The 275,033-nt window shown below is 38.6% G+C and overlaps 29 protein-coding genes, 2 long non-coding RNA genes and 3 pseudogenes across 39 annotated transcripts in view; 12 read left to right on the top strand and 22 right to left on the bottom strand.

The window, feature by feature from the left end:
• Positions 1 to 4,354, bottom strand: part of LOC145468040 (phospholipid phosphatase 1-like) — a 10,558-nt gene extending 6,204 nt beyond the window's left edge. Inside the window, exons 1-4 of the mRNA XM_081451698.1 lie at positions 3,983 to 4,354; positions 2,957 to 3,075; positions 1,972 to 2,172; positions 288 to 345 (exon numbers count right to left, since the gene is read on the bottom strand). Of these exons, the coding sequence (XP_081307824.1) occupies positions 288 to 345; positions 1,972 to 2,172; positions 2,957 to 3,075; positions 3,983 to 4,198 (594 nt within the window). The 5' untranslated portion in view covers positions 4,199 to 4,354. The remainder of the gene's footprint in view (positions 1 to 287; positions 346 to 1,971; positions 2,173 to 2,956; positions 3,076 to 3,982) is intronic.
• Positions 4,355 to 8,020: 3,666 nt separating this feature from the next.
• LOC145467792 (uncharacterized) lies at positions 8,021 to 11,930 on the bottom strand. The gene has a single exon (XM_081451382.1). The coding sequence runs from the start codon at positions 11,739 to 11,741 to the stop codon at positions 10,203 to 10,205; it is 1,539 nt and encodes a 512-aa protein (XP_081307508.1). The 5' UTR covers positions 11,742 to 11,930; the 3' UTR covers positions 8,021 to 10,202.
• A 3,672-nt stretch (positions 11,931 to 15,602) lies between these two features.
• Positions 15,603 to 17,339, bottom strand: LOC145468545 (carbohydrate sulfotransferase 3-like). The gene has a single exon (XM_081452281.1). The coding sequence runs from the start codon at positions 17,302 to 17,304 to the stop codon at positions 15,880 to 15,882; it is 1,425 nt and encodes a 474-aa protein (XP_081308407.1). The 5' UTR covers positions 17,305 to 17,339; the 3' UTR covers positions 15,603 to 15,879.
• Positions 17,340 to 22,859: 5,520 nt separating this feature from the next.
• Positions 22,860 to 25,883, bottom strand: LOC145468219 (carbohydrate sulfotransferase 3-like). The gene is made up of 2 exons (XM_081451888.1): positions 25,622 to 25,883; positions 22,860 to 24,126 (listed from the first exon to the last, which is right to left on the bottom strand). Exon 2 carries the CDS (start codon positions 24,113 to 24,115, stop codon positions 22,895 to 22,897), a length of 1,221 nt encoding a protein of 406 aa, XP_081308014.1. The 5' UTR covers positions 24,116 to 24,126; positions 25,622 to 25,883; the 3' UTR covers positions 22,860 to 22,894.
• A 450-nt stretch (positions 25,884 to 26,333) lies between these two features.
• LOC145468351 (carbohydrate sulfotransferase 3-like) lies at positions 26,334 to 28,936 on the bottom strand. The gene has a single exon (XM_081452049.1). It carries the CDS (start codon positions 28,542 to 28,544, stop codon positions 27,348 to 27,350), a length of 1,197 nt encoding a protein of 398 aa, XP_081308175.1. The 5' UTR covers positions 28,545 to 28,936; the 3' UTR covers positions 26,334 to 27,347.
• A 13,043-nt stretch (positions 28,937 to 41,979) lies between these two features.
• LOC145468834 (histone H2B.1 pseudogene) lies at positions 41,980 to 42,777 on the bottom strand (annotated as a pseudogene).
• A 212-nt stretch (positions 42,778 to 42,989) lies between these two features.
• On the top strand, positions 42,990 to 43,496 carry LOC145468829 (histone H2A pseudogene; annotated as a pseudogene).
• A 1,009-nt stretch (positions 43,497 to 44,505) lies between these two features.
• Positions 44,506 to 44,864, bottom strand: LOC145468845 (histone H4). Its single transcript, XM_081452537.1, has one exon. The coding sequence runs from the start codon at positions 44,819 to 44,821 to the stop codon at positions 44,510 to 44,512; it is 312 nt and encodes a 103-aa protein (XP_081308663.1). The 5' UTR covers positions 44,822 to 44,864; the 3' UTR covers positions 44,506 to 44,509.
• A 451-nt stretch (positions 44,865 to 45,315) lies between these two features.
• LOC145468827 (histone H3-like) lies at positions 45,316 to 46,223 on the top strand (annotated as a pseudogene).
• Positions 46,224 to 49,472: 3,249 nt separating this feature from the next.
• Positions 49,473 to 50,494, bottom strand: LOC145468806 (uncharacterized). The gene has a single exon (XM_081452507.1). It carries the CDS (start codon positions 50,430 to 50,432, stop codon positions 49,476 to 49,478), a length of 957 nt encoding a protein of 318 aa, XP_081308633.1. The 5' UTR covers positions 50,433 to 50,494; the 3' UTR covers positions 49,473 to 49,475.
• Positions 50,495 to 51,541: 1,047 nt separating this feature from the next.
• On the top strand, positions 51,542 to 52,150 carry LOC145468817 (histone H1-delta-like). The gene has a single exon (XM_081452521.1). It carries the CDS (start codon positions 51,561 to 51,563, stop codon positions 52,119 to 52,121), a length of 561 nt encoding a protein of 186 aa, XP_081308647.1. The 5' UTR covers positions 51,542 to 51,560; the 3' UTR covers positions 52,122 to 52,150.
• An 863-nt stretch (positions 52,151 to 53,013) lies between these two features.
• LOC145468816 (V-type proton ATPase 21 kDa proteolipid subunit c''-like) lies at positions 53,014 to 65,122 on the top strand. Its single transcript, XM_081452520.1, has 10 exons — positions 53,014 to 53,158; positions 53,245 to 53,293; positions 54,256 to 54,339; positions 55,162 to 55,239; positions 57,739 to 57,808; positions 58,689 to 58,746; positions 59,423 to 59,501; positions 60,331 to 60,376; positions 62,736 to 62,801; positions 64,017 to 65,122. Exons 1-10 carry the CDS (start codon positions 53,080 to 53,082, stop codon positions 64,053 to 64,055), a joined length of 648 nt encoding a protein of 215 aa, XP_081308646.1. The 5' UTR covers positions 53,014 to 53,079; the 3' UTR covers positions 64,056 to 65,122.
• Positions 65,123 to 65,219: 97 nt separating this feature from the next.
• Positions 65,220 to 66,769, bottom strand: LOC145468825 (uncharacterized). Its single transcript, XM_081452528.1, has one exon. The coding sequence runs from the start codon at positions 66,606 to 66,608 to the stop codon at positions 66,123 to 66,125; it is 486 nt and encodes a 161-aa protein (XP_081308654.1). The 5' UTR covers positions 66,609 to 66,769; the 3' UTR covers positions 65,220 to 66,122.
• A 2,028-nt stretch (positions 66,770 to 68,797) lies between these two features.
• On the bottom strand, positions 68,798 to 71,731 carry LOC145468539 (mitochondrial adenyl nucleotide antiporter SLC25A24-like). The gene has a single exon (XM_081452276.1). The coding sequence runs from the start codon at positions 71,008 to 71,010 to the stop codon at positions 70,525 to 70,527; it is 486 nt and encodes a 161-aa protein (XP_081308402.1). The 5' UTR covers positions 71,011 to 71,731; the 3' UTR covers positions 68,798 to 70,524.
• Positions 71,732 to 75,999: 4,268 nt separating this feature from the next.
• On the top strand, positions 76,000 to 78,141 carry LOC145467626 (uncharacterized). The gene has a single exon (XM_081451202.1). It carries the CDS (start codon positions 76,529 to 76,531, stop codon positions 77,015 to 77,017), a length of 489 nt encoding a protein of 162 aa, XP_081307328.1. The 5' UTR covers positions 76,000 to 76,528; the 3' UTR covers positions 77,018 to 78,141.
• A 479-nt stretch (positions 78,142 to 78,620) lies between these two features.
• LOC145467627 (uncharacterized) lies at positions 78,621 to 79,598 on the top strand. Its single transcript, XM_081451203.1, has one exon. The coding sequence runs from the start codon at positions 78,669 to 78,671 to the stop codon at positions 79,155 to 79,157; it is 489 nt and encodes a 162-aa protein (XP_081307329.1). The 5' UTR covers positions 78,621 to 78,668; the 3' UTR covers positions 79,158 to 79,598.
• Positions 79,599 to 80,216: 618 nt separating this feature from the next.
• On the bottom strand, positions 80,217 to 89,838 carry LOC145467625 (GPI ethanolamine phosphate transferase 2, catalytic subunit-like). Its single transcript, XM_081451201.1, has 8 exons — positions 89,379 to 89,838; positions 88,525 to 88,573; positions 87,552 to 87,761; positions 86,113 to 86,531; positions 85,213 to 85,703; positions 82,714 to 83,827; positions 81,628 to 81,867; positions 80,217 to 81,425 (listed from the first exon to the last, which is right to left on the bottom strand). The coding sequence occupies exons 1-8, from the start codon at positions 89,666 to 89,668 to the stop codon at positions 81,182 to 81,184; spliced, it is 3,057 nt and encodes a 1,018-aa protein (XP_081307327.1). The 5' UTR covers positions 89,669 to 89,838; the 3' UTR covers positions 80,217 to 81,181.
• A 66-nt stretch (positions 89,839 to 89,904) lies between these two features.
• Positions 89,905 to 108,008, top strand: LOC145468788 (protein KRI1 homolog). The gene is made up of 23 exons (XM_081452485.1): positions 89,905 to 90,028; positions 90,180 to 90,259; positions 92,131 to 92,236; positions 94,935 to 95,037; positions 95,646 to 95,694; positions 96,127 to 96,176; positions 97,217 to 97,298; positions 97,512 to 97,586; positions 97,901 to 98,004; positions 98,379 to 98,415; positions 98,592 to 98,669; positions 99,665 to 99,760; positions 100,193 to 100,277; positions 100,903 to 100,988; positions 101,590 to 101,665; positions 102,962 to 103,000; positions 103,464 to 103,526; positions 103,926 to 103,954; positions 104,902 to 105,019; positions 105,866 to 105,996; positions 106,515 to 106,579; positions 107,027 to 107,128; positions 107,357 to 108,008. The coding sequence occupies exons 1-23, from the start codon at positions 89,935 to 89,937 to the stop codon at positions 107,793 to 107,795; spliced, it is 2,187 nt and encodes a 728-aa protein (XP_081308611.1). The 5' UTR covers positions 89,905 to 89,934; the 3' UTR covers positions 107,796 to 108,008.
• Positions 108,009 to 108,411: 403 nt separating this feature from the next.
• On the top strand, positions 108,412 to 110,180 carry LOC145468822 (uncharacterized). Its single transcript, XM_081452525.1, has one exon. The coding sequence runs from the start codon at positions 109,523 to 109,525 to the stop codon at positions 110,048 to 110,050; it is 528 nt and encodes a 175-aa protein (XP_081308651.1). The 5' UTR covers positions 108,412 to 109,522; the 3' UTR covers positions 110,051 to 110,180.
• A 969-nt stretch (positions 110,181 to 111,149) lies between these two features.
• LOC145468230 (uncharacterized) lies at positions 111,150 to 115,664 on the bottom strand. The gene is made up of 4 exons (XM_081451898.1): positions 115,331 to 115,664; positions 113,599 to 113,859; positions 112,721 to 112,948; positions 111,150 to 112,431 (listed from the first exon to the last, which is right to left on the bottom strand). The coding sequence occupies exons 2-4, from the start codon at positions 113,628 to 113,630 to the stop codon at positions 112,335 to 112,337; spliced, it is 357 nt and encodes a 118-aa protein (XP_081308024.1). The 5' UTR covers positions 113,631 to 113,859; positions 115,331 to 115,664; the 3' UTR covers positions 111,150 to 112,334.
• Positions 115,665 to 116,404: 740 nt separating this feature from the next.
• On the bottom strand, positions 116,405 to 123,656 carry LOC145467834 (melanopsin-like). 2 transcript variants are annotated; one of them, XM_081451443.1, is made up of 2 exons: positions 123,634 to 123,656; positions 116,405 to 117,808 (listed from the first exon to the last, which is right to left on the bottom strand). In XM_081451443.1, the coding sequence occupies exon 2, from the start codon at positions 117,770 to 117,772 to the stop codon at positions 116,795 to 116,797; it is 978 nt and encodes a 325-aa protein (XP_081307569.1). In that variant the 5' UTR covers positions 117,773 to 117,808; positions 123,634 to 123,656; the 3' UTR covers positions 116,405 to 116,794. The 2 variants fall into 2 exon arrangements, with proteins under 2 accessions (XP_081307569.1, XP_081307570.1); XM_081451444.1 differs by lacking the exon at positions 123,634 to 123,656 and adding an exon at positions 120,637 to 120,812.
• Positions 123,657 to 127,668: 4,012 nt separating this feature from the next.
• On the bottom strand, positions 127,669 to 131,347 carry LOC145468514 (selenoprotein Pb-like). Its single transcript, XM_081452253.1, has 3 exons — positions 131,226 to 131,347; positions 129,387 to 129,614; positions 127,669 to 128,594 (listed from the first exon to the last, which is right to left on the bottom strand). Exons 1-3 carry the CDS (start codon positions 131,258 to 131,260, stop codon positions 128,354 to 128,356), a joined length of 504 nt encoding a protein of 167 aa, XP_081308379.1. The 5' UTR covers positions 131,261 to 131,347; the 3' UTR covers positions 127,669 to 128,353.
• A 1,997-nt stretch (positions 131,348 to 133,344) lies between these two features.
• Positions 133,345 to 134,403, bottom strand: LOC145468804 (uncharacterized). Its single transcript, XM_081452505.1, has one exon. The coding sequence runs from the start codon at positions 134,399 to 134,401 to the stop codon at positions 133,433 to 133,435; it is 969 nt and encodes a 322-aa protein (XP_081308631.1). The 5' UTR covers positions 134,402 to 134,403; the 3' UTR covers positions 133,345 to 133,432.
• Positions 134,404 to 134,904: 501 nt separating this feature from the next.
• LOC145468793 (chloride channel CLIC-like protein 1) lies at positions 134,905 to 140,664 on the top strand. Its single transcript, XM_081452494.1, has 3 exons — positions 134,905 to 135,151; positions 136,613 to 137,356; positions 138,674 to 140,664. The coding sequence occupies exons 1-3, from the start codon at positions 134,984 to 134,986 to the stop codon at positions 139,310 to 139,312; spliced, it is 1,551 nt and encodes a 516-aa protein (XP_081308620.1). The 5' UTR covers positions 134,905 to 134,983; the 3' UTR covers positions 139,313 to 140,664.
• LOC145468802 (uroporphyrinogen decarboxylase-like) lies at positions 140,654 to 152,913 on the bottom strand. The gene is made up of 11 exons (XM_081452502.1): positions 152,782 to 152,913; positions 149,265 to 149,350; positions 148,693 to 148,755; positions 147,589 to 147,624; positions 147,140 to 147,184; positions 146,919 to 147,035; positions 144,747 to 144,908; positions 143,730 to 143,858; positions 142,766 to 142,866; positions 142,234 to 142,297; positions 140,654 to 141,322 (listed from the first exon to the last, which is right to left on the bottom strand). The coding sequence occupies exons 1-11, from the start codon at positions 152,909 to 152,911 to the stop codon at positions 141,137 to 141,139; spliced, it is 1,119 nt and encodes a 372-aa protein (XP_081308628.1). The 5' UTR covers positions 152,912 to 152,913; the 3' UTR covers positions 140,654 to 141,136.
• A 150-nt stretch (positions 152,914 to 153,063) lies between these two features.
• LOC145468824 (ATP synthase F(1) complex subunit delta, mitochondrial-like) lies at positions 153,064 to 160,742 on the top strand. Its single transcript, XM_081452527.1, has 4 exons — positions 153,064 to 153,202; positions 157,522 to 157,672; positions 158,619 to 158,707; positions 160,259 to 160,742. The coding sequence occupies exons 1-4, from the start codon at positions 153,080 to 153,082 to the stop codon at positions 160,382 to 160,384; spliced, it is 489 nt and encodes a 162-aa protein (XP_081308653.1). The 5' UTR covers positions 153,064 to 153,079; the 3' UTR covers positions 160,385 to 160,742.
• Positions 160,743 to 169,343: 8,601 nt separating this feature from the next.
• LOC145468849 (uncharacterized) lies at positions 169,344 to 242,390 on the top strand. 2 transcript variants are annotated; one of them, XR_014042245.1, is made up of 8 exons: positions 169,344 to 169,535; positions 169,662 to 169,702; positions 170,019 to 170,092; positions 170,181 to 170,241; positions 170,440 to 170,508; positions 170,884 to 170,952; positions 179,079 to 179,144; positions 242,377 to 242,390. It is a non-coding gene; the product is annotated as an uncharacterized LOC145468849 (long non-coding RNA). The 2 variants fall into 2 exon arrangements; XR_014042244.1 differs by lacking the exon at positions 242,377 to 242,390 and having other exon boundaries at positions 179,079 to 179,153.
• On the bottom strand, positions 181,076 to 192,391 carry LOC145468852 (uncharacterized). The gene is made up of 7 exons (XR_014042246.1): positions 191,929 to 192,391; positions 190,221 to 190,306; positions 189,243 to 189,316; positions 188,979 to 189,048; positions 188,702 to 188,775; positions 187,859 to 187,930; positions 181,076 to 181,808 (listed from the first exon to the last, which is right to left on the bottom strand). It is a non-coding gene; the product is annotated as an uncharacterized LOC145468852 (long non-coding RNA).
• On the bottom strand, positions 194,959 to 200,534 carry LOC145468803 (F-box/LRR-repeat protein 12-like). Its single transcript, XM_081452504.1, has 2 exons — positions 199,151 to 200,534; positions 194,959 to 196,007 (listed from the first exon to the last, which is right to left on the bottom strand). Exon 1 carries the CDS (start codon positions 200,159 to 200,161, stop codon positions 199,154 to 199,156), a length of 1,008 nt encoding a protein of 335 aa, XP_081308630.1. The 5' UTR covers positions 200,162 to 200,534; the 3' UTR covers positions 194,959 to 196,007; positions 199,151 to 199,153.
• LOC145468789 (uncharacterized) lies at positions 203,400 to 228,377 on the bottom strand. 4 transcript variants are annotated; one of them, XM_081452487.1, is made up of 9 exons: positions 227,668 to 228,377; positions 226,068 to 226,403; positions 224,908 to 225,201; positions 224,091 to 224,104; positions 224,006 to 224,042; positions 223,064 to 223,445; positions 221,973 to 222,376; positions 221,072 to 221,212; positions 203,400 to 204,229 (listed from the first exon to the last, which is right to left on the bottom strand). In XM_081452487.1, the coding sequence occupies exons 1-9, from the start codon at positions 227,744 to 227,746 to the stop codon at positions 203,835 to 203,837; spliced, it is 2,082 nt and encodes a 693-aa protein (XP_081308613.1). In that variant the 5' UTR covers positions 227,747 to 228,377; the 3' UTR covers positions 203,400 to 203,834. The 4 variants fall into 4 exon arrangements, with proteins under 4 accessions (XP_081308613.1, XP_081308612.1, XP_081308614.1 ...); XM_081452489.1 differs by lacking the exon at positions 203,400 to 204,229 and adding exons at positions 218,575 to 219,649; positions 220,101 to 220,414 and having other exon boundaries at positions 224,006 to 224,104; XM_081452486.1 differs by having other exon boundaries at positions 224,006 to 224,104.
• Positions 205,386 to 210,680, bottom strand: LOC145468811 (netrin receptor unc-5 homolog). Of its 2 annotated transcripts, XM_081452513.1 has the most exons (4): positions 210,207 to 210,306; positions 207,372 to 207,707; positions 206,447 to 206,740; positions 205,386 to 205,576 (listed from the first exon to the last, which is right to left on the bottom strand). In XM_081452513.1, exons 1-4 carry the CDS (start codon positions 210,304 to 210,306, stop codon positions 205,458 to 205,460), a joined length of 849 nt encoding a protein of 282 aa, XP_081308639.1. In that variant the 3' UTR covers positions 205,386 to 205,457. The 2 variants fall into 2 exon arrangements, with proteins under 2 accessions (XP_081308639.1, XP_081308638.1); XM_081452512.1 differs by having other exon boundaries at positions 205,521 to 206,740; positions 210,207 to 210,680.
• Positions 210,599 to 211,705, bottom strand: LOC145468839 (uncharacterized). The gene is made up of 2 exons (XM_081452531.1): positions 210,899 to 211,705; positions 210,599 to 210,806 (listed from the first exon to the last, which is right to left on the bottom strand). The coding sequence occupies exons 1-2, from the start codon at positions 211,024 to 211,026 to the stop codon at positions 210,599 to 210,601; spliced, it is 336 nt and encodes a 111-aa protein (XP_081308657.1). The 5' UTR covers positions 211,027 to 211,705.
• Positions 228,502 to 245,821, bottom strand: LOC145468792 (leucine-rich repeat-containing protein 40-like). The gene is made up of 17 exons (XM_081452492.1): positions 245,144 to 245,821; positions 244,658 to 244,731; positions 243,420 to 243,549; positions 242,868 to 242,991; positions 242,325 to 242,375; positions 240,310 to 240,401; positions 239,497 to 239,600; positions 239,318 to 239,386; positions 238,071 to 238,161; positions 237,187 to 237,232; positions 234,281 to 234,407; positions 233,155 to 233,262; positions 231,925 to 232,035; positions 231,447 to 231,524; positions 230,740 to 230,809; positions 229,811 to 229,926; positions 228,502 to 228,968 (listed from the first exon to the last, which is right to left on the bottom strand). The coding sequence occupies exons 1-17, from the start codon at positions 245,462 to 245,464 to the stop codon at positions 228,863 to 228,865; spliced, it is 1,818 nt and encodes a 605-aa protein (XP_081308618.1). The 5' UTR covers positions 245,465 to 245,821; the 3' UTR covers positions 228,502 to 228,862.
• Positions 245,822 to 257,092: 11,271 nt separating this feature from the next.
• The window catches only part of LOC145468779 (tyrosine-protein kinase transmembrane receptor Ror-like), a 32,091-nt gene continuing 14,150 nt past the window's right edge, over positions 257,093 to 275,033 (top strand). Inside the window, exons 1-3 of one of the 3 annotated variants that reach the window (XM_081452471.1) lie at positions 257,093 to 258,956; positions 269,615 to 269,693; positions 270,186 to 270,249. In XM_081452471.1, the coding sequence (XP_081308597.1) occupies positions 269,633 to 269,693; positions 270,186 to 270,249 (125 nt within the window). In that variant the 5' untranslated portion in view covers positions 257,093 to 258,956; positions 269,615 to 269,632. The other 2 variants (XM_081452472.1, XM_081452470.1) reach the window with 2 other exon arrangements.

The raw sequence follows: 275,033 nt of genomic DNA, 5'->3' as shown, positions 1-275,033 counted from the left end.
ACACTGTTTATGGCCTGTCACATGTTGTGGTATTATAAACTCATTTCTTTATCATCATGATAAGGGCAACATAACAAGTTTTATGCACATTGATGTTAAAGGTTACTTGTAAGATGTTAATTTTGGAAATGAAAAAGAAAAACAGAATTGCCTTTGTTCTCAAAAAATATATAAGAATTTAGAGGACCTGTCTTGAAAGGTTTTGAAACTAGCTAAAACTAAGTAAAGTTTCTCTTTGTCAGAGCCTGATCAGGCTCTCGACAGTGTTATTAAAACTGAATACTTACAGCTAAAAATACCATGGAATAAGCTGAAAATGAAGCATGAGCTGAAGGGAAAGAGAACCTAAAATAAAACAAATTATAAAACAAATTATGAAACAATGTGCCATTGGTACAAAAAAGTAAAATACTTTAAATTATTTTTTCTATTTTTTTCATTTTATTATTATTATTGTTATTGTTATTTTTATTTTTTTTAATTGATTTACAAACACAATATACATAGGAAAAAACTAAACAAATAAAAAGAGGAAATAATAATACTACAGCACAATACTTACTTACAGTACAATATGAGTGTTAAGACTACTTAAATCATTCTTTACATAGCTATAACAATTGAGTTTGGAAAATGTCCAGTTTTTTTTGTGTAAAGTTTCAAACAAAGGGCAGCACTACTAATGCTGTCTTTGCTGTATATGTACAGTATGAGCATTATATTACTAACCAAAAAGACAAAAAAAAAACATTACTTTGTTAACAAAACAAAGAAAACACGTCATCAGTGCATGTTAAATAATATGTTGAAAGGATTTTTGGAAGGCAGTAAGAGACTTGTTTTTAAATGCAATTTCTTTTTGTATTTGTAATTTTTCTTCTAGAAGTATGAGAAAACTGTCGAAAGAGAGCTAAAAATAACAATGTTTCAATATAAGATAATACACAACATTCTTGCAACTAAAATGTCTCTTTTTAGAGCCAAAATGTCTGACAACGATGTACGTCCTCAATGCTTGGCTGATACACACTCCCTAGATCATATGTTCTTACGATGCTCTTCCATTATAGCCTTTTGGAAGACCTTTCAAAACTGGTGGACAAATAAAACGAAACAGCAACTAGCATTATCAAATAGTATCATTTTATACGTTGTTTTTGACAAAACGGAACATAGATACTCTTTGAACTATGCGCTTCTACTTGCAAAATTTTCTATATACTGCAGCTGCCTGCAAGATGAAAAGCTCTCTTTCGTAAAATACTTTAAATCATCTATAGCCTGTGAGGGCAGATGTATTTCCAGCTCTCAATTGTCACTGCCAAAAATGTCTATGTTTGCAGGCTAAATCATCTATTAAATTAATAAATCCTCCTAGTCTTCAGCTATGTTTTTCCATGTATCTTTAACAGAGCTTTAATACAAGGTCAACTGTCAAGGTTGGGGCTAATTTCAATAGAGACATCAATGTCCAGTAGAGGCACTGTACTCATCACAAATTTAATAAAAAAAACTTTATTGTTGCCAGGTTCTGTGACATTTTAGGGAGCTTGAAAATTTATACCTTACTAAATCACCTGGACAGCCCTATTTTCAGATAAAGTTTGCTTAAAATTTAACACGGGTAAAAAATAAATTGAGTTGTAAAGGACAAGCAAATTTGAATATCCTCACATGCAATATAATAATACAATAAATAAATTTATTATTATTTAACAAAATGTATATGTACTTGATGATATGATAAATGGCATGTGGGGAAAGGGACTTTTAGCAAGTAGGTGTTTTGTTTCAGCAAGTGGGTAAAAAATAAATTGGATTGTAAAGGACAAGCAAATTTAAATATTTTCACATGCAATATATACAATAAATAAATTTATTATTAATTAACAAAATGCATACATAATGATATAATTTGGCATGTGGGAAAGGGACTTCTACCAAGTAGGTGTTTTGTATCAAGCTACAGACCTTGCCTCTAGAATGTCTTTGGGATCCCCAGTACAAATATCTTCAGTTATATAGCCTTGACTACAGTTCAGTAGGGTTTTATTAGGTTTGCAGATTGTAATGAAGTATGGTCGCAGCCTTCCAACGGTTGCTTTACCCATGTCAGTAAACAGATTTGTAACAAGTGCACCAAAGCCAAACATGAAGACACGGAAAATAGTTCTGAAAAATAAGCAGTACACAAAAAAGTTCTCTTTTCAATGTGAATTCACTGTAATGAGCCAAGCCCTTCATCAGTGGAAAAGCCAAGCTGATTTGACTTTTCCACTGATGAAGGGCTAAGCCCGAAATGTTTGGAACTTTTTAAACATTGTGGCAATTAACACTTACGTGCTAGAACTTTAACTCACTTGTCTTGGTTATGAGTACAAGTGCCACAAAGTACATGGGAATTTTTCCGTTAATCAATAATGTTATAGAGAGACAGGTGATGAAAAAAATCATTAACTTATAAATATGATCAAGAAAACAAAAATGTCTGGACTTTTCCCTGACCAAAAATAATCTTGACTAATCATAGCTGCTTTTTGTCAAAAATACATGAAAAACAAAAACAATAATCATTAAACTTTCAGTTTCTTTTGCCAAAAATAGATATTTTTTTATTGGGAGGGGACTTTTGTTTTGTTTCAAGCTACTGACCTAACCCTGAAAACTCATATCATTTTAACATCAAAACCTGTCCTAACAATAAAATTTCCAGATCTATTTTCTTCAGTTTTTCACTTGAAGAAATTAGAAAAGACATTAAGAAATATTTCCCTGATGAGATAATAAACTCCCTGGCTTTGGATGAATTTTTTTCACAGGCTTTTTATCTGACTTCTGATGATCCCTTTTCTAATTAATTCTCTACTGTCTTCAAAAATATGTTTAGATCTGGTATATATATACAGGTAATAAGATAATCTTGATGGCATACAATACATGAGAGAACTATAATCACCTTCTCTGCCATGGTGATGGATTCCATTTTAATGGCCCACATTTGACAGTGATCTTGCTGAGTTCTTTATCAGTTTTTCTTCTCTTGGATCTTGCATTTACTGCTTCACAAATAATCATCTAAAAAATAAATGAATACAGAAACAAATTAAAAAGTAGTTACACAAACAAGATATAAAATAAATAAAAATAAGTAGTTTTGTGCAATTCAAATATTAGAGTTATGGATCTGAAGTTTAGTAGACAATATCAAATCTTTCTTTCAAATCTTTTAACTCTTTTATAAATTAGATATTGACCAAATAACCAAGTAATTGGCTATTGTGTGCAGTCCATGCCATTCATTCTGTCATAGAATAATGATTTGAATAAATAATCAATATCTCAGTTACAGTGTAAAACTAATAAGCATGTTCCTGACCCTTTTAAAGATAGTAATTATTGTCTGGGGATATTATCTGGGGGGCTTGCAAGTAACTTTAAAACGTATGGAGAGTGTATGGGATGGAAGAAAAGTTTGGGAGGAGGGTGCATGAACAGTTGTGAGTTTGCACAACAAAAGAAGCTCAGAACTTGTATTGTTTTAATAATGAAAAATACGTTGTCTGCTTTAACAAAGAACGTACGATTACCACTTCACTGAACACGGCCCTAAATCTCCCATCTACGATACAAGCTTTCTATATATAAAGCACAACTTGTAGACAAGTAGTAAGAGTTTTCTGTTTTATATTCAAGCAAAATATATACAAACTTAGGCATTAACGCGAATGCCTCACTCGCAATTATTTTTCTTTATCGTGAAACGATTCGTAAAGCTTAAGCGTAAATAAATTTCAGCTTAATTGCTTCCTGAGGAATGGTTTGTTGACATACTTTTTAATTTGTTTGTACTGGGCTATAAGCTTTAAATGACTTAGTAACTAGTAGATCTTGTTTCACGGGCTAAGTAAACCCACTTCAGTACGCAAATAGAAAATCAGTTGAGCGGAGATCTAGTTAAATAAATTTAAGCTTTCTTTCTTACCACAGGAATCGTCACAAAAAACCCAACAATGATCGTGAGCCATGTTGGAATGGTTTCTTTCTGGAATGGCTTCTGCAAGCTTTTATCGTCACAAAAAAATCCCCTGTGAGATGGTTTTATAGGGATTACGTGAAACAACATGTCTGCAATCCCCAGTACGACAAGGCAAACAATATCCATGATCAAATGCCATCGTATTTGACGTGTGTTTGCCATTTCAAGCAGCGCGATGTACTGAAACAAAGAATTATCACGTTGAAAATTTTTGTGACAAGTCTGACAAGGTCGGACGAATTTGTAAGGTGACGTTCAAATGATTGGATCGTTATCTTTCCCTTTCTGTAGGACTTTAAACCGATGTTCTAAATTCATCCAGACGACTGGTTAAACAAGGATATGCTAATGTCGGACAATATTTGGATATTTTTATGCAAAAACACTTACCCGCAAATTGCCGCCATTTCGTCTTTTGAAGACTAGTTCTCAAGCTCTTCGCGACGTAGGTTTGTACCCAGTCTTCCTTCTGCTCGAACACGATATTCCTTCTAATTCTTGTGGAAGGTCAGTCGTTTTATTTCCATCTCTAACGTGAGTATTTAATTACCTATATGTCTGTTTTACCCATTCTACTCGTACCATAGAAAAACAAGTGAAACTAGACTTCAAGGTCGATTCAAAAGTTACTCTTCGCATTAAGCCTTTTGACTCAGGAAAACTTGACATTTTGAGGAAACTAGTCCGGAAAAATTCAAATTTTAACGGCGTCGGACCGGATCACGGATCGGATCACGGACTGGATCACAGAAAAAAAAAGTTTTAAAGAAAAAAATCCCCCCAAGAAAATCAAATGAAATCGTTCATAAGATAATAATAAATAAAAAATAAAAGTGGAAAATATGTTAAATTAAAATAAGAATCCCGAATTTGACGCAATGACATGTTAATTACAGAGAATGACAAGAGTTCATTTAAAAAGCCACATAAGCGCCTAATTTACGACGAATTTAAATTGTAATGAACAGGCAGATGTAGTTATGTTTGAACGTTAGTTGGCTCGAAGCTTGGGTGAACTCCCATTCTCGTTTTTGAAATTGTTGTTAGTATCAGTCGCTAATTCTCGGCTGCATTTTCGTGTCAGATGTGAGCGTTACAGTTGGCGTTACAGTTAATGAGAGAACTTACGTATGGCTTGCTTTAAAGGAGCTACGTCACGATTTGCGTATCTTGAAAAAAAACTAGTCTAGTTTTTCAAGATCCTCATTCCGTTTGATTTGTTCTTGCCTCTTAAGAGCAGCTTCGCCTAAATATCAACTAGACTTGGAAATAGCGAAAAAATTGAATTTCTTCAAACTCGCCCAGAATGAAGCCCTATGGGCACTAGTTACAAAAATATCGTTTTAAGTTCGATAAATCAAAAATTATTTTTTTCCGCAATTTTTTCGTTTCGATGCCCCAAATCGGCCAAAATCCATCGAAAATGAGCGGCATATTCAGAGGCTCGTAAACTCAAAAGCAAAAATCTTCATTACAAACTGATTGCACGTCGTATTTGTACTTCCTTTCTTGTCTATTTAGAGCTAAATAGATCGTGATTTGATTACAACTTAAATATTTGACGAATTTTTTAAGTTAACGACGCAAGACAGCTTTACAAGAGGTCTACATTTAGCCTATTTTCAAATATTAAAAAGGCGTTCTGGTACACGGCTTTTCCCGAAATGACTAGTTTGGTTTGAAAGAGCATTGTTTCTTCTTCAAATTACTGAAATAAAATTTTTGGGTAAATAAAATCGTGAGCGCTGAGATAGCGAACTAAATGCAGCACTTCGTCCTGAAAACGTGACCTTTGACCCAAGCGTAACGAAACCAATTACTGCAAGAAAACCTGGAAGAAAAGCAAACGTTCCGTTATTTTGAAACAATTTCTAGTGATATCTCTCCGAAACCATGATTGCAAGAAACTATTTCCAGATATGAAATCTTGCAGGGTCAAAGACGGAGCTAAAGGGCGCATTTTGACACAATAACTTTGTTTGCTGAGAATTGAATTGCAGTCAATTCCAGTGAAATTTGCAAACTTGACGTATGTTAGCCGATACTTACCTGAATATTTATATTAATAGAAGAGTCGTCTTCTTGGATTAACCTTCAAAAGAAGCTGCATCCAGATTTGGAAACCTCTAAAAGAAGAAATGTTTAATGTTCCGTGAGCTGCCCGCTGCTATAAATTAGCTTAAATTCCATGCACATGCCGACCGCAGGTTTGTTGTAAAACTCACTTAACTCCACTGACAGTTTCCATGGGCAACCCCAAAATAAACAATCCCCAAAAATGTAAAGTGAAATTGGCTGTCTTCATGAACAGTTAGATGCTAGAGTCAAGTTCCATTACCTTTTAAAAATGCTTGATTCTACTTTGTTCACTCAGTCGTTACTGTCACGTTCGAATACTGCGTAGTATCGGTCACGCCAAAACACTGCGGACCGTGCAGACTGAGTAAGTTTCCCATACAAAGTCTTGTACGCGTTTGTCTATTGAATCAAAAGTCAAATACTGCGCTTGTGCAGCCTGTGGATAAATGATAAACTTTCAGATATATTTAACACTATTTTGTAACTAGACCCAAAAGAAGGAGTCACAATGAAAAGCCCAAACAAGTGTCTGCAGTCTGCACGGTCTCCACTGTTTTGGTGTGACCGATTGTATGATTCGCGGCATTAGAACGTGAGAGTAGTAAACAAAGTCGACGCAAACAAATAAAATCAAGCACTTTTTAAAGGTAATAGAACTTGACTCTAGCTTCTAACTGTTCATGAAGACAGCCAATTTCACTTTACATTTTTGGGGATTGTTTATTTTGGGGTTGCCCATGGAAACTGTCAGTGGAGTTCAGTTGGTTTTACAACAAACATGCGGTTGGCATGTGCATGGAATCTATAGCATCGGGTAGGTCACGGAATATTAAACATTTCTTCTTTTTGAGGTGTCCAAATCTGGGTCCAGCTTCTTTTGAAGGTTAATCCAAGAAGACGACTCTTCTATTAATATAAATATTCAGGTAAGTATCGGCTAACATACGTCAAGTTTGCAAATTTCACTGGAATTGACTGCAATTCAATTCTCAGCAAACAAAGTTATTGTGTCAAAATGCGCCCTTTAGCTCCGTCTTTGACCCTGCAAGATTTCATATCTGGAAATAGTTTCTTGCAATCATGGTTTCGGAGAGATATCACTAGAAATTGTTTCAAAATAACGGAACGTTTGCTTTTCTTCCAGGTTTTCTTGCAGTAATTGGTTTCGTTACGCTTGGGTCAAAGGTCACGTTTTCAGGACGAAGTGCTGCATTTAGTTCGCTATCTCAGCGCTCACGATTTTATTTACCCAAAAATTTTATTTCAGTAATTTGAAGAAGAAACAATGCTCTTTCAAACCAAACTAGTCATTTCGGGAAAAGCCGTGTACCAGAACGCCTTTTTAGCATTTGAAAATAGGCTAAATGTAGACCTCTTGTAAAGCTGTCTTGCGTCGTTAACTTAAAAAATTCGTCAAATATTTAAGTCGTAATCAAATTACGATCTATTTAGCTCTAAATAGACAAGAAAGGAAGTACAAATACGACGTGCAATCAGTTTGTAATGAAGATTTTTGCTTTTGAGTTTACGAGCCTCTGAATATGCCGCTCATTTTCGATGGATTTTGGCCGATTTGGGGCATCGAAACGAAAAAATTGCGGAAAAAAATAATTTTTGATTTATCGAACTTAAAACGATATTTTTGTAACTAGTGCCCGTAGGGCTTCATTCTGGGCGAGTTTGAAGAAATTCGATTTTTTCGCTATTTCCAAGTCTAGTTGATATTTAGGCGAAGCTGCTCTTAAGTGTTTTCTATCCTAGAACACGATCATGTTAAGGTTTTATTCTATGTAAAGGTAACTCTTTACGACCCTAAAAATGACTCTAAAAATCGTGACGTAACTCCTAAAATGTTCTTTATTCTCGGGTTGCGTTGTCGTTCACACTCTGGATGTTATTGTTATAATTTTTTGTAAAACAGCTGTATTTCCTTGAAATACAAATGGTTTGTATCGTTTTATTCCAGTGTGAAATGTCGTATTCCAAACTCGCATCTTGTAAAAGTATAGACTTATCTCAAAGACCGAAATTGTTTGAAATCAACAGGTGTTTAATTTGTTTAGTGTTTTTAGTTTTTGTGTTTCGATTCATACGTTCGGCCTATTATTACCATGCTGACTCGTTTTATGACAGTTTACCTTTGATGCAAGTGAATATACGAAATATCATTTATCTGAACTGCGGAGAAAGATATGAAGACATGATTGATCATCGCAATCAAAACCCAACAGCCTGAAAAAAATTCATCTGTGACCAGCTCCCAGTTGGCTTGATATTATAAAAGTATAAAGGAATATCAAGTTCTGCTCACAGTAGTCACTCTAGTGTAATTCGCTCAACAAAATTTTGAATTTTGAATCTTCAATTTTGAATTTTGAATTTTTTTCCTTGATCTGATCCGTGATCCGATCCGTGATCCGGTCCGGTCCGGTCCGATCCTGGTTTTGTCGACGTCGGCTGATTTAATAACATTGAGGGCTGGAAGAAACATCTGAGGTCACTATGATCTCATCAGTGTTTTTCTTTCATAATGAAGAAGGCAAATTGTTGGAAACTTATCAGTCTTAAAAGAATGGGTGGAAAAGACAGCTATAACTGACATTTTGCAATTATTATATGCAGTGGCGGATCTAGGGGAGGGGCCCAGGGCCCCCCCTTATTTTTGGTAAAAAAAAAATCACAACAGGAAGAAAAGCCAACAGGGTAAGCAAAAAAAACACCGGCCCCCGCTTAGCTTAAGGTCTGGATCCACCACTGATATGATCTGGGAAATTTTACTTTTATCAGGGAAAAGTCAGGGAATTTGAAAGGTTGTGTCTCTGGCAACCATGCCATGGCTTGTGGTCTTGCACCCAGACTGATTAATCAAGCATTGTTACTGAAATATGATAAAATATTGTAAATTTCCATTTATTTAAGTTACTTCTTTCCAGACATAGTTTTGCTTGATGCTCTTCTCAAAAGCACTTCAGAAAAGTTCTCTTAAGTTAAATAAATTTTCTTACATTATATGCAGTCTTTATTTTTATAATTTACTCCGTGTCCCAGTTGCTCTTCTTGTTAATTTTTGAAAAATAAATAATTTTCTTCTGAAACTTCCTTCTGTGTTAAAAGCTATTCCCTAAGGAAAAAAATTGAATTATCTAGCAATATTAATATTTTTGTTTCTCTTAATTCTCTACCCTCCCAAGATGGAGGAAAGAAAACATCTAACCACTGTCCATACCATTAAGAATTTTCGTCTTCTTATAATTTACTTTTCAGCGACCTGACATGAGAAACAGATCTGTATGCAATTTATGCAGTCTGAAATGAAACAAGAAATTTTTAAATTTTTTGTTTGATCCATGATCTAACTAACAATGTTAGTACTTTGTAGCAATGATTGTGTGTTTTATGATAGGCTGCAGCAATATTAAAAGGGATAGCATTTGTAGGGTGGTAATATTCAGGTTCAGACCCTTAAAACCAATAATTAATTTATAACATCCCTGAATATGTGATGAACTTTGGTTTCTCTACTCTAGGATGGATTAAACTAACTCTTGAAATACAAGTAATAATTTATTATTCTGAACTCAAAACTACCCTTATCATGATACTGGGATCTCTTATGTTGAAAAAGAGTCATATGTTATCAACGGTCCTTTTAAATATGTAAATAATTTGCAGAAAACACAATTATTAATATGAGGGTATTTTTAAGGGAGTAGGTTGATTTTTGGAAGGAAAGTGCTAAATCCTCCAAAAAAACTTTGTTCAGAAGAAGTTAAGTGAAAGTATGAAAATAAGTAAGGAAAATATCGATACTTGTAATTGAACAGGAAAGATATTTAGAAACAACAACCCTAATCATGTGACTACCATGCATGCTTGCAAAATATTGAATTTTGACTTGACCAAGGTTGCCGAAATAATCTTTGTTTTTGTCCTCTTAGGAGTAAGCAATTATTTGACAGTTACATCTTGTTACTTAGAATGCTGCTTCAAAGTACCCCTTTCTCATCCAACTACACCGACCTAGCCACCTTATTAGCAATATTAAAGTTAGTTATGCTGTTACCATGGTTACAGAATTTTGTAACAATCAGCTAGGGTTGTAGTTGTTATTCATCCTGTCTTCGGCTTTGTGGCAAATCCTTGTGACTGTCCAGTAGTTCTGCTTGTCAACACTCGACTTCTTCTCTATGAAAGTATCAACAATCCACTGTTGAAATGTCCCAGATCCAATAGTCAATAGGTGTGACCCCCCTGTTAGGACATTCTTTTCTGTCAGTGCAACAACACCACTATCCATAACCACTGGATCGTCTGATTTTGGATTGTATGTAGTGGGTTTTAAACTTTTTGATAAGAACCTCTGCATTTGTTTTATTTTGTTGGTCAGTGTAACGTTCTGCGCCGTTAACGAATGTAAGGTGTCCGAGCCAAAACGAGTAAAATCCGAAGAAAGGAAAACTTGCGTGATTTTGTACTTTTGCTTGAGCACTCCAACCTTTTCCACTAAGGTTTTGAGACATAGTGACAATCTTTCAAAACCATACCACTGTATTTGACGTTCAGAGCGAATATGGACCGAAATAAACTCCTCGCCAATCGAATCAACGATATTCCTAGCTCTTGAAATAACGAGTTCACTTGACGGTAACGAATATACCAACTTCCGGCTGCTCTGATCCACTTCCGGTTTGAAATGGTTTCTGTCCTTGCCAAGTCCTCGCCAATGAATAATAGCTACGCACTTATCTCCTTTAAGAATTTCAGTTTTAAATAATTGAAGGCTCTTGACTTTCTCGGCATCTATGCAAATTTGCCTCCCAGCTTGAAAATTACCAATTCTGTCAGAAAAATCGAGACCACGATCAATAAAATTGCATTCACACCAACCGGATTTTTTCAAGGCCCCTTCAATCTTTCGATACACCATGGCCGATATCTTGTACCACTTTTTCATTTCGTCTTTTTTGGGATCATTGAACATAAAATGTAACAATGTAGTGTTTGCAACGCTTGATCGACACTCACGTTTAAAAGTTTCCAATTTTACCATCCGTGCATAATGAGATTTTATGAGCAAATTGTTCATAAATTTTACATCGAAATAAATCGCCAGAGGATAAAATCTTCGGCTCTCAGTCCGTGGTTGTCCTGACCAACCGTAAGGCAAACCACACATTCTAGAATCTCGAACTAAAGGTTCCACAATCACACGGCCAATTTGTTTCGCAACCGCAGCTAACTGGAACAAATTTTCTGTGGTCTTCGTAAGTTGTTCGTAATGGTGTAAGACAAAGAGAAACTTCAGGTTATGTTTTACTCCATCGGCGGAATAATTGATTATCGGCCGATTACTCAGATAAATATTGTTAGGTGCGCTCGTTGAAGACCGGTTCTTCACTCGACCAAAAAACTGCGAGGCTTTTTCGATGGCGGTACTGTGAAGGTTCGATGCTGGCAGTGATTGAAGCTTCTTTTGTATGATACCAGCTGAAGTTTGGCTGTCTTCAACATGATGTAGCAGATGATACATAATAAAAATACTCAAAACAACCCAAATCTTTACGCCAAGCGTAATTCCACATTTCGACACTAGAGGTGACCTTCGCCGTCTCGCACACAGCCACATAAAGACTTCTACTCGGTTAGAATTAAATCGATATAGAACCAGTGTTGTTAATGAAGTTTTAAAGTGACGACAGCCTGATCAGCTCGATGATCGTTGAAAATCGAGTTTCGATTTCACCACACTCATATCACAGCACAATCCAGAAATATTTGACTGATCGTTGCAGCGTTGCATTCGTAAACTATGTTGATTAGTTGAGGCTAGAACACGTTGTTTCCGTTTTACATGTCAAGGATCCTCATTTTTTTTTATCGAATCGCATATTAATGAAGTTCTTTGGCTAGTTATATGATTGCTTACAGCTGTTGACAGTTTGACGGAACGATAACAAATTCGTTTCAAATTTATTACAAATTTTCCCCCGAACAGCTGCTTTACAGGCTTATGTATTGAGAATTGTTTAAAAATCAGCGAGGCAGGGAGAATATTTGACCTTGTAAATTTGGTATCATATTAAAATTGGTGGCTTGTCTATTTACAGCCCAGTATATTGTACACTGGCAGTATATACAGTGGCACTTTGTTGGGGTTATAGTTATTTGATCTGTTCAGGGAAAAAATTCTCGTACTGATTTTTATCACTAGCTAGATTCTCAGTAATACCAACACCGTAATGAGGCGGGTACGGCGGGGGATCGGTTGTAAGGTTTTGGTCATTTTTAGATTTTTTCAGTTACACTTAAAATATTCCGTTTTCGGGTTTCATGTCTGTTGCGGTTTTCGTTTTTCTCTTTTTTCCTAGTTTATATGCAACTTTTGGGAAAAATCTAGCAATCAACGAGTTTTTTTTTAGAAAAAATGATAAGCTAAAAAGTTTCTTTCTCGCGTGATCAATGTTGTGGTCACGCGATAAAGGAAAAGAACACGTAAAGCGAGACGGATTCAAGTTTGTGAATTTGCAGTTTTAATCATATTATGTCGTTGGCGGTTTCCGATTTTGAGTGGTTTTCCCGATTCATTTTATCGCGGTTTTCCGTTTGTTCCAAAGCCGAAGTTTTGAGCGCGGGTTTTCCGGTTTTCATGTCCGTTACTCCCGGAGGGATACCTGTTACCGCTGCTGGTTAGCAGAAAGCGGAACAAGAATACTCTTTCTAGCCAGTGAATTAAGTCGTAAATAATTTTTTTTTTACGTTCAACGCTTGCTTCAATTCTTCTACTAAATTTTAGAATACACTTTCGAGTCAACTTAGTGCCGGGGCTTCAAGGTTAAGTCCTCCCTTCATTGATCCCAGTCAGTTTCGTGATAAGAAGAAACAGAAACTGTAGATGTTTGCTCGCGTCTTTCAGATTTTTTTCTTTACCAGAAAAAAAGACATTGCTATTTAACTCTCAATAATTCAATAATCTTTGATTACTACTAGTTCAATATGTTATGTTTCGTTATCATTTTATGACAAAAATGGCGCCCGCTTAAAAGAGTATTTTGACTATCTACCAATGCAGACAATGCGGTTTTCATGGAATCTGTTGTGGGCCAGAGAGTTACCGGGATATCCTGTTCAACCTTTCATATCTTTAACCTTCGTTTCTTATCTCGTACAGTTCTGAAATGGCAAAAATTCCTGGTACGCTTGTCTGATTTGGACATAGCGCTGAGTAAATCAGTTATTTTATTCAGCCATCGTAAAGTCCGCCGCCTGAAATGACGTAAGTATAATTGGAGTCAGAAGGTCACTACGCAGTAAAGGCTCCTGATGCGCATATCGAGTACACTGAACACCCAGCGATATTTGTACTCAAGTAGATTGGCTTGTCCTCTCAATTCCTGACCGCGTGAAAGCGTTTGTTCAAAGCCAGGGTTTGGAGAAAGAAATCGCGCTCAAGACGGTAAGAGTCGTGTAAAAATTCAGCGAGACTACATTTATTATCCTTCTGTGTAAACTAACGAAAAGCGTAGCGGATAAAGAAGGGAACAAATACATATTTTCCGCTGTTCGGAATTCTTTCTCCGATATTGATAAACATGAACGAGATAACAGAACTTGAAAGCCCCTTCTGTTCGAATAACGTTTTAGTGAGTTTCTTATCTCGTTCGATCCTGAAATTCTGAAAATCAAGAAATGCTATAAATTGAGGTAATCGCGGCTTATTGTAAGAAAACTTCTATGAGTTAGCCGGCTTAATAAGAGCTAATAGGCTTATATCAGTCAAAAATATCCATTAAGAGGTTATTGTTGAGGGACAAAGCTGCTTAGTCAAGTGCCTTCACAGTCTTAAACATATACCACTCAAATGAAATAGTTTTGGGAGTATTATAAACCAAAAATTTCCGCGGTCCAAATTTGACTCAAGTTAGACCCCTTTTCATTTTTTTAACGTTTTAATTCTTTTTACATGTGTTTTATTCCTTATTTCGCCTGTATTTCTCTGATCAAGGCCGTTACTTTTCTTTCATTTATTTGAAGACTATTTCATCGTATCAGTGGTTTCGTGATCGCAAAGAGGCGTGCCACCCCACCCCCCCACCCCCTACCCGGGATTTAACCCACATCCAATTTATTGAATAATTACATGGGCCTCTGATATCAGGAGCCCATACTTAAGTGGAACGTATTATTTTACCCCTGATAATATTCATGATCATTAAACGACTGTTTAATCCATTTATTGCATTTTTCTCCTTTATCTTGAATCGGAAGGACTTTGCGAGCACTACAGAGTTTGACAACCCCGCAAAAGTTTCGAATCAGTACGAGCGACATCTAGTCCCTGTCCACACTACGTAGGAGAAATTTGCAAACACAGCTTTATTTCAACGGTCAGCCCTGCCGTCCACACTAATCCGTCATGAAAACAAAAGTTTTCGAAAACGTTCTGCAAACCGGGCGATTTTTAAAACGCCGGCTTTTCGTTTTCGTGTGGACGGAAAAAAATTTGACCAGGGATCTTTTCGAAAGCGATGACGTCACGATAATCACGTGATTTCCCTGCCCGAGTTTTCCTCAAACACAAACCCAAAATGACCGGTAATTGTTGTGTTTTAAAATTTCTCCGGCGTTGTGTGGATGGAAAACCTTTGATGCGTTTTCAAAGTGAAATGTCCCTTTTCAAATTCCTCCGATCTCGACTTAGTGTAGATGGGGCCTAAGTTTGTTGTCAGGTTCAGGGGTGCCTGTTTCCGACCTGTTGCAAGCTGATAAGGACGAAGGTGCTGAGGACGCCGGCTTAAGCGCGTTGTCTGTGGTTTGCCTATCACAAAATGCAATATAAACTACTCAAGGGACGACTATAAGCAAATCGCAATAAGCGCAAAAAACGCTCTCTTTAATTGTCAACCCTTTATCACGTGACTATGTACTAGCCTATGAGAACATGCATTAGATCTAGTTTAACCATTGGAACTGCATCATTCACTATAACAGATACTGAATTTAACATACACTCCTTTTTTCATAAAAGTATATTTTATAAGAATATCGAGGCTGAAATTTACGAAATTTTAAGAATATTTTAAGAATAAACCCGAGGCTGAGATTTTGAAAAGGACACAATTTTGTGTGTGGAAAATTTGTAACCTGACAGTACAACTACATGTTTTCAATAAAGCGGCGTATAAAATTCTTCCTCTCTCTAAACGGCAGAACTAGCCAAAAAGCGAAAACAAAAAACAGCACTGGCTGTATGTTCAATGCTAATAACATTTCTGCAAGAAGCTATATGTGTGATATCAGGCTTCAGTGCCTGCAGGCTGGCTCCAAAATTATTTGAATACTATTTTGACAACAAATCATTCGAAAACAGAAATGTCATACGCTATAACCTAAGAATACTCGCAAGAATATTTCCAGTCTGGAATCGGCAGAAAAAATAAGAATATTCAGCCTCGGCTGGAAAAATATATTCTTATATATATATAAAAGAGTGTATCGTACAAACGTGCACAGCTCTAAAGAAATTATCGTATATTTTTAACTACCAAAAACGCTTATTGATTAAGTACATTTTGCTCTCCGGCGACGAATATGAAAAAAAATATTTTTTCGCTCATTGCTATGAAGTCTTTTTTATTGTTATATGTAATTTCCCGCTTAATAACATTCCCCCCCCCCCCCCTTATTTCGTGTATCTAAATTCAGTGATGGTTATCGACATCCACACGTGAAATCTTCAAATTTTCAGATCAGATTTCTTTGTCTATTTATGTCGTTTTTGTTAGTCCTAAAAGATCTAGTGCTACTTTACAGTGTTCTTCAATTATCCGAATTCTACCTATTGGCGATTCTTTCTGCCATTTGTCAATATTCGCTGTAGAATTTCGAACAGAAGAAAATATATCTTTCTCTTGTTTCCGCAGTTCTTCCTTGCTTGGTGAGGTATTGCGAATAACCCAGTCACGAATGCTCTCTGGCATTTCAAATCCAGCAAACTTGTAAATAGCTTGTGTCGTTTCCAGCGGCTTCCCAGCGAGATCTCTGTAGTGTACTTCGAGATATTTATCCTGCCACTGACCTAAGTTGCGCCCAAATTTGATGTTTTTTGCCAAGTTTGAACAGACTCTTCCAACGTTGTTCGGGAAACTCCAGTGATGAAAATCCACCATCCAACCCAATTTAATTCTTGAATTCATGCTCGCTCTAGGGTCGCGTATAAGCTGGATCACTCTGATATCCGTGTCTAAATTCTCTGTGAAAAGCATCGGGAGAAAAGATGAAATCAGATTGTCCGGTGTCCTAGGTTCACCTATTTTAGTAACACTGTGTTTGTACTTTGTTAAGCAGACTTTGTCGGCGTAGTTCGGGTTTCTGGCAAGATCTCTGCATGTTCCGTTGGGGCAAAACGCGGAAGACTGAAACGCGTTGTTCACATACGCTCCACTCCACGTTTTCGTCGTTTGCGAAAGAAATTTTATACCCGCTGGACTCTCGGCGAATTTGCAACTCAAAATTCCCTTAAGAAGATCAAGGACATTTCTCTTCCAATTTTTGATCTGTGAACTGTCTTCTTTGTTCCATCTCTTTGTTATCCATAGTGGTTCATAAACCGTCATCAGCTGTGGATCTGCGGCAAACATTTTAGTTGTGAATGTTGTTCCCGAGCGATCGGCGCCATAGATTAGGAGACTTCGGCGGCGCTCGGCTGGGATCTTCGGTTGAACATCGGGGAACAGTTTGGTGGACAAAGCAGCCTGACGTGACTTGGGAGAGGACGGTTTTTCTGTGTCGGGCTTCGGGCTTGAAACTGTTAGTAGCTTGGGTAAGTTTGATTGAATCTCGGGCAAAGATCGGTCTGTCGAGACCAGCTTCGGATTTGAATCCGTTTGAGCTGCGGATGACTCCGTATGAGACTCGGGGGAAGATCGGTCCACCAAGGTCAGCTTTGGCTTGAAATCTGCCTGAACTTCAGTAGACGTTCGTTTTGCCGGAATAGTTACGACAGTCACGAACGCAATTCGGTTTTGAGTCGGCACTGTTGACGTCACGTGATACTTGAGAGTCAGGTTCCTTGTCTCCCAGTTTTTGTAGAGCAGCGTCATTGAGGTAAATAGGCAAAGTACAAAGCAAGGTAAAAACAACTGTTGGCAGAGTTGATAGCTGATGTTAGCTGCTGATTCTTTCTTTTTCATCTTTTTGTGGTCAATGGATCAAGAAAGCAATAACCCTGAAGGGCATAAACATGAATTGAGAGAATATATGGAAAATGATCATGAATGAGGTGAACCAACTTTGTGTTGGTTTAAGACACATCTATATTAAAATTTATATATGCTCAAAAAACTTAGTCCATCTACTGTTGTGAATCGTGGACAAAATATACATTTACTATTAAGTTGCTATCTTGAAGTTTTCAGGCACGGACTGAACGAAATTGTTCTCTATATTTGATTTATTCAGAAGAAAACTCTCTCTTTAAAGCTGGTGGTAATCGTTTATTTATCACAAATAAACAAATGGCTGCCAGTTTTAAATAATAAGAGAGTGCTTTTATCCTGAATAAAACAGCTTACTGAAACAGTTTACTTCATCGTCCTATAATAAATAACATGTATAATAGCATTTGCGTTAGGCATAACAAGTATAAACGGAAACTTTACGTCTGTGAGATCAGCCAGACACAAATTAAATATTCCATTCGTATGCAATAATCAGTCGATATCGTATTTCATAAAGAAAATGTTCAAAAAACTTTCAACGAGAATGAAAATGTAATCCAGAAACCCGAATCTCCCTTCATCTGCCGTGAAATTTTAATGTGAGATTTTAAATGGCCTCTCTTCAAGTGCCTCACATTGAGCGCAGATTGAAATTCAACGAAACAAGTAAACAAGAATAATACTCACCTGTGGTAGAGACAGAGACGTTCTATAGTGACATATGAAAGGCTCTTCGAGCAAGAAATCTTAAGGGTTGATGACGCAGTCTACGTGTTACAATTGCAATTGATGGTGCGGCTTCAATATGCTGCTAGGAAACGCCACATTGCTGTGAAACATTTGCAACTATGTCGACGCCATCTTGTGTAAACGTCCAGCGATTAATTTTTTCTGTACAGTGTTTTAATCATTTTGTAATTAGTGAAAGCCTCAAAGTGGATTTGTCTTTATTGGCTGCCTGCCGGGAGTTCTCCATAGCCATGTTTTTCATTTTCAAGCCAAGCTTGAAATTTGTTTAAGTACTGCGATTTTTAATAGATAATTTATAATTTGCAATATCTAAATTGCAATTTGTAGTATGTAATATCAGAAGCATGATATGCTTCTGGTAATATGTAATGGTGGTTTTCATGTGAGCTTCGAAAAGTTATTGGATTTGATTTATTGCGCTACATCGTGACTGTCGTGAAAACTCGCGCCACTTTTTCATCCAATCAGGAGTAAAACCAAAACCAATCGAGACTTTTTCACAAGCGTTTTCTCGCGCTTCACGTCAGCCACGTGTTATTACTTGGAGTTTTGATTGGTTCACTGGATTGTCTGTGTCCTTGGTGATTGGCTGAAGTGATGAATTACAGTGGTATTTCTGGTTTGCCTGTGTTCAGTTCACTCTGCAGGAGATTTCACTTGTCCGGTTGTGGTTCTCTCTCTCTCTCTCTCTCTCTCTCTCTCTCTCTCTCTCTCTCTCTCTCTCTCTCTCTCTCTCTCTCTCTCTCTCTCTCTCTCTCTCTCTCTCTCTCTCTCTCTCTGTCACGTAATGCTACGTAGCACTGCGTGACCGTAGGAAGGACCAGAACTGGACTCCACTTTCACTAGTGTTTATTTATTCTTTAACATCATGACTGCTTGACCAGCAGTATCAACAACAACAACAAGCTTTATTACCAGATTACAAGTTAATCTTAAAGGAGCTCAGTCACGGTTTGCGCATATTGAAAAGTTTAGCCACAATTTTTCCAATTCGTCGTTTGTAATCCGTGTTAATCTTCTTCATCCTTAGCCATCCTTGTTCCTTTATGGTTTATCATTATGTCTTTGATGTTTTTCTAGCTTATTAAACTGTTATTATCGGGTTTCCTACCATTTTAAGGTAATTTTGTATGTGGCCAAAATAACTCAAAATACCGTGACTGAGTTCCTTTAAATTACAGCATAATTTATATATAACACGAGTGTTTATTATTTGTTGACTTTGGGAGAGCTGGACCATCGTAGCAATAGCTTCTTAATTATTTTGGAAGTTACAAGTGTATCGCAGGACGGTGGGACTTGTAGGAAAAGGTGAACTTCTTATCAAGTACTGTGTGACAACGGGATGGTGAGACTGCGGGAGCAGAAGAATTTTGCCACGCAATCGTGGAGGGGTGTTGTGAGGAAGTTGTTCCTGCAATCAATCTATTATAAATGCTACTGAAGAACTGAAACTCAAGAATTTTCTTTTCTTTTTTCTCTATGAAGTTGCGTTGTTCATTATTGTTATAAAAAAAGATCATTATACGTAAACAGAAATCAGGTTTTTCTGCAAATGCATTGAATTGAAATTGGTACACCTTTCTTTATTGTTCTTATTATATATTGTTGACATGCTGAAAATTCGCACTCCAATGATTATCTGGAACTAATGATGCACAAGTGGCAATACAAAACTAACGGAAGGCACAAAAACTGAAAACTAAGGAATGTTATGCCAATATGTTAAGCCTGTAAGATTAAAGCTCTCAAAATGCTAGTTCAGTTTGGTCAGTGCGGTGCTGACTAATACATGGAAGGCGTGAACCAAAGTGTGAAAAGTCCGATGCACAATTCAGCAAGAAGCAAAGCCGCCGAGCTGCGAAATGTAGCAAGAAGCACATGGCAGCTGCACAAGTGAACGACAAAGCTATCAGAAAAGGTGCTTAAAATATTCATCAAATTTTTGTGAGAATACGTCAAAGCCTGTGCGATTGAAATTGTCAAAACGCTAATAAAATATTAGTGTGATTTTTTTTGCAAGACATGTCCGTCCACCAAAAGATCCGAACTGCGAAAATTATCCAACATATGACAGAGGACAATACTATCAGAAACGGCACTTTTAAGCTTACAGTGTAACTTGTTTACGGCGAACTTGACATTATCAACCTATTTGCCGTAATATATATAATATACGAAAGATTCTGATGAAATCGTCATCATGCACAACAGAAGACTAACAGAGATTCCCCGTCACCTGAATGTCGCGGAGTCGAAAACTACGATGACAGTCCAGTCCGTGTTTTTATTGTTTTTGGTTCAAAGCGAGGCTCGACCAATGCGCAGTGCCTTCAGGTCTCTTGACCAGAAAAATTTGAAAAAGAGACTTGTTTAATTAATTCTAAAAACCCAGATTTTTTATATTGTTAAGATTCTTGTTCTTTGTAAAATATAAGGTTAGTTAAATTTTATTATGGCAGGTCCACGCCAGCCCTAAGGTTGCCATATTCAGACCTGCCTTATCAAAATGTATGTGTCTGTATGTATGTATAAATTTCAGTCAAAAAATCGCATTTGCTATAAAAAGTCTTGAATTACTGCAATTAGTTTGTTTTTTATCTATCTTAGCAGTAATTTACGTTTTTCTTTTGTGCCGGATTGGCATATTCATATCCTGGTCTAATTGTTGTTGAGTAATTAGCCGTTTACAACATTTTATCACAAGTTGAAGCCTTCTGTATTTTGCTGTCTGCATTATTTAGACTTTTCCTTTCTTTTATTATGTAATCGATTACATAACCTATCTTGGCACTAGTTTTGTATATACAAGTTTACATCTCGTAATTTCTTATGGCCGTATTTTTAAGTTTTTTACTGTAAAGCTTATTTTAACCCGAAGAAGGCTTCGCCTCGTGGGCTATTGACTGCTTTACTGTCTGATGCATAGCTTGTGTGAAAAATGCTGAATTAAGGTTATTTCCCAGTATTGCATTGCGCATCCCTACTGCGCATAATTTCACGCGTGATTAGCGCGTGCATTAAAAAAATGGCGGCTTTTTCTTTACAGCTGGACCTTGCCATAGAGGTAAATCGTCATTTTCTCGGAAACGAGTATGGTGACCCATCATTTTTTTTCTGTTGTTTTGAATTGAGTAATAAATTTCTCTGTGTAAAATAAATTTGGACCAATTCTCAGTGTAGAACAAAAAGCAATCGTCGGAAACGTGAATTTAGCGAGCAATCGTGACTACAATCATGGTGCTATTATAAGGATTTATATAGGTATAACCAAGGTGCTGTTGCTCCTAAACGAACATGGGGACCCCTCATTTTTATTTCAAAATTTAAGTTCCCATAATATAAACAATCAATAGGCAAAGTTTCACAAAAATTTCAGTGCAGGTTCTATTTCAGTGGAATGACCTTAAGACATTGAGCCAAAGAGGAAAATTTAAGGTGGTGTTGAACCCCATAAACAGAAAGGGTTTTTAGTAGGTCACACTGTTGCTATGGTAACTTATTGTGTCACGAAAATGATAACAACGTATCTACCAATGATTGGACAGTCTTTTAATACCATAATAGCAGCATCAACTGCTAAAGTGGGGTAACAATGATCCATCCAAATCTAAATCTTGAAAAGTGCTGGAAACTGCTTTGAGCCACCTAAATATAACATTTCTTGCATAGATTATAGTACCGCAAATAGTTATCACTAGGCTGATTTAGCAAGAGAACGGAAACGTCACTTGACAACAGCGCGCGCACTACAAGTACCCAAATATGGTCAAATTAGAACAGAATCCAGGTTATTCCGCGCGCCCCGCAGTCGTCATCTGACGTTCCCGTCCTGTTGCTAAATCAGCCTAATATTAACTGCAAGCGCTGAACTTAGAGTTTATTTTGACGCATCCTGTTTTGAACTTCCGGGCCTTGGATGAAACATTTCTGCCTTATTGTGCATTTATTACCCTTTTTGTTCCCTCTATATCTCTTCTTCTTATTATTAAGTCACAAAAACTATGTAATTTTTCACTTTACATCTCGACCTCCCGCCACCGAAAAAGAAAGCGGTTTCGCGACAAGTCAGATAATTGCGGCAAAGGCTAACTACATTTGATTAAAAAGTTGTAAAGTTTTCTATTATTATTATTATTATTATTATTATTATTATTATTATTAATATTGTTATTATTTTTATTACTGCTATCATTATTAGAGCGGTTTTCAACTGAGTGTTCTAAAACCAAAACCAAACCGATTATTTACCAATTACATTAAGATAAATTAAACAAAAGAAATAAACAATCTTTATAAGAGGAAGCGCCCGTCACCTATACACGTGGTTTTCATGGAGGTCCTCCATGAAATAAAAAGTACAAAACAAATATTCGGGGGCAAAATTAAAATGAAAATACGGAAAAAGGTACAAGAATAATGGAGATATAACAATGAAGATATAATCTCAAATCGTAGTCAAACCAAAACCAAGACCAACGTAAATGTTTCGACACTCAACTAAAACCGCTCTTTTAGAGTTGTTTTCAAATGAGTGTCGTACTGTACCAAAACCAAACTAATTACTTACCAATTCTGAGACTACTCAGCCAATTTCAAACCGCAGTAAACCAAACCAAAGTAATTGCCTGATTTCTTTCGACAATTATTATTATTGTTACTGTTACTAGCACTATTAATGTTATTATTATTACTGATATTGTTATTATTATATAATTTTAAACTATTTTAATCAGAGAACGCTATTTTTTTCAATTTGATTTAGAGTCTTATCCTAGTTACTCGTCAATTTTCAAAAATATATATCCCCTCATCAGTTTTCAATTCCTAACAGTTGCATTAATTCCTTGCATTCGCGTTCAATTATTCTGTTCTGCTCTGCTGGAGCACTGCGCCATTTTTCGACATTTGCAGTAGAATTGCGAACAGAGGAAAAGCTCTTGCCAGATTCCCTAGCCAGTGCCTCTTCACTTGGACTCGTGTTAAAAACAATCCATTTAATCAAATCCTCTGAGATCTGAAACCCGGCAAAGCTGTAGATTCGCATTGCAGTTTTCACAGGGTTCGTAGCTATGTCACGATAATACACTTCCATATATTTGTCTTGGTATTTCTCGGGCAGGTTTCTTCCGTATTTCACATTCTCCGCTATTTTCTCGCATGGATATCGTACCTGGCGTACAAACCCGGGGGATGTGTGTTTTGGTAGCCATCCCAGTTGAATCCTGGAATTCAGGCTCCCACGGGGGTCTCTGAGTATTTGAATGACTTTGACGTCAGTATCCGGGTTATCTAAGAACACTTGCGGGACGATACTTGACAGCATCTTGTCAGGCACGCGAACTTGGGCCACCTTAGTGACACTATGTTTGTACATTGTAAAGCAACGTTCCTGGGCGAATTTTGGTATTTGTAAGAGGTTTGGGCACGAGAGTTGACCCGTGTCCGAGACGTTGCAAAAGTTTGGAGTCTGGAACGGGTTCTTAAAAGGAGCGGCTGCCCAGTTTCTCGAAGTATGGCCAAGAAATAGTTTTGCCATGGGAAAATCTGGAAAATTGCAGCTAAGGATCCCATTCACCAACTCCAGCTCGCTTTTTGACCAGTCTGTCTCCGGCTCGGCCTTTCTCAATCGCTTGGTCACCCAGAGAGGCTCGTAGATCATGAATACCTGAGGATCTTCGCTAAACATTCGGCTGATAAACGTTGTTCCCGAGCGGTCGGCTCCGTAGATCAGCAAACTTCGTCTGCGATCGGAAGAATCCGACGAGGTCGTCGGTGTCGTTGGGAAATTATCCCGGCGGGTCTCGGTTGTTGAGGGGACATCTAAGTCAATAAAATCATCCTTATCCGAAAGAGGATCACTTTTCGTGAGTTCGTTTCCAGAATTCGATAAAAAGGAAGTTTGAAGAGTCTTGAAGGAATCTGTAACAATGGTTTGTTGTTGGTTTCCGTAAAGCAAATCTGCGACCAAGAAGACTGCGCAAGCAATAACCACGGCAAACAATAACCGCAGAGAGAAGCGAAAATGTCTCATAGTTTGGCACTCTGCAAAAACGACAAAGAAAAATTAATTGTTGTTTACCTTCTTCAGTTGAAGCGCTTTTAATTTTCAGATGTCAGAGTTATCAAACTTAAGATCGATAGCCCTTCAAAAACTAAGATTCGAAAGTGACAAAGAGAATAACTCCTGAAATGTCGTCTGGTAAAAACCTTTCATTGAACAATTCAATTCAATATGTTCCCAAGTTCATAGTCCTTTTGGTCAAAGATGTTGCTATGGCAACCTATTTTGTGGTACTAGGGTTTTATAACTCGCCAGCGAAATTTGCAAATTGAATGTAAATTGAAAGAATTTTCTATTAGAAAAAAGGGAATATGTAGACGGTAACATGATCGTCGGTTTTTTTCACGTTCTGCTTTGAAAGTGCTGAAAGCATTGACCGCGCGCCTTGTAGGCTCTGCTGCCCAGTTTCACTCACTCTACCGGTCTCTCCCAAGTCTCATTAAATCTCACCAGTCTCTTCCCGGTCTCATTCACGCGCGCTAGCAAAAAATACTGTTTTGTAGTGTAGCGAATATGCGTCAAATGTCCTACTTTGTTTGTAAAGGTACAGGTGATGTACAGTCCTGATCAAAAAAAAGGTCTCTCAGTTGTCAGAAAGCGTACATCGTTAAGTTCCCAGTGGATCAGGCGCCGCTTCTTAGAACGAACGTTAAAAGAACGTCACGGCGACCAAAGAAACCGGAGAAGTTACATTTCCATAAGCTTGGCAATGAAAGGGTTTACGTCAAAATCCCGCTAGATATTAGCTTCAAAGTTATTCCATTCCGTCACTAACCGTTTAGATTTAAACGTTTGTTGAATTTTCGCGGTAATTGTTCATAAATTATAATCTTATCTAGAAAAAATTTTGAACGTTAATTTATTTGTGTGAATTTCGATGTTCCACATTTTGACCTCTAATAGTCACTCACTACGCTTTCCAATTTCAACATCAAATATGTTCTACATTTAGTTCCCTGATTACATACTCATGGATACTAAAAGAGAGGATCTTTGATAAAAGCTACTTTAATTTATAGATCTTCTGACTGTCTTTTGTATGAATGATGATGGCGGTCGCCCCCCCCCCCCCCCCCCCCAGCTTACAATTCGCCTTTAAATTTTGCCAGATGAGAGCGTTCATAGAAAAGCTGATCCGAAAAAAAATTTACGCCTATAAGGAGCCGGGAACTGCATGAAAATATTTAACTTTCTAACATTTTATTTTATTTAATTGTATGAAAGATAGTAATATTCACTACCGATGCCTTCAATAATGCTCGAATTTATTTATCATTTATTCATTGAAATGCTCGTCATTTTACCTTCATGTATTTGGTAAAAGTAAGTTTTTAATTAGCCGCATTTTTTTGATGATAGTTTTAAGGATGTTACAACGACAGTGTAAGTTTAAAAGCCAAGGAAATGTCGTTCATTCCTTGTTTCATGACTTCGCACGATGAAACAAATTGGAAATTTACGAAAAATCGGGCTTACCTTTATTCGATATGCTTTCCACTCCGGGTTCAAGTTTACTCCTTCAATTCACAGCCATAGTCGTATAACTATATACCGCAGACCAACCTTCTTATGAAGTCTGAATTACAAACTAGGAAAACAAAACAAGTATCTAACTCAAAAGAATCTAGATCGTAAAGTTCCTTAACGAGGAGAAAATTGTTAGCGAACCATTAAACGTAAGCAAGTGCTATTGAACTCTTTATAGGCAAATAGACCGAACTAAAATACACTATGCAGAGCACGAAATTTGTGTAAGAAAATCAATACAGCTGCATTTTTTCATCGATAGCTCCGTAGCTAAGAAACGGTGTCATATTTTGCAATGATAAATTTTTCTTACAGGTGGGAAACATTTTAAAATTAATTTTATTTAGAGCACACGTGTCTCGCTGTACACGAGGGATTTAAATGGCTTCATTTAATCTCGTTCAACTATTTTGAAATCTGAATCAATATGCTCAATGTTATAAATAAATTATTTTTTAGGTAACTGGTTGTGTTTTCAGTTAGGTACCAAAATAAGACAAAAGAGAGCATATTAGTTGAAATACTGAATAAAGAACAAAACATTTTACAATAACCGTCTAATTTCCCGCGCGCTGATTGGCTCATTTTTATCATCAATAAGAGTGCAGACGGATAAAATTTTAATTTATGCAAGCTCTGAAGTTCAACTATCAGCTGTAAAACTGTCAACTTTTTAACCAATGAGTTTTTATGGACTTTTTTAAGTAGCCAATCAAAGAGCGAGGAACGCTATTGACAATGTTCGCGTCGTTTTGAATAAAATCCACTTATCTTTGTTTACGGCAAGTTTACGCGTCTTTTCCCCTCATTTATTCCAGGCATTTGACCAGTTTGGGGTCTTGTTATTGTAAAAAACAAATTGAGATCAGTTTTTATGCGTCTGTCCTCTTATTGATGATAAATTGCGTCATAACATTGTCAAAGTGGCTGTGGAACCACCAGTCGCAGGCGAGTGGTTCCGCAGTAAAGACAATGTTATGACGAAATTTATCATCAATAAGAGGACAAACGCATAAAAAAACTGACGTCAATTTGTCAATTCGATATCATTAATCGCACGTGTGCTGCGTGTGTGCCACATTTCGTAATTGATTTTTCTGGGCTCTGGTACCTCTAGCCAATGTACGTGTGTCAGACTTAATTCTGGCTGGGAGAGACATTTTTTGTGAAGTTTGTTGTCATTCATTGTGGGGTTATGGGGAATTTCATCAGGTGCTCGAGTTTTCTTCATTTGCTAAACGGTCTAACTAGATCAGTCATCGAGCTGGGCTAAGTGAAGAAGGAGTGAATGAGCGTGTGCGTGTGCGTGTGCGTGTGCGTGTGCGTGTGCGTGTGCGTGTTGTGTACAACTGCATGGTCAAGACTATTTTTAGAACAATCATGGTCGCAGCAGCTGACCCGCCTTACTCTCCCCTCGGCCCTCCCCCATCAATATATCTCTTTTTTAGTATAAATCTACTAGTGTTCTATTATGAGTGCCACTCGCTGATTGCCTACTCTACCCACGGTCAATTCTGCTGCAGATAGTGAGTAGCCTAGCAGTGTGTGCTTGTTGACGAACTAGCGTCCGCTTCTTTGCGTTTTGAACTACTAGTAGATTCACACTAAAACAATTAGATTATGAGCTCGAGATTTCTATCGCGTTTAATAGAAAAAGTATCAGTGTTTTGATTTATTAAGTTAGTCTTTCCAGATGGAGAAGATCTAACAATTCGCCGCATTCTTGTTCAATAATGCGAGTCCTGTCTATAGGGGATTCCTGTCGCCATTTTTCAACATTCGCAGTGGAATTTCGAAACGATGAAAACGCTTTTTTGGCCTCTTTGTAGAGAGTTTCTTTATTTGGATTTGTTGCGTGTATAATCCATCGAGTCAAGCTCTCTTGCATCTCAAATCCAGCAAACTTATAAATCTTCATGGCAGTCAGCACGGGCGAGAAAGCGATGTCCTTATATTTGACCAACATGTAGTTGTCCTTCAAGCTTCCTTCAAGACTGGCGCCAAATTTCACGTTCTGTATGATTCCTTGGCATGTGTCCTTTGGCCAGGCAGCGAAATTTTTTGCTTTGTCGACTTCTTTGATCCATCCAAGGTTAATCCTGGAGTTTATGGAACCTCTTGGGTCGCGAACAACGTGTAAAATCTTGATTTCAGTGTCTGGATTGTCATTAATTATCCTCGGAAAGATGTTTGATAGCTTCCTCTCTGGCACGCGAACAATGGCGAGTTTGGTGACACTGTGCTTATAATGGCTTGAACAGGCCTCTTCTACACGTCTTGACACCGTTTCAGGACTTGGGCAAGTTGTTTTTCCTTTCTCAGTCCCGTTACATATTGGAGGAGATTGAAACGGGTTTTTAAATAATCCTGGAGCCCATTTTCTGGAGGTGTGCGCGAGGAATTTCATAGCAGTCGGATTATCCACGAAGTGGCAGCTCATAAGCGCACTAACAACGTCAGTAACATCTTTCACTTGGTCTCTATCAGGCTCGGTCGCTCGCCATTTTCGAGTTATCCACAATGGTTCGTACACTGAAAAAATGTTTGAATCTTCGCTAAACATTCGTGTCAGAAGTGTAGTTCCTGAACGATCATCTCCGAAAATCACAAGACTTCGTCGTTTGGGTTTAGTCGTCGGGTTAAGTTCGGAACGCGTAACGTCTTCGTTAGACTGTCGGACATCTTCGGAGAGTATTCGCAGAGATGGGCTACTTGCGTCGATTGGTAATTTATCTTCATTGCTACGAGGTTCAAGTTTATTGACATAAGATTTATGGTTGGCTCGGAGCATCGTAAATGTTGATATGGTTACTATCAGCAAAAGAGTCGCGAAAAAGATACGGAAAATAAAACGAAAACGTAAAACGGCCATGTGGAATAGTTAACTGGAGTCTGAAAGTAAAACATAACGTAAAATGAAGTTAGTAAGACCACTATAAGGGAAGATTGAAATCAGGATTTACTTTACCTCTATATTAAATAATGGACTTTGGTTTGAACACAGCCTATGCAGGGATAATCAGTAAACTGATGAACGAGTTCAATACGAATTGAAATCTTTCACTTTGGAGTGTCGTAACCTTCACTGCGACCTCTTTCGCTATAGACTGATACAGATGGCGGAACATTTAAGAATTAGCCAGTGAACCCGGCTTTCGTTTAACGAAAACATCGAGACTATCAGTGAGATTTCCTTTTTGTAGTTCAGTAGAGTGACGAAAACTAAAGCTTCTTTTCAGCTGTTATGTTAGGGACATTAAACTCTGTGAAGTACATCTTCCTATCTTTTGCTCAGTTGTAAAGCAAGGCTAGCGAGATCAGCTCACTCGACAAAGTCAATCTTTATACTAAATTACTTCCGATGATTGAAAAAATATAGGAAAGTTACATTTAAAATAAAGTAGAATAGTTGGCGCTGATTATTGTAATTGTGTTGCAGTGTACTTTCAAACGTGGCCGATTTTATTTCAACAAACAGCTTAATTAAATAAACTTAAAACGAAATTAAAACCTCTCAGTTTAAAATTGAGAATTTTACTGACGTTAGTTTAATTTTAAAACTGATTTTTCCCTGATCTGAGATATGATGGCACTTGAGAACTTGACTCACAAGCGCTAAATCCAGACGGAATATGAATTATAAACATATCTTAAATACTAAACAAGAAAACGTGCGAAATTGTTTTAACAGTGGGCTGTTTTATCGCAAGCACACTTCTTTGTTGTTTTTCAATATTGTATTACCTTTTTGCCTAAACACTGCAAGAACTACATATTAAGGTTAACATTTTCCTTCATATTCTCACACCAGCGAAGTCGAAGGACCTTCTCTGCTCGCATGACATTCAGGTTTTAAATTAAAAATTGTGCCATTTTGGTTTTTGATGGTTAATAACCTGATATGTTATCTCGCTCTTCCTAGAGCTGTATTGCCGGCAAGAGAAAATCAAACGGTTCACCTCGTGTATTAATTTTCACTTCAAGGAGTTCAGTGTGCTTTAAAACCAAACTAAACGCAGAACTGACAATTGAAATACAAGATGTGTAATCAGTTTAGATGTAAAGAGCCTCCAAAACCCACTGAGGTTTGAATCGTTGTGTAACACTAATGTTAAGTCTACATTGCCAACTGTACCTTCTGCAAGTTTCGATTTAACTGCTCGGTGTTCTGCTTCGCTGATAATTCGCCAGTCGGACGGAGAGATTAAATCTACACAGATACAGACCTCCAGGAACTGAATAAGTAATTTTCCGTAAAGTGCTTGAAATTCGCCTCACACAGTATCAATAGAATCCATAGAAACGTGTATTAGCCATTCAAACCTCCATGTGTAATTTTTCCTTTATTTATTTGTATTTTTAATTACGCTTCTTGCTTTTGAAGCCGAAAACCTGTCTGACAATGACCTTAGAGGTTAACTGAAAATATCAGAAGACCAATGAAACTATTTCATTAAAATTTCCGCCCGACTCTTCAACCTCTTTTGAAGCAATTTGAGCTCTGCTCTCTGACAGCCTGACAGTTTGAGCCAACATCTAATTGTCCAGCAGGGTTGCTAGGAGCTTAGTTTGTGAGCATACGCCTGATTGGAGAAATGGAGAAAATGAAATGAAATGGAGAAATGGAGAAAATCCGTGTTCCCTGATTGGCTGACTGACAGGCCAGCTTTGTTCAGTAATTTTTAAAAGCATATTTTCCTTTATGACGTGCCGACGATCGGTTGCTATTGAGTTTTTGACTTGTACTGTTCATATGAATATTCTGATTAATTCACACTCAACACGTGAGGAAAATTAATTTCGCGCTTTTTTTTTGCTCTTTCGACGCTGCTGTAAGAATAAATTTCCCTAGTTTTTTTGTGCTAGTTAAAAATGTTCACCTTTCAGCAGGGGAATAGCGTGTATTTTCCCCGGAGCACGCACTGAAGAGAGAGTCATAGCGGGTCTGACATTGTTATTTTTAGGAGCTCGAAAATGCCATTTCCCTCGCTTTCCAGGGAACAGTTTCATACATCAAAACATGGAAAAACATTGAGTCTTTAGTAACTTATGTTGTTTACATATCAACCTTCATTAATAAGAGAGACTAGAGACCGATTTTATTATGTACCGGTAATACGCTTTTCGTCAATAAATGTACTTTTCTGTATTTCTCAAGGTTGCAAGTCCGTACTTACGTAGGTAGCCGCTACTTCCTTGCTTTGTTGCTTTTAGCGTGAGGGTGTTATAAGAATATCGAGGCTGAAATTTGCGAAATTGGTAAATACAATACAATTGGTAAATACAATACAATTATATGTTTTTAACTAAACCGTATAAAATTCTTCCTATCTCTAAGCGGCAAAACTGGCCAAAAACCATCAAAAACAGCACTAGCCGTATGTTCGATTCTGATGTCGTTACGTTCAAGACGTTATGTGCGTGACATCAGGCTTAAAATTGGCTGCAGGCTGGCACCAACATTCAGACACCAAATTCACTCGGAAACAGAAATACCATATTCTATAATCTAAGAATATTCACAAGAATACTAAAATCGGAAGAATCGAACAGGAAAAATAAGAATATTGAACCTCGGCCGGAAAAACCAGTTTTCGTATATAAAAAAAGAGTGTCTATTGAATTAAACAGCGTTATTTCTTCAACAGAAGATTGACTAACACTGACCAAATTAAATACGCGACTTACCAAACGTGTCCTCGAACAATCACAAGTCAGTAATTTGTCAGTCCCTGTTTTTGACCTAGCTGGCATTAATTCCTCAGGCCCTTGCACATTGGGCAAGTGGGAATGAATCGTTACTTGCACAGCAGGAATACCTACTTGCCCTGGACAACCAGACAGCACTTTTTTGAGCCCTGTCAAGACACATGATGCCTTGTCTTCTTAATGTTGATCTTCAGGCCTAAATACCCTGCCTGCATGTCCTGGTATGGCGCAGAATCCTGGAAGATGACCAAAACCATCAGCCACAAGCTAGAAGTCTTCCAGAACAAGTGCCTGCGCAGGATTCTCCGTATATACTGGCCCCAGACAATCTCAAAATATGAGTTGCGCAGAAGAACAGGAACAGAACCAATCACACAGCAAATCCGGCGAAAGAGAAGGAAATGGATTGGTCATGTGCTGCGCATGCCACCAGCAGCACTACCACGAGCTGCCCTGATGGCCGTGGAAAGAGAGGCAGATCGAAAGAAATATGGAGGAGGACGGTGGAGAAAGAGATGAAGGAGAACAGCTGGACATGGGGTCACCTGGAACGACGGGCACCGGACAGAAGCCAATGGCGCTCTTTGGCCGAGGCCTTATGTGTTTCGAAACACGAAGAGGATTAAGCCATTAAGTAAGACACAGCCTTTGCCTTAACACCTTTACTAACCTTCAAAGATGTTTAAATTCAATTAAGGTTTGATGCTAGTTCAAAACTGTGAGTATGTGGTTTGATCAACCACGGTGACTTTGATCAAAAAATTCCATAACATTGCACTTTTGTTCTTCCCAAAAGCCGTGAAATAATTACAACTAAGTTTTTTAAAATATCTTTATACAAGTTTACATCAATATATTAAATATGAATACGTTAAATATCTATAAACAAATCTTACAAGTTAAGTGTTATGCTAAAAGTCGATAAAGATATTGAGAGATTCTAATTTGTGTTTAAAACCTCTCATGGATTTTTCGTATTTCATTTCATCTGGTAATACATTCTAGATTTTTGCCCCAGTAAAATAATTTATTAGATTCTCGTCAATCTGGCTTTAGATCTCTCCACTCAGCAGTGACCGCTCTTCTTGATCTTACCAATCAGTGGTGTTTTAATATTGATAGGGGACTGACTGGTTAGTGGAATTTTATTCTTAGATCTCAAGAAAGCCTTTGACACAGTAGACCACAAGCTTTTACTAACGAAATTAGAGTATATTGGAATTCGCGGCCATGCCTTGGAATGGTTTAAATCCTATTTGTTAAACAGATTTTAAATCTTGCACACAAACGGAGTACTCTCCGAGAAAGCCATTCTAAGGTGTGGAGTTCCGCAGGGCTCGATTCTTGGGCCACTTTTGTTCCTAATATATATTAATGATCTTATCACTATAGCCGATTATGCTACCGTAAGAATATACGCAGATGATGCTAATATGACTTTCACTGCTTGCAGCATCCCTGAGTTGCAACACGATATGAATATGGATGTACAGTTTCTCCAAAATTGGCTAATAGCCAACAGACTATAACTTTAAATGTTTTTAAGACAGAATTTATGCTAGTAGGGTCAAGGCAAAGAATAGCGACTCTTACACAAGAACTTGATCCCCCCATAAACGGAATTTCGCTTAAAAGAGTAAATAGTAGCAAATGTCTTGGTGTAGAAATTGACGAGTTTTTGACATGGGACGTTCATATTGTATCTAAAAAAGTATCATCTGGTATAGGAGTCATAAAGAAGATGAAGCCAGTTGTTCCTACCTCCAATCTGATAAGTGTTTACCAGTCAATTGTTGAACAATATTTAGATTACTGTAGCGTTGTATGGGATGACATCAGTGACCAACTCACTGACAAACTTCTAATATCACAAAATCATGCTGCACGAGGAATCACAGGTGCCAATTACCCGGGTATGGGGTATTAGGGTATAACAGTATTAGGGTATGGGGTATTAGGGCATAAGGGTATTAGGGTATTGGGGTATTAGGGTATAAGTGTATTAGGATAAGGTGTATTAGGGTATTAGGCTATGGGGTATTAGGGTGTAAGAGAATTAGAGTATTGGAATATTAGGGTATAAGGGTATTAGGGTATTGGGGTATTGGGGTATTAGGGTATAAGGGTATTAGGGTATGGGGTATTAGGGTATTAGGGTATTAGGGTATTAGGGTATGGGGTATAAAGGTATTATATAATAATCAAATCAATGCGCGCGCTCTGATTGGTCAATCAGCTATTGTTTATTGTGCCAGTAAACTCATGGAAATTTCGCGTGTCTTCTGAATTATTATGTAAAAGCAATAGACCACAAGTTTTTTATGGTTTATAGGCTGATAAACTACGCTGGATGTTGGAAGAACACTCAAAGAATTCGTAAATCACTCGCCTGCGGCTCGCGATTTACGAATTCTTTGAGTGTTCTTCCAACATCCCAAGTGGTTTATCAGTCTATAAACCATAAAAAACTTGTGGTCTATTGCTTAATTAGGGTATAAGGGTATTAGGGTATAAGGGTAATAGGGTATTATTAGGGTATTAGGGTATTAGGGTATTAGGGTATTAGGGTATTAGGGTATTAGGGTATTAGGGTATTAGGTTTATTAGGGTATAAGGGTATAAGGTTATTAGGGTATTAGGTTTCTGAGGGTATTAGGGTATTAGGTTTATTAGGTATAAGGGTATTAGGGTGTTAGGGTATAAGGGTGTTAGGGTATTAGGGTATTAGGTTTATTAGGGTATTAGGGTATTAGGGTATTAGGGTATTAGGGTATTAGGGTATTAGGGTTTTAAGGTCTTAAGGTATTAGGGTAATAGGATGTTAGGGTTATTACTGGGTATTAGGGTATTAGAGTATTAGGGTAATAGGGTATTGTCGAGTTATTTGGGCTTACGATAGTCTTCAGTGAACAACACGTGCTTACTTCAAGACGCCATCTTTAGTAACCAACATGCATCTCGCACGTATCTAACTTGAACAATACTTCATGTAAGCTAACACAACATCTCCCTCCATTATTCAAGGACATCTAGGGAACGAACAGAGCATGAGAAGACTGACAAACGATCTGTGGAATCTTATAACACAGCGTCATCTCAAGCCAAACCTAGATTCTCTCTAACTTTCAGCGATGGTTTTATAATTCTCTTAGGCCTAGTAGCAAGAATGGGTGTTACAGGGGGTACTTGAATGTCTCCCCTTGTAACGGGATGTCCTTCCGAACAGGTGTTGCCGCTTTGTCGTCTGCGGGAACTTGGTTCACCATTGGTGTCGGTCGCTCATGTTGCTCCTGCTGATTTGGCAGTGGAGTAAGGTGAACACGTTTTCTTCTTATCGTGCTGGTCGGTGTTTCAACTTTATACGACCGAGGTGTTGATGCTGCTTCAATGACTTTTCCTGACCGCTGAAGGTCCTTGACGAAAACTTCAGTACCCGGTGCAGTTGAAGGCAAGGGTTTGGCTTTGTGCCTGGTGTTGAACACTGTTTCCTGCTTCAATTTGCTCATGCTCTCTCGTGCACGCAGGTTATCTACGTCAGGCCGCTATGGGTTCAGCTGGGTGTGGAATAACGTAACGCTGTTCCTAATCTGCCTTCCCATCAGCAACTGGGCAGGAGAGAACGTGCATGCTAGTGGTGTTGAGCAATAGCCTAGTAATGCTTTAGCAGGGTCGTTTTTTCTTTGTTAGAAGATTCTTCACAGTTCTAACTCCCCGCTCAACTTCTCCATTTGCTTAGGGAAATCGAGGACTACTTGTGCCATGCTTGAATCCCCATTCCTTAGCAAAGTAAGAGAATTTTGCACTGTCAAACTGAGGACCATTGTCAGATCGCACTTGCTCCGGGATCCCATGTGTGGCAAATATCGACTTAAGTGCTCTAATGACTTCATTTGACTTTGTAGTCTTCTGCATAGCTGCTACTTCCATGTATCTTGAGACGTAGTCTATAACAATAAGGTAGTCAACACTTTTCAGCTCGAAGAGGTCTGTGGCTACGATTCGCCAGGGACGGTCAGGAAAGGGTGTCGTGATAAGCGTTTCAGGCTTGTTGTCCCTTTGAAGAGCGCAAACTCTGCATTGTTGTACCAGATCCTGGATTTCTCGGCTGAGTCCTGGCCACCAAACAGAGTTTTTGGCCCGCTCACGGCATTTAGTGATTCCTTGGTGTCCTTCATGGATCTTATCCAGTATCACAAGACGCATGGAAGAAGGGATTACGATCCTGGATGCTTTGAGCAGAATGTTCTGCACCACAGACAGTTCACCCCTGCTTGACCAATAAAGTTTCATCGCATCCTTTAATGAATACTTGTCAGGCCATCCCTCACAGCAGTGCACTTTGATCTGCCTGCAGACAGGATCGTCCTCCTGTGCTTTCATGATCTGCTGTAATCGTGCGTCCGAGGCAGGCATTGATGAGATCACGCTTCCAATGTGTGCCTGCATTTCGTCATCGTCAATTGCTGACTTCACTGTTTGGCTTCGGGTTTGGAGTCTGGAAAGCGCATCGACTATGTACACCTTATTTCCGGGAACATGCTTGATCTCCTTGAAGTGGAATCTCGTCAGTCGCATTCTAAATCTTTAAATTCTTGGTGGACGTTGATCCAGTGTGTGAGTACTCAGGAGTGGCATCAGGGGTTTGTGATCTGTTTCCACAGAGATTGAGTTTCCCGCGATGTACGCCTAGGATCGTTCGCATGCCCATGTGAGTGCTAGGGCTTCTTTTTCGATTTGTGCATATCTGGTTTCAGTGGGTGTCATCGCTCGTGATATGAATGAGACTGGTCGCCAGGAGTTGTCAGGTTGGAGTTGAAGAATTACCCCACCTAGGCCAAAGGATGAAGCATCAGCTGCTACTTTGGTTTCCTTGTTTGGATCGTACAGAGCCAGTACTGGAGCTCGTGCGAGGTCGGATTTGATCTGCTCAAATGCTTTCTGTTGCTCACTTCCCCATGTACATTGGTTCCCTTTGTGAAGAAGGTCTCTGATGCTCTTTGTCTTGTCAGCGAAGTGCTCGGAAAACTTGCTTAGATGGTTCACTATGCCAAGAAATGTTCTCACTTCTTGCACGTTCCGAGATGGCGGTAGGTCTGCAATTGCTTGTAGCTTTTCAGGATCTTCCTCAATTCCACTGAAGCGTATAACGTGCCCAAAGGAACTTGACTCTGTCTGTGCTGAACTGGGATTTGTCTAGGTTGAGTGTCACGCCAGCTTCAACCAGACGCTTGAGTACTGCTTTTAACCTCTGATCGTGTTCAGTCTCATCTTTACCATGGACTAAAACGTCATCTATGTTGCATTCCACGCCATTTAATCCCTGGAGGATCTGACTCATATTCTTCTGGAATTTCTCGGAACCAGAACTGATTCCGAAGGGCAACACATTGAAACAGAAACGGCCCCATGGAATGATGAATGTTGTCAGTGGTCTTCATTCCCACTCTAGCTTTATCTGCCGGGGTACTTGTCTGCTTCTTTACTCTTGTAGTCATCACTGTTTAGGCTGTCAAGTCTGCTTATCAGCTTTAGAAGTCATTTCGATGGCGTGGGTTTGTATCCCACCGCTGCCACCACGTCGAGTTATTTGGGCTTACGATAGTCTTCAGTGAACAACACGTGTTTACTTCAAGACGCCATCTTTAATAACCAACATGCATCTCGCACGTAACTAACTTGAACAATACTTCAGGTAAGCTAACACAACAGGTATAAGGGTATTAGGGTATTAGGGTATTAGGGTATTAGGGTATTAGGGTGTTAGGGTATTAGGGTATTAGGGTATTAGGGTATTAGGGTACAAGGGTATTAGGGTATAAGTGTATAAGGGTATGGGGTATTAGGGTATGGGGTAAAGGTAAAGGTAAAATCTTTATTCAGACACGGTATTTCCTTCAGGACTTAACAATACTGAATTAAATTAGTCTAACTACCTAACTAATAAATCACGAATTACTACTACAATAAAGGAAATGATAAAAAACCTGCTTTACAAGGAAGCCGTGTATTAAAGCAAAATAAAACTTACATAAGACTACCATCAAAATCATAATTCTTCAACTTACAGATTTAAATTCATCAGGAGAGGGTGACTAACGAATATCCAAGGGTAGACTATTCCACAATACAGCTCTGCTGTATAGGACAGACTTCTTTTACAATAATTAGTACATCGCTGTGGAATGGCAAGCGAACAGTAACTATATCTTAAGGACGTTCTCGCTAATTGTTTCTGCGCAACCTTACTGCGCACACAAATTTACACGCCAAGTCTTGCATGAGAGCGCGCGCTAAGTAATAAAATGAACAATGATAGGGTAGATGGCCATTGCTATAGCTTTGCCTGGATTTAACGATCATGGACGTTTGGTGACCCCTACTTTTCTTTCCGGAAACAGATTTTATTTACAATTATCTCCACATTGTCCAAAAATGAACAAAAATCAATGTGGGAAGTTAAAACATTTTTCAAGATTTCTGTCCATGGGACATCGAATCCTGCCATCTTGCGGCTGCAAGGCGCGTGAAACTATGGTCGCTAAATGCGAACTTGTTCTTTAACGAACCTCACCAGTTGACTAAATTCACTTAATAGGTCCACTTAAACAATATTTGGCAGAGAACATGCAATAGTTTTCGGCTTAAAGACACTTCAGACCTTATTCGCTAACGAAGCCCGATTTTTTCAGATTTAGGGTGTTCTTCGGGGCATGTTCCCTCCAAAACGAAGTCGGTGACCCCCCATTTTTTACATTTCTGACATAACTAACTCATCATCTTACAGTGATAGAAGTCTCAAAAAAAGATCAATGTTGGAAAATTTTCGCGGGAACGTCCTTAAGCCACGAAGTCCTTGTGAAGAACGACAAACAATTTGTATCGAATATTTACTCAATCTCTCTAGGTCACCTTCGCCGCGATGTTTTGACCATGTAATGATTCATTCCTGAGAAGCTTGAAATAAGGCTGCGTTTTAAATTAAATCGCGTCTTGCCGTTTTCAAATAGGTAAACTCCTTTGTCGTCTTCTCCTCGCGAATTTCCTTGAATGTGAACTGATAAATGGAGTTTACAACAGTAACCTCGGTCAAGATGACTATGTGATTTTGTGTGCTGAAGAATTAATGAGGAGTTTGTAAAACAAATAAGTCGTAGGCATAGAAGTGTTTACAAGAAAGGCTTATCTTCGATAAACCACAATGACGCAATTTATGGAACGAAAAAAAGCTCGAAAAAGTGGCTAGTTAGGAAATGTCAGTGCTCGCTTATGGAAGGTTACAAAATGTAGTGCCTGGATATGGCTAAGACCATAACTAAACGTCCGACTCGCAGAGGAGCTCGAGAACAGTAAGTTCTTCTACTGCATCAAGACTACAGCTTAAAAAAAAAATCATTAAAACCTCTTCCCAACGGCCTCTTGGGAAAACAAGTAAGTGCCTGTTGTAGAAAGCAGGCTGTTATGGGGAGGAGGGGGAGTAATATGGGGATTTCTATTTTAAAGGAAGTACATCGTTTATTTCATAATTTTAACATTACATTGTGTTCTGTTACATTCAACCCACAGGCAGGCTTCTCGTTTGTAATACGATCGACAGAGGCCACAAACAATCTAGAATTACATCGAATTTACTTCGAGCTCTGTTATGAGAAAATTCGCTGTTGCGCAGTCTTTTCTTTATTATTTGGAAAATTACAGAAAAAACCAACAGTAGGCTCTTTTCAGTTGACGACCAGGTATTTAAATATTCTACTTTGTACATTACCGATTCTTTGAATACCTGTACATGTGCAACGCCGTTTCACTAACTTTCATTTAGTAGACAAAGAATTCGTTATCTTGTCCTTTTGAGTTTCGCTTCCGTATGTTAGTTTCCACGGAAGCCAGCCAGCTGAACTGTTTCTCAGTAATGAATTTTAATTTCGTTTAACTGAGTATTTCACTTTTAACTTTGTTCTATCTTAATTTCAAACTGTGAATGTTAACTCTCTATTTTAATTTTGAAAACTTCGTAGTGTTGATTAGAATTCGCTATCTCAATTAAAGTACTTTCCGCTCGTATTGTATGTTAGAAGTTGCATTATCATATTGTAAACACTTGACGTGTAAAGGATGATATATAAGCAAGTACGTTTGTAAAGCTTTTTCGATTACATTGATTACAACGCCGATTACATACTCAACTTTATCAGAGTGCAGAATAAACTACTGTTTGACCAAGTTATGTCTCTTCCTTGACGTCCGTAGTGAAGACCACTGAAGTAGATCCTCGTGTACCAGGAAATCGCGACGAATTTCCGTTCCCGCAGGCAAGCAGTGCTCTCCAGAGCTAAATTCCCCCAGTTGTCAGTTCAAGTGTCCGTTCAGTCCGAATTTTATAGTATTTGCAGGAAAAACCTATCGTCACAGCTTTAAGCAAATGAAATTATTTCCGACAACTTTGGCACATGATACTAATTGACTTAAAAGTTATAGTTTATCTGACTGTCCTTGAAGACGAAGTGAAAAGACTGTAGACTTGACAAGATCTTGTCTTTGTGTCCTGTGTTATGTCGTGAAAATGAGCCTGATTCCTGCCAGAATCACTGCCGCCAAATGATTATATTCAAATTTAGTTTCCATTTGAATTTAGTTTCCACGACGTTAACAATAACCAGCACGAAGTCTTCAAAGACTAACTAATGCTGTCCAAGTTAACCGAAGACACCTTTATGTAACATTTGACTGGAATGTAGCCCAATGGCTGAACTGGAAGTGCCCTGCTAATAAGCGACTTACCACTGAACGGTTTCGCACTGAGCAGTTTTCGGTAAAGGAGTAGATTTCAGTTAATTTCCAACAGCACGATAATTGTAAAGTTAGTTGAATCAGTTTGTTATGCACCAGCTCTTAGAACATTTGAATAAGAAATGAACTTGTTTTGAGGATATGAAAAGAAATATCCTTAGAATTTCCTTTATACGTTTAGTCTAGGTAAGTCAAACTGAGTTGTCGAAATACTATTGCCTGCAACTTGATTATGACACTGGTTTTAATAATACTTTGAGTTCTGCGTGTAATCGAGTGAGTCAAGATCACCAGAAACACGGTGTTCCTTAATGATGTTTTGCAATACATAAGGTCACATAAGCCACTTACCAAAGGTGTTTTCTATCAATCACAAGACAGTATATCTGTTCCTGTTCTGGATCTGAATACGTGTTTTCACAGTTAAGCCACGAAGCCCTTGTTAAGAACGACAAACAGTTACTTATAGAAAATTAATTGAATCTTGGTTACCCGCTATGCCGCGTTGTTTTGACAAATTATTCCTGAAATGGAAGTGCCACGAGAAAACACCACCTACTGTGTCCATCATTCAAGTCTGATAACTCAAAAAAAATTTAATTAAGGGGAGCTTTCCTTGGAATGATCACCACCACCACCACCACTGATGCAGTTTCACAACAGGTTGATTTTACAGCATACTGCTGTTCAACTCGGCAATGCGTCCCCTCCCTTTTGCTTTCAAAGTGAAATAAGTGCCCTGGTCCCAGTTGTTCGAGGGCTGGATATAGCGCTATCCACCGGATAAATCACCATCCAGTGGATAAGTGTTAACAATACAAACCACGCTATCCAATGGATAGTGATTTATCCGGTGGATAGCGTTATCCACCTTTCGAACAACCCTGGCCTGAGGCCCGTTTCTTGAAGATCCCGAAAAAGCCATAGCAAAACCTCAAACCTTATGACTACAAAGCTGTTTTGTTCATATATTTTTAAATGAACAGAGGTTCCCTTCATACAAGAAGTTTCAGGCGTGTATACACACCTCTCTGTTTTTAGATACAGATGAACGAAAAATGGCTTTGCCGGCCTGAAAAGTATCCGGGGCTTTCGAGAAACGGGCCCCAGGGCGCTAAATCGAATCATTACGGGTAGAGCAGCTTGTAGTGTCTGTCTAAGGCCAGGACGGGGAAGCTTGTTGGTTCTATCGAAAACCTCGCTTTTGGATATTGCGGAAAAACAACTTGAAATATTGGTTATATCAAGGAGTTAAGTTACTTAGCAGTTATTATGGCTATGTCGACTATGTCCGTGCAGCACACTAAATATAGAGTATAGCCAAGGCACTGGGAAACTGTGCATGATGAATCATTTTCTGGTAGCACATACTTGTGGTACACATCTATCAACTGGGTTTCATTAGCCTGCGAGCAGACTCACGCTGGGGAGCACACGCGCTGTTCACCAGCCGAGACTCCTCCCGCTTTACTGCCGACCACTCTTCGCCGCTCGCGCCTGAGACACAAAAGTTAGCCTGGTCACAGGCTAGGGTATTTTGGGACGCGAGTTCTAGTCAGTCCATAAAACGAACACTATGCAACAGAAAACTACTAGTGCCAGAAAAATTTCTGGCTACCGTTATCACAAGAACTCTTCTAAAAACAAGAGGCAAAGAGGATAATGCAGATCTGTTATGATTTGTAACTATAATGAGCTGTCGATACCTATGAAGCCTGTTTGTGGACTAATATTGAAATACGTTTTTTTATGAAGTTCTGTTCCATACATTTATTTTTCCTAACTTTAGCCCGGCATCGTTCGTAATCGAGGGTTAAACCGAGGTTCCGCTGTATATCTTAAGGGAAAGCATATAAAGGGAAATAGATTAGACTACGAGTAGCCCCTCTTTCGCTTAGTAAGTCGAGCGAGACCTTAAATAAATCGGCCGAGAGTAAAACAATGGCCGCCTGAAATCCTGGGTTTTCTCTCGCGTCACTCGCGACAGACTAGGCGAAAGAGGTACTACTCGTAGTCTAGAAATAGTATTTGGACTGAAGAACTAATATCGCAAAAAATTCAGGAACTTCGATTGATAGTTTAAGTGTCAAGCGCTTCTCATTTCTGCGCTTTGAAATGAAAGAAGGTCAGTTGTAGTTGGTCATTGACTTTTGTATCATTTGGTGGCTCCTAAAGGAGCCGTTTGTTTTGGCGGGAAACCCACAAAGTGAGTTTACTTGCTGCTGGTGTACTTGGTAACAGCCTTGGTTCCTTCACTCACGGCGTGTTTGGCCAGTTCACCGGGCAGAAGCAGCCTGATGGCGGTCTGGATCTCGCGGGAGCTGATGGTTGATTTCTTGTTGTAGTGGGCAAGGCGGGAAGCTTCGGTGGCGATGCGCTCGAAGATGTCGTTGACGAACGAGTTCATGATGCCCATGGCTTTGCTGGAGATACCAGTGTCAGGGTGAACTTGCTTCAACACCTTGTAGATGTAGATAGCATAGCTTTCCTTTCTCTTTCCCCTTCTCTTCTTCTTTCCATCAGCGGCAGCCTTTGCCTTACCGGCTTTCTTCTCGCCTTTCTTTCCTGCAACTTTGGGTGCCATCTCTGTAGATCAGAATGGATTTGAATGAAGACTCAAGATGATGCATTTTGTATTTATAACAAAATTTAGAAAGGATCAATTACCATAAGGATCGAAATGCTCTATTCCTGATTGGTTATTTTAGCTTAACCGACCTTTTGAGGTCAAATTTTGCATGTGGTTTGTTTATAGCACATGGAGTCTTTGTTTTATATTGTCAAGTGCAAAGTTCTGATTGGTGCATTTCGATCCTTTGCACTTGAATAACGGCAATTAAAATCCGGCGCGCTTTATGCTTTTCCTTATTCTCCAAGAAATTTATCTTCGTGAGCACTACGTATACTGTATTTTCAATCATGTCTGGTCGCGGTAAAGGAAAGGCAAAGGGCACCAAGTCCAAGAGCCGCTCATCCCGAGCAGGGCTTCAGTTCCCAGTTGGTCGTATCCACCGTCTTCTCCGCAAAGGCAACTATGCTGAGCGTGTTGGCGCCGGTGCTCCAGTGTACTTGGCTGCCGTGCTCGAGTATTTGAGCGCCGAGATCCTCGAGTTGGCGGGCAACGCGGCTCGTGACAACAAGAAGACAAGAATCATCCCCCGTCACCTTCAGCTGGCTGTCCGTAATGACGAGGAGTTGAACAAACTGCTCGCCGGTGTCACCATCGCACAGGGAGGTGTTCTTCCCAACATCCAAGCTGTACTTCTGCCCAAGAAGACCGAGAAGAAAGCCAAAGCTTAAATAAGCTTTGACTCACAAACAAACGGCTCCTTTAGGAGCCACCAAATGTTAGAAAAGTCACAATCAACAAAAATATTTCTTCCACTTTTAAGTTTATTTTCTTTAGATAAATGGGCCGAGCTTATATCAGACCCAAGCCCCAATGATCAAGTATTTGTTTTGCGTTTTGTGAGTCAGCCAGTGAGCCTCAGCCACATAGCAGTGTGTTTTTTCGCTCTCAGGCTAGCCTGCAAAGCAAGCGTTCCCGTACGGGAACGTTTCATTGATACGCAGGCTACTCTCAGGCCAAAAGTCTTTCACGCTTTTCTACCGCAGGACACCCAAGCTAAACAATGCAAATTTAAATTTTATTAGCCTTTATTCTTTCATCATGTTAATATTTATATTTCATGCACCAAATGTGCACACGACACTATCGTGAAAAAGGCGCGTTTTTGAAAATCCTTTGAAGTTCATCAACAAACTTAAACACAGCAGTCTTCGTGAATTTTTTCCTCCTTCATCAAGAGGCTCATTTGTAACAGTGTTTTAATTTCTTTCAGTAGACTGATAGAGTGTGAGCAGTCTCTCTTTTGCTCGAAGCTGAAGAACACAAAACAAGTGAGCGTGACATGCGAGCGGCGGAGCCTCGAGCTAGGCTCGTTCACTTCTTTGCGTTCTTCCCAACGGATTTTCTAGCAAAAGAGAGACTGCTCGCAGTAGACTGATGGTCAGCGACTATCTTTTGTTCAATTCAGTCTGCGCGTAAATTCATAAAAAAGACCTTTTTATGTTAGGGGGGTTTCGTTATAATTGTGACATGGGAATGTTTTGTCAATTCGCATCGAGGTTTACAATCAGAACTCAAGTGAGCAATCTTTCAATTTGACAGAAAAATGTTCAGTTTTCGTGCGACGGTCTATCATACGAGAGATACCTGGCGACTTATAAACGCTTTCACTTCACTTAAATGCAATAAGAAACTGTTTCATTCTTGGTCGTGACTTTCGAGAGATTTGGTGGCTCCTAAAGGAGCCGTTTGTTTGTGTTGGCAGACTGTGCAGTCTAACCGCCAAATCCGTACAGAGTACGGCCTTGTCGTTTCAGAGCGTACACCACATCCATGGCTGTCACAGTCTTTCTCTTGGCGTGCTCGGTGTATGTCACAGCATCACGGATCACGTTCTCAAGGAATACTTTGAGAACACCACGAGTCTCCTCGTAGATCAGGCCAGAGATTCGCTTGACACCGCCACGGCGAGCAAGACGACGGATGGCTGGCTTGGTGATGCCTTGGATGTTGTCACGAAGGATCTTTCGGTGACGCTTGGCGCCTCCTTTTCCTAGACCTTTGCCTCCTTTACCGCGACCAGACATGTTGATTGCTACTTGTGTAACTGAATTAGCCCGTTTTGTCTCCGTTCTTCTGTTTTATACGGTGAAGGAGGACCTCTCGGAAAACATAATACCTTTTCTCCTATTGGATAAGAAAAGACAAAAGAGCTAAGGGTCAGATGAACAGACTCATTTATCATTAGCGTATTCACAAGACACATGCCTTATCTTTCTGTACAGGGAAAATGTCTTTGCCAACGAGAAAATTTAATTCTAACCCTAGCATGACCTGACATCGGAAATTTTATAATTATGACAACCTTTTTAAACGATTTCATCATACCAATGCAATCTTTCGTGCTTTATAAAACCTTCAATTCTACCTTGGATCGAAATATACTCACAGAACCGTGAAGTTATTTACGTTTTTCGAAACGAACCAATGAAATCTTATAGTTCTCGACCAATCAGGAAGCGTCCCGCCAAGTATAAATCACTTGATAAAATTTGTGTTGGTATTTCTCGTTACAACGCGATCGTCTTTAGCTATGGCTCGTACAAAGCAAACCGCTCGTAAATCAACAGCTCGCCACAAAGGCAGCTCGTAAGAGCGCTCCTGCCACCGGTGGAGTCAAGAAACCTCATCGTTACAGGCCTGGTACAGTCGCTCTTCGTGAGATCCGTCGTTACCAGAAATCCACCGAGCTGCTGATCCGCAAGCTGCCCTTCCAGCGTCTTGTGCGAGAAATCGCTCAGGATTTCAAGACCGATCTTCGTTTCCAGAGCTCCGGTGTCATGGCTCTTCAAGAAGCTAGCGAGGCTTACCTTGTTGGTCTGTTTGAAGACACCAACTTGTGCGCCATCCACGCCAAGCGCGTCACCATCATGTCCAAGGACATTCAGTTGGCCCGCCGAATCCGTGGAGAGCGAGCATAAGTGGATAACACCTTTACAAAACAAACGGCTCCTTTAGGAACCACCACATGAACAAAAGCAATGACCAACACACATAAATGAAATCATAGACGCTTTCATGTTCAATTACTTTAATTGTATGAGAAGAAACCGAACGTCCCTGAAATATTCGGTCCCTTCGGTTTTCATACCGAGATACGAATTCCCTTATCCAGTTTATTTTGGCAGTAGCATTTATATGAAAACTAAGATTTTGAAGAAAATTGAGACTGGTAAAATGAAAATTGTTCGATGAAAATCGTCTTGCACATACAAAGTTTCCAAACAACATTCATATTCCGCCATTTTGTTTCCGATCAATGGCGTCGTCTCGCTCATGTACATGGTTCGATTTCTTCCTCTTGAAATTTTGCCCGAATGTTTCTTCGTATCATTATACACTGAAACGAAAATAACAGAGTTTTACGTAGGATTTGACCTTTCGTAACTTCTGACTTCTGCTAGATCTAACAATCGTTTACTTCAATAAATTTTGGCACCACTTTCCTTGAAGGTTCCAGTGGGTACGGGCGGTCTTCGCAATATCGATCTAAAATACTTATTGCAAGCGAGATAGAGGGCTAGGAGGAAATTTTTATTACTGCTAAGATGTCTTTCATTCAACTCGTTGCATTTTTGAAGGTCATTCCCTAATAATATTAAACTCTATTAGGGCAATTACCATCACACACCACGATAGACACAAGGGAGAGACTGGCTGGGCAAACAAACAAATCTTTATTGATGTCGTTCGGCTAAGGAAAAGAGACCCATGGGTAGGGTGGGCTGGGTCTTTCTTAGCGCTACTGACACGCGATTGCTGACAAGCTGACAAACCGCACGCTATATATTACAATGCGGATGACCGCTGACAGGGTTACCATAGTAATTACTGTATTTGATCCAAGTACCAAAACCCTCAATTACCATCACACACCACGATAGACACAAGGGAGAGACTGGCTGGGCAAACAAACAAATCTTTATTGATGTCGTTCGGCTAAGGAAAAGAGACCCCAAAGCCAGGAAAAGAAAGGTGGAGTTAATGTGTGTGTCGCAGTTTGGTGGTGATTGAATCGAGGATTTTGAACTTTTCGTCATTTGACATGGTTAGATACACTAAATAAGCGTCGCTAAGCCAGTCGCCGTGCGACTTGATAAACTCGGTAGGAGCGCGATTATTGAAGGCGAACGAAGCACCCCCGCGACGAAAACTGTGGGACGAGTAACATGTTGGATCCAACCTTAAGCTGGAAACTGCTCTCTTAATGAAAGAGTTATAATGGTGTGCTAAAATCGGCTGGTACTGATTATTGATGTACACACCAAACAGGGGCGAAAATGGCTCTGCAGGGACGCGCTGAAGATAAGCACTTAAGGCTGAAACGGGACATAGCGGGGACCCGGGTATGAGTGGAAGCGGGATTTCGAGAATACGCTGATTAAATTGTAGGGTCTTCGTGCGGGTGACCGAGAGGACAGCACCACGAGCAGAAAATTTAACACTAGAGCGCCTTAGAAAAAGGGGACTGTGATGAGAAAGATCGCCGAGCGTGCGCGGAACCAAATTAGATATCCGTAAAAAGGAGAAAAAGGCAACGAGAAAAAGCGCAGCCATGCAGGTATGGAAAACGTTGCCAGGGTCGAATTGGCGTGAGATTTGTAAAAGGATATCCACACTCATGGCGTGCTTGCGCGCGGTGAAATCGCCTAAAAGCCTTCTGACTGCCCGGTTTGCGAGACGTGTGTCGTAATCGCCTATAAAGGCGCAACTATAACCTAAAGACTTATTGATATGCGAGAGAATGCTGAGGTAATTCCTAACCGACGAAAAAGACTTGAGTGACTGAGAGAGAAATGCGAGGTAGGCCAGGTATATGGCCTTTGTAACAGGGAAAAAGGGAAATTTAAAATGAGAACAAAATAACTGAAAAGCGCGGAGATAAGTTCGCATTGTCCTCTTGGTTGAGTCTTGGAAGGCGAGCGTCAGGAGCGGAGACTGATATGACTGTAGCGCCAAGCAGTCGTCTGCCGAGAGAAAAAGAAACGAGAAAATGGCTTAAAGAATTGTAAAGTGAAAAACGCTGTCGCTGAGTGCTATCTCGCAGAAATCTTGCTCTGCCAGTACAGAAGAAACTCGAGTCGCGAATTCCGATCCTAAATGGAGTCGGCTTAGGGCATCCGCAAAGGAATTAGCGGAGCCCTCAACATAGCGTGCGCGTAAATTAATGTTGTTAACGGCTAAACATAGCCAGAGCTCCCGAAGACAGTTCTGCATGAAAAGGTCTTTGGATCGCTGATTGTTAATAGCGTGGACAGTGGCCTCATTCTCGACCAAGAGTTCCAAAGTGAGCCCTTGAAGTTTGCTATGCCAGGTCTTCACGGCGACAACGACAGTTAGTAATTCCAGCTGATTGATGTGGAGACGCTGCTGCAAGATGTCGTCCGGAAACTTGCAGTGGAAAAATTCGCCGAAACAAACGGCTCCACAGCCGGTAAGGCAAGCGTCCGTAGCAAAAAGGTGAGGATTGGAGACGACAATGTCAGTTGGAATTACTGAGACACCATTGAAATGTTGCAAGAAAAACATCCACCATTGGAGATCAGATCGAACGTCATCTGGGATTTTAGTTCGTGACTTACAATCTAGTGGAGCGTGTTTTAAGGTGTTGATTAGGCGGCACATGAAAGCGCGTCCGGGGCGGACACACGAGGTCACGAAGGCCAACTTTCCGAGGAGCCGTTGCAAATCTTTCCTAGTGCAAGATGTTTTGGTAGACCACGACGAAAGCTCTTCTTGCAATTCTTGTAGGCGAAACTGAGGGACGGTTAAAACCATACTGGCTGTGTTGATCTGCATGCCGAGACAAGTCATTTCACAACTTGGTGGGGTGTCCTTTTCGGGTGATGCTTGTAATCCTAGCTCAGAAAAAAGTCTGTTCATGCATGTGAAGGCATGGTGAGAGGAAGTGGGTTGTGCGGCGCCGTAAAAATCATCGATGTAAACGTCAGCCATAATGCCATGATTATTTAAAATAAAAGCCGCTGCTTTCGTTGTGCGCTGGCAGGCAATAGTAGCGGAGCGCAGACCAAAAGGTAAAGTCGTATGAAAATAAAATAAGCCATCAATGCACATGCCAAGGAGATGATAATCAGCCGGATCCACAGGAATTTGGCGGTACGCCCGTTTGAGGTCTTTTTTGAAAACGTGGCAGCCGCGGCCGAGCTGGTTTACGAAACTGACGAGGCGATCTATTCCTGGTAGTTGTAATTTGTAAGGTTCGTTAAGAAAGCTGTCTGACGGAATGCAAGAACTAACCGAGGCATCCGGCGGAAAACTGAGATCATGTACAATCCGAGGCTCAGGCGAATCACGCTTGGGAACACACTGTAATGGTGAAATAACGCAATCCGTATTGAAAGGGTTGCAGTGATATGGCCCGCAGACTGAATGATAGGATAACTCCTTACAAATGTACGTGCTCAAGATGAGTTGACCGTTTGCTCCGGCTGCCGAACCATGATTTTTTAACGTAGATTTTGGTAGAACTGTAGTATCACAGTTTATGGGCCAACCGAACTTTAGAAAATCTACAACTATCTTATCGTCGTATGCTTTAAGATAGGAGTCCCATGCAGTCAAATTAAAATGCGATGAAACCGGTATTCGCGCCCCTCTATAATTGGGAACTCCTCGGCCGTAGGCGCGAACTGCATCGGCCAAAGAGACAGGAACGTTTTGTCATTCAGACGACTGTTTGGTGGTCTTCCCTCCAGTAGAAAGAGGGGGGATGGGGTATTTACGTTTCTTACAATGGAGCATCGGGTGTTCCGCACTGTCGCAAACACGGCAGCGGTGGTTTTCCTTGTAAATGGCTTGGGTAGCGTCGCAAGAACATTCCCCAGTGTAATTCCACGTCTCGCATGACTTGGTTTGCTTTGCTTTAGGTAGACGGTTGAAAGCTGAAGTAGGCGAGGTGGTACTCGGGGCTCTCAGATCTAAATGCGTAAAGAATGTTTGGGCACGCTCCCTTATTTTGTCGAAGTCGGACCATAACATACGCTTGCTTTGTACGGCATTATGTATGGACAAGTGAAAATTCCGGACACTGGCCCAGGTGTAAGTAGTCGCTTTGTCCATGAGCAACTGTAAATGGCTGAGCATGCTCGAACTGGAGAGCTCTGGCTGTGTTTTTAGGAACTCTAAATAACCACTAACGAACTCACTCAGAGACAATTGATCGTACTCCAACGTACCTTTACTGGAGAAAACGTACTGGTTTGGTAAGGTGGAGGATGCCTTCTGGCGCGTGCGAAGTGTATCCAAAGTTGGAAAACTGGCGATAGCCGGATTCAAGGGTGTGGAGGCTGCAAGAACATTCGTGAGCGGAAGATCAGAGCTCGCGTGATCTGGAGTAAGCTGTTGTTGGTTTGCATTCGGGGCCGTCAGCTTGGCCAATTCCAACTGTGTCTTGGTGATCTCGAGTTGTAGTTTAAGGTTGTCCTGCCGAGTACGCTCGAGTTCTATCTCGGAGGAGATTGCAGGCGGCGTGATTCCCTCACTGGTTTTCGCGCTCGCTGATTTTTTGGATTTTTTCTTCGGTCGTGCCCCTTGAGCTGGAGGAGGGTTAAGTTCTTGCTCTTCCATGAGACGAGTGAGATCATCAAGATTGTACTCGAAATCCTTAGCCATGGCCATCTTTTGGAGAGTTAGTCGCTGCGAAAGTCGGAGATATTATACGAGATTGACGAAACAGGCAACTAGAAGTCTTTCTTGACGCTACTGACACGCGATTGCTGACAAGCTGACAAACCGCACGCTATATATTACAATGCGGATGACCGCTGACAGGGTTACCATAGTAATTATTGTATTTGATCCAAGTACCAAAACCCTCAAATAAACGGATTTTTGCGCTTTGATAAGATAATAATTATATGCAAATGTTTCCGCTAGCACGTTTTGAGAAATTCGAAACTAGGATATATTTTCTTCTGTATCTTTTATCATATCATTGATTCCTGCAGATCTGGAAATTTAAAATCACCTGTTTAAGCGCTTTTAAGACCATAGAAACGTTTACAGGAGTGCAACAGATGTGTAGAGCCGTCCTTGTCTGGGTGGACTGAATCTGCTCGAAGTCTGACTATATCAACAACGACATGTGTTGTTGAAATTCTGTTTCTGTAGTTAAGTACATCACTAAATCGCTTTACATCAAATTTAAAGCCTGTAAATCATAATTCTAACTTCCAAGCAGTCTCTAATGGCTGGCATGCCCCTGAAAAACATCTGAGCTTCAACAAGTCGGATTCAGTCGATTATTTAACTGGCGGGTTCCGAAGTCTGTATTTGTTGGTCAGAGGAAAGCGAAGTTTAGCTGCTTAAAAGCAATAAGGAGACCCAATTTTCTAATTGTTATTTAAGCTTAAGGAGTTGTTCTTAATTAAGATGTTTGTTATTTTGAAGAATAGTGATTCTGACAAAAGTTAATTCGTTGTTATTACAAAATTTTGTTTAGAATCTTCTTACTTTACAAACTTCAAAGCTTTCAGTTCCATTTTTTGCCAGTCTTTTTCCTAACATGTTTTTCATCTTCAGCCTTAAAAACAACACAGCTACAATTTTTTAGGCTTAGGTAAAGAAAAACGTTTTAGAATACGATTTTATTTTACAAAACGTTGAGCAAAGTAGCACAAATTTTGACGACTCCATCTTTGCTTGCCTTGTTTCCTCGGTGGTCCGCATTCGGCGCATATAGACTGCTTGCACATTCGAATGGGTATATTTCGAGTCTTCAGTTCTGAAGTGGTTCAACGTTGCAGCATGTCCGCACCAGCAAAATCCCCAATCAAAAAGAAGCCAGCAGCACCTAAAAAGCCAGCTGATCATCCACCTTATTTGGATATGATCAAGGCTGCCATTTCAGCGCTGAAGGAACGAAGCGGTTCTTCTCGCCAAGCCATCGAGAAATACATCAAAGCCAACTACAAGGTTGGTGAGGTTGGCTCGCACTTGAAGATGGTTTTGAAGAGAGGCGCCGCCAGCGGAAAGCTTCTACATACCAAGGGAGTTGGTGCTTCAGGCTCCTTCAAGTTGCCCAAGGAGGAAAAGAAGGAGAAGAAGCCAAAGAAGAATCCCGCTGCCAAGAAGAAGCCTGTCGCCAAACCGAAAAAGCCTGCCGCCAAGAAGGCAGCGAAGAAACCCGCGGCAAAGAAGTCTGCGAAGAAACCAGCAGCGAAAAAGCCAGCAGCAAAGAAACCCGCAGCTAAGAAACCAACAGCAAAGAAGCCCGTAGCTAAAAAACCCGCCAAGAAAGCGGCCAAGAAACCCGCGGCAAAGAAGCCTGCCAAGAAGCCTGCCGCCAAGAAAACGGCTAAGAAGTGAAGTGCGACGATTCTACAATAAACAAAACGGCTCCTTTAGGAGCCACCACATACAAACAAGTAATGATCAGTGAATGTATTGTATAGATCGATAACTTTTATTATTCAATATCATTTCTAAGCCAACTTGAAAGTTTGAAGTTAGCTCTGTTTACCCGTCATGCTTGACTATATCCCATTTCCTTTTTTCTTAATTCATTCGTTCACTTATTATCATTCCCGGGTATTATTATAATCATAGTTATAATGGATTAGTTATAATCCATGGCATGCAGGTTCAAAAAATATACATAATAACAAAAGAAATATCAACGCTGGAATATACAAAGAGAAGTGAGAATTGAAAACAAAAGCATATAAAATAAATGTAATATAGTCTTCCCTCCTCTCATTATAAAGGAAAGAAAGAAGCCCGTCCTCAAGCATCTTTAGCTCGTGTACCAGCAACACAAATCACTTCTCCATTGCCTTCTTTGAGGCATTTTAGTTGAGAAGGTGGTCTGTTTCGGAGGTCTTCAGAGAGTTGTCTCACAAAGGCCTTAACGGTACAGTAAAAAAGCGCGGAAAGGGTAAAAATAAGACTATAAAATAATACTGGAATATAATTAGGGTAATGCTTTTTCTTTAACTACCTAAGCGCACTTGTTGAGATATAAATAGCAAGCTAATTGCCGAAGGAGATGTAGTAAGATGTAGTAAGATGTAGAGGTCTAATCTCCTTGAAAACGATTTTTACAATTTTGAAACAAATTCTTTATGCTTTGCATAGGAGTGATACTTAGGTGATTGTCTGAAAGTCATACATGTATTTCCTTTACCTTACGGGCCGTGTGATACTGGGGCGAACTTTCAAATTGGGCCAGGCTACAAAGCTCAAGGCTTGTCACATGAGAACCGACGAAATGAGAGGATAGAAAAACTCTCTACGAAAGTGTCTTTTTGAAGCTTTTAAACCAGATATGCCTTACGTTGCGAGCTCCAATTTAGGATACTACTCTGTAGTGTACTCTTTGACCCTTTTCCTGTTGATTTGTGTCGGTGAGTCACTAGAATTTGTGTTCTTTGGTGAGCATTCAAGATGGCGGCTGAATTTGTGAATTATGAATGTTTATATTTTCGCTCAGGGTTGTATTACAATCTCTCTGGTCTTGGAAGAAGATTTGATATAGGATGGTAAGTTTGCAAGTAGTTTCCTTTCTGGTTAGGGCATAAGTTTTTCCGTTTAGATAACACATAGAAGACAGAAGAAACATCCCAATTTGCTCATCCCAAATTTGTGCATTTTTTTTAATGAAAACAAAAGGTCGTGATTAGAACCAGACTGGTAATAATTTTGGTATGTTAAAGAGTTTCCACAGAAATTCTGTCATCGTCAGTGCCAAATTTATTGTGGTTAAATTTGAAATCCAATTTAAACATCTGTAATGAGCAATGCCTATTAAAACTAAATATCCTTTTCCTGATTCTTTTTAATCAGTTTTAGGTAACAGTGGTGGGTTATTTTTATAAGTTGGCCTTATTTCGAGGGTCTTTTGGAAATACAGCTAATTCAAAACAAGTTGCAAAATCATTTGTCAGTATTAGCTTCTGTAATTTTCAGAGTGGGAGTGAGATGATTTGAGGGAGCAGGGATGGCACAGTGGTGAGAGCGCTTGCCTCCCACCAGTGTGACCCAGGTTCAATTCTGGCCCCGTGCCATATGTGGGTTGAGTTTGTTGTTGGTTCATGCTTTGCTCTGAGGGTTTTTCTCCAAGTTCTTCAGTTTACCTCCCTTCACAAAAACCAACATTTCCAAATTCCAATTCGACCAGGATAGAGGACCTGCATGAAAATCGGCTAAGGCTGATGTGGCTTCCTCTCTAAATGTTGTAATTTAATTTTCAAGGCGATATGAAAGTTATTTACATACCTAGTTGGCACAAAATACTGTTACAGTACTTTCTTAGGTGTGTTCATCAGATAATGATTTCTGTGGACGTCACATTTACATAGTGAAATAAAGAAATAGTGGAAAACAAATTATACAACCAAACTGCCAGAAAGAGATTTATTGAGTGCAAATAGCATTTATATGTTAGTCTCCTTCATTATAAGTATATGTATGATGAATTCTTTTTGGTCTAATTTTATGCTAGGTTCTTGGATAAAACTTCCCCATTTATGTGGGGATCTTTTGGCATAGGACTAGCTATATCTCTGTCTGTCGTTGGTGCTGCATGGTGAGTTCTTTATTAAATAAATTTTATTGTTAACCCTTTCAACCTCCACCGTGTTCAAGATCAAACTTTATAATATTAACTGAATGATCACAGAAATTTATGAACAGTTTGTATTACAGCATAATAAACAGTACCACATCATTGACAGTAATACTTAATGGCATTCATTTGAATGGTTACACACTAGGGTTTATCCATAGAGTAAAAGGTTAGAACCATCTTGTACAGTAGGCAAAATACTACCACATGAAAGTACTGCTCAATAGCTTTCATTTGAATGGTCACACTCTAGAGTTTCATCCACAGACTTAAATGTAAGAACCACCTTGTACTGCATGATAAACAGTACCACATGAAAGTACTACTCCATAGCTTTCATTTGAATGGTCACACTCTAGGGTTTCATCCACAGACTTAAAGGTAAGAACCACCTTGTACTGCATGATAAACAGTACCACATGAAAGAACTGCTCAATAGCTTTCATTTGAATGGTCACACACTAGGGTTTCGTCCACAAACCTATAAGTTACAAATACCTTGTACAGCATAATAAACATATCATTACTGTCCACTTGCTGACTTTCATTATGACTCATGAATTTTATGCTAATAAACACTTGCATTTCGTACTTTGTGTTTTGAGTATTTTTTTTGAGTGAAATTTCCTATTACATTGCAGAACTGGATTTGATTAGTGAAATTTTTTGTGACATTATGAATGTTATATTTGTAATGCCCAGAGCCTCTTCAATAATTATTACTATTAATGATTTAAGCTGTATTTTTCTGAGACTTGTATGTGTTATTCATTTCTTCTTTAGGGGAATTCTCATCACAGGTGCCAGTATTTGTGGAGGAGGTGTAAAGGCACCGAGAATTAAAACAAAAAATCTTATCAGGTGAATTGGAAGGAATTGTTTATTAGATTTTACTTTGTGTAAAAGTAATTACAGTTGAACCTGGTTAATCTGGTCACCAAGGGGCCATGAAAACTTGGCTGTAGATAATTGGTTGGCCATATTAATGAGGTAAGGTCAAACCTCATGACTGGTATAAATTGAGTGATGTCTTAACAGACATATCACCACTACACTTCTAAACAACTGTTCTCTAATAAACAGCTGGAATTCATGCTGGTGAAATTAAAAAAAAATGAAACTTCAATCAGTACATACAATATTAACGATGGAAAGAGTAACACAACTGGTTTAAGTGTCCGTGTAAAGGGGATAAAGTAATGAAGGATTATACACTCAGGTTGGGATTTCAGAATCTGTTTGTTGGCTGTATTAATGGGGTGGTTGCATTAAGCGGGTTTTCTTATAAGAAAATCTACAGGTGTTTTGCTGGGCCAAAAAAAAGTGGCCATAATAACAAGGTGACCATAAGGCGGGGTTCCACTGTACTGGCATCAGGGCTTCAATGCTGGGAGAGATTCCTTTGAATTTTTTCTAGCTTTCAGGGTTGACTGAAACTAGACAGTCTCCTTAATCAGACTTGTATTCAATGCACGGTAAAATGGTCCTAAAATGTAATCTCCCATTTGTTTTAAGAGTAGTTTCAACTTAAAATGTGAGTCTTAATTTTGGAACTCTGAGAATATCAGCACATGAATTCAGTGGAAATGTCTTCACAGCAGCTAAACTCAAAGGAACATTTTGTTGAGTTGAATCCCTCCACACAAAGGCCACCTCTCTAAGGCACAAATTAATTCTGACCATTATAGAGAGGTTCAGCGGTATCAATTGGCATGCAGTAGATACTGAGGCATTAGAATAAACTTGCATGTAGGGGTTGAAATGTTGCTTGGCTACCAGGTAATTTTAGGAAGTGACAGGTAAAAAATATTGATGTCTGTCGCTGGCGACAGGCAAGATGATCCTTAGTAATTCAGAATTTATTGATATGAATATTAAATATTTTCATCCATTTTCCACCCGTAGTCATGCACACTCGTGCAATTCTCTTATGGTAGTCAATAAAAGCAAGATGTGCAGTCTTTGCAGTGCACATGACAAAAACAACAAAATGTGACTTGCTTTATTCTTCGCGTTTTTTCGCCGATCAAGCGTGAGTGAGTTCAGTATTTCAGTTCACAATATGGATCGTTTTCTAACATGTAAACAATGTGCTAAAGAAGCGGAAGTTGAAGAAGTACATGTAGAAGAGAATTTTGAAACACTGACGACGAAATGTAATAATGTAAGAGTATTAAAGTTCAATGAGAAATGGAAAGATGGACACCTGTGGTTGTCAGCAGAGGATGGAAAGACGTTCTGTTCTAACTGCAAAGAGTTTGATGCACATAGAGAATGTCCATTCACATGAAGCAAGCAATACTCATTAAACTAGCCACTCGGCATTCTTAAAATAATATTGTTCAAGTTGGCAGGGTCCGAAATTGTGCTTTCCTGGTCGCCAATGCGACTAAAAATTTTGCACTGGCGACCAGAATTTTACAACTGGTCGCCAGCGGGCGATTAACTATTTCATGCTACGATAACTGCACAAACAAGAACTTTGATTTTCAGCCAAATCGATTAAAATAAAATTCAAAGCCGCCCGCCAATTGGTCACTTCCTTTTTACCTTGTCGCTGCTTTTGAAGTATAAAACCGATTTTCCTGTTATCATAAATCTACCACACGTTTTACAGCTGCGATCATGTTTTTTCAGCGGTTTCCCATAACATAATGTATTGCGGGAGCAAAGGAGGCCCCATGTGTTCTTTTGCCATGAATATTTATTCAGGTAATGTGGTGTCCAAAGATGTTCTGAAATCTTTCCGTAATTTATTACAAAGTGGAGACGGAACATCCGCGAAGAAATTAGATGAAGATTTAGATATTCTGTGGGCATCAAACGGTGGAAATGTAGATCTGTCAAAGTGGTCAAAAGATGATTTCAGCACTGGTTTGATTCCTGATCTGATTACATCAAATGCAAATATTTTGCCGGCAAGCCCGTGGCGACCAAAAATTTTGGTTTGTTTTTCGCTGCGAAGGAAAAATTTTATTGACCCTTTTTGGCGACCACATTTTTCCATATGGTGACTGCGAAAAAAATTTTAGTCGCCAGTTGGCGCCTGCCGAAAAAAGTTAATTTTGGACCCTGGTTGGATGGTGGTGTAGACAGGTGAAAAAATATTCTGCCTGTCACTAGACACAGGTAAACAGTGTGGGAACATTTTGACTCCTGTGCATGTATATCTTACTCTAGTTTCTTTAAATCCATCACTTCTTTGTTCCACTACACTGTCACAATCTCTTTTGCTTTGTAGTATTAACATAGTGAATGATCACATTTTTAGACCTGCACAATGAATGACTTTATTGTGGTGTGGAGAGCAAGGATGCCCTTCTTTGTTTAATCAAATTTATTCCTTTATTTGATTCGCAGTATAATCTTCTGTGAAGCTGTTGCAATTTATGGAATCATCATGTCCATTGTTCTTAGCAACTTTGTGGCGGTAAGGAAATGACGGTGCCCTGACGAGACTGTTTTTTCCCACTCATAATGTACAGTGAACTAGCATCCTACCCAGAGGTGTTCTAATACTACTAGCCACTTACATACAGCTGTCAACAAAGATTGTCTTGTAAAAGTTAATGTTATGGGTAGTGAAAGTTCATCATTGCTAGGTTGAGGTTGACGTTCAGGGTACCTCGCAAGAAGGAAGAAGAAAGCATGAATGCACATGTTCCTGCTGTCTCTGTCTATCTTGCTAAAACATCTTCAGCTTCAATCAAACAGTTGTAAACTGCCATTGCCAATAATACATGTACCCTTTGACATGGTCACATACCCTTTTGAGTCAGTGGAAAACACAGACTGTAGACTAGGGGTAAAATGCAGACTAAGGATAAAATACAGACTGCAGACTGCAGACGTTTTGACTGAATTGTGTTTAACTTACCATTTCCATCATTGAGAGCTAGCTGTTCAGTCCAACTAGAGTGCTATTCAGGCTAACTGGAGTGCTGGACTTTCACTGCGATTACCCAGCCTGAATAACCTTGTTTACTGTTAGCACTCGATAATGGAAATAACACAATATAAACATGTACTTAAAAATTCTTTAGTCTGCAGTCTACGGTACATTTACCCTCAGTCTGCATTTTACGCCCAGTCTGCAGTTGGCAATCTGCATTTTACACAAACCAATGCTCTTTTATGCTTTTATAGGACAATCTTTTCAAAACAACAGTATAATTTATATAGCAACCCTGATCTAACACAATGGCTGCCTGTGTGTGCCTGCTAAACTCAGAATTATCACATGTTACTTCATAAGACTTCATCGAATGAACATTGTGAAGATAATTTCTTCTTTTGTCTTTTGATCAAAGAATGTTGATGTGGATTCTCTCACAAAAGCTGAGGAAATTAGACATGTCCACAATTCAGGTAATTTACTACTAGTACTTGCAAAGTAGCAATCTAGTTTACCTGTACTTAGACTGAGTTTAATCAAATGCCAAAGATAGTATAGACATGTGTTGTAAGGAGAGTCAAAAACAAAAAGTTTAATGATAATTTATTATAATTCCGATATTTAAGGACATTCATGCCCAAATATTCCCATGTTTAGATTTTAGTTACTGTAGTTAGATATGTATGGTTACCATACTTGTTTTTTGAGGTAATAAAAGCATTTTGAAGAGCTTACTTACTTGTAGAAGCTTTGGTCATGTAATGTGATATCCACTCCATTGCTTTCAGTGAAGAATTAACTGGAATGAATGTTTAGTTCAACAAAAACAGGCCTCAGTGTTTAAAATCAATATCTTCCAACTTATATCACTCCTCCACTTAATTTAACTCTACAATCTAGATCAGTCTACATATGGTACAACTCAATTGTGAGTACAAAAAGGGAAGTATTTCTTAAATGAAACTTCTCTTGTTCATTTTGTGTTATTTGTAAAATGGTGAAAATCAGTAAAGGAAGTGATATATTGAAAGAAAGTAAGGGGTTACAGACCATTTAAAGAGTAAACTGCAGTCAGAGTTAGTGCAACTAGTATTTACAAGTGCTCCTGTACTGTGAATGATATCTTTAGAGTTTGATTATATTTTCCAGGCTTCATGCTGTTTGGTGCTGGTTTGACAGTTGGATTTTCAAACCTCTTCTGTGGTATTTGTGTGGGAATAGTCGGAAGGTGAGTTAGCCATGTGAAACCTTTCACCACTAAGAGTGCAAAATTATTTATTTGTTGTATAAATATAAATCATGTGTTAAGAAGTCCTGTGTAAACCTGTAACTCCCTTTGTTCTATGTTCTATTAATTTAAAAATTTTTAAATTAAGCTGTAAATTGATTAGCCTAGTTTACCTGTAGTTGAACCCCACGATTCTGAACTCTCGGGTAAAATAAAAAAAAAGTCGAAATAGTGGGAGTTCAAAATAGCCGATAGTAAATGACTGAAGGGCAAATCCAAGGGAAACAGTTTTCAGTTCAAATATTGAGGAATTCGAAATAACCAAGTTTGAATTAGTGCAATCCAACAGTATAATGTCAGTTGAAGTTATTACATTTGCCCATGTAATTTCGTTTTTTTCTGGATTTTTAGTTTTCTGTAACTAGGCTCATTAGCTGTTGAAGCTAGGGGCCTAACAAGCCCCAATTGCATGAGAAAAAAAATAAAGTATTAATGCAGATTTATTAACTGATTTCTTGGTTTGCCCTTTATGTGCAAGTTAATCAGTATTATTAATTTATTATTAATTATTATTGTGCAGTTCCAGAAAATATCCATACCCACCCCAAGGAAGGTTAACAGAAATTCCAAGGGAGGGGGGGAGGGGGGTTGTGGAAGCCATAGTTTTCAAAGGAAAGGATGAAGCTAAACCTGAATTTCTGCAGGGGTGAGAACTTAAATTAAAAAACCTTCCATGGGCGGGGTATGGAAATTTTATGGGACAACACATTGTGATTTTCATTAACTAGACAACTCTTTACATGTAATATTGTTTATTTCCTCGTATTAGTGGTGCAGCTCTGGCTGATGCCCAGAATCCATCTTTGTTTGTCAAGGTATTGTCAATCACGATATTTGTTGTCTGTGTGATTCCTCTGATTTTATGACTGACAACTCCTACACTGTGATTGATCAAGAACATTTGGGTTTTTTCAGTATGCTGTAAAGTTCCAAAAGTAGCAAATCCCCTGAGATAGCAACCCACACCAAAGTTGTTGCCCATCCAAAACTGGCCTCTAATGTAGCTTCGCTCGTTTTGATTCTCAATAAAAATAACATATACAGTAAAAACCCGCATAAAAGAACAAGTGGATTAAGAACACTCAGGCTAAAATTTGGTCAAAAAAGTACCATATACATAAGAACACATTCAGCCTGAAAGATGAAAATTGTTCTTATATAAAAAAAAAAAATTGGCTGCCAGTAAGATTAGAGTAACCTACCAGGGTACAGCACTAAGTACAGTACTAAGTAGATCAATGTGTGCTATACATTAATTAATTAGAATGTTGTGCTTGCACATTGATTTCATTTGTTGGTAGTCTATGCAGTATTTAATTTTTAGAAACAATTTTAAGAACCCTGTAAGAACATTTTCAGGCTGATTTTGCAGAAACCACCCGATGTATAAGAACAAAATCAGCCTGAAACCCTAAAACATGTGTTCTTTTATGCGGGTTTTTACTGTATGCAATAAGCAGTGCCTTAGTGATCTCACAGGTGTTTTTATATTGCCCTTATTACAAAGGCAATATTAACTACTTAATAACCGAGAGTGAGGTCATTACGGGAAAATCTCAAACTGAGGCCTTACCATATTGACCGAGCGATAGCGAGGTCAATACGGTAGGCCGAGGTTTGAGATTTTCCCGTAACGACCGAACGGTCGAGGTTATTAAGTTGTTTATTATATGGCTCATCAATAAAGAGAAAAATCATTCGAGCGGAAGTCGTCAATTTACATCCGGCGATGCGCGCATTTACCGATTCATTCATCGTCTCAAACCCAGGGCAAAACTACACAGTCAGTGAATTTCACCACTGTATTACGTATTCCGTTAAAAACACTCATTTCTTTACGGAAAAGTCACTGTCACAGCCTCAAAAACGTATTTTAGTATCGTGGTACCACAAGTTGATGGGGAAGTTTTTCCGACTTTTGGGGCGAAACGTCAACGCATATAGAAAAGACAGCAAGTGCTTCAAAATTGTCCAAACCAACCGTCTTTCGGTGAAAGAAAATACTAATGCTTCAGAACGCACTGCTCAAAATAAGCTTAACTCGATCTTCGCATTCGCTTTCGACAACATATCTTCGCCTTCTTCATTCTGGGATTTATGGATGAACATTTCGAGCCTTGTGAACGTCTGCAGTTATCAGAAACACTGCTACCGACAGAAACCGCCTGATTGTTTACATCTGATGATCCTGGAAGCTGATTTACACTTGCTTGTGTCAAAGCGAGGGAATCTATTTGACGAGAACTTTGACGGAGTTCAATGCTTCGGTAATTGCTGTGACTAAGATGATAACTTATAAGTTTCTTTGTGGTGTTCTGCTCAGGATGCATGGCAGATCTGCCGATGGTGTTTTTTACTTAGCGATTTTAGTTTTACTCAAGACTAGGCAAACTTCGATTGTTTTTCACTAGTGCCCGCCAAGGTTACCGACTGGTAAGTCATCTATATAAATTTTATTAAAGAAATATCTCTAAACTTTTAGCTACTGATATTCTCATACTGATTTTAATCGGCTTTCATCGCTTCAATGTGCTTGAATTTTCAGAATCGGGCTCTTCCTAATTTGCATAATCCGTAATCGGCCCGTGGGCATTACGGGAGAATAATGCCCTACAATTCAGTGACAATTAACCAATCAGAGCGCGCGTCATATCGGCCACAAGCCAAAGCCATGTAATAAATATACGTTTTAGATTGGCTGAAATTATTACTGTGCTTGTTTTTGCTACTTGAAAGTAGCAAATCCTGTAAAGTAGCATAGAGAAAAACTGCTAAATCCAAAAGTGATGTGAGTTGTACTCGTTACTTTTGGAACTTTACTCTTTAACTTTACTTTTCTTTTTTTTCTTTACTTTACTCTCTTTTGATGGAGTGCCTATAAAGAAAAATCCATCCTCTAACTGTAAAAATTATGTGAAGATGGCTAAAATATCCTGCAAACACAATTCATGATCAACTTTACAAAAATTCCCTGTTTTCACAAACACTCACACTTGTCTTTAAGAGTTTTATTAGCATTACATTCCTTGTTTCTTTTGACCTTTGAAGGAGCCAATACAGTGTACATGTATGTGGTCTGTTGTTTTACGCTAGTGACTCTGCATAGATTAATTACACAAGATTGCTTTTGTGTACTAACCATTTTTTTGATGCTTTTTGTGTTGTGATTTAAAGGTTTTGATTGTGGAGATCTTTGGAAGTGCTATTGGATTGTTTGGTGTTATCATAGCCATTATACAGGTGGGTACAGTCAAGTCATCGATTGTGGTTTCTGCGAAAAATATTAACAAAAGAGTGTTTTAAATTCTGGAAAAGTTTGGAATTGAATTTCTTGTTACTGATGGGGGGGGGGGGGGGTTGTCTTGATTTTAACAATGTTTTTGACGTCATAAAGTAACTTCATGTTTTGATAGTACATTATATAACTGAGTTTCCACTTAAAAGAGGTGTCTATTTACATTGTGTCACCTTTGATTTGTTTGTTTGTTTATTTATTTATTTATTCATTCATTTATTTATACAAATTATGTATGTTTATTTATTTTTTTGGGGGGGAGAGGTTGGGATTGTTTTTGCCATACTATGGGGTGGTTACAGCACATTAATCTACAGAATAGAAGAAAGTGAATATTCAATTTTATTGTGGCACATAAAGTTGTCTTTAGTTGAAATGAAACCTCCACATGAATACTGACATTTCCTTGAAAAATAATGGAGGAACAATACTTGTTGTTAAGTTAGAGTGGTTACAAGTAAGTTTACTAACTCACTCTTTGTCAGTTTTGGTCAATAATTTATTGTATGTAGGTAGATTTTGTCACAAAATAGTTTTTAATAATTCTCAGAGCCCTTTTCTTTTGCACTGTAAAACAAAGGTTTAATCTCTAGCTTGTGATTGAAGACAGTTATCTGGTTGTTGTTCGATGTAATGAAATAGCAGCTGGTACTACATCTGCATTCACAGGATAACTGCTTGCAAGACCACAAGCTTATTAATATTTCCATCATCACATGATCAACTTTTTTACAACACACAAGCATATAACTTAAAATACCACCAGACTTCAACTCATTTACTTGAAAAATTGCTCCACTACTTTTGTTTTATTTTATTATGTGACACTTATTCCAGAGCAACATTTAAATACTCAAAGAAACATAACATCTTTTAATTCAAAAAGAAAAAAATTCATGATAGTGACAACAAACAAATCTCTGTCTCTTGATCAGAGTGTTACAAGCCTCATTCTTCTTAAGTCCTCTATGCACTTCCTTGTATAATTATATATTTTTTTCCTTGATAAGCTTAAAATGAAACTGAGTCTAGAAGCAGTTTCAGAATTTAAGCCTCCTTGAAAAAGTGCTATGTACACTTTGATGGGCTGCTCTTATTTGGATTAACATCATATCAGAAAAATATCCTTTGTTAATGTTGTGAAATTGTTTCTTCTACAGTCCAGTAAAGCACAGATGGCTATCAAATCATCAGAGTGATGTGTACAAACACTTCTGTTTTGTGCCAGGAATTACAGTAGTTGTCAGATAAGAAATTTTTGATGTATAGTCTTCAAGAATTGCAGTCATTGTAGAATTGATGGGATAAATCTGACTGTTTGCCCTATTGCTGTGAAATATTAATTATTTACTCATGATTATTGTTAAAAATGAATTTCCTACACACCAATAATTTTCATGTAAATGGATATGCTGTTACACTGTATGACCGGCCAAACAAAATGGCTGTGTTTGTTTGCTTCACGTCATGAAATAATAATTTTAAAAAAAATGGAACACAGAGAGATTAGCTTGTTATACTTAAATGGTAATGTTTCCTGTTGTGATACAGTGAAGATTTATGTACTGTTGCCATTGGGCAAAGTTTCTGGTTACATTTTGACAACGTTTTGACATTTTTTAATGTTGACAACTTTCTGATGGCTTCTAGTGGATAAAATTACAAGAACTATGGGGATACAGAGATGTCAGTTGCAAGAGCGCGAATGCAGAGCTTGACAGTAATTCTGCATGTTATCTAGCTCTGGCTTAAATTTTGATTAGCCACATGAAACGAAAGCAGTATTAGAAAGTTGTCATAAAGATGTCAACAACTTGTCAAGAATTAATCCAAAAAGTTTGTTGATTAGTATGTTGATCTTCACTGTGAATTGCTTAAAAGGTGATATATTTTATTTTATATTTTTGGAAATGGTAAGGATAAAAAACAACTGCACAAATGTTTGTTTTACTGCTATTTTTTGTTGAATTTAGATGTGTGGTATTTTTGGTACTCATTGCCAAAAATAAATTTACTTGTTTAGTCAGCTTCAGGTTACTGAAATACCAGAGAATATTATTTGTAATATAATTATACAGCATTCTTGTGTAATCTTGATCCAATTTTATTGGACATTTTATCATTAGTTAAATGACAGCAATTAGAACAGTTCATACATGTCTTCTGATGTAAACACACACACCCTCTTTAAACCATGTTGCTGAAAAAATAAAACAATATGTAACTGGCAAATAAATAAATCTACCATTGAAGTGTGCAAACTGAACGTGGTGTAAGGCTTTTATTGAGTGCACGTTGTCAGCTGGTGATATAGTCTTGCTGTCTCATGTTTCATGCCAGGGCCGTAGCCAGAAAAACATTATGACTGAGACAATGTTCATAGTTAAATTCTCTTCCTAGGTATTTAGGGTGTTTATGATAACTATAAACAACAAAAACAACAACAAAAAATGACTGAGGCAAGTGCCTCGGTTTGCCTGTTAAGTTACATGTAGCTGTGGCCCTGTATGTCGGGTAATATTTTGGTTTCTATGGCACCATACAAACACATGGCATCAAACAAACACTTGCAAACTAGAAATATTGATTTAAAGTACTGGTTATGGGAACACTTTCCCAAAATAACTGATTTACTGATTTAAAAGATGTAGGTAACTACTGTCAAAGCCCAAAGTAATTTTGTATGTTGCAACCATGAAACCATACATAACAAACAGTTTTCAACAATTTTCTGGTGTAAATCTTGCTGTAACAACAAATTCATTCTAAATCATTTTAAATTTATTTCTAAGTGATTTTTATGCTAAGAATGATGTTGATATAGCTGCCTTGAATAGCAAATGAAGATTACTTAACAGTACCCAAAATAATGTTTGTGTGTGACAGTAATAATCCAAATTATTAAAATAACTATTACTTTCAAGTGCTCTTTATTTGAAAACCGTCTAACTATATGGCAATTGGTACTTTTTCATTTAGATTTTTAGACAAAAAAATGCATTTATGGGTTTAGTCTGTTGCATAATGTGGTTATGATTTCTTATTGCAGCCATATTGCTTACAACTTTTATACACATAATTTAGTTATCTGTGATGCCTTAACAACATCCCCACCGAATCATGTTTAAATTACATAAAATGTGGAACGTAATTCTGTAAAAGTTTACTTATAAGTCCAAACAAATGGAATCCGACTTGCTCCTGAAGTGCTGTTGCCGAGGTTAGGAGTACAAACAATTATTAATTTGTATTTTATTGTTTGGAGTTCAACTGACTGGAACCCAGTTTAGCCACTTCATTAGCTCCCAGAATGAAATCTTTCCATTCTTGTGTTCATCCAGGTATTCGAAAAACCTCTCCACATCTACTCCCTGATATCCAAGGGAATCAAGCAAATGCTTAAATTCGTCTTTGCTTAGGTTATTGCTGTTGTCTGCATCATAAGTTTTGAATAACTCCACCGCTTTGCACAGTTTGTGGAATCTCGATTTGTCTTGAATAACCTTGAACCGTTCTCCGCTATGAAGCCAGTCGAGAAATTCTTCAAAAGAAATGGTCTGATCTCCATCTTTGTCCAACAACATGGAATAAACTTTCGCTTGCTCCTTCGAAAATCCTAAATCGTTCTGCAAAAGATCATTGATCTCACCATAATTAAGCCGACCGGAGCCATCTTTGTCGTACTTGTCGAAGAGACTTCGTATCACGATTGATGGCGTGTTCTCATTGAAAAAACTTGTTCCCGCTTGCATGGCAAATCAAATATAGAAAGCGATGGTCGATGGCTGGGAAAGGCTATTCTCTTGACTGTTGTAGTGCTGAAAAAAGGTAAACAGGTGGCTTTTATAGCATTTATAAGCTGGTGATTAGAAATTAATTTCTGCCCTCATAAAAATAAACTTCACGTCACACTTGGACACGCTTGAACTATGATCGCTGCGTGACGCAGCACCGCATTGGTATCAATTAAAGAAATACAAACATTCGTTTTATTGAAGTTTTGAGAATCTACGGGAAAATTTTCGAATAGCGGTTTCTATATTATAATTTGGTTTTCCGATAATTTTTGTTTTCGTAGTTTTAAAAAGAAAGTTTATTTAACGGGTGTTGTATATATAGTAATTATTTACCTTGACGTCATCAGCATTCAACGGCGGAGGAAGTTGCTTATTTTAATTTCGTGCGTCATAATGTCGAGAGACCGTTGCATTGTTGTGCTAAACTGTTAGGGAAGCGGGTTTTTACTTTTCGTTCCGCATGCTGTTGACGTCACAGGAAAAAAAAGTGCTTTTAATACAACGTAAGGCAAAACTGTTCATCAGTACAGTAGCCTGCGAGAGCAACGAAAAAACCAGATGCTCTCGCAGTCTATTCAGTACTAGCCTGCAGATACAGCCGCCTCTCATTCGCTCCCGCTACCACGTGCGAAACGCGGTTCGCACGTAGTAGCGGGAGCGAATGAGACGCGGCTGTATTCGCAGGCTAATTCAGTACAGTTTCCCATGACAGCTTCCTTCACAAGTTTATTCCCTCATGTATTAAAGGCAATGATTAAAAGAGCTCCCTTGAGTCACGGAGTTCTGTTTGTACGGCGTATTTTTCCAAAACGTCATCATATAGAGGACGTAATTCCTTGACTTGGCGTATCGACCTTTTCACGCAAGCAAGGTTTCCGCTTGACAAGTTCTTCCTTAAACGAGGTTTCCTGTTTCAAAGTGCTTAAATGAAGACTTGTCAGTCTTGTCAGCTGAAAACTTGCTCATGGGTAAGTAGCAGAAGTAACAAAATCAATAATTCAAAAAACCCCGAAATAAGTTTTCTTTAAACCGTAATTTTCTCCACAGTACAATTTCCCAAGATCTTCATCCTGAGCTTTCTGCTACTGGCCGAGCTGTTTTCCTTTCTCCTGTTCAATTTTTAATCTGTAAGCACATGGTTTGTCCAAAAACCAACTCTCGTCAGTGGCGGATCCAGAACTTGAGCTAAGGGGAGGGGTGGGGGTCGTTTTGTTTTTGCTTGCCCCGCCGGCTTTCCTTTCTTCTGCGACTTTTTTTTAACCCAAAATAAGGCGGGGAGGGGCTGGGGGAAGGCGGCGGGCCCCTTCCCTAGATCCGACACTACTTGTAGGCAGAGATGCCAACGTGAAGAAAACGAAATATTCCGGGAGAGTAATATCATTTCGTTGCTTAAAGTAGAGCTACACCGATTCAGCCACAAAACGTCGAAACCGGTCAAAGTAAGTGTGATAAAGCGATTTCCTTCGTATCTGGGAGATTTGGCGACCCGTACGGGAGACCGGGAGATCCGCTGTGTATCCAGGAGATTCCGGAGAGCTGCTATGGATGCGCATGGGTAACAAGGAGACAAGCTTTTCGTATTTGTTTTCGCATACAAAAGTAAATAAAACTTAGCATTTGACAACTATGAAAAAGACTGAAAGCTTGCTTTCGTATGAAATCTTTGACTGAATCCCAACAGTGAGTTATCTTAACCTCAGTTTTAAGTCTTGGGATCCGCGCGCACCTATGATATGGGACAATTTTTCTATTTTTAGAACAAATTGCGCCATCCTGACGTCATATATCCGCGCGGATCCGCGCACGTGTCGGGGGCTCTCGCATGGATGTTGTCACATTGAGTGATCAAATCGAGCTGCGAGATTCTCTTGCAGATTTTTCACAGCGATGGCAGGGAATAAGGCAGGGAATAAGAACCAGGACTCTTATATGTAGTTTTATGCTCTGAGCTAATGGAAAAGTTGAGTTTTTGTTTTTTTTCGCGCTGTGAATGAATAATATCTTCTCGCGCTAGTTGTACGCGTAAGTTTTTCGTTTGTTCTGTGAAGAAAAGTTATGTAAGAAACCTCTTTACTCTGGTATCGAGTTGATTTGTGAGTTTCCCAAAATATGCTTAATCATAACCAAACCCTGTTTTTGATAGTTTCTTACGGTTTCTGTCTGTTTGGCGAGTTTGCAAAGGTTTTTGAAAGGAAAGTCTGACGCGTACATTCAGTAGCTCATTTGCATAGTGCAGCGCGCGCTCTTTCAAGTCCGAGTCGGTGTTTTCAATTGTCAACAAACCTTGACAAAGATTTATTTCGTGGTCTTCTGTGCCGAGATGCTGCAACAGTTTTCACGAACGCCAAAAGGCTACTAATATCATGGGTGTTTCTTTAACATAGTGAAATTTTACGCGGCGAAAATAAAACAAACAAGGAGTTTTGATAACTCGATCAAGAAAATCGAAATCGTTATTCGAAGTTGATTAAAGAAAGCGTCATTGTAACTTTGCTGATTATTTCTGCTGTATTCACATATTTTCAGCTAAGCTTTTAATATGTTCTCAAACATTTATCAACCTTAAACATATTTAAAAACTAGAGATATTATATGAGTTCGATGTACGTTTTCACAAAAGTGGGGAAGTCCAATTCGTCATGTTTTACTGACTGTACAAAACACGCATCGGCGGGCGCTCTTATTCATCGACAACAGACAATTATTTTTACACAAACAAAACTGAGCAGCATTTACAGACATAAACTTTATTGTCACTTATTGGGCCTTGATAAAACATCAAGCGTTGCTTACAATTCAGGCGAAACTCGAACTTGCAATTATTTTTTTTTGTTTTACTTTTCGGTCGAGATAGACACTGGCGAAATCCTCGCAAGCCTGTGGCAAGAGGAGGGAAACTTTGAAGTCCTGAAACGCTGGTATATCCAAATATACCCAACTAGTTTTTTGCCGTGGTTTCGAAGAGCTGTTAATCTTCAACATATGTGAAATTTAGAGTGAAGTAATGTACAGCTCATTTAAAAGAAGCATCCGTCGGAACACAACTTGGTCAGCGATATGATATCTAAGCTTAAAGCGGAACATACCTAAATTCGATACTGTCTTACTTCACTCAAACTGGAGCAGCTTACGACGAAAATACTTAGCAAAATTCCAACGGACGTAAACGCGTTGAGTTGTAGGCCAAAAACATGACAAAATTTCGGGAATTTCGGACGCCATTTCCCCCGCGCGACATCCGCAAAAATCCTCGCAGCATGTACGCGCGTGTGCCTTAGGCGATGGCGCAATTTGTTCTAAAAATAGAATTATTGTCACATATCATGGGGACAACCCCAATACTAGAAATGGCGCGCGCTTACGGTCTCCGTCCCCGATTATGGCTCCTGGACAAATTCAAGAAGGGACGTAGTGAGAATTAACTGTTTAATCTCCTCTAAATGATCTCGAGTTAATCCAAAAGCAACATATCTCGAACAGAGCACAGAGTAGTAAGGGCACAAATGGTTGTAAAGGAACAATAATTTACCATACAATCTTGGAGAAACGTAACATAATATTTTTATCTTAGCATGTTTGTACTTTGAGAGCGAGCTTCAAGCTCCTAGACATTTTTACTTCGTTTCATATATTTATAGTTTTAAGTTACACACTCTTAATATTAATAATGCTCACAGTTTTCCTAATGATCTCGTTCATATGTCTGTTATTTTTCCTGCCGAAATTTGACCGCCGAAAGAATTACAATGAATTCTCCACAATATTTTAAAATGCACGACCACAGCATCGTCAAAGTCTTTCACCACCCACGGTACGCCAATCGCACGCGAACTCAAGAGACGCTTCTTATCGTCCCGAAAAACTCACTGGACTATTCAATGGGAGCCCAGTTCAACCATATCATGAATTCCCAGAAGGAGAGTTTTCCATTGTTGTGTCTGTTCATTTTTGCGAAGACCTTATCCATGTCAAGGTGATGGTGGCCGAGGTATTTCATCATCAATTCAAACTGGCTTCTGTCCAGCGTACCACTGTTATCGGTGTCAAATGTTTTGAAATATTCGTACGCCATGCAGACGCGCTGAAATTTAAAGCGATCGTCCAATCTTTGGAATCTTTCCCCGCTCCGAAGCCAGTCCTTGAATTCTTCATACGAGATTCCTTGGTCACCGTCTTTGTCCAGGAGGAAGAAGTAAATTTCCGACTGATGAAAGTCGAGACCCAGCGCTTCCTCCAGGAAAGATTTCATCTCTCTTTCGTCGAGTTTTCCGTCTCTTCTTATATCATATTTATCAAAAAGACTGTGGATAGCGATCGATGGAACGTTTCGATCGAAATAACTAAATCCGCCAGACATCTTTAAGTTAGAATCGTTTGCGAAGAGTTGATCATTCAGTCGCTGCTTGAGACGTTTTTATGCAGACAGTGGATAGGGTTTCCTTTTTGTAGCGGTGATTTGGTGTAATTACTAATTTTAGAACGAATTGCGAATTAAATTTCTCAATTCTTGGAAACTAATTGATTTAGCACGTTCCTGACACGAGCGCAAACAAACGTGAGGAACCTGTGACTTCACCGTACTTCCGGGGTTGTCAGAATGGCAAACAAACATCCATTCCCAGCTACTCCTGCTTCTGTGCCAAATATTTAATGCAGAACTGCTGACTTGTGCAGTGACACGCATAACACAAACGCTCGTATTTAGATAGACTTTCTTCTTAGCATGGAACACAAGCAAAATGGAATAAGGACTTTGTACAGAAAACATATACAGACAGATAACCTTTCAGACTACCCCTTCCATTACTGTACTTTACACCATAGTTGTGACGTCATTTCCGCTGATGAAAAGCACGCGACAGAAGGTTTTTTTTTTAAAAAAAGTAGATCTAAAGTATAAATGGTGGTGGAAAATCTTTTCTACTACCGTTCTTTAACAAAAACTGCAAACGGTAAAACCATGTCGAGTCGGTTTTTCGCAAGAGCAGCATAAATAATTAAATTTCACCACCACCTTCAGGACGAAAAGCCAAAACACGCGCAACGTTCCCTGAAAAGTCTAACAGGAAAAAGTTATGTTTATCAAACAGTAATTTAGGCGAGGCAGAAATGATTGATATCCGTCAATTTCAAGAAAGAGAGGAAGAGATTATTAAATAGACCTAGCGGGGTGGTGGTGTGCGGTTTTGGTCATTTCAGCTGTCATTACCAGGTCTTTTTCCGGCGCTGAAATTTTAGTTCAGGGTCAGTCCTAGGTTGTTTCCATCAGCAAAATTTACTTATATTTGAAACATAAACAACAACAACAGCAACAACAACAACAACAACAATAATAATAATAATAATAACAAATTTTATTGAGTACTTTTCATACAAACTTGAATCTCACATGTATCTGGTATAAAATTCAGAAATTCTGTTGTTCCTTAAGTTTTTTCCCAAAATAATCTCTGTAAAACAATTTCAATAGCCTACCTACATAATTATACTCTGTAAGCATTTACAAGCATTAATTAAGTGGCTATGTACACAAGTAAAGGTAAATTATAATAATAACAATTATTATGAGATAAAACTCGAATCTTATATTAGATACATATGGTAAAAATAATTCAGAAATTCTGTTGTTCGTTAAATTTTTTCCCTAAAATAATTTCTGTAATTATAATAATAATAATAATAATAATATTAATTTTTTTTTAAATTGCAATTAGAGGAGTGTTTATTGTGACAAAAACTAGAGCTAAGCTTTACAAAATGCTATAATATTTACATAATTTGATGTCTGTTAAACCTGTAAAACATGTTTCCGTATCTAATCATGATATCATGGTTACTACAGCTAATACTAATACTACTATCATCATCATAACAATAATTAACAATAATTAATAATGATGATGATGATGATAATAAAATTTGAAATGGAAAATCGATCACCTTACACAACATTATACCCGGAATTCTTAAATCATGTCTTGACGCTAAATAGCGACTCGTGACATTGTACGGCATTGTCGAAGACCGGCAGCTGAAACCAATAGAGCTCATAACTTTGAATATAACGTAATTAAGCGAACAGGGGACAACCCTTTACACTGAGGTTCTGACGCTTCTATTGTTTTGCGTAGAGAAGAGTACATTTTGTCAGTGTTTCATTTTGAAAATTTGTGGCCAAGTATTTGACCTTGTTATGGAATCAACTGCCTCTGATCATCAGGCAACCGTCTTTGATGGTAATACAGCCTTTCATATCATGAAATTCTCCGCTTTTTTAGCATAAGAAATAATACTAAAAATATTTTTATAGCGTCAAATCCACTAATTGTCTTTACATTAAAGATTATTAAAATTAAAAGCTAAAAGAAAAGGGAGAAAAGGAAAAAAAATGATCGGAATAAACTTAGTTATGGCTAAGATCATTCTCGACGACCCAATTGTTAGCGCGTTGGGGTTCCCGATTGAGGGATCGACCGAGTTCAAGTGTTCCTCGGCAAAACTGCCTTTAAAGGTTTGTAAAAGTATACCGGGATATTTAACGCTATAGGTTGACTAGTATCCCATCCAGGGGGCATTAGAAATATCCCTAGTTGCTTCATACCGGGATAAATTCCGATGGTATGGGTCACTTGGCCCGACGTAGACTTCCCTTGCCTTTTTGCTTTTTTAATACTCTTTTCAGGGGCCAGTTGTTCAAAGGGTGGATGACGCTATCCACTTGATAGTTATGATCTGTTATCCAGCCTTTTAATAACTGGCCTCTATCTCTGAACTCTAACTTATTGAAACATCATTGTGTCTGTAAGCAGTCTCTAGTTCCCTCCGTAACTGAAAAGAAGCCAGTCTGAATAATGCGGACTTTGCCGGAAACCAATATATAGCATGTTCATCTCTGTTATGCACACGTTTTTTGAGCGCTTCAGTTTGTCGATAGTCTAGAACGTGGTTTCCATTCGGAGAGTACAAAGGAGCGTTAGGGAAATTTGGGGAGGGGGTACTGAATAGAGCAATGACAAACACCTGTCTGCGCCCCGGGGGGGGGGGACTCCCATATGAAAAAGAGTGGGGTGGTCGTCGGAAATTTTGAAAAAGACCCATAAGGGGCACGAAGATCTTGTTTTGTGGACGTGGCTTGATTTTTTTTCTCCCCTAAGAGGTACCAATTCTTACACAACACATTATCTCCCAGTGTCATGTATTTTTTCGGCTCAATACCTTAAATTTAAAAGGTACTGCAAAAGCTCCTGCTGTGGACCTTCTGAGGCCAAATACCCTAAGAGGTACTAAAACCGCGATTTTTACCCCTGAAAGATACGACGAGTGCCCCCGTCATTTTTATATGGAAGTCATCCCTCGAGGTCTGCGCCCCTTTTTCCGCGCACCAAGATTCTAATTCACTTTGCATCTGCTCTCATGCGCTTAAATCACGGCTAGCAAGGAGTCCTAGGTAAATGAAAAGCACGGACAACTTGTAGTCTTACGTTAGTTTCGAGCTGTCTTATTTTAGGACAGTTTCTTTTCCTTCATGTGCTGTGTAAGGTAGTTTAATAGACTGAATGACTTATATATCGAACTTTTCGCTCTCAACTGATGTCTCAAAAATAAATTGTGTCCGCGAATTAATAAGTTTGTAAGGAATGTATATAGATGGAATCTCCAAAATTTGGGCTCCGATCACGACAGTAGAGCCGTCATATTGGGGATGCGGTTTTCGTAGCGTGACAAGCACACTCTTTGATTTACTACTGCGGGTTCTGGAAGGAAGTGTTGTTAGCTTGTTGTTGACAGGAATTACGTGCACCCGTTCCGATGATGTCATACGATCCATTTAGGTACATATTTGTACACACTTTCCGGAAACCTTTACTTGTCAAAACTACAAATTTCAGTTGGGTTTGTTCAGTGAGAATGGGGCGACTTTGAATTTCTTTGCGCCTTCTTAAAAGAGAAGAAAAACTTCACATTGTGTCGTCTTTCTATGTCCTTATAGAACAAGTGTACCTCGGCATTCCAACCATGAAGCGCAGAAGAACAGCAATTTCTTTGCTGAGTTAGTTTTGGTCCTAAATTGCCATATTTTTCGTTAAATAAGACAATTCGGGGAGTGTTTAAAACACGAAATGACCAAATGGCACCACGGGTGAGAGTCAATGTGGGCTAAAGGTGTCTGTAAGGGTTAATCCTTAAAATTATTGAGAGCGAAACACTGTCGAGTTAGTGATATCTAGGCTAATTTGAGCGCTATTTAGTCTAACCATAATGAAATTTCGTCATTTCATCATTTAGAGTCTTTTCCAAAAGTACTGACTTGGTTTCGTTAGTCTTCTCTGAGTTTCGGTGTTGACCTCTCGGGCCGGTCACACAAGGGAAGCATCGGCAACAGGGGTACAAACTGGATCAAGCGTCCAAGGTCAGTTTGTCGAAAGTCAATCTTTAACTTGCTCATTGAACTAACATAATATTTTAGAGAACACATTTTCAGATTTATTCTCGAATATTTGACGCGCAACTTTTGAGTCGCCTCTTGCTCTCTGAAGTACCCAATGGCCAAATTCCGGCGCACCAAACTCGAAAACAATTTACAATAAATTTTCAAATCCTGGCTATTGAAATAAGTTAGATTGACTGTGGACTTCGAGGTGGTTTTAGGCTGCGATCATGAAAATGCAAATTCTAGCAGCCGACGTTAATCTGATAATCTTGTCTCTGTAGAGTACGATTTGTCGCCGCCGAATATTAATCAGCTTATCAACTGGAAAACATACCGTGATATGGGACATAGGCTCTTATATGGGATCAATGTCCTGAGAAAAGTCACCCTGTGCATCTGATTGTATCTATCTCGTGTAGCCTGCATTCCAGTTTGTTTTGTCACTAGAAATTGTATTGAGCGAGGGAAGCTCCGTACGTAGTCAAGTCTAGTTCTATGAAGCGCCGATCTCGGTCTATTCGCGCTGTGTGTATGACGTCACAAGCGTGACGGCGAAAATTGCAGCGTAAAAGTCATGAAAAATCCAGTTTCGAATTCCTGGAAGAGGACATTGGAGTAAGGGAAGCCTAAAGTAATGAAACACGCTCGTAGCTAGTAGATTTTACGAAGTGTGTTTTGTTGCGGCTGTATCTGAGGTTGATAACAGGAAACTTGGACGACAACCGCCCGCTGAGTAATTTCCTTAGTAACTGTTGTTTGTATAATTTTGTAAATATGATTTGTGGTTAAACAAAGGCTTATGAAAAACAATTAACACCAAAATTTTACGTGACCTTCTTTCCAGTTAAGATGGAGTGATACTGAATAAATTGACTTAGCATACATAAGGGAAACGAACAGCCATGAATGAGAAAAACTTAGTTAATTTTGTGAAACGCTCTGTCAGAGTGCAGTGCAAGTGATAGCTACAGCCTGTGTTTCGAACTGACAAGTTGCACGTGAGACAAACAACAAATTCGCCACTTAAACGTACATCCTCTTTCATGACATTGTCCAGTAAACAACAGGATATCTCGCGGTCTCGTAGAAAGACTATGAGCACCGATTTTACACTTATTTTATCCATTTATGGTCAATGACGTCACGTCGCCGCCGGGAAGCACGTCTACTGGGCGTTAAAATTTCGCGTTTTGAAGTAAACAAGTCGGGCCTCGTCAATACTGAACCAGGCTTAAGTCACACAGTGTCGACATAATGGACATTTCCTTGGCCGAAAATCGACAACAACAAAACGAAGGTTACGTGTGGGTGTATTTTTAGACGCGACCTGGATTACGAAATGCGATATAAACCGAGCAGGTACACTCTTCCAGCAAAAACACAAGAACAGAAGAACTTCTAGCTTAAAGCTGAACGTTGAAACAGTAAGCAAAATCTCTCAACAATGCAAGCCGGACTCAGTTTTTTCGACAAAAAGGCTCCAACAGTCGTGGTACGAAGCCTCTTCGATAAATATGACACGAATGGAAACGGTAAATTGGAAGAAAAAGAAATGCAAACTTTGTTAGAAGGAGATTTGGGCCTCGAACATGAAAAATCCTGGGTGTACTTTTTGCTGTTGGACAAGAACGGAGACCACCGCATTTCATTTGAAGAATTCAGTGACTGGCTTCGTAGCGAGGAAAATTTCGAAGTTTTAAACGACAAAGAAAAATTTGACAGCTTGTGCAAAGCCTTCGACTATTTCAAGAGTTTTGACACAGATGACAGCGATACGCTCGACCGAGCTGAGTTTGAACGGATGATGAAGTTCTTTGGTTATGAAACCATCAACATGGATAAAGCCTTCGCGAAAATGGACAAAGATGAAAATGGAAAAGTGTCTTTCTGGGAGTTCATGGTGTGGTTAAAATGGATACCGGTTTTCAACTAACAGACGACTAGATAGCGAGTTGTTAGCAAGCGATTATGGAGGCGTGATATGACAAGAAACTCAGTGCAGCTTATAACTCAGTCAGCCTATGCAATGTAAAATTTACTCTAACTTAACTTATTTTATAGCAAGCGTTATTTATTGAAAATGTACATAATATTCAATTGCATAACATGTATATAGTTCTCGGTGAATACAATTTTGTTTTTGTAAAATATTTATACCAATTTCACGCGATATGGACTTGTTCAAGAAGTGTTATTTATTGATGTCATGTTCCTCATACAAAATGGAAAGATTAGTAAACTAAACCTCGTGTAAGGATTGTATTTAATTGGTTTTTACCACTGAAACATGATAAGGGACGAATCATTATTTTTTAGAGAGGGGCGGGCAACTTATTGAGGCATGAAATTTTTGTCTCACCTTTAGGTTGTGCACGATTTTGTGGTGGGCAATAGCTTGTGCAAGAATTTCTTTTCACATCAAAAATAGGACCTCGATAGTGGAAAGCACTTGCTCGATATTTGGCCCATGGCTCCCCTTGCACGACTATTTTTCCAGCAGTTTTTGCTGGCAGGAATCTTTTTTGGAAATTGCACGCCCCCCTCCTCAAAAAAATATTGTTCCGTCCCTAAATCTGACGACCTGAATTTTAATTTTCCCGCTTATGTTGATCTGTACGTGACCCCGCGCTTTAGAGAAATAAAGTTTTGTGGTTACTTACGACTTCCGATCTTATTATCAAAACAAACCCTCTTACATGTATGTTAACTGATGGAAACAAAACGTGTGCTTAGTAATCCGTGTTTATTACGACGTTCCTTTCACAACATTACTTAATTGATAACGGCCAATCAAATCGTGTTCCGTCGGTGTACGTTTCAGCGGTGTGACGTCATTCTTCAGGGGAAACCCATTCAGCAGATCTGTCACGCGAATTGCCTGAAGTTCAGACATTTGATGAAAAAGGGAATCAGATGTTCAATGTTTGGGTACATCGTTTCAATTTAATCATTCTCTCTCGCCAGACACCTATAAAATCGACAACAGTTTGCTCGTTTTACAAAACAGGAAAGAAAACCCGAGATCACAAGAAATTATTTCGAAATTCAAAATGTAGGCGAGTGGATACACCTGTTTTTACTGCGTCATTAAAAAAAATATTTTGAAAGGAAGACCAAGAAAGGCCTTAGCTGATTTTATTTAGTCGTGAAACAGCATCTAAGAATTTGTATCAAATTGAAAACAATGAAATCATAGTGGTATAAACTTTTCACGGGCGAAGTACAATCACTCTAATGAAAGAATAACACATACATGCAAATCACTTTTTGTAGAGAGACGGATTTTAGCGAATCGCAGCACGCAATTTTTACACACAGAGATGATTATGAATGAGTGTTTTGAAAATAGACAGTGACAGATGACACAGGTTTTTGGTGCATATGTAATGATGCTGATGACCGTGTCAGTAAGCATGCATTTTTCAAATCACGTATGTTACGCGCCACTAGATTAAGAAATGACGGTTGCTTCTATTTTTAGCATCCGGCTGTATAAAAACAAATGCGTAATACGTTACACAAGTAATTAAAAAAGGCTACAAAGATTTTACATCTGAAGGAAAGTTTCAAGTTGAACTTTGAAAATGCAAGCAGGGAATTCTTACTTCTTTCGCGACGCTCCAGAAATCGCCATTCACAGTCTGTTTGATAAATACGACCACGAGAGAAATGGCAAGCTTGATAGGTCAGAACTGAAGGATTTATTAGAGGGTGACCTTGGGTTAAACCCTGAACAAGCCTGTATTTATATGTTGCTGTTGGACCAAACTGGAGAACACAGTGTGTCATTCGAAGAGTTTTTCAACTGGCTGAGAAGCGGTGAACGATTTCAAAATATTAACGATAAATCAAGATTTGGTAAATTATGCCAAGCTGTGGAGATGTTCAAGAGTTTTGATACAGATGACAGCGATACGCTGGACAAAACGCAGTTTAAAAATCTAATTACCGCCATTGGATACGCTAATGTGGATTCGGGAAAACTTTTTAAAGAGTTGGACAGTCACCGCAATGGCAAACTGTCGTTCGTGGAATTCATGAAATGGCTGAATTGGGTGCCAATTGAAATGTAACGACAGACAGTTTAATAATCAGCAACTCACAGTATTAAATCCACAAGAAATATCTTTAATACATGCTTTTGTGAAGTATGTTGCTCAGCCCTAGAAATAGTTCAGGTTACACGTAATGTAGTGTTGGTTTTGTACGAGTGTCGACGAATGTGTGAGCTCGAAACAAACTTGAAATTATATAACTATGCGAAATTTGCAACATTAATCTATGTGAGCTATAGAGATACTGTTAAGTTATTTATCTACACGTTATTCGGCGAATCCGTTGAAAATTGAATTTTGAACTTTTATCTGTTAAGAGAACGCTTATTTTTCCTTTAGCATAGAAACTTAGATTGATTGTATTCTACTGAGCGCCATGTCGTCTTCTGAATCAATATTGGTAAGCCTACTTCCTGTTATTTATATGAAAAGATAAACAAACTTCACTGTGGAAACAAAAGAATCATATGTATTCGTTTTATTGTAGTGAAGTTGTTAAACAATGGCAAACGTGTTGTTTGTACGAAATCGAAAAGAAACACAATGAGGCATGAATAAAGAAAATTGTGTCCCGTATTGAATTAAAATGACTGGAAACTGACTGTTTTCTCATCATCGATTCAGGAAATAAAATTGCCATAGCAGTAGACCTTGCTTCTGATGAAAAGGTATATTCAGAGGGTGGTAGGGAGGGGTGGTCTAGATCAGATCACGTTTCAGGGAAAATGGAAAAGTTTTTTCACAATTCACAGAAAACAAAATAGACATTTCACGCAACACGAAAAAAAGGGACATTTTTCACTCAAGCCTGCAAAATTAATGAGATTTTGAAAGTTAATGTCCAAAGACTAGCCTTGTTCTTTTCTCGACAAGAGGCAAAAGGAAAACCACGTTCCACTGAAGACTAATGCAGAGGGAACGAACAGATTGCCTTTACTTCGAAAATAATGGACACCATAATCAAAATTACACGACGAATTGAAAGTTTAATTCTCATTTCATTTTCAAAAATCATGGTTCACGGTTACTAACAAAATCACGATTCACGAGAAAAAACTAACTAACTAAATGTGCTACGTGGCACATAGGGTCGCAAAAAACTAGCCATTTCAGATATTACGGGGAAAAAAATAAGGCTATTCACGAATCACGAAAAAAAACCCACTCTTTTGAACTTAAGACTGCGAGCTCAAGGTTCGAGCCGCCAATCAAAGTCTGTAGAAACCGAAAACTAGCAAATTAAATCTATTACACAAAGAATATCGATAAAACTGACTGAAATAGAATTATTGAGGGTTTTATAAACACTTATCGGCCGTAATATCGTGCGTGAAACCACACACTGACATTCTTCAACTGCAATTCTCTATTTCTTCCTACTCTAGTTGTTTAAAATTGTTGTACTTGAATAGGAAGTGGAAGAATATATGAATAAATAATACATAAATAAACTGCGAGGTCCTTTTAGCGATCGCAGGAGATGCTTTTAGGTTTATCAGTTGAGTAAGACGCGACGAAAGTGTGGTGACCAGGTTTTACGGTTCAACTAGTGTTGTTGTCATGGGCAACTGGCTCCGCTTCCAGTGGCAACTTGTTGGCCTTTGATGTCATTGGCAGCAAAGCGCGCGAAATTGTAGGCCACGATATCGTTACCATTGAAAACGAGGAAAGCTACCCGTAGCAACACCGTAATTTTAAGTCCAAAACTTCGTCACCAAAACTCCGTCATGCCTCACTCAACTGATAATCGTGGTAATTTACACTGTTCTTCAATGGATCCATATTCTCGATAACAATTAATGATGTGAAGTATATATGAAATAATTCATATTTGAACTGCGGTTGTAAATGAAAGTGAAGAATGATCATCGCAGTAAATTTTCAAAATTAAGCTATTGGAAAGAAGAAGCCTGAAAAAATCAGAGCCCTGATTTTTTCAGGCTTCTTCTTTCCAATTGCTTAAATTGGAAAATTTACTGCGATGATCATTCTTCACTTACAATTAATGATGTACAAGCAAACAGGTCCTAATGACGAATTCCTTATTCGGATTTCTCGGCTTCAGTTCCTTTCATTCTCACTACAAAACTCATCAAGCAAAGAACAAGAAAAACAAACAAAGATAACAGAAATGTCCTACATGCTTCATACAACAACTTGGGTGAGAAAACACTCCAAACGAACAGGTGATACCGCTGACCAAATACCAACGTACAGTAAACGCACAAGACCAAACCCTGGCAAAGGGTGATGACGTAACAAGCTTGGTAGAGAGAATTCTGCAACCTGAACAAAATGAATTGGAAATAGAGTAAAATATTAAAATCAAGGTTAAGAACACTGTCAAGTCTCTTATAAAATTTGGTAAAAAGAGGGTGGACTGCAGTGTAGGAGAGTCTTGGCGGCAGTCACAGACCTCCTGTCCAGTCTATAAGGTGTTTATAACATGCCCTTAATGAAGGTAAAAGATCTGCAACCGCACTCTTACCTTATAATATCTCGGGCGTCTCGGATGATAGACAACACGGCAGCAATAAGCCACAAAATAGGTCCACAGTATGTGGCTACATACATGAGGGGGCCCACAACACCAGGCACATAATCCTCTAATCCCACATAGCCCGCTGAAACATCGACCGATGCCAGGCTGTTGGAGTTGCCCAGAGAAAAGTACATGGCATAGCCCATCCACAAGGAACTGAGAAAAATGATCCACGTCTTCTCCTGACTTAAAACAAAATAATAATAAAAAATGTGACAGCAGAATGAATATTGAAATGAAAGGGTTGTGAGGGAAATTAGAAATTAGAAAAGCGATAGCTTGAGAAAACAACATCCATCTTCATGTACGCTATTCACCCCCACCCCTTCCCAGGGCCGTTGGAAACTCGTACCAAAAAATTCCAAAGTGACGACGTAAGCATGCGAATCCGTGTTTTCTCTGTGATTGGTTGATGCTGCTTTTTTTTAACTTCTCTGAAGCTGGGCGAAATGACTAACTGTAAGCGAATGAACAATCATAACTTCGTGGCAAATTCTTTTTCAGGATTCAAATCGCGCAAAGTTATTAAAGTGAGGACACTCGAGCCATGAACACTTTTCGTACATTATTTTTTTATCACTATCTAGTGAGACCCACTCATATGAACCAAGGCCGGATAAGCATTCTGTTTACATGACAATCCCTCATTGGATAATCATAAAAAAAAACATGTTCATGTCATGTTCATGCTCAGTGCAAATGGTTCGAGTGTCTTCACTGTAATTCTTTCCTGCATATCAAGTAAATTTTCGTTGCCTTTTAATTATTAGATTTTAGTGTCGAAAAGACCGATGTTAACCACTATCGATAGCATGTTAGGTTCTATATACATTTCGCCGATAAAATTAAAATATAAAACTATAAGGTAAAAAGCTGTTAAAATTATGAGTCTAAACGCTTTCGATCTGTTTGATCATCATCAGATCGAAAACGTTTAGACTCATAATTTTAACAGCTTTTTACCTCAAGTTTTATATTTTTCATATTAGGTTCATTTAAGCAAACAATACGTTTTCCGTTTTTCTTGCTTACCTTTTCCAGAATATTTTGCTCAAGACATGTTCTTGAAGAACAAATACAGCTAGAACTGTAACATTATGAGGTCTCTGAAGAAGAATTTCCAGTAACAACACGCCAGATAAAAGTCCCTCTAGCGAACCGGATATCTCGCAAATGTACTTCTGGAAATTCCTTCTTCTTTCGCTGATTCTGCTAGCTTTGTATAAAAGAAACAAGTTCCACATCACCATGGCTACGACGCAACAATAAGTGAAGCGTGCCGCACGGATTCCTTTTGTGACTGGTTCATTTGGTATCCATGGTAACCGGAGACTCCCCGTGACAGTCCTGTAAACATAAACATTCGCAGCGCCGATGATAAAGACAAATGAAGTTACAGCATTTTGACGATTGTAACGAAATCCGGCAATGGCAATTAGAGATATAAAGTAGCAAATAGACAAGACTGTTCTGTTTTCGGGCTTTACGAGCCAATCTCCGATGTCAGGCCTATCAGCCCATTTTATTCCAGTTTGGTTCCAACCTCTGGATAATCTTCCTGAACCAAGCAGTGCTAAAACAGCCAAAAGATACGACAAAAAGCCATTTTGATGTGTCATTTCAACCTTCTTCCTGGCTGACACTGGCCGTGAGAGATCTTCGACGGCATTTTCACCCTCTGACAAAACACCACCCACATTTGTCCCACTGCTTTTGGAATAGCTGTGATCATTATGAAAGTTCGCGTTCCTAACTTCATTGCTATGATCAAATACTTTTTCACTGTTACATTTTTGAGACTTGTGATTCTTTCCCCTACGAAACAACGTGCTTTTCTCAAGGAATATCGTCACAAACAAAGCTGACGTGAAAAAGTACCATGTTTGATGTTCTTCCTCCACAAAACTACTCGATAGAAGACTCAGAGCGTGAAGTAAAACTCCTATTGCAAGAATACAACACGTCGAGCTTTGAAATAGAGATGAAAAATCCGGGAAAAGCGATACGCGAGGAGACTGATGGCTAAGAATGTAGCGATTAAGGCAAAACAAGATGGATGCAAGAGTGACTCCTAATTGCAAGGCAAATACCAAACTGTAAAGAATGGATTCGGCAGTGTTTGTTGAGCACAAGATGTCACTTCCGCCTGGAAAAGAAAGAAAAAACACACTAATTAGTGAACCTTGATATTTCTTTCTTTCTTCTTCTTTTTTTCAGGCCTTATTTGACACTTCCGCAGTGTCCACGCTACGCAGGAGAAGTTTGAAAGCGAAGCTTTCTTTTTACGGTTAGGCTTACCGTCCACACTAATCCGTCACGAAAACGCTCTTCAAAGCGGAGCAATTTCAAAACGCCGGCTTTTCGTTTTCGTGTGGACAGAAAACATTTTGAAAACAGAGCTTTTCGAAGATAATCAAGTGATTTTCCTGACCGAGTTTTCCATAAACACAAGTCCAAAATGACCGGTGATTGTTGCGTTTTTAAATACCTCCGGCGAAGTGGACGGAAAACATTTGATGCGTTTTCAGAGTGAAACCTCCGTTTTCAAATTCCTCCGACGTAGTGTGGACGTGGCCTTGGTCACAAAAGAAGAGGGTGGCAAGAAACGTATTTCATTTTCAGTTCGATACAGTGAAACACGCCTAAGTCAGTGCTACTCATCAACACAAAGACTACCGGCATTTTGTGACGATTTTCTCCTGGTATTGTTTAAGTTCTCAACCATTTATGGCATTGCTGAGTTCTCCTCCTTCCAATCCAGAATAACCTTGCTTGCTACTAGCCATTAAACAGCACAACCAGACTGAGATTTTTGCTGTCCAGCATAACAGAAAAACATGTCAGGCTTATGTAAACAGGAAGTGTAAATCTCTTAAGCATGCTTGGTAACTGCTGTGAAAGTGTGAAGATAACGTTTTATTTTCTTTCCAAGAGGGCACGCTAACGAATCCCGCTATCTGATTGGCAACTCAGTCGAATTTTCCTCTCTCTGCCCACGGTCACGGTAACGCTTTCGTGAGTTTTTGTCCTTGAATTTTCATGATTTGAGAGAAAAAGAGAACTAAAAAAAGTTATTTACCGGCTTAGGGTCTGTCCGAATAGTGAAAAACTGTGACCTCAAACCATCAGCATTTTCAAGAGCTCGGTCACAGTTTTGCCACGTTACCTTCCTTCCAGCCGGCAAATAACATATATATCTTAAATTTTTCACACGCCCATGTATATTTGTATGGCCTGATGCAAACACGGGAGAGCCTGAAAGATTCCGGTTAACTCGCCCTCATCGTCATCGTCATGCACGACCCCATAAAATACTTAAATAAAGGTTGTCTGTCTGTCTTTCTGTCTGTCTGTCTGTCTGTCTTTCTGTCTGTCTATCTGTCTGTGTGTCTGTCTGTCATCATCATCAGCTGCAACCCCTGTACATTTTATAACTGTTTTATTGCAGCATTGTGAAAGTTTGATGTAAAACTAGGATCGTTCCACTATTATTTAAACAGATCTGCGCTAGGCACGTATTTATTTTCTTACCAATCACTGTACTGGAACAAGTAGACAGATGAAGAACTGCAACAAGCAAAACAGTGCCACTCACAACAAAAATACTTGTTACAGAAACGTTCAGCCAGTCCTCTCTTTTGTTCTGAAAATAAAGTTGAAGTAATCCAGAGATGACCCAGTACAGCGTTTGAACCAAAACAGCTATACCACAAACCATTGCATGCAGGTCATAGCTTGAAAGCGAGGCAGACACGTGACTGCTCATTTTCTGAAGTGCCAGGATGTACTGCTTAGCAACCTTGCCTGCCATAGTCTCTAGGTTCTTGGTATTGTGACTAACTGCTGCTGATTTCAGCCAATCAGAGTGCAGCTTATGTGCATGTTGAGGTTCCCACATATCATCAACTGAATGGCCATTTGCAGTAAGTACTTGAGACAGTTGGTAAGTGTTCAGCTGTAGGGCTCTAAGCATCTCCCTTGGCTCATGGAAGTTGAAGAGGTTAGGAAGGGCAATTCCTATGCTAAAAAGACAAAAAGACAGGATGAAAGAGACATGATGAGATTGAAAAAGACATTGACATTTGTTTTGGTTCTGTCAAGAGTCTTGCATTGACGGCGATGTTTTCTTGGGTGGAGGGGAGGGTCATAGCTAGTAACAGGTGAACCGAGGTAGTTGCCTCAGCAAAAATATTTCAGCATCCCATAAGAGGCTATACATCAAAATAAAAGCAGATTTGAAAGAAATGTCTTCTTTTTTCACATAGACAGACCTTAAGTTAGTTTAGCTGCTTTGAAGTATTTTAACCTGCTATGACCAGGCATTCTTTGTTGGGGGGTGAGTGCCCACCCTCCAGAAAAGAGTGCCTGAGCACAGGTAGAGGTATTTGAATAGCAAATCTCATAATTTAATACAGTTTATTTGTGCTCTACCTGTTTTGAGGAATAGGAAGTCCCAAAAGAAGACTCAACGTTGGTACAAGATCTATTTGTTGAACTTGTTTCTTGGAAAACTCTTCACCTCCACTGTGTTCAAATAAAGGGCTCATAAACACAAGGGGTGTGCTGGTCTCGGCAGAAGATGCACCTCCATGACTCCCTGCATCACTCATTCCATGATCACCACACAGCACCAGCAGGGAAGGAGCCTTTCCTCCTTGATCCCATTTAAGCATTGCTTTGTAAATGTCATTAACAACATGGTCCATTTCTAGAAGTTTTGGCCCCACCAAGGGGCTGGATGGTCCGGCAATATGTCCTATATGATCCAGGCCCAGGTAGTGAAGTATCATCACGTCCCAGTCATCACTACTCAGCTCTTTGTCAATGTGTCTGGTGACATTGTTATCAACCTAACAGCGGTTAAAACAGTTATTGATAAATATATGTTGAACCTCTCGTGGCCATCCTAGGGCAGAATTAACTGGCCTGATAGTCTGTGTAGCAAGTGTTCCTGTACGAGTTGAATGAAATTGGGCCACATGAAAGAGCTTTTTCACATTTTGGGCTGCAAGAATAATGGAGCAAGAGCATTTCAGGCTGCGCAAAAAGTGGAACGAGAGCAAAAAGGTAGAAGAAGCTGATCGGCTTCCTTCAACCTCTTTGCTCTCACCCCATTTTTTGTGCAGCCTGAATGAGAAAAAGCTCTTTTGTGCAGCCCAATGTCATTCGGCCCATACAGAAATACTTGCTACGCAGGCTAAACTTGCCACTGCAGGTTGATGCCAACAAGTCATAACATGTATGGATTGGCTCATGGTTGGGACAAAGTACACAATGAAAAAAATTGTAGAGGTGGCTGTTTAGAGAGGTAGGCATCCCTGTTAAAAATCTTACTGGATCTTTGTGCATCTTGATAATGATCTTTCAAAGATTCTTAAAAGATCTTTGAAAGATCTTGCAAAGGTCCTCAAATGAAAGATCTTGAAAAATATATTAATTTTGAAAAGATCCTTTAAGATCTCTGAAGATCTTGGCAAGATCTTTGAGCAAAATCTTTGAAGATCCTTGGCGAAACTGGCAAGAAAGTTGATAATCCTTGAATATCCTTACAGATCCTTTTTAAAGATCCAGGCTGTTGGCAATAATTTTCTTAGTTTATGAATATCCTTAAAGATCCTTGTTCAGATATCTTCGAAAGATTTTTACCAGGATTAGTTTAAGTTCATCTGTGTTTCAGGTTCGAAATAAATGCTTAATACCTTTTAGATAGCAGTATTGATGAGACCATATATTTTCAATCTCAATGAGCAGATATGAAATTGCACTGGGTTGAAGAACAAAACTGATGAATTCAGAACTGACGCGAGTGACCATGTGCTGTCATTTTACAACGAAAATTTATTTGAAAAGACATAACTATTTTTCTGCACCTCAGTGTAATCTGTGACAAAAAATGAAGTTGTTCCATCTGTTCGGGCAAAGTGTCCAGGAAATAGCTTCATCCATGTGTCATCACCATAGAATACAAGCTTCTTGTTGGCAGTCTTCATCTGACTAATCAAATTGTCTTCTTGCAAAGATTTTGAATCGAAGTTGAAGACAACATCAATAAATCCTGGGATCCCACCTGTTGTAAGTGCCTGCAAGAGAAAAAGATATGCTCCAATCTATGTTTTGGACCCTTACATACTTCTCCTCCCCAAGACTTTGCTACAGGCAAATGTTAGTAATTAAAAGTAAGGCTTTTCTTAGAGTTTAGTGTCAGGTTAACAGAGAGACGAAGAAAGCAGGAGCCCACATGAATGTTGAGTCACTACTAGAGGTATGTTTTCAGGACATGGGTAAAAAGTTAATGGGGTAAAGGATATTAAGTGAGAAAATTAATGAAATATGGGATATTTATTTCAGATAAAATGGGAACTCGAGTAGGAAAATCATTAATATTTGGAAATTGGAATCAATGGGATGCAGGATATTTAGACAACAATTAACAGTTTTATTTGTCTCACCTTAACTGTTGTTGGGTTACCAGACAATGTTACTCGAAAAGCTTACAACTTAAAAATAGTTTTCTGGTATGCAAATTAATTCCCAAGTGGAGAGCCTCATCACAGTCTACTTAAAAAGCTGAAGGCATTGCCATTTAATTTTAAAACAAGCATTTTTAATTAATCTTTCTTGAAATAGTTTACACCAAGATAATAACACATTATGATGTGAAGTTTATATGAAATAAAATAGAAAATTAACTGCGATGATCATTCTTCACTTTCATAATAACACATTGTTAATGATTTTTTCATATTTGTCACTAGTCTTATTAAAATGCATTATTAATTGATATGAGGAAACTAGATATCAAAGAACAAAAAGATCTTTTAGAATTTTATACACTTTACTTACCTTTATTCTAGGCATGGTGACTGTTGGTGGGTGCGCCTTTGCCAAAAAACTGAGAAAAAGACAACATAAAGATGAATTATAAGGAAGCATTTTTCTTGGACCATTAATATTGCTGGTATCATATATAACAGCAGAAGTTGAGCATTAGTATATCTTCACAGTAGGATGCATACATGCGATGCACCCTGGGTGTATACCTGCCAACTTTTTTTTCGGGGGGGTGGGGGGAAGGTAACAGGTGTGATGTTTTTATCCAGGAAGACCTGGCAATACCAAAGATGTCCGAAGATTTCTAAAGATTTCCAACATTTCTCGGTCACAGTCCCAGGATTTGCTTTGTCAAACACAATCCTGGTGCAACTAACTTTTCCCTCTTAAATCAGAGAATACGGGAAAGTGCATCATCATCATGATCGATTCTTATTTGCCATGGTTCAAAGTTATGTATTTGCCGAGATTAGGTCAGGTAACTCAATTTTTCAGCTGTGCACGAGAAACTGTTTAGCAGGCATCAAGGGCATGAGGTCACAGTGTGATGTGAGTTGGCAGCTATATAGGTACCATTACCCATATGAGGAGCTCTCCGTTGGTACATTCCATTTTTTATCCACACTCCCTTTATAGAGGGCAACCCCTGGCACAGAAAAGTTTTAAGGGGCAGGCAAAATTCTGAACGCCTCACATGCAAACTTCAAAGGTACGGACAGTGAAAAAATAGGTTGTCGCGTCATGTCGTAATCTACCCTCCATAGGCAGGTGGGGGGTGGGGGGGGGGGAGGGGTGCAGATAAAAAATAGAATGTCCACTTACCCCACCCAGCCTCAGCCAAAAAAAAAGATTTTTTTAATTGTTACCTGAAAGTTCTGTTACGTTTGATCATTTCTTGCGTAAAAGGCATCTTGGTTTGTTCACTGAAAACAAAATCTGCTCTTAAAGCGTCAATTAACATAATGACCACTCGTTCAAACTTTGGAGGCAAAGGATGTCTTGTTCCTTCAACAGACGGCTCTGGTGGCAAGTTCTCATTTGTTGCCGTTCCGTGGATAGCTTTCTTCAGTGGGAAGAAGCCTCTCAAAAACAGCATTAAGCCCACGATTTGACAAAATAAAAGAAGAACTATAAAAGCGCCATGACCACAAGGCATTTTGAACTCGAATGAATGAATGAAAACGTCTTTCGCTTGAAAGCTATCATCAAAGTAGTCGATCCTTAACAAAAGACATATTTCTTGATTTTGAAAATCAACAATCCTTAAAGATCGCAGAGAAACATTCAGAAATAAATCCAATTTGTTTACTGAACTAACATGTTTTCAACGCGTCCGCCATTTTGAAAAATGCCACCACGATATGAGTGGCTTGCGGTACAAAACTGGGAGCATATTCAATAGGGTAAATTGGGTAATTCAATATGGCGGACGGCATGGAGAACTTGAAGCTGACTATGAACGAGGACTTTGCCAAGAAACTCCACAAACAAAAAGAAAGAGCAGAACTAGATCAATGTAAGTACTGCAAAGCCTTTCGTAAAGGTCTGAAAGAAAAATTTACCAGGGCGCTTAGTTATTGGGGGAAATCTTGCACGTGTTTTACAAAGCTAACTTACATGCAGGGCTTCAGTCCCGTTCTAAATGATGTTTTCTGTGTTGCTTCCAGTAAAACAGAAATTTGGTGACAAGGACCTTGACAGTGAATCAGATTCAAGCTCCTCCGAATCTGAAGATGACGATGCACGGGTGAGTTTGATGTCTGTTTAATGTTTAGTTTGCACATACGGGTAGCTTTTATTGTGGCCTGTAAACATTCTTCCGGGTATCCAGTCACTTCTTTCCATGGTCACCTCGTTCCAAATCACTTCGTTCCATCCAAGGAATAGTCACTTCGTTCCAAGGGGAAAGTAAGCTAGTAAACTCCTAATCTTTCTTACAAACTAAGCAAGTGAACTTCTAATCTTACAAAGCTACTAAACACCTTAAGAGACACTACACAGGGAGGTGTCGGAGCCACTTCTCGAGTTTGGCGACTACAAATCCAGCGCTTGGATCCACATAAGCACCTGGAGCCCAAAAGATTGGACTTGCTACATGCAGGCTGTCAGAACCAACAACGATGTTGAGGGTTGGCACCATGGCCTAAATCGATGAGCATCCGGATGAGGACAGGTTCCCATGTACCTGCTGATCCATCTTCTTCACAGGGAAGCTAAGCTTACATCATTTCAGATCCGACTGGTGTCCAAAAGGAAGCTGAGGAGAATCCAACGACGAAAATACAGAGACCTCAAGCAGAAAATCTTTGAGCTTTGGGACCAGTTCGAAGGCAAGGAAAGATTAGCAAGACGGCTATTGAAGGCCTGCTGTCATCTTAAGTAATGGACCACTTGAAATGTGAAGACAAGTTAATAAAGTATACCAAACCAAAAAAAAGGCTCCTTTAGAAGCCACCAAATAAATGAAAGTAATGACCAACACAAGAAACCTATTTTAAAGTACATAATTAATGACATTTATTAAAGATATAAACAATGAAAACACTAATGCGGGAAAGACTGGGCTCCACAACAATCCAAGATGGCGGAGTAACTTGTTTGTAAACAAAGATTCAAAACAGACCAAGCATTCGTTAACTTCGAATTTTCAGAAAATCTATTGAAAATAAAAGTTTTATAGCTTAGTTTACTTGTGGAACAAAGTAACTATGCGGTGGAACAAAGTGACTCTGATGGAACAAAGTGACTCTTTGATGGAATGGAGTGGTTGGAATGAAGTGACCGTAAACCTTCTCCCTCCGAGGGCAGAAAAAATTTGGTGAGTAAAGCAAGCTGACAAGCATAAAAGAAAAAATCGGGCAATTTGTGATTAGCTTGTTACAAATCAGTAAAGAAGGTAGTTAGGCTTTGCTCACCAAATTCATTTTTTCGCACTCATCGACATCCTTTGCACACCAATTTTTTTTCCACCCACACCTGGAGCCTGTTCACAGACTTGCTTGAAAACCACGAATGGGAGACTAATAGGTTTTGGGTCGTAGTACAAGATGTCTTCTAAAATTTCCCACATTGAAATCTTTAGCGGACAATTGAGAAACCCTTGTTGTTTTTCATTTCCCTTCCTCAACAGGCTTTTCTTTTCTTTTCTGCCATCAAAATTTGTTGTGATTTCCCAATTTGACTTTCACGCACCTTCCCCTTCTCATTCCCGCAATGCAGACAAAACCTGTTAACAGATTGTCAAAATGTGCAGAGGGACAGTAATCAAAAAGGCAGCAAATCCAGGCAGGCAGTTTTTTCATTTTTCCGTCTAAGCAACTTAACTTGCGGCTTCACAACTCATTTTTGCAGATCATGCTCTATACAAGCCTATGATTATTTCAACCTACTAAACCACCAGCTATGCAGGCTAGATTCAGAGGAGATTTAGGTTGTGTTGTTCCACTAAAATTCTCTATCTCTTCTACAGAAGGCTTTTTACTTTGATCCCCCCCAATCCTTGGCAGTTTTAGTCAGAAATAAAATAAAAACATTTTAATTTTTTTAATATAATTTGTGTTGAATTGCGAAACTTTCAGTTCCTGACCATGAATATTTTTGCATTCTTTTCAATTGTAGGAACTCACATCACAGAAAGAAAAGGAGTTTCTGACAGTCTTGTCCATGATAAAGAATAAAGACCCTAAGATTTACAGCAAGGATTCTAAATTTTATCATGAAGATGGTATGAGAAATTATCTTTACTTGTAACTGTGTAACTCTTTAATTCCCTGGAATGATGGAAATTTAACTCCTCCTTATAATATTAATTCAATGTCAAGTTGACAGGTAACGACAATCAAGATCAAAGTGCTCTATGAGCAAACCCATCAATTTCCCAGTTGATGATGATTGACACGTGTGGCTTATGGGTTATTCTAGTTATACGAATTGCCATATTGACTTCTGGCTATACTAGTTATAACAGCAGTCTTTTTTTAAAAAAAAAAGACTAACTTTTTGTGCATACTACGTGAAGTACAAGAACTGGCAAGCCTCCACTACATGAGCTGCATTGTTCCGATCGATTTACTTATTCTGGATTGATCCACTCTATCTTGTAAACTTCTCAATTCTCGTCGCCTTGCCCAAAATATTTTTCTTCCCACCTGAAGACGAAAGTGTATTCTACTTCACGTGACTTGGCACTGTTAGATCGAAAGAGAATAGGTTGTGAATAAGATTGAAGTGACTCTCCTCACAGGGTAGCTGAGATTTTTTACTATGAAAATGCACAACATCTGAACCATCGGATGCAATTTGCAGTCAATTATGCAAAACAGCAAGGTTGTGTAACGTCAGAAACCGTTTTCTCATCAGTTCCAGCTTGAAATAAGTACATGTAGCCACTTGTGGATGTTCTCCACCAAAACAAGGGTTGAACAAGAAAAGAAAAAGACCAGTGGCTTAAAAAAACAAACGGAAAAGAGCTAACAAATTCGGGAATCTAACTAAGGTCCACTAAATTGGAACGGGGGTGCTAACCGTAGTAACGTGTAAGAAACCTTGCCTCAAGGGGGAAAGATACAAAATACTTCAGCTTTATCTTGAATTGGCTAGCAAATATGTGGCATATAGTCTCTTAAACTGCAAACTTCTCCGATGCTGACGTTTAGTGTGGCTAGTACACAGGGAAGAGAGGAGTCCTATGTGACCTTTTTCCAGTTTAATTCGCCGTGCAATTGTAGCGCGAATCGACTTTCTGTTGATTCAAATTACCTCAAAATCAAACTGTACACATCCGATCATATTGCGATGATTAAATCCACTATAAATAGACATGTTAAGCTTTTCATGAGAGCTGGCATTCTCCCAAAACAAAAACAAATCCAAAATGACCTGTGAGTGTTGCGTTTCAAATTCCTCCGGCGTAGTGTGGATGGATGTTCTTCACCAAAAAAGGGTTCAAGGAGAAAAGAAAAAGACCAGTGACTTAAAAAAACAAATGGAAAAAAGCCGACGAATCCCACAATCTAACTCAGGTCCACTAGATTGGAACGTGGGTGCTAACCATAGTAACACAAAAGAAACCTTGCTTCAAGGGGGAAAGATACAAACTACTTCAGCCTTATCTAAAATTGGCTAGCAAACATGCGAATTAGGTAACAGATATGCGACATGAAGTCTCTTAAAGTGGGAACTTCTCGGAGCCTTATGTTTAGTGTGGGTAGTACCTTATCCTTTTTTCCAGTTAAATTCGCAATACAATTGTAGCGTAAATCGATTTTTTTTTGTTGATTCAAATGACCTCAAAATCAAACTGTACACATGCAATTGTGTTGTGCACAATGATTAAATTTACTGTAAATAGACATATAAAGCTTTTTGGGAGAGCTGTTGTGTGACTTTGTGTTATGATAGCTCATCAGCCTATTCAAGTGTCAAAATGTATCAGCTTGAACAAACCCCCAAATTTTTGTCTATATGCATAATTTTAATGCTCGGATTGCATTTCAGTTCGTGAAGTTCTATCTGGTTCTCCTCACTCCTGCTATGCAGGATTTGTCTTCCAATGTGACTTATGTGAGTTTGTCCTCAAGACTGAGCAGGATTTTCTCGTGGTGGATTCCATGCCTGCGGTTGAAACTTATAATCTGGCTTTATCATGAACCTTTTAGAGGCTCGCAAGACTGCGTTGTTTTTTATTAGAGACTTTTTCAACAAATGCTATGGTGGCCTCAATGAAACTGTTCACTTTGATTTCCAAAATTTGATTTCAGGAGTTCAACCCTCCAATAGTAGTACCATCAATATGTAGAGAGGATTTCTTCTTGTAAATCTTTACTAAACTTCAAACTTTGGAGCAGAAATTTACAATAGCAGCTTCCAGCAACTTCACCTCTGTCATCAACAACGTTCCCAATGTGTATTACAAAAGCCAGCAATTGGTCTTATTTAGAGTTATCTGTTAATTTAAGATTAAAATTGTAATAGAAATGTTAAATGAACTATACTCAGAAAGCAAACAAAATAAGTTTCCATTTTTAGTGCAACAATCGTAGCTAGACCTAGTAATGTAAAACAATACTCATGCCTGCAATATTGACCAATACAGTGATTTCAGGAGCTTTATCTACTGGTCAGCAGAATTACTCCAAGAGGTTTACAGATGATGGAAGGACATCATTTGCATATCATGTGCATAATCCACACCACCACTAAAACCCTTTAGATTGCTTATGCAATCTCCAGGTTAAAAATTGTCGCCTTTGGGGCATTGTCATGATAAACCAATGAATTCTGAAAATTCATATTAATAAATTGCATTGCATTCTTTGTAGGGAATAAATGCTTTAATCTTGACACATTGAATGTTTTTATTGTCAAAGTAAGTTGACACTGTCTAACTTCTGAGTGTTGCTTATGTTGCTGTTTAAAACCAGAAAAAAGAGCTTCCTCAGAAGAGGATAACAAGCAGCATGACAAGCCTAAGAAGCCAATGTTTTTGAAAGACTATGAAAGAAAGGAGTTGCTAGAAAAAGGGAGGTTAGTGTAAAATGGACCTGGGTGGAACTTGCCTTGGGTAAAATTGGGAAGAGTTTACTTTGTCAACCAGAAAATCTTAATAGGCACCATCATTGACATTGTCTGGCCTCAAAGTAGGACTTTTTACAAGCAACAAATGTGAAATACTTCTTTGCGATAAAGTTGTCAATAAAGGTAGTAGTGCTGACAAATTTATTCCCTTTACTTTTCACCCTACTGCTGTGTCTAGTTATGAATTCAGCCAATTTTTGGCTGAACGCTATAGTTGAATGGGAGATATCCTGCATAGCAAGCGTTTCCGTGGGGTCGGGAGCAAAGACACCCAGAATCCCATTCCTTGATCTTTCTTTGCTCCCCAACCCCATGGAAATGCTTGCTATGCAGGCTATATGGGAGCACACCTCTAGAAAGGTAATGGTCATGCAAGAGCGATAAATGTGTCAATCAGAATGAAGATGTGCAGTAGTGACGCAATTTTCCACTGCCACCTGGGCCTGCTTGCTTTATTCAGTTAATTATAATTATTAAGGAGTTAAAAACTAACAGAACATTGTGCAGTGATCCATTCTGTTCCTCCCTGATCAACTTTGTTTCATTGCACTTGTCAGCAAAGCATTTCTAAGTGATGAAGAAAGTGATGATGAGGAAACAAATCAGGTAAGCTAAAAGTAAGGATGCAGTCAGTAGAAAAAACATCATGAATTTTAGAATTTAAAGATATCGCCTAATTTCACTGCTGCAATTGTGTTTTTTCAAAATGTTGGTAGATACATCTTTGGCTTTAAATCTAAAACTACCATCAACTGATTTATTTGAGTTCAATGCAAATAGAGAGGTTTTCAAGTGAGTGTCATAAAACCAAAACGAAACTAATTACGCTATTCAGCCAGTCTCAAACCGTGGTAAAACCAAAAAATTAATTGCCTGATTACTTTAGACACTCAATTGAAAAGTGCTCTATCAACCACCAATCAATTATATTACATAAAACCCTTATACTTCAAAGGCTAGTTGTATATTCCCAAATCCTTTGGTTAAAGGCAAAAATAGATTTTGTTTCAACTCTTATGTGTTGTATTTTCTATTTAGGGTAGAGCATCCCCTACCTTTGTGGAAGAGCAAAAACAAATCAAGGAAAGGTAAGTTTCTGTCAGTGGTGACTTATATTAAATGCTAGTTCACAAGTTATTTGTAACCAGATCCCAACAACTAGTTTCACCTTGCAAACCACTTGCTCCTAATTTTGAATAAGCATTGAACCTTTATTAAATTTAATCTTTAGAGATAGAGGTATTAATTAAAGGTAAAGGCTGTGTCTTCATAGGCCTTGAAAAAAGTGTTGTCCAGTTGTCCAGGACAAATAGATATTCTTGCTGGGCAAGTTAAACTTTTCATTCTCACTTGCCTGATGGGCAAGGGTCCAGGGAATTGTCTGCCAACTAAGTAAAAAAAAGTAAACTAAGACTTGTCCAGGGCAATCAAAATTTGAGAGCTACTTTCGGAAGGGCAAGCTGGGATTCAATTTTTTGCGAGCCCTGCTTCATACTTCATACTGCTGGTGATTGTTCCAGGTTTTGTAGCATTCTGCTGCCAGGAGTATTTCTACTCCCCCTAGATGGGATGCTGGTCATTCAGAGGGTTACCCCCGGCATTAGATTCACGGGGACTAAGTTGTACACCGGCCTGAGTGAAGAGAGACCCTGTGAAAGTAGTGTCTTGCCTGAGAACATAATGACCCTGATCAAGGCTCAAACTGAGTCCTTCTTATCGCATTTGAAATGATGGATAGTTTGTGCTTCAAACAATTAATTACAATGTATCTTCCCATGTAATATCTTCTTTTGTGGCTAACAAGTTGTCACAAGAAATTTAACTAAAATGTAGGAATTGTTACATGTACATTTAGCAGTAAATTATAATTATAATAATTAAATAGACCAGTTATTGGTAGTGATCTTTCATGGATGTCTATTATTTCTATCAATAGCCATTTCACAACTGAAAAAAGGAAATTGCCAATAGAGTGGAATCTTGATTTTTCAAACCCTCATTTTTTTCAAACCTCCCCTCCCTATCCAAATTTTCGAACCAATTTTCGTTTCCCTTGGAGGTTTGAAAAATCGGGATTCCAGTTGTGTTTGTCACTACTACATATTCAATTCCTTGTGATATTTGTCAGTTTTAAGGAAGCCATTCAAGACAGTGACAACGATAATGATGATGACTTCCTGAAAGTCCGAGAAAAAACCTCCGAAGAAAAGGTGATTGAGATATTAATATTCTCCTCTTTGATGTTGTGACAGTTAATGAATATGGATTAAATTGCACAAGGGATTATGAATAATTATGCTTAGTTTTCAGCTCTTTCTTTTCTGGTCACTATTTTTTCTTCCATTTCTTTTACATTGGTCCATTCTGGTTGTAGTTGTAGTTTGACATGAATTATTTGAGTAAATTGTGTTTCCTTGTCACAGATGGAGGAGGAAAGAGCTTATGTTGAATGGTTAAAGGGACAAAAGAGTAAAGAAACCAAACCTGCTGAGGAAATGGTAAGTTGTATCTCCTGAATGTATAGAATTGGGCCATGTACTTCCATGAGAATTCTAAAATCCTTGTTCCGACTGTGTTACATTTCTTGCCGTAATGTTAATGCTTTGAATAACTATAAGTCAGGCTTTTAGCCAGATGGGTATCCAGGTGTCCTTTGGATGGTCACTCATTTAAGAAAATCGTCTCATTTTCATATGTTGCCTTATAAATTGTTCATTTGAACAGGCCCTAAAGCACATTTTGGATGCCCACTTTTCAAATCCTAGCTAGAAGCCTGTTCTAAGTCAATTACTCTTGCAAACTGTGTTTATAGGAGGCATTGCGACATTACTGGACGGATCCAAGCTTGGACGAAGGTGAACAGTTCTTGAGAGATTACATTCTTGACAGAAATTACATTGAGAAAGATTCAGAAAGGTATAGCTTGTATTGTCTCTTCGTTCAAGTCATTTAAACTGTAACTTGTACAACAAAATGTATACCCCATTCATTAAATGAACTCTCTGTAGACCAATGACTGCTGGCAAAGTCTACATGAGTCTTTCAGCCAATGCCATCATGGCTAACTGAACAATCACTTTCAATGGACCAGGCTAATAACATCATTCACAGACAAACACTATTCACTTGACTCTGAAGATGACTTCGCTCAGGTTGTCAAAATGTCAGTCACCAACAACAGTTCTTTTCAGAACTATCCTCACCTGGATGATCACACAAGACGAACTACTGATACTCCTGGGTTCAAACCATAAATATTTTACTATGAATTCTCTGGGTTTTTTTTTCAGAATTCCTAGTTATGATGAAATTGTAGGTGATGATGAGGTACTAGTAATTTCACCAGTAAATTGTTACAGAGGAGTTTAAACAGTACTTTAATTTGCAAGTTGAATTCTAGTTTATTGTAATTATCTTCCTTGCAGTGATATTGCTTTTAATTAACTGCTTGTAGTGTACAGCTTTCTGTAGTTAAACTGATTAGATATTTTGTGTTGTTCTAGGATGAGTCAGAAGTTGAAAAGCAGGAAGAATTTGAACGGAAATTTAATTTCAGATTTGAGGAACCAGATGCAGAGTTTGTAAGTATCATAAACTTGTCCCAACTCGTCATTTTAATTTTCAGTTATTGCAGAGGCTCAGAATGTGTCTTCTGCGATACCGCTTAGAAACTTAAGTCAGGTGCTGCTACTGTTCTTGTGTTGTGTTCTTAGAAATGACACTCTACTCTTATGGTGTCTCTTTCACCCATAACTATACCTGTAAATGGGTAACTATTAGGGCATGAAAAGGAATGGGGTAGTCCTATAATTACATGTATGAGCAGGCTCCAGTTGAAATGTGTCCCTTTTTGAAGCCAGAGGTATTTGAAGGGGAAGGAGTTTCAATGATTATTTAGACTGTGGAAAAGTGTAGGGGAAAACAGTCATTTACAGATGCAACACATGGCTTATTCGTCCAAATGCTATAAAGGGTTACTGAGTTGGGATGCAGTGTGTCTACTTTAGATATGTGAATGGCTACATGTACCATTTTCTAGGAAAGGGTGACATTTTCTTTCAAAAGACTACTTGAATACGGTTTTGCCCTGAAGCCTCCCCTTGTTAGGTACTCCTCCTCCCCCACCCCACCCAAAGGGAACCTGACAAATGCTTGCGGATAACCTGCAAACAAATCCTGTCGCAGAAACCAGGGCCGGGTTGTTCAAATCGCGATTAAGCTTACCCAGGAATGGCAAGAATTTTGATTTCAGTTTTGTAACTTTTTGGTGAGGTTTTCTGTTTATAGTTTTTTTGTCCTTCATTTTTGAATTTAAGTAATCTCAAGCCACACAAAACATAAGCAGTGTAAAACATTTTTACACAAGAAAAATCAATACTTCAGTTAGTCCAGGGTTAGCGTTAACTTGTGTTCAAACAAGCTGGCCCAGACTTTCAAGGTTGGCAATGATGACCCATTAACAACTCCTCTAGATTTCAATCTTGGGGAGATTTTCCTTGGAGAGAAAAGTGATAAGATTGTGAAGACAGTAGGTGACCAGTTTTCTGTATTTCTTTTTTTCCTTTTTCAACTTTAGATCAAAACATATCCTCGCACCATACAAGGATCAGTGCGAAAAACAGATGAACGTCGAAAGGAGAAAAGAAAACAAAGGGATTTGAAAAAGGAAAAGGTCAGGATGTGTACTTCATGCAATTTTGTATTGTCTTTGTATAACCTGTGGGAGGTGCGGTGGTCTCATGGTTAGCGTGCTCATCTCCGGATTGAGCGGTCCAGGTTTGAGCCCTGACTGGGGACTTTGTGTTGTGTTCTCGGGCAAAACACTTAACTCTTACAGTGCCCCTCTCCACCCAGGTGTATAACTGGGTACCAGCGAGTTTAATGCTGGGGGTGGGTAACCATGTTATGGACCAGCATCCCATCCAGGGGGAGTAGAAATACTCCTGGTCGCTTCATGCTACAGAAACCGGGATAAGCTCCAGCCTGATGGGCCGCTTGGCTCATATGCAGACTTTACCTACCTTTGTTTAACCTGAAGTATATCTGATTCAGTTTTGTACATGTAGCTTTTTAAAGTATATATTTTTTTCCTTTGCTAATCCAGGAGAAAGAACAGAAACGAGAGGAACTTAAAAGATTAAAAAACCTCAAGAGAAAAGAGATAATGGAGAAACTTGAAAAGTTAAAAGGTCAAGATTTAAATTTTATCAGTCATAGTTAGGTTTTTCAGAACTTACTTTATTACATTTCAGGACTTGCTTTATTAGTCTAAAAATAATTATAATGAGTGGATTTAAATTGCTTTTTTTGGCAGAGTAACTCAAACAAAAAACTTGTACAGTAAAGTTTAGTGGCAAACTTTTGACATTTATTTGTGATGATGGTATGCTTGTGATGAACAATGATGATAAAATATTTCATTCGCCGTAATGAACATGACTGATTAAGCCACATACTGTATTTCTGAGCACTCACAGGAAATCCCAAATAAAAAAATAGGCGTGTAAATTAAAATTACTTCAGGGATCATGTTGTGTACATTGTGTGATTATTTTGTCTGTGATTAATAATATTATTTTTACTACAAGCTTTATGAAAGAGCAAACAATCTTGTGTGGTGAAAGTTTGTAAATTACTTTGCAATAATTTAATTTAACATGGGATTTTAATTTGACTTTTAAGTAATGGGTAGTACATGTATTATAAACAACCTTATGTAAGATCAATAGTCTTCCAAAAGTGTTAATGGCTTCAGAGTAAAAGTGATGAATATTCAACATTCTTTCTCAATAATTCATTCATTCCTAATTATAGCAATCACTGGAAACCCTAATGTTGGTTTTAAAGAAGAAGATATAGAAGGTGACTTTGATCCCAAGAAATATGACGAGGCAATGCAGGTATTTTGAAACAAATGAATGTCAAAATCAAAATTGCTTTTAATTAAAAATAAATTAGAAACCAAAAATAACTTCTAGGTGCACCCAGTTAGGTGTATTATGAACGATTCAGATTCTAGCCAAGTATTTTTATAATAGATGCATTTCCACAATTTGGTCCTAGTTATTATATTTTTCTTATTTGTCGCATGAAAGAAGTTACGAAATGTAAAAAAAAACTTAAACTAAACTGGGAAGGAGACCTGAAATAAACTGGAAAAAATGTGGGTGATCATGCCTCTTCAAGTTATGTACAGTCGTAGTAAAATAGTTACGGTAATTACAAGGTGTAAATATGGAAATTGAGGCAAGTGCAAAAAGTAGGAGAAAGGGGCTGAGGGGTGAGGAGAAGAGAGATGCCTCCCCCCCCCCCTCCCTTTAAATTTTCACATGGGCCAATGCGTTATGCGGACAACTCTTAGAGGAATGTTTGCTAGGCAGGCTATAATAGACATAATTCAACTGTACATGTAAGTCTAAAAAAGTATGATCATTTTAGCTGTCTTGGTGTAAATGCAGTGATTGACCCACAATTTTTTCTTCGTGTTTGGAACCATCGCAGAAAGCATTCAATGAGCAGTTTTATGAAGAAGATGAAAATGAAAAGCCTGTATTTGAAGATGATTTGGACGATATTGGTGAGTGTTGTGTCAGAACTGTGTGCATCATGCACAATACATTGTCAAAGTTATTTGTTTTTGTGGTGATGGTAAGGCTGTGATGAGCAGTGATGAAAAATATTTCATTCACCATAATGACCATTACCTGATTAAACCACATATTACTGAGTTCTCACGGAAAACACCAATGTACGGTAAAATAGGTGTGTATACGTAAAAAATCAAAATCCAACAAATTTAAGTGAAGCTAGACAGGTTAAAAGCATCACCAAAAGAACTTCCACACATTAACAGAGAGTTTTGTCTTGACCACCCATGCCTCCCTAAACCAAAACGGTGAACAGAGCTGTAAAGTGTCCCTGATTAAGAGGATAGTCTCTTTGTGATGAACGCCAAGCTCTCTAAACTTTAAAAGAAATATACAATACAAGAGAGCAGGGCTGGGGCAGTGCTGAGAGTGTGACCTGGATTCAGTTCCAGCCCAGTGTCATGTGAGTTGAGTTTGTGGTTGGTTCTTGCCTTGCTCCAAAAGTCTTTCTCTTGGTACTGGTTTTCTTTCGCCCTAAAAAACCAACATCTCCAAATTCCAATTTAACCAGGATAGAGGACCTGCATGAAAACCAGCTATGGCCGATGTGGCTTCCTCTCTATACTAAATATTGTAATTAATTTATTAATTTAAAGTAAGGAGAATTGATACTGGTAATAGGACTGAGTGGAGTCCAATTCGGTCTGTAATCATACGAGTGATTAGGCTGAGTTAGCAAGAGAACGGGAACGTCACTTGACGACGGCGCGCGCAGTACAAATACCCAAATATGGTCAAATTAGAACAGAATCCAGGTTATTCCGCGCGCCCTGCAGTCGTCATCTGACCATACTTGGGTATTTGTACTGCGCGCGCCGTCGTCAAGTGACGTTCCCGTTCTCTCGCTAAATCGGACGACCGCGAAGCGGGAGTCCGATTTGTCAATCGCGAGTATGATTACAGACTGAATTGGACGACGCGAAGCCCCGTTACTAATTAATCAAAACTATGACAAAATTCGAGAAATGAACAAACCATCGATTGAGCGCTGAACGATTAAACGTCGTCAATGCTGAAAAACACAGCAGTTTACTCAAAAAAAGTGCACCGCAACAGCGCGCGCAAAATGACGCGTGCTGTCCAATTACAACCATGACGCGTACACTGTTCAATTAATGCACAAATCGGGCTGCCGATAGCCAATCACGTTCGAGAATTTTGTTATAGTTTTGATTAATATAGTTCTTAAGAGCATAAAATAGAATTCTTTTTTTGTTTCTTTATAGAAAACTGGGATGAGTGGCAAGGGGATTTGGATGGTACAGGTGAGTGTTGTGTCAGAACTGTGTGCATTGTGAACAGTACACCTGCTAAGATTGTTTTTATTTATGATGATGGTATGCATGTGATGAGCAATGATGAATAATATTTCATTCGCCGTAATGAATGTGACTGATTAAACCACATACTGTATAATTTCTGAGCTCTCACAGAAAATGCCAAGAATGAAATAAATAGGTGTGTATATGACTGAGTGTAAAAGATATTTATTTTTAACACAATGAATTTTATTCGCATCAAAATCCAAGTGTAGTTAGACACGGGCAAAGCACATTCAAAAGATCTTTCACCTGTTTACAGTGGTTTTGTCTTGTCCACCCCACCCCCACCTCTCAAAACCAAAATTCTCCAATTCTCCAAACTTTGAAGGAAATGCACGGTAAAAGTAAGGAGAATTTAAAAAATATTAAAATAGCATGAGACGGAGTGCATTTTGTTCCTTTACAGAAAACTGGAATGAGTGGGAAAGTGATCATTGCGAAATTGGACAGCAAGGAAATGCAACATTCGGTAAATTATCTATACAGTAGAACCCTGCCATCTTGAATGGTCAAGGAAGCGAAAGATTGTTTGAGATTGTAGGGCTCAAGATGACCAATATTGAATCACTGGGATAGCGTATCCAAGAGAAAATGACTTGTGTTGGAGATGAAATGGGTTTGAGCTAACTGAGTCCCAGATACCAAGATTTAACAGTACCACTCTAAATTAATGTTTATTTTGACATGGCTTTTTTCTTGTCTTTTTTGTCAAGGATAACATATAAAGGTTCTATGCATACACATTGCACTCCTTGTTCGTCCGCAAGAGAGGAAAAGCGACCCTTGTCATGTACATCACTTTTCAGCACTAGGTATTATTGTGAAATCAAATTAATCCAGTGCTCATTTTGTTTTTGTGTTTTTTTAGAACCTCACAGTGAAGATCCCAGTTTTAATGTAGGTATTATTATTATAATCAACTCCTTAGTCAGTTGTACATAATTTACATGCAGAAAAAAACATCAGGATTTGAACAGTGCTCAGCAAATAGTTGCCCATCTCCTGTTTTCACTAATGTTGTTGTCAGACATGTAGATAAAAGTCTGCTATAGGATTTTCATCATAGTTCGTTGAACCCCTGAAATCCTAAACTCAAAGAGACCCTTCAGATGATAACTGTTGAGTAGTACATTGACCTTTTTGGGGAGATGCGATTGCATTATGATTAGTGTACTGTACTCCGGATTGAGCAGTGCAGTTCAAACCCCGGCCAGGGTCATTGCATTGTGTTTTTTAGCAAGACACTTTACTCTTACAGTGCCTCCTTCCACCCAAGCGTATAAATGGGTACTGGTGAATTTTATGCTGGGGGTAACCCTGCGATAGACTTCACATCCCATCCAGGAGGGAGTAGAAATACTCCCAGTCACTTTACGCTACAGGAGCTGGGATAAGTTCCTTTGGCATGGAGCACTTGACCCAATGCAGACTGGCACCTTTACATTAACCATTTTGTGACGCTATATGTAAGAGTTAAAATTTGATTTATTTGTCAGTGATAAAGTATCCCTGCTGTACAGCTGTATGTTCACTTTCGAATAATTCATTTCGCTCCGTGGTTTGACCGCTCCAAGTCAGTTTGCTCCAGCCGAACGTTAGATCGCTCCGCACAAGCCGAGTCCGCTTCCTCGGCTAACCGAGTTTGGCTTGGCAGTGGATGAAAGAACAAGGAATAATCCATCTGCGTATTGGAACAAACTGACTTGCAGCGATCTAACCATGGACTGAAGTGACCGGATACCTCACTTTCTTATCCTTTGTCCCCATCCAAGTTAAGAGGTTTCAGATGAAGGAGATTTTATAGCTTCTGCTGTCGTTCACAAACCATGTTTCGTTCCTTTTAGATGGATGCAGACTACCACGAAAATGAAAATGATCCAAACATGTTTGGAGGAAGGAAAAGAAAAGGAAGATCACGATTCGCTCGCGTTGTTGCACAGAAAAAACCTGTGTTTGATCCAAGTGAGTCATCTATTAAAAAAGAGATTGTTTCAACACATTTGCAGTCACTGTGAGGAGAGCTGAAATTTTTTTTGATGGCGTTTGGAAATGCAGTGAAACTGTAAGAAGAGTTTTAATCGAAACTAAACCAAAGGAGAAAACTGAGACGTACAAATTGATATTTTGCTAAGCTTGCGATCTCGACGAACTCAAGACACAATAGAGGGTCTGCGGAATGACTAATTAAGATCTGACATTCAAACCATGGTATATGGCCACACAGTCATTCTCCCTTTATTCGCCTTTTTGGAGCGGGAAATAGCCTTGTTTGAGTGGCTACGCGACTGCTTGGCCGAGCGGCATGGCTACATGTATGCCACTGCGCGGCCATCTTGCTACACGGTGGGCTGTTTTAGCCAGTCCTTGTGGGAGCAGCTGGTTAGCATTTCAGGAGAAGTGTTTTGGAGTGCCATTGTGCAGTGAAGCCCCGACTCAATCAGTGTCCAGCCAGCAGTGAGAAAGCCAACTTAAATGTATCTAAAATAAATCCTGAAAACTTGCTCTATTGACGAAACGTGAAGAACGTAAAAAGAGTTCTGTACGCATAATTCAGTTATGTATCTCGCAGTGCTGTTCATGTTTATCTTGTCTTTAGAAAAGCCTTGTTAACAAGTTTTTTTATCATTATTTTTTATTTATTTATTTATTGCAACAATAACGTTACTAAGAATACAAATATTACCTACATTAGTAACCTTACTTACAATAGCAAAATAGGTTACAAAATCCTAACATAACTTGCGATACTCACTCTACTTATAGTACTAACATAACATACAATTTAACAAGTTATTTCTTTTTTCATAGACGAGAAAACCTTTGAAGACTACTTTGACGAGTATTACAAACTGGATTATGAGGACATTATCGGCGATATGCCTTGTAGATTCAAATACCGACAAGTTGTACCTAACGACTACGGGCTCACAACAGAAGAGGTATCTATCAAGCATGCGTTGACATAACTGCCAGGAGACAATAAGCTTGCATATCAGTTTTCAGTGGTGGTTTTCAGTAAGACTCTAGATAAAAACCGTGAGCTTGCCATGCTTTGAGAATTACAGGTGTCTTTTGAGTGAAATGACATTTGAGCATTTAGAAACTGAAGAAATTATACTAAAACTGAGTCAATATCTATAATTTTTATCTTTCTTGGTAGGGTTGTTTTGCTTAAAGGAGCTAAGTCACGGTTTGTGCATCTTGAAAAGTTTAGCCTAAATTTTTCGAGATCGTCGTTTGTAATCCGTGTTAATCTTCTTCATCCTTAACCATCTTTGTTACTTTATGGTTCATTTTGATCTCTTTGGTGTTTTTCTATCTTAGTAAACTATTATTTTCAAGTTCCCTTCAATTTAAAGGTGGTTTTGTACGTGGACAAAATAACTAAAAATAACTAAAAATACTGAGACTGAGCTCTTTTAAGAGTAACAAACATCATCTTCTTCTATATCCCTAGATTTTATCATGTCCTGACAGAGAACTAAACCAATGGGCCTCAGTCAAAAAGATGTCTCAGTACAGGTGAACCACTATAGATTTTACAGACTTTCCTACTTGTCGTACTTGTGATTACCGAGTGATTTATCTTGATACCACACGTACGATATCTTTACTTCTCGTCAACTCAGCTTTAAAAACAAATTTAACACCCTTAAAGGCACATTTTTCTTCCTTAGAGGCTGTGTTTCGTTTATTCAGGGCCAAGAATCACGACCGACCCTTAGTCGCGTCCAATGTTTTGAACATGCGCAGAATACTCGATTTGTATTCTCAGCGAGAATTGCGGAGTTCCGGTGCTGGTCCCGTCCCCCTCCCTCAGCGTCGCGATTCTTGCAGCTGACCAAAAGGAGCAGAATAGCGACTAAAATACAATTTTCAAACATACTCGCAAAAACCTCTCGTGGAGAAACACAAATTTATTTCACAAATAACACAGTCAAAGTCAACTTGTTTTCATTTACACTGTAGAGCTGAAAGTGAAGAGTACCAAGATATCAAAAAATACCGCAAGCGAGGGAGAGATCTGCAGCGAAAGAAAAAGATTCTTACTTCACTTGCCGAGACAGAAAGGTCTGTTATACATTAAATATAAAAAATACGTTATTATTTCCTTCTTTGGAGATGTGATTATCGTTTGTCAAGGCTGGTAACTATTGTATAAAGTATAACATTTTTTTCAGTTTAACCTACGTAACAGGCGACATGTTTGCTCCCTTGTAAAAGTTGCACCATGTTTAAGCTCTGTTTTTCTTTTTTGCTGATTGTGGCTTATTTATCAATGTTTCTGTTTTTTTACAGAGAAAATGAAGGAAATTTCAAGAAGAAAAAGCTCTCCAGGGACAGTTTAACGAAAAAGGCTAAAACGCCTGAAAACATTGTTGATAGTAATGGAACACCTGAACAAAATGACAGTAGAACTAAAACGAAGAATGTCCCCAGGAAAACAATAAACGTCAGTGAAGGGGGGAATAAAAACAGTCAGGTTTCACAAGAACAAAATCGTCCAATGGAACAAGGACAGAAAAGTTTAAAGGACAAAGAAGAATCGAAAAAAGGGAAACAAAAGCAAGAAAATCCAAAGCGAAGGAGACTAACATTTAAGGAGATGAAAGAACTTGCAGTCAAAAAACGATTGCAAAGACAGTTCAGAGGGGCAAAGAAAGAACGGCTGAGTAATCTATCGGCTGCTAGGCTGGCCTCTTATGGATTGACCAAGAAGAAAAAGAAGAAATCATAGTGGATTGTAATCAGCTGTTATGTGGCTAGTGACAATTGGGTCTGTCAAGGATGTTTGGGATGAGACTGCACACATCTCCCCACTGAGTCCTACGGTTTCACTCTCTTTACCCTACCATACACAGGCCTCTGTTGCATTCCTGTTTTACAGAAACAAAAACAATGTAACGGGGCTAGGATTGTTGTTTAGAGAGACAGTTGATTCTCGTAAATTTAAATTATTAGGCTGATTTAGCAAGAGAACGGGAACGTCACTTGACGACGGTGCGCGCAGTACAAATACCCAAATATGGTCAAATTAGAACAGAATCCAGGTTATTCCGCACGCCCTGCAGTCGTCATCTGACGTTCCCGTCCTGTTGCTAGATCAGCCCACTGGCTAACCACTGCCATGAAATTAATGCCAAACCTCATCAATTGTTCTTTCTTATTTAGCAGGGAGAGGTTTTTTATAAATTTATTTTAGTTTGTGCCATAACACCTGCGTCCTTCCCCCCCCCCCCGGTTCCCCCGCAAAAAATCTCAAAGAATCATAACACAGGGTTCAGTGATAATTCTTATAATCTTGCTTCAAGGAAAGAAAATTTCAGGACGAGTGAAACATGAATTTGTACATAATTAAATCGTAGTTTGGTATTGCAAAGCGTTACCACCAAACTTTTATTTCAGGTCGACGAAACTGTAAATAACCATATTTAAACCTTTCGTCATCGAAAATGTACGTACTCGATGAACAGCCGCAAGCGAGCGATCAGAGCTGGCTGTATTCACAGGCCCAGGAACAAACTAAATCGTGCGCGCGCACTGCTTTGTGTCGCGAAAGTCGTTACACTTCATGTTCAATATGCTTGGGAAAGAATACTCTCGATCGTTTTTTCATGAATTATTTGTGCTTCCTAGCCTTATATTAGATTGCAGCACACTACTAGCAGGGCACTCAGATTAGTTATTGAAACATTTCACTTTGAAGATATTCGTCAGTTGAGAACGCGTTTACCTAAATGTTTCGCCAGACCTGCAAGATACAACGATAAAAAAGGTAACAGGTGAAAACGGGGAGCGTTTTTGTGCAAAGGCTTTCGAAAGCAGCGACTGTCATATACGGCGTTTGATATGGTATAGGAGGTTAGATCCCAAGTTAGAGAATTGATCACGGGCACTTCACTATGGTTCATGTACAACCTGGTCCATTCAAGCCAAGGCCTTCGCGTCCTCGTGAAAAGTAATTTATTTTAATTTAATTGAGTTTAATGTGAACAGACGAGTTGCACGAGCGAGCGAGTTTACACCTTTTGACTAGTAGTGGGAATCTACAATTACAGCGGAAGCAGTAACCAGTAATATTGTAGGAACACAACTAACCTCATATGGACAAGAGTAAAACCATTGACTTAATCGACTGTAATGAAGACAATAGAGAAGCCGCTATGACGTCATTATTACAACCTGTCATTCAACCTCGTTCCCAGGCTCTCTTTCCTCTGCCCCACGTCGTTGGAAGAAAAGCAAGTGAGGCAGAGGAGAGAGCCTGGGAACGAGGTTGACTCTCAACGACGTGAACGAATAAACGAGTTACGTCATAATAATTCTCTTGAATGGCATTTATCTAGATTCTTTAGAACAGTTTGAATGCATTCGTTCATGTTTGTTTCGGTTGCATCTTAGTTTTTTACCGTGAAATCTTTCGAGTGAATGAAAACAAAGTCCGCATAGACATGGACGCTTGCAATGTATAAATCGGACTATAACGAAGAGTTGGACGGTCGTTCTTCCGATGAAGAGATTTTTTATCCGACAAGTAACGAACCCTCTCGAGAAGATATCGATCTGCCACAAAGAATTCGCCAAGGGTCTCAAGAGCCCGAACCAAACCGTGACCACCGCAGCTTGCCACGAGGACCGAAGCGTGACTTACTTATACGGGGTCTCCGTGACAGTCGTGACGAATACAGCCAGCAACTCCTCGACTCTTTGGATCGACAAGAAAAGGAAATCAAAGATCTTGAAACCAAGGTACGATCCTTGAGAAAAGAGGTTCGTGAAGGTTTCTCGAATTTGGAACAAAAACTGTCTTGTTTTGAAGTGAAAGTAGACTTAATCGTAAACTTGCTTTCGTCGTGGTTTCAGCATCCTTCTAGCGATCGCAGATGTCGAGGAATGTGTACCAAACATGTCCGTACTGATAAGTGTTTGTGTCGCGGTTTGAAAGAACCGCACCGATGCTGTGGCCGTATTAGTGGAGTTTGCGACTGTTGACATTCTACGATCAAGGGAGAAATCCTCCCCACCGGTTCAAATACATTTCTTATTAAACCAGTTGGGAGAAATTTATTTAAATGTCGCAAAAAAATTAGTCTAAGTGATCACTTTGTTAAATCTCACAGGCTGTTCTTTTGATTATCCATCGATAGTGTGGAGAAAATCGCTCAACGCTTTTTTTCTGTTGTAAGGATGTTTGTGAGAATGCGCAAACGTGGTCCTGTGTTAATATCTTTGCACACAAAAAGGCAAATCTAAAGACTTAAAATTTCATCAAGGCGGATAATTCACCCATTGCCTTAATTTGTTCATTTTAATTGCTTGTTCATACCATATACAATACACACATCTGCACGAGACCTTACACGTTGTTAATTATATGCATAACAGCCTACCTCCTCGTTCAGTTGGCGTGTATTTTTAAAATTAAACGGCGCATCGCTTGAGTTCGGGCAGGGCGGAAAAAGGTCTACATATGAGCACCCTGGTTCGAGAGTCTAGCCTCTCTGTCCTTAGGGTGATTGAGTTGTTACAGGTATTCTCTTTTCGCATTCTGATTGATAATATAGTGTCGTCGGTCAATGAAAAGCCATTGCACGCATGAGCAGTTTCAAAGTGCGCACGCGCGCAGTTTTCATCGCCATTACTACTACTACTTAGCTTCTTTGTGCCTCGTGGCACGTAAGGCCTCGCCATTACCGAAAAATATTAGCTGTTGATACCCTGCCATTCCTTTTTACGTGTGAGCGTAGTAGAACCATAACTGGATATTCGACTATAACGTGCTTTCTATTTAACAATTAGATTTTTCGCTCTCCATTTCTATGAGGTGATAGTTGATGAGGCCGAATTGTTTTAGTAGAATTCTTTCTAAAATTTACTTCAAATAACGGTTTCCAATTGTTTCTTGACGTACTTTGCGCCTGAAAAAGGTCGCTCGGATTGAATTGTCATTTCAAATTGAAGTTGTGTGTGCGCGCGCATCAGCTTTTTCAATAATTTCAACGTTTTTAAAAGTCAAGACACCGTAAATGTCTTGCGTTTAGACTTCTCAGGAATTTAACTACTATTTGCATCAAAATTTTCCTCCAAATCTTTGGAAAAACGAAAAAAACGTCGCCATTTCCTAGACGCCCTCCAGCCACCGCACACTAATGGCTGATAGCGTTCAATGGCTCAGCCAATCAGATTACTGCATTTGCATTAGTATACTAGTAGAATTCTACTAAAATGAAGTAAGAGTGAGTCAGTTTTATCGATATTCGAAGACTTATCAATCAGGCTCGATGTTTGTGCTAAAACAGTCATATGACTGTTCGCTCTCGGTTTCCGTCGGCTTTGGTCGATAGCTAGCTAATCGGGCTTCAGTGGCCTGCGGCGTAAATTGTCACATCAAAATTGCAGTACAACATTTTATGAGAATCGATTTTATTACCTCTTTCACAACATAACACCGAAGCACAAAGTTTTTTCTCAAATCTCGTTCCTTTCATGTGCGAGTAGACTGGTAAAAAAAATTCAAAAACTTACAAATAATCTTTGCTGCAAGCTTGTCATACAAACCAGCCGGTTAACTCGTAGCGAAATGTTCTGTTTCTCTGCTCTCAGACAGAAATTGATGAACACACATCAAAACAAACAGTTTAAACTTTTTGCCGCTTGTTTATCATTAATCATCATGTTTTCTAAAACTGGAACTAAAAACTTTCTCTCTCCTACATTCTGCGCTTGTATCGTAATGGAAAGGTAATCTGATTCTTTCCCGGTAAACAAAGAAACAAAATAATAATGGTAAAAAGAAACTACTTCATTTTGAAGACTTAAAATAACTATCCTATCCTATCCTTGAATCAAAAATCTAATTTAAGTATTTGTTTCTATTCAAAGCACGGTTTTCAACTGACTGTCTAAGAAAGTGCTTCAACCAATCAGTTACAAGATTCTGTTTTATTTTAACCAATCAGGGGGTGACTAATAGTGGCTTGGCGCGTGCTTTTTCCCGCGCTTGGTGCGGGTTGCAGGTTTTTGCTTCAGAGATCTGATTCCCTCATTACGTTTCTATTAGTGATGAGCCAAAAGTTTTGATTCCACGACAATCAACTGAAAAACGCTTTAGAACAAGTTTGTAAACACTAAAATCAGGTTCTCAATTTACCTTAAGTTATCAAGTACAAGTTATTTCTAATGGGATATAACTAACAGCAGCAATTACGTTCAGTTATTATATTTAATTTAGCTTTCAAATGAAAAACCCTACAAAATTTATTTCTACGGATGTGAACTACTGTGGAGCGGAATTTGTCTCGTCTTGAGGTTGAGGTGTTGGCGCTGGTTTGTTGCATTGCGGGCACTTGTTGTAGGCCTTTGAGATGATTTTCCTGTTGAAAAAAAATACGGATGTTATCCGGATAGAAGCTGCGGACGTCCCACCTTTCCCTCAGAGAATTAAGAAAGTAGTAAGTGTTACGAGCAATGTAGCTCGGCAATTAAAAATTTACTTTCACGCAAGTTCATGGCAGCGCAGAACTCTCCGTTACTTGATATCCGGTAAACTATAGCCTCCAACGAGGACGCCCTTTTGCGCCCGTCACGCAATCCTGGTAGAGGAAGATTGCGTGATGAGCCCAAAGCGCGTCTGCGTGGGAGACTAGTAAACTAAGGACTTACCATTCATTCTCCACTTCCGAAGGATCTAACGGCACCAATGGAAACAACTGCAGCTCCCCCACCCGACTACCGCAGCGGTTATAAACAAATATGCCACTTGTCTGGTGATCGAAGATGGCAGATAACAGACCAGGCTGATGTTCCTCAAAAATGTCATCAGTTTGATTCCATGTGTCCGAGAAAACATTTTGGCCAACAACTGTCATGAACACCATGCCGGTCATGTTGCTAAAACAAAAACAATTCAAATAAGTTGGAATATCAACAATTCACCAATTAAATCAGAGCTAGGAACTGAAAGAAGGAACAAATTACAGGAAAGAAAGAACGAATTAGGACTTAAGACGATCAAAGATGGCGTGGAAATCGATTGATTTCAATGAGAACTAACTTGAAAGATACGAAACACTTGTTCAAGTTTGGCTTGGAATCCTCTGAAATATTGCAAACCACTTGTTGCAGCTTTGATTTTGTTTTTACAGAAAATTCTTTTTATACTGCTAGTACGACTTCAAAAAGCCAATTTTCATTGCAACCATTACAATCATTTCGGCGTGAATCTTTTATACTTTTGTCGCAGCTGTTCCCTTCGAATAAGCAAGGTTTCGTTTCCGAGAAATTGGGCCCCGAATGTGCGACTGGAGGAGACGGGTCAATCAATCAATCAATCAATCAACCAATCAATCAATCAATCAATCAATCAATCAATCAACCAATCAATCAACCAATCAATCAGTCAATCAGTCAGTCAGATACATAGGCCCATAACCGGGGGGTCTTATAAGCGATAGTTTTACGGTATTATTATTGTGCGCATGAGTAGCCTACCTACCTAGTCGCAACTAAAGTTTGTAAGTATAGCAGAAAATTCTATGTACCTGGCATCAGCGTCTTGTCGCATCTGGTCCATTTTCTCGATGGCCTTGACGCGACAATCGGCTTGTCATCAGATGTTCTGATGTCATCCTGAGTTTATCATCCCCAGGACAACCACGGCGCCATCTGCCCGGTCGTTGGGTACTGGACCCAAGTCTGGCAGTTGTCATTGTCACTGTCAGTTATGATGGGAATTTGACAACGTCACAGCAAGGAGTGCGACGACGAGAAATTTCAGTATTCCCGTCGCCATGCTAAACTCTCTGCAATAATTAAAAGCAACATCAACGTCAAGAAAACAACATTACTTCAGATGAAAAATCACTCCCCAACTTGGAGCTTGTAGGAGACACTAGACTGGATTTGCCTAGTTCCTAGCAATAGTAGGCCTCGATATTTCACCTTGGTCAATCGTTTTCGGGTCGCATGGTCTCGAATACGTCACCAAAATCGATTGACTGTGAAGGCCTAGGAGAAAGCCGTACAGGAACTAGGCAAACACTGCGTTACAATTTGCTGGAATGTGTGACATGAAGTTTTGTTGTCACGCTCTTCACTGCGTTGGCAATAAAAAAATTTGGGGGCGTTTTTCACAGCTGACTACGACCGAGAACTCAAAGCAAGCAAAATAACATTTCGTTAGAATTACACATTATATAGAAGACCGCTTCGGTTGACGGTTTTTTTGAGCTGTCAAGTAAATCTGTCAAGTCTTCAGTGCGCGTTGTGCAAGGGCGTATAACGCATGCACTTCGTGTTGGGCACGTGATTTGCGTTGGGTTCAACACGCAATCGTTCAGTCCGGATTTTCACGTAACACTGAACTTTCCACATTTGGTGACAAGAAACCGGTGAACTGCTTCAGGAAAGATTTAACGCACAACTTTCACTGAAGAAAATTTCAGTTGGTGTTAGTGGAATCTGCATTGATCGTCAGATCAAAGCAGAGTCAATGGTCACTTTGTGATGATCATGTGCTCAGTATTTGGAAGAATGCCATAAACTTTGATTGTACAACAAGGACGACGGCAAAAGACTGCAAAATAAATTTGTAAACTACTGGTTTTGCCACAGCTTGGCAGTCTTGAACGCGAACACTCATGTGATTTTTTCCGTTCCCCCGAATCAAAACTACAATGACTTTGTTACCTTATTGAATTAGAAAAATTCTTCTTTTACGACATGTCATGTGCCCATGCAATGAGCGTATCAAATGACGAAGGCTTGCCTCTTGTACCAAAGTAGCGCGAGGAAAAAAGGGTATGATTTATCTGTATTCTACGTAGTTTTCAGGGATATTTTAAGAAAATCTAACAATCTGGATATCTGGTTTTGTGATCTTTCCGTTGGTCCATGGAACGACCAGAGTCAAAGCAGAAAGTTCGGTTTAGGCATGCATGTAGTAGATCGATCGGTTCATGGGGTTTCATCAGAGGGATTTCATAAAACTAGACTACGTTTAGCGTAGTTTCTCTGCCTAGGGATAGTGTCTTAAGTGTCTTTCTCATTACCCAGAGCTACACGAGATCACACTAGTACGAAACGAATGAATAGAAACTAAACAAGAGATAGAGCGATAGGGATCCTCGTATCAGTTGCCTAGAGGAAGTTGTTACTACATTATTCTCTTATGCTAACTCTTTCGATCAATCTATGGTTAAAACAAAATGCGGAAGTCAAAAATGATTTATGTTAAGTGGTTCCCTGTAGATTCTGTGCAATGATTGTACTTACCGCGTCGCCCGTGCTTGCTAACTGTCCTTGGCAAACACTAACAATAATGCTTTGCTCTGTGAGGTTTCTCTTTAGGGTCTCCGATTTCGTTCTAGGGGTCATGTTATTTCTGTATCCAGTTACAATGATAATACCAAGCCGATTGCGCAACGACGTGCCTAAACTACAAAAGGACGCCCGCTGGGAAGCGAGCTTTCCAAAAGTTAGAGGGGAGGGAGAGGAAAAGGGAATGAAAAGGGAAAAGCTTCTCTCCTCCTCCCGTCTCCCCTCCCCTTAGGAAGGCCTGAGACTCAGGCCATCTGCTGAGAGAATGTAGTGTCAAGCTCAAAATAGAAAACCTCTCGTCAATAATTGTTTCGATTGATTAATGTTTCGTTTGAAGTTAGTTAGGGGAACTTGTTGCCTTCATACGTTTGCTGAGGTACCCAGACCATAATTTACTTCCAAGTAGGCCTGTAAACTATCAGTGATCATCACAAATTCGGTTTTCTTAGTCCGTCGAGCGTGGCGCGAAAAAACGCTCGTGGGAAAAAAATGGCCGTGCGCGCGAGGTCCATCTCGCTCTCGCGCGCGCAACTCATAGTCTACATAGGACTTGGGGTTACGAAAAGAACTTCCAGAAGATCACAATTGCTTTACGTACAAGGTATTTTGTTCTAGCTGTGGAATAACTGTAAGATCCTTTCTGGAGGATGTACTTAAAATCAAAAGGATATTATATTTTTGGCTTTCTATAGGTCTTATAGATTTTCTCCAGTCTTGTCCGCGTGACTTACATTAACACTGTTAATTATCATGGAATAATAGAAACATATGTTTTCGTTCTTGTTGTTCATACGCAAACGCATTATTTATTATTCATATAAATCACAGTCCAAAATCTACCAGAACTAAACATAAAAAATTTTACCGTAAACGTTTCATCGACGAAAATCTAAATAAGAAGTCCATAGTGAATCGCCTTTTATTATTCGTCAACTTACATGTTACAGAAGATTTTTCATTAAGATTAGCATAAAGCAAAGCCTGTCATACAGACGGTTCAGGGGCGCATTCAGGCGGGGGAGGGGCGGGGGTGGGGGTTGGATTGGGTGGCTAGCCAACCCCTTTTTGCAGAACCAAAACTCAAAAAGAAAAAAATTGAAAAAGCTTGTGAATATTATGGCAGAAATAAAGGCAAAGACTCTGGTCAGGTAGCTCATTGTAATTTCTAATTCTATTTCTCAGATTGCAACATTTTGGGAACATACCCCATTAATTCTGCAACCCCAAGATACCAGCTACCCCCCTTGAAAAATCTTGGTTGTTCACGGAGGCTTGAGTGCTGGCACTGGGGGCGCGCGAGAAAAGGCAAAGGGTTGGGCTACGTTTAAGCATAATACCCAGACTGCGGCAAAGTCCACAGTTTGACAAGCTTAATAATGCAATCTTATCATCTCAGTAAGCTCGAAACGTCTACATATGTTACAGGTGGTCCACAGCACCCGAGTCTTGGCAACATGACGATCGCAATGTCTGTCCTATGCTATCTCGGAATTTCTTATACAACAGGAAGTAAATAATTGGGTTATAGCACACTGATGTTTTAGCAAACATAGAGGGTATGGTGGCTACAAATGGGGAGATATTTTGCGGCGTAGTTATGATACTGTACAACGAAACCACCGCATACGGCGTCCATGCAAAAACAAAACAAATTGACATAATGAAAGCCATGCGAGCTGTCTTCTTCTCGGCTTGTATGGCTTCTACTGTGGGAGCAGCACGCTTCCCCCATATGACATGCGCATTTTGGGTCAATTTCTTCAAGCTGTGGTAAATCGAAGAGTACGCAGTTACCATGGTAACGATGGGAATGAAAAAGAAGAAGAAAAATAAACATACTACGAAAACCATATCAAGTAGATCGGACGATTGCCAGCGAACTGAGCAGTATACGCCTGCGCCCTCGGGAACGTATGCTGACCAACCAAACAGCGGGCAAAGACTCCAAAGCAAAGCAAAGGTCCAGAGTCCACCGATAACAAGGTTGATTTTTCCTTTAATGGAGATCCAGGCCTGGCAGTAATTAATTGTGATGGCTCGCTCGATTGAGAAGGCAGCATGGTGAAGAATGACACCGAACGATAGAAAACAAGTGATGAAGGCGTACCACGTGCAACTCGCACCTACCATGCGCCGACTTTGTGACGTATTGCTGACAATTCCCAATGGATAAGCCAGCAGCGAGTGTAACCAATCACCGGTGGCTATGCTAAGAATCAGCCTGTTGGAAGACGTACGAAGGCTGCGGTCCCTCACGAATGCGACAATAACGAGTGTGTTCAGACTGATTCCTGTGACAGCGAGAAGAGCGTACACACCAGCGATGACGTAATAAACCGGTTTACTGAAGACCTCCCCAGGTTCCAGTCCTTCGCTCTTGTTTTTGAGGTCCGACATTCCTTTTTATTTTCGGTGGAATATTAACGTCGAGTTCTAAAGGATCAAGAGAGAAAGAGTTAATTTAAAAAATTTGGGCAAGTTTCCGGCTCATTTTAAAAGAGAATCGAAGCAATGAATAGAGTTAGTATTGTGAAAACGGGTTTTGTCGTTCTGAAATCTAAATGGGGAGAGCGGGTATTGAAAGGCTTAACTGGCTGAAAACTTGTGCGCTTGACTCTGGGAAATTAACTTGACTCGAGAATTAGCTCGGAGCAACTCGTTTGTTGCGGGAGAGAGCTTGCCATGGGTTGCAAAGTACCCGGTCGGATCTGCTACAGCTGGAAATAAGGACACTCAGAGAACTTGGACTTCACGCGCTTATTCTTCTTTTTTCAACTTCAACGAAAATCGTGTATGAAAATCGTATTACGAGGATAATAGAGCACTGAATCTAAATACACTTTCAGCAAATTAAACTTTAGATCATACACCTGGATAAATAACAATTTGCATGCGCCGTGCGGGTTAAATAGAATCATCTTAACTATGGTAGAATAGATGTATTTGTCGCTGAACGAACTGAAATGATTCAGCGAAGGAAACTCAATTGACTTAACACAGCTTTCTAGGCAGGCTATTTGTACGAAAGATAACTTCTAAAACACCAAAAGTCCCACATATACTTTTATATTATCAAGATATTATTGCAGTCTGTGGGAACATTGAATTGAAGTTATAATTCCCCTTAACCTTTGCTCATTCACAAGAATTTATGTAAAATTTTGTATCCAGTTAACCTAAACATCAACGAGACACACTTTTTCTGGCAGAAACTATTTTACATCAGCATATTGACGCTGAGACTGGCGAAATTTTTAGTAGACCTTAGTAGAGACATATACAGCTTATGAGCTTGTCATAATTACCTGTGACTAGACAAGTTAAGCATGATCATTCAATAACAGAAACACAAATCTGTGATCTAAGAATGTTTTAACAATATTCACAGTCCGCAGTTTCCAGCCTAAGCTGAAAGAAAAAAAATTATTCAGTCTAGGAACGAAAAATAAACACTCTTACAGAATCGTGTATGCGATTGCCTTGTAAATAACGACAATAACTGTTTCTTCTATGTGTACTTACAAATAAATTTTGGCTCGTCTCGGCTGAGAATCGAAAAGTTCGGTTGCGCTTTGTTGTCCAGCTTATTATGAAATATTGGTACACTCTTTGAGTCTGAATACGAAATTTGAACCAGATGCCACCAAGAATTCAGTCTTACAGTCCCATAAACGGAATAACTGAACTGATAACTCCAACGCAATGTCCGAAAACAGACCAAGCAGCGAAGAAACCTTAACCCTTGTCTTACAAAGGGCAAAAGGGTATGTAAATTTTTCCAGTTTATTTTGCAAATTATAATATTTGGCGGTGACCTGTGAGTTGTCTATTAAAGGTGATAATAATCGAACAGGACTCAAAGCATATTAGCCTTTGTGCTCTTTATCAAATGAACACAAAACGTTTAATAAGTAGTGAAGCCGTTGGGGCTTTTCTGGTTCCATTAACATGATATTTTTTTTCATCGAAAGTAATTTTCAGTTTTTCCAACGTCAGTACATGTCATTCGTCTCTCACCTTTAAAATGTCAGCGTGGTCGTCACGTGCACTGGCCCCTTACCTCCTCTCACCCAGTCCCCTCTCTCACAGAAGGATCACATGTTGATCACTAGCGCTCATTGAAGAACCTACATTTATGTAACTACTGTCTCAGCTAAGTTGATGTAGTCAAAGTTCTAACAAGTTGAACCATTGGGAAATAATCCCTCGCAAATATTGTATGAAGCTTCAGGGTATTTTGAGATTGGCACTTTTATCAGTGAACAATACAAACTACTTCGATTTTCCTTCAGTTTCTTTCGGCAGAGTTTTGAATGTAATCAAAACAGGCAGACCTTGATGTTTAGTTTGCACTTTGGACTTTATACTGAAAAGGTTGAACCCTGACAAATCAAACACGGGAAGTGACCCTCGAGCGTGTACAAATGAGCTGAAGTAGTTTTGGCTCTCTAATGCTTATAGACTGTGCAGCGAATAATTACATCCGTTAGCGGGGACCTGGGACATCAATGTTGACCTTTTGTCAAGCTAAACATTTTTCTACTAATTAGAAAATCACGTTTTTCTCTTTTGTTTTTGAAACAAGGCACGTTTTTGCTGTTCAAACCTTGCAACAGTTTTTGTCGAAGGGTTTTCTCAGTCGTCCTTTTAATCATACATCTTGTTTTGGTGACATAAATTAATTTTCTACTCAAACACTTGCTCTGAATTATTTAATACACCAAGATGACCTAATCCTCGTAAATCTCTTTCAGTGAAAAACGTTTTGTCTGTGACTTATCTGATAAAACAGCATTTACTGCTAATCCCTTTGACTGACACTAAAGAACACACATGAACAGGGAAATAACAAACCTTTTTGCGCGATACTGAAAAATAAAACGACTTCGCCATATGAAACCTGATCTTGTCGCTTATTCCGTTGTTCTATGGTGAGCTGCCTTATATCAGGCACTGTTCTGAGATATTTTAGTACTTTAGTTCTCCCTTTCAAACAGGCACAAACTCTTGTTTCCTTCGTCATTTAGACTGAACGGTCTTGTCAAATTAAGCAAACTGCAAGCGCTAGTAAGAATAGATTGTCACCGCCCTTGAAAACTTATGGTGAAGAAGCGTTAAAAAGGGATTGTTAGTAGCAGGAGCTTGGTGGAAAATTTGCTGATGCAGAGCTGGAGGGATCTTTAAGCAACATTAAAAAAAACATTTTCTGTTTGTGGATGGTCATCAGTCAGTACAGACTTGAAAGAGAAGAAAAATCTTACCAAGGCACTTCGTCAGAGGTAAAGCAATGCCAAAGCCAAAGGTTATCGCATGAGATTCAAACAATGTTGATATCTTCTCAGACCCGCAGTGCAGCGATAGCAAAAGCACCAGCTCTCAGCGTAAGGCAACGAAAGCTTCGAAAACAGTCAAGCGGCGCATGTCAGCCAAGGTAATAAAAATTTTATTATATTTGCATTGAATTTGCCGAGACAGGAAAAACAGGAGATAACGAGTTAAAAGGGGCTATAGTTCACAGTACTTAAGCTAAATCTACTTATTTTGTCAACTATGAATTCTAAATTTCAAATTAGCTGCACAACAGTCTCTCATTGCGAATGTCTCGGGCACATATCATTTCAGACGCATTATAAATAATAAATGTTATACAAATTATAATCCTTTGTAATCTTCTCCAGTTTTGCTCATTCGTGACTTTTTTTTTTCTGCGTTTCTTTTGAGTTCTTCAACAATTTTGAACCATTGTTGTGATATTTTCAGTTAATCAGTCTATGACTAGTTTGTAAGAGCTGAAATTGCCAAAAATTGGTTCACCTAGCCCTCGTTCAAGTCATGTGTAGGCCGCGAAAATGGTGTGGTGAAGCATTGTGTCAGCAGTTACTGTAGTACAAAACAACGCATGAGAAGATTGCTGTTGACTCCGGAGTTTTTCTGAACTAATTCTGACTTACACCCAAATTAAAAGAGAGGTATTCCCTTTTAAAGGAGATCAGTCAAGTAATTTTGGGTTATTTTGACCGCGTACAAAATCGCCTTTAAATTGAAGGAAACCTGAAAATAATAGTTAACTAAGATAGAAAACGTCCATGAAATAATTATAAACCACTGAAAGAAACAAGGATAATGAAGATTAACACGAATTACAAATCCAGAGGACGGTACTGCAGGACGCATGTCTCTGTATGAGACCTTTTAAAGAAGTTGCTTTTATGTCTTCCTATCAGTTCGATTTAGGAATGGTTGGTGATTTCGTTTCGACTGCATCGATGAGTAATCAATGGCATTAGAAACTACCCATTGCGGTCAATAACTAATCTATGACTGCAAATTTTGTGGCCCATCTATTAATTATCGATTACCCTTTGGTCATCGACAGTAATCAATGACTAATCAACTGATTTTCCATCGATTGTTGACTGATTTGACAACACTGACATAAAATGCGACTTGGGCTTCGTCCACCCTACGCCGGAGAAATTTGAAAACACAGCTTTATTTCTACGGTTAGGCCTACCGTCCATACTAATCCGTCACAAAAACGGAACTTTTCGAAAACGTTCTTCAAACTTGAGGAATTTGAAAACGTCGGTTTTTCGTTTTCGTGTGGTCGGAAAAAATTTTGAAAACGGAGCTTTTCGAAAGCGCTCTTCAAACCGGAGGAATTTCAAAAAACGCCGGCTTTTCGTTTTCGTGTGGTTGGAAAACATTTTGAAAACGGAGCTTTTTGAAAACGATGACGTCACGATAATCACGTGATTTCCCTGACCGAGTTTTCCTCAAACACAAATCCAAAATGACCAGTCATTGTTGGCTTTGGAGGATCGCGGAAGCTCCATTGGTTCGTAGACCGGCAACATTCTGCCCTTCTTCTCTGTACTACTTCATTCAAATAGTTATTAGAGTTTTACCCAAAAAATAATATCCAAACACTGTTTGAATAGCACTTCCTTAAAAAATCAGCTCAAGTGTGAAGATGGTAGTTAGAACTTGATAGTTTGTCTCTCTTTTGCTATTCAATCCAATGGTAGTCGATTTATCCGTTTTGCAAAACACTCACTAAGACAAACACCTTTTACTCAAGTCTCGGAGCGCGAGTTTTGTCATATAAAATGTCATTTAAATTACCGTTTCAGTTCAACAAAGCTTCTGTAAAGCAAAGATTACGAAATAAGTCAAGGTGTTCTAAGATCTTCTAAGACCTACAGCAATCGGAGAAACAAAATACACAGCGGTTGCATTACTTAGAGCTGTATACAATTTCCTTGGTATTAACATATATCCACTCAGCAAAGTAGACTGATCACCAACCATGTCTTGTTTATTCTGCTTATTACAGAGAATAATTACATCCCACATCCATTGGCAGGTAACTGGGTCATCACCATATATTAACCTTTCGAGACTAAATAAACACTTCTATTAATTATAATCACGTTTTTCGCTTTTATTTTTGAAGGAGACACGTTTTTAGACACGTTTTTTAGCTTTCTCCTTGCAGTCTTCATCGAAGTTTCGGCTTGCTTTAATTCCTTTTATGGATGAAAATCGTGCTTCTTCGATATAGAGCTATAATTTTGTTTAATGAACTTCAGTGTTCTGGATATTTAATACTCTCTGATTACTGGGTTAGCGAAAAACTAACAGAATTTCTGAATAAAGCCCAGTAAAATGGCTACATTACGTTTAGCAACAGTTAGCAACAAATAGCTTTAAATTCGGCATTTGTTTTAAAGCGAAACGCAAATCAGTGAAACGTGATCTGAGGTTTAAAAATAATCGAAAAAAAGAATAATAATAAAAACACGGTGGTTGTATTGCAAGGAACTGAATTCAATGATTTCAAGCTACTAAGAACTCCAGTGAAAAATATTTGTTACCAATCATTTCTTGCTTAGTAGCGATGTAACAAGTATCATGTAAAAAAAATCGCGCCAGATTATATTACGGCAAACTACAGCGACTGTGAAAGGTAAACTGCTTGACCTGTTATCACATTGACCTGAAAAGAACCTCTGTGAAAAGATTCACCGGAATCAAATATTGCGTGGGAGAGAATTTTTCTTTCTAATTTATCATAATTTTCAGTGCTGAATAAGCGGGAACAACTCTGGAGTCTCACCGCGTACGTGGTATGCCAAAATTTTCTTCGTTTGGCCAACAGAAATTAGAAAATGCTAGAGATGGTAACTGAGGTGTACTATTTTCCTGTTTTACCGTGCATTAAAGCTGTTATGAGATGGAATAGAATGGTAGCTTACCTTCAATTGATTCTCATTCGCGCTAAGGGAGGTTACTTGAAGACGTGCGGAAAATTTGTAACACCCGAGTAAATTTGAACTATTGCCACATTTGACACTATATATCGATTCAAACCTGTAAGCGATGCTCCGAATCAAAAATTAAAACTGAATTCTATCTGAGATGCGAAACCACAGACACAATATTAAACACATTGTAGCGTTGCAGCTGCGTTAGACGGATGTGAATTATATTGTCTTTTCCATGGGAGATTTCTTTCTCAATTTTAATAGACCTTCGATAATTAAATTGATTTTGATGTACAAATAGTCTCCTGCCATACCATTCGTTGAAACAATGATAATATAAACCAATAAAGTGACTGTTCCTGCGTTCTATAAAGCATTGACAGGGTTTCTTCGGTTTTAAAGTAGCTTCCACATTTAGTTTCCAAACATTGGTGTAATTCGTGTAATTTGTATAGAACTGAAAAATTAAATATAAAGCTATTTTGCGTTTTGTTTTATAGACAGTTTGTAGGGTGCTATTTCTTTTGTAATCGCATGCTATTTCTCTGAAAGTTTTCATTATTGTGGTTTTTTCTTTGTCGCAACCAGTTTCTTCAACATAACAAAACAGCATTACACCAAAGAGATTTAGTTTTGCATGGCTGTGAAAACAGCGTCGGATCGGAGAGATCACGCAAAAAAATGTTTCACAATTTAGATCCAGTTAGTACATCCCCTTGCTGTTAAAATTTAGCTTATTGCTTTAAAGCAAACTGTTTAAAAGGGAAATTACTTTCAACTTGTCTCACCATACCCACATGACAACCTTGAAAGACGTGCGAATTATTTTGTCAAGTCTGTTTTTGCTATGCAGTCTGCCGCATTAGGACTTCGTCAGCAATCTCCGGTTGCGGTTTGTCCTCAAGAATACTCAGGGTCTTGTAATAATCTTACTCTTGTCTTTCATATAATAAGTTTATTTAATTCATTGCAATTGTTCAAGTAAAAGTGAAAAACAGCGAGGACATTTCTCGATTGTTTATTGAATTATTTATTTGATCAGTTTATTAATTAATTATCAGAACCACAAACCGCAAGGGAGCAAAACTGTATGTCAAACCAAAGGCAGTAGTCACGGAAAATGGGAAATCCTCAATTTAATTTCAATTGCTTTGTAGTTAGAATATGACGAACCAGGTGTGACATTTCAGAGACAGCATTTTGAAGATTTTTACATTATTGGAACTTCTCTTTTATCATAGCTTGAGTTTTCTAGAATTAAGTTTTTAAAAAATTTCCAAACAAATACTGGCTTTGACGTGTCTTCGAAGCGAACAAAATCGGATGGCGTGGCCGCCAAAATCGTGACAAATAATACTAAAAGAATTCAAGTCTTTATGAAAGCAAAGTTTCTATCTTTGTTAGAAAGGGGTTTATTCAAGATTCTATCTTTAGTATATCTTTCAAATTACGGTTTTTCACACGAAAACATGCAAGAAAAACACTGTCAAATCATGCATTGTGGAATTGAAAAAGGAAAACAAAATTGATTGTTTTAGTGAGATTGGAACATGTGGAAAGTTGTACCAGTTGTGGTCCAAACTTAGATTTCGACCAAGTGTTTACAAATTTATACACTATTATAAACTTCTGACACTGTACATTTTTATAAGAATGCCCATTTTGAGGCCTTTGGCTGAACGTTCTGAGTTTCTAGATGATCCCAAAAGGTTCTTATCTTCTCATTAACAGCAAGATTTTATTGAAGTAAACTCACTCCGATACGAACTCAGATTGTACAAATATCAGTACATCAAAGTCACTAATAGGGTTATCGCAAGGTTTTTTAAGCTGAATTTACACAAAAGTGGCGAAGGACAACTGAAAATCCCTTTGAGAAATGGAATATTCTGTATACTCACCTTCGCAAATCACGGCAGTTCTGTAAATTACAAAGATTTCTGAACGACTGCAGACTGTACTGAATCCACAACGAATATTAACTTATCCTGCCAGCTGGCTCTGTATTTGTCCCTTTGGTGGAATGGCGGCATGCAAGAAAGAACTATTTAAAGGCTCATGTTGAGAAAATATTCGCTTTGTAAATATTTTATGTATTTTCGTTAACGATGACTGGATTTCCCTCAAATCCTTTGCCCCTTTCTCCGAGCCGATGATGGATATCATGGGCTGAAACCGCAGCGACAACCAAAAGTCTTTGCATTACCTTACACCTGACATTTCGTTTTACACCCCGCTGTCCAAAATATGCGGCAGAATTGTCGTAAGAATCTGCGGTAGGGATACCTGTAACAAATAATCGGTTTAAAATCTTTCGAGGAAAGTATGTGTTCTCCTATTTGAGATGTCAGTACTAATTTATTTGAATCAGATTACGGAATGATTAGCAATCAGTTCATTAAATTTCACTCAATCAAACTCAAACACGCCGCCACGTAGCCAAATAAACAGTACATTTGTGGTCGCCAACTTTCGGGAAACAGGGCGGGGTACTATACATTGTTTAAATTTGTCATACAGTTCATGCTCCTTAGGAGCTCAAGATCCGTAAAAACTGGCTATCACCCACGCAACATCATTATCATAAGGAAAATACACACAGGCAGCAAGCTGCTGTTAAATGACGTCTTTTGCTTGAGAATTTTTCTGACAAAAGGCGCTAGTTATCAGTTGTCTCCCTTATGCTACCTACTTATGCTTAAGCTTTACGGGTTCCCGTAAAAACTAGTCCTAATTAAAGGTTCAATATAATTTGTGTGAGTTGAACCGCAGAAGAAAAAAAAACACAAATCAGTGCGGTAAATTGATCGATCTTCTACAATTGTAGAAGACCTTTACCTTTACCTTTGTATCCTTTGGGTACCTGCTCTTCGATCCTAGACTGAACAGAGTTAAATTTGGAAAAGCTCGGAAGACTTAAGAACGCTAAGTGCTTTTGCTAATTACAGACAGGTTTAGTTTGGTCTAGTTCCTGAATACCTGTTTGATCTCGGAGCTTAATACTATCGGTCTGGCACACAGTGTGTTATCATGTCATTTCTTCTCAGACTCATTAATAATTCAAAAATACTCCGCTTCAACTCTCTTCTCGGTGTTTGGAGATGTGGTCAAACACGATATTTCGTGTTTGATATACCTTTTAAACACATGTTCGTTTGCAAGTAGACACCTCGAAAACCAGCTTATAGCCGTTCTCTTTCTGTTCACGTAGAGATGACTGAGAATTAAAGGAATCTCTGTCCTGGAGTGTTGCCAAAATACCGATAGAGGGACTAAGGGAAATCTGGCTAAAAATCCTGCGATATCAGGTGGTTGATACTTTATCATAGCATATCAAGAAGTGGAGAAGGTTTCTGACTACCGCGTGGCACGAAATTTTTGCGGAAGTTTAATCTTTGCGGATCGGCGATATTTTTTTATTTTGCCGGGCTTTAATTTTTGCGATTTTCAGAAAGTCGCGTTTAATTAGAATTTCAACATTTTCGTGTGTTTTTTTTTTTCGTTTTACTAAACTACATGCAATCGTCAAGTCAAACAACATGTAGAGAGATAAAACATTGACGATAGTCGATGTTACTCTGTTACACTCAATTACATGATCCCGTCAAAGTGTTGCTGATTGCTCCGACGGCAGATCAGTAATAGCTGCGGTACCACTTGATGCATTATTTCTCGAGTTATCGCCCACTGGCACTTTCTTTTCCACACCGATATTTTGCCAACAAGATTCTACATGTGATGTTTCTGTGTATAATTTCGCCCATGAAGTAAATTTCCTGAGGAGAAAATTGTTGTGGGAACTTTTGTAAACGGGAATTTTTTTGCTGATTATGTAAAAAAACTGCAAAAATCGCGAAGCATAACTATGCCACATGGTAGTTAACCATCTGGTAACTCAATCCTGTAGCAGGGCACATACACCGGTGTTTTTACACTCTTTTATAATTTTAAAAGATTAGTGAAACAGGAAAAACAGCTGGCAAACTTTATAGTTTCAAACTTTAATATTTGATTACAACTGCTGTGGGTAAAAACCACTACAAATCGTATTTTACGTAGGATTCCGAAGCACTGATCTTGAAGAAACTCAAGGAAAAAAATAATCTTAATTTTACACAGCGTGAACTCCAAGCATCAAAAGTTACAATTCAAGTTTAATGTAACTTCGTCATAACGGACTCAGAGGCTATCCAAAAACAAAAAACAGATCATTTCTTGATACTTTTTTTTTTCTAGACTTTCTATCACTTTGTCGATTTTCATCGAAACAAACAACTTGCACTTTATTTGTTTGTTTGTCATATAAACAAAGTTTCCAGATTGAAAAGATTTGGCGCTAATCCTAACCAAAAAATACAAATTACATATGAAATACTGTAGTGGAGTTCTTTTTTTTTTCAACTCTGGGGCTAGAATTACCCCCGTATAGTATTAATTGTTCGATTGAGGGGACGGAAAAGATTTTTTGCTCGAATAATCGGGAGGTTCGAAAAATCGAGGGTTAGAGAAATACGGATTACAGTGTGCTCAGTAACAAGTCAAAAACAGTTGAAAAAAAACCTTATAACGTTACTCGGGTTTTCATTAATCCTTGTCTTCTTCTGTAATCTCCCTCTTAAAACCGGCCAAAAATGACCGAGAATCTCGGCACACTTACAAGATGTCAAAAACTAATTAATGAGAACTGACTGAAATAAAATATCAGTCTATTTTATTTCGTTTCCTCTTCGCTTGCCACAGTGCTTTGGTTGTTTAAGATCTTGAATGACGAATTCGTTCTAGTTTCAAGTCGAGCCGGCTGCGTAGTAACACTTACTGTGGTATTGATTGAAAATTCTTGTGACGTAACAGGCATGGCTGTGGTGGACTGGGTTGGAGCCGCGGTTGTTGGGGTTGGGCAATGTCGGTGGCATTCTGAAATCTTGTTGTTATAAACTTTCTTTAAGGAATCCCTGAGAACATAACCAGTAGTACTTCACTTTAGAATCAGGCCCTGTCGTTTATATGGTATACCCGTATCATATCTTGTCACGCCATATCCTTTTGTGTCATGAAATTTCATGTCACCATTTAAGGTGACAGTGTCACGGGTGACTGTCACAAGTTCTCTTTCCTACACTAAATTTCCATGTCATATTTCCAAGCGTCACCAAATATAGCTAAATATACAAGAAAAAGTGTCTTGGGGAAGAAGATCAGGATTACAATTCAGTAAATTTGATTTTGAGACAGGATACCGGGGGGGTGTGACTCCCATGTAAAAAGGACCGGGGAGCTCGTCAAAAATTTTTAAAAAAACTTTTAAGAGGTACCAAGATCCTGTTTTGTGGGCGTGGCTTAAAATTCTTTTTCACCTCTAAGAGGTACCGGTGTAAATGAGACAAAATTCAAAATCATTTGATTGTCACATTCCTCCTGTCGTATTTTTTCGGCTTAATAACCTGAAAGGTACCGCGAAAGCTCCCGATGTGAATCTTTTAAGGCTGAACACCCTTCGAGTTACAAAAATGCTTTTTTAACCCCTAGAAAGTACGGCGAACACCCCCGTCCTTTTTGCGTGGGAGTCCCTCCCTAGGGACAGGATGTCGAACAACGAAATTGCCATTCTGGTAAAACTTTGACTCTTTTGGTCATCATGTTTCTTTTTTAGATTATACTCCCCTGCTTTTGGTGTTAATAGACATTGGGAAGATTGTTGGATTGTGGAGTTCCATTAAAGCAAAATACAAGGCTTGTAAATTTACCAGACATATGGATATCTCATATAGCTGTAGGGCATTCTTAAATGATCAACCAACAGTCCACAGCGATCGTAAATCAACATATCGTCTTTCTTTCCGTCAAGCATTGCCACGATGTCTTGGTTGGCGGGCTCTTGGTAGACTGGGAACGACACTCTCTTTTTCAACTCGGAGATGGAGGTAGCGGATTTTTTCATGTTCAGAATCATGAAGGTAATATCAGTGATATTCCTGTAAGGGAGAAACGCTGCCATGTTACAAATGAGACTGGCTGACTAATGGGCTAATGGTCTGAAGAAGTTGTTTTCGTAGTTTTACCGCTAAAAAACCTCAAGAAAATTCGGTCTTTAACGTCGAATGAATGAATGAATGAATGCTTTATTTAACGTGGATATACGCTTAGCTTGAGAGCTAGTTAACTGAATAACTAGGCTATAATTCGATAGTAGCACTACTACTACCACAGCAGCTGTTCAAAAGCGTCTCGATGAGGTTCAAAGATGATTTCCCGTCCATGCTGCGCAGTCTCAGCACCAAAATGTTTGTGTCGGAGTCTCAGTCGATGGAATGCGAATCGATGTTTTCCTTACGAATCGTTTATCTTATCTTTGAGGCATTTTAAATTCTTTTTCCAACAATTTCTTTGATTTTTACAGCCACGAAGTTGTTTCGTCAAGAAGTATGAGAAACAACGAAGCATAAATTCATGAATTCACTTCCTGTAAGTAGTTGCAAAATGTTACATTTTGTGACTAAATTGATACCTGAAAGTCCATTGATCAGAATCAGTTTAACCGTCAGCTGAGACACAAAGCGTTTTCAAAGTGAAAGCGATGTGATCTGAGATGTTCAAAATTTAGTGACAGCTGAGAAAATAGCCGAGATTTTAACTACGATAGAAGAGAAATCGCCGAAAAGTTATCTGATAAATGATATTCTAACACCCCCGTAGCCGCGCTAAAAACCGGTGATATTGCGACTGAGTAGTGTATTGTACTCAACAGATAGAATGAGTGTTCTGGCCCGGGTCACCGAGTTCCGTTCTTTGGACCTTTACTCTGATATTGTCTCTCTGCAGATGCACACAGGTGATTGTTGTACGGTACCTTAACAAAAACTTTGGCTAACCTGCCATTGACTGCTTACGTGTTTCGCACTGGATAAAACGCACTTTTCGTGGTCAAAACCAGTATTACCTTTCGGTCCGAATTAGTTTTTCATTTCCGCTGTGCCCTCCCGAGGGGTTTTAACTTGAATTCGGAAAGGTTAACATTCCAGTTTCAAGGAAAAAACGTTTGGCATGGCATTACGTTTGGTCAAAAAGTTGAACAACGATTGATCAGCTAATGAGAATAAGCAAAAACCACTACAGCAGGTTCGAGTTCCAGTCACTTGACTTCCTGAGTCGCGTTACCTTTTCAGCAAGAGTAGTCAAGCAGTCATACCGAGGAGACGGGGTAGAGCAACTAACAAAGAGAGAAAACTGAACAATGCTTGTCTTGCGCTCTATTGAGGATCTCTCACCTTGTCCACTAGACCAAAGAAAAGGCCGAGGAGATAATGTTGAGTAAACAAACGCAAATAGTCTATGCATAGACGCTTATTTCTTTTGCTAATAGTTATTTTTCTTCGAGCGCGCGAAAGCGGCCGCGAAGCGTGCGGAAATGGGAAAAGAAGTCCACAGACCCTCTATTTTTGTCTTTCCCCAGCCCCAGCCCCAGCCCCAGCCCCTTGCGTTTTGGCTCATTCATATCCCACGCGCTGGGTTAATTAATATTTTGCTAAGCATGCGATCTCGACGAACTCAAGACAAAATAGAAGGACTGCGGAGAGACTGCTCACCTCGTCACAACTATTTCTTTATACATGAGGTTCATCCGCCCAGCCTGCCACTGACAAAATCGTCAGCTGGCGAGCATCACTCCAAGAATTACCACGTGACCCTTCGATCGCGCTTCAGCCAATGGGTTCAGCTGACCGATCGTCCACGAAGGTGGCCGCTGGCATATCCTTTTTGATCCCTCTGTAAGTACCAAGAACGAAAGCGAGGCAAGCAGGAGCTGGGTCGCAACTGCTCGCATGGTCCGGCTGAAATAGGAAAACGTATAACTACGAATATACCAATGTGGTTGTCATACTCTGTCTCAAACCTAAACGGGAACCCTCTTTTTGAAAACAACAGTCTTATGCAGGGGAACACAGACATTTCGCCCCTTCCCGTGTCCCCTGTTACCGTTCTCACCAAGCATACGTGGTCTCCTCGCGAGGCGCGCGGGTTTTAATTTCCACCAAAGTGCGTTCCTTTTCCCACTCGTTTCTCAATAAAACATTTTCAAGAGAAAGGAGGGATTGTTTTGCAGTGTGATAAAAACGTGTATAAAGAACCAAGAGGCCATGACCTTAAATAGCTAACATTTTGCTCTCACACACGATAGCGGACATTAGCAATCTTTCTGCGCAGAAAAAGCACTGATGTGAAACATTTACCTCCCATTGATGGTTTTTAACCAATTTCTGCTCACATACTTACGTAATTCGATTTTGGTTTTAAAGGTAACCACCACTGGTTGGAAACGTTACGTAATGGACAGAGATTTTGTCCGTAACAATTACTGTATACTGTGCTTCTCTGTTCGTGTTGAAAACTGCTTAAAGGTCATTAAACAGCAGAGTTTTCGCAATTCGTTTGTTGAATGACTTTACAGACTTACTCCAAACGGACTTGTCCTGGATCCAAGAACAAGGGACCGAACTTTCAACGTCTATGCGCTGTTTGCTGTGTACTCTTGGCTCAACACACGGGTAAATTCATTCGTACAGAACAGGACACGCTTTTTGATGATAAACGATATGAAGGTCACATATGGTAGTGTCTGTGATACATCATACGTGGGGTCAGCGTGTTGCGTGACATCCTGTGTAACGAATGCCAACGAGACCATAAACTGTGATTGGGCGTTTTTTCTCTGGGGAGAGAGGGAGAGGGAGGGTATGACCATAGGCAAACAGCTCTACATCTCTTCTCATCTGATCACCAAACAAATTTTCCAACTCTTGTCAAACAATTTGTGGAAACATGTATCCTTTCAGAGAAGCCAGCCAACTCCAGGTCATTGTCCCTCCTTTTGCTTACAGAGATGTTAAGTGTCTCGTGTGTTTCTACAAATCTCCTTTGTCTAGTAACCCTTTGACTTCTGGTCTCTAGCTTGAGACGTTTTATATGTAAACAGCTAAATTCTCATTCACTGACTGCTACATGTCCTTGAAAAGAGGTTCTGAGAGTTTGGAGGTACATCAAAACAATATCTCCTAGCTTAGAGGAAAGCCTCAATAATGAGCAAAGGCTTATAAGAGAACAAGAAAGGATGGCTAGTTTAAAAAGAAAGAGTACAGAAGAAGGGCAATAGAATGGGTAGTATTTACAGAAAGAAACAAGGCCCAAAAAACAAACACAATTGGTCGACTTAATGCTTAATTTTAATTCCTTTTATGAACTGTTTAATATATCGTCTTACATCAGGAAGACACACTTATTTCTGAAAAAATTATTATATTATATAACCATAACTGTATGTTTGACAACTAATGTATCAAAAACATATTTCAACATGGTACAGCTTTAACAAACTTCTCCATACCATTGAAATCTGTACTGTCATTTTCCTGTATTACAGCTGAAAAATCGGGTGGTTAATTATATTTTTACCAACAATTAACCGTCTATATCATTGATATAATAGAAACATGCAAATTATAATCTTTCTCTACCTATGATTTAACATGAATGATTCGATAAATAATTTTTATAACTATCTTTATATCCATTGCAACAGTCGCACTCGTATGTAACACAATGACACTGAATTTCATGCAACTTGGTGTCACGCAATCAACCGTGACAATAAAAATCAACATCAACTTGAACAGCCTAACACATATTGCCAGTACATTGTTCCAGTAATGAAATACGGAAAATTCAGAGAAGGACAGTCAGCGTTTGTATTAAACGAATATTTATGCATCGTGTAACTGTTGTGATTGCGTGACGCCTACACTGTGTGGTTCAAGGCAAGTTTGTGCTGTCCAAGAGCAGTGTGACTTTCAAAAAACCTTCCACACCGCACACAGGCCCAGTGCAATAGCTCCTCGCTGTGTTGGTTCAAGCTCACTTTGGTCTTGAAGCTCTTGAAGCAGACACCACAAGTGTACAGCACGTCGATGAAGCGCGAAGGATCTCTCAGACGCCCTGTACGAACACAGTAGATACGCTGTAAAAACGCTTGCCTCTTTTGATACCAGACAGTATAGCTGAAATGGAAGCCGTATTCAGATCCAGAATATTCTGACAACTCCGAATTTCTACGGCCACGTCGCCGTTCCACCATGCAGCGGAGAACAGCGAAGTTTTCTTCTCTTCTTTGCAGACGATCTTCATGGTGTCTGGAGTAGGGATGGAAACGCTTCCTACACAGTTTTTTGTGTTTCATTTTGTGGCCACTGTAGTGCTGTATACTTCTTTCATAGTGGTGTGAATTTTCCGCTCGGTTCCATCTTCTGGGCGTTTCTTGTCGAGCAAAGCGAGACCTCGGTTCATCTTCTTCGTAGTAAATATTCACCTCCTTGGAAGGACTACAGCGTGTTGTTATTTGCAGGTTGTCGCCTTTCCAAGTGATCGAGCGCTTGTTTTCTGCAAGAGTTGCAGAGCCATACAACAAAGACGGATACTCAAAGACATTTTCCACGTATTCAACCCTCTTCGTCTTGACAAAACGACATTTTCCAACCTTTTCCAGCTCTTTTAAGACCCAGAGTCGTCGGTTGTTCAAAGTGTACCATTCCCACTTCTCTGGGTAAAACACGACTTCTATGAGCGGGATATCCTCCAACAAAATTTCTCCATTCTTTATCTGAGTGAAGGTCTCCTCAAGGGGAATGCCATTATCAAACTTCGATGCGAGAATGTTCTCAGTAAAGCGTATTTCTGAAGGCTTCAAAAGCACAAGGTACGTGAAATTCATTTCGAATATTGCTTCTGCCAGACGGACTGAGATGATTGAGGTGATAAACAAATCGCGCCACGTGCGAAGATTTGCCGCGAAATATTCCCAGGGGAGTCTGGTAGCCTGTAAACAAACAAAGGTCTCCGTAGTGGGAGGGGAGGGGCTAAAAAAAATGTTGATAGCACTTAATTATTTTTTCAATCCTCAAATCGACTTAGAGTTTATCTTATACCATAAATTTGAATGGACGTCATTGAATGGATGACTCGACAACGAAAACTGAGCAAAAAAAAGCTTCTCTGACAGTCGTTTTGACAAAGACAAAAGAAAGTCCAATAAAGACAATTTTACACGAAAGAATAATTTTAGGAGAAATTTTCAAAAATCTGCAAAAATAAACGATGGGAAATGTGTTAAATATGGGACTACAATGAAGGAAAAGAAATTTGAATTGAAACTCAATGCAAAATAGATTCCCTTGTGGAGATGGGTGGGTACTTTTTTTTTTCCTCTGAAGAATGAGGTACCCAGTCCCTCTCACAATCTTTCTTGGAAACGGAAGGTGAAAAAACGGTGAGGTTGGCGTTTGAACGTAGCAGAATGCAAGTACTTTCGTTACTGTTAATCAGTTTTTCCTCTCTGGTTTGTCGATCACTTGGACAGGAAGGTAATTACAATGAAGCTGAGCAGTCCCTTCCAGGAAATGAGTGGTTGAATCCGTGGGACATGATCCACTATGATGCGGCAGCTCAATCGTTCGACAACACGGTCAGTTTGCCTTTAATTTCACATCTTTTCATTCCCTTGCCAAACTAAAAGTTGAATGTTTTCTTCGCTGAACCTGCTAGTCTTTTAAACGTTACGCTTTTCCTTTCACTTCTTATTGTTTTCCTCGTTTTCTATCCCGTAAACTTCCTTGCAACTCGATATGCAAACTGGTTTACAGTGGAGACGCTATAAACGGTTTTCGAAATACGGGATATTTGGGTAAAAAATTAACAGGATGCAGAATATTTTGGGGAAAAATCAATGGGATATTGAGATCAGATAAAACGGGATATCGAGTAGAAAACTCTTTAATTTTTGCAGGTGGAGTCGGGATATACAGGCCAAAAATGATCAGGAATTACTGCAATGTGGGAGCCCCCTAATTTCGGGTCTCACAATGGAAATGGAAATGTGATTTAAATGAAGGGTGCTGAACGCCATGGCAAACATTTTGCATCTACCGTGATCAGAAAGATACTGTAGGGGGTTTTACTAAACTGGTGCACCCTGAGTGAGTTTTTGTTACAAACATCAAGAAGTGAAAAAATAGTTTAAGTGCAAAAATGCTGTGACATTTGCAGGGTGCAGACACCAGACTACATTTAGGCCCAAATAGCCCTCTAGTTAGCCTGAACATTACTTGGGTTAGCCTGAACAGCACTCAGGTTGGCTTGAATAGAGCTCAGGTTAGCCGTCTTACGGTTCAGCTCTCACTAATAGAAATGGGAAAACAATATTATTTCATAAGTCTGCAATTGTCGTACACCAGTGCAAAATCACCTTGTACAACTTCTTGTGATCGATATAGACAGCGAAAATTTCAGTGATCATCCTAAAATTCAAACCAACCAATCAACAGACACAGACATGAACAGACAAACACTTGGTACCATGTCAGGAACAGTAAAAAGGTTTACATAATAGAGTTTAAAGACCTATCCAATAGCCCAGGGCTAGTGTATTTTGCAGTGGGACAGTGGATTCTGTCCTTTGCCTGTCCAACAGGCAGTGGAAGTTTTTTGAGGAAAAGGTTTTGAGAAAATTCAAATACTGTAAGAGGTGAAACTATTGTTTTTTAGGAGCTAATGAGAATGACCTTTGGGCTAGCTCACCATAGTCACAGCTTGCCCAGAGCTCTAGTGAAAGCTCGCTTATTGCTTTTCTTTATGGTCTGTATACGAACCAAGTGGCCCATTAGGTCCTTAACTTGGTTTCAGTAGCCCTGGATGGGATGCTAGTCCATCGCAGGGTTGCCCCACAGCTTTAAGTTTGCCGGTACCCATTTATACACCTGGGTGGAGAGAGGCACTGTGATTTCCTGCCCAGTAAAATGTCTTGCTCAAGAACATAACACAATGTGCCTAGCTAGGGCTTGAACCCAGACCGTGTTATCAGCATGCGAGAGCACTAACCATGACACCACTGTCATATAACAAATTATGTACATTTTTTTACAATCAGGGAATAGGTGTAAAGGATGCCGCAGCAAAACAATCTGATCATGACAAACTCCAAGCAAAGCTATCGCAGTGCTACAAGGACTTGGAAAAATCACCCGTAAAATGTCAGGCCTGTGCTGAAAAAACTGTTGCCAATGCATCACCGTGTGACACTCCATACTTTAAAAAAGTAGTCAGAAGCATACTAGGGAATCTTGAAGATCGTGGAGATCATGAGGTTGTGGTGACTGCTTCAAAAGATAATGTTGCAGATCTGGAAAAATTTGTCAAATCAGATGATGGAAACGTCCAAGACGTCTGTGAGGTGATCATCGGCATTGTATCTAATTTTAAAGGCAGAGACGATATGTATGGTTTTGGTCAGTGGGACAATTCATCATTAAGTTATATAACTAAAGAGGCAATTCTTATCTTGGCATCTCTGATTTTGGTGATTTGCGCGGCAATTGTTTTTGAGACACGCACAAGGTTAACCTGGCGGACCCAGCTCTGGGGTGTACTGTTCATCTGTTTTATTGTCAGCATTCCTTGGGAGTGGTATCGTTTATACAGAAAAGCATTTGCTTCCAAACAAGCACAGATGGAAAAGGAAATTCCCAAACATTGCCGGCCAGATCACGAATTACGGCCATTAGAGTCCCTTACACTTTGGTTGAAAAATTCATTTACCTTTACTGACGACACTTGTGTAAAGTACCAGGAGATGTTACTTGTTGACCCAATTTGGGAAATTTCTCCATCAAAGGTAAGTTCACATTGATTCCCTCGTACTGTGTTACTTGTTTCCAAGTTCTTAATTCAGAATTTTCTAATGTTGGTGAGTAATAGTTATTTTTGCAACAATAATATTGAATGGGTTGACTTCATTCATACTCTAGTCATCCTAATTCAATTGACTTACTAATAATTTCAGAAGTGTAGCAGCTCTCATAAGCTTGTAACTTTTTTTGCTTGTTAGAAGCTGTTGTTGTTTTGGGGCTAGGGGCACTGTTTCTGTTGTTTGTTTGATTGTCCTCTCTAAGGGCATCAAGCCATTCATGTCATGGGTTTCATTAAGGGCCAGGCACCAGGCAAATTGACCGGTTGTGAGGACAATTTTGCCCGGCTAGTTTGACCATCTAGTGGAAAGTTTTTCTTCTTTTTTTCCACCTGTAAAAACCAGTTGCCCTCTTGCTGAAAATGTTAATGAAACCACTGTCATGTGAGACCTTATGAGAGCTGCTACCTCACCCTGATTTGTTATTTTATGGTTAATACCGTATACTACCACTTATAAGCCCTGGGCTTATATACTCGAGCTTCATGAGAGGTTTAGGATGGGCTTATAAACAGAAGGGCTTATATCTGAGAGGGCTTATTAGCAGACTAAGAAAACTGTCTCAAAATGAACCAAATGTACAACAGTGTTGATCGCAATATGCTTTTCAATATACTGGTTTTAAATTAGATTTAAAACAAAAAAAGTAATCATAATAAATCAATTTCATTATATTTTAAACAAGAAGAGGGCTTAATCCAAGGGCCTTCATTCAACAAAAATTCCAGAACTTTCAAAACAGAGGCAAAGTTTCTGGAAAACCTGCAAATTGTTGAATAAGAGCAGCAAACCATTTATTATATACAAAAATTCTAGAAATTCCTGGCGTGAAATTTTTGAAATTTCAAGAAATACCTCACTAGGTTCTCCTCTTTTCTGGAAATCCTGAAAAATGCTGGTCTATAGTGGTTGACCACTAGAAATGTTTGGAAGTTCAAACCAAACATTTTTTAGTAATATTAAGATTCAAAATTTGCCAGCAGCCAGCAATTTGGCTACATACAGACTTAAATTATTTGCTGCACATTTCACACTGGAGATCACAAATCCTGACGAATAACAAATCCATCTGTGACCTTTCCTGGCTAATACTTCTGTTCTCCTGCCAGCTACCAGCAAAACATTTTGACAAGGCTGTACATTTAATGTTCTTATGGGAAGCTTGGTACACACAAAAATAACTGATTAGAACAGTACTGTGATTTTGTCCGTAATAATTGCCAAACCTTTGTAAACTCTCTACAGGCAATATCTGCAACAGTAGCCAGTATTATCGCACAACCATTTGAACATGTTGCAGAAGCCATTGGCAAAAGTTTTCGTGCATTGTTCAGAGAGGTCCCTCTGCAGTGGCAACCATTTGTGTTCTTGGCAGTCGTCATCATTATCATTATTGCCATGTTTACACTAAGTGGATTGCAAGTGAAGTTGCCATTTATGACGATCGCTACTGTCCCAGCCCTCCCTGGAAATGTCCAGGGAAATCTTCAAAGGCTTGAAAACCATGTTCAAAATGTCGAAGTGGCCGTACAGCAGTTAAATAATGATGCACATCAGAGAGATGCAATTGACCACGCTCCACTGCAGGAGAACATTAATCAGCAGCAAGAGCAGATTCTTGAGCTTTTGAATGCTATGAATGAACGGCAGCGGAGATGGGAAGAGGTAATGAGACAAGACATGCCTGCAATTCAAGGTGGCAATCAGCCACTTCAAGGAGCTCTGGGTCCTGCAGCGAGGGGAGTGGAGCGCATCGGTGCAGAGGAACAGAGGCCTGAGAAATGCCCTGTCATGGAGTCACCCAACATTAAAACCCCTGTTCAGAATACAGATCATGACGTCAAGTTTGGTGTAGAGGATGTAGGCTCTTCTGAGCGTGCATGACATTATTATCAGCTGAACTTGATAAGGAAAAACTTCATTAGACAGATTCAATCATCAGGAATGCAGAAATAGTCTGGGTGTCCTGTCCGTAAATTATCAAGAGTCTGTGTAATCAGAATGTCTCCAATATTTATGAGGCAAAGAAGCTTGGAAATAGAGTGGAAAATGCATGCAAACTTTATATAATGGCCTTAAAATGTTGAATCAAATGTTTGTTTTCAAAACAATGGTATTGTGTCTGTGCATAGCAAAATCCATCATCCCTAAAAGTTCTTTTTGTCTGAACAGAGAAAATCAGAGAACTGACCTGCCGCAGGCTAATGCTATAAAGTGAGTTGATTTTATTTAGTATTAATAATTAATATTCATGCAAACATTTGGATCAGAGTTAAGGGTCCCGATAGGAAGAGTTTTACGCAACAGTGACATGTAGGCATGTGGGGTCCTCTTCAAGGAAGTATTAAGCTGTGATTTACTTACATTTCAAAAATTTCAGTTATGCAGTACTAGTTTAAATGTAGCATATCTTAAGCAAAACTGACCCATTAGCCCCTGGGAACTATGGAAAAAAAGTGATCTGAAGCAAAAGGAACTGATAGATTTATAAAAATAATGCAAGAAATTTGGGTTTTATGGATGTAATTTTGCTGATTATGTAACAGTTTGAAAAGACTGTCTGTTCTGTCTGTTGGTAGGGTCACTTGTGTTTGTGGATGAAACACTGGAAAAACATGTGATATAGAAGTATATATTTTCTGAGCTTCAAAAAACTGTTTTTGGTTCCTTTACCCTGGAATCAAGAATTTCAATAATTTGTCTTTGTTCAATGTCAGTAAGGGTGCTTTCCATTATGCCAAAGATTCCAGAAATTTTTTTCAGAAGTCAACAAAAAAAAAAATGGAAAGTAAGGTCCGTTTCAGTTCCCACTGGTCTTGACCGGTCGGTCTGGCATAATTTAAGTACCCCAACACTCAAGAACTTTAAGTTTATGTAATGGCGAGTGCTGTCAGTAGTGTCAATTATTATAAATTGTCTATGAAGGGGGAAGGTGGTAGATGTACCCCCAATTACTTTACTCCACACATTATAACACGAGCACCATTGAAAATATTGCCCAGTGAGGCCAAGATTCCCTTCACTTTCTGCTCAGTGAGAATCTGTCTCACAGTGTACCAACCTATTGGAAAACTCACACCAAAAAATGAAAAATCATTTACACAAAAGGCTCTGGTACTTTTGACAAAATAGTTTTATTAGCATCTTAGTTGAAATTCTACAAATTGCTAATGTTTATCTCATAGTAAGTAAATAATAGCTTAAGTTATTTCCTTAAGAAAATAAATAGTCTATTTCCTAGAAGACAATCGTACTTCTCTTTCTACATATTTCAATGCCTCTACTTTACACAAATTCCTTTCTCCATAATTTGAAGTAAGGCCTTTTGCCTAAGTTGATCATATGAAATTGCAACTACATTGCATATGGTGGAAATCTACCTCACAACCACTTTTGGTGACCTGAAGGAAATGCTTTGACAGTCAGATTTTTATTTGAAGAAAAAAAACAGACTGCAACAATTATACAATAGCACAAGAACTGATAGCAATCTACTGTGAAATAAGCAAATAGTTTTCTCCCGTTGGATTTAATGACTTTGAAGTGAATAGAAGTTTGAGATTTTTTTCTCAAGAACTCATCTCTTCATAGAAAAAAAAAAAATTAAATAATTCTGTAACAACATCAACGCCAAGGTTCCCTTTCAGTAAAATTTACTTGCAATTAATTCAGGGATAATGTCAGTTAATGCTATTGACATAAATATCATCAAGAGTCAAGACTGAAAGATGACTCTCTTTCATTCATTGTCTCTGAGTAAGAATGAACTGTTTCAATGAAGGTAGCAAGTTTTTCTGGGTCATGATCTGGATGCATCCCGTGGCCGAGATTAGCAATATAACGTTGAGCACCAAACTTCCTCAACATGTTCTTGACAGCATGTGCTAAATCCTCCTGCATTTGATGACAAGACAAAAGAGTTCAAATTAATCGTGGTTTTTTGCAGTCCATTTCCTGTGATTGTCTTCATAACTTTTCACATAATTTTGTTGAGTAAATGCTGTGCCAATAGCAGTGTCCCTTTTCATGACATATTCAGTTTGCATTGTTCAAAATTACTCAATTTAAGTGAAGGAAATCTCAAAATGATAGTTACAAAGGTAGAAAAACAGCCCAGATTGTGAAGTTCCAGAAAATATCCATACTCCCCCCCACAGAAGGGATTGGAATTTCCTGGGAGGTAGGGGTTCTCTAAGACCAACAATTTTAAAGAAATGTGTGAAGCTTAATCGGAATTTCCAGAAGGGTGAGGGAGGGGGTCCCTCCCATGGGGGAGGTATGGATACTTTCTGGAACTACACATTATAGTAGACCAAAAAGGAAAAAAGTTAATTGCTCAAGACTGGAAGATTGGATTATGGATTACAAATGATCAACTGCAAAATGTCTGCCAAAATGTGCTTAATCCATGATATCACTGTAAGGTGACTACAGTTAGACCTGGTGCCCAGTACTCAGTGTGTAAAATTAATTTGTTTACTGTTCAGTCATTTTCAGTTGGAGTAAAATGTAAATAGAATAGCCCAATTTCGATATATTTAAATTCAGCCTAAACAATAGACCTTGGCACGAGGCTCCCGGGAATAAACCCCACAAACTCTGTAGTTATTCCCCACAGCCTCTGGTTGAGGTCTATTGTCTTAGGCTGAATTTTGGTCTATTATATTGAGTGAGATTCAACAAAAGAAGCATTATTACATATATGTAACCCTTGTGCAACATATTGTAGATTATCTCTGAGATATCAGCAGTTCTTTATTTGGAGTTTCAAATTAATTCTTTCAACAATTTCAAGTATCACTTACATGGCTGCTGTAAAGACAAGCTGGATCAAGGTTACCTTGGAGAGTCACTGTTGGGGCAACAATCCTACAAACGAAAAATAATTAAAGTTTAATTTAACACAATGACTTATAAGTGAAAAGATGACAAATAGTATGTCCTGGAGGACAAAAATTACAATGCACAGTAGTTGCAATAGCCAGTGTCAAAATGCTTAGACTGCAAAACAGTCAAATGTTTTGCGAATGCAGGTGATAGGCAATATTCGAACGAAAGGTCTGGAGCAAGTGTAAAAAGGACGAAGGAGAATGGGGAGAGATGCTATGGCTCTTTATGCCTTCCAAAACCGTCCAAAAACGACTGTTTTGCAGTCTACAAAATGCTGGGCTATTCTTTGATGTGATCAGTTGTCTAATTCTGCATCCTCTTCCATGCAAACTGATATCCTAGCAATCACCCAGACTCATGCACATATTCTGACAGTGTAGACAGTGCTGCCAGGTAATTCAGGGTTCAGGTGATTATTTGTCAGAACATATCAATTAGTTGTCAAACCTTGCATCTTTAGGTGACACTGTCCAGTCCAAGCTGACAACATCATAACCAATTTGTGATAAATCTTTAATGGCATAGTGAGCACCCTTAGCAAATATTGTCTGGCGAGAGATAAATTGAAAATTCCTGTTAGAAAATAAGAGTCTTCTACCACTAGTTTTCAGTATGTAACACTTTGATATATTGATTGGTAGCTTGATTAAAAATCTGGGCATTGCTAAGCACTTCTATTTTTACACTTCTCTTGGCTTCACTTTTATTCAGTTTGTGGTTGGCAGCAGGGCTGGAGTTTTTTCCTACCAGTTTCGTTTGTTTTGCACATATAAAGAACGCACCCATTTCACTAAAATGGTTGTGAATAATTCATTCAACAAATCTTTATGAAAGGGTTGGATCTTTCTTATTTCAAGAGGGTGCTTACTTACGGAAAAGTACAAGATTGTGCAGAAAGAAATTATATTTTATATTGTGAATTTCATTTACAAATTGTATGAGCCTTTAAAATATTTTTGTACAGGTAAAAGGTTAAGTCTGGGATTCTCTATATGGAGTCAAGTGCAGTAACCATGAGGCCACTGCTCCTCCCTCTTTGTACTGTACTAGGTACTGACTTTCACTTAATATGTAAATCTATTTTTTGATGTGATTTATTCCTAATGTCCATAATGATTTACAGAGTACCCCCCCCCCCCTCCCCCACAGACAACAGGGGTTTTATTAATGTTCTCAGCAGGGAGGCAAGGGGCTTTCACAGGCAGGAAAAACTCTTTGAACTGCACTTTTTTCTAGCAAATACTTTCCTCCAAAAGGTCACACCAGGCAGCAAAATCATTCTCACAGCCAGTCAATTTGCTCAGTGCCTGGCCCTTAATAAAAACCCTGAGACAAACAGGGAATAAAGTTGACCTGACACATTCCCATCACTGCCATGAAAGCCTGTCGCAGTGAGTTCCTATATCCTCACCATTGGCACAGCATCAGTGCCTAACTTTTCTTTCACTTTCTCTGCTATTTGTTTCAGGTAAGGCAGTGAACACAGTGTAAAAGTATCATAACCCAAAATTTCAGCATGAGATTCAAACACTTGAAGCATCTGTAAGAGAAAAGAAGGACAACAAAATGTTACAAATTTATGCACTTTCTTCCATATTTAATTATGGACACTTACTGTAAAGAATGCCCTGTGGAATTCTCCATGGATCATTATGACATTACATGTCACTAGGATGATTATTCATTGTCCATTTATAGGTGGAATCCCCTTGTTGGAGATAAAAGTCTGTATTGATCAAAGTGGGGTGCTTTTTCTTTGCATAACTGACTTGTAAAATAATACTCTATACAACCTACCCCTCTTATTTATATGTTTCTAAACAATTTTAAAATAAGACTACTTGTGGGCAGCACCCAGCAACAAATAATAATCCTGTTCAACTGAGTTTATTAATCAACCGGTTTTGTCTCCAAGTGAGACTTCGTCAGGATTAAACTGCGAGATACAAAGATGGAACTTATTTTATACTAACTCTTTGTAGTACAACGTACGCTCCTACTATAGGGTGTGAACAATAAAACACCCACAAGAAACACATGTAGGATATGACTAAAATCCTGCGCTAATAAATGCATTAGAAAATGTGCTCATGGATTTAACATTACATCCGTGGGCCCCACTTACAGTGTAGATTTTTTTTCTCACAATTGTGAAGCTTGGAATGCATAAGTATTGTTATTCAAAATTAATGTCAGCACCATTTATGCAAAGTGTCTATTCTTCCAAGCAACTCTTGAGCTAGATAGTTTCAACCACTTTATTTTTAATTCCTAAAGTGGTTGGCTATGAGAGCATCAACTGTATTAGGTTTGAGCAACTACTGAGCATTATACATCTCATTATTTTGCATTTTGCAACTGATAGATATACAGATTTCCTTTCCCTGTTTCCTTCCTTTGTTTGCGTTACATCAGTATTTTTATTTACCTGTGCACCAGCTTGGACCTGTAGCACCAAGTAGTCTACAATTAAATCTGTTAACTGTTGCAACAGCCAGCTGGAAGTCTGCAAATGCTGGTTCAAAAATTTACGAGCTTTGATGAATGTTTTGCTGCTTTCACCCTCAATCATGTAACACATTAGGGTCCACTGAAAAAGAAAATAGGCAAAAAAAGTTATAGTCAGAAAAAAGTCAGAAAAAAGTCAAGATTAAAAGTAACATCAATCATGTTCGACGCATCAAGCATCATTCTCAAGATTGAGGTGATTAATGTCAATGTTCAGGTTGTTATGTACGAGTTGAGTTCGAAATGGATTGCATTCCAGTTTGCATGAAGTATGTAAATGCACTAAATAAATCATCAGTGGATAACTTTGTGTAGGTCACTCAACATGCAGTCCGGCTGACTCGATCCATGCAAACTTATTTACTGATAATTAGTACATTTACATACTTCACATATACTAGCATACAATCCATCTTGAACTCAACTCTTACAAAACAACTTTGACATTAAGGACCTCAATCTTGAAAATGATGTTTGTTCCACCAGAATGTCCATTGACGTTACTTTAAATCTTTATTGTCAAATGCTTTAGCAATCAACTCATTATCCGATCTCATAAAAAAGTTATAGTCAGAGAAAAGTCAAATAAAAGTTATGGTCAGAGTCAAGGCCTTATACAGCCCATAACATGATAATGATAAAGAGTTAGGAGTATATTCAATCCACCCCCGGGAAAATGGCCAAACTAAATTGCCTCAGTCTGCTTTCCAGGACTGATTTGAAAAACTTTTCCCAGTCCCAACAAAATGTAAATTGGAGAGGAAGCAAGATCTTAAAATGAAGTCTGTCATTTTAAGTAGGTGGCATGGTACAGGTAGACCTTAAATGTGATATTTTTGAGGCATCATTTGACAACAACTCCTCTGGTTTGGACAGTTGTTATTTAAATTTCAGTACGGTTTCAACAGTTAACCAATAAGGCAAAAACAAAATGAATTCTGGTAGCTGAAACACTGTGGTCAAATAATGACATTGTGCAAATACACTATTAGGAGGTACTTTGAAATCTGAATAGAGCAGTGTGGGTTCAAATGTGGGTCAGTGTCACTAACTGGTCTTTTGGACAAGGCAAGTCACTCTCAGAGTGTTCCTATCCGCTAAGTAGAATATACATAGGTTACTATGATTGACCAAGCATTTTTTTACATATTGTACATTTCCAAAAATATCCATACTTCCCTCACAGAAGGAATTGAAATTTCCTGGGGGTAGGGGGTTTCTGTTAGACCAAAAAATGTAAAGAAATGTATGACGCTTAATTAGAACTTCCAGAGGGGTTGGGGGAGGGGGGGGGGTTCCTAGAAAAAATTCCTTCAGTGGGGAAGGTATGGTTATTTTCTGGGACTACACATTAATGGGCGAGATGAAGTTGAGTGTTTGTCAAATGTCCCTTATATGTACCAGTTTCCAGGTCAAAACGCCAGGTTAGTTGTTATGCTAAAACTAAACCTTCTACAGCCGCAGAAGATTTCCTGTCCTCTCCTAACCCCAATGCTAACAACATGCAATAATCAAAAAAATCTTTTCCAACTGAGACTCTATCCATAAGGCCAGGGAAGCTTTTTTAATTCAAAAAGGCAGAACAATTGATCCCGATGGTCTGAACATCCACAAAGAAACATATTAATTGTTTCCTTTTATTATGTTATTTCATTATTTTATTTTACCAAATGCTTATCTTTAATTCACACTGTAAATTAGTTTTACATAATTATTTCCGGTATTACGCAAATATGCTACATAAAAACACGTCCCAATGTAAAATTCTCATTGTACCTGAAGAAGGCTGGTTTGGACAGCCAAATATAGTACACCTTCAAAAAAATCATCCTACATTATGTAGGTTTCTGCTTTTATATTCTTCATTTTATGTGTGAAGCCAATTAGATCACTACTGATCCAACATAACACCAGCAGGATTATCGTTCCGGTTGCTTGCTCAAACATTTTATAGTTATGCTTTTAACTGTGGATGAAACCCTAATACGTTACCATTAAAATAGAAGCTTTCAAGAAGTACTGTCTGTTTATTTTCCAATATCTTTTAATTCTGAAGTAAAGGATAAAAAGATAGCATTTTCTCTATCCTTACTGGAGCTCCTGAAAAACCAATGAGAGGTACTCGTCCCTCCAGCTTGTGTCTTGTCAGAGTTATTGCACGGAAAACATATCCCAATGACTTCTCTAAATCTACTTCTTGTTTAAGTTTCTGTGGGGACAAAAATAATTAATAAGCTACAAATACAATTTTGTGAACAAAATTGGTAAATAGGTTGACTGAAAGACAATGGTCAGTAACTCAATGATCATGACCTCAATGTCACTTGGTTCTCGAAGGGGCTCTGGAAACACTGGACCCTAAAAATGGAGAGAAATAAAACATCAAATTACTTTCTATCCATCAATTGTCAACATTTAAAAATCAATTTTGTATCACACTCATCAGTAGTCAGAGAAATGAAATTCTCAAACTCATTAATAATTCATCAGGTAAAAACAAAGAAAATCACAACCGTGAAGGAGGTTTGGATACCTGGTCTTAATTAGCATAAATTCTGACAATTTTACTTCTCCATTTACTCCTTAGTTTTTGTTTCAATTGAGAAGATATATCAAACACTCAAGACAGTGTTTCATCGGCTATCCAAACACCTTGAATTTCGTCAAATTCAACTCTCTTCTAGGTGTTTGGATATCCCGATGAAACACTGTCTCTCGTGTTTGATATATTATGGAAGTGTGAGTAATTGATGTGTGCAAACCTTTCCGGGGATCATGAGGACAGTCATACCAAGAGCCTGGTTGGAACAAAAAATGAACGCTGTTAGTATTTCTTTTTATTATCCAACTGCAGTGAATACTGTCCAAATAACAGTACAAATATACAGCAATATTGTACAGTTATTTGCACAGTAGAAAACCTGTTTGCCAGCACGCACACGGAAACTGTCGCACTCTCCCTCCTTCATTGATAAATTTATTGACTACAACAGTTGGATAGTAAATCTCTTATTAGATGTTTTGGTGTGTAGTATCGCTTTATATTTTCACTTGTTGTTTGTATTTTGACTCGCCCTACGGGCTCGTCAAAATACGGCATAGCTCATAAAAATATACAGCAATACTACACACCAAAACATCTAATAAGATATATAAATTGCGACCATTACAACTGGGATGACAGGCCGACAGACAAAAGACATTTAGAGTGTCAAGAGTTGTCATCACTTGCTGGTCACTGGCCACTGTGATTGGCAGGTGCAATAAATATAACAAGCATTTGAAAACATGGGAGGTCATCTGAAAATTATGACCATCTGCATACAAGAATTGGAGGAATGGAGGAACCTCATGGTTAGTATGCTCATGACTCCAGATCAAGTGGTCCGGGTTCGAGCCCAGCCCAGGGCCATTGTGATGTGTTCTTGGGCAAGACACTTTACTCTCGCAGTATGTCACTCCACCCAAGTGTATAAATGGGTACATGTACCAGCAAATTTAATGCTGGGGGTAATTTCTGCAATGGACCAGCATTTCATTCAGGGGGGAGTAGAAATACTCCTTGTTACTTCATGCTACTGAAACCAGAGCTAAGCCCTTGCCTGATGGGCCACTTGGTTCGTATACAGACTTCACTTACCTACTTTTACTTACATGTACAAGAATTATGATGAATCTACCTCAATTTAATAACATTAAAATAATGCAGAGCCTCCTTCTCAAAAGCTGAGTTAAAAGTATGCACATTGCTCACACTCTTAGGAAGAAACTCTGTCATAAACAACATTTTTGCCATAGTTTATCATGAATAATAATTATTCAATAATAATTGGTATCATAATTATTTTATGATTATTAGTATTTACCTGAGGAATAACAAGGATATCTGAGAATATAATAGCTGCATCTAGAGGAAATCTTCTTATAGGCTGAAAAAAAGAAAATAAAACTGAGCATGTAATTTGGGAACAGAAGTACCTTATAATAATTAAGCATACTAGTCTTGACACTGAAAGGTTAGAAATTGTTTATAGAGTATGCTTGGTTTTCACCTGACGTCACAGCGGCCATGTTGGAGCCCAAAATTTAACCTCTGGGAATTGAACTCTATTTTTACGTAAATCTTTGCTTTGTTTCAGTGAGAAAACACAGCTGTTGATCATGTGAGTTAAAACCAAGAATAAGAATTCAACATTATCCAAAGGGATATAAAATCAATTGACTTCACAAGTTGTTAAAAAATTATCTATGTGAGACAGGGTTCCAGATAATTTTTCAATGCAGGGTGTCAATAAGGAATTCCAACAGGTCAATTCCCACTGTTCCCACCAAATCATCAATGTTCTATAATTAATTTGTCAGGTCATGTAGCTGACCTTGTCGGGTTTTTGATCTGAGACCTGTCACTTATCTGGAACACTGTGAGATCTATCTATACCTGAAGAGTGAGTTCGCAAGCCAGTTCTGGGGTCTGCACCATCTTAAAGAAATCAGCATTGTTTTCTTCCTTTAATTTCAGGAATTCTGGAAGTACAACATTTATTATTAAAATACCTTGTGGTACGGTTAGAAATAATGTTTCAGTGAGCAATATGCTGGCACAATTTGTGGGAGAGCCCAAATAATATCTGGGAGGTCATGCAGTCATGAGTTTGAATCCTGTTGGGGGTTCACATTTTTTTCCTTTGTCTTGCACTTGCAACATTTCATCTTTTACAGTAGAAGAATATTTTACAGTTGGAAGTATTTTTCATCAACCTCTGGAATCCTAGAGCCTTACTATATGCGTCAGGATTTATACAGCATATAAGCAATAGCCTCCATTTGGCACAAAAACATGCTTGGATATTTGTCTACAGACATTATCTGTTCCGAGAAGCAAACAGTTTTCCAGTAATGTTCAAGATAATGTCCAAGGGCAAATAACCAAGCATATTTTCGTTCACTATTGTGTTCGTTATATCCTTTTTAATATTAAAAATTGGGAAATATTCTCAGATATTCCACAGTTTTAACTGGGGAATATTTGGTCACATGACATGTTTAGACCGATCATGTGCAAGTAAAAATATTTGATGGATTATAAGTTGAATTATCCTCACACTTTCATTGGTTCTTACTTATGATTCATTGGTGGACAGACACATAGATGATGCCATGAACATTTTTCTTTGATTTCTTCATCATTCAAAACAGAAAAATTCCATGTTGCCTTGCATATGTGCAGAAATACAGTAGACAAACATTAGCGAGATCTACAAACTAACCTTTAAACTGGGCTTGGCTGAGCAAGGAACCCAGAGAAACAAGAGAAGAGAAAAAAATATATATCTTACGTTAGCTCCGTTGGAAGGACTATAGCGATTCGGTTGGAGTGTATACTTGTCCATTGATGTACAGTTTGTCGAAGATGAGTTTTGCGTCTTGACCTCTCTTCTTTGCGTCTTTAAGAATCGGGACAAGTGCTTTTCTCTTGTCGACGATTTCTTTCGGGAAATCGCATGCCACAGCGAAATCAGTTCCTTTAAGATATTTTGCCCGAGATAAGACAAACTCCTTGTCTTTGTAAAAGGAAAATTTTGCAATAATGCTTGGAATGCCTGATTTTGATGCAATAAACAACGCTCTCAAAGCGACCTGGATCCGAAGACTTGATAACGGTTACCCTTCCGCGAGCTGGACGCATATCCCTGTTACCATGTTAGAAAAATGTGGTGGCAAATTTCTCCTTAAGTGCAATTTTGATCTCAAAAATCTCAATGTAAGAATTCCTCTCAAATTTTACGAGAAAGCCTTGTTGGCTTGGCAGTCAATCAATTTGTTTACTCCGTCCTCAGAAGAGGAAATACTTGATGAAATTCTTTGGAACAATAGATTCATCAGGATTGGTAACTACTCAGTGTACTACAAAGAATGGCATGAAGCGGGTGTAGAAAAAATTAGAGATATCTTCAACGGTGACACATTTACATCTTACCGAGATTTCTGCTCTCACTTTGCCCTTAAAACTAACTTTCTAACCTATTACGGTTTATGCCAAGCAATTCCATCTAACTGGATTAAAACTTTGAAAGGCAAATTACAGCCGCATTCGAAGGAACCTACAAACATGGATAGAATTCCCCTTGAGAAGCTCTCTTGCAAACTTGCTACTAACTACCTTGTTGAAAAGAAGTTCGTTTCTGCCACCGCCGAAAAAAGACTGAAAAGAGCTAATTTGAACGACCAGCAAATTTATCAAACGTACATGATGCCTTTCAAGGCCACTAAAGATATTCAACTCTCGACGTTTCAGTTCAAGATTGTACACCATATTTTACCCACCAATGCTGCATTACATAAATTCGGTATTAAAGAGCACGACCGCTGTCATTTATGTGCTGAAAAGCAAACAATTACACATCTCTTCGTAACTTGCCCCAACGTCCAGCTGTTTTGGACAGAGTTTACTGATTGGTGGTACAGAAAAAACAATACTGTAATCACGCTCTCTGAAGCACAAATACTTTACGGCATCACAGACACCGTGCCTCTGTGTCTCGGTTTAAACCTCTGTACAATAATTGCAAAATATTATATTTACACTGCTTCAAAAAATGAGGAAGATTATTTCTTAGACGCTTTCTTGGCTATCCTTAAAAACAAAATAGAAATAGAAACTAGCAGAGCAAAGGTGCAAGTTAAACTGTAAATATAGCTAAATATACTGTAAATTGTCGCTTTTTTGTCATTTTTTTTTTTTTTTTTTTTTTGCAGTTTTCACTAGTTCTAGTAACCGTAGTAAAAGTTTGTAGTAATTGTCCACGATTAAAAATTAGTGTAACGTAAGCGGTTTAAATAATACTGTTGTTTCGTCAAGCATTGTAATTAGAGCAAGTTGTAATTAGCGTAAGTAGCTGTATTGTTGTAGTTTTATACGTAGTTTTTTGTAATTAATAATGTAAGTATGCGTGCTGTAAAAAATAGATAATTAATAATAATAATAATAAAAAAAAAATAAAAAATAAAAAATAAAAAAAGAAATACAGCAGATCACAGATGACATCAAAAAGTGGTAAGAACATCAGTGAACGCGACTCGCCTAACAGCTCTTGTGCCACCTTTCCGTTTCGACCACATTTTGACATCATCTGTGATCTATTACTGAATGGATGGACATTAAACTGACAACCATACAATTATTTTCTTGCCATAAAAATTATCTCCCGTTGACTGGTGACCTGCTAAATATCAGCAAACGTCATTGAGGCCCAAAACCCCAGAGGGAGGGAGGAGGACCCTCATATGATAACCTTTTAGGGGTTAAATAATTGGTTTCGGTACCTCTTAGTGTGTTGAGCCTCAAAAGGTCCACAGCGAGAGATTTCGCTGTACCTTTTAGGGTATTAAGCCAAAAAAGGAGGTAATGCATTGTCTTAGAATTGGTACCTCTTAGGGGTGAAAAGGGGGGTAAGCTCCCTTCTCTGAACCTTTGAACCCTTTTTGTAAATACAATGTGCTGGGGGAAGGGGAAGAGAAGCAGCTGTCGAGCCCTTCCCACAGATGTCAGTGCCCTAACTACTGCAGTGAGAGCAGAGATGATCACTTGATCATAGTCTGACAAATGGACCATTTTCATATTCTTGTTATTGGACTGGAACTAGCTTGCAACTGAGGCTAATGCAGGGAGTGTTTTTGAAATACAAATATAATTTCTCTCTTTTTAATGATATACCCCCCATGAGCCTCCTTTGCAAGCTAGTTCCAGTCCATACTGAGAATACGAATATGGCCCACTTAGCTCATGTAAAAACCACAAGGATACGAGGTCATCACGTTGAACGCAATATTGTCTCGATTAAACGATACATTGAGTCCCTAAACTATCTCTGCTGTGAATTGAAATCTAAAAACAAACCATAAGCTTACGTGACCTACTAAACATGTCAATATTATGTCATCAAAACTTCTCTTACCTGGGAGATAGCGGCCCGCTTGCCGCATGACCCAGATTGGAACCCGCTCAGTCCCTTCTCCACGGGCAGCTCGCAAAATTAGATCATTTTTCAACTCTGGGAAACCATTCTGTATTTCAGAATCAGCCATTTCTGTGGCTAAAAACTTTAATACTCCGAAAACGAGAAAAATATTGGCTCCCGCGATCTCCAGAAAAGTACAAGCCTTCTAAACGGAGGTGTACTGGGTTCTATGTTTCCGCGCAAAGCCTCGTGGGTTCTCCTTGACCGCCGCCATTTTGCCGGGTTTTAGTACAGGATGTTGGGTTTAATTACTCGCCAAGCACCTCGTCTTCTGAGACAACCAGGATCTTTGATCTTCAGAAGATGTCTTACTGATGGTGCCCCTGCCGTGGCTCTTACGTTTGGTTCTCCATCAGAGGTAAGTTAGGAAATAGAGATTCATACATGCGGAATCGTCATTCAGTTGAAATGTGCAACAGGGGATACCAGGGACTTGTGTCTAATATGACCAATATAAGTTTAAGCTCAAAGACAGGAGAACTTTATTGAGCAGAATGTTGGTAGTTGTGGTCTGGTAGATTAAGTTTTGCCAAAAGACAGAGCAAATCTCTTTACTTTAGTACTTGGTAGTCAATAAAGCATGCGAATAATTATTTTACCACAATTGCTGCCAATCTCGATCTCGCAATCTGATTGGCTAATTTGCCGTTGTCGATAAGAGTTCATACCACGCTGCTCGCGTCAGTCTGTCGCGCAATGCCTTTTTCAGCTCGTGCTCTAAAAAAAACATTTTCTTTGACGTTGATATTGTGGTAAAAAAAACAAGTCAAAATGTGGCTTAATGTGGTCTGTACTCTTATCAGCAATGAGTACGCATCATTACTCTTTTCCCAAACATTTTTTCTTTTTGTCCACTGTAATGACGCATACTTGTTGTCAATAGGAGTACAGCCCACGCTAAACCACATTCGATTTGTTAATTTTACAATAACTGTCTAATTTCTCGTGTGCTCATTGGCTCATTCTTATCATCAATAAAAGTACAGACGGATAAAATTTTAATTTATGCAAGCTTTTAAGCTTTTCCCAAACATTTTTTCTTTTTCTTCACTGTAATGACGCGTACTCGTTGTCAATAGGAGTACAACCCACGCTAAACCACATTCAATTTGTTAATTTTACAATAACTGTCTAATTTCTTGCACGCTGATTGGCTCATTTTTATCATCATTAAAAGAACAGACGGATAAAATTTTAATTTATGCAAGCTTTTATGTTCAACTTTCAGCTGTCAAACTGTCAACTTTTTGACCAATGAGATTTTATAGACTATTTTATGTAGCCAATCAAAAAGCGAGAAAGGTTATTGTGTAGTTCCAGGAAATATCCATACCCCCCACAAAAGGGATTTTTCCTATGATCCCCCTCCCCTCTGGATTTTCCAAAATCGGCTCACAAAATGGCCCCCCCCTCCCCTCCGGAAATTCCATTGTTGTTGTACACCCCCTGGAAATATTATCATTCCTTGTGGAAACCAAAATAAGCTTTTTTTTTAGTGCAAGATGTCGAATTTTGATCCTTACTGTTTTTTCCCGAGGAAAATCTGGTGGATACTGTGACCAACACATAACCAGAAGGTACATCGCCTACCTCAAGGATGCATATCACAGAATTTGCAATATGAAAATTATAGATTTAATACCGTCAATTCCGTCTCACGATTTTGACAAAACAGCAGTTACTAAAAAAGTTCACTTCCAAGGCCATTGAGAGAGAAATGGTGAAAAAGAAATGTTTCACACCAGACCAGTTAAGCACAACAATCAAAACAACATAATTTTCAGTGCATGTTTTGTATCAAATTTCGGCAGATCAAATTGTTGCAAGTATATATCTGAAAAATTTAATTTTATTTGGAAGCTGGAAAAGCAGAACTTTCTGGGCCTTCAACAAATATCTTAGTATTTTTAACTTTTCCAATGTGTTAAGTTTTCTTAGCCGTTCTTTTGTAGTGTCCCTCACAGCTGCGCTGTTATTTGGGTTGTCACTTTGCAGTGCCAGATACATGTATTTTTCTTACACAACCCTTTGCTCTTGATCTTGCTCTACAAGTAGCGTGAGCGACGAGAAAAAAATTCTTCAATTTGCCGGGGAAGTGCACCACAGTATGGTCACAGTGAACATTCATAACTCTGGCAGCAAATTCCAGCAAATGTTTGCCACAGGTTTTTATCATGTAAGTACCGAAGAACACGCTTCGCAATTATTAGCGACAGTGCTAATTGAGACCTCGAGATAAAAACTGCTTTGGTCTGCATAATATATTCAAATATAAGTCCTGCATTGGGATTAAAAGAATTCAGATCATATTAGTGATATATTTTTGCTTGGTTAATAAATAGTACATGACATTCAGAGCAGAGCAACTTCGTTTGCTACACATCCAAGGTGTCATGCATGAGTGATCACAACAACAGACCGTGCCAAAAATACCTTCCAACTTTAATTAAGGCCATTCATTCGGCCCTTGAGAGGAGCATGAGTTTTCAGGCATAATTTGCAAGCCTTTTTTCCGTTTTTATCCGCTAACAGCTTCACTTGACAAGCAAACAACCGCTTAAAACAGGTGTCCAACGAATTTTTTTTCCTTTGTCTTCGGTTTTTACGCGGAAATATCGAAGCAGCAAGTCGTTTATTTATCTAATCTCTGCTGATTTATATCGCATGCGGCTCGCTTAAAAATATATTTCCCTCCCAAACTATAATTGTTACTGTACTGTTTTCCTCATTCAAGAATCATTGTTAGCAAGATAAGAGGTCTGTTATCTACCAATTCCGAATTTTGGCTAATTCAATGTTGATGTTGATGCACACTTTAAGTTCAAAGCTATTTTTCACGCTTGCGGCAATACAGGTAGGAGTGACAGAAGTACCTGGTCAAGTGTGACAGACATATTTTCAATCAGTCACGATCAACTCGTCTACTTTCCACAACATGCACTTCGATCAACAGCCACTACTCGGGAAAATGACCGGGGGCGACAGAATATTGAACCTAACCAGCACAAAAATATTCATTTTGTGCTTTAAATTGGCCAGATTTATTTTTTTGCATTCACGACTCGAGAACCAAAATGCAAACAACGAAACTTTACGTACAACTGTATGAAAATTGCGACAAGCCTGGAAAAAAAAAATTCATTGAGACAACCCCCCTCTCCCCCTCCAGAAATTCCTGGGCCTTTGATCACCCCACCCCACCCCCCCCCCCCCGAATTTCCAATCCCTTCCGTGGGGGGTATGGATATTTTCTGGAACTACACATTGAGAATGCTTATGGCAAGTCAACAGCCTTTTTTTCTCATTTATTTCCGGCATTTGACCATTTTGGGGTCTCATCATTGTAAAAAACAAATTGACGTCAGTTTTTTATGCATCTGTCCTCTTATTGATGATAAATTTTGTCATAACATTGTCAAAGTTTACTGCGCAACCACTCGCCTACAGCTCGTGATTCCTCAGCCACTTTGACAATGTTATGACGTAATTTATCATCAGTAAGAAGACAGACACATAAAAAATTGATGTCAATTTGTTAAATGTACAGCTGATAATTAACAGTGTTAACAGTCATATTAAACCTTACACCAGTTCAGTACAGTGGTTTTCAGTACAGTGTATAGCAGTGATTTTGTTACAATTTGCTAATAGTGAGTCCTGGGACTCATCTCATGAAAAATCATGAGTCCCAGTCCAGAATCAATGAGTCGCAGTTGAAAACCCAATGAGTCCTTACTATATTTACTATGTTTTTTCTCCTCATGATATTTCAACCAACCATAGGTTTTTAGCTAGTGTGGCATGAATTTCCTTTTCTTCTTTTCTTTGGTGTTGTTGTTAGATGCAACAACCACATCTGAAGGACAAGCACTGCCAGGTCTGCCAGCAACACTTTCACTCTCAGGACCACTTGTGCTCGAAGCCACATCTGGCAGCTGTCCTCCAAAACATAATTTTTTTTGGTACCGTATAGGTTGTAAGACCCTTTTTGGGTGGCATTTCTAATTTCTTTTTAACATAAACTAAATCTTTAAAGAATCAAATGGAAGAATTATGAAAGTTACGAACCTTTGTCCACCATCTTTGTTCAGCCACGTGCTTTCCATATATGGCAAACATAATGAGTAACCACTCCATCAGTAAAATAAACATGGCCACTTTTGAAAAAGAAACAGTCGTATCAGAGAATTTGTGTGGAAATATTTCTGTCTATTTGTTCAAAAAGTTATTCTTAACCTATTTTTTTGAGCGGACAATATTACTCTTTTGATTGGAGGTAGCTTTCAGTACATATTTCAAATCGTGCAAACAGGGCATTCAAAAAGATTTTTTGATCAATGGATCGATCATTGCATCTCAAAGGACGCAGGCTGTGAATTATTATGCGTCGTTGAGAATTTTTATGCATCAGGAACGCAGGACGCAGGGGTAACAAAACAGCTGGTTTAGACATTATTTACAAGGGTGTCTCAATGTTTAATTTTGATCAAACAGTTCAGGTTGTAGACCTGCCAGAACCTTGTCACATGTGATAAAAATTCAGTATCTAAATATCATGTCCTGCAAAGTTATAAAATATGAATCAGCCCATGGTTCAGGACAGTCACATCAGTATCCAACATAAAACTAAGAACTTAAAAGAAACTACAAAATTTAAATTGCACATGTTTTCTTTAGATGTTTTATTCAGAATCTGATGTGAAGCAAGTTGATGTTTCTACGACAGCAGGGAGCTTTGGTATTCTACCTAATCATGTTCCCACTTTAGCAACACTTCGACCAGGGCTTCTAACTGTGCACGATGAAGCTGGTGCTCATAAATATTTTGGTGAGTATTTCTGATAAGAGAATTTATTTTTGGTGAAATTTCACCGTGGGGCTGACAACTCATTAAGTGGAGCTAGGGTGGCCTAATGGTTACTGCAGTGGATTCATTGGAGTTACAACTCTGATAAACCTTGTTTAAGGAGCACCTTTTTTTTCTCAGACTAAAACTTAATTTCTTAAATTGTCTCAGTCATTCAGTCTTTCTGTCACTCTGTCACTCAGCATTCGAGTCTTTCAGGCCTTCAGTTTTTTGTCTTTCAGTCATTTTGTCACTCAGTCAGTCAGTGTTCCAGTCTTTCAGGCCCTCAGTCTTACAGTTTTTTGTACTTCAGTCCTTCAGTCTTTCACTCTTTCACTCTTTCACTCTTTCACTCTTTCACTCTTTCGCTCTTTCGCTCTTTCGCTCTTTCGCTCTTTCACTCTTTCACTCATTTGCTCATTAACTCATTCACTAATTCATCTTTCCATCTTTTTGTCTTTCTATCTTCCATCTTTCGGTCATTCAGAACTTCAGTCCTTCCTTCCTTTGTTCATTCATTCACTCATTCATTCATACTTACATGCAGTTGTGGTCCTGGCCACACATAAACACTAAATTCTAGTCTCTAATCATCTGGCACCTCTTGGTATCAGGAGACTCCAGTTATGTGTGGTTTGAGGTAAAGATTTTGTAGGAGTTATTTAAATGTTCCCTTTTACAGGGAAAGTTCTTGGAAGTCCTTGAATTTGAAATTAAAAATTTAAGACCTTGAAAGTCTCTGAAAAGTTCATTGGGTCCTTAAAAACCCCCTGAAATTTGTTGTTGACTTGTTGCCTAAAAGCAGCAAAAAAAAAATGTCCGCATACAGTTCATGCTTGTAGTTCCCAGAATGTCCTTGGAAAGTCCCCAATATTACTGTAGTTCCAAAGGGAGTTGAACTCTAATTACAAACATTCTCTCTCCACAGCAAGCAGTGGTACAGTGACTATCAATGCTGACTCTACAGTTCAAATTCTGGCTGAGGAAGCTCATCCTTTGGATAGATTTGACCCTCAAGTATGTCACCACCTTAGTGTTTTTAGAGACTGTAGTCTAATTTGTATTTAGACCCAACTGTATAAATATTACAGATATTTTAGGCTTTCCTGGACAGGTTATTGTGAACAGGGACATTAAGAGGGGGAAGAGGATCTTCATGTAGGGCAAGAGGGCTATTTGGAGCCAGGGAGGGGACTTTATTGAATTTGTTGCATGTACAACAAAAAAAAAAAGAAAAGAAAAATAGCATCAGCAACTGGAGCAGAAAACAGGACAATGTGCCAATTGATATTCAGCCAATAATTATCATATAATGTTATTCACAATCAAGTTAATTTAAAATGACTTCATGTGGGACTTCAATGTAAAAAGGACAGGAGTGCTTGACATGCCTTTTAGGGGTTAAAAAAGTGGTGTTGGTACCTCTTAGGGTGTTCAGTGGGAGCTTACTTGGTAACCAGAGCCGTCATTACATCTTAAGTTACCTGCAGCCTTGTTCTCCACACCGTAACAAACGTGTTACTTTGTGGTCGAATTCTATCAACAACTGGCTATATCACCCGTAGCATGAAGGGAAAATCAAGCATACTCAGCCGTAACAGGTGTTACGGGTTACGGCCCTTAATGACAGCCCTGGTAACTTTTGGAGTATTGAGCCGAATAAAGTCAGTGTCAGTTAATGTGTTGTTTTAGAATTAATACCTCTTAGGGGTGAAAAAAGTTCCAAGTCACACCCACAAAAAAATGTATCTTGGTAACTCTTAGGGGTTCTTTTCAGAATTTCAGACAAGCACCCTCGTCCTTTCTATAAGGAAGTCCCTCCCCACCCCCGCGATTTAGAGAGGTTCATTAATTATTGTAGAGGGGTCTGCCAAAGGAAGATTACCCAAACAAATGTGTATCTTAAGTAATCAGTGGAGAAGATGGTACTCTCTTCATGTTCCCACAATAGGTACAGAAGTCTGCACACGAGCCAAGTGGCCCACCAGGCCAGAGCTTATCCCCGTTTCCTTAGCATGAAGCGACTAGGAGTATTTCTTCTCCCCCCTGGATGGGATGCTAGTCCATTGCAGGGTTACCCTGAGCATTAAATTTGCTGTACCCATTTATACACCTGGGTGGACAGAGGCACTGTGAGAGTAAAGTGTCATGCCCAAGAACACAACACAATGTCCCTGACCAGGGCTCGAACCTGGACCGCTCGATCCGGAGACGAGCGCACAAACCATGAGGCCACTGCGCCTCCACACAATAGGTACAAGGCATCCCTTATCTGTACCATTGGACTGAATAATTCATCAGCTATTTTGAAAGAGCCTTTTAGGTACCTAAATGGTAGTTGTCTCTACACTTTTCTATACTTCAGTTTACCCTATGACGTAACTCTATCCTACGAAAGGTATCTCTTTTGGGCAGAGTCTCCCTGCACATGGAGCACCCAGGGTCCTAAGGGCACTAGCTTATAAGAGGATTGACTGTTGCGCTTGTTTAGTTATACCTTGGTGTTAAGTCTTAACTAATACAGTATTGTTATAGAGTAGTTAAGTCTTGTCTTTTCTTTTATAACAGGCTGTTAGTCAACAGTTAGAGCAAGCTCAACAAGGTTTATCAAGTGCGTCTGGTGAGGAAGATAAAGCCAAGGCACAGATTGCTGTTGAGTGTTTAGATGCACTCAACAAAGCTCTAGGACACTGACAATAACTTACCTTCTCTCTTTTAACCTGAGTGGATTAGAGAAAGGATTTGTAATGTTCTTACCCCAGTGGAATTCAAGTAATTTGTGACCTCCAAAGTTAATTGAACTATCAAGCTTTGGTACTTGTGGTTTGTAATGATCAAACAAGTTTTGTTGATTTGTATCAGCTGCTCTTCGTGACATTTGCATATTTTGAGAAAGTGTTTACCAACTTACTCAGGTCTTTCATTTGCAATGGCTTTTTCTTTAGTGTCATTAAATCTTGTCATCATTCACACCACAGCAGTGGCTACAATTTGAACTGATTTTCATGGTGTCATTTTGTCTTGAATAAACTTTATTTGGTGCTTATACTTACTGCAATTGTTTTCTTGTTTGTGTTGACCCTTTACTTCTAAAGTGATCAATGTCTAATTTTTATGTGAGGAGACTAAGGACATTAACCACATGAAGGTCTTAATGTACCATTGAATTCTCAGAACTGGCATTTAAATGAATGTGTGGAAATTAGTATTAAGAATTAAGATTTTGATCATAGGCCTAACTAAAACACTAGTGGAATGTTTATGGTTGGGCTTAGTACATCAGTCCAGGAGGAGGTTCAAGGGTGATAGACTCCTGCACTATGAAAAAAATGCACAAGCATTTTTTTTTAATTAGATATACGCACACTCACGAAAAGAAAACATGAACACTGTCTCAGACTTTCAGGGACTAATAACCGTGGATATTTATTTTTTTACCTCAGTATAAGGTCAAGGTGGAGTCACTCAACTCCCCAGTTTCTGTAGCATGGAGTAAGTTAGAGTGTTGGTACACCCTCTGGATGGGATTGAAGTTCATTGTAGAGTTACTTCCTCCCCCCCCCCAGCATTGAATTCATTGGCACTCTTTTATATACCTGGGTGGAGAGAGGTACTGTGAAACTGACCTCGGTCAGGGCTCGAACCTATACCACTCAATTTGGCACCCAGAGCACTAATTATTAGGTCGCCTTGACTCCCACGAGGTTGTCTGTAACCTTTTTCACATGTGGATGGCATCCCTACAATCCCAGCCTGAGTAAGTGTGATAAAATTCACAGTTCAGATTGGTTAACTGGAAACATTCATAAAATGCGACGTTAATTAGTGTCAATTATAGTTTGACTTGTGACTTTTTCACATATTCTAAACAATGGCGAAACTTGCGATTTTTTTGTGCCGTAAATCCTCGAATTAGCGTCCCCCCCCTCGAATAAACGCCCCCCTCCCCTCCCCCCATTTTGTAGACGAGTAATGAGACAACAAAGGATGTATAGTTTTCGTCGTGTAGTATTAGATTTGCATTATTTCAGTTTGTGAACACGTTACGTGAACACGTCAGGGTAGTAACGGTGCCGCGATTTAAACTTTAGGATCAGCTTGTTATGTTGATAAACAGCTTATGTTGTTGTTTACGAGCCCCAGACTGCTACCACGAAGAACTAGAAAGGGTGTATCTGGAAGACGGTCAAGACTCCCCAATGATTGATCAAGAAACAAAGAAAAAAGTTGTAGCTTTGAAAAAAGACAAAGAAGCGCGTCGAGACAAGTGGCTCAAGTCAATGGAAAACCATCCTCGTTGTGCCATACTTCCGTCTCCTGAGAAGCTCGACGTATTGATAGGCTCTCCAGGCTCCGATAAGACCGATACTTTAGGAGACTTCGACCTAATTAAAGACTGGGTAACAAAGTCAGAATTTAGTGAATGGTTTGAACCCAGGGTATCAGTAGTTCGTATAGTGTGATCGTCCGGGTGAGTGTAGTTCTGAAAAGAACTGTTGTTGGTGACTGATGTTTCGACAACCTGAGCGGAAGTCATCTTCAGAGTCAAGTGAATGGTGTTTGTCAGTCGATGATGTTATAAGTCTGGTCCGTTGAACGTAATTGGTCAGTATAGTCATGATGGTATTGGCTGAAAGACTCGTGTTAAGTTTGTCGTCAGTCATTGGTGGGTTTCAATCCGTCTATTGTTAGTCAAATAGGTCGGTTTTTTGGTCCGTGTATTATTAAGTCGGTCTGTTAGAAGTCCGTTTGTCGGTTTCGTTTCCGTCATGGATAAGCCGTTTGTAAGGCGCCGGTAGTTGTTGACATCTGTTAAGAGGCGTTTGTTCTAGGTTAGTGTACCAGCTTTCCAGAGTCAGTCGTTGAAAATAGTTTGTACTGTAGGTTAAGCACTGAGCAGAGTCCCAGTCAATGCTGTGGTTTGTCAGTTGATGATGTACAGCAATGTGATTGTTGGTATCACCATTTCTCGTGGCTCGTTTGTGTTCAGTCAGTCTCGTGTTACGGATTCTGCCAGTCTCACCAATGTAGGAAGCCTGGCAGTCGGAGCATTTGATCTTGTAAACTGCTCCCTGTCTGTTGTTAGGTTCGTCTCTGTCTTTCACGTTGGTCAATAAATGTCGTAACGTAGTTGTGGGTTTGTGGGCTACACGAGTGTTGTAGGGCTGTAGGATCCGTGAGATGGTCTCAGAAGTGCCCTTAATGTAAGGTATAGTCACTGTAGTAACAGGTGTAGGGTTCCTGTTCGTAGTGTCAGCTTCAGTAGGTCGGTAAATGTTTCGTCTAATAAAGTCAGCGTTGTAGTTGTTTTTGTGAAAAACACGTTCAAGGTATCTGTTTTCGTCACGTAAGCTGTCCGGTGTGTCACAAACTAGTTGCGCTCGTCTCGTCAAAGTCTTTATTGTCGTGGCTTTGTGTGAAGTCGGGTTGTAGGATGATTCGTCAAGTACTCTGTCGGTATGTGTCGGTTTTCTGTACACTGTCGTTCGTAGTTCGTTGTTGTCGCGGCTTACCAAACAGTCTAGAAAAGGAAGTTTTCCATTTTCTTCGATCTCTTTAGTAAACTGGATGTCGGCGTTCAGTTCGTTTAGGTGGTTGTGAAAATCGTCAATTTCGTCTTTGTGAACGGCGGTAAAGGTGTCGTCAACGTAGCATAACCAAAGCGGTATCGTTTGTCGGCAAGTTGCAAGGGCGCGTTCCTCCACGTGTTGCATCACAATTTCTGCGACAACAACAGAAACAGGCGACCCCATTGCTGTCAGAATTGCTGAACACTGGGTTTTATGAGTGCGGGGCCGGTACTGATGGGGAGAATGTTGAAAACGATGTGTATTATTCCTTTATCCGCCTCGTATTCAGTACAACTTTTGATGCAATGCGTAACACAGCAAGTCCTGAACTTGAGGAGTTGGTATTCTGGTACAAGAAATCAACCATCAGCTCCCGCGAGATCCAGACCGCCATCAGGCTGCTTCTGCCCGGTGAACTGGCCAAACACGCCGTGAGTGAAGGAACCAAGGCTGTGACCAAGTACACCAGCAGCAAGTAAACTCACTTTGTGGGTTTCCCGCCAAAACAAACGGCTCGTTTAGGAGCCACCAAATGATACAAAAGTCAATGACCAACTACAACTGACCTTCTTTTATTTCAAAGCGCAGAAATGAGAAGCGCTTGACACTTAAACTATCAATCGAAGTTCCTGAATTTTTTTGGCGATATTAGTTCTTCAGTCCAAATATCTATTTCTAGACTACGAGTAGTCCCTCTTTCGCCTCGTGAGTGACGACGCGAGATAAAATGGCCGCGCGAACTCCTGGGGGCGAGAAGCGCGCGTCTCGCCCCCAGGATTTCACGCGGTCATTTTTTTACTCCCGGCCGGTTTATTTAAGGTCTCGCTCGACTTACTAAGCGAAAGAGGGGCTACGCGTAGTCTAGTCTATTTCCCTTTATATGCTTTCCCTTAAAATATACAGCGGTACCTCGATTTAACCCTCTTAACTTCAATATAACGAACGATGCCGGGCTAAAGTTAGGAAAATGTATGGGACAGAACTTCATATAAAAACGAATTTCAATATTAGTCTACAAACAGGCTTCATAGGTATCGACAGCTCATTATAGTTACAAATCATAACAGATCTGCATTATCCTCTTTGTCCCTTGTTTTTAGAAGAGTTCTTGTGATAACGGTAGCCAGAAATTTTTCTGGCACTAGTAGTTTTCTGTTGCATAGTGTTCGTTTTATGGACTGACTACAACTCGCGTCCCAAGAAACCCTAGCCTGTGACCAGGCTAACTTTTGTGTCTCAGGCGCGAGCGGCGAAGAGTGGTCGGTAGTAAAGCGGGAGGAGTCTGGTGAACAGCGCGTGTGCTCCCCAGCGTGAGTCTCCTCGCAGGCTAATGAAACCCAGTTGATAGATGTGTACCAGAAGTATGTGCTACCTGAAAAAGATACATCATGCACCGTTTTCCACTGCCTTGGCTATACTCTATATTTAGTGTACTGTACAGACATAGTCGACATAGCCATAATAACTGCTAAGCAACTTAACTCCTTGATATAACCAATATTTCAAGTTGTTTTTCCGCAATATCCAAAAGCGAGGTTTTCGATAGAACCAACCAGTTTCCCTGGCTTTAGACAGACACTGCAAGCTGCTGTGCCCGTAATGATTCGATTTAGCGCCCTGGGGCCCGTTTCTCAAAAGCCCCAGAAACTTTTCAGGCCGGCAAAGCCATTTTTTGTTCATCTGTATCTAAAAGCAGAGAGTTGTGTATATACGCCTGAAACCTCTGGTATGAGGGGAACCTCTGTTCATTTAAAAATATGTGAATAAGACAGCTTTGTAGTCATAAGGTTTGAGGTTTTGCTATGGCTTTTAGGGTGCGAAAACTTTTCGGGATCTTCAAGAAACGGGCCCCAGGCCAGGGTTGTTCGAAAGGTGGATAACGCTATCCACCGGATAAATCACTATCCAGTGGATAGCGTGGTTTGTATTGTTAACACTTATCCACTGGATGGTGATTTATCCGGTGGATAGCGCTATATCCAGCCCTCGAACAACTGGGACCACGGCACTTATTTCACTTTGAAAGCAAAAGGGAGGGCACGCATTGCCGAGTTGAACAGTAGTATGCTGTAAAATCAACCTGTTGTAAAACTGCATCAGTGGTGGTGGTGGTGGTGATCATTCCAAGGAAAGCTCCCCTTAATTAAATGTTTTTGAGTTATCAGGCTGGAATGATGGACACAGTAGGTGGTGTTTTCTCGTGGCAATTCCATTTCAGGAATAATTTGTCAAAACAACGCGGCATAGCGAGTAACCAAGATTCAATTAATTTTCTATAAGTAACTGTTTGTCGTTCTTAACAAGGACTTCGTGGCTTAACTGTGAAAACACGTATTCAGATCCAGAACAGGAACAGACATACTGTCTTGTGATTGATAGAAAACACCTTTGGTAAGTGGCTTATGTGACCTTAGGTATTACCTCTTTTGGGATCTTTTATTTGCAAAACATCATTAAGGAACACCGTGTTTCTGGTGATCTTGACTCACTCGATTACACGCTAGCCTGCGAACGCAGACGTATTTCCGGCTGTCACTTGGTTCCGCCGAAAAATAACGTCTGCGAACCCGAGCCAGAAAACGATTTCTGTGACGTAGGAATTCTAAGTCAATCACAGTTTAGCGCAAATAACCCCAGAACTACTGCGCGAGGTATTCGCTGTGAGGAGCACTCGAGTTTCATTCTATCATGGAATCGGATTGGCCAAGGAGAAACAAAAGTCATTACGTCACAGAAATCGTTTCCTGGCTCGGGTTCGCAGACGTTATTTTTCGGCGGAACCAAGTGACAGCCGGAAATACGTCTGCGTTCACAGGCTAATTACACGCAGAACTCAAAGTATTATTAAAATCAGTGTCATAATCAAGTTGCAGGCAATAGTATTTCGACAACTCAGTTTGACTTACCTGGGCTAAACGTATAAAGGAAATTCTAAGGATATTTCTTTTCACATCCTCAAAACAAGTTCATTTCTTATTCAAATGTTCTAAGAGCTGGTGCATAACAAACTGATTGAACTAGTTTTACAATTATTGTGCTGTTAGAAATTAACTGAAATCTACTCCTTTACCGAAAACTGCTCAGTGCGAAACCGTTCAGTGGTAAGTCGCTTATTAGCAGGGCACTTCCAGTTCAGCCATTGGGCTACATTTCAGTCAAATGTTACATAAAGGTGCCCTCGGTTAACTTGGACAGCATTAGTTAGTCTTTGAAGACTTCGTGCTGGTTATTGTTAACGTTGTGGAAACTAAATTCAAATGGAAACTAAATTTGAATATAGTCATGTGGCGGCAGTGATTCTAGTAGGAATCTTGCTCATTTTCACGGAATAACACAGGACACAAAGACAAGATCTTGTCATGATCAAGTCTACAGTCTTTTCACTTCGTCTTCAAAGACAGTCAGATAGACTATATGTTTTGAGTCAATTAGTATCATGTGCCAAAGTTGTCGGAAATAATTTCGTTTGCTTAAAGCTCGAAGTAAATTGACTGTCAAGGCTGGTTTTCACTAGAGCATAAGCACAAGCACAACCATAAACACAAGAAAAACGAACAGTTCTGTTTTTCTTGTGCTTATGTTTATGGTTATGTCGAGCGTGTTACTAGTGAAAACTGCACAAGACGAATAAGTGGATTCGTTCTTCTTATGTTTCTACTTATGTTTATGTCGGGGCTGTTTTAACTTGTGCTTATGCTTGTGCTTGTGTTAATGCTCTAGTGAAAACCAGCCTTCAGTGTATATCACAATCATAAGGGTGTCTGCATATAAAAGGATCGACTGTAATGCATTGCAGACTAGTTGGGTGTTCAGTGCCCGGTTATAGTCGTATAATAGTAACATTCTGTCTTTTTTATCATGGCAGGCTGTTAGTGAACAGTTAGATCAAGCTCAACAAAGTTCATCAAGTACATCTGATGAAGAAGATAAAGCCAAGGCACAGATTGCAGTCGAGTGTTTAGATCCACTTTCCAAAGTTTTAGGACAGTAACAATAACTTAAGTTATCCCTGAGTGAATTCTAGAATGTAGGTGTAATTTCCCTTCTCCAGTAGAATTCATGTGACCTGTGACCACCAAACTAAATTGAACTGCCTGAAGCTTTTGTTTTTGTCGGTTCTTTAATGGTCAAACAGGTTCAGTTGTTGATTTCTACTATTGTATGTGAAGTTTGCATCTTTTCAGAAAGTGTTTACCAAATGAAACTCGATTCTTTCCTCTGCAATGGTTATTTCTGCACTGTTGTGAAATCGATCTCTTCATCGTTCAGACTATAGAAATAACAGCAATGTGAATTTTAACTTGAATAAACTTCACTTGATGCTTGTACTTTACAGCGTTTTCTTGTTTCTGTGGGTTTTCTGTTTTTCTCTCAGACAGATGGGTAGAATAAGGACATTAAACATACTTGAGATATTGTCTTGTGTACCACCATACTCTCAGAACTTACTTTAAGAGAAATTTATGACGTGCAGTAAGGAGAATTTCAATAACCCTAAGCAACCAAAAATAGCAATTTTGCCTCAGTCTACAAGGTTTTACTTGAGTTTGATTGATCAAAGCCTCACTCCTTTCTTGCACGCTCCACTACATCCTCACCCCCTCCCTCCCTCTCCCCCTCCCACCCCCTCCATGTCCACCGAACAATCCTCAACCATACCTTTCTTTACTAAACAAACACTAAAGTAGCTTGTATGAGTACAGTTGAACCCCTATTAAACGGCCACCCCTATTAGGTGGCCAGTAATCAAAGTCCCAATGAAGGCCTTTTTTATTGTTTTTACCTCTAGCAAACGGCCAGCCCCCTTTAAGCGGCCACTATCCATTTGTCCGAGGGTGGCCGTTTAATAGGGGTTGAACTGTACTTCTTTCACTCCCCCTCCACTCTACACCCTAGCATTTAAATGAACCAGTATCCCTTTTGTTTTTATACACCTGCCTGAAGACAGCATTGTAAGAGCATGGAAGGAGGGTCTCGCCCAATTACACAGCACAAGCCAAGTTCGAACTGAAAGCTCCTAATCCGGAGTCCACCCCTTGAATTTTCGTAACATTTTCGGACATAAAATTTCTATCAAAACAAGATAAATCTGCCTGATCGCAAATGTTTACTATAAATAATGAAAGTTGGATCAGAATCTGAAGTATAAATGATTTCTATAGGTGGGATGAGGAGGGAGAAGTTTTCAATAAAATTGTGGCAGAGAGCTTGTTTGGAACATAAATCTTTGGAAGGCATGCTGACTCTACTTCCTTGTTTCAGGCTAAATTCAGGTAAATGATGCTTCCATATTATAAAAGGAGGCAAACTGAGCCAGTGAGTGATCAGCAAGCAGTGCCGTAGTTCAAACGAATTCAGATGTATTTCTCATAAAGACGGGCCATTTCTCGCTTCCCCAGCAAAAAGGGGTGGGACTGGCAGGGTGGGAAGGGTTTAACGCAAAAAAGTGGGTGCTATCTTAATCTGCTAAGATGATTGCATCTTCGGAGACCCCAGAGGCCCGGGCGAAAGTTTATATCGCGAGGGGAGACTTTCTCCCGGAAATATCGCGTTGTCCCAACTAGTTGCCCCCGGAGTCTCATATATAAAGGATGGGGGTTCTTATCGTACCTTTTAGTGGTTAAAAAAGCAATTTTGGTACGCCCACAAAACAATATCTTGGTGTCTCTTTAGGGTTCTTTTCAAAATTTCCCACGAGCAACCCCCGTCCTTTTAATATGGGATTCCTCCCCCCCCCCCGGGTAGCTGCCTCTGGATCTCCGAGGATGAGGTGATTGGTGAGTTTTGGAATTTTGAAAGGGAGCCCCATCCAATCCCCCTTCCCCCTTGACACATCTACAACTGACTCATAGATTCTCTTCCTACACAAATTCTATCCACGTTTATTGTTTGGAATATACTAAATTGATAGTTTAAATTTTGATACGAAAGAGATCGATCGAATTTTTTTAAAAATTACATAAAACTCGGTCAGACCAAACGGATTGGAATTGAATAAATCAAAGGCGTGGACACCCCAAAAAAGATTATCATAAAATTAATCATACATTCATATTTGCATCACACCCTAATTCAGTGTGACATGTGGTCGTGGACGTGCTTGGCCTCGCTTCTTCAAGCAGAAATCCAACTCTTTTCGCTTGTTCCTGCCTGAAAATGACTTGCAAAAGGGTAGAAAGTTAAATTCAAGGTTCAAGAACGCTCGACTTCAGTTGAAGAAACAGAACATGGCGAAATTTTAGACGTTTAGCAGAACAGAGATGTCTTCACTTCAGGTAAGGCGAAGAAGCGTTGCTGAACAGCGCTCTTACGTTCTCGAAGGTACCACAATGTTGTAGGAACAACTCTTCAGATGAATTTTATGGTCGAGATTTTATTACTCTTTCTGTTTTATTCCACAGAGTTTACTGCAGATACTTAACACGCTACGCTCGACACGCTGGTAAGATTACCGTGAACTTTAAAAATGTTTAAAAATCTTTCTTTAAAAATCTTTTCAAGTTAGTTAGAAGGAATTTTGAATATTTTTGCGACATATTTTTGTGTTCTCGCGCTTTAAACGAATGTTAGCCTTCTAGCGCTACCTTGGACTGTTCACTGTTGTTAACTCCTGTAAAATTTAGTTATGCTTGCTTTCAATCACTTTAGCCTCGGTAAAGAACAATATTTGGTCTTTTAATCTGGAAGTGGAAACGTTTTGAAACTTTACTGAGTAACATCTTCGTCCACAAACCCGATTTTCCCTGTTGGTTTTTCAGTTTTCTGATGCCACCTGCTCTACCACCGTGCGTACCTTAAGAAGTTCTCGAGGTTATTGGAAGCCCTCTGTGACGTAAGCTTCATTTAAATCATCTTGTTGATAAATTGGTCTTGCCAGAAAAGCTTGGTGATAAAGCATTGATTGTTTTTTTAATCTGCAGAATTGTAGAATCGAAGTGGGTGTTAAGCGTTGGCAGGAACAAAAAAAAAAGTAATCTAAATGTAAGTACGGCTGACTTAGAATTTTGTTATTTTAGCAATCTCAAGCTTTTGCAAAATTAACTCTGTTAGAAACCAGCCATTACTTATAGTGATTGGAAAAAAACTATCCAGTTTAAAACTGGGTGTAACGAGGCTAGCAAAACATGCAACATGTTCGTGTTGAATATATATCGATTGAATGGTGTTTCTATATTACAGGATAGCTGGAACGTGGAGCAAGATTCGCAGAGACAAACACAAGGAGGAAACCAAAAAAGACAGGAAAATGTAAGTTAAGCTGACTTCACGTTGTGTGTTTTTAATTGGTGTGAACAAATTTATTTTCTACGGTGACAACGGGGTGACAACGGGGTGACAACTGCCAAAAATAATCCTACTCAACAAAAGGGAGAGAAAAAATCGTACAACGCGAGCCAAGGAAAAAAACATAACGAACAAGTTCCTCAAAATGTTGTACAATCTGAATTTCTTACTGAGAAAACATTTTCCATCACCTGCTCTCTTCAAACACTTACGATTATCCTTAAGATAACAAGTTTGACCAAACTCCTTATAGTGGTCAGCCCCTGTGTTTCACGTTGTTCTTTCTTGTTAACGTGAAACAACGTTTATTGATCAACGCATTTTTGGTTCAATTTGCAGGATTGCAAGGATGGAAACAATATTTGGGAATCGAAAACGCAAGGTGCAAGCAAAGGAAGATGGCAAAATGTAACTACCTCATTTTTTTTTTTGAGGGGGGTGTAATCAATCTACGCGAACGGGCACGCATCAAACATTTTGGTAAATTTTGTCACTGCCCTCTGCAAAGCAACAGATTAACAGGATAAAATTGTGTATTCATGGTAATTGTAAAATCTGACGGCTACTTTTCCTCGCCAAACGTCAATATGAATTGTCTAGATATACCAAAAAGAAAAACGACAGTGTTAATTTTTCATGATTTCTAGAGTGATCTGAAGCTTTGTGTTAATGACAAACCTTTACTTTTTTGACTGAAAACGTCAGCGTAAAAAAATTCGAACTGACAAAATAGACTAATTGATATAAGATAAAACATTTTAATAATAAAATGTATCATCGTTTGTCTCACGATGTAGTCACCTGTAGCTCAAAAATAAAGAATCTTTTTTACCTCGTAAGAGGACGTTAAGAGCAAAATTCAAACCTTTTTGACAAGTAGTATTTTCATAACTGATAAGGAGTGATTATAACTCATGAGTAGATCTTTGCATTTGAAAATGAAACTATGAAATCCAAACTAGAGCCTTTTTCAAATGACAATGAACTTTTTCAATTTAAATAAAACTTTTTTCAATTCTACAAAATGGCGTTTTAAATAAATTGGAACTTTTGGCCAGTTTAAATGTGTTTTGGCATCTTCAGACATCTTCAGCTAAAGTTAGGTGTATTGCAGTAGAACTTAAAATGGCTTTAAACCAAACTTCAAACTTTTACATCTCAAAGTGGAAGTCTAAATAGAAAAGTGACATGGAAGTGCATGGAATTGTTTCAATTAAAATGAAACTTCTTCAACTCCAAATGAAAATTTTCCAAGAGAAAAAAGACTTTTTTTTCATGTCACAATAAATTCTTTTCAAATAAGCACGGTGCTCTTTCAGTAAAAAAGAAAACTTTTGCAAGGTAAAATGCTTTCTTTTTCCACTCTAAAATAAAACTTTTCCAAAGAAAGACTTTTTTTAACTCAACACAAATATTTTTTATCAAGCATGGAACTCTTCCAACTCGAGAGTCTTTTCATGAAAATTTTAAAAAGTTGTTTCGACTAAAAGAAATCCTTTTTAAGAAAACATAGAACTCTTTCAGCTAAAAATAAAACATTTCCGAGGAAAAGTACTTCATTAACTGAGCATGCTACTTTTTAGCTCAAAATGAATCTTTTGTAAAGAAACACACTTTTTTCAGCTCAAAAGAGATCTTTTGAAGCGTTTATGGAACTTTTTAACTGAAGATCAAACTTTTCTAAACCAAATTACTTTTTGCCATTCAAAAGAGATCCTTTTTAGAAAGCATCAAACTTTTTCAGCTGAAAATCGAAAATTTACAAGCAAAATTACTTGTATTTAAATTCATAGGAGATCCTTTTAACTAAACATGGACCTTTTTGTAGCTCATTATGAAACTCTCCTAAAGAAAAAACCGTTTTCAACTCAAAAGAGATGCATTTAAGCAAGCATGGAACGTTTTCTACGGAAGATGAAAATTTTCAAGCAAATATACTTTTTTGACCCAAAGCAAAAGTGCTTCTTCAATTTTAAGTAGATCCTTTGGAACTGAACATGGAACTTTTTAACTCAAAATGAAACTTCTCCAAAGAAAAACGTTTTTTCAACTCAAAAGAGATCCTTGTAAGGGAGCATGAATTTTCTTCAACTGAAGATGAAAAGTTGTTGAGAAAGTACTTTTTCGACTCGGAAGTGATGCCTTTTTAGTGAGCAGGAAACGTTTTCAATAGAAAATGAAACTTTTTGAAGCAAAATATACTTTTGCAGTTCGAAGGCGATCCTTTTTAATTGAAAATGTATGTATAACTCAAAATGCAAGTTTACAAACGAAACATACGTTCTTCAACTCGCTAAGCAAGCATGGCAACTGAAAATGAAGTTTTTTATAAGCAAAAATACTTTCTTTTAACTCAAAGGAGTACCTTTTTAATTGAAAATGGACCTTTTTAGCTCAAAATGAATCTTTTGTAAAGAAACAGACTTTTTTCAGTTCAAGAGAGATCTTTTTGAACGTTTTTGGCACTTTTTCACTGAAGATGAAACTTTCCTAAGCACAATTACTGTTTTCCATTCAAAAGAGATCTTTTTTAGAGAGGATAGAAATTTGTCAGCTGAAAATAAAAGGTTTTCAAGCAAAAGTACTTTATTTAAATTCATAGGAGATCCTTTTAACTAAACATGGACCTTTTTAGCTCAAGATGAAGCTTTCCTGAAGAAAAACAACTAAAAAGAGATACTTTTAAGCAAGCATGGAACTTTTTCAACTGAAGATGAAAATTTCAAAGCAAATATACTTTTTTGACCCAAAGCAAAAGTGCTTCTTCAATTTTAAAGTGCCTATAACACCAAAAAAGTTTTTGCGCTTAATTAAATCTCTGTACGGAATTGGGAAAAATGTCGCAAACATTTTTTAATTCGGTTCAAACCGCGATTTTTTATGATTTTTTAAAGATCGGAAAAATGGCACTTTTTCAAAACACGACCGAGTCACAGAGTCACTGAAAAGGGTCTGGGTATAGCGAAACTTGTGACGTCATTCCAGGCCATTGATCGCTTTCTTGTTTGGAACCGCGTTTGCTTCGCTTCGGAAGGTCAGAAATCTTGAAAATGCCAGATAAATGCGTTGTTTTCGGCTGTAATAATAAGCCAAGTAAGGCAGAAGGTATTTCGCTTCATCCCATACCTTTTGAAGGGGCTGATGAACCGCAGAAGCGAAAAAGAAGAAAGCAATGGGTTGACTTCGTAAAATCTAAGCGTGCTCATTGGGAGCCCACGAAGTACTCGGCAGTGTGCTCAAAGCATTTCCGAGAAGAGGACTACGAAGTAATGTTCCCTGGATTGACAAACGTCAATATGCAAAGAAGACTACGGAAAGATGAAATTGGCATTTGTGTTTGCCCGACGATCCAAGCGCCTTGTGTTTCGGGCGGAAGTAAACCAGAAAGCAAGCGAGCTGAGAGAAAGGTGAGAAATGCACATGTATTTTCATTAAAATGAGCAGCTTTCCCGCGGCATCTCGTTGTTAACATGTTTCTTTCACGTACTCAATTTGTATTTGCAAAAGTTTTGATGGTCTTTAAGAGTGCATTCCTTTGAAATATTTCGCTTTGTCTTTCTGCATTCAGAGGAAGAAAGACGCGCTGGAAAGTCCTGACATTTGTGTCCCCGTAGTCGAGCCCGAGCCTAAACGTAGAAGAAGAAGCAAGGAGCCAACTGCATCTTCTTCTTTAGTTAATGCAGAAAAACGGCCACAAGCAGCAGAACTCGTTCATGAATCAGAGCCACCAGATGTGTGCGAAGTCGAGGGAAATCCGCCTGCAGAGCAAGTTGGGGAAAGTGCCGGTGCGAGTGAAGAGTGCGCGAGCTGCGTCGTTCTTCGAAATGAAAAGAGGAAGCTAAGCAACACAGTAAAGTCGTTGCGGGAAAAGCTTATAGAAAAAAGGAACGAACTTACTTACTTACTTTTGTTGAGTCAAATAAAAGTTCTTTTGACGAAAAACTAACCCTCAGTACTTTATCCCACACACAAAACAACGTGAGAGTTTATACTGGAGCGACGCTGGCAATGGCCTGGAATGACGTCACTAGTCCCATTCTCCCGAATGCTCGGTCGTGCTCTTAACAGCGCCAGCTTTAAAAATTCGTAAAAAATTCGGGTTTTAACCGAATTCAAAAATTTTTGCGACATTTTTCCCAATTCCATACAGAGATTTGATTAGGCGAAAAAAATGTTTTGGGGTTATAGGCACTTTAAGCAGATCCTTTGGAACTGAACATGGAACTTTTTAACTCAAAATGAAACTTCTCCAAAGAAAAAAGTTTTTTCAACTCAAAAGAGGTCCTTTTAAGGGAGCATGAATTTTCTTCAACTGAAGATGAAACATTGTTGAGAACGTACTTTTTCGACTCGAAAGAGATGCCCTTTTAGTGAGCAGGGAACGTTTTCAATGGAAAATGAAACTTTTTCAAGCAAAATTACTTTTTCACTTCGAAGGCGATCCTTTTTAATTGAAAATGTATGTCTAACTAAAAATGTAACTTTCCCAAAGATAATACTTTCTTCAACTGGCTAAGCAAGCATGGCAACTGAACATGAAGTTTTTCTAAGCAAAAATACTTTCTTTTAACTCGAAGGAGATCCTTATGAACTGAACATGGACATTTTACCTCAAAATGAAACTTGTCCAAAGAAAAAGACTTTTCAACGTGAAAGAGATCCTCACTTTTTCCCACTCAAAAGAGGTCTTTTTAAGCAAGCATGATTTTTTTTTCCAGCTGGAAAAGAAGCTATTATAAGCGGAAATACTTTTTCACTCGAAAAATGTTTTTCAAACTCAAAAGAAATCTTTTAAGCAAGCATTGAAATTTTTCAACAGAAGATGAATTTTTTCAAAGCGGATATACTTTTATCCTCCCAAAAGAGGTCAACTAGAGTGAAAATGTTCCAAGCAAACATACTTTTTTCAATTCAAAAGAAATCTTTAAAGCAAGCATGGAATTTTTTCAACTGAGGATGAAACTTTTTTAAGCAAATTACTTTTTCCACTCAATAAAGATCCTTTTGGAGTAGTGAACATGGAATTTTTTCCATTGAAAATGAAACGTTTCCAAGCAAAAATAATTTTGCAACTCAAAAGAGGTCCTTTGAAGCATGCACGGAACTTTTTCAATTGAAAATTTAACTCAAAATGAAACTTTACCGAAGAAAAAGACTTTTTTAACTTGACAGATCCTTTTAAATGAGCATAGATTTTCTTCAACTGAAAATGAAACTTTTTTAAGCAAAAATACTTTTTTCGACTCAAAAGAGATTTTTTAGAATATATGGAACTTTTTAATTGAAAATGAAATTTTTCCATGCAAAAGTACTTTTTTTCGAGTAGAAAGAGATTCTTTTAAACAAGCATTTTTTTTTCAACTGAAGATGAAACTAAAGCAAAAATACTCGAAAGTGGTTTTTTAAGCAAGCATGAAACTTTTTTCAACTGAAGATTATACTTTTCTAAGCAAAAACCAGTTTTTTTCTACTCAAAAGAGATCACTTTTAAGTGAACATGGAAGTTTTTCAACTGAAAATTAACATTTTCTACTCAGAAATAATTTCTAAATTCAAGGACATCCTTTTTAACTGAACATGAATATTTTCAGCTCAAAGTAAAGATGAAACTTTTACAAAGAAAAAGAGGGGCTTTTCAACTCAAAAGAAATCCTTTTTAAGTAGTCATCGAACTTTATCAGCTGAAACTGAACGTTTTGTGAGCAAAAATACTTTTTTCCACTCCAAAGAGATACTTTGTTAGTGGGAATTGAACTTCGCCAACTAAAAATTAATGTTTTCTACCCAGAAATATGTTTTAAATTCATGGAACTTTTTAAATCAATATGAAACTTTTCGAGCCATAAAGACGTTATTCAACTCGAGAGATCCATGCAACTCATCGAAGATGGAACTTTTCTCAGCAAAAACACTCTTTTCAACTCGAAGGAGATCCTCTTTAAGCGAGCATGGAACTCGTTCTGTCGAAAATGAAATTTGCTAAGCCTAAAAACCTTTTTCAATTAACTGAACAAGGAATTTTTATAACTAGAATTGAAATTTTTCTAAGGAAAATAATTTTTTTGCTTAAGAGATCTTTTTCATCTAAACATGGACCTTCTTTGAATTCAAAATGAAACTTTTTCAACAAAGACAATAAGCATCGAACGTTTTTGAGTACTCGTAATGAAACTTTTTCAACGAAGGGTGAAACCTTCATACAGTTTTGTTCGGAATAGTTTGGTCCAAATTTTGTCACGTAACACGTATCTAAGCACAAATCTTTAGAAACAGTTTTGTAAGTAAAATTGCATTTCTTACTTTGAATAAACTTTTGGAATCATTTCAGAATTGTTAAGCTTTTATCCCAAGTCATTTAGATATGGTGGATTGTACTTTATTTTGCTTAAAAGCAACAAGACTTAATTTTCGAAACGTTCAGTTCAACGAACGATATAACAGCTGATCGGAGTAGTAAGGAAATCATTTGAAGTAGAGGGGAAAAGGAAAACAAACAAATTACGGAGTGTATAAAGAGACGTGTTTTACATCATTCCGATTGAATTCTTGAATGTTTTCAGGGCATACCTGCTCAGATTTTTTGTTAAGTTTGATCCAGTTGATCGTGCATTTATCACCTGTTTTTTACGCCAAAAGATCGAACATTTTCATTCACGTGAGTTTCTGACGTTACATTGTTCGTATCTGTATTGTGCACAATAGTTCAGTTTTGAAAAGCTAAGTTAAAACTATATATCAATGATTCTTCAGTTGTTGGCATCACCTCGCACTGAGCTTCTTAAAACAGTAAAATTTGGTGGAAAGCTTGTCATATTGTTACTGAATTGAGCTTTTTTTAAAAAATTATTCTCTCTCTGTATGGCATGGCTTTGTTTTCTCCAATAAGGTGAGCTCAGCTAGGCTCAGATTCTTTACTAAATTAAGTAAATCTCTAAGCTATGTTACTTTTTTACAACGTAGAATTTTCTTGATTAAATTTACATACAATGTTTCCGTTTTGCTGATTTTAAAAAAATAAAACCGTTTTTACATTTTGTAGTCAATATGGTCCAATTTGATGATTTAGAACTTACAAACGAAACTTCTTCAGGAAATGTGTTCTTGAAAATACGTCAACATTGTTCAAACCGTCAGACTAGTGGTCAGTAGTAATCAATAGTGACAAAATACAATTTTTTCTTGAAACATCAGTAAAACCAAACATGCTTGTGAGAATTAAGTGAACTAACCAGCAGACTGAAACGAATTGACTTGATACTTGGCAAAATCTCAACCCTTTGAGTAAGAAATGTATGGATACTAGAGAGGAGAGCTTGTGTGCTGACCTTGATCAACTTAAACCTTTTGACGATTTCTCAACGAGAATATTCTGCTTTTTTTGTTATAACTATTTTGTGAGTAAGCGACAACAAAATTTCTGCTCCATTACAATGTGAAATACTATTTTACGTACTATGATATTATCACGTAAAAGATGACTTAATTCAATTATAATCGAAAAAAAGAAAGGAAAGGATCTTGATAAGAACTCGAAAACGCCTCGAAATAGCTGTCTGGTTCGGTGAAATCTTTTTTTCCTTTTTTCTGAAGAAATTTTAGTTCACTTTTGTGAGGGCTTTTTTTGTTAAATTGAAATTCTAAGGAGTGAAAACTTGATCAAACACTACATTTTAAACAAAAGATCGCAATAAAGACATTGTGAAAAAATATCGGACGCATTTTCGGTATAATCTTCATGTCTCTCACAAACGTTATCGAAGTTGTTCGTTTGTTTTTTTTCTTGACAAACCTGTGGCCTCGCGGTGTAATGTGCACTCTTTGTCGTTTACGACTTCTCCTTAGCCATCAATTTCTTTGAGGTTTTTCTTAGCAACTTCCTGCAAGAGGCTCGAGCTCTGCCGAACCAATTTTTTTTTTCTTTTTGATTTTAAAGAAGCAAAATTATGTGAAATTTTAGGAGTTCAGGGATGTATTTTTTTTTCTGGTAAAAATGTTTTCTTTTGCTAAGAAAAGAAAAATGCATCTCTGGGCTTCTAAAATTTTACAGAATTTTGCTGCTTTAAAAAGAAAAAGGAAAAAAGAACTGGTCTGGCGGGGCCTCAAGCCCCTTGCTGTTGAAGTTGTTAAGAAACAACTTAAAGAAAGCGACGGCGAGGGAGAGGCCGTCGACGCCAGAGGGCGCGCGTTACACCGCGAGGCCACAGTGACGTTGGATAAATTTTGGCCAATATTTAATATAAATAGGTTCGGAGCTATTATTTAAGGAAAACATGCGCAGAATACTCATTAGTATTCAAAATTTAGTCTTTATTTATACACAAGGGACCAGAAAAAGCGTGCAAACAAAATTACCATATAAATTTTACTTCGTGTTCTCAAAATATATTTTTACACTGTGTAGTTTTACGTGTACGTTGTTACCGGTCTGTAGCATATATAAATTTTATTTCGTGTTCTCAAATATATTTTTACACTGTAGTTTAACGTGTACGTTATTACCGGTCTGTAGCTGATATGTTTTTACTTTATTGCAGGATTGGAACTTCAAGAACAGAGAAAGAGAAGAACACTATTTACTGATTTGAATTTATTAAAGGCTTGGAAACAAATCGCCTGTTATGCGGCTCACTGTCACACACGCGTGAGAAAACAAGCTGCTACGACACATTGCTCAGTCTAATATGACGTTCGCTCTAAATTATTGTATTGTACATTGATTTGGTTTTACTTGCGTTATGTTAGATGGAGTTAACTTGTAGCAGCTTGTCTTCGCACTCAACGGTGGTAGAAGTCGCTGTTCGTTTTTACACTTACAAGATTTTTTCAAGTAGTACATGCACACTTGGAAAATTTTTTCAAATAGTACATACACACTTTAAAAAATTTTCTCACACACATTTACACTTTTAGAAAATTTTTTCAAATAGTAGATACACACCTAGAAATTTTTCTTCATACACTTTTACACCTAGAATTTTTTCTCATACACTTTTACACTTAGAAAATTTTTTCTCATACACTTTTACACTTAAATTTTTTTCTCATACACTTTTACACTTAGAAATTTTTTTCTCATACACTTTTACACTTAGAAATTTTTTTCTCATACACTTTTACACTTACAAAATTTTTTCAAATACACTTACAAAATTTTTTCAAATAGTAGATACAAAATTTTTTCTCATACACTTTTACACTTAAATTTTTTTCTCATACACTTTTACACTTAGAAATTTTTTTCTCATACACTTTTACACTTAGAAATTTTTTTCTCATACACTTTTACACTTACAAAATTTTTTCAAATACACTTACAAAATTTTTTCAAATAGTAGATACAAAATTTTTTCTCATACACTTTTACACTTACAAAATTTTTTCAAATAGTAGATAGAAAATTTTTTCTCATACACTTTTACACTTACAAAATTTTTTCTCATACACTTTTACACTTACAAAATTTTTTCAAATACACTTACAAAATTTTTTCAAATAGTAGATAGAAAATTTTTTCTCATACACTTTTACACTTAGAAATTTTTTCTCATACACTTTTACACTTAGAAATTTTTTTTCTCATACACTTTTACACTTAAAATTTTTTTCTCATACACTTTTACACTTAGAAATTTTTTTCTCATACACTTTTACACTTACAAAATTTTTTCAAATACACTTACAAAATTTTTTCAAATAGTAGATACAAATTTTTTTCTCATACACTTTTACACTTAGAAATTTTTTTCTCATACACTTAGAAATTTTTTTCTCATACACTTTTACACTTAGAAATTTTTTTCTCATACACTTTTACACTTACAAAATTTTTTCAAATACACTTACAAAATTTTTTCAAATAGTAGATACAAAATTTTTTCTCATACACTTTTACACTTAGAAATTTTTTTCTCATACACTTTTACACTTACAAAATTTTTTCAAATACACTTACAAAATTTTTTCAAATAGTAGATAGAAATTTTTTTCTCATACACTTTTACACTTAGAAATTTTTTTCTCATACACTTTTACACTTACAAAATTTTTTCAAATACACTTACAAAATTTTTTCAAATAGTAGATACAAATTTTTTTCTCATACACTTTTACACTTAGAAATTTTTTTCTCATACACTTTTACACTTACAAAATTTTTTCAAATAGTAGATAGAAAATTTTTTCTCATACACTTTTACACTTAGAAATTTTTTTCTCATACACTTTTATACTTACAAAATTTTTTCAAATACACTTACAAAATTTTTTCAAATAGTAGATAGAAAATTTTTTCTCATACACTTTTACACTTAGAAATTTTTTCTCATACACTTTTACACTTAGAAATTTTTTTTCTCATACACTTTTACACTTAAAAATTTTTTTCTCATACACTTTTACACTTAGAAATTTTTTTCTCATACACTTTTACACTTACAAAATTTTTTCAAATAGTAGATAGAAAATTTTTTCTCATACACTTTTACACTTAGAAATTTTTTTCTCATACACTTTTACACTTACAAAATTTTTTCAAATACACTTACAAAATTTTTTCAAATAGTAGATACAAAATTTTTTCTCATACACTTTTACACTTACAAAATTTTTTCAAATACACTTACAAAATTTTTTCAAATAGTAGATACAAAATTTTTTCTCATACACTTTTACACTTACAAAATTTTTTCAAATAGTAGATAGAAAATTTTTTCTCATACACTTTTACACTTAGAAATTTTTTCTCATACACTTTTACACTTAGAAATTTTTTTCTCATACACTTTTACACTTACAAAATTTTTTCAAATAGTAGATAGAAAATTTTTTCTCATACACTTTTACACTTAGAAATTTTTTCTCATACACTTTTACACTTAGAAATGTTTTTCTCATACACTTTTACACTTAGAAATTTTTTTCTCATACACTTTTACACTTAGAAATTTTTTTCTCATACCAGATACACACTTGAAAAATTCTTCCAAATAGTAGATGCACACTTACCAAATGTTTTTCACATACACTTTTACACTTACAAATCTGATAGCAGATACAAACATTGGAGAAACACGCTTACTTCGCTCGAAAAACTAAACGCATTACACATTCTAGGCAAACACAATTTTTTGGATCCAACCTCAAAAACTTAATCACTCAATTCTTAGCATTTTTATACAACACTTAGAAATATCTCAACAAAAAACCCAAAGTTTCTTCAGCTCCCTTAATGCTATTGCAAATAAACTGTTTAATCCACGGCCAATCTGAAAACAAAACAAAGACACAGTAAATACAATGCACAGTCTCTTGAGTATATTACTAATTACAATATCAAAAGAATTTGGAATTCAATTGTTTCACGGAACAATGACAGCGAACCTACTTCTACGTTAATTTTACCCTATATTTCTTAAATCGTCAACGTGGTCTTGTGGTAACGCACACCCGTTGGCGTCGACGGCCGCTATCCCCTGCCGTCGTTTCATTTAAGTTGTGAGTTCGCAACCACAGTGGGCCGAGAGGCCCCGTCGACCGAATTTTTTTTTCCTTCTAATTTTTAAAGAAACAGAAATCTGTACAATTTAAGAAGCCCTAAGATATATTTTTCTGGAAAAATAAACCAGAAAAAAAATCGTAGGGCTACTAAATTGTTCTGATTTCCATTTCTTGAAAACCTAACACGAAAAATCCAAAGTAGTTACTAACTCAAAGCTTAAATAAAATAAAAGCAAACAATACACCAATAGAAACCAAAAGATAAATACATTTAAACCAGGATTAACCGAGAAAATCACATACACAACTTGAGAAAGACCTGGCCGCTTTACAACACAATGAAAATAAAAAAGCAAAATTCTATGTTGATCTTGGAAAACTAGTTCTACTAAAAAATACCTTCAGCTTTTGCTGCGGAAAAATTAACAGAAAATCTTTTCTGTATGACTGTTTATACTCAACACGACATCTTTCAGTTACAATCAAAGAAATATTTAAACAACCCACTAATCATCATTTTGAGTTTAGGACAAACAATCTTTCTTCTTCTTAGCCATACTGTTTCTATCTTAAAACACTGAGAAACCGTCATAACATTCATCGTGTAAAAAACTAGACAATACTATACAACATCGATGACAAAATCTCCTTTAATTCTTGTGTCGGAAAAAATGCTTCATTTATTGTACCACTTTTATAAACCACGTCTCGTCAGCCTTGTTGTATTCTTTCAGTTCTCATCGCTTGAGAAGTTTGACTGGTTACGAGTTTTATTTTTGATGGCATTTCTTTAACAATTTCCCTGTTATATCTCCTGTTTCTGATGTGCTCGTACAATCAAATCAGTATCACTATTTTGATTCGTAAATTGCGAATTTCATGTGAATTAAGATAAACAGAATTACTGTATTTCAAAAAATAAACCTACTTTCTGGCGATTTTCTAGGTTTTGTTCGATAGAAAAAGCTGCATTGTAAAAAAAACATTTTATCTTACGTGGTCTAAATTTACTACCCTGAGAAGTTCACGAATTGCAAACTTGTGACCATCGATCAAGTTGCCTTGGCGACCAATTCTGTAGTCTGATGAACATTTTATTTCCACAGATAAATTTCTTACAGTTTTTGTTTGAGCATTCTTTATGACCATCACCAAACTACATTTGGTAATATGCCAAAAACGATAAGGTATCTGCTATGTCTGCATGAGAGTTCTAGGGTGCTAGCTATCAGTAGAAACTTCAACTCATTTCTTAGCTGAAAGTAACAATTTCGATCGAATCTAGGTCCTTTATTTACGGCACCAAAACTATCACAAAAAATTATTATTCTCCAACAGAACACTTAAAATATCACTCTGGCATTACTTTGCTTTAAAAATACTTACTACAGTAGAACACGATCAGTAATGGAAATGAATTTATTTTCCATCCAAGAAGTTTAACAGCAAACCAGGCGTAATTTTTGTAGAGGAATCCAAAATATTAGAGTACTTTTTAGAGAAATGAAATCTTCTTCGACAAACAATACTGAAAAACGTCTATAACTTTCAGAAAAAATAATAACTCATCACGTTTTCTAAGCAAAATCTGTAGAGCAAAACTTGCCACCAAGCTAACGTCTTGGAAAAAACCATTAAATGATCATCCAATTTCATCTTCAAATGGAGTCTAAAATTGGCCAGATTTGTTATTCAAAAATAAGGATGCAATATTACAAAAAACGTATCCCTCTATAGTTCTATGAATGATCCTGTAATGATTTAAGAAAGAAAAATCAGGAACGATATCACACACCACCCCAGGCACAAAGATGAATTTTTTAAAAAATTCTTCCTAGGTCAGAATGAAATTGGGCTGCCTCACACAATTTGTATTCAATATCATTCATATGAAAATTTGGGAAATGTTCGAAAATGCAAAAGTACTCTGTACTAGTCTGAAGACTTCAGGATAACAGGGACAAAATACTCTTTCCATCCCCTCTACTTGAAAAGTAATAATGTGAAGACAAGCAATTTTTTAGTCCTAAAAATGAGCATTTTGTCAACCGTTTCTGCAAGCCAGAATTTGAATACAGTAAATGATAATTTCAAACACGGACTGAAAAGTTCATTCCAGTGACAAAACCAATTTCGAACCTCAGCGATAAAATAATTTCCAATCCTCTGCGAACAGAAAATTTTGAGTCAGCAGTTCTTAACGGTACGGCAAGTATTTTAATAATTTTATTACCCCGGGTATACTACTCCATACTACTCTTAGCCCAGTGACAAAAATAATTTTTAGCCAGGGCCACAAACAATTCTTTCAACAACAGCAAAACAAATCTAAAGCCAATTGAGTGCATGACAAGTGTCAGTAGCTCATTTACTCCACTGTAAAAGTGAATATAATCAGCGGCCAATCAAAATTGTCTGTTCCAATGGAAACATTCACACTGCTACAACATAATTGGTCTGATCACGAACAAAAAAATAAAAGACACGAAAATGAATTTTGTTTGAAATAGTGCCTAGCTCAGAATGGAAAAAACTAAGAAGAAATTTGGGCCGATTTTTCAAGTATAAAAGAAATTGAAACAGTGCTGCCTCAAACAATTTATTTCAATATCATTCACAGAAAAGGTTTCAAATTAAGCTAAATTCAATGAAATGACAATTTTGAAATTTTCGAAAATGCAAAGGTTCCAACCCCCCCCCCCATGTAGTAAGCTAAAGACTTTCGCATAACAGTGAGAAAATACTCTGTCCGTCCTCTCTTCTTGTAAAGTAATAATTTGAAGACAAGCAGACAATTTTGCTACTCCTTAAATGGGCATTATGTCACCCTTTTCTACATAGTATTCTAAATTACAAATCTCTGAACAACAAAAATTTCATGGAAAACTAGCGTATTTATGCCAGCTTGTTCAAATTTTAGTTAAGGTTGCACATAGAACAAAAACCTTTAACCTGAAAACTTCCGAACCTTTTCAAAATAAAATGGGTAATCTAGACTGAACAGAAAACATTGGAAAATAATTTTTGTTAAACGTAATTATTAGGATTCCAGTCTGCAAACTGATGGTATCTGAAAAGACATTTCACAAGATGTTAGACAATGGCTTTTAAAATCGCCCTTAAAGTGCAATGACTTCGACCGGAGCCACCTTAAAGTTTTTAACCAATCAAAACTCGATTTTGGAACAAAATTCTGAATTAGTTTGTAATCAGACCAACCATATTGAAGCAGGGTGACTGTTTGCCGTTGGAACAGACGATTGTGATTGGCTAGTGATCACGTACAAATATGTAGTTGATAAGAGCAGTCCGGCACACTAACAAAAAATAAAAAAACATGCACCACAATCACCTGAACCCAGCGCACGGTACAGCGAGAAAAAAATGATAATTCTTGAACGCGGAATGAAAAGACCATTCAAGTGACAAGAATAATTTCAAACCCCACCTGTAAAATAATTTCGATTCCTGAACGAACAGAAATTTCAAGTCACAATAGTAACAATATTGTAATAATTTTGTACTTTTGTTTATTACTTTATAATTCTCGTTACCCAGCGGCAAAAGATTTTTTTCAACCAGGGGCACAAATAATTCTCTTAACAACAACGCCAAAACAAACTATGAGATCCCTTACAAAAATAACTTCCAAGTTTACAACAAAACAAATCTGAAGTGTCGGTCACTCGTTTGTGAAAGTAATCAACAACCAATCAAAATTGTCTGTTTCAATGCGGAACATTCACACTGTTACAACATGATTGCTCAGATCACGAGCAAAAATTGAAAAAAAGCCACTAAAATTAAGTTTGTTTGCAATAGTTTCAAATTATAATGAAATTGAGCTGCGTCAGACACTTTATTTCCAATTAATACAATTGAAATGATAGATTTCAAATTAGCCGAAATTCAAAATTTCAATTTTGAAATTTTAGGAAATTGTGGGAATGCAGAGGCCCCCTGTGCTAATCTGAAGAATACAGGATAACAGGGTGAAAATACCCTTTCCGTCCCTTCTTCTTGTGAAGTAATAATTTGGAGACAAGCAGACAATTTTCCTAGTCCCTGAAATGTGCATTTTGTAAACCTTTTCTGCAGGCTGGAATTTGAATAGAGTATTCTTAAAAATCTCTGCACAACAAAACTTTTAATGAAAACTAGTGTATTTCTGCTAGCTTGGCCAAATGCGAGTTTATGTTGCACATATAACAAAAAGCTTTAACTTGAAAACTTATAGACCTTTTCAAAACAACATGGAACTCTAAGACTGAACGCAGAAAAGCAGAAAAAAATATGAACAGAATCATTTAGATTTTCAATCTGCAAAATAATGATATCTAGCAAGACATTTTACAAGATGTCAGACAATTACTTTTAAAATCGTCCTTAGAGAGAAACGACTTCGACCAGAGCCACCTTAAAGTTTTTAACCGATCACAACTCGATTGTGAAACAAAAACTCTGAATTAGTTCGTGATCAGACCAACCATGTTAGAACAGAATGTCCGTTCGCCGTTGAAACAAACGATTTGGATTGGCTGGTGATTACGTACAAATTCCGTTGACAAGAGCAGTCCGCCAAACCAACAAAAAAATGGTTTGAAATAGTTCCTAACTCAGATTTTTCAAGTATTGATGAAATTTCGCTGCGTCAGACGATTTGTTTTAATGTAATTCCAAAGATAGGTTTTAAATAAACTTAAATTCAAAACGGTGATTTTGAACTTTTTTGAAATTTTCGAAAATGCAAAGGTTCCCTGTGCTAATCTGAAAATACTCTTGAAAGAAAATTCTCTTGTAAAGTAATCATTTTACAATTTTTAAAATGTGCGTTTTGTAAATCTTTCTGAAGGCCGCAATTTGGACAGAGTATTCTTAAAAATCTTCGCACTACAGAACTTTCGAGGAAAAATAATGAATTTCTGCTTTATTGATAAAATCTTAGTTTATATTGCCCATATAACAAAAATCTTCAACTTGAAAACTTATAAAACTTTTCAAAATAACATGGGTAATCTAGACTGAATAGAAGAAGATCGGAAAAGAATTTTCATTCAGAGTAATTATTCAGAATTTCAGTCTACAATCTGATGATATCTGCACATTTTCCAGGATGTCAGACAATTGCTTTTAAAATCGTCCTTAGAGTGAAACGACTTTGATCGGAGCAATCTTAAAGTTTTTAACCTATCACAACTCGTTTTTGATTGGCTGGTGATTACGTAAAAATTCGTTAAGAAGAATAGTCCGATCCAGCAAACCAAAGAAGAAAAGTTCTTGAGTATTAATGAAATTAAGCTGCGTCAACAATTTCTTTTCAATGTAATTCAATTTAAAGCTTTCAAACTATGTACCTAAATTCAAAATGATAATAGGATTTTTTAAAATTTTCGAAAATGCAAAGGTCCCCTGTGCTATTGAAAGGCTTCATGATTTCAGAGATACAATTCAGTTTTCCGTCCATCTTCTTGTGAAGTAATAAATTAAGACAAGCAGACAATTTTCCTAGTCTTTAAAATGTGCATTTTCTCAACTGAATGAACAACTTAACGCCAACAGCGTCGAGAAAATTATGAGTACCACTCTCCCTCCCCCACACACCCACCCTGAGTAAACATACATCATTAAACACCCCCCATGTGAAAATTTTACACTACAAAGTTTTCTTCCAGCGTAGCCAAATAATCTTGAGTGATAATTTTAATAAATAACGAAACCGCCTTCCATAACATACTGCTTTGGTTTAGCAAAACTGCGCAGTTCAGCTGTAAAATGAATTGATAAGAATACCTAGAAATTGTAAAGTTGTTCTACTTACAATTGATCCTGTTTGGTATTATCGTGTTTAATGATCTCCTGATATTTCTTTGCATTGCCACGATGTGTGTTCCTGAAATTAAGACAAAGAAAGTGTTAAACAACAAAGTATTTCCAATGTAATAAAATCGAGGGAAATTTTAAGGCCAGAAGAAGACCACCTCCCATTTACTATGGCTTCGATTTAGCAAAATGTCTATTCACGTAGTTACGGTAGGTCAACTGCACAATAAATCAATAAGAATAGAAATTGCTCTGGTACTTAAAATGTATCCTTTTAACTTTTTGATTGCATTGCTCCTGATATTTCTTCGTATTGCTACGATGAGTATTCCCGACATTAAAACAATGAAGCCCAATTGAAAACCAAGTTAATCTGCAAGTTGTCCTAAATGAATTGACCCTCGGCCATGAAAAGTGAATACGTTTTTTATTCAAACTCGAAATTGCAAAATGATTTGAATACTCTTTTCCTTCCATCTTCTTGTGAAGTAATAAATTAAGGCAAGCAGACAATTTTCCTAGTCCATAAAATGTGTATTTTCTCAACTGAATGAAAAACATCAACAACGACACAGCGTCGAAAAAACTTACGAGTACGACCCTACCTTCCCCACACACCCGCCTGGGGTAAAGATACAGTCGAGCCTCCATTCAACAACCCCCCGGTAGAAATTTTACACCACAAACATTTCTTCCAGCATAGCCAAATAATCTTGATTGATAATTTAGGCAATGCCAAAACCGTCTCGGCATATGTATACGCTACCGCTTTGGTCTGCTGAGTTAAACTGTAAAAGGAACCATTAAGCATAGCTAGAAATTGTAAAGTTGTTGTTCTTACAATTTATCCTTCTTTGTTCGATTGTGATCAATGATCTCCTGATATTTCTTTATCATTTGTTACGATGTATATTCCTGAAATTAAGACAAACAAAGTGTTAAACTTTAAACTTTTTCCAATATAGCCAAGTGATATCGAGTGAAAATGTTAGTCAATGAAGACAGAACTTTAACCGCCTCCAATGAGCTACAACTTCAGATTAACAAAATATCTAATCAACTATGGGAGTTTCAATATACGTTGAATCAATGAGAGCAGAAATGTTTGCTGTACTTACAATTTCGGCTCTTATCTGTTCCATTGTGATGTTTTCCTGCTATTCTTTTGCACTGCTGCGATGTGTATTCCTGAAATTAGACAAATAAAGTTTTAGACTACAAAAGTTTTCCAATGTAGCAAATAATATTGAGTGAATTGTTATAGCCAAAAGCAAGACCGCAACACGTAAACTAAAACTTCGATTTAACAAATTGTCTAATCACCTACGGCAGGTTCAACTGCGCAATGTATCAATAAGAATAGAAGTTGTTCAGGTACTTACAATGTATCCATTTACCTTTTTCATTGCATGTAATGCTTCCCTCATATCTCTTCTTATTGTCTCGGTGAGTTTTCCTGAAATTAAAACAATAAAACTCAATAGAAAACAAAGTTAATCTCCCAGGGGCAGTATCACGAGAGGTCTTCAAAGGTTTTTGTGCAATTTATGCTAAAATTATAAAGGTGCACTCACTGATCAACAAAATAACCTTAAAGCGACAAAAAAAGGCAAAAATTCAATCGCTAAGAGATCAATGATTTTTAGTGATTTTCCTCCAAGTAACATTGTCAAACTTCAAAACGTCGGCCCGACGTTTTCAAGTTTTAGACCACTTCTTTCCTACTCGTCCGTAGCCACAACAGTTGAAAACAACTTTCATGACTAGTACGGTGCATTTAGCAAGGTTAGGCAACTACTGGTGGATTTCCAATTAATACCAACACCGTCATTGGATTTTTAAGTAGCACTAAATCTTGGTGACACTGCCCCTTTATGAATTTACCCCCTACGAAACGTGAATACGTTTTTGGTTCAAACTCGAAGTTGCAACGCAAACTTATAATTCCATTGATTACACCTCGAAAATCGAGCTTAAACTGCAAACCCTGACTCGAAATAAATTGCATGATTTCCTACAACAATAAAATAGGATTTTGTCCTCAAATTTTGAGCTACTCCCTTACAATCTAATCATTCGGTCACTTGGTATCAGATGATATTCATACCGTGAGTAATTTATTTGTTCTTTCAATTCTGATCAACTAAAGGCCTTGAAAACCAGCAAGATAGTTTTGAATTTCCAAGAAAAAAAATGAATTCGGAAAGGACTGAAATTTCAATCGAAAAAGCCAGGTCCTACAATTTGGAGCAATCCTTAGTCACTGATCCAAAGTTGAAATTTATCCTTCATTAGGCTCAAAGTTTTTCGTTTGATTATTTTAAAATAAGATCAAAAGAACAACGTCTAAGAACACTAACCAGAAAGATGTGTTCATCTTGACTATGTATTGTGGTCGTCGTCCAGCAACACCGAGAAAACCTTGAGTACTTAAACGAATAAAAATCTAAATAAACGAGAAAAGAGCAAAGTTCAGACCTTACCCAACATAGCATCAAAAACTCAATTTTATTCTGTTAACTCAATTTATTGTGTAAAACTTAATATTACAAGACCCTTATTCTACCAGTTTTCTTCTCTCATTCTAAATGCTAGTCTCTTTCGAATTCACAGCCGTCTTTGGGATCTAAATGCTTGCGTCTGTAATTTCTGTTCAGTTAAGAGCCTTTAAAGACTAGCCCATATTGATGGACAAAATCAAAAAGATATCATACTGAAGTTTTGCTTTTTCAAACAAGTATCCTACAAGCATTTCTTAGTGTTTCAGTTTAATGTTTTAAGGCAGATTCTGGGCATTCTTATCTATGCGGGGGAGAACATGGTTAAACGGGATACAGGTCGAGGTATAACAACAAATTCAGCACTTACCACTCCTTAAGTAGAGACGGATTTCAGGGCCTGCAGTGAATTTGCCTTGAAGGGTCAGACACAGCCTATGGTAGAGAAGATACGTGTGCACAACACAATAGAACAGTGTTTGCGTCCTAGTGGGAAAGAAAGGTTTTTTCTAGGAGCGGAGAAATCTGTAAGGTGCTTCTGAAATATTTTCTAACGTGAGGTTACTCTTCCCAGTTACTAAGACTGAAATTGGTGGCACAGTTTTGAAAGTTGTCGGCAAAATATCTAAACCCCGCATCTCTAAAGTAATAAAAACACAGACATTCTAAAACTAAAACTGAAACTTCCCTCAAAAGTACATAACGGAGCAATTAAAATATTGGAACGAGCACTACGAGCTGTTTATTATGACAATAAATCGACGTAAGAGGAACTCTTGCAAAGAGCAAACTACCAACATTTCATACGCGACGATTGCAAGCCATTGTAATCATAATGTATAAAGTCAAAATTGATCTGGCGCCTCCTTACATTGCGGAATTATTTGTTGTTACCAATTCTCCGTATCACCTTAGAAATTCTGATTTCACCATACCCAGATTTCGGACTATTGCTCATGGCAAACATAGCCTGACTTATTTAGGCCCTGTCATTTGGTCCAAACTCGACAAATCGATCTTCTGAATCATTGCACACTTTTAAAAAGCGCATCAAATTGGTTGATTTCACTAGCCTGCTGGACAGTACTTGTAAAGACTGTTCTTTATTTAACAACTAACACTTGATCTTACTGCATGACTCATTGTTTGTGTTATATATATATATTTTAAAACACTTACATAAGTACACGTATTTCATATTTTATTGATTATTAGATAAGTAATCGTAGTCAGGTGTCCCCAATTAGTATACATTGTATGCTAGCGACTTCGACACGTTAATAAAGTTCTTATCTTATCTTATCTTGTCTACATATACTTGAAGATGTAAAGCGAGACAGAGAAATGGAAATTCATCGGTTTACGTTACTTTGAATTTTACTATCGGGAAAACGAACAATTTGGAAACTATTGTCTGTTGCAATAAGCAAATATCGAATATTAAAACTAACTGCGATAGGAAGTTTTATCCTTAAAACGAAACAGAAAAGAACGCTTGACTCCCTTGCACGTGCTGGCCAAAATTTCACCCTTTTCCAACGGGTAAAGCTCAAAAAGGTATCAAACTTACCCACTAGTAGAATTTACAACTATCGTTCCTCGCCGAAGGTATCTTTGTAAATCCGTCGCTTTATGATATTTCATCCATAGCTTGAACCACTTCAACGGCAACGTTGTTCGAGGGAAGGTATGGTGAGATAAAAAATTGCCTGCATAATTAATTACTTTGCAAATCCAAATTCTCATGAATTATTTCAGTTATTCACCGAAGTGGATAGAGGTGAATGTTCATGGTATTCAGCGAATTATAATTACCCTCGGGGAGACATGGTGAGAAATCAGAAAAAACTGCTTGTAGCTTGGATCAAAAAAGTAGGGAATAAACAAAGGATTTTTCTTTATTTCTTCAGTTTTCCGGCTTTGTCAAAGATAAAAAAAATTCAATACTCCACTACAGACTTTCATTTTGCCTCAGTTTTAAATGGGTTAGATTTGAACACGTAAGGTAGCACGCGAAAACAGTGACTCCCCCCCCCCCCTCCCCTCGCCCAAAAAACAACAACAACAAAAAACAAACAGGAAAGAAGAAGGCGGAAAACGAAGGGTTTTTTGCCACATCGAAACGGGTACAAATATGGCTAGAAATAAAGAAGTAACTTCAGGGCAATTCTTGTCAAATCTGATGCCTGAACTATCACATTCTGTAACCTTAAAATACCTGGCAAGGGCATTCAGTCTGTTTTTTTGAGGGGCCATTTGTCGCAGCTGAGAGCGAGTCAATTTAAAAACAACTCCTTGTAACTTTTTGCACAACCAATCAGTGCATACCTTATTCCTCGTTTTTCGTTCTTTATTGTATTCTCACGCTGGGCATGCTGCGGTGGATGATCCTTACAGGTGTAACAGACAGTCACTTAATCCATCAGACAGACAGACAGAAAGTCAGTCTCACAGTCAACTTTTCAGATCACCTTTTACACATCCTTCACTTCTTCAGTCGCTAAGTTGGGTGAACTCCTCTGTCACCCTATTACCTTCTTTAGACCGACATAAATATAGACAGACTGACAGAGAGACAGACAGACAGACAGAAAGTCAGTCTCACAGTCAATCTTTCAGATCACTTGTTACGCATCCTTCACTTCTTCAGTCGGTGATTCAGGTGTAACAGATCTCCTTTCCCCTGTCACACTACTACCTTCTTTAGACAGACAAACAAACAGACAGAGAGTCGGTCAGTCATCCGGTCAGTCGGGAGATCGGTCGATCAGTCTTCCCTCAGCAAGCTTGTTACCCAAGCTGTCAGTCTTTCACCTTTTAAATATAACAGAAGTCAGTCTGTTATTCAAGCGTAGGGAAACTCAGTCATAAAGTTAACCGACTAGACCAATCAGTCAGCCAGCTACTTGGCTAATCACAACATTACAATCTTCACAAAGGCAATCAAGTTTGGTCTAATACCACACTGCTATTTCCATCTCTTAAGATGAAAAAAATAAATCCTTCATTGTGACTCCAGTGTCTCCATTACCAGGTGTCTGCTAATAGGACATTGTTTGTGTGCGGTTTACTGGCAGTGGAGGCGCGGTGGCCTCATTGTTAGTGCGCTTGACTCCGGACCGAGTGGACATTGATTGACTTTGCATTGATCAGGGACACTGTGTTGCGTTCTCGGACAAGACAGTTTATTCTGACAGTGTCTCTCTCCACCCAGGTGTACAAATGGGTACCGGTAAATTTGTTGCTGAGGGTAACCCTGCGATGGACTAGCATCCCATCCAGGGGGGAGTAGAAATACTCCTAGTCACTTCATGTTACAGAAACTGGGATAAGCTCCAGTCTGATGGGCCACTTGGCTTGTATGCAGACTTTACCTTCCTCAAGGTGTCAGCCTACAGGTCTCCATCAGAGAACATTGAACTGTACATTTAAGGAGCCCAGTCACAGCATTTTAAGTTATTTTGGCCACATACAAAATTACCCTTAAATTGAAAGAAACCTGAAAATATTGGTTTACTAAGAAAGATAAAAATCACCAAAGAGATAATAATAATAATAAACCATAAAGAAACAAAGATGGTTAAGGATGGAGAAGATTAAAATGGATTACAAAAGGGGACCTTGAAAAATTAAGGCTAAACTTTTCAAGATGAACACACTGTGAAGTAGCTCCTTTCAGATAATTCATTTTCCTCATCAGAAATTGGTTCCTCTTAGGGGTGAGAATGAACAAGAGCCAGACCCATAAAATGAGATTGTTATACCTTTTACAGGCTTCTTTAAGAAAAGTAAATGAAACTAATACATTGTATATTGAATACAGATTGGATATACATAAACAGTCTAATAATATGCCGAAAAAAATAACTCGATTCTGATTGGCTGAGAGCAGTGAAGTTCAAGTGCAACACCAGTGCAAAAAGTGTAACACCAGTGCAAATTACGCAGCATATCCCTGGATTATGATTGGCTTAAAAACAATAGGAAATTTTCTAAGCCAATGATATCATGTAAAAAGATGACGAAAATTGTGTGTAGAAACTTTGAAAAAAGTTTTCTTGAATGACAAAAAATGGCTTCAAGAAAGATCTTCTGGCACTTCCTCCACATGAATTTGTTCATGTCACTTTATCTTATTAATATGTAATCATACGATTTTTCTCATTCAATTTGAAGTTAATTTGCACTTGTGAGTTTTTCAAAAAGCTAAAATTGCACTCACTGAAGCGGCTCGTGGAATTTCCGCTCTTTGAAAAACTCACTTGTGCAAATTAATTTCACATTGAACTCGAAATTGTATGATTACCTATAAAAACCTAACATAAATATACAATCTCAAGACAAAAAAGTGTGATTAAAGGAGGTGATCATAGGAAGATAAGGACAGAGTTTTGTATGCTTCTAGCTGGCTAGCTAAACTTTGACACATCAATAGAGTCTTGACTGATTGATTGAGCAGTCTGAATAAATACCACTCGATAAGTGACAGTCCGTCTATATCTTTTCTGGATTTTGTTATCCCGCACTGTCAACACAGACATCATTAATTTATTAATACATCTAACCAACTGAAATTAAGAACAAAACAAGAACACACCAATTGTAGTTACAAATTTATTAACTTTAGTTTAAGAATAAAGAGCAGTTTCTACACGAGTTGAAACAAAAGAATCTAACAGATGAGCAAGGACTTGAATTACAGTGTATATGAGTAATTTTTCACTTGCTGAGTGAAACAAAATAAGTGAAAATTTTTTTCTCACACACCACTGGGGCCTGGGTATAGGTAACATGACCTGAAGGGCAGGCAGTTGTTTCTGTTGCGCCCACCATTACTGACTTTCCTGCCCACCCACCTGCAGATTTTAAGTTTTTATACTGTGCCAGTATATTGCACAAGCCTTGAACTTTTTTTGTTATTTCCAGTGTTTAGCGTAATGCTATTTGTATTAGCTTTGATTTAGCAATAAAGGTCAGGCAGCGGCAGTCAGCTTGACATGGCTACCAGTGGTATGTGAGAATTTCAAATTACTCTTCTTTGAATAACAATATAATCAGAAATACCAAATGATGTAACCCTAAAGAATATTCTGCAAACACCAAGTCTACGCGGATCTGCAAATTCCCACATTATTTCAACATTTCTAGATTAAAACTGTCTAGTATAATATGCAATGTAATGACTTCAGATCTACAATGTAAAAAAGTTTTCCATTAAATATCTACAGCATTCATTATAAATTCTCAAAGTACAATGATTAAACACCATTTTTGCATAAGATCCTAGTTTTAATGGCCCTTTCCAAAACTTAATTTGAAAAGCAGCATATTGGTCACGGAAATTTAGCTCTGTTTCCCTTGAAATCTAACATTTCAGGCAAAATCTTTCTGAGTATTTTGCTACCTAGGCTTCTTCAATTATAACATGCGTGGAGGAAGATTTACATGGACGTGATCTCTGTGAGAGCTCCAAACATACATAAGCCTATTCGGTTGAAAAGTTAATGTCTTTTGCCAGACACAGTTCAGTATAATCTTCACCTTGGCTCACCTTGGTTATCTTTTGAACTTGCTGGAGGTATATGAACAGCTGTGAAGCCGTGGGCTGTGATATGTGGGTATTAATATTCACTCACTTCTTGAGATTTTCTGCAAAAAACATTTACACATTTTAAAGAAGTTATCAAATCAGTTTTTAAATGGTTTTTATTCACAACGTAGGTGAAAGTCTGTGTATGAGCCAAGTGACCCATCAGGCCTGGGCTTTAATCTCCAGTTTCTGAAGCATAAAGTGACTAGGAGTATTTCTACTTCCCACCCCCCCTGGATGGGCTGCTAGTCCATTTCAGGGTTACACCAAGCATTAAATTAATTTATTGGCCGGTACCCATTTACACACCTAGGGCCTGTTTCTTAAAAGCCTTGGAAACTTTTCAGGCCGGTAAAGCCATTTTTAGTTCATCTGTATCTAAAAACGGAGCAGTGTATACGCCTGGAACTTCTTCTTCTCTTCATACTAAGAATATGTGAATAAAACAGCTCTGTAATCGTAAGGTTTGAGATTTGCTATGGCTTTACGGGCCCGAAAAGTTTCTGGGGCTTTCAAGAAACGGGCCCCTGGGCCAGGTTGTTCAAAAGCCGGCTAACGCTAACCCAGTATTAAAAGTTAATCGAACTATTAATTTTTCTTGGCTAAAAATGTTTTTTATTGTTCACGTTTTGTGTAGTTTGAGCTTAGTCAAGTTCAAAACTGAAGGACAATTATTATAACCAGAAAACCTCACCGAAAAGTTACAAAACTGAAATCAAAATTCTCTCTGATCCTGGGTTGGCTTAACCAGGCTCTGAACAACCCGGCCCTGGGTCGAAAGGGGCACTGTGAGAAGTGTCTTGCCCAAGAACACAATATACAAGAAAAAGTCCAATCAGATGCTTTGGAAATGGTAGATTAGTTATCCACTTAAACCTCCTTTATATCGACCTGAAAACAGCTCACTCTGCCATTTTTTATAAACCCTTTTAATGTAGCCTTCTCTGTGGTAACATTATGGTGAGTAACAATGGGTAGTCCACTCCACACATTAAGGCACTGTCTCATGTGTAACCAGATTAAACGTGTTGGAAGACAAAAAAATGTGGATAAACATATTTGTTTATGTTGTTGTTGTTGCTGATGGGAGTCCAAAATTGCTGAAGATGTCCGAAGATGTCAAAATATTTAAAGAAAAAATATCATGAGTGGTACATACAAGCAAGATTTCAGTCTCACACTTGAAAGAGTTGAGCAGATGTTTTCAAAGTCTACATGTTTATCTTTCTGTGTGGCCAAAAGTAGCACACTTTACTTTTCACATTTTTACTGCAACAGACATACAGCACAATCCTATGTTCATTTCATTCAGTTAAATCGATAGCATTTTTATCCCCCCTCATAGCAAGCTACATAAAAATTACGAAATGTATTTGCAAATTGACTTCCAGTATGACATTTCCACTTCAAAAAGGATGGAACTGTATGGATTTCCAGTATCATAAGACAACATAACCTAGAATTGACCTCTGGTGAGTCAATTCGTCAACTGCCTCAGACAAATCGACTCAATTTGGGTGTATTGGACAACCTTCTGAAATCAGAATCCAAGAACTCTGTCGTTGAAACAGTCTAATTGACTCATAACAATGAGCAGACTGTGGACTTGCATTTAAAAAATATATTTTTGTGTATAACTCACATACATTACAACTTTTTAAAATAAATTATATTGGTAGAAAGTAGTGATTTGCCTTGAAAATATTTTTTGGCCTTTGAAGGTCTATAGGGTGGTAAAAGTTTTTTTGTGATCCATGAATGGCCTTATTTTTTCCCGTAAAACGTAATTTTATTTACTAACTGTGAGCCATGATTTTTCAAACATAATACTTTTCTGTAAAATAAGAAATAAATGTTCGATTCACTGTGACACCTTCCTTTATGTTTTGTTTTATTTTTGATAGCTGTCATTATGTTATAGACATTGCGTAATAATTTTGTGAAAGGAAATCTGTTTGATCCTTCAGGTCTGGATTAGTCTTTAGTAGAACTGAACATGGTTTTCCTTTTGTCTCTTGTGGAAAAAAGAAGTGGAGTGGAGAAATGGTGAAGATGGCAAGCAATGCTGTTTTTTTGGACATTAAATTTCCAAAATCTTTGTAATACAAATGAAAAATGACCTTTTTTCTTTTGTGACGTGTGAAATGTATACTTGATTTTCCGTGAATTGTGAAAAGACCTTTTTACATTATGTGAAACGCAAGCTAGACCCCATCCCGTTACCAACTTTGGTCTTAGATAACCTAACTTTATCCTTTTTCTGTCAGCGAGGCAGCAAGAGATAAAAGATAATGTTGTAGTGCTTGTTGCAACAACTTAAGGAGTATGATGAATGATTAGATTGAGGAGATGCAAGAACTGGGCATTTCAGCCATTGCATTATCCATCGATACTGAATTGACTGAATTACTGGAATCATTCTGCAAAACTGATGCGAGCAACCTTAGATACAAGAGAATAATTCTAATAATTATTGCATAAATGTGTATGTTCCATTAGACACAAAAAATACTTAACACATAGAAAATATGTACCATTTTTCTATTGAGTTACAAAGACACAAGTGGAAGTTTGGGAGAATAAGAGATGTTGTGGGAACATGAGCCAACAGGAGAGTGTTTCCACAGCTTTGGTGAGTTCTCCCAAACTTCAAACAAGTGTTTCTACAACTCGATAGAAACACAGAGGACATGTTGAATGCCCTTCCCTTAGTGGCTGTTCTACTCACTTTCTATTCTGTTTTTGTATAAATCTACTAGCGTTCTATCACAAATGCCCTTCTCTTAGTGGCTCAGTTCTACTCACTATCTATTCTGTTTCAGTATTAATCCACTAGCGTTCTATCACAAATGCCATTCTCTGATTGGTTACGCTACTCACTATCTATTCTGTGATAGATAGTGAGTAGCGTAGCAGTGTGCCCTTGTTAACAAAATGACGACCGCTTCTTGGCATTATCGAAGTGTCTGTGAAGAGTATTTAGATAAAGTTTTGAATGGCTAGTAGATTTATACTAAAGCAATTACATCACTCACTCTCGATGATGTCAATGTTCATAAACTGGTGTATTTGCTATGCATGAAGTAATCTAACTGCTGGGATTTTAAATTATGAATCAAATGATTAGCATAGAGCAGTGCACTCATTCTTTGCTGGATTATTACTTTTTATGACTTTAAACAACTATGAATTGAAAACAAACCTTTCAAGACCACTGGATGTCACAATGCGGCAAATTCACTCTGGCTTCATCCACATCTTTTTGGGCAATGCCGCAGCAACCAGTGATGTCCAAAATTCTCAGCTTCTTACATTTGTCAGTAATTTCATTAAGACCAACACTTGTCACCTCTTTGCAGGATGATAGGTTCAAATACTCCAGTTCTGAGAGACTATGTACCAGTGAAAGGATTCCAGCATCTGTAATTCTCCAACTTGACAATAAATTTAAGTTCTTTAAGCCCGTAAGATGGCGACCAATATGGTGAAGTCCAAGATCAGTAATATTGGAGCAATTTGAAAGATCAAGCTCTTTAAGGTTGCTAAGGTTATTAGCAATATGTTGAACACCCTCATCTCCAACACGGTAACAATAACTTAGATTTAAACGTTCCAGTGTTTTTAGCTTCATTACACTGAGAAGATCAGAGTTTTCCACTCGCGTGCAATATGTTAGATTCAATTCCAACAGATTAGGAAAAAACTCTTCACATTTTAATCCCTCAAACCAACCCAGAGGAACAATCGAGTGATCGAGAAGTAGAGTTTTTAAATTTCGAGGCAGAAACTGAGCTGGAACGTTCCTCATATCACAATAACACAAGCCAAGTGTCTCCAAACTAGGGCATTTAGTTTTGATTTCTTCAAGCAAAGATGGCGAAATGTTTTCATTCTTTTTCGTGGTTCCAATGAATCCTTTTATCAGCAGCTCCAGAACTGAATCTGACAATCGATTCCTGACAATTTTCCACAATGTCCGTAAAGAAAGCGGCCACGAACGAAGGTCGACGAATCTCCACAGGGTTCGATCACAAACAAGGTGATACCACAGCCGGCATACAGTGGACGAAGAACAGAGAGTTTTCACATCAAGGAACTTGAACACATGTAGCATGATATTGGCAGGAAGTTTGCATATTGGAGCAGTTTGAACCACATTGTTTGCCGCTTTTTGGCGGGATGTTCGTCTTTTGGCTGCTGTGCAAGACGCCATGTTGGTCAGCTGTCGGTAGCACGGGCTCTCACCCCGCCTTCGTACTTCAGAAATAATAAATTAGAAGGGTGGAGTAGGGGAAGATTAGGGGGAGAGGTAAGGGGGTGAAGGGACATCACGGAAGAGCCTTCGAGAATGGAACCTGCCAATCAAACTGAATTCACAAAAGCTAAGAGCAATTATGGTTTGATTATGTATTAAATCTCGAAAATCTTTAATACATGACATAACTTTCCGACGATATGTTCGGAGCAAAGAAAATATTGTGTGGATGCCTCCGGGCAACTTCTACAAAAATTTATATCTTGAGATCTGCATGCAGAGGCCCGTTTCGCAAAGGTCCCGAAAAGGTTTTGCACCCAGAAAGCCATAGAAAAATACCAAACTTTATGATTACAGAGCTGTTTTATCCACATATTCCTAATATGAACAGAGATTCCCTTCACACAAGATCAGTTTCAGGCGTTTATACCTCTCTGTTTTTAGATACAGATTTCGGGGCTTTCGAGAAACAGGCCTCAGGGCTTGTGGGTTTAACGTTACTAACTTGGCCTGTTCTTTTCATGCATGGAAATCTGACGCTACAGATATTGTTAACCACTCTTTGCATCCATAAAAGGGTTTTCTAGACCACACAAGAATTTTTTGATCACATGTTAATCGGACCGGTGACATGTGCACAAGCAGGTCGTAATAACATGAGAGGGATTAGATATCGCAGGGGTGTAGCGTGCATTTTCCATGGAGTACATAGCAAAGACAAAGTCCACCGAGTGACAAAGGTGCTAGCATGGTTCACGGGAATGCCCCCCCCCCACCTCCCCCCCCCCCCCCCAACAAGAAATTCTTATTTTTACGAGCTTATGTGTCAACCTTTGGGATAATAGTGGTGGTTTTAATAGCAGAGTCTAGAGGCTGTCAAACCAGCCAATTTCACTATTAAAGATGCTTGCAGTCAATAAATATATTGTTTTCTGGATTTCCGGAGGTACGCACATGCGTACATCTGTATATGGTCGCTACGCCCTTGTAACGTACTGGTGAATTCACACGAAATTAAAAGACAAATTAAAAGATAAAATTTAATAACAAATTAAAATATTTTATACAATATATACATGCTGAAATTATGTTTCTTTATATTGTACTTTTGAATAATTTCACACGCTGTGATTGTAACATTCACTCTTTAATTCTCGATAAGGAACTCGATTGGACAAGCACAGCGGACGAAATTCCTAAAAGATATTGGTCCATATAATAAACACGTTACTAACCTACTGGCCTCGGTATTTTCTCGATCACATATATATAGGACATATAGCCACAGGTGACCTAAGCGGAGATACGTACCAGACCGTTAAAACCAAAATCGCTCAAATGGCATGCACTGAAAACACTGGAAAGACAGAAAATGGATAAGGCTGGTTTAAACTCTATTATAGCTTTTTCAAGGAAAAACAGAAATAGTTTTGAGCGCTTTCGATCAAATGTCGAATCCATATGAACTCCTATAGATCTCCATACAAACTCTGATGGTACGCTTTGGTCACCTGTGATATAGCCGCCCACTTTGCGCTTTTGTCGATTGGAGAGAAATCACGGACCATAGCTTACAATACAGACCTGTAATAAGCCACCTTTAGAAGAAGAAATGACGCATGGAGGAAGATGGAAAGGAATAAAGGGCATTAGCGCACAGACTTAAACAATACACTTAAACTTTAACTTAATACAGTGGTACATACAAAATTGGTATAAAAGCTAAGGAAATATATTAAAGTTATTTACACGCAGCTGTTACCTTGCAAAATGGACACACGCAGGCGCAGTATTAACAAAATTTCTCGATACCAACTTTCCTCGACTATACAATCAAGATGGCCGCCTTACGCTTTTGCTTATGCTTATTTCACTCGTCTTCGCACTACGACGTAAGCATAACATAAGTATAAGCATAAGTATAAGCATAAGCACAAGAAGAACGAACCATGTTCGTTCTTCTTGAGCTTGTTCGTTGTTCTTGTGCACAAGAAGAACGAACCATGTTCGTTGTTCTTGTGCTTATGTTTATACTTACATCGTGGGTGTTCTCACTTTCTTATGCTTATGCTTGTGCTTGTGCGCTAATGAAAACCAGCCTTTACGCCACAGATAGGCGTGCGGAGAACCAATCAGAATCGAGAATGTTGGTATACATACGATTACAGTGATTGAAATAAATCTTCAAAGATTAATTCGTATTAAAATCTGAAATTGGTTCGCCTGTAAATAAGATTCAAAGCGTATTGAAGGACAAATAATCTTCTCTGTCTCTAAAGAGACCCGCTAAAGGAATCTCTCTTGTGCTGTTCTCCTAATAGGAAGGATTCTCTGCCTCAAATTTACTCCACTATGAGGAGAACAGCACATGAGAGATTTATGTCCCAAGTCCCTGTTCTCCTCGTCTATTCTTATCATCTATCCGACGCTTTGATCGTTTTAAAGAGCTACTGGGCGACGGTAACCGAGGTCAACAAGAAACTCAGACATCGAGAAAGACTATCACTGGAATAACAATCGTTTCACTTTTATACGACGGTCTCTTTACTTTCTCGACAATAACGTCGCTTTTTTTTTTCTCGTGAGTCCATTTTAAGTCCTTGTTCATATTGAAAAAAGCCACTAATTTTTGGGCCGAAGCCGTTCACATTCCACTAACCACTTGGTACGGTACAGTCAAACCTTTCCTCTGTATATTATTGGCAATTCACTGAATTCGCTTGGTCCGAGCCAGACAAAACAGACGTCATATACACCTCTATAGTGCGGACACTGTATTCTGGCGGATACTGCATAGACAGTCAATTTTCCGTGGTGACGCATTAACTTTCTGGACTTATAGATCAGTTCCTCTGGTGAATACATCAACTCTGTGGTGAATAATGATGATGCACTTTGGCATCGTCTCCCACAACTGTCACTCCGCCATGTTGTTCCACGTAAACCACCACTCTCGGCGACTAAATAAAAGAAACGTCGGTTAGCGACAGAAGCGGAAGAAAAGAGAGAGAAAACACTTTATGTTCACAAAACTAAGTAAAGGTCGGTTATCTATTTAGTCTCAGACACAGTGTCGTTTTCACTGAAAAATGTTCGAAAATTCGGTAAAACTAACTCTAACCCTCTAGGCTAGTCACGCATTATGTCCATTTCAAGAGTGCAACATTGCGTGACAAATCAGGAAGTAAGGGATACAGGTACTAGCTTCTTACTCAGTTGGTCTTTGGGGTTGTCACGCGTGACGATCCCAAAGAGGGACTGGGGAGGAAGCTAGGGTAGAAGAAGATTCACTTGTATGATGACTGCTTGATGACGCGCGATGCAAAGTATTGCTTTGCGCGGAAGTTCGTATGTTGCATTATTAAAAACTGGATCATTGGATAATGCAGTTTGCGAGTTTTAATTGGCTTAGCCATCATGGGTTATGAGCCGTTATACCCTGCTCTACAAATATGGTAAGCGTACGCGCGATTTTTTCGGGGGCGTTTTTATTTTTATTTTAGTTTAGTTTGCTATATTTTGGGGGCGTTTTTAATAAAACAATTATTCCACTCGCGCTTGTTGGATATAAGATGATTGTAGCCAACTCGGGGCGACACGCCTTGTTGGCTATCTACCATCTCAGCTCGTGTTAAACAGTGTAGTGGTAAAGGAAAAATAAAGTCGTGCTTACTGCGACTGATGAATCGCCACATGCTGGCACTGAACCTGAGGGTTCGCCGCTATCTTGTCCAATAAAGTGGGATGACTCGTTATTAGAATCTGGGTCCGCGCGCCCGAGCTTTGTTTGGTCAGTGAGTTCAAGCGACTCGTCGTCATCGTCATGCATACCGTCAGGATTTGTCGACCGTCTTGTCATGCGTGGTGGGTCTTGTAACGTTTGGCAAGGACAGCGTTTCTTGAACAAGGAAATGACCAAGCCCAATAATACCACCAGTTGTAAGATGGCAACTAGCAATACTACCAATACTACTACCAAGGAGGGATCCATTGGGTTATTTGAGCCTGACTTGTTTCTGTTCTCTTCTATAAAAGGAAAAAATACGAAACGTAAATGCTGTGATAAATAAGCCGGTCAGTTCTTCAATCAATTAATCAGTCAGTCAGTCATTCATTCAGTCAGGCAGTCAGTCAGTCAGTCAGTCAGTCGGTCAGTCAGTCGGTCAGTCAGTCAGTCAGTCAGTCGGTCAGTCAGTCAGTCAGTCAGTCAGTCGGTCAATCAATCAATCAAACACATGACTAGACTGCGAGTAGTCCCTCTTTTGCTCGACAATTCGTGGGGAAGAACACACGGAAGAAAAACAACATGAGCGTGCGAGGGTGACATGCGAAGCCGCGAGCCGCGAGCAGTTACGCACACACTCTCACTTGTTTTGCGTTCTTCCCAACGGATTTTCGAGCAAAAGGTATACATGCTTGCAGTATAACAAACGAATAAATATATATATATAAACATGAAACAATCTTAAAATGAAATAAACTACGTTTGAGAAATAAGAAGCCAACAGAAGAACAGCTCCGTTTGGTATATTTTTTTCACGCGATAGCTAAGGAATGAAGTTTATATACCCAAATTAATTGATGAAGAATCTTTCCATCACGTCCTCTTCACTCGCATAAGGATAATGAGAACCTACCCAGTCGAAAGTTTCCTTCACAAAAGCATCTCCTTCTTCCCAGAAACAGCAGGTATACGTAAAAATGTTCACATTCACCATTGCTTCTCTCACAAGGATTTACGCCTAGAAATGAAAGAAAAACAGTTTAATTCACTGAACTCAAGATTACGACATGCATTTTGAAAGACCTCTACAAAAAAAGTAGTGGTGGCTACTGAATGAACATGACAAACAAACAAAACGATTATCAAAGGCATTTAGAAATATAAAGATAATGAGTGGAAGTCAGTAACTACTTTCAGTAGCCCCAGGGACAAAATACTGATATTAAAGGGTATGTCTTAACGAGAAAAATTGTTTGCATTGCAACAGGCAGCAACAAAAGCCGTTTAATTCAATGTTAAAAAGCTCGCTTTTCACATAACCATCCTCTTTCTACCGCAAAAACGCCTCTTGGTACCTTGCGTCCCACATACAATAACTATATTCTCACGTTTTACCTCATTTTGACCTGAGCAATAGACTTTCTGGATGTATATTACACTAGCCAAGCCAGTCAAACTGGTCAAGCTGGTCAAACTAGTACAGCAAATCAAACTAGTCAAACTTGTCAAATTATAGGCAAGCTGGTGAAACTAGTATGTTACATACATACCACAGTTGAATGATGGGTTGCTTCCACTTTGACACTCTGGTGAATACAGATTGGTACACGGCCATGGGTGCTCTTGACAATCAGCGGTGGAGATGGTCTCTAACGATCAGAAAGTATAGAAAGAAACTGAAGAAATCAAAATATCATATGTAGATAACGCAAGTCGAAATTAGAAAAATCTCTACAGGAATTCGGCAATCACACAGTAGCTTACTCCTTCTTCCGTACAGTTGCCACTTTTCTGAATTTATGACCAAATCAATTGCGCTGTAAAATTTAGATTAAAACTTAGATAAAGCAGTAGCCACAAACGGATGAAAAACTGAATGTTAAAGATTATTTTCTCTTTCCCATTTTTAGTGAGAGCGAACCGGAAATTACTTTCACCGGAAGTTATAACTTACGCGCGCGGATTGATTGAAATATTGACATTTAGAGCTGCAAATTAAAACACGAAATAAGTTTTTAAATCCTTCACTGACTGTGAACTATGATGTTAGAAATCAGTTCCTCAAGAAACTATTTGACAACGGATTCCAATACAAAAATTGCATTCTTACCATATCTTCAGCTTTCTAATGACGGAAAAATCAGTACACCCCTCTACTATTTAAATAGCCTGCTTAGCAAGCGATTCCGTACAAAGAGCTTTTCCGCATTCTGACAGCGCGTAAATTGGAGCGAGAGCAAAAATTCGACGAAGCAGGGGGTGGTAGGGTCACCACCCCCTGCTTCGTAGAGTTTTTGCTCTCGCGGCCAAAATGCGGAAAAGCTCTTCGTTCAGGAACGCTTGCTACGCAGGCTAGCATTTAAACGAAACAATCGAAAGAAGTTAATTGTAAGTAAGAAACGGCTGACTAATAGACAAATAGCGCTCTATTTTGCGACTTGTCCTGACTGGCTTTACCAGGCACAATTCGCGGGAAGAGGATTGTAGCGTTATGTGATTACTTTCCAACAAAGACAAACCTCGAACGTCAAGTTTGATCACCGGGCCTTCTCTTCTGGCCGCCACGTTCCTCGCTACACAATGATACTCGCCCGAGTCTCCCAACTGAACGCGCTTGATAACTAAGTCTTTCTTTGAAGTTAAACGGATGTGACGCCTGCCATCATGCCTAAGCAAAAGCGATGGCTTGCCAATCTTGTACCACGTGATGTTTGGTCGAGGTGAACCATATGGAGGCCTACATTTCAGGACCACAGTTGTGTTGGGAGGCACCACGTGATGCAACTGAACTGTGCCAAAATTACGGCGAAGAACTACAAGATATTAAAGAGATCAAGATTAATCAAAGTCACTACGAGCAGAATAATCGACTTGAGGATAAATAAAAATCTGGAAAAAGGAAATTAGTGTCCGTTTTTAATCTTGGGTCCGGTTCATTTTAATTTGGGAGATCCTGTTTTATTCAAATTGCTCTGAAAGAAGAATAAAATGCAGCCTCAATAAACATTTTTCACTGAAGAAAATGCAACAGAAATACTAGGAAGCCCTTTTATCTCGTTTCAGTTTTTGGAAGTGTCTCGAATTCAATTGAACTCGTGACCAATTCTGAGCTTGCTGAATTGTTTTCTGGCTTAATCTCCTAAAACGTACTGAGAAGAGTAACTTTAGATTTACACATCCTAAACAGTACCTACCCAGTAATTTTAAATCCTGAAGGTATGAAATCGTTCTCCCCGGCCTTATCAACAATCACCTCAAAGAAATCTCGAGCGCATAATCTAATTGCTCATTATATCAAAAAATTGGCGAGAGGCAAAGAACGTGAACGTGAGTGAATTTTTTTTCGGGAGCGGTCGTGTGCAAAATCATCCATCCTCTCCGTCAAAAGTCAAATGCCCCCCTCTTACCTAAGTCGATTACAGACAATCTTGAATTAATACTTACAAGCTTTGTCGACAAGTATTATATCAGACTGTCGAACAGCTTTCTTCCCCCACACTTTGCACCTGCACGTTATATTCCTCACAGCCTTCGGAAAATCAGCAACAGTCACTATCTTAGTCTTTGTCCTTGTTCTACAGCTCCGACAAGACTTCCCACACACTCTAAAGAGTCTATCTTTAAATTTCTTGCCGTTACACTTGATTTGAATTCTACAGACGTTCATTGCCACCCAAGTCAGGTTAACTGATTTGTTGTGCGTCACATAATAGGGTATAAATGGTGGTTCTTGAAGGAAAACTGGAAATTGCCTGTCACGTTGACTGGGTGAAGTATTTTCTGAAAATCAATAAAATACAGGATTAGAATTTGACAGCATTTCAATCAAAAAAACTCGTCTTTTTTTCTGGGTTTTCTATCTAAAGGTAAACCTGCCAGTGAAATTAAATGAGAAAAATTAAAACGCACCTGCGTTCTCCGGATTACTGGCGAGATTAAATCATTTACGCTTTATCAAGGCGAATTTTGACTAGAACAGAGAAACCTCTCATGAGACTTGCGTGACTCGCGTGACAAACCTATTCCCATGAGAGTCACGCCATCAACAAGAGACGGTCTTTCATCTCAGTAACTAACTCAACCAGTCTCACCTGTTAACCTCCCTTCCGCGTTATAAACAATGCCAAATAACCTGAAATACGTTCTCCAAGATGAGCGTTTGCCCCGAAAATTTCCCCTGGCGGTTTCGTCCATTTTAAGCGATTATGACGCCTTCCTTGGTTATTAACTTAATTTGAAAATACGTTTTTCTAATTAAATCGGCCGCTTTTTGAGATTTCTAAATTTTTTCTTTTCTAAACTTTAGATAAAATGACTGACTTAAATTTTGTCAAATAAAAGAAAAAACGATTTTTGTGCCCTTGAAGGTGGGGAATAGCATGGGTTTTGAGTCCTTTTGTCTGAAATAGGTTGTTTCGACCATTTTGGTCTGCAATAGGGTATGGTTTGTGCACACTGGTTAGAATTAGGTATTTTAGAGCGGTGGGGAAAGTAACCAGGCAATTACTTTCCATTGGTTTTGGTTTCAGTTTTACTACGGTTTGGGATTGGCTGAGTAGTCTAAATAGCAAGTCATTGGTTTGGTTTTGGTTTTGGTTTTGCGAAACTCAGTTGAAAACCACTCTATCATTGTTGTCATTCATCTCTTGATCGAGAAGTGAGGTATAATTATAAACATCAGGTATTCGAAGCCCTTGTCATGATGTTTACCTAAAGAAAAGCAGTTCAGTCTAGATCTGAGATAAGGCATCCATTTTTCGGTCAGGTATGAACTAGGAAAGGAAATAATCGCATATTGTGGGCTTTTGATATCGAAAGCAGTTACAGCATTATCTAAAGCACCGATAAAATGCACACCAGTAGACCATTTCTGCGATGTCGCGCTTTTTCGTTTTGTTTTGTTTTGTTTTTTTTAATTCAAACAAAAAAATAACCTCATCTCTCTATTTATCACGCCGAATTTAGTAAGTATGCGAAGTTGCATAAGAATCCGTTGCAAACACATGAAAATATAGGAGCCTTAACTTTCCAGTTTTATAACGAAATGTATGGCAAGGGAGAACGCTTACCCCCGAGCATTCATTGTTTTTGCAAAAAAATTGGTAGGTTTGGAGGCACACATTCTGATGAGTTTATAACAGATTCTTAAATTGATTTATGGAGGTGGAATTTTGTTATACGAAAAATACGAAAAGTTGTTGTATTATGTGACATATTGGCCTAGACACAAGTTTCTCTTACATAGAAACTGCTTTAGGACTTTTTCGAAAGTTTTTGAGACACCCGGGGACAATCTAGGATAGTCACGGACAGGTTGGGAGGTTCTCGGCTTATTTTGGAAATCATTACCCTGGGTACCAGAGGTTTTTTTCTTGCGCGCGGCGGACGGAAATAATTCGCTTCGAGCGGGTCACAATAGAGACATGACCGACACCGGAAACCGGGGAAGAAAATCCTCTGACACACAGGATAGGAAATCATCGTACACTAACTTAATTCCTAATATTAACAGATATGCCACTTAGTTTTGTGTGATAGTGCACGAAAACTGTAAGATAAGGATTACACAATTCCAATAACAATGCCAAACCCGAATTTAAATTTCGAGTCTCGTCCGAAAAAAGAAATAAAGTGGATAAAACGCTAATAACGACATTAGCCGACCAAAGGTCTATGATCTGAACTTCGTGACTGAGAATCCACAATCCGACAAGCAAAAGAAGTAGAGTCCGGAGTCCAGGCCAAAACTCACAGCTGATTCATGATCCGCCATGTTTGGTTCAGTGTATCGCACCTATTCACCACCCTCTTTGTGCATTCTTCAAACGCTCGAACGTTGACTTGAAGCCACTTGGTGAGGTCGTATTAAAAACAAGCAACAAAACAAACAAGCTCCTCAAAACTATCTTATGAACTATCTTACGATATAACCCACTTTAAAGGTGGAAAGTTTCTTGAAACACAACTTACGTTAAACTGTTAAAAAATTACATCGGCCCGTTAGAGAGAGAAGTTTTCAGTTGAGTGTCGAAAGTAATCAGGCAATTACTTTGGTTTTGGTTTTAGTTTTACTACACTTTGAGATTGGCTGAGTAGTATAATTGGTAAGCATTTGGTTTAGTCTTACGACACTTAATCTATCAAGTGATAACTATGCGATTCATCAGCAGAGATATACATTTCGATCATTGACCGCAAAGAAACCCAGCAAAGTGTCAAACAGGCTTAATTCAAGTTAGCTTCCTGTCTACAGTAAAAACGTCTGTAAAAAGCGTTCACCTAACGAAGAGGAAGAAACTCCAACTCCTGTTGCGACGATTGTCAGTCTTGTGAATACACTCAAAATGACATCAGACATGGTGCAGCGGACATAAAGCATAAACTGACCCGTCGGCCTTTAGATTTCCCTCGTAATGCGAGCTTTCTTTTCGATAGAAACGTGTTTCCACTACAATACAAGATGAGAGCTTCCCTCGAGAGCAATCAGGTATCGATATCTATCGTGGCGATGGTGAAAGTACATTGAGAGAGGTCCAGTATCATGTCATGTCATGTCCACGTGCGGTTCAATTGCGAAATTGTTTACTTAATTGTTTACTCATCAGGTGGAAAGAAAACAGGAAAATCCTACATTAACAGTTGGGACTGACTACTATCGTCAACAGTATTAATCAACTAGCACTCTTAGAAGTCTCTTTCGCTTCTTGCTGCGTAAGAATCAGTGAAGCCGTGTGGAAGCCGTGTGGAAGCCGTGTGGAAGCCGTGTCGAAGCCGTGTCGAAACCGTGTCGAAGCCGTGTGGAAGCCGTTTCGAAGCCGTGGTAAACAACTTACAATGTAAAACATTGATCCCCCGGTCAGCTGACCTCCTACTGAGCCCCTATAAAATCAACGGGAAAATGAAATGCAATAAATGCCAGAACAATCAATGAGACCGATTCAAATTCACAAATAAGCTCAAATTTAGCTTACCTGAAATTTCCTGGATGGCGGACGGGTGCAGACCTCCGACACTCTTCTCCAGCTGTCTTCTCCTTTGATTGTAAGTGTAGGTATTGTTTACGGAAAATCGAACAAGGAATAAGTTGGAGTGTCATCATTTATGGTATTTGTACCCTTCAGAAAATTAAGCAATGAAAGTAACGAAGAAACACTAGCAGTATGAACACGCTCGCGATTGCCACACCGCGGGCGACACGAACAGGCGTCAAAAGTAAACATCAACCGTAAGTCGAGTTTTGCATGGTAGTTCAAGGCAGCGCACCAATTTTCCCCAAAGCCAGTATTCGAGGAATCCTGACTTAAGGTGAAAATTTCAATTACAGTGAAACCTGTATTAAGCGGACACCTTGGGACCCTCACTAGTGTCCGCTCAATACAGGTTGTCCTCTCTAAACAGGTTCAGCAATAATAGTTAATCATTAACCCTTTTATAACACAGTGTAACACAGTGAATGATCAAAGACTGCTCGTAGCACAATGTCCAGTCAGTCAATGCATCAATCTGGAATAATCTACTTAGCTTAAAAACGAGATCGCTGAACAATGTTAAAGGAGTCCGAGCTGAGCTTTCAAAAGGATAAAAGCCCTTGAAGTGTCCGCTTATTGCAGGTTTTTTGCAACAAAATGGCTTGATATTGATGTCCGCGTCCGCTTACCAGAGGTGTCCGCTGAATGCAAGTTTATTTTACAGTAAATGTAGGAAGAAAATTTTGGGACTCAAGCTGGTGTCTACTTAATAGAGGGTGTCTGCTTAATAGGGGGTCCACTTAATACAGGTTTCACTGTAACATCTTTAATTAAAACAAGCAGTAATAATAAAACAAACATTACATCAAGTTCCGGGTGGTAGGAAAAAATGAAATAAATATCAATTTGCAAATGTTACTGCATTTTATTTGCTCGACAGATGCTTTCAAGGCAAACCGCGCAAAATCCTGCGAGATTCTTCGAAAACAAACCTTTGGCACATTTGGTGAAAGCTGTGCCTGGTTTTATGAGAAGGACAGATAGAAGACTGAGAAATCATTGCGGCTACTCACCATGCAACTTACGTGATTTCCCAAACGATGTCACGTCCTGTCACGTCATGTCGAAGTGCGTGGGAAAAGGAGTCTGCAATATCCAACATTTTCACTTTGTAGCGGTCAGCGGTGTACAAAGAGTTTTCACACACGTGTAGCATGATATTGGCCGCAAGCTTGCATATTGGAGCACTTTAAATGACATTATTTGCCGCTTTCTGTCGGGATGCTCGTCTTTTCGCTGCTGTGCAAGACGCCATGTTGGTCAGCTGTTGGTAGCACGGGCTCTCTCCCCGCCTTCGTTCTTTAGAAATTAGAAGGGTGGATTAGCGGAAGATTCAGGGAGGGGGTAAGGAAGTTATGGGACATCGCGCAAAAGCCTTTAAAAATGGAACTTAGCACGGCATCTGCCAATCAAACTGAATTCACAAAAGCTATTAAAGAGCAAAAATCTTTCCTACGAGACATAAATTTCCGACGTGTTGTTCTGAGCAAAGGAAATACTGTATGGATACCACCGGCCAACTACTACAAAAATAGGTCCGCACTTCGTACTTGTGTGTGCGAAGCGTCTTTTCTGCTTTTTGGAATTTTACGGTTGAGGAAATTAAACTGGGCTGCTTATTGGAAACGGGCTTCTCTGTCGAGATAGGGCGCTGTTCCTTCCCCTACTCTCTCGCGTTTTTGGCCACCTGATCCCTACACCTTCCCCGTTTACGCCTGCAACGCAGAGTATATTTGCAGATGTGTTCAGACAATGGGTAGTCAGCTTACGTGAGTCCGTTAGCACCGCTGTTACGTCCCTCTAGACCGTTGCCGCAGTGTTGCGCCTTTTTTTGACGAGAAATATTTTCAGTTGTGAAAGACCTTTAAAGCAAGGGAGCATTTTTTACATCATTCAAGGTCTTTGGTTTATTATATGCGAAATAAAAATATCGTGCTACATAAAATACCCGAGATGGGTACGAGAACCTGAGAAGCATGAATTGACCCTTATCGATCTTATTAAAGCCCTTAACCTTGTCAATACTATTTTAATAGTGTTGAGAAACACTTTTCAAAGGCAAGCTTTTTAACCTCATTTTAAAACACAATGACATTTGTGCAATCACAGTTGGAGTAATTTGAGAAATTTCAATTAGAAAATAGTATTTTAGTTATTTGGAGTAGTGTTCTTATCTTAAACTTTAATAATCCCTCTACAGTATTTGTTTTGATATCCAGTGTGTTGTGGCAAGTGTTTTATTCAGAAATTTGTTAAAACAAACAAGCTAGTTATTCTGGAAACCACTCGCAAGTAATTTTTTTGGTAGCAAATTTTCCACAATACGACATCGTTGCCCGTCATTGGCCCCACGCGTACCATATTCCAGCACTGATCCTTACAACGCGATAAGGCATCCTTTGCATTCACGAAATGGTTATGAAAGCCGATCCTCGACCGGTATTGTTTAACCGAGATTCGCATACTAACTTTTGATCTTGAAAAAGCAACAACAGGATGACTGTAAACACTGTTCAAGTGTATTTCTAACAATGCAAGTACAATGCAAGTGCAATACAGTCTTTTTTCAGTTTCTGAGAGTTTCTGACAATCCCTGACAAAGATGTCTCACTTAGGGACCGTTCATTTTTATAAGGTAGGGGGGGCTGGTGGGATTTGGGGGGGGGGGCTATGCGAAAAAAAATGGCTTTCGAGGGGGGGCCATCCCAAAAAAATAAGGGAAAAAGGGGGGGTCATGTGAAATATTTTAGTAAAACTTTAAAATGGCATAATGTTTGAATATCAAAAAAATTGCTATAGAATAAACATAGAAGGCAGGATACAAATTTATTACAAACTCTCCTTCTGCTTAAAAAAAACGTTTGGCGACAAAAAGCATTTGTAGCTACTGAAAAGAAGTATTTAACACTTATTTTCGAATGCAACTTTCACTGGCACTCATCTTCATCTTCGTTGTCATCGAGTTCTTCGTCGCTGCTTGTGCTGCTATGGGAGTCTCTTTCACCAATGCTGCAAGACGCAGCAATGCTTTCCGTCAGAGTGCACTCTTCAGGGTACATGAAGGTGTAAACATAATCTCTGACTTCCTGCTCAAGGTTTGTGGTGATTCTGCTTCTTGCAGCATTGGTGAAATAATTCCCTTCCAAGAGCTGTGCGATGTATGGCCTATCTCTTCTAAATAACGACGTGGCAACATCCACAACTTTAATACACTCTTCCGGGACGGCCGTTCTAGGAGGGTACACAAGGCATTTTGGAAAATCATTTCCTAGCAGGTTTCCAACACAGATTCCACAAACTTGTTGGACGTTGTTTTCAGTCCGCTTCCTCTTTCTTTCATTTGACTTTCTGCGGTTTTCTTTTTTCCTTCTCCTTTTGTTGATGTGCTGTTTGAGTATGCTCTTGAATATGCTGTTATAATTGCTCTTCTTATTTTCTAGTGTTTCCATGTCCTGCGTGACCTTCGTCAACTTAGCTTCTATACATTTGATCTGTTTTACATTAAAACTGTGGGCAAATTCTTTGCCCTGCTTCAAAGCAAGCCCATTGAACTGAAAGAGTGTGGAATCGTGTTCCTTTACATCTTTCAATATGACATTCAACTTTTCCACCACTGCTCTGTGCTCTTTGATGGAGAAGTTCAGTTTTCGTCCATCACTGGGCTTCAACTGGTACCCTTGCGTGGAAAACTCACTCGCCCTTTCTGAACAGCTATCCGCACCTAGAAAAATTGCTTCTTTTGCATGTAAGATGTCAAACTGCCTGGATCGTTCAGCTGTAAACCTTTTCTTAAACGACTCGTCGCTTTCGCCATTATTGCGCATTTTGGAATGATCCTCTTTCATGATGCTCATGTATTAATGCGTTCTTTCCCCGATTGGATTAACAATATAAAGAAGAAAGAGCATGGAAGTGGCAGGCTGGTTTTATCTGACCCAGAGAGCGTTGCTCTATTTGCAGATAAGTTTATTGTCAAATCGAAGTTTGTGGTGGATTATCTTCAGCATCTTGAAGTGCTGGAATTTAAAAGGAAAAAGAGAGCAGAAGAAAAGGCAAAGTTAAGTAGGGAGGAGGATTATCCTTGGACTGAGTTGTGCGAAGATCTAACCAAGCTCAAAAAGCTACGTGTTCCAGAACTAAACAAGTACTCAAACCACCACGGGCTGAAGCAGCATTTGAAAAGCAGCAAGAGTGAGAAAGTAAAGGCAATTGTAAGACATTCATGCTTGCAGCAGAAGAGTCCTCTCAGAGCTGGCCAACCAACACTGAGAAATGCCAGGACATTGACACAAAATGACAACAGGGCAAGTGCTGACAGCAGTGAAACGGATGAAAGTGACAATGATGAGTATGACAGTGATGCCATTGACTCTGGGGAAGAAGATGACTCAAGTGACGTCATTCTTGCATTCATCAATTCAGATGAGGAAGATGCCAATGAGAGGCCAAATGTCACACGCTCAGGGCGAGCCATAACTAGGAGATCCGAAATTGACTTCTCTTTCTTTTGATTTGTTTTTTAAACAACAGCTCTCTGTAGTATAGGGATTCTAATTTTGTCTTCATAGTGAGCACAATAACGTGAAGTAGGGGGATAATAGAGAAATATTAAAAAAGTTGAAATCTAAATATTGTTTGTTCGATTTTTTTTTTTCTGGGGGGGGGTCATCCCAAAAAATGACCGCTATAAGGGGGGCCATATGAAAAGATTGGTAAGCTGAGGGGGGATCAAGCGATTTTTAAATGGTGCTTCCCAAATCCCACCAGCCCCCCCTCCCTCATAAAAAATGAACGGTCCCTTAGAATTAAGTGCTGCCTACATCAGTCAATTCAAGCAGATATAAATGTTGGCCAGCGAGATATTGGCTTGAGAAAGTACAATGACTCCTTTCGCTGTATAGGGCAACCCACACCGGACATTCAGGCCGATAAATTTTAGCTTGCGAAAGCGTACCAGCCCCTTTGCAACCTGCACTAACCACAAGCCGAGTCTTGATATGTTGGTTGTCTGAGCAAAATAACTCCCGTTATGGGCACCTGAAGGAATGATAAAAGAAAGCTATCAATAAACAATAGAACTGCAATTAATATTTTCAAAGCCTACACGAAATTAGGAAGCTGGATTTTCGAGAAACGAAAACTGACAAGCAATTAAGCATAATCTAAAATACGAAATTACAAAGGATACATGCAAACAGACAACGCACGCATCTCAAAACCAGCTATAAAAGGAAAAAAACCTACCTTGTCAACTGAAAGCTGGGAAAATAAAACTGAAGTATCTTAAAATCGATAAATGGTACACAAAAGCGAAGCGACCAACACAAAGGAGGCAGAAAATCAACGCACACAGGTCAACTAGCACCCAATCCTCTCATCTATAGGATCTAATGCCCAGTCATCTTAGTAGAATTCCTTTCGATCACGTGACTCTCGTAGACAGACAAACTTCTGGCTACCAACTTAATGTGAGCTTCGCACTCACAAAAATTATATATCTTTAGACCAGGGATTTATGGGTTCGTAACGTTACTTAATTGACCTGTTATATTCTTTTCCTGCATGGCAATCGAACGCTACAGCTATTGTAAACCACTCTTTGCATCCATGAAAGAGTTTTTCATATCACGCAATAAGAATTCTTTGATCACATTTTAGTCGGACTGGTGACATGTGCACAATCAGGTCGTAATAACGTGACAGAGTTTAGATATCGCAGGGGCGTAGCGTGCATTTTACCTGGAGTACACATGAAAGACAAAGTCCACCGAGTGACAAAGGTGCTAGCATGCTTCACGGGCATGCCTCCCCTCCCCCCTCCCCCCAAGATATTCTTATTTTTACGAGCTCGGAAATGCCATTACCCGTGTTTTCCAGCGAAAAGTTTCATAAATCAAAACATGGAGTAACGTCGAGTGTTTGGTAACTTAATATGTTGTTTATGTGTTAACCTTTGGGATAATTGTAGTGGTCTTAATAGCAGAGACTAGAGGCTGTCAAACCAGCTGATTTCACTATTAGAGATGCTTGCGTCTATAAATATATTGTTTTCTGGATTTCCGCAGGTTCGCAGATGAGTACGTCCGTATATGGTCGCTACGTCCCTGTAACGTACTGGTGAATTCACACGAAATTAAAAGACAAATTAAAAGATAAAATTTAATAACAAAGTAAAATATTTTATACAATATATACATGCTGAAATTGTTTCTTTATGTTTCGCACGCTGTGATTGTAACATTCGCTCCGTAATTCTCGATGAGGAACTCGACTGGACAAGCACAGCGATCGAAATTCCTAAAACATATAGGTCCATATAATAAACATGTAATTAACCTACTAGTTTGCACGGTCGATATCTTAAGTCAAGTCGTTTTCTCGATCACATAAAGGATATATAGTCACAGGTGATGACCTAAGCGTGCTTGTTCGATAAGTACCAGACCGTTAAAACCAAACTCGCTCAAATGGCATGCACTGGAAAAGCTGGAACGACAGAAAATGGATAAGGCGGGTTTAAACTTTATAGTGGCTTTTTCAAGGAAAAACAGAGATAGTTTTGAGAGCCTTCAATCGAATTTCCAATCCATATGAACTCCTATAGATCTCCATACAAACTCTGATGGTACGCTTTGGTCACTTGTGATATAGCCGCCCGCTTTGCGCTTTTGTCGATTGGAGAGAAATCACGGACCATAGGCTACGGTACAGACCCGTAATAGACCACCTTTAGCAGAAGAAATAACGCATGGACGAAGATTGAAAGGATTAGAGGACATTTGCGCACAGACTTAAACAATGCAGTGGTACTTACAAAATTGGTATAAAAGCAAAGGAACTTGAAATATATTAAAATTATTCACACGCAGCTGCTACCTTGCACTCTGGTGGTGTATAAAAATTGTTTGTAATAGTAATTGAACCGAGAGGAGTACAAATCAAGAGGTAATCGAGCGAGTAATTTCAAAATAGGACGCGCACGCTGCGAGAGACCGATTTTCAATTACGAGCACAGTTTCTCCCTGAATTGTACGACTTGAGGACCAATTACTAATTAATTGCATGACTAAATTACGATCAACAGTAACTTTTAAATTGGATTACAAGCCTTAGTAGCTCGCAGCTAGCAAAGCTAATGGTAGGCGAGCTACTGTTACTTCAGTTAACAGTATTATATAGTTTAGATAAACAATAGCAATATAAACAATAACAAATTTCAAAAGTTGAGCGAAAAGTCAGTAGTGTTTTCCGCAAGTTTTTATAGGCTAACGTAACTTAGGTGTCCAATGACAAATTAACGTTGAAATAGGATACATATAACCTGTATGCAACCTCAAGCAAGTTTTGCCTTACTGAGCAACTTTTGAGCAAAATATAGGTTTAGAGCAAATATCGAGCACGAAAAAGGCAACGATTTCATAGAAAACTTCAATTTATGCGAATTTCTTGAATGTTTATCAACTTTTTGAAGTTTGGGCACATAACCTGCCACTTGACGTTCGGGAAGACGTCAAATAAACCATGTGTTCTGTTCCGTTAGTGTCCTTAAATTTCGCCCATATTTGCCAGCAACCCTTTAAAGCTAGGTGTCAAGCTATTTTTCCTGCCGATGTTGAAGAACGAAAAATAAAGCTTTAAATTAACGTTTATATAAAAATATCAAGAGATTTAGGTGGCAATTTTTGAAATTTAGAGAGCAACTTTTATGATTTTCGGCAATTTTTTAGCAGCTTTTTGGCATTTCAGTGAGCAACGTTCCAGCATTTTACGAGCACAATCGGGACTGGCCTACGGCTATAATTGGACACTCACGTAATTACGCACCAACTACGCCACAGATAGGCGTGCGCAGAACCAATCAGAATCGAGAATTTTGGTATACATACGATTACACCGATTGATAATAAATCTTCAAAGATTCATTCGGTAAAACGTATTCAAATCTGAGATTGGTTCGCCTGTAAATATGATTCAAAGCGTGTTGAAGGACGAATAATCATCTCTGTCTCTAAAGAGACCCAGTAAAGGAACCATTTTCAAAACGAACCTGTGCCCACAGAGTAACTCTGAGGCAGAGAATCCTCTCTATGAAGAGAACAACACAAGAGAGATTTTTGTCCCAAGTCCTGTTCTCCTCGTCTATTGTTATCATCTATCCGACGTTTTGTTAGTTTTAAAGAGCTAATGGGGGACGGTAACCAAGGCTAAAAAGAAACTCAGACATCGAGAAAGACTATCATTGGAAAAACAATTGCTTCTTTCATACGAAGGTCTCTTCACTTTCTCGAAAATAACGTCGCCGCTTTGTTTTTTCGTGAGTCCATTTTAAGTCCTTCTTCATATTAAAAACAAGCCACTAATTTGTAAGCCAAAGCCGTTCACATTCTACTAACTACTTGGTATGGTACAGTCAAACTTTTCCTTCTCAACTCCTCTATATATTATTGACAATTCACTTGGTCCAGGCCAGATAAAACAGACTTCACATGTACCTCTATAATACGGAGACTGTGTTCTGGCGGATACTGCATAGACAGTCAATTTTCCGCCGTGACGCATTAACTCTCTGGACTAAATCAGTTCCTCAGGTGTAATACATCAACTCTGTGGTGAATAATGATGATGAACTTTGGCATCATCTCCCACAATTGTCACTCCGCCATGTTGTTCCACGTGAACCACCACTCTCGGCAACTAAACAAAAGAAACGTCGGTTAGCGACAGAAGCGGAAGAAAAGAGAGAGAAAACATTTTACTTTCGCAAAGCTAAGTAAAGGTCAGTTATCTATTTAGTCTCAGACACAGTGTCGTTTCCACTGAAATGTCCTTAAAGCTAACTCTCTAAGTACTAACCCACATTGAGCCCTCCTCTGGGCTTGCCACGTAAGAATGGAACATTGCGTGACAAACCAGGAAGTAAAGGATAAAGGTACTAGCTTCTTATACAGTAGGTCTTTGGGGTTGTCACGCGTGACGATCCCAAAAAGGGACTGGGAAATAGGTAGAAGAAGAATCGCTTTTGTGATGGCTACTCGCTAAGGCAAGATATAAAGTATTTGATATATTAAGGGTAGTTGGTATATTATATAAACAGTGTAGTGAACGCTTGGTGAAGTAAAAACATAGTTGATTTTATCGTACTTACTGTGACTGACGAATCGCCACATGCTGGCACTGAACCTGAGGGTTCGCCGCTATCTTGTCCAATCAAATTGGATGACTCGTTATTAGAATCTGGGACCGCGCGCTCGAGCTCTGTTTGGTCAGTGAGTTCAAGCGACTCTTCGCCATCTTCATGTACATCGTCAGGATTTGTCGACCGTTTTGTCAGGTCTTGTGACGTTTGGCAAGGCCGGCAGCGTTTCTTGAGCAAGAAAATGACTAAGCCTAACACTACCAGAAGTAAGATGGCAATCAACAATATTACAACCAGCGTGGGGGCCGTGTTTCTGTTCTCTCCTAAAGAAAAAAAATGCAGCGTAAATGATGTGATCAGTCAGTCAGTCACTAGAGCAGGCAACCAGTCAATCAGTCTGTGAAGTAGTCAGTCGGTCAGTTAGTCAGTCAGTCAGTCAGTCAGTCTCGAGTCAGTCATTCATTCAGTCAGTCAGTCAGTCAGTCAAGGAAACAATCAGTCAGTCAAGCCGTCAGTCAGTCAGTCAGTGAATCATTCAATCATTCAAGTAGTCAGCCAGTCAGTTATATATTCAAGAAGTCAGTCAGTCAGTCAGTGAATCAATCAGTCAGTCAAGTAGTCAGTCAGTGAATCACTCAGTCAGTCATTCAGTCAGTCAAGTAGTCAGTCAGTCAGTCAGTCAGTCAGTCAAGTAGTTAGTCAGTCAGTAGGTCAGTCAAGTAGTCAGTCAGTCATTTATTCAGTCAGTCAGCAAACCGAACAAACAAGCAAATAAGAAGAAATACACAAATGCTTAAATGAAAAAACCTTGTTTCAGAGATAAGATCAAAACATAACGCTAAAAAACCACTAAAATAAAAGGGAGCAAATAAAAATTCTTTACAAGAACAGCTAGCTATAGCTAAGATATAGAGTCTTAAATCCCAAATCTCTGAAGAATAAAACCAACCCGTATAAGTAATCATGAGAGCTGAACCTACCTTGAAGTTCTAATTTGTCGCAAGTTTTACCATTCGCATTGAGTTTAAAGTTTTCTTCACAAAGGCATCTCATTCCCAGAGACGGCAGGGACACGCACAAATGCTCACATCCACCATTGCTTTTCTCACAAGGATTTACCCCTGGACATGAAAGCAAAACAGTTTCTCAGTTAGCGTCCACACTACGCCGGAGAACTTTGAAAACGCAGCTTTATTTCTACGTTTAGGCCTACTGTCCACACTAATACGTCACGAAAACGGAGCTTTTCGAAAACGCTCTTCAAACCGAAGAAACTTGAAAAGGCTGGCTTTGCGTTTTGGTGTAGATGGAAAACATTATTTTCGAAAACGATGTAGTCACGATTTCCCTGACTGACTGATTTCGATTTCCCTACCAGAGTTTTCCCCAAACACTTCTCCAGTGCAGTGTGGACGCAAAACATTCGATTCGTTTTCAGAGTGAAACCTCCGTCTTCAAATTTCTCCGGCTTAGTGTGGACGGAGACTTATTCAGTCAGCTCAAGATTATGAGATGCATTTTGAAAAAGACTTCAGTAAATAATCGTGGCAACTAAATAAGCCATGAAGAAAGGAAACGATTGTTAAAGGCATGTAGAAATATAAAGATGATAAGCGAAAATCCAAAACTGCTTTCACTAGTCTGAAATGTCAGTCGCTTTCCACCTCAAGGCCCGAGACTGAGGGTGGGAAATAGATGAATGGCATTTAACGAGAAACGATAAAAAAAGTTTGCAAAGCAACAGCCAGCAACAAAAGCTGTCGATAGACTGTGCTAAATGTTATTGTTTCTCACAACTCTCATTTGATATCTGCTAAAACACCCCTTGAAGCCCTGCAAAGGAAAGGAGTAGAACTCTGTTTGTAATTCATATTTCTTTACCATGTTTTTCTTCACGCTCATGAAGAATCTTTAATCCCATTGGCTTGTTTAGACCACTTACAGTCACCTCGTCTCCACCCCCACCAGTCTTGTTAATGCGCAACACCGCATTCTTGTCCCAGTCACTCCAGTAAACAAAGTCTTGGAAAATATCCAAACTGAACGGGTGATAACCTGAACGGCGGAAAATAACCTTGCGGTTTAGTCCATCCAGTGAAACAGCTTCTATAATGCCGTATCCATTTAAGTCTTTCCCTGCCCAGAAGAGTTTCTTGTCTGATTCATCGAGTGCCAGGCCGTTTGGGATCTGGATCCCATTGCTTATGAACACTCTTCTTTCAGTACCGTCCAGTCTTGCGCGTTCGATTTTTGGCGTTCGGGCCCAGTCCGTCCAGTACATATAACTGCAAGAAAAGGCGTACGGTATTATCAAAAGGAGCATCAAAATTTCAATCCTCTCTAACTCAAATCTTGCCGAGATCAAAAAATACTTATTTACCTTGTGTGGACGCCAATTTCTTTTGTAAGGCTAACCCTCACAAGGAAATACTGGGGTTAATTTCCAGGACTCTAAAATAACTTCAGAGTTAATTCTCTACTTTCAAGCTTCTAATATCAGTGCTACTGGTGCAACATTCAACTGATTTGCAACTGTACCCTCAACCTCTCACTCCCTCGTCTAACATCTGTTGAGCTCAAACAGCCATTTATTTCGATCTGATATTGCTCTGTGCGGGAGTCCATTACTTTTTATCGTTCAACATGACTAAAAACTATTGAATATTACACTTTCACGAGTAAAAGCTAAGTTTTCCACGATGTTATGTTCTTCTACCAAGAACTGTGAATCACTAACTTTTTCGCAGTAGTTTGCTGGCGAAACGCTTGTTAGAACAAAAGCAGCACTAGCTGTCGCAGCGCGGAAAATGGAAATAGCAGAGAAGCGCGGCGCATCAAACCTCTCTCCCCTTTTTTCCCTCCACCGTATTTTTTTTTTGTTTTGTTTTGCGCTGCGTTCCCACTAACTAAACACATGGAAAAGGCAACAGCGACGCGAGACGGCTAAAGAAAAGTTAGCAATCTGTGATTACCCTTCAGAGTGGCTCACGACAATCGCTCTCGGTGAATAGAGATTTTCGTCAACGATTTTTACTTTTCTTCCGCTCGGTGGATCTCCAATGTAAATCCCATCATGCATGGCGTCAATCCAGTATATTTTATCTCCTATCCAATCAACAGCCAGATCTTCCACAGAGATGACGTCATCGCGACCAAAAGGCATATCTTTACTGACGCCATTATGCATTGAAAACCGGTTTATTCTTTTTCCGTCTGTCCAGTAAATCAAGTTTGGGGTCGAGCCAAAGTCCAATGACACGATATTCTTGGCCTCAATGCGTCTCCATGTCGACGTGTTGAGCAGGTCTGTTGTGTAAAGTCCCTGCTGTGTCCCAACCATTAACATGGGTGGCTCTGAATCAGAATTGAAAGTACTTCATTACTTGCGAACAGTGATCAACAACGAAATCCTTGTTACATTGTTAATACAATATCTGGCAGACAGGGTACAATAACAAAGAAATCATAAACCTGTCAATATTGCATTGCTGAACCACCAGTTCTCATAACGTTACAAGAACTGGAATGCATGGCAACCAGTAAGGCAGGTTTCCATATCATCGCAGCGATCGTTGAGAGATAATTTAAGTCTATCGATCGCCACGATACCTTCCATCGCTGGGGAGTGGTTTCCACATGATCACTACGATCACTGAACATTGTTTTGTAGCACTCGTAGCAATCATATGGAAACCAGCTTTTAGGAATTCAAGAACAAACATTTCAAATAAATTTGCTGGCTCGCATTTACACACATTTATCCAGGACTTCCTGGATGCATATTTAACCAGCCAAACCAGCCAAGCTGGTCAAACAAGTCAAACTGGTCAAACTGGTCAAACTGGTCAAACTGGTCAAACTAGCGAAACGTTTTAAAATGTAGGTAAGCTGGTGAAACCAGTATGTGTACATACCACATATTAATGATCGGTTGCTTCCATTTTGACACTCTGGTGAATACTGATCTGTACACGACCACTGGTGCACTGGACAATCAGCGGTGGAGATGTTCTCTAACGATCAGAAAGTATAGAAAAATGCTAAATTGCTGAAAGTATCATAATTAGACAAGGTGAATCAAAATTAGAAAAATCTCTGCAAGAATTCAGCCATCACACGGTGGCTTATTCCTTCTTCCGTACCTTTGTCTCTTTTTGGAATTTATGACCGAGTCCAAATGCGCTGGAAAATTTACAAATGAAGTCATAAATTCATGGGTGGAAAATTGAAAACACGAGTACAGAAATTAGACGATTGTTTTCTTGCACGTCTGTAGTACTTAAATTTGATAACTTAACTCCGGTAAAGAAAATCAAAGAAAGACTGACAACTGATTCCGATATAAACCTAACGCTCACAACATGCCACAGCCTCACTCAAAATGACTGAAAATTCGAGAACCAACCACCTACTTTTTAAAGGTAATTATAAGAGGTATATACTGTAATGAGATCTTGATAAGTACGAACCGGCTGAAAAGTAGACCAATGGCAGTCTCTCCACAGATTTTTTGCTTTGTTTTTTTTTTTTTTGCTCCGATTTATTTTTCTTTGAGCGTGGAGCGTAAAAGCGGTCGAAAAGCGTAAGAAAAAAAACTTGTCACTCCCTCCCTGGGGAGAGACAAACCCCCTGGGGTTCGGGTTTTTTCAATTCCCCTGCGGTTGATACTTTTGCTAGCGAACTCAAGACAAAATAGAGTCTGTGGAGAGACCAATGGCCGCTCCGTTTTGCTTCTTGTTCTGATTTGTTTATCCAGGCGCAATTCGTGAGAGGAGGATTGTAGCGTTATGTAATGACTTTTCAACAAAGGACAAACCTCCAACGTCAAGTTTGATCACCAGGCCTACTCGTCTTGCCGCCATGTTCCTCGCGACACACTGATACTCGCCCGAGTCCCCCATCTGAACGCGCTTGATGATTAAGTTTTTCTTTAAAGTTAAACGGATGCGACGCCTGTCATCATGCCCAAGCAAAAGCGATGGCTTGCCAATCTTGTACCACGTGATGTTTGGTCGAGGTGAACCGTATGGAGGCCTACATTTTAAGACCACAGTTGTGTTGGGAGGTACCACGTGATACAACTGAACTGTGCCAAAATTACGGCGAAGAACTACAAGATATTAAACAGATCAAGATTAATCAAAGTCACTACGAGCAGAATAATTGACCTGAAGATCCAAGTACAAAAAAAACTGGCAACAGGAAATGGAACTTCCGTATTTAATCTTGGATCCGGTTAACTCTAATTTAAGACATCTTGTTACGTTCAAATTGCTCTAAAAGTTGAGGGAAACACAGCCCTGTAGAAAAGGCAACAGAATTTCTAAGAAGCCCTTTTTTCTCGTTGCAGTTTTAACCCCTGACTACTTCTGAACTTGCTGAATTGTTTTCTGGCTTAATTTCCTAAAAAGTACCGAAAAGAGTAACTTTCTCGGTAGTCAGTTTAAACACCCTAAGCAGTACCTATCCAGTAAGTTTAAATCCTGCAGGTATGTGAGGATTGTCCCCCCCCCCCCCCCGCCTTATCAAAAATCACCTCAAAATCTCGAGCGAATAATCTAATTGCTTATTAGTATAAATTTACTGGCGTTCTAACACGAATGGCGTTCTCTTATTGGCTACGCTACTCACTATTTATTTTGTTGTGGATAGTGAGTAGCGTAGCAGTGTGCCCTTGTTAACAAAATGTCTTTGCCTTTTCGAGATGTCCGTGAAGAGGATTTAGATAAAGTTTTGAGCGACGAGTAGATTTACATTAAAACAATTAGATTATGTGCTCTCGATTTCTTTGCGTGATAGCAATCTCGAGCTCATAATCAAATTGTTAATTGTATCAAAGAATTAGCGAGGGGCAAAGAATGCGAACGTGAGTGAATTTTTCTTCCGGAGTGTTCGTGATCAAAATCACCCACCCCCTCCCTCAATGATCCCCCTTAAGTAAGTCGATTTACAGACCAATCTTGAATTAATACTTACAAGCCTTGTCAATGACTATTATATCAGACTGTCGAACAACTGTCTTTCCCCACACTTTGCACCTGCACGTTATACTCTTCGCATTCTTGGGAAAATCAGCGGCAGTCACTATCTTGGTCCTTGTCCTTGTTCTACAGGTGCGACAAGACTTTCCACACACTCTAATGCGTCCATCTTTAAATTTCTTGCCGTTACACTTGATTTGAATTCGGCAGACGTTCACTGCGACCCAAGTCAGGTTAGCAGGTTGGTTACGCGTCACATAATAGTGTATATACGGTGGTTCTTGGAGGAAAACTAGAGATTGTGTGTCACGCTGATTGGGTGAAGTATTTTCTGGAAATTATAACATACAGGAATAAAGTTGGTCAGGATTTTAATCAAAGAAGTCCTTTAGTTTCTGGATTTCCTATCTCAGAACACGGCTTAAAGCCGAGGCAGCACCGCATCCAAATAATCTTCATGCGGAACCCAGGTGTTTTTGAAAGTTGCGTCCCCCGGACCTTCATGGCATTTATGGTTACTCTGGCAAGACAAGATGGGGGAGGCATTAAAGGAAAACTAGCCATGTGTAATAAACAAACATCTCAGTCAGGTAACCCTAGACTGAAAAATTGCCAGTGAAATTAAAAAAAGAAATAAGAAATTTTAAACAAACCTGCGTTCTCAGGATAACCGGCAAGGATTAGATCGTCCGGAAATTAAGAACATACAGGAATAAAGTTGGTCAGGATGCCAGAGAAACCTCTTAGCAACCTCTTAGCCAAGAGGTGTGTGCCAGAGAAACCTCTTAGCAGACGTTTGCGTGACTCGCGCGACAAAGAAGAGTCACGCAATATTTTTCTACCACTAATCTCAACAACCGTCCAAACTATTTAACCCCTTCCCCCCAGAAAAAAAAAATATGGCAATAACTTCTTCCGCCAAGCCTAGTTTTTGGATAAAAAGGCCTGTTTGGTAAAAAAAAAAACAATCGGCGCACTGCACGGATTGGCTTTAAAGTATAAATAACTGATTTGAATAACAAATTATTGGCTAAAAAAACTATCCCAATCATGTGATACCTATGACCTCTGAAGTCTGCATGATATGAGCAAATGAATGAAAGTGCAACTTTAGCACTTTTCTCGAGGTGATTCCTTTTGAAGTTTTTTCCCTGAAAAAATTGTTCATTTTGTTATAAGATAGTTACAGTTTGAATTTGCACCGATCCTGCCTACGATCCATCGTAACAAGGTAAAACTAAATATTGCTTCGCATTCTTCAAATGCGCGAACGTTGGCTTAAAGCCACGTGGCCGTCTGTTTAAAAGGGTTTAACATTAAAATTAGGCAACAAAATAAACAAGCACCTCTAAAATTATCTTACGAACTCTCTTATCTGTCGATGTAGAACCACTTTAAAGGTAGACAATTTCTTGAAACACAACTTACGTTATACTTTTACAAAATTACATCAACCAGTTTTCAAGTGCTAAATATGTGCTTCACCAGCAGAAATATACATTTCGTGAATCGACCGCAAAGAAACCCAGAACGGTGCAAGAGGGGCTTAACTTAACTTCCTGACTACACTAAAAACGTTTGTAAACAGCATTTACCTGGCGAAGCGAAACAAACCCCAATTCCTGTTGCGATGAGTGTCATTCGCGTGAATACACTCAGAATGGCGTCAGACATGATGCAGTGGAGATAAAAACTTCATTAAGTATAAACCGACCGCTCGGCCTTTGCAGATTGCGCTTGCAAGGCGAGCTTCCTCTTAGATAGAAACGTTTTTCCACAAACAATATAGGATGACAGCTTCCCTCGACAGCAGTGAAGTGTTTGAAATCCACCTGGTAGAACTAACGTTTCGTGATGTAACTCAACACCGTATTGTTTCTTCATACTCTAGCTAACACAGGTATTAGGGGATTCCCCTTACATCACGAAAATAAACAAACACGATCAGTGAAATCTGCCGCTTGTTCACTGGCCGTATAACTGAGTTCAAACAAATGTCATTATTATTAATGAATCTCCTTTGTGTAATTGTGTCTACATGTTTGTGGAGTACTACCACGTTGCCATTAAATTTTTATCGTGTATACAAAATTCTCGAGGATTAGTTACAGGGTTTAAAGCATTAAAATATCGCATCGCGTGCTTAATATTCTGCCGAAGTCGCAGTGAATTTTGTCGGTCACAAAATTTAGCCATTTTGTCTTCAAACCATACGAAAGTACTGGTAGTGCTTTAAAGTTAGTAAACCAATAGAGAGTAACGACTTCCAATTTTTTACATTCGGTTACTTATTTTTTAAAACATTTTTGAAAATTTAAAAATCAGGCTGAAAGAAGTCTTTTTTTTCTCCCCTCCCTTGTGAGTTCTGTGTAACAACGAAACAAAAACAGGAAATTATTGTTCGGGGTAAAAAAAAAAGTGTGGTCATTCATCATGCGCGAGGGTTCCAACTTGAAATTACTCTTTCAGATGATTGGGTGTATTCAGGGTGTACTGTTTTAATCCTTGACCTCAGTGATCTTTTATTAATTAAAAACGTGTTTATGACCAAGACTTAGATCTCTGAAAAAAAAAACCTTGGAAACAAGTCACGGAATATATATTCCGAATTTACAATTATCCTCTACATTAAAAATTGCACTCGAGCAACGTCATCATAATCGAGAATCGAAGTGTCCATTTCAAATCCATTTAAGGACGTCAGCGTGTGTTTGTGGCGAGAGGGGAAGGAGGGGTATTTCTCCAACCACACCCCCCTCCCCTCGGTCAGCTATGCCACACTCGGGCATGTCACGTGGGTATACGGTCTCTCAGGTAAGCCAAAAGAGCCTGGGTTCCTTTAGAAAGAACAGCTGCTCGAGGGTTTCTGAACGGGTTCCCTTCTAACTGCAGAGACCTGAAAGGGAGGGATGGAAGGTTATTTTGTAGTTTCTGTTAGTCAAAAGACTTAAAGTCGTGTACTCTTAGGAGAAGTGGCAGCCTTACAGAGATGTCAACCTAAGAAGGATCCACTAACGGCAATTGGCAACGGCCAGTTAATCAGTGAAGACGAACGGTGTATACAAAATCCCCTTTCTTATTGTAAAAGGTCACCAGACTTGATCCGTACCGCGCTTCGTTGCTCTGTTTCTGTTTAGCTTCTGTTGCATTGATATATTTTTATCGTGTTACGTACACTTAATATGCTAAAAAAAAAAGCTTTTGAGAAAAGAAATGTTGCAACCGGAAAAAAACAGATGTTATATATTATACCCCTACTTCTCCATAACGGCCACCTCGCGACAACAGCCTCTTTCCCCTGTCCCCAAGGTGGCCGTTGTGGAGAGGTTCGACTAAACGTAAAGGAATCAATATTCCAAGTTACCAGGGGTGTTTTCCATTATGCCAAACCGACCGGTCAGAGATAATTGGGAATACCCGAGAAAAATGGAACGAAATTTTCCGATTAAACCGGGCCAACCAATTGAAATGGCTCTTACCATTTTTTACTCTTTTCCGAATTCCCTAATTAGGGCAAAAAACCGGTTTGTCAAAAGTGGAACGGCGAATTTCGGTCGGAATATTCCGACTGAAACAAGTGGACCACCTCCAGAGGTGATCCCGAATCGTATTCCGGTCGGAAGAAACCGAGAAGGACCTTTCCATTTGAATTTCGACCGAGATTTCCGGAATCTTTGACATAATGGAAAGCACCCAAGGATACATCAGTAAACAACACTTTTTTATCGAGCATCTCACCTTAATTGGGTTACATTTCCTAGTTGAGGAGGAACCTGAGCAATGTTGTTGTTTTGTAAGTCCAGTGTGGAAAGAGAAGACATCGGCAACAAGCTATCAACCTCGATTAGTTGAATCTACAATATATAAATAAATAGAATAAATACCCAATAAAGTGGTTACAGTTGATACCAGAGCTCTGATCTTCAGCCTTAAAGACGACCCTTCCACCCAACAGAGGTATTAGCTTTAGAAAGATCTAGCTTACAGATGTGTAGCCTACGAACACAGACGGATTTCCGGCTTTTGTTTCACGCAGGCTAACAGATGTGCCCATCTTTCTGCTTCAGCGAGTTGTCTTCCTTAGAGAGGAGGTCGCATAAAAGAATTCACCTTGGCATGTTATTTGCCGTGAGGAGGCGACCGCGTTGGATGGAGCTACATTGCAAATGCGCCAATTAAAAAAAAATTAAAGACAGGTGTCTGTCTTGGGGAAAGGGGGTGGGTGAGATGAAGCAAGTTACTAAGTGGGACTCGGGCACGTGTCCCATCGGAATTTACTCATAGCACTGAGCTCACAGATTTTCTGTGACCTTTATCTCAATCTTGGAAACACTGGTTTACAAGAAAACAGGAGAGCCGGCTGCACAAATCCACTGTAACATTTTCAAAATAACGGTAGTGCATGGTGCGACCACAATAAGCGACCATGTGAGAAGACGTGGTGTTCACAAGTCCCCATACTCTTCTGATTTTTGCACATGAGAATTTCGATTATTGGTAAAACAAAATTAGTGGCTCTGTAATGGGTAGAAAGAGAGCTAGGCCCGTGTCTCATAAGGGTAAAGAAATGTGAAGTCTGCAAAGGACTACAAGAATTTGCTCAAAATGGTTTCTCATCCACAACCGATGCACACCTATCCAGCCCAGTAGAAGTTTCCTATTCTCACCTGGTTACCACTGGCCAAGATAATCTCCAAGGTCTTTAACGAGTACAGAACAGATGGTAAGTTGGTAAATCTACAAAACACAATCAAGATATCAGAGTTTTGCAAGCCAGCTCTAGCAGAGTTTAAGCTCGGCATGTAACTCTAAATTGACGAATGAAATCAGGATTCAAGTTTGTAGTGTCAAGCGAGGTAAATAATCTGGCTGGCCAGACTGTCAGCCAGTCAGTTAGGCATGCCTGACTGTGTGTCTGTCTGTCTGCCTGACTGTCTGTGTGTCTGTCGGTCTGTCTGCCCAATCTAGTGGATCATCAAACACGTGATTGTCTTCAATACCTTCTACTCCTACTTCTACTATGAAAGCATTCTGATACATCTCTATCCTGTGTAACATAAGTTGTTCATTATAAACGAAATGGTCATATTTTTTTCAGCTCAATACCCTAAAAGGCACCGCAAAAGCTCCAGCTGTGGACCTTTTGAGGCTGAACACCCAAAGAGGTACCAAAACCGGTTTTTGCTTTTTTGCCCCTTAAATGTACGACGAGCACCCCCGTCCTTTTCATATGCGAGTCCACGACAGGAAAACATGCGACTTACCAGGATAAGCTCCGGCAGTGTGAACCACTTGGCCCGACGCAGACTTTACCTTTAATACATAACACTACAAGTGCTATTGCTTTGTTTGCGGAAGAGTGACATAAACTTACCGGTTATTGGAGATATTTATTTCTCTGAGACTGGTCAGCTTGGAGAAGCTTGCAGGCAAATCACTCAGCTGGTTGATGCTGCAAAGAAGCAGCACAAAGCGGCGCGGTTAGCTACATGTATCAATAAGTTCGCTTTCTGTGATTGCAAGATTCAAATCTAATTCTCTTTATTTAATGCTAAACAGTTTTTTCAATGTTAGTTCTAAACTCTAACTCCTAGTGATTCCCTTGGTTCTTATCAACAATTAACTAAGTAACTAGAAATAAGAGGCTGTTATTCTTGGGAACCATAAGAGCTATCACTTCAAAAGTCAAGTGTTGGGTCATAAAGTCTCTAGATGAACCCTTGTGTGTGACAATTCAAACGAAAGTTATTGAGCAGTACGTTCATGTGGTCACCGTTTAGTATGCTGTAAAAGGTGGTTCTAACTTTAAGTCTGGTTTCAAACCCTACTGTGGTTAACGTTTTAGAAAATACCTTAAATCTAACGATGAAAGTTTCACCAAACAGCCAAACTCTGAGGGCAAACTGGCAATCTTGTTCAACGACATGTTTAGGTCGGTAAGAGATTTTCCTAAAGAGAGTAACCTAGAAAGAAAAGGAAAGAGAAAAGATATATTTATGTGGTTAAATACAATCTAAGTTTTGGACAACTAATAGCACAGAAGTGCAAGGGCTGAACACGTGCACTAACTCCTTTTAGTATCACCCAACTAGTGGACTAATGCAAATCCTGCATTTTGATTGGCTACGCTACTAGGGGACTATTAGTAATAGTCATCGAGTAGCGAAATTGGCGCCATCGAGCGTGACGCTTTCTTTCGTTTTATTCCCAAATAAATATTTCTTCAACTTGCATTTGCTAACTTTATTATTACCTTTTCTGTCCGACTAGTTGGGTGATACTAAAACAATTAGACCCTTCGCCCTCAAGGGCCACGGGTCAATAGCCCATTCAGCTTCGCCTCATGGGCTATTGACTCGTAGCCCTTGCGGGCTACGGGTCTAATTGTTAAATGTAATGTAAATGTAAAAAAAATGTAAATCTTATTTATAGTGGTCATGCACTTAGCTATACAAGCACTAAGCTTAGCTAGTTTACAGGCATGCCACTGAAACAAAGGAAACAAGTATTTCAAGTAAACGTAACATAGTTAAAAATCCCAACTGGCAGGAGGTAGACCAATTGGCTATTTGCAAAGCGTGACCGAGGATTTGAACTCGGGACTACCGAGAAACAAATCCTGCTTGTGGCAGGGTGGAGGCCTTGAACCCAGGACCTCCGGATTACAACACCAGCGCCCTAAACCACTTGGCCACACTGCTGCCTCTTTCATATTAACATCTTCAAGCATTGTGGATGTGGTGGATATTGTTCTATGGCTGAGTTTTGAGGTTCCATGTGCTGAGCACTTATCATCACTGACCAGACTAACCTGCATACAGAGATCTCATGTTTCCTTTGCTCTTCCATGTGATGCAAAGGATAAAGGAGAATGTGTCTGCACACAAGCGAATGACAAAACAAGAGTTTTCTTTAACCTCCCCTTTGACCACAGTTAAGACTCATCTTCACATCATTCCTCCCCAAAGGTGTTTTTGTTATAGTTCCCCCCTATTCCCATTAACTTCCCTACTTTAATAAGTGTCCCTCATTCCAGTACGTGAATGTTACAAATGTATTTGTTATGTGCACACCCGTCTCACCTGGCTGGTACTTCATTCAGTGTATTCTTGCTAAGGTTAACAGTGGACACCTCTGCTGATATGGCTGCATCCCAAACATCATCAGCAATGCTGCTGGCTTTTTTATTACTGAATTAAAAATAGCAAAAAAAAATTTAAAGGTAGATGTTGTTGTTTAAATTGGGAATGAGATCCAACAAAGTGAAGGAGATAGAGCCCACCTAGACAATAAGGCTACAGAAACAGCAATTGAGGATTAACAAATTAATAGTTCATTGTCAGACCTCAAAGATTTCATTTTCTCACCATGTTGCATTAGCTCTAGTCTCTCTACAGACCCTCTATTTTGTTGTGAGTACGTCAAGATCGCAATGAGTCAAAGTATTAACCACAAGGGATTTGAAAAAAAGCCCAAATGCAAGGGGGTGGCCCTGGGAAAAAAAAATAACCGATGACAAAAAATAAATGTCTGTGGGCAGACTAGGTTAGCTCAGTTGGCTGGATGCCTGCATGCTGTATAGAAGAGTTTAGGTTCAAATTCAACTTGTCTTATTAACTTGTGTGATAACGCTGAGCACTGTGTGTCACAGCACAGATCAGTTGCATTGTCACTGTTACATTGCCTTGGCTCGTATCATTGCTTCCTTGGCCTTATTTCCTGTCCTTCACAAATCAACTCGAAGGGGAGATTAAAGAATTCACGACATTGCCAATAAGACTACATGTAGGGTCAGTCACCCTGGTGTCGTAGCCTAATGTACCATGGGCTGGGTGGGTAGGGTGATCATAAATGGTCCAGTAGCAGCAAATAGAGATGCCTTTGTAAGGTCTGATCTCCCCTTTCCCCAGATTGAGCTGTCAGGGTTTGAGTCCCTGGCCGGGGTCATTGCATTGCGTTCTTGAGCAAGACACTGAACTCTAACAGTGCCTCTCTTCACCCAGGTGTATAAATGGGTACTCGCGAACTTAATGCTGGGGGTAACCCTGAGATGGATTGCACTCCAACCAGGGGGGGGGCAGTAGAAATACTCCTAGTCGTTTCATGCTACAGAAAACTGGGATAAGCTCCGGCTCTGTGAGGCACTGGCCCTACACAGACTTCACCTATCATTCAAGACCCTCACGTCATAGTGTCTAGTTAAATGACCTGCAATTGAGTGTCTTTGTGCTACTGATTGTGTGCGTGTCCAATCCAGTTGATGCAGTTGGTATTGCTGAACTGACTGGTATTGATGTCACTGGGGCATCTGTCAAGTCTTCCTGCTTTTCATCTTCTGATAAAAACAAAATAAATACCAAGTATAAATGTAACCATTAAGTAATATATCAAACATGAGAGACCATGTTTGACCACATTTCCAAACACTGAGAAGAGAGTTGAAAATATGACATGTAGTGGAGTATTTTTGGTGAACTTCAAGGTGTTTGGAAATGTGGTCAAACACTGTCTTGAGTGTTTGATATGTCTTCTGAAAAGAAACTAAAACTAAGGAGAAAACAGAGAAATAAAATTGTAGAAATCTATGCTAATTAAGATCAGATATCCAAAAACCATCACATTCATGATTTCCTTTGTTTACACTTGATGAATTATCAATGAGATTGAGAAGCCCTGATCAAGCAGGAAATGGATGATAGTTATAGCGTGCACTTCCATCTGGCACTGTGAGAGTAAAGTGTTTTACACAAGAACGCAACACAATGTCCCTGGCCAGGGCTTGAACCTGGACTGCTCAATCTGGAGTCAAGTGCACTAACCATGAAGCCACCGTGCCTCTTCATTTACTTTGAGCTTGTTCAAATTAACAACCAACAATTCTTGATGAAGACATGATTGATCATCGCAGATATACACACAACTTCAGCAGTTGCAAAATTAAAGCCTGGATTCAAACCCATGACTTCTGCGATACCAGTGCAGTGCTCTACTACTGTAGCTGAGCTATCAAGCCAACTGGGAGCTGGTCATGTTGTGAGTTCGTAATATACTGTATATTATGAACTGACAAAATGAACAGCTCCCAGTTGACTTGATACCTTGGTTAGTAGAGCACTGCACCGGTATCGCAGAGGTCATGGGTTTGAATCCCGTTCAAGCCTGAATTTTTTTTTCAGGCTTTAATTTTGTAACTGCTGAAGTTGTGTGTATAACTGCGATGATCATTCATGTCTTCATCTCTTTCTCCGCAGTTCAAATATATGATATTTCATATATTCATTTGCAATGATTCTTGATGATACTTTTTCCTATTTTACCAGGCATACGATAGTTCATGATAGCTGATGGTAGTTAGGGGAGAATCAGCTATCATCAACTAGATCATGTGTCACTTTTGACCAGGGTGGGTCTCAAGATGTTTGTATTGGTGAACCTGAGCAGAGAGCATTAGATGAAAGACTACTTGTTGGTCACAGTGTTATGTCCCTGATACAACTGGATGTAAACACTTGAGAATGATTGATTAGTTTTTGTCCATTTGCTCTGTCTATTGCTAGCTTTGTAGGAGGTGCACTGGCCTCTGGATTTAGTGGTGACTGTTCAAGTTCCTGCGTAGATCACTGTGCTGTGTTCTTAGACAAGACACCTGTTAAAATCTAGGTACACCAATGGGTACCAACGAATTTAATGCTGTGGTTTACTTTGTTATGGACTATCTTCACATCCATGGGGGAGTAAAAAAAAACACTTCATCACTTCAAGGCCACTAGTGAAACTGGAGATGAAAACCAGCCTAATGGTTAACTAAACCCAAACACAGGTGCCTCTGCATGACAAACTTACAATAATTATTGTAAGTCTTATTGGCTTGTGTTTAGTCTTGGTAATGCCTGACATTTGATTAAGGGGCAATGCATGGTCACTAACACATTGTGTTGTCAAGATAAAGTCTGCATACAAGGCAAGTGGCCCATCAGGCCAGCGCTTATCCCAGTCTCAGTAGTATGAAGCAACCAGGAGTATTTCTACTCCCCCATCTATGAGATACTGGTCTATTGCAGGGTTACCCCCAGCATCAAAATTGCTGTTACCCATTTATACATTTGGGTGGAGAGAGGCAGTGTGAGAGTAAAGTGTCTTGCCAAAGAACACAACACAATGTCCCTAGCCAGGGCTTGAGAAAGGAACACTTGACTCAGAGTCAAGCACACTAACTAGGAGGACACGCCTCCCATTGTATTGTTAGAACATTTGATTCAAGATCAAGTGATTCAGGTTTAAACACTGCTGCAGTAATTGTGTCATGTTTTTGCACAAAACACTTACTATCACAATGCCTCTCTTCACCTTTAGGAGTGTAAAGTGATACTAGTAAATTGACGCGGGAAACTTCAGAGATCCATACAGGAGACAGATTCAAGACCCTTAGCCACTTCATGTTGAAGTGCTGCACCTTGTAAGCAACTAGTCTTAACCCACTGACTCCTAGAGCTTTTTGCCAAAAACACATTTTTTGGACATTTTGGAGATTTTCAGGCTGGATATGGGCCAAATTAGCTCCAATCTACTCAAAAAGGCATTGCAACATGACAGCATGCCTTTCTTTCCACTAGCATCACGTTTTATAACATTTTCGCTCAGGCATGCACAGAAATCAAAATTTTGGACAAGAAAGTGACCTACGTCTTTAGGCTTTTCGATTATTTTATTATTTCTTTTGCCTTTCCTTTTTCTCCTTTTCTTTTCTTTTTGCTGCAGTGATTGACCTTCTACTGGGCTTGCTTCCAGTTTAAAACATTCTGAGAAAGCATCATGGAGACAGACAATTTTTGCTATGGATTAGCCATGTGTAGTGGCAGGAAATTTTGCTCTGAGTTTTTCACTCAACTTTTTGAGCATTTTTGTGCATATCTCAGGCTCCATTGGGCCCACCACTCAGATCGTTGGAAAGATCTTTTCCTCCTGCAGAAGTTGAGCATAGATGATGCCAATTTTGGTCAATGATGACATCAGAAGTGGAATAAAGGCCAAGGTTCATCACAGCCGGTTACGGCCAGCACAGGAGTCAATGGGTTAAATAACTTTACTTTACTTGTTACCGATTCTTTTCACACCTGGGATGCGACTTCTTAGATGTTTCATAATGGCTTGAGTACCTCTCTGAAGTCGAAGAGGATATAAAAACAAGATTATTAAATACACTCAGATTGTATACATGTAACAACATTACTTTATTATGTGGTACAACATTTTTGCCAGAGTTTAATTTTGTGGATCGCCCATTTTCTTGCATTTTGCAGGAACTGATTTTTATGATAGTGAAATACTGGTTTTCCCTGGTGGGGATTAATTTTTGCAATTTTCAGGAATTTGCATTTAATTTGAATAACAAAATTTTCCTTTTCTTTCTTACACTACATACAATATTGACAATGTTAAAAACATGCAGAGATGTAAAACATGGTAATCAGCTACAGTGTCATTCTGTCAAAATATTACATCTTGCCTTAGTGTGTCTCATAGTAAATACATAGTACACCTACAGACAATCCTTTTCTGTAAACATTCACCTAACTGTACCAAGGGGAACTTCGTTGTGTTATTTCTGAACATTTTGTTTCTAATTTCATTTCATGATCACACTTTGAATTTGTTGCATGAAATGTAGATGTACATGCACATGTAGGAGTTTCAGTTTTCTACTTCTGCAACATTGCATGCAATACATGTACACGTAACCATTTTAGGTTTACAAACATGATGCAATTTGAGCAACATTTGAAGAGAATTAAATTATGTTATTGTGGTGTTCCACAAAATATCCCATGGAGGGTTTTTTTAATTTCCCCTCCCACCATCCCAATCGCTCTAATAAATTTCCTTTAAACATTTTGGCTTTTGAGAGCCCCTTCTCCACTGAATTTCCAATAACCCTCAGACTTTGGGTGGGTCCAGATTTTTCTGGAACCACATATTGTAAAAGAAATGCCATCCTTACCATAACAACATCCCTTCGTAAACTCTTCAAAGGATTTCCATCCAGAACAAGTGATTTAAGATGTTCCATTCTACCCATGGTGTATGGAAGACTACAATACAAAATGGCAAACACAATAACTGTGTATTAGTCTGCAAATATAGTTATCAAATGGACACTGTTTTGTGTCACTGTAGAAGTAATAATAATATTAAATTTATAAGAAACAAGTCCTGAAATTTCAGTCTATCACCACCAGCCATTTCTTCCAACTCAATGTCTGGTGAACCTATTTAATACTAATGATATTGTGTAAGTAAAATCTGTATTTGAGCACAGTGGCCCAACAGGGAGACCCTCATCTCCACTTTCTGTAGCATGAAGCAACATACTAAGAGTATTTCTACTCCCCCCTGTATGGGATGCTAATCCATCGCAAGGTACCCCCAACATTAAATTTGCCGCTACCCATTTATTCACCTGGGTAGAGAGAGGCATTATGTGAGTAAAGTGTCTTGTGCAAGAACACAACACCAAAACTCTGTCCAGGGTTCAACTCCAGGGTAGTTGTTCTAGTGCACTAACCATTTGGCTACTTCCCCTGCCTACTGCCTTGTTTATGGACAGAGACAAAATTATGAAGTTTACTATTAACACATGAACTGCCGGGGACAGCGAAAAACTCAAAAGAATTGCTTGAATTGGAAAATAGTGCCTCGTTCTATTCTCCACATTAAATTTACCACAATTTCAATTTTCACAAATCCATGAATTTCTCATAGTTGGTGTTCCTATTGCATAGTAAGAGGATTTAGCAGTGGTGAATGGTAAATGTGAGACACTGCAAGAAGGCGAGACTAGCAATTGTCTTTGTAGGCCTGAGACATTTAGACTTCTTCAATTGCAAGACTGAGACTTACATTGTATATTTCAAATGTGACCTCATGAAATTCAGACATCATTCATATAAAAAAAAAACATTAGTACCTCAACACTTTATTAGTCTTGCAAAAAATCAAGACTGCGAGACAGCTTTGTGAAAAAAAATTGAGACTGTGAGATGCACACGCATGGATTTTGAAGGATCATTCACAACCCCTGGATTTGTACAGATACAGGGAATGACAAAAAAATTACTGATTAACATGGTAAGAGTTATTTGCTTCAGTTTTTCTATTTGAATAAAATTGTTGTACTCTTATATCACGAATAGGCTACTGTGGTTACATCTAGTTTTGTCATTACGAATGTAAACATACAATACTCACCCAGAAATATCATTATTTGCCAAGTCGAGTCTTTCTAGCTTTTTCAACACAGTGATTTCATCTGGAATACTAAAATACCAAGAAACACAACTTACACATACAACAGTAATGAGAAAAGAAACAGTGGTGTTATCGTCATTTCAAATAACAATGTGTAGTCTTGCACTGTGAATATTTACCTGTTAATTCTGTTGTCTCTAAAATCAAATATTGACAGTGAACGGATGTAAGAAAAACTTTCTCCATTCAAACTGCTTATTTTGTTGTTACCAAGATAGAGTTCCTGTTGAGAATGAAACAATAATTTCCTGATAAATAGTCTCATCTTGGATGTACAACAATGTTCCATATTCATTTTCTATACCAACTGCCTTGCCATGTTACAGTAGCTCTGAGGTGTATACCTTAACTCAAACTCATTGCCAAATCATGAGCTTCAATGGAAAAGGCATTTAAAGGATGGTGGAGCCCGGCAAGACATGAGACTCGAGCAGAACATGTAGGTATCCATGGCAACCCTAAGAAGGGGGCAACCACCATGCACCGTCACACTGATGGAGTCAGTGGAGATACTTACCACCCATACATATACCCTACTTACTATCTCCAGTGAAAGGGAGAAAGATAAGGGAGTAAAAGCACACTACAAGCATGAATGGCACTCAACGCAAACTGCACATTCTTACACAGCTGGCAAGCAAAACACACAAGCCCTACAAAAACCCTGTATGAGACCCCACAGAGCATGGTCACCCAGAAAGGCTGCTGACCACTATGGGCTAGAGTCAAACTTTGCATAAATGACATTAACCACATCAACATACGAGTTTATACATTAATAATTATTGATAACTTCCCATCCTCACTACACATCCTCACCATTGAAAAAAAAAAAATGGGCCAACAATGTGTACGGAAAAGAACAAGCCAGTAGGAACAAACTAATACTCAATCAAATTTCTTTTCAAACACAGATTCCGAAATACTCCTACCTTCAGGGACTGACAAGAAGACAGTATAGGGACACCAGTGAGTTGATTGTGACGGCAATCCAATCTTTCAAGATTACTTAGTCTTCCAAGATCTGAAAAATAGATTAGACTGTGTAACTTACTTACAATCAGTAAGCATCTTAGTTTGTAATTAATCGAAGCTTGATTGCTTAATCTTCAAAATGCTGTGGATCCGCAGGAAGAAACCGAGTCTTTTAAAACACCGACTTGGACTCCATCTACATGAAACTATTTGTTTAGCCCACTGAACAGACATGTCTCTCAGTCATGGCTTTATAACACACCTCACTGGATTGACATCAAACAGTTATTTTTATCTTTTTAACTTATTCTATTTAAGTTATCTTTTCCGTTACATTCTTCACTTGATCAAGGTGCCAAAATGGCCCCAAAATATATTCCAATTTTGGCTTATCTTTATAGTCAACGGTATTTCCAAATTTAATCTTATTTAAATATTACTAGCAAGGTTAAGGTGGCTCCCTAGAGTATTTACGAGCACCCTTCCTATAGAGCGTGAGTTAGAAAAGGAAACTTAGTTAATTTCTCTATTTTTTGGTGTCAATTTTTGGATTAAGGCCGTTACCATGGCAGCATCTCATCTAATGACAGGCCGATATATTCCTCATTTTGGCCTAAACTCCTTAATATTTATACTTTCCTTCAAAGAAATTTTTTCATACTTTGCCACATCGTGTAAATGATATTGCCTGACATTTTGAATTGGTAAAAAGTCAAGGTTGTTCAGACGGTTTCTTCAATATTCTGGAACTTGTCATTCTTCTAGATATATTACATTAGCTCTGACAGATTTTAACAAAAATAGGGTATTTTATAGGAATCATATGTGGTTACAACTGAGCCAAATTTAAAAAAAATTCACCTAAGGAAAAGCAAGAAAATTCGATGTCAGTTTTTCTTTTTGTGCTCATGTTGACATCATAGTAATAGAAAAACACTTATGTTTTCCTTTGAGCACACGCAGATTACTTGAGCTTTCGTCCTATGTGCACGTGCGATCGTAAAACTATAGGGAGCCACCTTAAGTCTATGTTCAAGTCATCCCAGGCTACTGCTTATTTCCAGTTTCTGTAGCACGAAGCAACTAGGAGTATTCTTACTCCCCCCTGGATGGGATGCTAGTCCATCACAGGGTTAACCACTGACACACATTAAATTTGCTGATAAACAGTTTGTTCAGCACATGTTCAAACCCACACTGCTTGGCCCAGAGTCCAGCAAATGATCATACATACATGTAAATACATATACTTTTTGGTAAGGCAGGTCTGAGTATGGCAACCTTAGGGCTGGTCTGGAAAAGCCTTTCTACAAATATCACACAAAACCACCTGAATATCTTTCCGGAAATTCTCAAAAAATCTCCTGAATATCACCAAAAAATTTCTAAATATCTCGAAAAACCCTCTAAATATCTGTTATTTTTGTTGTAAAAATGCACCGATTTTGAATCACTTAGGCCGAAATTTTTAAAATTTCTTACAGTGGCAGGGGTTGAGGAAGAAGATTCAGGTGCTTCGATGTTACCAGTATCCGCCATATTTGAAATTTGTTTGTTTTAGTGATATGGAATACATTTTTCGAGTGGTAAATCGCTGAGCTGGATTATTTCTGGCATAAAACTGAGTCTTGTTTCAAGGGAATAGCAAGGAAAACACAGGGCTAAGCCAAAAAAGCTATTAATATTTCTAAATATCCCTAGACTTTTTAAACATCTTTAGTTAATAATTATTTTCTAAATATTTCGGAAATTTCTAAATATCCCAAAAAATATGCAGATATTGTGGACAGGCCTAGGTGTGGACCTGCCATAAAATGTAACTAATGTTTACACAAGGAAACAAGATATTAAGAATACAAAACTTACTACCATGTTTTTGGCCTTTGGTCCTTGTAAATCTTTCAAGCAAACTGTCAGCAACACTCTGTTCTAACTCTTTCTGACTAAGCAAAGTGTTAACGAAAAGACTCACCTTTAGGAAGTTCACAAAACTTGTTATTGCTAAGGTTTAAGTCTCTCAATGCTGAAACAAAAAAAAGAAATTATTCATTTTTGGTGCATCTCTTAATTTCACTTGACCAGATGGCAGGTACAGTGAAAATTAAGTTACTTCCTTTCCTTGCATTCTCATTCCCAGAGGTCACAGTCCTTTTGGTCAGCACAAAAAATCGCAACCTCCGACCAGACCAGATTATCTGAATATGTACAGAGTATTCATTTTGTATTCTCAGATTCATGGTGCTGACCAAAACAATTGTGTGGTCTGGGGACAGGAATGCTATCCTTGTAATATCAGATGGGAAGTTGCACTTGATACTATACTGTTAAACTGACACTTTGAAGAACAGCCAAAACAATAATGATGATGAAGTTGATGACTAAAACAATGATGGCAGAAAAGACATCCATTTTGGTAACACGAATTATAAACTTACAATCCCCAGTTTTTGTTCAGTTTCACATTCACTTCAATTTACCTAACATGTTTAATTTATTTAATAATATAACCTCTTACCATGTAAGCGACCAGTCTCAGGAGGGAGATGTTCCAAAGCATTCTGAGACAAGTTCAAATGACGCAAACTTTGACAGTTACCCACAGAAGGAGGGAGTTCACTGAGAGAGTTGTTTGACAAATCCTACACATATAAAAAAGTACTAAATTTAAGAAATGGTTGTGTTAGCAGCAGGCTGTTAATATATTTTAACAAAAAGACAACGCTTTTCAGATTTAACAAACATGAATTGTTTCAAAAATAACTTCTGTCATCATCATTGAGAATTATCATGATCCATAATATTAAATCAGTTATTTGCCATCAATATCAACATACATGTCCGGTCATTCCTCTACTGACTCCCATCTCTCTACAATCACCCCTGGGTCCACTTGTACCTCTCTCCAACAAACACTTTTGTCTTCCCCCTGAGTTTGATGGGGTAGTGGCCTAACAATAAGCATACTGGACTCTGGGGTCATTGCATTGCGATCTTAGAGAGGACACTTTACTCTGACAGCGCCATGTAGTGTAGAAAAAGGCAAATTGAATGAGTGCAGTTCACTTACCATTTCCTCTAATTGTTTCATCTGTGACAGTTCTATTCCTAGTGTTGTTAGACAGTTATGATCCATCTTCAAAGAAGATAAACTAGCAAGACTTGCCATTGACACGGGAAGGGAAGGCAATTTATTGTGACTAGTTAAATAAAATTGAAAAAACAAAAGAACAAAGCTCATCTACTGCACATTCTGAATTCTACACACTAGAGTAGAAGGATAGCTGACATCTCTGGAAGGAGGTGGCTTTCAAATGATTCATTCAATCCTCTTCGTTCCTGGTGGAACATAGTTTGTCCACTAGTGCCCACCACCTGACCCTATTTTGCGCAAAATGTTTCACTTCCCGCCACATGAGCTTCTCTCCTCCAAATCTGCCATTCTAATGCGCCTCCAGGTTTGCTGGGGTCTCCCTCTTGTGCGCTTAAACCCAGGCATGGCTTAGTTTACATTATTCTGTCTGGCCCTAAACACTTCTTACACAACCATTTTCTGTAATATTAACCCAGTGCAAGGAGCACAAGCTGATATGATAATAAACTATGTATTGGAAGTACCAATCGGCAGAAGTTTGACAAAGCTCAAATCTATAGTATTCAGGCATAGGGTTACAATGTAGCTCAACGTTGCGACTGCTGGGGTCATCAATGCGACTGATCTTTTATCACTGGCGACAAACAAACTTTTCACTGCCATCTGCCATCTTTCATGCTTTTCACTGACAGAAATACTTTTGCTGGCAACTGAATCTGAAGATTTTGTACTTAAAGTCGAGCTCTGGCTTATGAATAAGAAACCCTGTATAAACAATGGCTAACTCCCAGGGGGGGGACTCCCATATGGAGTGGACGGGGATGCTCGTCGGAAATTTTGAATTTAACCCCTAAAAGAGACCAATCTGGGCGTGGCCGAAGCTTATGCAGACCTCTAAAAGAGACCAGTTTATAAAACAGACAAATAAAAAGTACAGTGACATTTAATGATGGCGAATTTGTTTATATGAATTGAGTAAATATAAAGAATCAAAATTCTTTCTGTTTTGTTATTTCTTCGTGTGCAACCCTGAACGAGACCTTGACGGCTAAAAATAATGACATTTTGCCCAGAACACCCTAAGCGAGACCAAAATCCGAAATTTACACCCCTAAGCGAGACGACGAGCATCCCCGTCCATTCCATATGGGAGTCCCCCCCCTCCCCCCCCGGGGGCTAACTTGGTTATTTTATAGATGTAGTGCATTTAGTACCTTAAGTTGAGTCTTTTAAGATTCACTAGCTGTCCAATCTCTTCAGGTAGAGAAGTCAAACCATTATCATGGATCTAAAATAACAAATTGTAGACAAATTTTCATAATGTAATTTGTAAAGGGACAAAAATAATTTCTGATAGCAATTGATAATAATCGATACCAAACAATGAATCAATCTCTATTGATTACTATTGGCAATCAAAAACAATCTATAACTCACAACTTTTTCCTTCATCGAATTTCATCGATTGCTATCGGCAATAAATATCAATCTTTGATTGATATTGATTGTTAGCGATTAAAATCGATTGTCGGTTTATCGACTGACTACGCCTGGGAAAACAATGATCATGAAAATAGCGTCAATAGTGGAGAGGTAAACACTACCGACCTTTGTCATTAAATTAAATCATCAAACATTAAATTTTCAATTGCCTATTTCTCTCCGGCTCACAACGAAGCAGGAATACTATGCATACTCACATCCAAAACCGCCAGAGCAGGCAATTGCACGATCTCTGAAGAAATCTCAATCAACTTGTTGGAAGCTAAGATGAGTTTGGTGAGTTCCACCTGTTCCCACCATTTATCGTCTTCTGTACAATCCAGTGAAACGCTCCTTGCCTCGGGTGGTACATCCAGATTCACTCTCCATACTTTGTCTGGCACCTTTGTCAGGCCTCGGTTAGAAAGATTCAGCTGCCCTGATTTTCTCGCCTGCCGCAGTAATGCGTCCGAAACATCAGCTGTTTTCCCAGCAGCTGATTCTCGACCAAATCCCGGATTTCTTGGTCGCCTTTGCATAAGTGAGCTGATCAAACACCTTAGCAATAGACCTTAATTCTGTCTGATTCTCCAGTTCCACTTAGTTTCTACGTAATGACACTTTATCAAGGATAATATAAGACTTATTAGATATTACAGTAAAATAAGCCCCCCCCTGGATGTCGTCCGCCATTTTGATTGTCGGGAAAGATTAGGACCGATTGAATTTGAACCAATCAGGGCGCACTTCTACGACAGCGCGGGGGTTCCGATATTTCCAATTTTGTTTTTGTTATTTATTCACTTATTTATTTATTTATTTATTTATTTATTTGTTTGTTTGTTTGTTTATTTGTTTATTTATTTATTTATTTATTTGTTGCATGATTATATTGCACATCGAGCTAAGTAGAAAATATAAAACACAGACAGAGGAAAGAGCCCTTCAAAATGTGTTATAAACACCACAGAGCATACTCCAAGCAAAGTACATTAAAAACCCGCTGTTTAGCCAAGCAAGATGAATCAGTTTCTCATTTGTGGGTTACAGTTAAATTATGATAAACATTTTAACCAAGGAGTGTGACTTTGAGATTTCAAATTTATTCTTTCAAGAAAATACATAATGCAGTTGTAAATAAATAGTTTATATTTAATTACCAAACCGAAGTTTATTTATTTTTTTCCTGGTAATCAACATATATATATCTCCCTCATAGAAATTAATTATAAGAACCTAATTAAGAACCTACTTGGCCTACATTGCCGATACCTACCTCAAAATACAAGAACCTATCTTGCCAGACTTCAAAAATGCAGGTTTTACTGCAGCAAGGATTACAAAACGCGAAGCTCGTACTCAGTTCCGTCAAGTTTCCCGAATTTTGAATTTTCCAAACCTTTTAGCATCAATATCTAGCAAACCAGATCTTTATTTATTTATTTTTTTTTTAATATTTTGCTGGGAAAATTCTCTAGTAAAAATCCTGGGAACTGAATGCGCTAGTTTTGAGCCCTCTGTAAACCGTTTAAAGTTAATGAATTGTAAACGCTTCCTTTGAAACGAAGGTAATTGAGGAAACAATGTTTTGTTATTTTTTGAAAAGTACCTGACATGTTTCTTTCAACTGCATGCCATGTCTTCTCAAATGTAAGCACGGAAAAGATCAGACCGAAGCGATTTATGTAAGTAATGCATCAGTCAATTCCAGCAGTGCCCATCCTCCTCCCGGGCTAACCTCCGGGCTAACCCCCGGGCATTAGCATTTTTTTAAAAAAATGGGCAAATTCCCCTAAATGCCCCGGGGTGGGGACGAAGAAAGAGGGCAAATGCCCCGCCCCCGGGATCGTCGCCTTCCAACACCTCCGCAGTTTTTTAATTAATCAGTGAATAAAACAGTCAACTGTTCAGTATTTTAATGCAACGGTAAGACTTCAAGGACAACAGTACGTGTTAGTTGATTCTGATTTCTTTATATTTGTTTTTAGCAGTTTGCTAGAGGATAGCTGGGATTGCGGCGGACGTGCCCCCAGCCGCGAGCGATGATAGGCGCCTGTATTCGCAGGCTACTTTTTCTGTGAAGAATCAAGACATTTTAAATGATGATGCATTGCATTTTAAGCTCGCAAGATCTGTCTTCAAGATCGCATCATTTGAATTCGCAAACCTTAAGTATTTTAACTCCACTTTCATGAATTTAAAAAATGCTAGGCTAGTTTTGAATGCGAAATGCGAAATAGTCGTGTTCACGTCAGTTATTGTTTTGTGATAAACAAAATATAGTTCACCTTGTCGCTTATATTTATATGCTTACAAGTAATGAAGAAATGTCTAAAATTGAGAAAACATAACTTTAAAAACAAGTTTCTCTAGTCCCTGACGGACAAGCCATTGTTCGACAAACGCCTCGTCTTTCCCGATGAACTCATCCATGGCACTTTCCAAAACACGTGTGTCGAATGCCCGGGGGTCGCCCCGGGGTACGCAAATGCCCAGCCTCCGGGCCGCGTTAAAATTGCGGATACCCCACCCCCGGGACTGACAACTTGAGCAAATGCCCCGCGGTTGCCCGGGGGGGGATGGGCACTGCTGAAATTGACTGATGCATAATCTTCTTTCAGCAACACAGTTACACATGGTAAATAAATTAGCTTTAGCTGCATTACGAAAACTTGAGTCGATTAAAGAAGGAATCTGTCTGGACCAGCACTGATCTTTCTGGCCTATGCCGGGCTACAAATGGAATCGCAATTTCTGGAATTTTTCCTAAGTTTGTTTTCGTTTCATTGACATCCGTTCTAAATAAAACCCTTTTGTCACTAACAGTTCACATGAATGTTTATGAAACTAAAAATAACTGTACCTCAAAATTCATTAAGTTTCGAGGAATGATCTCGTTGCAGTCGAAGCCTTAAACTAATAAAAACAGACATTTATTGATTTAACATCTTGACTAGTTTGAGAGTTGGGTTAAAATTCATTTCCTGATGTCTTCCTTGAATAGTGAATAATTGCTCTTTATTCCCATGAATTACTTGAAGATTGTTATGGTGTGTTCATCCGGTGATGACAACTTCACAATCGTACAGTCATGAAACATAATTCGCCTGTTCGGTTCTCCAACCGCCCAAATGAAGTTCATTTCTGTCATGGCAAATCACGAAAGTATTCCATTCAATTTTACAGTCAAGCTTGTTACTGAATAACCCTCTATACCATTAATAAACCCATTACCTTTCTGTGAATTAGGTGCGAGCTATTTCGGATTAGTAAATTGTTGTTGTGTCTAGATTAAAGGATAGATAAGATGTCAGCGGCCAATTAAATATCGCAAATGATATGATAGGTATCGAAAAAGAAAGAGGCGTCATTTCGCATCTGTTTACGCGCTTCACAGCACTGTGAGCTTGAAACTGCATCGCAAGTTCATTTACCCGCAGAACGGATCTGTTCTTCTGTTAAGGTTACTTCTTTTATCTCTGTGGAACCAATCAAGTAAGTTTGTAATAACTAGGTAGGTGTATTATGTATAAGTCAGTGAACAGGTGAACTACGTCGTTATTCCCCTGGACTGAGAAAAGTTGCAGGCTTACAGCTGCAACATTGTCTTAATCAGTATTTCATGTTTCAAAGAAGGTACAAAAGAATTCATTGCGAACACAACTCAGAAAGCTTTCTGGGTATGTTCTAACTGTTTATGTTTCTCATTTGTTCTGTATCCTAGCCAGTTAAGTTGGCAAAGTTCGGAAAATGAGATATTTGCTTCAAGAAGTTGTTTACCGATTGTCGTATCACGTCACCTCACAAATTAGAACACCGCCCAAAGGCAAAAGTACTTAAATCCGGCATATGAGAATCCAGTGCATGCAAACATTACCGAGTATTCAGTTGTCAAACATTTCATCATGGGACTTATTTCACGTCACAGTTAAGTTGTTCCCAGCACAAAAACGTAAAGTGAAATAAATACCAAAGTAATGAAACGATACCATGTTATAGGCACTGATCATGCAACTAAAATTCCAAGGTGCTTGAAAAACGCGAGAGTCTGTATGGTCGATCGACACGCGGAACTTGGGATCCGAACTTTCAACACGTAACCCACGACATTTTTTAGCAAAAGTGAGCTTGTAATGGTTTATCTTAGGGTGGTCAAAAACAAGGACTTATGGGCTGATCATATAGGATTAAATGAACTATTTACAGTTGGAATTTTAAGAAAGGATTAGTTCGCGTTGAAATCGTCCGGTTATTGACGGGAGCTCGCAGTTTGAATGAGAATTTTCTGAGGTTTTGAGATACCACGTGGATATTCAGCTACGTTTCCTATTTATACACAGGATTAACCCATTGACAGGGAATTTAAACAGTTTCTTTACATTGTTATTTCAACACACGGTGCGTATTTACGTAGTTTGGTTTCGATTGAGGGCTGCCACGCCATACCTTGCCAAAAATGACCTCAATGCTCAGAAAGCAGTGTCAAGTTTTTCCTCTCAGCAAGACCCAACTAAGGTTGCTTGAGTTATATTTGCAGAACAGTACAAAAGTAAGATTTATCAAAGAGATTAGCTACCTGAAGGCGCTGAAGTGGCAGAGATTTGTGCATTATTCTATGTGTAGACTGAAACATAAGCAATTGTCTAGAAATAAAGCGAGAGAAAAGTTAAGAAAAGCTGAATGAAAAACTTCATGTTTTCCGACAACGTATTAGTAGCGGACGAAAGCAAACGCGACGAAAGGAGACGAACGCTCAACGGAAATTCCATAAATGTTCGAATAAATATTCCGCTATAGCTCAGAATTTATCGGCAGTGTTCCAACCTTAAAACATCTTTAATAAAGATCAGTTTTCCCAGTTTTCTCAGCTCATGGAACCGAACCATGATAAACAATTGGCAAATGTTTTAGAATATTCTCTTTTCTTGAATTAGCGTGCTTTTCATATTTTGACGAACCAGAGAAATTTTTTTAGCAGTCTTATTAGCAAACGACTTTTAATTTTTGGCCTGAATACATTGGTTCTATTTTTATACAAATATCTTTCAAACAACACCATCTTTGTTAGCTTCGACAGACCGTGAATTGACTTTTCAACTGTAAGACCTGTAACGAGGATTCAGAGAGAGTGTTTGAAAATGTCCACTTCGTTGTGAAATCTTACATGCAGCGACTTGAAAGACAAAGATGATCACGTCCAACAGCGAAATTCTCCTAACCGATTAGCAGACGTTTCGTGCACTTAATGTTCGGAGAATTTGGTTATCAACAAGACAGCCGCGAGCATCCTGTAATATAGCAGTTGTTTTTCGCTTTGCTCTTGTCTTACGTGTAATTGGCCGCCGGAACGCACTTGAATTTAACAGATCTTAAATCGACTTTCGATTAATAAGTCATTTTTGGCATCTTCGTAGATTTCGTCCCCGTCCAAAGATCAATATCAGAAATTCTTACTGCACAGCAAGGCAAATTGAATCACTAGACATCACAAAGCCGCGTAATTTTGCTTCATGCAAGAAATTCTTGAAGAGTAAACATGCGAAACAAATCGCGGTAAAGGGTGACAAGGAACCTTTTTTTCTAGGCTGGTTTTCAAACTTTTCAGCCAATTAAGGAACCAGTATGATTTCTGATCGATCACTGTAACAATGAAAAAACCCCATAAGATGCAAGAAATAATTATAACCAGAAAAGGTTGCGAAGCAGGTTTGTTTGTAGAAGTGCTTTGGTCATTACTTGTAACACAACCGGAAAAAAGGCAATATAGAAAATAAGCGCCCTAGGAAAAAAAAAAAAACACTTGAATTTAACGAGCTGAGCGGCAATCAATATCATGCTTGTCAACAATGTTGCATTCTGTATCTCTTGTGTTATGTAAGCTTTGTGAAAATGAGATGGAGAAAAGAGAGCAGTAAAGAGCTGCCATTGGGCAATAACTAAGAATATTTTCTTTTTATCATTTTGGTTTATTTGTGAACGTTCACTAGGCGTGACTGCTAATAATAAGGTTTCCTTTTCTTTTATTCAGTGCAATGAATGAATGATCGAACACATTAGGATTGACTGAGTTCTAAGATACACATGAAGCAATACGAACAAAAGCTAGGGTGATACTAAGAGAGACAATCGCGTTTACCACAACTTTGTATTTATGGTAATATTTATTTGTAAAAAAAAAAAAAAACACAGAATAAAACCACTAGTTCTAAACCACTTACTCAACCTGCTATTAACTTAAGTTTCAAGTACAGATACTACATGCGTGTGGAATGATATTTACTGCAAAGCACGCTTTACGGCTTAAAGTATTCTCTGGTTACGCTATTTTGGGCATTTTGCATTGATGGCTTTCTGCCCAGCTGCAGTTGCCGAGCGACACTTAAAAAGAAAAACTTGAAAAATTCATTGAATGTCAAACTTTTACTAAACAATCACGAAAGATCGATTTTGAACCATTTTGAACCATTTTGAACCACACGTGGAAGCTTTAAGAAGGAAAAATGAGAAGGATGCAAGACTGTTTACTTTGCACTATAATCTGGCAGTGTTGGTGAATACTCTTCCATTGAGTTTAATATTTAACTTCCTGTTCCATCCTGTGAGCCTTTTTTTTATCGATAAAACACAAATACCAAGGACCTTTTAAGTATATAACAGAAGCTTCTTTCAGGCTTTAGTATCATGGCACTTGGCGGGGCCGTTGCCAGAATCGAAAAAATAAACTATGATTGGCAATATCTATATGAAGAAATTTACATGACTGAAGCAATGTCATGCAATGGTTTAATTCTCTTTCTAGGTATTTAGGGTGTTAAAAATGACTATAAACAGCGAAAACGCAATAAAAATGATTGAGGCATGTCCCTCGGTTCGCCTATTTTGCTTCGGTCCCGCTTGGACTAGAATTAACCTCAGCGTGTGAACTGTACAGTTACATAGCAAACCAAAAATGAAGTCCACTTGATGCTAGAGAGTTCTAAATAAGCTTTACTGATGTGAATTCACGCCACGAGGAAAGTACAATATAAGAACAACAGTTAGGGACCGTTCATTTTTTATGAGGGAGGGGGGGCTGGTGGGATTTGGGAAACACCATTTAAAAATCACATGACCCCCCCTCAGCTTACCAATTTTTTCACATGGCCCCCCCTTATAGCGGTCATTTTTTGGGATGACCCCCCCCCCCCCCACAAAAAAAAATTGAACAAACAATATTTAGATTTCAACTTTTTTAATATTTCTCTATTATCCCCCTACTTCATGTTATTGTGCTCACTATGAAGACAATATTGACAATCCCTCTACTACAGAGAGCTGTTGTTTAAAAAACAAATCAAAAGAAAGAGAAGTCAATTTCGGATCTCCTAGTTATGGCTCGCCCTGAGCGTGTGGCATTTGGCCTCTCATTGGCATCTTTCTCATCCGAATTGATGAATGCAAGAATGACATCACTTGAGTCATCTTCTCCCCCAGAGTCAATGGCATCACTGTCATACTCATCATTGTCACTTTCATCCGTTTCACTGCTGTCAGCACTTGCCCTGTTGTCATTTTGGGTCAACGTCCTTGCATTTCTCAGTGTTGGCTGGCCAGCTCTGAGAGGACTCTTCTGCTGCAAACATGAATGTCTTACAATTGCCTTTACTTTCTCACTCTTGCTGCTTTTCAAATGCTGCTTCAGCCCGTCGTGGTTCAAGTACTTGTTTAGTTCTGGAACACGTAGCTTTTTAAGCTTGGTTAGATCTTCGCACAACTCAGTCCAAGGATAATCCTCATATGATTTATCTTTTGCGTCCCTACTTAACTTTGCCTTTTCTTCTGCTCTCTTTTTCCTTTTAAATTCCAGCACTTCAAGATGCTGAAGATAATCCACCACAAACTTTGATTTGACAATAAACTTATCTGCAAATAGAGCAACGCTCTCTGGGTCAGATAAAACCAGCCTGCCACTTCCATGCTCTTTCTTCGCTTGGACCCTTGGCTGCCAGTCATCTGGATCACACCCTTCTTTTGGGGTCTTCGGGTAGGAGAGGTAGGGGTATTCCGGCAGGCAGGAATGGTCAGGAACTGGTTTAGGGTATCTTTCTATGGGTGGTTCCGTCCATTCACAACAAAAAGAACAAATTTCTCCTACCTTTTCTTGACAGGACAACTTTAGAAACTCCCTGTTGTTCTCCCCCTCCTCATAGTGCTCATTCATAAACTTCTCAATCTTACGGAAGTAACAGTGGCCTGGAACAGAATCTTTCCTTGCTCCTGCATTGTGATACTGAACCAAGTATGAAGTGTTGTGAAAAAACTGGAAATCTGTTGATGTGTTGTGTGAAACACATTCTTACATTTAATTTACAGATGTCTTTATTTGGAAGGTTTTTACCTCTACTCTAGTGATAGGCATGTATAAATGTTGCCCTGTGCAGGTAAAACAGAAAGCTGTTGAAGTACAAGAAGATGAGCCGGTAAGTGTTAATTTCTTGTCAGTGTTCCAATTTTTATCTGGACATTAAAAACGCATGTATGCTTCACTTTTATAATGAGAAACTTCTGTATTTTCCTATTGTAAAGATAGCACCTAAAACTGTTTGAACATTTTTAAAATAGTATGTGTCTTTTAATATATCGTTTGACTTAGGTCTACATTTCACTACACGAATACAACATTAAATGGTTACACGAACCATGATCATTCGATAATATCAGTTCAATATAATAAATAAAAAAATCGTCTTTCCTTTTCTGGTAGGTCACTAGTTCCTCCTCTGCTGATGATACAACCATACCTCACGGTCTCCGGAAAACAAGCCTTGGCTATATTGTTAATCCAATCGGGAAAAGAGCGCATTGCTACATGAGCATCATGAAAGAGGCTCATTCCAAAATGCGCAATAATGGCGAAAGCGACGAGTCATTTAAGAAAAGGTTTACAGCTGAACGATTCAGGCAGTTTGACATCTTACAAGCAAAAGAAGCAATCTTTCTAAGTGCGGATGGCTGTTCAGAAAGGGCGAGTGAGTTTTCCATGCCAGGGTACTGGTTGAAGCCCAGTGATGGAAGAAAACTGAACTTCTCCATCAAAGAGCACAGAGCAATGGTGGAAAAGTTGAATGCCATATTGAAAGATGTAAAGAAACACGATTCCACACTCTTTCAGTCCAATGGGCTTGCTTTAAAGCAGGACGAAGAATTTGCCCACAGTTTTAATGTAAAACAGATCAAATGTATAGAAGCTAAGTTGACGAAGGTCACCCAGGACATGGAAGCACTAGAAAATAAGAAGAGCAATTATAACAGCATATTCAAGGGCATATTCAAACAACAAATCAACAAAAGGAGAACGAAAAAAGAAAACCGCAGAAAGTCAAATGAAAGAAAGAGGAAGCGGACTGAAAACAACGTCCAACGAGTTTATGGAATCTGTGTTGGAAACCCGCTAGGAAATGATCTTCCACAATGTCTTGTGTACCCTCCTAGAACGGCCGTCCCGGAAGAGTGTATTAAAGTTGGATGTTGCCGCGTCGTTATTTAGAAGAGATGGGCCATACATCGCACAGCTCTTGGAAGGGAATTATTTTACCAATGCTGCAAGAAGCAGAATCACCACCAATCTTGAGCAGGAAGTCAGAGATTATGTTTACACCTTCATGTACCCTGAAGAGTACACTCTGACGGAAAGCATTGCTGCTTCTTGTAGCATTGGTGAAAGAGACTCCCATAGCAGCACAAGCGGCGACGAAGAACTCGACGACAGCGAAGATGAAGATGAGTGCCAGTGAAAGTTGCATTCGAAAATAACAGTGTTAAATACTTCTTTTCAGTAGCTACAAATGCTTTTTGTCGCCAAACGTTTTTTTAAAGCAGTAGGAAAGTTTGTAATAAATTTGTATCCTGCCTTCTATGTTTATTCTGTAGCAATTTTTTTGATATTCAAACATTATTCCATTTTAAAGTTTTACTAAAATATTTCACGTGACCCCCCCTTTTTCCCTTATTTTTTTGGGATGGCCCCCCCTCGAAAGCCATTTTTTTTCGCATGGCCCCCCCCCCCCCCCAAATCCCACCAGCCCCCCCTACCTTATAAAAAATGAACGGTCCCTTAGGGTGGATGTCCTTAACTAATTATGTTTGTTACTATTCCAAAACTTTCTTTTCGGTGATATTTGCTAGCGATAAAACAACAGACCAAGCCACAAGTTGTACATCATTAATTGACTTGTTTGTTCTGAAGTTTTAAGTACCGTAATCTGCTTAGTGCGTACTTGGAACAACAAACGAAGCTATTCCACAAAGCACGTGAACTATATAAGTTCGGCAGAATCATGCAACTTTACACCGCAAAGCAAAAATCAATATAAATCATTCACTCATTAAAGCTAAGAAACGTTTGTTGGAGGATTCGTAAGTTTACTTAAACTGAACTTCAGTCAAAGTTTCCGCGTTTTTGCAATGTTAACAATTGCGTTTCATTCTTATTTTAATATCCTATAATGTTTGTACTCTTCTTCGGTTTTCAAAGAAGGTTTTTTGTTTTGCTTTCATTTTATCAGTTTTCAAACCAGTTTAAGGGGGTAAGCAGTTTGTATACGACAGATTCACGGTCTAATATCATTGTTGTTACTTAGTGTATTAAAACACTCAATACGGAATGGCATTGTTTAACAAACTGATCAGGCATACCATAAGCTTCTAAGTGTAAGCATTGCTGTATCTTTGCGGTCAGCACTGATGAAGCGTTTCATTCTTTAGCCAACAAACTTTACTAAACCAACATCATTAGTTTTAACAGGAAAGTGGGGCAAAGTCCATTTTCAAACAGTCGTCCGATCTTGAAATGATGTTCTAACACAATATTAAGAAACGTTTTTTTTTTGCTTTGTTTTGATACACTTCGAGAACAACAATAACATCCAACTTGAGTGTGTACGAAGAAGGGAAAACCAGAATGCAGTTACATGTACCTCGATATTCGCACTGTAGTAAACTGGTTAACAGATTTCTGAGGGTATCCCAGGGGTTTTTGGGAAGAAGAGAACATGTTACTTTATTTCGAGGGAACAAGGGATATTTTTGGGATAAATTTGATGGAACAAGAGATATCTCTACTATTAAAGGGAACTTTGGCAAAAAAGTCTGGGGAACAATGAATTTATTAATAGGGAACAGCGGAGAAAAAGTGGAATTTTAAGGGATCAGGGGAGCACACTCCCCCCCCCCCCGGGTGGTCCCCATTTCTTACACGTAAAATGACACGATAGTAGAACTCCACCTTTAATCTATCTAGCTCAAAATGGCCGCCTGTCGTTAGGCGTTGTCCTGAAACTATAATATCGGGTGTTTATTGCTGCTAAGTGATCGAAAAATACGATGAGCTACTGGGATCGGAGGGTAATAACACATAATTGGATAACTCGTATACTTACGAGCAGCAGATTCCCCGGAGATCTGAGATACATAACAATTGCTGATCATGGTTGAAGAAACTAATGGCAATTTTCATTTTTATATTACATGGCAAGATCACAGACTCTGAGCTGCCATTTTTTTTTAGTTCTAAGTTCATAAAGATGCGAAGCTACTTAATTAATCTTGGCGTTGGAGAATGATTAATGGTTTGTCAGCAATCTCTGCACCTGTACAAAAGCCCACCGTGATCGTGAAGTGCTTAAGGCTAAATATCATTCAGCTTTAATGCAAAGTTTCCCTCTTATAACGACAGACCAAAGGACTATGGCGTATATTCTTAATTGAAAAACACTATGAAAGTCACAGTGAAGAGATATCAATGTTACAATCAACATAATCAACGTAACACTTAAATTCGGCTAGTAAACAACATTACAATTCTTGTGGAGAGGGGGGAGGTTTTCTTTTTATTGCAAAAACCCATCCAGAACGCATGACTTGGGCGCGCACATGACTTGAGCGAGCGTATAAACTTTCCTGAAAGTGACTCCCACAGAAGAAAATCATTGAGGTACGCCCTGATCACAGCAGATAAGAATTGTCTTTATTCTCATCACCTGCCGTCTTAAAAAAGTATTAAAATGAAAGGAGAATTTACACCTTGATAATTTTGAAAACTTATGTTATACTATCAAAAATTCTAACGTGTAATTTGTTGTTTTTGTGTTTGTTTGTTGTATTTTTTCTATTTATAAGTATAGTTACAACATATCAATGTACCAGGCAGGGAAGCCCAGGGAAGTCAATAAGACTTACGTAAAACTGCTTTCATCGGTACACAAAATTATCACAATTTAGGATAAAAAGTAGTTAAGCAAAGTTAAACGCGCTGATGCGCAAAAGCAAAGGAAGACAAAAAAGCGATAAAAGCACACGCAAGCACACTAAGCACACATGATATGTAAGATGAGCCCTATTACATTAAACATCCCAACAACCTAAATTGACGAGGCTTAGCCTATCATACTCAGTGAAACTATACGATGTAACTAAAAGCTGGTGTTGTTGATCCCCAAATCGGCATACACGCCCATTATGCCCCGGGGATTATGTGGGAGACATAAGTCCTGGTTTCAACTGTCCCAGTCTACGGAATGAAGTTTTTTCAACCTGTCTTTAGACAGTAATTTTTGGCGCTAAAACACCCTTCATTTACATTTCAACAAGCATTTAGAAACAGACAGACAGCGTCTTGTAAAATACTAACTATGTGAACAGAAAATTCTATTCATGTGACTGACCCAGACAAAAAAAAATACTGACTGCGCCATTGATCCTTTTTTTCTTCTTTAAATTAAATCTCGCATAGTCTCGTTTAATACTTTGCAATGTCTGGAAACTTCCATTACAGTCACAAAACACGCAAATTTATTTTGTTGTTAAGAATGAGCCACACGAAGGATGGACATTCCAAGAGTAAGGACGACATTTAAGTGAAAATATTAACCTACGATCAAGCAGTTTTTTTTCTTCAAATTGAAGTTGTTATTATGAAACACAAATAGTGACATCTACCCTCTAAATACTGTCGCTTCTAGTTTTTTTTTTTCACACCTTGTCCTTGTTCCTCCAAACATTGCAAAACCCATCAAGCTGTAAGTTACATGTTGAGCTTTTCTTAGAACAAAGCTACACGCTGGCACTGAGCCCATATCATTTGCCATATGCGTGCAAATTAAATTCGATCGTGGAATACTCTGCGCCAAAATCGGTAAAACATCTTTCGTCAGTTCAAACCGTAAGCCACAACACAGTGATAATCAGTGTTGCAGATTAAAATAGAAGAGACAGAAAACAGATAAACACCACAAATGTTAAAGTAATCTCATTTCTATTGACTGTTGTCAGTTTATTGTTTGCGATCAGTTTTGCCAAAGGGTGAGCTTATTCAAGCTGTTCACAGTTGTTCTTTCCGCAGCTGGTCATTATTCATTCAGACTAGAGCTATTTATCATCTGAACGAAGTCCACTGTCCGGATGCATGTCATAACGAAATTTCGCACGAAAAGACACCGTACGGTGATTTTGCGCAGAGGTAGAGTTGTGCGTTTAGCTCGAGAACAAACAAAAACTGTAAACAGGTTATTTTAATAGCAGTTTTTCCTTGACTGGGCAACCATGCGTAGACTGGAATGGTGTGTAAATGAAGAAGATTCAATCTGCCATTCACACGGTGTCAAATGTATTTTATAATTAAAGGAGAAGAGCCACCCCTTGTCGCTATATGATTGGTGTAGCCGGGTTTTGATTGACAGCTGCCAAATGACCACAGCCAAAGCCTCCCGTTGTACAGTACTGAAGCTCGATTGCTCGGTTTTAGTAAATCCGGAGGTTATAATCACAAAAACATGCTCCTAAATTGGCGGAATTCACTGACAGATTGACAAGTAGCTGTTTGTGTCGACCAATTGGTCTTTTAGTCAAGATATACAGTGTAAGGTTACATTGATGCAGACAGGCTTATCCAATTGCTCTCAGAATCTCGAGTCAAGATAGTTGACTCTTCACTGACCGAAACTGCGCTCCAAGTTTTCGCCTGAGATTTGCTGAAAGAGAAAGTTATTAACCAAGGTGAGAGATAATATACATATTTCACACTCTGAGAATTAACTAGAAATATGTTTACCAAAATGATTTGAGAAGTCCATCGCAGTTCTCGGACTCCTTGATTTGCGTGCAGACCAACATGCTAACAAAGTCTTGTCTCACAAGAATTAACGAATCAGTCAAGCAAGTATAAGACTCAAAGCTTTGAGGTCGCCATATCTATGGAAATGCAATTTCAAAAGAAGAGAGGCCTGTTGGAAACGGTGTTTATCCATCTAATGAGTTAATGATCTCCGTAGAGTTGAAATATCGATTTTCAGGTGCGGTAATATAACATGTTTAATATCGCAATGTCGAAATTTATTATCACTGTCACATTGCCCAAGCCCCATAAACCACAACATTAAGGTAGTTCGCCGATGAAGAACTTGAACCCGTAAGTTTTATTGAAGTTTAAAGGATCGGACATACTTAATGTAGATAGCATCTCAAAAATGGATAATCAAGATAATAGATATGCAAACAAATAAACAAATCCCTGATGTTTGATAGATAATCTGTGGCGGGCGAAATGGCAAATATTTGGCCTGTGCGGGTGAGACCCTAAATTTACATCTTCGAAACCGCCGCTTGTAAAAATATTAGTTGTGTATCAGTTATTATCAAACGATCCCGACAAACAGTGTCATCTGACATCAGACCATATCGATCACACCGTGCCCTGTTTATTAATCAAAGACAAAAGCTTCAATGGATGGTAGCGCCAAAAATGATTTAGTAAGTTGACTTTCTCTCTAAGTGTTTGACGCTGTTGACTAGAGCTCCTTTGGAATAGTCCTCTATCGGGTAACTATTATCGAGTACGAATTCACAGTTTAGTTAAACAAAAGAGGTTTCAATTAACATTAGATATCTTTAACAAAACCCTCGGGCTGCTAACGACGGGCTAAGACAGAACAACCAAAATAGCTTCTTATCTAGCGTGTTGTCGAGATGGCTCTGAATAGAAGTCTAGTCCATAACTTTAACAAGAGTTGTAATTTGGTTCAAAAAAGAAACAAACTTAAACATCGCATGTTGTGAGCTTGGTTTCATTAAAGATGGAATGCAAGGCTATGGTCGAAAATGTCAATCAGCTCGCGGCAAAAGAATGAAATGTAATTTGACGGAATATATGGATATTGAACTTTCAACTGTGTTATGACAGTTCAGCGCCACTTCAGTCGTTCAAAGTTATTTGAAATTAGAATTTTTTTTCTTATTTTGCTGATGTATCTAACGCACACTTTTGATGCATGGTTATTGTAAACTTTTTATTTGATTTCAACACTTCGTTTCTCTTACTTTATATGCTTGATGTGCCATTTTTTCTTCAGAGACCCTTTGAATTTATTACAATTGTCACTGAGTATAACAGTTTCCTAAGTTCGAAAAACACCAAAAAGGTGAAACTAAACCAAACACTAAGGGAGGAAACTGAAGATGGTTGGGTTCCGATGAGAGCTTCAAAACATGCTGTCTACAGTGTTGTCTACTGAAGATCTTTAAACTGCATTTTAAAAGTCGTCCTTTCTATTCAAGCCACATGTCTGTTCAGCTATTCACTCATTAATCTCGGCGAGCGCTGTAATTATCAACTTGATAGCCTATCGCCCATGAATCAGTTCAGTGCGGTCAATCTACTACCAACAGATTTCTCCATCCAGTCACTCAACTCAACTTTATCGGTCTGATGTTAATCCGACTTGAGAAGAAAGGTAATGAACTCAAGCCCACAAAACTTCACTCAGCGGCAATGCCCAATTTAATTACATGAGCGACCAGTGCGTCAGGTATGTCTCAATACGAACTCCTTTAGCGAATTACTGCCAATTAACTCATTCTGCACAGGGAAAAAAAAAAAAACGTGTTCGAGGGGGATGTACGACGAAGCGACAATTGTAATCAGATCTCAGTAAAACGATACGTTTCCCGCGTCTGTTCGTTAACTGTTGATTGGCTAGAGATGTATCAAAGTCGCGACTTTTGTTTGTAATATAACAGCTTATCAACCCCTGACTCGCGACCCTCTATTTTTGGACCCCTGGAACAAAGGAAAACTTCAAATTCATAGTGTGCGTGAATTTTATAAACCTCTTATGCCTGGGACTAAATTGGATTCCTGGATTAATACTTCAGCTTTCGTAATCTAATTTTTCCTTCAAATTACCTGAAATGATTAAAATTGCAGGAAGTTATCCAAAATACCTGAAAAAAATTGGTTCCATCGTTCAAGACTTTCATATTTTACTTCCCAAATCAGAAGTTGAAACTGACAAGTTTCCTTTCAGTAGCCCTGCTTTTCCGTTTTAATCTCTAAGCATTGCTCTGACGTACATTGCACTTTCCTTTGCTGATTATAATAAGGGCTTTAGCGTGGCTTTATTGACACCGAATCGCGTTTCTCTTGGTTCCGTAGAGCTTCCGTCATACTCTCCCTAAATTTTGACCGCAGAGTGGAGGTGGTTGAATTTCGTGTCGCGCTAGCATTTTTGGTTAAGCAACAAAGCAACCCAAATATTCTCTGATTATAAAAGGAATTTCCTTTTGGTTAGTTCCACTCTTTATCCGGAAACGCCTCCAGTTACGGTTAAGTTAGTTAGCGTTTTTCCGCCCCTAAAACTCCTAAAGACAAATCATCTAGCTTGGTTCATTGGGCAACTTGTCAGATTTTGCGGTAAAGAGCTAAAATTATCGAGGAAGGCCTAATTAACGTGGACATTTAACAACTAGATTAGCCGCGCTTGATTCAGTTAATGCTACACAAAACAGAGCATTCATTCTGAACCGTCCTGCGTCAGTAACGAAGTTTAACAAGACGTTCTTCGGTAGCATCTTCTGTTTCTCAGCTTCATTGGTAGAAGGCAAAATTTTAGGAGGTAAGTCAGAGTACAACAAGCTAGTAGTATTCTACACCGGTCGTTGCTACTGTAGCGGACCTCTTCATTGGCATGGACTTTGACACTATGATGTATCTGTCTGTAAAACCTCGGTTGCTAACTGAAAAATATTGATTTTAGCAATAGACAAGTCAGCTAGTGAAAAGGTATACATATTTAAGTGACGGCGTCGAACGCACTCATAATCTTTGGTTACTACCAGTAGTATTCTAGACCGGTCGTTGCTACTGATAAGTGTTTATTAGTTCTTGGGAGGACACTTTACCCTCACGGTGCCTCTTTCCTCTCAGGGTACTGACCAATTGTACGAGGGGCGGCAAATGATCCTCCAAAAAACAGGAGTCTCGCAAAATTTTCGTCTGTTTCCTTTTTTGACGTCTGAAGGTCGTACAGTCTCAATGCCTCGTGCTCGCATTTAAAACACTTTGAAGTCTCGGTCTCGCAATTTCAAAAAGTCAAACTGTCTCGAGCTCGCAAAGAAAAACGCTAGTGTCACTTTCTCGCAAAGTCTCGCATCTATCATTTACCACCCTTGTAAGTGCTGATTGACAAAACCCCCCGGGGGTAACCTGTGATTGGACATTTACTGGAGTAGTAGTTCTAATCACTTCGTGCTACGGACCAGGTAATGAGCCAATTGACGCACAGGAGTTGACAGTAGTTCCTATGGAAAGATCCGCAATCTACAGGAAGCGAACTGAATCGAGCTTCAGTAATTTAGCGCATCAATGCATGTAGCGATGAGGTGAACAACCGGGGGGGAGGGGTACTGGGGCCTAAACGGGGTGCTTCTTGAAACCTTTCTCTTTTTAAGAAGCATATAGCATGTAACATGTTTCTATCAAGTGGTGTAAATCTACTAGCGTTCTATCACGAATGCCGTGCTCTGATTGGCCATGCTACTCACTATCTATTCTGTTTTAGTATAAATCTACTAGCGCATAGCGTTCTATCACAAATGCCGTTCTCTGATAACGGCCGCTTCTGGGCATTTTCGAAGTGTCTATGAAGAGGATTTCGATAAAGGTTTGAGCGACTAGTAGATTTATACTAAAAAAATTAGATTATTCGCTTTCGATAGTTGATAGTTGACGAGGGCTGCGCCCTCGTCAACTATCACGCGATAGTTTTAAACGACTAGAGGACTTATCACTAAAACAATTGGATTATTCGCTCTCGATTTTTATGCGTGATAGTCGCGCGACAGAAATCTCGAGCTCTTAATCTAATTGTTAAATAGAAACACTATTTAAACCAATCACCACGCGTATTTTCTTTAGGATATTTCCTAATTAAATCTATTATACACTTTTCCCATGCCCAGCCGACCTGTTTCAGACTTGACCCAAAAATCGATGCCCTTATTCACACCAGACTCTATCCAGGAGTGCTTCGGTTTGAGTAAAGCTTTCACCAATTTCACGCCAAGGGTTTCAAATTTGCGATGTTTATTGAAAAGTACTTCCCAAGCGATGAATGACACAACATGGATAAAAATTTTTTTTTTTCTAAGAATAACCCTTAAATGGCTATAGACTTCTTCATCCTACTGAAAAATGTCGTTTTCGTGACATTTCAAACAGATCAGCTCAGCTCCTTCACACGGCCCAAGGCACAAAACATATACAGAGATAATTACCATATAAACTCAGTGAAACATGATTAAAATATCGTTATAGTCGAGAGAATGCTTTACTTAAGAGTTCATTCTACAAATGCTTTCTCCACTAGAAATGTGTTTATCTAATTTTCGGAGTGCCATGCTTCAGTATGAAATATCGCTTTAAGATCCGCGGAAATTACATTTTAGTTTGCTTGGCACGGACTGAAACTGAAATAACAAAAAATAACGCTGAAAGACGAAGAATAAACTGGCTACCAAACGTTTTTTGAACAAAAAACGGAAAAAGGCCCCCCTAAGAGATTTGACACCCAGGATGAGCGAAAAACTGAGCGATAAGAACGCCCTTAATCCAGCAGTAAAATTAGAGCATCCAATTTGGAAAAGATTATAACTGGATTAACGCAGATAATTTGCAATTACAACACGTTCAAATGTTCGTTTGTAACAAAATACGTATCTTAAACTTTGCTAGGAGCTACAGACTCGTAACTTAGAATGACCTTTTTTAAACACACTGTACAGGCGAGCCTGAGACAAATACATACAGCTGCAGTCCAATCATTGATATTTCCAATGGTGATCAAAGTCTGTTTTCTTCTGTCATTGCCCTGTCAATTCGTTGCTAAGGAGACAGGTTACGAGGATAACGAAAATTATCAGCTTGTCCCAACCTCGTTCTCATGGTGTCTCATCATCTTCCCGCCCTCCTCTCTCGCTTCAGAGATATTGTTTATCCCTTTACAATGAAGGAAGGGCTTTCTAGATGGAAAGAGGAAACAACCGAATATTATTTGCGTAGAAGTTCATCACTGTCAGCTTCAGCCAAATTTCACATTCAATTTACAGAATCTCAGGCTAATTTTAGTTGTTAATCCGTTTCATTCCATAGAATTGGTGTGCTTATTTTCCTCATTCAGAACTGTTTCAGAATATAATACTCTACTTCCTTTCAGTTTTTTTTTTCCGCGCTGAACACTTGTGTTTAAGGGTTCGTCCACAATACGCAGGAGGAATTTGAAAACAGTGTTTTCGATCTGAAAACGCATCAAATATTTCACGTTCACACTACGCCGAAGGAATTTAAAATCGCAGCAACCACTGGTCCAGATTTTGAATTTGTGTTTCGAAAAAAATACTCGAACAGGGAAATCACATGATTATCGTAACGACATCGTCTTCGAAAAGCTCCATTTTCAAAGCGTTTTCCGTCCACACGAAAACGAAAGGCCAGCGTTTTCAAATTCCTCTGGTTTGACGAGCGGTTTCGAAAACGAAGCTCCGTTTTCGTGACGGATTAGTGTGGACGGTAGGCCAAACCGTAGAAATAAAGTTGCGTTTTCAAATTTCTCCAGCGTCGCGCGGACGCTGCCTAAGCGGTTATACTTTTATCCGAGATTTCTTTGTCATCCCAAATTGGTTACCATGATTGGTACGTTTGTTAATGTATTTAAACTCTTTCTAATTCTGACCCCATCAGTGGGGTGCAGCAGGTAAGCTTTTGTGTAACGAAGAGAAGCAGTATCCTTCGACTGAGATGCCTTCTGATCAGTATGAGCACAAATACAACAGAGTTGACCGGAAAGCGTGGAAAAGAGTTAAGAGCAAAATCATGATTGCAGCTTGTTTTGGATTCTTCTCAGTAGTTAAAAACGTTCCATACAGTCATGAACTTAACGAGATCCGCAAATTTCTTTATTATTCTTTTAGTTGAAAAGTAGCTAGGAATGAGGCATCACTTGACAATTTCAATGCCAACACCCATTTCTAACAATAACCTGCTAGTGTTTACAATCCTGTTGACTCTATTTTCAACAAAAATTGGCATTTTTTCCCTTTGGTCAATCACCAGGCGTCGGCAATTTTCTTTAGACGCGTCTACATACAGGCTAGGTGAGAAGAAAGGCTTATTTTTTAAAGATACCTCTCGTGACCTAACTTGTTAGCACCTGCACAACACTGATATCTTGTTTACTGTTAGGGAGCATCTATCCCCCTTCTCCCTGTAATAAGGGTTCTGATTTTTCGCCGCCGTAAATAAAAAAGAACTCATGATTGTAGGTAGTCCTCCTGCGACAACTTCATTGGGCTCAGTTGAACAAAAACTTGCTTACAATACACGAATACGGTAGCGCAATATATTACACATTGATATAAACACCACCATCATAAGATATCCTTGAGGGTCAATAATAAAGAAGTCAATAAGCCATAAAACGTAACCACATCTCCCGGATCGTCGTAATAAGTCGAGTAAGTCTAATAAAACGGAAGCCACATTAGGCGGCAGGGCACGTTCTAGACAAGCTTTTCCTTGTCTTTTTGGCAAGCTCAAAAAGGCATAATAATGTGTATCTTCTTAGTATTAGTTTAATTAAACTAAGAATTTTTTTAGCAAAAAAACCTAGCTCGATGACAGTTGTGTTCAGTACCGGATTAGTTTAAATGGTATGTCCTGAAAGAATCATACCTTATTTATTTTCATTGAACTTTAACAATTAAAATACCGCACACAAGCGCTAATAAAAAATGGAATTATCAAAATGATATTATACTTGATTATTGCGCGGCTTTTAATTAGTTTCCCACTACGCTCTAGCCGGTCCTTTGTGTCTTCAAAGGAACCGACCTCCGTCGGGTCTCGTCCATTATTTTTCAGTCTTTTTATGCTTGATGAATTTTGATATTGCTAGTGCAGACTGTGATCTCGTGTCACGAAGGGCGAGAAACGTAGCGCCTTGAGAAAAATGGACGCGTTTTTCCCGCGTTTTATATCACAATGCCTTGTCGCTGTATTTAGGATATGCAGCGCTTTGCGTAGATTACGACAGGATTGTTGTTCCGTGTTTGTCATGAAGGCAATGCCTTGTAAACTTTAGTGCCACTGAAACGAAATTTTCGTACTCTCTTTTTTTAGCCCAATTTATAGTTTCAAACGTGCTTAAAATAATGGTGAACTTTATTTCTGTCAAATCCTAACGGAAAGTGCTCTTTTTAGCTGCTGAAATCGACTTTTTGGAGCAAAACTGTGTCCGGGCTCTGGAACCAAGTTTAAGGACCTTGTGACGTCACTGGTTGTATTCACGCAAGAAGCGCTTAAGATTCTCTCTTGTTTTCACTTGATTTATTTAAGTTTATTCTTCATATTGTCGATACTTACTAGTTTCCTACCTTGTAATTTCAGTCCAGCCTTGACAGGAAATACACATCATAAACGTCGGAGGGCGCCAAAGAAATGAACGCTACAGATTAGAACAGCCAGCTCAGTCTACTTTTCGAACATCTTGAGTACTCGATTGGAGATTTCGAAGACGAGTGTGGCAACTTTTGTATCACGTCCTGAAGCCTAAACACGATATTTCGTCGTCTGTTTTCAGCCTGGTTCTGAAATTTGGATTCTCACGTTTATCTAAGGTCTATTAACAAGGTTCGAATATATCCTCGGCAACTTTGCTGCATTAAAAGCCGTAAGCGCATCAGCCATCCGCACAATCATGAAGTTATCAACGGTCCACAAGCTTTGAGTCGAGTACTTCTTTGCACACAGAGAGCATCTTTTTATGATACTAATAAGTGAGAGTTCTTGTGGTAGACAAAATGTATCTTTCAAAATTGTGATCCGCAGCAGGGTTTGCTTTATCGCCGCATACGTATCAGTGTAAACAAAGCTGGAATTTCGCTTCTCTTCTACACGTATCTCCCAATTGTAATATTTCACGGCCGATGGATAACTTGGAGTTCTTTAGCACATACTTATGTCTATGATCTTCATTTAATAGTATTCAAGTTCAAAGCAATTCGTTAAACGTCACTAGTTTACACTCCTTTCGAAGGTTTATTAAACAGAATTTGAACTAATTTGCACATATGACCTTTCGCCGCCGACATTGTCACGCTTTCTCTCGTTTCCTGAAAACATATAACTGTAGGGTCATGGCAGCTAAGTTTACCTTTATAGTTTATATTCGCTCCCTCATATAAAAGAAGAGGGTTTCTTAAATTGTTGCTGCTGTGATAACTTGCAGGATGTAGCAGATACAACTAGACTAAAGGTCACTGTGGCACAATCTCGTCCGCGGTGAAACTCACAGAGCGTCCGGTTTCCTCGAAGCGAGGCGACTCGAAAACTCGAAACGTTGTTGCTACGATTCGTGCAGCAGCACTCCGGATAATATTTTCAAAAGCCGCTTTCTCTTGTCTTCATGTCTTTTTTACTTTATGAGTGTAGATATTGTTTAATTGAGTGCTGGCCATTTCACTAAGAGTACCGATCATTTTGCGATCTAAGAGTAAGAACTCCCACTGGTTTGCTTGTTTACATAAAATATCCAATTAAATAGACTGAAAAGCTTCAGGATCGACTCTCCACCTCTTCATGTCTAAGGCCACTGTTATTATCTGCTTCACAGCCCTGAGATGTCCTTAAGATGATTTTTGGGGGGGCTTCGAACAGTATTCTCTTCTCCCATAATCACTCTAAATTTTCAGCGCGGCATGAGAGCAATACAACCAGTGATGTCACTAGGCTGTTTTGGCCGCGCCAAGATGGCCGCCAATTTTGGGCTTAACCAGTCAACTTCGAACGGCTGAAAAAGCAGTTTTCGCTTACCGTATGCGAAAAAAAAGTGTGCAGTGTTTCCAAGTAAGGTTGAGACTTTATTACTAAGCAAAAATCTCACATACGAAAATTTCGTTTCAGTGGCACTTTAATGTCATGTGTACAAATACTGGCATCTGGTTAAATACTTGATTGTTTGTTTATAAACTTGCTCATTAAGATACGGCGCTCCACAGCGAGAAACATCCTCGGGCTAAAATACAAAAAATTTGAGTACCACCACATATTTCCTTCCAGTGGTCTCCAGTATTCACATAATAACATCTGTCGTCCAAGTTTTCCACATCCGTTCAAAAAAAGCTCTTGAATTAAGAACCCAAACAAGTCTTACATATGAGCGAACAGCTGGCCAAGTGAGCGGGAAGGAAGAGTAAATGTTTTCTTTTAGCAACTGAGAATTCCAATTCAAGAAAGTCCAGACCAATGTGCGGTAATACAGAGACTTGGATGAAATTACAGTCGCGTAAATTCCTGACAGACATCCCTCCGGGTTTGACCCATACTTTGGCATTTGGGACATTTTAATGTCTCCTAAATTGGTCCATACGGCCATAGGCAGGACTGTTATTTTTCACGACGTTTGGTGGGTGTAACCGCGCGGGGAAAAGTCTTGTGATACAAGCAAGACCATAGAGCGAAACGCGATTTCTTCGTTGAAAATTCCTAGTCGAAATGTCGATTCTGTGAAAGTCCACCTCATTTCTAACATGATTAATGATTATTAAGGTGAAATCCCGCTTGTCGTAGTCGGTCTCTACGTGATGTTTCGTACATCCGTTGAAGAAAACAATGCAAACTACTTAAGCACGGGGGCGCTGATGGACAAGTGATGGGGTGTCACATATTGATGTGTTAATCTCTCAAAAGATATCAATTTATTGCTGGCTTTTAATCAAACGCTGCTGGCCTAAAGACACGCAACTGTATGGAGAAGCCATCTCTAGTGGGATTCATCTCGTAGAAGTACTTTTCAAGTGAGTTTTATGATTTTACAGAACGTTGTTTTGCTGTCGCTCGCTCTTATCTCAATTATTCCACCGTATTAAGATTGTCGCCTAGGTAGCGGCCTTCAATTACATGAATGTTTGTATAACGCACTTGTCTCTCTCAACCCCGACTATAACAAAACTTCAACTTGACATTTATTTGTTTCCTCGCAAACTTATTTCGTCAAACCAGGGATTTGTAAGTTTCTGAGCGAAGTTTCAGTGCTCAAGCATGGAGTAGAAGCCTTATGAAGACATAGCCGAAATTCCATCTTTATAATCCATGAAATACGATCTAGTTTAATTATTTGTTGACCAATACAATCAAACAATTTGATGCAATTAATTTCAAGTAGTAACCAGAGAGCTGTTCGGAAAGCGCTGGGGGCATATCGTGACGTCACGCATACCGCGAAATGTCCTTTACTGCTAACAATCACACAGTGAATGTACTCTGTCAGAAATGGGCTTCGATTGCGCATCTTTGGTGAAATAACAGTTCATCTGCTTTCTCCCAGGCTAGACCAGGAGAATCAATGAAGTTGGTGGCGTCGTTGCTGTGTATATTTCTGGTGGTGGATTTGTCTTGTGTCTCAGGTAGGTGAATATCTCCGATCTGTTCGACAGCGCTTTGGCCTTTCGGGTTGATCGTGTGTCTGTTCATTGTGTTTACCCACAACATGAAAGATGGTTTTAAGTGACAAAACATGAACAAGGAGCGGAATCACTAAAAACGCCTCGAGCTAACGTCTGGGACATTTCTTAGCGCATTTCAGCCTCTCGCCGTCGCATTTTCGATCAACTTAAACCCACAGTAAACACGAGCTATTTGCCTGTTCCCTTTTGAGCATGTTTTCGCACTGTACTTCTGAATTACTTCAATTTTGTGGGATTAAATCAAATCCATGGTCAAGACAACTGTATTTATGTGATAGTAGATTGTTTATGAAACCTTCATTCATGATTTAAAGCAATAGTTCAGGCGCAAACCCTCGTTCGCTTTTTGCACGCATGTGTTACTCGTATGTCTGCCATTAGAAACTGAATCTGTCGGTGTTTGTGCTGATTATACTCAATCTCTTCCGACAGCCGCAGCTCAGAGCAAAAATTCAAGAAAAGGATCTCGATCGAGAACGCGTGGACGAAACTCCAAGTAAGTAAAAGCTTGTCGTTTAATAGACCTCTTTAAAGAAGTATGTTCTCTCGCAAAACGTGTCTTACTGGAAACACAATTTTTGGCTTGCTTACAGTTGAGGGAATTTAATGGTGGTAATTCAAAACCTGGACGCATGGCCGCGGAGATTACTGAATCTCATGGAGGGGCAGTGATTAATTTCTGGCGGTCAAACCGAACCGGGGGTTCATTTGAAATCGACATGTTTAGATTTGGTTGTTAGTTTCAACTTCAGTGCAGCGATCTCCGCGATGTTTCTTTCTGGAACATTGCCGCCACGGCTTGTATCAGTCACGGATTGCTATCTTCAAGCTCGCTCCATTTGTCAGCCTACTTGACACAGAAGTTCTTTGTTTGTGAAATCGCCGCTTTACTAGGCATTTTTCATGCCCATTGTTTCATTTAAAGTTGTTTTCTCAAACTCGGCTGAGTACATTTTCATTCAAACCTAATGCAAATGAGGTCAATATTTTCTGTGGTTGTTGTCTCGGATTGTGAAAAAGGGCTTGCAGTTGACGAGAGATGTCAAGCGACAGTGTTTGTTGTTTATCTGTTTTTCTCGATACGGCTATATTTAGAAGACCACCATCAGTCTTCATTGTAGACGCGAAATACCGCGTCTTTTATCTTCGACAGTGCCTTATGTTCATTTTAAACTCATGCAATTGAGTCAAATATGGTTTTAATATCCAACACAATAGTTAGTTGTACGGTTTTGTCTCCGTCCTTTGAAGCCTTTATCTCATACTGAGAGAAACGCGAAATTTATGAAATCTTCAAGCAGTTTCATTTAGCCTTTGTAAAGACTGATCGGAATACACTTTCCTAGTTAAACGTGCAGCGGAAGGGCAGAAGATCACATCAATTTGCTGTCAAATTGGTCATGAAATTCTTTCAAATTATCCCAACGTTTGCACGTAGTGGAACTAAGCTGTTCTTTATCAGTCATTTTTCTAGGGCCATCAAAGGGAAAATCTCTTAAGTGTCCTGCACAGGAGTCGCTTTCATGTTAACAAAGGAATTACTTGCTGGGTGTGAGTATGCGTGCAAGAGGGAACAGTTCGGAAACGGGTTTAACAACGAAACTGGTTTCCCACACATCCGTTTCGGCAAAGCAGCTCAGCCCTCAGAAACACATATTTAGCACGTTATTTTATAAGTTTTAAAAAAATTATGTAACACTAATATAATAATTTAAAAAACACCTTTTTGTATTGAATTGTTCATAGTTCGAACTTCTCAAGGCAGATTCGAAATGTGTTTCGCTGATCTTAAGTAGAACAAGTATACCATTGAGGTTTTGTGTGCTATTGTTCACACAAATCACCGCTAATGAAAGGAAATCAATGTTGTGTGAAAAATTGATGAGAAAGAAGCTGTAAATAAAATTATAATGTTAGTTAGGTCTGTTGAGGATAACAAGGGTTTGTTTGTGTTTGAATTGAGTGCCGTAAGCTATATTGAAACAGTTTTTACAGAAATCACTCTTTGGAACACTGTGGAGGAAAAACAATATCATCGGACTCCTTTGCTTTGTGCTCCTGCTCTGCAAAATTTGATTCTCAAAGATTCTATCAGATCATTAATTATTTATTAAAGCCATACTGTAAATTCAAAAACCCGGTGTTTGTTTAAAAAAATTTAAGTGATATATTTTATAAACTTTAACTGTGAAAGAGCGGGAAATTCAGTCCGGCGTTCGGCCTAATGGAAAGCGAATGTTTTTTTGTTCAATTTATTTGGTGCAATGTAAATTATTACTTTTTAGTTCTGATAAGTCATACGATATCTTGCTTCATCAGTTAAGATAAAATTCAATGTCATTTTTTTCGACCTTGAAAGATAGGACGCCATGATGAGTTGGAATTTTTCCATACCATATTGATTCCTCCGCATGCGATTAAAATGAATTCCACGCGTTATAGGCCATTTTTGATTACATTTAAAAGCAGTAAAAGATAGTTGGATTAAAAGCACATTCAGACTTCCTTGTCTTATGTTTTTGTTTGTTTTTCCTACTCCTTAATTAAGATTTCCTCGGAAACTTCTCAAACAGCAGTGTACTTTGCCCATTATTGAACAAAGCGTTTTAAAATATCCGGTGCTTGGAATTCACTCACTTAAATATACTCTATGTTGAAGGCTAATGAGCGAAGTAATTGCTATCTAATGTTAAAATCTGATAATTTTCTTTTAGCGGCTTCGATTCATCCTGTTAGCAATTAACATTTCAGCAGCGAAAATTAAAGATTGGATGAAAAACATCTTGTTCTATTTTTCCTTGTTGTATTTTTTACTTTTCTACTGTCGCGACATGACGTGCTCGACTTAAATCTCCATTCGCTACCTTAAAGTAAAGTCTGCATGCACTAAAACGTTATTTTTTTTTCGTTTTTAAAGTTGACTCTAATTACATGAGATTTTTGTGGCTTCTATGCCTTTGTGCCTTGACGAAAACTTTTTTTCTGAAACCTATCAGATATAGTTTTGAAATCCCAAACCAAAGTTTTGGGGCGGAAAAATTACGTTCCTTTTCCGAGGCGGTTAAAACTATAGTATGTTAATGTTTTATTGTTTTCTTTCAAGCTTAACTTAGTTTTGGAGCCAAAGGGACAATTTTAAAATTTCGAAGATTTCCTTTCGTCTGGTACCGTTTGCTACGATTTTTTAATTAAAAGGCAATAACTAGCTATAATGGTAATGAACCTTAATATATATTTACTCTAATAGTACTTGAGTCTTAGCTTGCTTCTTACGTTTTTGTTTTTAGTGTGGGTGAAGTATGTTCATGGCATACCGATTGTTTTTCAACATTTTGCAAGTGGAAAATTTTGAAAAATTGTTCACTGTTAGCGTTGGCGTTACTTTAGGATTTAGGAAGAAATTCTCGGGTCAAGGATGAATTCTTATCTCTCAGCGATGGCTCTTAGATATAAAGGATTTAATAAATTATTACTAAGCTGACCACAAAGTATGTCGTACATTCTGGCCCAAGACATCCCGCCTGTAGCCGCAAAACCCCAATAGAACAAACCGCCACTAGACCGCGACTAGCAAAGTCACGTAGCAGTGTGTATTTCTAAACAGGCGATAAAACAACAGTTAAATGGCTTCTATTTTGGTCACTGGTGAAATTTTAGGGTCTTAAATCTGTTTTGACTGCCAAAGCTGAACTAGGCTTCAAAGGGGGCCAGATCTTTCCGCAGATGTGGTTTCCCTGCAGATATCTACAGATAAGGTCCCAAACTTTTTAAAAGGCTAAAAATACGAGCTCAATTATTGTTAATTCTTTCTTTTGCAGTTGCGAAAGTAGGGCGAAAATAGTTTTCATCCCGTTCCGCTCTACGCGCGGAATCGGAACAACAAAAACCGAAATGGTTTCTTCACTTGTTATCCAATCAGAAATCACGACACTTATTTGTTGTTGCTTGGCGACTTCACTGACAAATATGACGAGATTAAGTAATTACGGCGACAGCTTTCCATTAAGAAAACATATTCCCAGACTGTTTAGTTTAAACTTTTGCACCTCAGCTTTGCTGATCTGGAAATAACAAAGTAAACACAACAATCCTATTTTTTTCTGTAAAACCTAAGGCCGAAAAAAAAAAGAAACTTTTCCAGCTCTAGTTTCACATAACTTCACGTCGTCTCTCGGACTGTGTTAGGAATTAGACTATTTTGTAAATCACTTTGGGCAGGAAGCTCTGATTTCCACCATTTTCGATTAAATTTACGTTAACTGTGATTCGTCGTATGGGGGGGGGGGGGGAGTAATCATGTCGACGTTGGATATACATACATCAAGCTTTAATTAAAACCTACAGTCAATGTGTCTACAAGTTTCCGTGTGAGCGGCAGCTGTATTGTAACAGGATCTCTCCTTACAGGAAACACAAATTGTATTTCAAAACAAGTGTCGGGGAAAGTACAGCAAGCCTTGTTTCTCTCAAGTGAACTCGAGAACTAGCATTTGTGGCTTCTCTTCCAGACACACCCAAAGTTCCTCGGATATGAATTGTCTACAACATACACTGTCTCATTGATGGTGATTTTTTCGCTGCATAGCGTTGCGAGGCCTAGGTTTAGAAAACGGGAAAGACGTGATCGACAATTTCTTCTTTGAAATTCAACATAGGTAACAAGGAATGAAATATTTTGGAGGTTGAAGACAATGAAACAAGAAAGTATAAAGTGCTCAACTTTAAGATTATAAAAATCCACAGTTTCGTTGTGCGAAATATAAACAAATCAACAGCGCTAAATGAATGGTTTGATCTACAGACGTATTTAGAATGGGAAAGACTTCAGTCAAAATTTGACTCATTCTGTAGGAGTGAACCTACTCTTATACAAGAGGTCACTGTTTCCTTTGCTTCGAATTTTAACAAAGGAAAAACTTTTCTTTTACTTCTGTGCCATGAACATTTAAAGTTTTGTGAGAATTTTCAAGGAGGGAATTTCTTTGTTAAGCGCAACGTTGAGGTATTCGCTTATTTAAAAAGAAACCACCTCTACAATTTGTCTGGTTTCCATTTGGGCTAGTGGGCTAGTTGATATTAGTTTTATAGCTGCAACAGACTAAGAATGAAAAAACAGAGCTCTTGAACAGAATAAAATTTATGACCTTGAAATGTCATTCAGAGAAAGAACAGTGAAAATTGTGACGAAGTGGATGGAAAAGAAGCTATCAGGTTTGCTAGCGGTATTCTCCTTCATAAAGGAAAGTGCAAGTGCTATTAATTAAAAAGCAAAACATTTTA

Source organism: Orbicella franksi, chromosome 14 (genome assembly GCF_964199315.1).
Source record: "Orbicella franksi chromosome 14, jaOrbFran1.1, whole genome shotgun sequence".
NCBI lineage: Eukaryota > Metazoa > Cnidaria > Anthozoa > Scleractinia > Merulinidae > Orbicella > Orbicella franksi.
The sequence above is the reverse complement of the archived record's forward strand: the minus strand, read 5'-3'. Positions and strand labels throughout refer to the sequence as shown.

Coding starts and splice junctions, on each gene's coding strand:
- LOC145467792 (XM_081451382.1), bottom strand. CDS start 11,741: ATGTGGCTGTGTGCGAGACGGCGAAGGTCACCTCTAGTGTCGAAATGT.
- LOC145468545 (XM_081452281.1), bottom strand. CDS start 17,304: ATGAAAAAGAAAGAATCAGCAGCTAACATCAGCTATCAACTCTGCCAA.
- LOC145468219 (XM_081451888.1), bottom strand. CDS start 24,115: ATGAGACATTTTCGCTTCTCTCTGCGGTTATTGTTTGCCGTGGTTATT.
- LOC145468351 (XM_081452049.1), bottom strand. CDS start 28,544: ATGGCCGTTTTACGTTTTCGTTTTATTTTCCGTATCTTTTTCGCGACT.
- LOC145468845 (XM_081452537.1), bottom strand. CDS start 44,821: ATGTCTGGTCGCGGTAAAGGAGGCAAAGGTCTAGGAAAAGGAGGCGCC.
- LOC145468806 (XM_081452507.1), bottom strand. CDS start 50,432: ATGGCCATGGCTAAGGATTTCGAGTACAATCTTGATGATCTCACTCGT.
- LOC145468817 (XM_081452521.1), top strand. CDS start 51,561: ATGTCCGCACCAGCAAAATCCCCAATCAAAAAGAAGCCAGCAGCACCT.
- LOC145468816 (XM_081452520.1), top strand. CDS start 53,080: ATGCCTTACGTTGCGAGCTCCAATTTAGGATACTACTCTGTAGTGTAC. Junction 57,809..58,688: donor TTCTTAGCAACTTTGTGGCG/GTAAGGAAATGA, acceptor TTTTGATCAAAG/AATGTTGATGTGGATTCTCT. Junction 62,802..64,016: donor TTATCATAGCCATTATACAG/GTGGGTACAGTC, acceptor TTTCTTCTACAG/TCCAGTAAAGCACAGATGGC.
- LOC145468825 (XM_081452528.1), bottom strand. CDS start 66,608: ATGCAAGCGGGAACAAGTTTTTTCAATGAGAACACGCCATCAATCGTG.
- LOC145468539 (XM_081452276.1), bottom strand. CDS start 71,010: ATGTCTGGCGGATTTAGTTATTTCGATCGAAACGTTCCATCGATCGCT.
- LOC145467626 (XM_081451202.1), top strand. CDS start 76,529: ATGCAAGCCGGACTCAGTTTTTTCGACAAAAAGGCTCCAACAGTCGTG.
- LOC145467627 (XM_081451203.1), top strand. CDS start 78,669: ATGCAAGCAGGGAATTCTTACTTCTTTCGCGACGCTCCAGAAATCGCC.
- LOC145467625 (XM_081451201.1), bottom strand. CDS start 89,668: ATGCCTTGTGGTCATGGCGCTTTTATAGTTCTTCTTTTATTTTGTCAA. Junction 86,532..87,551: donor TTGTCACAGATTACACTGAG/GTGCAGAAAAAT, acceptor AACCGCTGTTAG/GTTGATAACAATGTCACCAG. Junction 85,704..86,112: donor CTTCCTATTCCTCAAAACAG/GTAGAGCACAAA, acceptor TTGTCTTTTTAG/CATAGGAATTGCCCTTCCTA.
- LOC145468788 (XM_081452485.1), top strand. CDS start 89,935: ATGGCGGACGGCATGGAGAACTTGAAGCTGACTATGAACGAGGACTTT. Junction 90,260..92,130: donor CTGAAGATGACGATGCACGG/GTGAGTTTGATG, acceptor TTTCAATTGTAG/GAACTCACATCACAGAAAGA. Junction 98,416..98,591: donor AAATTGTAGGTGATGATGAG/GTACTAGTAATT, acceptor GTGTTGTTCTAG/GATGAGTCAGAAGTTGAAAA.
- LOC145468822 (XM_081452525.1), top strand. CDS start 109,523: ATGTATAAATCGGACTATAACGAAGAGTTGGACGGTCGTTCTTCCGAT.
- LOC145468230 (XM_081451898.1), bottom strand. CDS start 113,630: ATGGACCAGATGCGACAAGACGCTGATGCCAG. Junction 112,949..113,598: donor CGACAAGACGCTGATGCCAG/GTACATAGAATT, acceptor TTTTTGTTTTAG/CAACATGACCGGCATGGTGT. Junction 112,432..112,720: donor TCGGAAGTGGAGAATGAATG/GTAAGTCCTTAG, acceptor TTTTTTCAACAG/GAAAATCATCTCAAAGGCCT.
- LOC145467834 (XM_081451443.1), bottom strand. CDS start 117,772: ATGTCGGACCTCAAAAACAAGAGCGAAGGACTGGAACCTGGGGAGGTC.
- LOC145468514 (XM_081452253.1), bottom strand. CDS start 131,260: ATGAACCTCATGTATAAAGAAATAGTTGTGACGAG. Junction 129,615..131,225: donor AAAGAAATAGTTGTGACGAG/GTGAGCAGTCTC, acceptor TCTCCCTTACAG/GAATATCACTGATATTACCT. Junction 128,595..129,386: donor ATGAGATATCCATATGTCTG/GTAAATTTACAA, acceptor TTATGTTCTCAG/GGATTCCTTAAAGAAAGTTT.
- LOC145468804 (XM_081452505.1), bottom strand. CDS start 134,401: ATGAATTTCACGTACCTTGTGCTTTTGAAGCCTTCAGAAATACGCTTT.
- LOC145468793 (XM_081452494.1), top strand. CDS start 134,984: ATGCAAGTACTTTCGTTACTGTTAATCAGTTTTTCCTCTCTGGTTTGT. Junction 135,152..136,612: donor CTCAATCGTTCGACAACACG/GTCAGTTTGCCT, acceptor TTTTACAATCAG/GGAATAGGTGTAAAGGATGC. Junction 137,357..138,673: donor GGGAAATTTCTCCATCAAAG/GTAAGTTCACAT, acceptor AACTCTCTACAG/GCAATATCTGCAACAGTAGC.
- LOC145468802 (XM_081452502.1), bottom strand. CDS start 152,911: ATGGCTGATTCTGAAATACAGAATGGTTTCCCAGAGTTGAAAAATGAT. Junction 147,185..147,588: donor TCCTCATGATCCCCGGAAAG/GTTTGCACACAT, acceptor CTCCATTTTTAG/GGTCCAGTGTTTCCAGAGCC. Junction 143,859..144,746: donor AGGTCCAAGCTGGTGCACAG/GTAAATAAAAAT, acceptor TTTCTCTTACAG/ATGCTTCAAGTGTTTGAATC.
- LOC145468824 (XM_081452527.1), top strand. CDS start 153,080: ATGTTGGGTTTAATTACTCGCCAAGCACCTCGTCTTCTGAGACAACCA. Junction 157,673..158,618: donor TGGTGCTCATAAATATTTTG/GTGAGTATTTCT, acceptor CTCTCTCCACAG/CAAGCAGTGGTACAGTGACT. Junction 158,708..160,258: donor TGGATAGATTTGACCCTCAA/GTATGTCACCAC, acceptor CTTTTATAACAG/GCTGTTAGTCAACAGTTAGA.
- LOC145468803 (XM_081452504.1), bottom strand. CDS start 200,161: ATGGCGTCTTGCACAGCAGCCAAAAGACGAACATCCCGCCAAAAAGCG.
- LOC145468811 (XM_081452512.1), bottom strand. CDS start 210,306: ATGCTTTATGTCCGCTGCACCATGTCTGATGTCATTTTGAGTGTATTC. Junction 207,708..210,206: donor AGTTTCTTCCTCTTCGTTAG/GTGAACGCTTTT, acceptor ATTGATTTTCAG/AAAATACTTCACCCAGTCAA. Junction 206,741..207,371: donor AATACTTGTCGACAAAGCTT/GTAAGTATTAAT, acceptor AATATCTTGTAG/TTCTTCGCCGTAATTTTGGC.
- LOC145468839 (XM_081452531.1), bottom strand. CDS start 211,026: ATGATGACACTCCAACTTATTCCTTGTTCGATTTTCCGTAAACAATAC. Junction 210,807..210,898: donor CGCCATCCAGGAAATTTCAG/GTAAGCTAAATT, acceptor TTGATTTTATAG/GGGCTCAGTAGGAGGTCAGC.
- LOC145468789 (XM_081452489.1), bottom strand. CDS start 227,746: ATGTCTGACGCCATTCTGAGTGTATTCACGCGAATGACACTCATCGCA. Junction 225,202..226,067: donor AATAGTCATTGACAAGGCTT/GTAAGTATTAAT, acceptor AATATCTTGTAG/TTCTTCGCCGTAATTTTGGC. Junction 219,650..220,100: donor GTGGCGATTCGTCAGTCACA/GTAAGTACGATA, acceptor TCTTTTGTTTAG/TTGCCGAGAGTGGTGGTTCA.
- LOC145468792 (XM_081452492.1), bottom strand. CDS start 245,464: ATGCAAAGGCGACCAAGAAATCCGGGATTTGGTCGAGAATCAGCTGCT. Junction 242,992..243,419: donor TGAAACAATTAGAGGAAATG/GTAAGTGAACTG, acceptor TTATATGTGTAG/GATTTGTCAAACAACTCTCT. Junction 238,162..239,317: donor GCAAATAATGATATTTCTGG/GTGAGTATTGTA, acceptor TTTGTATTGTAG/TCTTCCATACACCATGGGTA.